The sequence below is a fragment of the Pan troglodytes genome, chromosome 5 (genome assembly GCF_028858775.2).
Source record: "Pan troglodytes isolate AG18354 chromosome 5, NHGRI_mPanTro3-v2.0_pri, whole genome shotgun sequence".
NCBI lineage: Eukaryota > Metazoa > Chordata > Mammalia > Primates > Hominidae > Pan > Pan troglodytes.
This window is the reverse complement of record NC_072403.2, coordinates 182303823-182559926: the sequence shown is the minus strand read 5'-3', so window position 1 is coordinate 182559926 and position 256104 is coordinate 182303823. Positions and strand designations below refer to the sequence as shown.

General features: G+C 48.6%; 2 protein-coding genes across 9 annotated transcripts; one reads left to right on the top strand and one right to left on the bottom strand.

The window, feature by feature from the left end:
• Positions 1-61407: 61407 nt before the first annotated feature.
• Positions 61408-159192, bottom strand: FAM120B (family with sequence similarity 120 member B). 7 transcript variants are annotated; one of them, XM_009452450.5, is made up of 11 exons: positions 158690-159192; positions 146484-148166; positions 142351-142531; positions 135139-135240; positions 117439-117611; positions 107446-107538; positions 78212-78418; positions 75574-75682; positions 71341-71433; positions 61885-61936; positions 61408-61723 (listed from the first exon to the last, which is right to left on the bottom strand). In XM_009452450.5, the coding sequence occupies exons 2-10, from the start codon at positions 148143-148145 to the stop codon at positions 61896-61898; spliced, it is 2661 nt and encodes an 886-aa protein (XP_009450725.2). In that variant the 5' UTR covers positions 148146-148166; positions 158690-159192; the 3' UTR covers positions 61408-61723; positions 61885-61895. The 7 variants fall into 7 exon arrangements, with proteins under 7 accessions (XP_009450725.2, XP_063668765.1, XP_054542959.1 ...); XM_063812695.1 differs by lacking the exon at positions 78212-78418 and having other exon boundaries at positions 158690-159187; XM_054686984.2 differs by lacking the exon at positions 135139-135240 and having other exon boundaries at positions 158690-158856.
• Positions 159193-174578: 15386 nt separating this feature from the next.
• DLL1 (delta like canonical Notch ligand 1) lies at positions 174579-183299 on the top strand. 2 transcript variants are annotated; one of them, XM_520601.8, is made up of 11 exons: positions 174579-175418; positions 175696-175992; positions 176724-176784; positions 177017-177274; positions 179203-179263; positions 179802-179932; positions 180078-180247; positions 180366-180582; positions 181476-182274; positions 182400-182517; positions 182627-183299. In XM_520601.8, exons 1-11 carry the CDS (start codon positions 175365-175367, stop codon positions 182630-182632), a joined length of 2172 nt encoding a protein of 723 aa, XP_520601.2. In that variant the 5' UTR covers positions 174579-175364; the 3' UTR covers positions 182633-183299. The 2 variants fall into 2 exon arrangements, with proteins under 2 accessions (XP_520601.2, XP_009450724.1); XM_009452449.5 differs by lacking the exon at positions 175696-175992 and having other exon boundaries at positions 175335-175418.
• Positions 183300-256104: the final 72805 nt, after the last annotated feature.

The following is a 256104-nucleotide window of genomic DNA, read 5'->3' as shown; positions in this document are numbered from 1 at the left end:
CTCCCAGTAGCTCTGCAAATCCTTTGGACGCCATCTCTGCAAACACGTCCCATCTCCATGGTACTGGGCTGGCCCCAGTTTAGGTGGAGCTGTCAGCAGCTGCTGGGTGTGGAGGGCCTGGAGACCCGGTGGGCAGCTGCTGGAACCAAGCAGGCTCCTCTGCGGGAAGACTGGGCAACACCAGCCTCTGAGGGCTTGAGGTGCCCAAGGGTATCCAGGCAGGGCCCTGGAGCCAGGAGACACTGGTGGTAAAGAGGCTGAAAGGCATTTACTCAGGCAGGACACAGGGTCATGAAGCTGGTTTGTTCCAAAGTTCCTCTCGCACTACCCTGGGGCCTTGTACGTGCCCTGCAGCTAAGAGGGCCAGGCCTGCAGCTGAGGCGAGTGAGCCGTGCTGGAAAGGTGAGCTCCGTGTGAGCAGGTGTGCTGCTTTGGAGCCCCGGACGTCAGTGCCAGCTCCTGACTTGTAGGAAGGTCCCAGGGGCCCAGATCAGAGCAGCAGGCCCAGCAGGCAGGGAGAGGCAGGGAAGTTGTGTGTAGATCACAAAGAAGCCCAGAGAGCATGCTAGCCATCCCAACTGTCAGAGGTCGTCCTGTGGAGAAGGCAGCAGAAATCCAGGCTTCTGTGCAAAATTGTTAAAATTCTAAGTGTTGGCTTGAATTAGAACAAAACAAACCTCCTGGCCAACATGGTGAAACCCTGTCTCTATTAAAAATACAAAAATTAGCCAGGTGTGGTGGTCGGAGGTGGCGGGGGTGCCTGTAGTCCCAGCTACTTGGGAGGCTGAGGCAGGAGAATCACTTGAACCCGGGAGGCGGAGGTTGCAGTGAGCCGAGATTGCACCACTGCACTCCAGCCTGGGCGACAGAGCAAGACTCTGTAAAAAAAAAACCAAGCAAACAACAAACAACAACAACAACAACAAAACAAACAACCAAACCAAACCAAACAAACAAGCAAAAACAACAAAGCACAAGACAGCCCATCCAGAACATGCCTGCAGGTGGGCATGATGGGCGGGATGGCCTGGTAGGGCGGGTGGGGAGGTACCAAGGGTGCCGAGGAGGCTGTGGTTGGGACGTGACTCACAGGGACTCCAGGAGGAAATGTGCCCCCAACATGGAGCTGGAGAGGGCGCTCCCAGAGAGCAGACATGCGGTGCCCTAATGGGAGTCCATTCACTGAGTGGGTGGAGTCTGGAAAGCAGGGGCAGATATGGGCAGGGGACAGAGCGCAGGAAGGGCTCTGTGCTTTGGCTGGACTGAGGGGATGTGCCTGGCCATCCACAAGGAGCAATTCAGGCCATTCCCAGGAGGGTCTGTTGTGCACCCTGACTTGCTGGGTTTCTTTCCCCCGAAGACGGAGTCTTGCTCTGTCACCCAGGCTGCAGTGCAGCGGCGCAATCTCAGCTCATTGCAACATCCGTCTCCCAGGTTCAAATGATTATCTTTTCCCAGCCTCCTACGTAGCTGGGACTACGGGCAGCACCACCACACTCGGCAAATTTTTTGTATTTTTAGTAGCAATGAGGTTTCACCATGTTGGCCAGGCTGGTCTCGAACTTCTGGCCTCAGGTGATCCACCTGCCTCGGCCTCACAAAGTGTTGGGATGACAGGCGTGAGCCACTGCGCCTGGCCTGGCTTGCTGTTCTTATTTATGAAGCTCACAGTGGCACATCCATGTGACAGAAACCAAGTCATCTACACAGATTCTGTAGGGAACAGATTCTTCTGCGCACAGTAGCGGGCGGCCATTTCATCAGCAAACGCAGCCTCCCACAGAGCCGATCTAGTGTGGACTGCCGGTGGGTTTGGAATCTGGGATGTGGGATGTGGGCTCGGGGTGTGGACGTGGGGTCAGGTGGACCCTGCTTCCATCCAGACCCTGCCACCCACAAACTGCTCGGTGTTGGGCTTGGTGTTTCTCTTCTGTGAGTCTCCGCTTCCTCTTCTGTAAAGTGCCCACCTCTCGGCTGCGTGACTGACAGTTGCATCAATGGTGGGCGGAATGCACCGTGTGGCACTCAGCACCCACCGGGCACCGACAGGTGCAGTGTGGCAGGGGAGGCTGGAGCCGAGGCCGGCCCTGGGCTCTGTTTGGACTCGCCACTTCCTCTCGTGCCCGTTCACCCAGGCCCACTCTTGCCGGCACCTCCGTCCTGGGCCCAGGACCCTGCTTGGCCCCGGAATGCGGCCTGAGACTCCGAGGCACGGGGAGCACTCCACGGCCACAACGAGCAGGAAGCTCATTTTAAAAATGGTGCCACCTCCACCTTGTTTTTTTCATTTTTTCCACAGATCTAAGGTCACACATTGCCTCCTTGCATTAAGGAGAAAACGAGAATGCTCTAATGGCCTTCGAGTTAAGGAAAGTTGGCGGATGACAAATGTGATTCCTCTGCACTCTCTGACCCAGTCTGCTCCCCGGTGCCTCACAGGGGATGTGCCCCAGGGCCCGCGGGGCCTGCATCCAGCAGTGCCCATGGCACGAGCCCAGGCTGTCCGAGAGGCCTTGCTGGGTCCTGCGGCTGCGTTCAGGACCCAGGCTCCAGCACAGCTGACACTCTCCTCTCTGGCAAACCCGGGCCAGGCTGCCCCTTCTCCCCCCGCAGGGCCCTCCGTCCGCCTGCGTCACCTGCTCGTATCCATCCACCTCTCTCCTCTTCTCTTTACCTGGAGAGCCCTTGGGAGACTTTTCAGGTCCTTATTAAATGCAACCAGCCACAAAGCCAGCCCTGGGCCTTGGTCATTCACTGTCGTGGTGTAAAATGGAATTACATTACAAAGTGAGGGCTTTCCCACACCTAGCAGAGGGGGTGATGGAAACTAAACGAAGTGTTGGGGAAAATTAGAACTTTGATAGAAGAGAAAAGAGGCTGAGGTGGGAGCAGGTTACCACTTCCTGTCCCGGACAGATGGACGGAGGATGTGGGTGGCACGAGGGGGCCAAAGGGCCTGCCCTTCCCAGAAACTACCCACAGGTAGGAGGGCCTGTGGTAGGAGGATGGCTGGGTAAAGTACAGATGTCCAGTTGCATCTGAATTTCAGGTAGGATAAACACGTCCCAGATACGGCATGGCAATACGTATACTGAACATGAACTCTTCTTTATCTGAAATTCAAACTTTAACAACTGGCCATCCTGCTGAATGTTTTCTGTTCATGTTTGGCTGTTTTGCTAAATTTCTGGCAACCGTAGGTGAGGCTGCCTAGGGGGTGTGTGAGGTCACCTGACCTATGGGAATCAAGGAACCTCCCTCTGGGTGGCTCCGTGAGTGTTTCAGGGCAGCATGGCCAGGGGCAGGGTGGTTCACTCTTGCCTCTTTCTCCCTGCACTCCGAGTGCCCTCAGTGGGGACTGTTTTCGAGGTTTGTCTAAGAGAGAGGCTCAGGACTTCGAAGAGAGGTTTCCTCGGCTCAGAGTGCAGAGAGGGAGGGTTTGAAGTGTGATGTCTGTGGTGAGGGTGGCTAGGCAGACAGTGCATGAGGACCTGGTGTCCTCCTGGAAAGGACACGCCGGCCATCTCGGGGTCTTTCTGCTTCTGAGTATCTGGGAGGTGCGCTGGGAGGAAGGAGGTGACTTTCCTCAGTGCCTTGCTGGTGGGAACACAGCACCAACGCCTCCCGCCTACCGCGTAGCAGGCCCTTTCAGACACACAGTTCAGTTAGTTGGCTCGCTGTGCCCTTCCCCTCCCCAGCAGCCTTCTGGTGGCTACTGTTCAAATTCAGCAGCGACAGGGACATGGGGGCCCACGCAGCACTGGGGGCTGAGCCCAGGTGGGCCGGCCCTGAGATCCTCGACTGGGGCTGCCTGGGATAGACCACCTCCAGATACTTGGGGACACGAGATTGATTCCCATGTTGCAGGGGACATGGGAGGGGCCCGTGGAATGTGACCTTTCCCATGGGGCGGGACAGGCGGTGCCTTCACGGGGGGAAGGCCCGCGGATGAGGCAGCAGAAGCCTTTCAAGTGTCTTCTCGGCTGTCTGCATCTGCCGCTCACAGAGAAAAATGGCTGTCTTCCTGCTCTGGATTTGGCCGTGGTACCTGATCAAATATTTTGGTACCATTTTCAGGAAGATGAGATGCTACCGGGGGCACAAAGGAGTTAATATTCAAAGGGCTATTGTGAGGGTGTCCATGGACTAAAGAAGGAGCTGGAGAGGCTGCTTCCTCCACCACTCGGGCCCCTTGGAAGCTGCTCCCAGGTGCCAGGGACAGAGAGGCTGCTCCAATTGGCAGCTGGGGCCACCTTCTCCCCGTTCCCGAGGCCTTGGGTTTGGGAGCTGTCCCCACTCTGTCCTTAAAGATTGGGATGAGAAGGTGAGAAAGGGCACAGGCAGGAGCCCTTTCCCCTCGGGAGCCGTAGGAGGCCAGGGAGGCCCAAGCAGCCGGGATCCTGGGCTCCTCACTCACACATGTGTACACGCATGCACACTCACACCTCACACACACATACACTCACACCCTCACACACACATACACTCACACACACACCCTCACACACACATACACACACCCTCACACACCTCACACACACACCCTCACACACACACCCTCACACACATGCACTCACACCTCACACACGCATATGCACACACCCTCACACACTCACACACACTCACACCTCACACACTCACACCCTCACACACACACACCCTCACATACACTCACACCTCACACGCATACACTCACACACCTCACACACACTCACACACACACCCTCACATACACTCACACCTCACACACACACCCTCACACACACACACACTCACACCCTCACACACACACACACCCTCACACACCTCACACACATACACACACACCCTCACACACACACCCTCACACACATACACACACACCCTCACACACCTCACACACACACCCTCACACACACATACACTCACACACACCCTCACACACATACACACACCTCACACACGCATACACTCACAAACCTCACACACATACACACACTCACACCCTCACACACATACACACACACCCTCACATACACTCACACCTCACACACACACTCACACCCTCACAGACACACACCCTCACACACACATACACACACACCCTCACATACACTCACACCTCACACACACACTCACACCCTCACACACACATGCACTCACACCTCACACGCATATACACACACCCTCACACACACACACTCACACCTCACACACACCCTCACACACACACACTCACACCCTCACATACACTCACACCTCACACACACTCATAAACCCTCACTCTTCCACTCTCACTCACCCTCACTGTCTCTCACACTCCCCTACATACACGCACACTAACACACACACACCCTCACTGTTCCACTCACACTCTCACACTCACACACCCTCACTCCCACATACACTCACACTAACACACACCCTCACTCTTACTCTTCCACACTCTTCCGCACTCACACGCACTCACACCTTCACTCCCACATACACTCACACGAACATGCACACCCTCTCCTACTCACACACACTCACCCTCACACCCACATACACTCACACTAACACACACCCTCACTCTTACACACACTCTTCCACACTCTTACACACACACACTCACTCCCACATACACTCACACTAACACACACACCCTCACTGTTCCACTCACTCTCACACACACACCCTCACTCCACACTGACACTCTCACACACTCTCTGCCAGGCCCCGTCAAGGAAGAGCCTTCCCAGGTGTCAGACTTTGCCTAAATCTGCCGCCAACTCTGTCAGGCTGCGTCTGCTCTTGGCCCCGGGGGACTGGGCATTCTCAATGAGAGTGGGGGTGACACTGACTCGGGGCTGGGACCCCTTGCCCTGGTCCTGCTGGGTGCACCCGTGGATGTGGTTCCAGTAGCTTTTTAAACATTCACTGAAGACAGAAACAGGCACAGGATGCTGCCGTCCACCTGCTACCAGGGTGCAGGGCCCAGGTGCCTACTGAGGGGGTCCCAGGCATTGAGGTGGCAGGGGGGATGTGACCGGGCTCCTGCCCATCCCAGGCCCTGTCCTGCAGGGTTTCTGGGGAGGGTGGGTGCATGTGGAGGGTCCCAGCGCAGCCCACGCGCAGGCCCAGGCAGGGGACAGTGCCTCCAGGGGGGATGGCGAGGCTTCAGCGGCACCCTCCTGGTGGACTGAGCCCTGCAGTTTCTGGAGAGTGGACTCCACTGTTTTAATGCGGCTTGTTCTGGCAGCACCAAACTCAGCATCGCCATGTTCCATCAGTGCTGGTTGGTGACGGAACCCACAAGAGGCCGGCATCTCTGGCTCTGGCCTTTGAACCAGGGCACAGTGGCTGGTGCGGGAGGGGCCGGCAGCCTTCTTGGGGGGTTGGAGGCACCGTCGGCCAGAGGCACTGTGCATCCTGCAGACAGCTTCAGTTTGTTCTTGTAATTGAAGCTTTGAATGTCATCAGCAATCAAGTCCAAAGTTCTCAAAGTGTGGTCCCCACACCAGCGGCATCGCAGGGCTTGTGAGAAATGCCAGTCTCAAGCTTCACCTGGATCACGAATTCTGGAGTGGGGCCAAAGACGTGTGTTGAGCAAGGCCCTCCAGGTTCAGATGGACAGCAGAGCTTGAGAGCCGCCACCATGTCGTGAGTTGCTTTAGTTTAGTCCTATTACAACTGCTTAAGAAACAGGGCTCTGGGGCTGGGTCGGGGCTGAACAGAGCAAGAGAGGAAACCCCTTGACCCACGTTTGGGTGACAGGTGCTGCTCCTGCTCCAGGCAAGGGATGTCTGGCTCGGTCTTGCTAAAGCAAAGTGAGCAGCCGGTGCACAGCAGAGCCCATGGGAAAGGCCCCGTCTCAGCTTCGCCAGCTCAGGCCGGGAGGGCTCTCATGTCCCTCGGGGGACGAGCGATGATGTGGCCATACTCAGCCCTGGGCACGGCCTGCCTGGAGCTGTTGCTGGGTGGATGCCTGGGCTCTCCCTGAGGTTTAGGCAGATCTTGCTTTCCAGGGTCTTGTTTGGCTCATCATTTACAAACGAGGTGGAGGAGCTTCCACGGATCCTAAAAGGCTCCACGCAGGGTCACCCGGCCTTTGCCCTACCATCCTCTGCCAGGCACGAGCTGAGCCGGCCAGTGGCTGTGGGTGGTGATGGGCCTGAGTGATACCCGGCCCACGCCCCTCCCTGCCCTCAGCCTCCTCCCCAGACCACAGTCATCACAGTCCCTTGCAGCAGAGGATCAGGGATGGGACCTGACCCAGACAGTCCCCGGGAATCCCCAGTGGGAACGCTCACAGTGAGTTCCCTAGAGCTTAGCTCTGCCTGAGCAGAAAGGAGGCAAGAGTGAGGCGGCTGCTGGCTGTGCAGTGACCCCAGGGCCTGGCCTGGGAAAACTCCAAATGGACACTCACAAACTTCTGCCGCATCTTTGTGACAGCTAGTCCGTGTCTCCTGGGAGGAGAAGGAAGAAAAACACTGGCTCATCTTGCCTCAGCAGCTGCTGTTGAGTATGTAATTAACACACACACACACACACACACACACACACACACAATGAGACCCAAGCACCGCAGCATTGCAATTGCCCCTTCAACAGTTTCCCAAAATAGTGTTGAAATCTATTCAATTTACTAATTACACATTCTCACCATAAAGAAAGGGCTGCAATTCCTGAGCCTCAGCGGATCCCTTAGAATATTTAGAACACCACTGTAATGTCTATTGTCAAAGTGGGCGGGTGTCGAAAACAATCACCCGAGGTATTGAGTCAACATATTTTAAGATTCTTTTATGGAACGCGTGTTTTCTTGACACAAATTCAGTAATTGCTAAATTGCCAAGTGGTGAGAACGTGATAGTGATCCTGGCTGTGATTGCAAAGCTGTCACAGGTGGTCTTCTGCAGAAGGACTGTGTCCTGTGCTCTGAACTCCACCTTTCGGGGGGGCTTCCAGAGCTCCCAGTGTGAAGTTGGGTGAGGCTTCTCTGCGAATGGAAGCCCCTGGAGGAGTGTGGGGAGGGGCACCCCTCAGGCCTCCTCTCCTCACACTCATCCTCTGAGGGGCTCCGCTCCTGTCTTCAGTGTCACGGGAGCCACTGGGAGTGAGGGAGCAGATTTGCTAAGAAAAGTGGTAATTATCAGCCACGTGGCGTCTAGCTTATGTCCCATATGCCTCAAGGGTTCACATGGTTCCTGCAGAAAGAGGGAGGAACAGGCACGGTTGAGTGCTTTCTGTGCCCTAGGGCCCGCGGCAACATTTTCATGAGCGTTAGCTCGATCCACCTGCCACCCCAATCCTATTGTAAGCTCTTCTTGCTGGCTGAAGAAACTGAGGCTCAGAGAAAGACTTGCTGAAGAGCACCTAGCTGGAATTAGAGCCCGAGCCGGTCCGCAGGTTGGCCCCGACCACGAGCGACCCCGAGCCGGTCTGCAGGCCGGCCCCGACCACGAGCGACCACGAGCCGGTCCGCAGGCTGACCGTGACCACGAGCGACCACGAGCCGGTCCGCAGGCCGGCCCTGACCACGAGCGACCCCAAGCCGGTCCGCAGGCCGGCCCTGACCACGAGCGACCACGAGCCGGTCCGCAGGCCGGCCCTGACCACGAGTGACCACGAGCCGGTCCACAGGCCGGCCCTGAGCACCAGCAACCCTGAGCGGAGGCCCTTCCCCACCATGGCCCTGCTTGGCTCCCAAGCCACCCATCATTTCCATGGTTTTGATGCTAATGCTTATCCTTTATTATTTTTTGTATTTGAAAAGTTATTTGTTTTTAGTTGTGCAAATTTATGGAGTACATGAGAAATGTTGTTACGTGTGTCTAATGTGTAGTGGTCAAGTCAGGGTATTTAGTGTGATCAAAAGCTCAGGTAACAAAAACAAAAACAGGCATAGGAGGCTACGTCAAACCAAGGGGCTTCTGCACAAGGGAGCAATAGGGTGAAGAGAGAGCTGGTTGAATGGGAGAAAATTATTTGCAAACTATTTATCTGACTGGGGACTAATGTCCTGAATGTACAAGGAAATCAAACAACAGGAAAAAAAATCCCACTAAAAAGTGGACAAAAAGCCTGAACAGACATTTCTCAAAAGAAGACAGACATGTGGCCAACAGGTCTATGAAAAAAATTCTCATCGTTACTAAGTATCAGAGAAATGCAAATCAGAACCACAATGAGATACCATCTTACCCCAGTCAGAATGGCCATTACTAAAAAGACAAAAAATAACAGATGTTAGCGAGGATTTGGAGAAAAGGGAACTCTTAGACGCTGCTGGTGGGAATGTAAGTACAACCTCGATGGAAAGCAGCGTGGAGAGCTCCCCAAACACTAAAGCCAGAGCTTCCATTAGATCCAGCAACCCCACTCTTGGGGATCCACCCAGAGGAAAAGGAATCAACATATCAAAGGGATTCCTGCACAGGCGTGTCCACTGCACAGGCGTGTCGTCCACTGCACAGGCGTGCCCACTGCACAGGCGTGTCCACTGCACAGGCGTGTCCTGCACAGGCGTGTCCACTGCACAGGCGTGTCGTCCACTGCACAGGCGTGTCCACTGCACAGGCGTGTCCACTGTAGCCCTGTTCACAATAGCAAAGACATAGAATCCACCGGCACTCATTCTCAGGGATGCTGTGCCTGCCTGCTGGCTTGCTGGGGCCCTGGCTCAGAGAGAGCCACGTGAGGAGCTCAGAGAAAGGAAATTATGGCCCCAGGGAGGTGGGGGGCTCAGTATGGCAGGCTGCAGAGACCTGTGGTTCAGTCCCAGCCTTTCCCGTCCTCTGCGCTGGGCAGCATCCATCCTTCCCCTGCCCTGGGAGGCGCCCCAGCCTGACTCTCCTCTTCCTGCTTTTACACCTCCTGTGTGCCGTTCGTCGGCTGACTCTCCTCGGAGAAGGGGTCTGAGACCACCCTGTCCCTGGCCCCCAGCACCTGGCACGGTTCCCAGTGCGTAAGAGCTGCCACGCTCATCTGCTGGGCGAGAGCAGAGGACGCAGCGATCAGAGAGCGAACAGGCAAATGGAACGGAAGCTTCAAGGGTACTCGCTGCGTGTGCCTTTGGAGGCTGCGATCTCAGTCTTTCTGTACTCATTGAGAGAACAGTTCAGGGAATTAGCGTTAAGGAATAACTGCATTTCAAAACTGCATCAACTTTTGAGATACCACAAGATTCTACCTCCATAGCCAGGCCCACGCCTGCCAGGGCCTGGGGCGCCGAGGAGATCCTGGCCCCTTTGCCTCCATCCACCACCAGGGAGGCAGTGCCTAGAGCTCCATCTCAGATGGAGGCGCTTCAGGCCTCCGCGACTGCTGATCTGCCCTGGGTGTGATTCCACCAGCCCACACGGCTCATCTCTGCCTTTGTATTCTGTCGACGGTCTGGCCCTCACCACCGGGCTTTCCACAGGGCAGGCCCTCACCACCACAGGCTTTCCACAGGGCAGGCCCTCACCACCACAGGCTTTCCACAGGGCAGGCTCTCACCACAGGCTTTCCATAGGGTACGCCCTCACCACCACAGGCTTTCCACAGGGCAGGCCCTCACCACAGGCTTTCCACAGGGCAGGCCCTCACCACAGGCTTTCCACAGGGTACGCCCTCACCACCACAGGCTTTCCACAGGGCAGGCCCTCACCACCAGGCTTTCCACGGGGCAGGCCCTCATCTCTGAAGTTTTTGCAGGAAGATCCCAGTTTTCAGAGTCAGAGGTCAAATCACAGGCAGGAGTTAGGCAGAAACAGGTCCTTTTTTTTCTTTTTGACAGAGTTTCGCTCTTGTTGCCTAGGCTGTAGGGCAGTGGTGCGATCTTGGCTCATCGCAACCTCCACCTCCCAGGTTCGAGTGATTCTCCTGCTTCAGCCTCCCGAGTAGCTGGGACTACAGGCATGCACCACCACGCCCGGCTAATTTTGTATTTTTAGTAGAGATGGGGTTTCTCCATGTTGGTCAGGATGGTTTCGAACTCCCGACCTCAGGTGATCCACCCGCCTCAGCCTCCCAAAGTGCTGGGATTACAGGTGTGAGCCACCATGCCCGGCCAAGTCTGTCTTTTAATTACGAGCACCACACAAGCTTGTAACACATTTAAACAATAAAAAGGTAAAGGACACGGAGAGTGGTGGTCCCTGTCCTGGTCCCTGCCACTCACACGTGCAAACGCCCTCCCGGGACAGTGCTGTCACCCTCTGACAATGCTCTCGGTTGGCTCCACTGCCCATTTTCTGAAAGCCCCTCCACTGCCGTCTCCCTCAGCATCCTTCGAGCTCATGCTCCTGGCTCACGGCTGCACGGGGTGACATGCGTGTCCCTCACCACTCTCTCATGCGTTAGGCACCATCTATCTACTCACAATTCTTCGCTGAGTCCTTGTGGAGTCAGTGTGGAGGTGCCTCAGCCTGCATGAGTGCAGAGCTGCCTGGAGGACGCAGGGTTGTGACTGAGAGCATCAGAATGGGCGGGAAGCAGATGGCGACCTTCGCCATACCATGAACATGGCCTTGCTGAGCTGGTGAGCTCTCTGCCCTGCGAGCCTCCATCTGGTGCAGGGATGTGGAGCTGAGAGGCTCTTGGTGATGCATCAGGAGCTGGTGCTGGGTCCATGAGTGCCCTCTCCACACCTGGGCCGGCAGGGCCCGCGCCAGCAGCTGGCGTCCATTCCGACGAGAGGGTTGCTAAGCATGCTGGATACCAGCCACACGGCCATAGAGGCTCTGCAGAGATGACACACAGCCGTGAAGGGCTCCAGAGAGCTTTTATGGAGCTGGCCTTGGGGAAGGAGCAGAGAGGAAGGGTGCGACCCGTGGGGTGCTGGCTCATGGCCCGCCAGGCTGGCGCTGCTTGCTGCAGTGGTGTCCTTCAAGGTCAAGCCCCCACCCCGTGGTAAGAGCTCCCGGGGGGAAAGGCCACAGGGACATGGATGTGGGGAAGCACATGTGGTGTCAGTGGTCAGAGGGCTCTGACCACAGGGTTCATGTTGGCAAGTTGTGACAGCCTGGGTCAGACACTGAGGGCTGATCATGAGAATCCGATCAGGAGAACTCGCGTGATCCGGGAGGACGTTCACTCGGTCAGGAGAATCCGATCAGGAGAACTCGCGTGATCCGGGAGGGGGACGTTCACTCGGTCAGGAGAATCCGATCAGGAGAACTCGCGTGATCCGGGGGGGGACGTTCACTCGGTCAGGAGAATCCGATCAGGAGAACTCGCTTGATCCGGGAGGGGGACGTTCACTCGGTCGGGAGAATCCGATCAGGAGAACTCGCGTGATTCGGGAGGGGGACGTTCACTCGGTCGGGAGAATCCGATCAGGAGAACTCGCGTGATCCGGGAGGGGGACGTTCACTCGGTCGGGAGAATCCGATCAGGAGAACTCGCGTGATCCGGGAGGGGGACGTTCACTCGGTCGGGAGAATCCGATCAGGAGAACTCGCGTGATCCGGGAGGGGGACGTTCACTCGGTCGGGAGAATCCGATCAGGAGAACTCGCGTGATCCGGGAGGGGGACGTTCACTCGGTCAGGAGAATCTGATCAGGAGAACTCGCGTGATCCGGGAGGGGGACGTTCACTCGGTCAGGAGAATCCGATCAGGAGAACTCGCGTGATCCGGGAGGGGGACGTTCACTCGGTCAGGAGAATCCGATCAGGAGAACTCGCGTGATCCGGGAGGGGGACGTTCACTTGGTCGGGAGAATCCGATCAGGAGAACTCGCGTGATCCGGGAGGGGGACGTTCACTCGGTCAGGAGAATCCGATCAGGAGAACTCGCGTGATTCGGGAGAGGATGTTCACTGCGTCAGGAGAATCCGATCAGGAGAACTCGCGTGATCCGGGAGGGGGATGTGCACTCGGTCGGGAGAATCCGATCAGGAGAACTCGCGTGATTCGGGAGAGGATGTTCACTGGGTCAGGAGAATCCGATCAGGAGAACTCGCGTGATCCGGGAGGGGGATGTTCACTCGGTCAGGAGAATCCGATCAGGAGAACTCACGTGATCCGGGGGGGGACGTTCACTCAGTCAGGAGAATCCGATCAGGAGAACTCACATGATTTGGGGGGAGGACGTTCCTTTCACCAGAGTTTGCATCAGGTGGGTTCTCAGAATCAGAGACCCCAACAGTAAACCCACATCCCTAGTTCCAGGGCCCTTAAACTCACTTCACGTTGAAGCCATTCTATAATAGATAACTCCCATAATGGATAACTTCTGTAATAGATAACTTTCATGTCTCTCCCCAGTGAATGTAGCCTACACGACCCACTGGTTCTATCCTACTGATGTGGATTGTGTTGTGGGAAGAATGTTGACTGGCAGCAGGTAACTCTAATAGGCGAGTCCTCTCCAGGCTGGAGCAGAGTGAGACACCCTTGGTCACACACCCAAATTTAAGTCATGCCGCGCACTCCGAGCTGGAGGAGACACAGCCCTCAGCTCCAGTCGGCAGGACTAAGCCATGCTCTGATGGCCTGAGGCATCCGTCACGTCATTAAGTAAGCTACCGGGAAATCCAGTAAGGGTGTTTCTCTGCCTTTTAAATTTTTAAATATGAACAAGGGACATAAAGCCTGTGTTTGTTTCTGAATTGTAGTGTGTTTTCTCCAGGAATTAATTCAAGGAGTAAAAATCTTCCACCTAGACATATGTCAAAATACCAGTAAGGAAGGAATGCTCATATTCTACTCCAGGAACTTTAAAAATGTGTCCCAAACGATAGCTTAACAGGCTTCAGAGTGCAGCGGCTCAGCCTGGACTCCGAAGATCACCCTTGGGTCTGGCTGAGGATGTGTTGGGTAGCTGACGCAACGCCGTTATTCCCGCAATTACAAATCCATCTGCTCCTGGGGCAGCTGTGTGTTGGCTTGGCTGAATTGTTTGCATGAAACCAAACAGAAAAAGTGTTACAGTTGAGTCCAACTTGCAGGCGTGACAGTGACTTCGCTAGCACCCTCCTGGAAGACATTTCCACACTTCTGTTCGGGGCCTGCTGTCAGAGAGGGCGCAGACTAGCGGGCAGGCCGTTTCCACCGGGAGCTTTGCCTTTGCAGCTTTGCCTTTGCCATCCACCGCGCCCGCGTAGGATGGAGGGTGGGACAGAGGCTGTCTTCACTCCAGGCTCTGACTTTCATTAAAAAAAAAACAAAAAACACTCACAGGTTTCCTTTCTTAGAAGCAAGGTCCTGATACAGAAGTGTCTATCCTGGTCTGCGTTCCTCAAGGCCTCAGCAGCTGGCCCCAGTTCTCCTTCTCAGAAGGGACTTCTGGGCCCAGCAGAGGCTTCACCTCAGCCCACAAAACCCACCCTTGTTTTCAGGAGCACCAAGGCTCCCGCAGAGCGCAGTGCAGCAGGTGGGCAGAGCGAGGGGCTCACCCTCCCACCGCCGGGCTGCAGTGGCTTCGCAGCAGAACGCCAAGCAGCAGGAACCTCTGGAGCTGAATGAACGGTACAGCACAGGTGCTGCCTGGGACCCTGAATGCAGTCCAGAGGGGCTGCTGTCTCAGGATCCCACAGCTGCAGGTCTGGGCCCGGCTTAAAGAGTTTTCCGTCAGGAACAGCCCAAGTGGGCTGCAGCCTCTCTGTGGCAGGGAGGGCGTGAGGCCGTCGGGGTCAAGGAGGATGCGGTGTGAGGTGTCTGACTCAGCCCTGAGCTGCCCCCAGGAAGGCACACGGCAGCCAGGCCTGAGGGGACAGAGTCGAGGGCGGACTGTGGACAAACCTGGCATGGATGGTAACAATGGTAGGCGTCGTGAGGCAGGACCATGCCGGGAGAAAAACCAGGGAGCCAGGGAGACCTCGTCTGAAGAAGTTGCCAGGGAAGGTAGACTTGAAACTTTGCATTTTCCCTTTGGCTTTGATGACAGGAAACAACTTTACCTGTTGAGCTGGTGCCTTTTCTGTAAGCAAGTTCTCAAAGCCCTTCCAAGTGTTTTCCGCCACCTGGACTGAGGCTTCTGCCCCAGCTTTGACAGCCAGGCATCATTAGCAGGGATATTAATGTTTTGTCAGGGCTGTTCTATGAGAGTCTGGGTGCTGGGTGTCCTGCAGACCAGACCCACCTGTGGGACTCAGCGCTCTAGCCCCTACTCCTAAGAAGCAAGTCTGAAGAGGGCCGTTCTGCCAGGTGCCTCTGCACCTGCCCAGTGGAGAGGCTGAGCTGTGTCAAGAGGGCGGCAGGGCTGCTCCTCCACTGTGCGTCCTCGCTGACCGAGGGTGTGTTTCACAGCGGTGATGGGTGCTGACTGAGGGTGTTTCGCAGCGGTGATGGGTGCCGACTGAAGGTGTGTTTCACAGCGGTGACGGGCAGCAACTGACTGAGGGTGTGTTTCACAGTGGTGATGGGCACCGACTGACTGAGGGTGTGTTTCACAGTGGTGACGGGCACCGACTGACTGAGGGTGTGTTTCACAGTGGTGACGGGCACCGACTGAGGGTGTGTTTCACAGTGGTGACGGGCACCGACTGACTGAGGGTGTGTTTCACAGTGGTGACGGGCACCAACTGACCGAGGGTGTTTCGCAGCGGTGATGGGTGCCGACTGAGGGTGTGTTTCACAGCGGTGATGGGTGCTGACTGAGGGTGTGTTTCACAGCGGTGACGGGCGCCGACTGACTGAGGGTGTGTTTCACAGCGGTGACGGGCAGCAACTGACTGAGGGTGTGTTTCACAGGGGTGATGGGTGCCGACTGACTGAGGGTGTGTTTCGCAGTGGTGACGGGTGCCGACTGACTGAGGGTGTGTTTCACAGTGGTGACAGGTGCCGACTGACTGAGAAGTCCTACAAGCCTTCTGCTCTGAGCCCAGGCCTAGCTGCTGGGTGTCAAATCAGCTCATACTCGGGGCGTTTCTGAGCTGCTCCTGGGCCAGGCAGAGCTGCGGGCCCGTCAGCATTCACAGGGCACCCCAGAGGCGCCAGGCACAGCCTTATGACCCAGCATTTTGTTCAACATGGCTCTCTTCTTGCTTCTCACTCTATCTGGCTCTGGAAGGGAATTCTACATGAAGAAGAAAGCATAGGTGGTTGTGCAAGTCAGGTGATGACTTCTGTTGTCCGTTCTCCATCCCAGCCCTGCAGCTCGTCAGCGTGCTCTTCTCTCTAGGCTGACAGCCTCTTGGATCCAAGGTACATACAAATGTAAGGCCCAATTCAGGACCAAAAAGCACTCTGATGGCTTGGAAGAGTGGCTCGTTTCTGATGTGGAGGCACAGAAGTCTGGAGGGACTGTGTGTGTGGAAACCCCTGTCAGGGCAGCTGCCCATGTTCCCCATGCACACGTTGTACACAGAGAAAGCCGTGTGGGCTCTGAGGCCCTCCAGACAACAGAACAGGTTGCCTGCCCAGTGTTGTCATTTGGTGGCTCCTGCCAGGCCACAGGGCCCAGGGGGAGCCCAAGAGCCCTCCTCCCACAGTGTAGGGCCTGGCAGCAACCCCTTCCCAGGGACTGCACTATCTTGGTGGTTTTCTCCTGGCCCCGCTGGACTGTGCTGAGGTGACAGTGAGGCGGGGAGGCACACCTGGGACGGGGGCCTTCTAGCAAAGAGACAACTGGTGTCCCATACTTCTAGCAGGTCCCCACCCTGGCAGAATGTCCTGAAGACAGAAATGGAAATTCCCTCAGAACATCTCCGTTGTCTGGGCTCTCCCATCTCCACGGTAACACTCCAGGGTGGTCTGTAATCAGGAGGGGGCTGGGTTGCCGTGATTCAGGTCTGAAGCCACTCCCAGAGTGGGAAAACCTCTGAGGATTCTGGAGGTCACACCTGCCCAAGCCCGTTCCTCCACTCTGACAATGGGGTCCCTGGGAGGTGGCCCTGGGAGCCAGAATCTTAAGGGAAGAGCCAGGGTGAGAAGCTCTGAACTCTTGAGGGAGAATCTGCGCCTGCTCTGCTCGGCAGGGCTGAGCACACCCTCAGGGCCTAATGAGAAACGCCCTTGACGGGTGAATGACGAAGGAGGAATCACAAACCAGCTAACGGCCGTGTGCTGTGTGAGCCTTTTCCAAATTCTAGCCCTGCTCTACCATTGACGGCCACTTCCAAGCTTACAGGGCCCTGCCTCTGCGAGTAACCACACATGTGTTGTTTCACGTCTGCAAGATTGTATCCATAGAATAAATTCATAGGAATAGAATTGTTAATAGAATTGCTCGACCAGGTGTCACATGCATTTGCCATCCGATGGATGTGGCCAGTTTTCTGTTCTTCGGAAGAGATGGGCTTTATGTAGCCTTCACAACACACAAGACACTGACTGCCCACACCCTGGCCCTGAGCAGGGCTTTGTGAGCAGGTTGAGCATTTTCTTCATGCGGTTAAGAGTGCCTTATATTTTTTTTTCTGTGAACTCAGTTGAAATCCTTTGCTTCTTTTTACTTATTGACTTACTGGTCTCTTTCTTATTGATTTAAATATTTGGAAATGACTGTTTCTGGTGTTAATTGCAAATTTCTTTTTCAGCTTGTTATTATCTTTCAATTGACTCGTGGTGGTGTTTCATTCTAGGCAGAAGGTTTTATTTTTGTGTCATCATATTTCTTAGCATTATTATGGCTTCTGGATTTTGTCTTGTGTTTGGATCTTCCCTACTCCAATGTCATAAAAAATTCTCCCATGGTCTCCTCTTTGCTTCTTTTCTTCCTTTTTTTTTTTTCCTTTCTGGGAGTTACACCTTTGCTCTATTTGGAATTAATTTTGGTGAAGTATAGAACCAACTTCATAGTTTTTCCAGGAGACTACCTAGTCAACATCATTATATGAATATCCTGTTTCCCCTCATGATTTAAATGTCTTTGTCTTATAATTTGCAGTATTTTGAGGTCTATTTCTATGCTTTCTAATTATTTATTTGCCAGTAACATATTTTTAAATGGACATAGCTTTAAATGGAATTTTATAATATGTTTTGAGATCTGATAGTAATAGTTTCTCTATTATTTGTTTTTTCTTTTAGGTTTGTCTTATGTATTCTTAAATATTTCCTTACACAAATTTAGATTTAGCCTGTCTGGTTTTTAAAAAGTTAGCTTTTTAACTGGGATTGTATCATATGTGCAGAGACTAACTTTGCAAAAATTGAAAGTCTGTATACCTGCTTGAATTCTGCCCCGTCTGTACACATCCCTCCGAGGCAGGGCCATTTTCACATTTCTTGCTAACCTTGTTGAATTATATTTTTGCATATTTGTTTGCAATTGCTCCTTCAGGGTTATCCAGATGCACAATAAAATAATCTATAAGTAATCATCACTTTCTCTGCTCCTTTCTCATTTTTGCACTCCCGGTTTCTGTGCCTTAATTGCATGAGGTGTGCCTGCAAAGCAGTGAGAGAATGCAGCCTGGAAACTCTGAGTGTCTTGGCCTCCTCATGGCTGTAGGGAATGGTCAGGATGAGGCAGAGGTCATTTATCCTGTAAAAGAACTATTCATCCCTTCCCATTTTATCAGGAACATTTCAGTCTCTACTTCAAAACACAGAGGAAGATGTTGACTTCCATCCACTGTTTGCCAGCATTTCTAGGGCTGGTCATACTGTTTTTCTCTTTTGCTCTATTAAATGGTGATTTATATTAATAGACCCAATACTGAGTCATTGCTACTTGCACTGGGCAGAACAACCCACCCTTAGTCGTGGTGTGTAATTCTCAACATGCTGCTGCGTTTCATTTGCTCATATTTTATTGGGCCTCTTTATATTGTTATTGACACATTAGGTTGGTTGGTAGTTGTTTTTGTTTTGTTTTGTTTTGTTTTTTTAAGCTGGTCTCTTTGGTGGCAATGTCATGCTGGCCTCACAAAAAAAAAGTGGAAGCGTTCCTTCTATTTTTGTTTGGAGAAGCTTAAATACTGTTGGAATAGATGGGAAATGGTACAGCTGAAAACTGACATTTTCCATTCTTTAGCCAAGTAACCTTGAAACAGGTCTTTTAATGTATCTCTGCCAGAAATTAAAATATATATCAGACGTTATGAAGAAATTTCAATTTTATTTCAGGTGAGATAATAAAGTGTAAGAGCTGGAGTTTGGTAAAAGCCCAGGGCAGACGTCCCTAAATCCGTTTTGTGCCCAACACACATTTGTCAGTTAATTCAAAAGCTGTCTGAAGGCCAGATCTTAATCATATTTAGGAAACACTCTTGATGCTTACAAGCTGCAATGACGAATGATACAGAAAACTACAATTCAGTGAGGGACAAAGTCCCTGTTTTTAAGGAGCGTAGCGTCCTATAGAACAAGGGGTCTCATGGGCCTGACCGTGCCCTGGACAGACCTGTGGTGACCCCGCAGTGCGCCTTGCAGGGGCCGGTGGGAGCTGGACTTTTGAAAGGGTAGAATCAAGGCCACGAGGGGTCGCCAGCCTGGGAGGACCCAGGACGGGGAAGGACAGTAGGGAGGGGGCCACCCGTGCGCACTGCGATGGAGGGATTCTGCTGAGCTCGGGAAGGCTGCACTCCTAAAATGGCCAGTGAGACCCAGGCTCCTGACGGAGGACGGGTCACTTTTACAAGGAAACTTTTAAAACAGATTTTGCAAAATTCTGGGGGCCATGAGCAGAGAGAGTGATGATACCTGGGCCCAGGCCTTCTCCATTCCAGGCAGAGCCGTGATGGGCTGACTCTAACCAAGTGATGGCTTCTGTTTGTCCCAGATGGAATCTTTCAGAGACACTGACTTCCCAGGGAGTTTGTGGGGTGTGGGCATTCTGTGTCACCCCACTTCTGCTCAGCATCCGGTGACAAGAAGACCCCAGAGAGCCTGGAGCAGAGCTTGGCCTCCGTGTCTGACCCCAGCTGTGCGGCAGGGCCAGTGACTCAATCATCTCAGCCAACAGCAGACAGCCCGGGGCCTCTCTTCCTGGGAGAGAGGACGCTGGCGTGCTGCGCCCCTTGTGATAAAGTGTCGTGGTCCCTGTGGACACAGAGCTCCCTCACCTGTGCTGTCTGAGACCCCACGTGGCCTCCACATGCCACGAATGTGCAATCCACATGCCCTGAGGCCCAGCATTCTGGCACTCACACCAGTCCTGTGCAGAGCAGGGCCACGCTGCTATTCTTAGTCCCAGGATTCCAAGCTCAGACAGGAGTGAGGAGGGCTCCCCACAGACACGTGCTACCAGACTGTGAGACGGTGGAATAAATAGAATCTAGACTTTGTGACGCTCAATCCCAGGTCTCGCTAAAGAAAAGAACGAAGGCTCAGTTTGGCACTAGTGTTGTGCCCCAGCCTCTCCATCTCACACTAGGGTTCATCTGCAGGCCTTTGGCCTCAGCACTTGGCCGATGTCCTTAGCGGAGAGGAGGTGGTTTGCCTCCTTTCGGGACTGCCATGAACTGGCTGCTGCAGCTTCCATTATCAGCTCCTCAACTCAAGCTAAAAACTCAGAAACTCCCTCTGGGGTCTGGGATCAGCAGCAACCACCCCTCCACAATTGCAGTGCACCCTAAGTCCCTTCCGGAGCAACTGAGCAGAACGTCTTCCTGGGACTGTGGTCCATGGACGGCCCTGCTAACAGCTAATTGCAGCCCATGTGTCCTCATCACACCAGGTCTCCAAAACGGGGGCACAGATGTCCACTGCCGTGAGGTGGCTTCTGGGCAGCTGCTGCCCTGGACTGGGAGGCTGAGAATCCTCAGCCCTTAGACTCCAGCCTGCAGTTTGGCAAAATGGTACTGGCACCAGGTGAACAAGAACAAGCCCCCACCCAGCTCTCAGACTGGTCAGCCATATTCCCAGCTCTACCTGCTCTGAACTTTGGGGAGAAGGGCTGGACTGGAGGTGGGTGAGTGCTGAGGGAAAGGAGGTGGGAGAGAGATGAGACAGGAAAATGGAGAAGGGGAGCCTGGCCTCCCAGCTGCAGAAGCCCCAGGCCCAGCCTGCTCCCCACAGCCTGCTCCCCCAGCCCCAGACCATCCCTCAGCCTTCTGTCCCCCCAGGTCCTTAGACCACCTCCCAGCCTGCTGACCCCCCAGCCCCCAGATCATTCCCAGCCTGCTCCCCCAGCCCCAGACCACCCCCTAGCCTGCTGACCCCCTAGGCCCTCAGACCACCCCCAGCCTGCTCCTCCAGCCCCAGACCACCCCCCAGCCTGCTGACCCCCAGTCCCCAGCCCATTCCCCAACCTGCTGACCCCCCCAGCTCCAAGCCTATTCCCCCAGCCTGCTGACCTCCCAGCCTCAGCCCACCACCCCAGACTGCTTCCCCAGCCTCCAGCCCACCCCCCAGCCTGCTGATCCCCAGCCCCCAGGCCTCAGCATCCCCCACCCAGCCCCATTCCAGAGCACAGATAAAAGTGAAACCTGAGCGGCAAATGTTTGTGGAGCCGCCGCCAATCAAGGGCTTCGTTGCCAGGGTAACCGGGACACTTCATCAGCTCTGTGAACAGATGGTCAGTGAGTAACAGGCAGCATATGTTCCCGTAAGCCCTGACACGGGCACAGATGGAGGGTGGGCGGGAGCTTCTCCTCCCTTCCCATGGGTGCGGCATTGCCGAGAGGCACAGAGGCCGGGGAGCCCGCGTGGTGCTGGTGAGTGCGGATTACTAACACGCCAGTGCCACTCCCAGCCTCGCTTAACCAGAGCGCTGCACAGTTAACAACAGCCAGGCACACAGAGCTGCGTGCTGAGGCTGAATCGCAGCCAGGAATCCTCATTAGCAGCCTGCCCACCTTCCAGTGTCACTATCTCAGGCCTCCGGTTTCTGTGGATGTTTACAGGAGAAATCAAACTGCCCTTTACGGGATCAAAGGAGAATTAGATGCCTTTCGGCCATGGAGGTGGGATCCCAGAGGGTTCGGCCTCAAAGCCGATCAAAGTCAATATACACACGTTCGCGTGCACTGGCCACTGGCTACCGTGACAAGTGATTCGTCTCTCAGACCTTGTATTCCCTGCATTTGGTTTGGCCCCTCAGAATGAGGTCCCCAATCTCTCCACCATCACCAGCATGAGGATAGCTCAGGGAGAAAGGATATTGGTGATTACATCGTTGATTGCCAGCATGATTACAGCAACTGCCTTTCAGTGAACATCTACTATGCCCAGACCCTGGATACACCTCTAGGATCCCATCTCTGCCAGCCAGCAAGGGTGGAGGAGGTGTCTAGCCTGGCTCTGAGTTCCAGGCCCAGCTGGGCTCCAGGAAGGCGGTCTTGTGGTCACAGGCCACAGGGCAGGCCTGGCTGTGTCTGCACTGGGGCTATGTTGTGGCCAGGAGAAGCCAGGCACCCTTTCTCTTGGGGACAGTCTTGTCAGCTTCAGAGAAGCCCTGGGCTCCTTTCTTCAGTGTCTGCTGGTCCTGGGTGCAGCTCTGTCCAGAGTGGGCACAGCTTCCCAGCTCCCATTATATCTCTGGTCTCTATTCTCAGGCTTGTCTGTGCTCTACACGAGTCTGCCTGGTTCACCAGGCCTCACAAATTCACTGCTCACTGGTACCCAATACCAGCACAGAGCTGACCCTCTGGGGTCCTGTAACAATCTTCAGTTGGATCCTATCCCATCCCAGGAATGTCCACAGCAGATTTCTGCTTGGGCTGGATGCATTCCAGTCCTGAGCAGGACTCTGCCCTGTGGAGAGGCCTTCAATATTCTGCCTCTAGGTCAAATGCAGTGGAAATCCACCTGCAAGCTCAGAAGTTACTGGGAAGAGGCCAGCAGGGGCAGCCGCTCGACAGTTCTCCTTTCCATAACAAATCAGGTTAAAATCTGAAGGAGCAGGCTTGACTGACCAGAGGGATAAATCCAGTTTGTATAGAAACAAACACCCTGGCGTGCTTTGCAGGGAGCCTGGGGGCAGAGACAACGTTTGCATGAATGGGACCTGCTAGGTCCACTGGTGCCAGTGAACAAACTACCATGAAGTGCCCAGACAGACAAGCTTCCAGGAAAGCCAGGAATTTCCTTCCACCTCCTTTCTGCTTGACTTGGTTTACCAATGCTGTACATCCAAGAGAAAAAAAAATTAATGTGCATTTTCTCTTCAGGGGCACTTGTGTGAAAAACATCCGTCTTCCTGTCATCTTCGCTGAGTGAGCCCACAGTCACCAATCCCTGGGTCACAGCTCCCCAAAACCAAGAGAAACAGCCAGTGGGACAAGGCCAGGGCAGCCCTAAACATGCCACATCACCCCAGTGCTATGCAAAGGAAGCTTCAGGGGCATCTTCAAGGAAATGTGTGAATCTGAGTAAATTTTACAGATTAAAACTTTTACAAAATGTATAAAATTTTAATTATTCCAATTAAGCATTTAGAACAATACTTGGTTAGTGGGAAATTTATAGCTCTAAATGCCTATCCTCAAAAGAAAATGCTTAAAATCAACGACCTGAAGTTCCACCTTAAAATGCTAGAAAAAGAAGAGCAAAAGTAACACAAAGTAAGTGTTAACAAAAAATAAAGAACAGAAATCAATGAAATAAAGAGCAGATGACAGAGAAATTTAGCAAAACCAAAAGTTGGTTCTTTGAAGAGACTGGCAAACTTGATAAACTCCAACCTAGACTGATCAAGAAGAGAGAGAGCACATGTTAGCAAGACTAGGAATGGAGGAGGGTCATCATAACAGACCCTACAGGCATCAAGAGAATCAGCAGCAGATGGTCGTTGTCTGGGCCCCGGCTCAGACTAAAGACAGCTTTTTGGACAGAAACCTGTGTATCAATTGTGATAGTTACATGAGTATTTCCATTTGTTAAAAATGCAAAATTTTGTTGGATGTACGTTATACTTCAATGAACTTGATATCAACAGTAAAAAGGTTTTCCTGCCTTCTTAAACAGAGACAATTTTTCATGTTCCTCTGCCATAAATTCAGACATTCATTACACTTCGTTCTAATTCCACACACTGTGGAGGCCCTTGGGAGGTGAGTGCTGGTTGCTTCTGTCACAGTGAATGTCCACAGCAGGAGGCAGCTGGGCCCATCCTCTCCCTGGGGTCAACCCACACTTTTCCTTGGTGCCAGCCCTCACCCTCCAAGCCTCTGGTATGTGGCTCCCACCAGCTCCAGCCTGGGAAGCCATGACATTGACAGGGTTGGCTCTGGGGCTGCACAGTCCTCTGAAGGAGATGGGTGTCCCTGTGCTGTCGGGATCGGGTGCTCTGAGTGGGCCTGAGTGTCACTTGCTCTTTCCTCAGGAAGCAGCCACACTTAGGAGGAAATGGAGGTTGTCAGATGAATGACTGAGGTGCCCTTTGGGGTCCACTAGGCTCTGGGATCTCTCATGACCAGACACATATTTTTGCCTTTGTTTAGGCAAATAGAGCCATACACACAATTATTTCAGTTGGGCCAAATCTGTAAAAGGAAAAAAGAAAGATTTAAAAACTCTGTCAGAATGATGCATTTTGGGAACTGGAATTTTACAAAACCCAATCAAATATTTGTTGGATACCCACTGTGTGGAAGTCACTGTCCCAAGCCTTGTGGGGGACACGAAAATGAGCAAAGCAATCCCCTGCCCTCAGGGTCTCACAACAGCCCCGCCAAGGCTATGAATCTCCCGTGCTGACAGCCGGGCCTGAGCCTCGCGTGGGGGAGACCTGGGGATGTTCCTTGGGAAAGGCGGCATCACCTGTCAATCTCCCGTGCTGACAGCCGGGCCTGAGCCTCGCGTGGGGGAGACCTGGGGATGTTCCTTGGGAAAGGCGGCATCACCTGTCAATCTCCCGTGCTGACAGCCGGGCCTGAGCCTCGCGTGGGGGAGACCTGGAGATGTTCCTTGGGAAAGGCGGCATCACCTGTCAATCTCCCGTGCTGATAGCTGGGCCTGAGCCTCCCGTGGGGGAGACCTGGGGATGTTCCTGGGGAAAGGCGGCTTTAGTGGACAGGGAAACAAATCTAAAGATATTTACCCAGCTTTCAACTCAACGTCCAAAAGTACTAAGGCTTGTTTCAAGTTAGTTTTTTCTTCCTAATCAGGCTTGTGTTGTTGGCAGTTTCTCCGCCCCTGGGAAGTTCACCTCAGTAGATGCTCAGCTGTGCTGATGCCGGGCAGCCCTCGGCCACCCAGAGGCGGCTGGGGGCGGTGACTTTTGCCCACCGTGAAACCTGCGCTCTGCGCACAGGGCTGGCTGTCCTGCGCGCCCGCTGCGGTGGGTTCCAAGCTGCAGGAATGACGACCGGAGTCTGGTTCTCGGGACCTGCCCCTGTCTTCACCGCACAGATCCGCCTCAGGTGGAGGGAATGGAGGGGCTGCTGTGAGCCCGTGGGTTTCTCCAGAGGACTCTGAAGTCCTCCTGGTTCCCCAGGGTAAGCACTTCTTTCAGACGCCCGCACAGCCAAATAGGGCGGTCAAGGTCATGGTGCTGCGAGTCACTGCAGCCTGCCCCACCCCCTGCAAAGTGCTGTCTGAAGCAAACCCCAGCCTTCCCTCATTGACGTGGCCCCAGGGACTGTCCCCCAAGCTGTGCTGCCTTCCTGGAGGCTCAACCTGGAGCTTCTAGAGGCTCTGGGAACCTGATGAGGTTGCTAGTGGGAATGCAGATGCTAAATTGAGCCCTTCCCATCTCAATCCCGAATTCCAAAGCAAAGATCGACAAGTATTGCCGGTAGATCATGACTCCAGAGCACGTGGTCCAGGCATCCGCGAATCCTCAGCCACAGGAGGGAGGGCAGCAGTGACTAACGGCTGCATGGACAAAGTCGGGACACGGAGGGTGTTGGGGGAGGGGAAGCTGCGGGAAGACCTGCTGCACCCACAGACCTCACGGACGGCTGGGGTGCCAGCTCTGCACGGCACCGATTGACACGGACTTCCAGTCCAGCCACCCTTGTCTGTGTTTCCCCAGACCTGAGCCTGCAAGGACAGAGCACACTCATCTCCTCCCCGCTGTAACCTGAGCTCCCCATCAGCTGAGGTCCCGGCCGGGACCAGCATGTCAGGCTAAGTGGCTAAGAAACGGGAGCCCAATTCCACACTCAGGGTCTGCAACCAGAACTAAGACAAGGGGAGTGTTTGTAGAGAGGTGCCTTATTTACCTGCAGAGGGGCCACTTGTCTGGTCTCTGTAGCCACCTGTGATTTCTGGACCCTATTGGACAGTATTTTTGCTATGGCTGCTGTAATACATTACTACATACCTCGTGGCTTAAAGCAACACAAGTTTATTACCATACAGTTCAGGAGGTCAGGAGTCCAAAATGGGTCTCACTGGGCTAAAATCAAGGTGTCGGCAGGGCTGGTTCCTTCTGGAGTGTCCAGAGGAGAACCGTTCCTGTCTTTTCCAGCTTCTAGAGGCAGCCGGCCTTCCTTGGCTCATGGCTGCATCACTCCAACCTCTGTTTCTGTCTGGCCCTCCTGCCTCCCTGTTATGAGAACCCTTGAGATGCATGCAGGGCCCACCTGGATAACTCGGGACCATCCGATCCTCAATTTAATCACACTTGCAGAGTCCCTTTGCAGACCCCAGTCTGGTGGGGACAGCACCAGGCCCCACCACTTGCCCCATGTGCCCCACCGGCTGCCCCATGAGCTTGCCATGCTCCATGCTCTGAGCTGTGTGTAGCATTGAGGCAGGCAGAGCTTGGCGACCAGTGGCAAAGACAATGGGGATGACACCATGGACAGCAAGTAGCAAGGTACTGGGACCACACCCCGGTGCCTCTTCTCTTCCCTTTGCCGGCTCCTTGTCAGAGCCTTCCTGCTGCTCAGTGAGTGGGACAGGGAGGGAAGAGGCTTTCACCTGTCAACAGCAATCAGCCTCACGGGGCCTTGGAGGGCTAATTCCTCTGCAGTTTGCGAGTGTCTGAGAAGACTGAGTGCTGAGTGAGTGGAGAGAAGGCCTGGATATCCCACACGGCCAGTGCCTCCGCGCACCTGGCCCAAGCCACCGTGAATTATTTTATCCTGCTGTTGTCCCCTCGGCACGGATAGTACCTTATTAACTGGCTCCCCATTGTTGCATATATATGCACATAGTTTACTATGGCACATGTGTTCCCATTGCAATGCCTACTCCCAAATAAATATCAGTTTCTGTTAGAGAGCCTGTCTCTGTTTGTGGTTTAGGTTTACATAAGTGGTGTCTAGAACAGAACTTGAAGAAAGATTGTGATTGGAAGGAACTGGTGATTCTTAGAGCTGGTGTGTAGTTCTCACTTGAGCCCTCTGAGCTCTCTGCGTCTGCCACTTGCTTTTCTACCCTGGTGAGTCTTCTCTCAGGCAGAGCCTCGCTGCTTTTTGGTAGAGGCTTTTTGATTTCATAGGAGTTTGTTTTGGTGATAAGGCCACCTTTACTAACGGACCTTACATCCCTGCGGGGGTGATAAAAGACCTTTTGTCTTTTCCAGCAAGTCCTTTCTGGTATAAAGTGCAGAATCTCCATTCCGTCTCTGAGGCATGTCTTTTCTAGTGAATTTGCTTTTGATTCTTTCTGTGCACCTAATTTAATATTTTGTCTGATGTGGCTCTTTTCTCTTGCTTATTTCTGGAAATCTTCTAAGAGCAAAAACAAGCGTTCTAAATGCTGGACACAGGATGGCTCATTAAAAGCCACTAGAGTGGTTGCCACTATCTAAAACGCCGGTCCAGACTCCCGACAGTCTCTCTAAAACGCCGGTCCAGACTCCCGACGGTCTCTCTAAAGCGCCGGTCCAGACTCCCGACGGCCTCTCTAAAACGCCGGTCCAGACTCCCGACGGTCTCTCTAAAACGCCGGTCCAGACTCCCGACGGTCTCTCTAAAACGCCGGTCCAGACTCCCGACGGTCTCTCGCTCTAAAACGCCGGTCCAGACTCCCGACGGTCTCTCTAAAACGCCGGTCCAGACTCCCGACGGTCTCTCGCTCTAAAACGCCGGTCCAGACTCCCGACGGTCTCTCTAAAACGCCGGTCCAGACTCCCGACGGTCTCTCGCTCTAAAACGCCGGTCTAGACTCCCGACGGTCTCTCTAAAACACTGGTCCAGACTCCCGACGATCTCTCTAAAACGCCGGTCCAGACTCCCGACGGTCTCTCTAAAACGCCGGTCCAGACTCCCGACGGTCTCTCGCTCTAAAACGCCGGTCCAGACTCCCGACGGTCTCTCTAAAACGCCGGTCCAGACTCCCGACGGTCTCTCGCTCTAAAACGCCGGTCCAGACTCCCGACATTCTCTCTAAAACGCCGGTCCAGACTCCCGACGATCTCTCTAAAACGCCGGTCCAGACTCCCGACGGTCTCTCTAAAGCGCCGGTCCAGACTCCCGACGGTCTCTCTAAAACGCCGGTCCAGACTCCCGACGGCCTCTCTAAAACGCCGGTCCAGACTCCCGACGGCCTCTCTAAAGCGCCGGTCCAGACTCCCGACGGTCTCTCTAAAACGCCGGTCCAGACTCCCGACGGTCTCTCTAAAGCGCCGGTCCAGACTCCCGACGGCCTCTCTAAAACGCCGGTCCAGACTCCCGACGGTCTCTCTAAAACGCCGGTCCAGACTCCCGACGGTCTCTCGCTCTAAAACGCCGGTCCAGACTCCCGACGGTCTCTCTAAAACGCCGGTCCAGACTCCCGACGGTCTCTCGCTCTAAAACGCCGGTCCAGACTCCCGACGGTCTCTCTAAAACGCCGGTCCAGACTCCCGACGGTCTCTCGCTCTAAAACGCCGGTCTAGACTCCCGACGGTCTCTCTAAAACGCCGGTCCAGACTCCCGACGGTCTCTCTAAAACGCCGGTCCAGACTCCAGACGAACTCTCTAAAACGCCGGTCCAGACTCCCGACGGTCTCTCTAAAGCGCCGGTCCAGACTCCCGACGGTCTCTCTAAAACGCCGGTCCAGACTCCCGACGGTCTCTCTAAAACGCCGGTCCAGACTCCCGACGGTCTCTCTAAAACGCCGGTCCAGACTCCCGACGGTCTCTCTAAAGCGCCGGTCCAGACTCCCGACGGTCTCTCTAAAGCGCCGGTCCAGACTCCCGACGGCCTCTCTAAAGCGCCGGTCCAGACTCCCGACGGTCTCTCTAAAGCGCCGGTCCAGACTCCCGACGGTCTCTCTAAAACGCCGGTCCAGACTCCCGACGGTCTCTCTAAAACGCCGGTCCAGACTCCCGACGGTCTCTCTAAAGCGCCGGTCCAGACTCCCGACGGCCTCTCTAAAACGCCGGTCCAGACTCCCGACGGTCTCTCTAAAGCGCCGGTCCAGACTCCCGACGGTCTCTCTAAAACGCCGGTCCAGACTCCCGACATTCTCTCTAAAGCGCCGGTCCAGACTCCCGACGGTCTCTCTAAAACGCCGGTCCAGACTCCCGACGGTCTCTCTAAAATGCCGGTCCAGACTCCCGACAGTCTCTCTCTCTAAAACGCCGGTCCAGACTCCCGACGGTCTCTCTAAAACGCCGGTCCAGACTCCCGACGGTCTCTCTAAAACGCCGGTCCAGACTCCCGACGGTCTCTCTAAAACGCCGGTCCAGACTCCCGACGGTCTCTCTAAAACGCCGGTCCAGACTCCCGACGGTCTCTCTAAAGCGCCGGTCCAGACTCCCGACGGTCTCTCTAAAGCGCCGGTCCAGACTCCCGACGGTCTCTCTCTCTAAAACGCCGGTCCAGACTCCCGACGGTCTCTCTAAAACGCCGGTCCAGACTCCCGACATTCTCTCTAAAGCGCCGGTCCAGACTCCCAACGGTCTCTCTAATACGCCGTTCCAGACTCCCGACGGTCTCTCGCTCTAAAACGCCGGTCCAGACTCCCGACGGTCTCTCTAAAGCGCCGGTCCAGACTCCCGACATTCTCTCTAAAGCGCCGGTCCAGACTCCCGACGGTCTCTCTAAAACGCCGGTCCAGACTCCCGACGGTCTCTCGCTCTAAAACGCCGGTCCAGACTCCCGACGGTCTCTCTAAAGCGCCGGTCCAGACTCCCGACGGTCTCTCTCTCTAAAACGCCGGTCCAGACTCCCGACGGTCTCTCTAAAGCGCCGGTCCAGACTCCCGACGGTCTCTCGCTCTAAAACGCCGGACCAGACTCCCGACGGTCTCTCTAAAGCGCCGGTCCAGACTCCCGACGGTCTCTCTAAAGCGCCGGTCCAGACTCCCGACGGTCTCTCTCTCTAAAACGCCGGTCCAGACTCCCGACATTCTCTCTCTCTAAAACGCCGGTCCAGACTCCCAACGGTCTCTCTAAAACGCCGGTCCAGACTCCCGACGGTCTCTCGCTCTAAAACGCCGGTCCAGACTCCCGACGGTCTCTCTAAAGCGCCGGTCCAGACTCCCGACATTCTCTCTAAAACGCCGGTCCAGACTCCCGACGGTCTCTCTAAAACGCCGGTCCAGACTCCCGACGGTCTCTCGCTCTAAAACGCCAGTCCAGATTCCCGACGGTCTCTCTAAAACGCCGGTCCAGACTCCCGACGGTCTCTCTAAAACGCCGGTCCAGACTCCCGACGGTCTCTCTAAAGCGCCGGTCCAGACTCCCGACATTCTCTCTAAAGCGCCGGTCCAGACTCCCGACGGCCTCTCTAAAGCGCCGGTCCAGACTCCCGACGGCCTCTCTAAAGCGCCGGTCCAGACTCCCGACGGCCTCTCTAAAGCGCCGGTCCAGACTCCCGACGGCCTCTCTAAAGCGCCGGTCCAGACTCCCGACGGCCTCTCTAAAGCGCCGGTCCAGACTCCCGACGGCCTCTCTAAAGCGCCGGTCCAGACTCCCGACGGTCTCTCTAAAGCGCCGGTCCAGACTCCCGACGGTCTCTCTAAAGCGCCGGTCCAGACTCCCGACGGTCTCTCTAAAGCGCCGGTCCAGACTCCCGACGGTCTCTCTAAAGCGCCGGTCCAGACTCCCGACGGTCTCTCTAAAACGCCGTTCCAGACTCCCGACGGTCTCTCGCTCTAAAACGCCGGTCCAGACTCCCGACGGTCTCTCTAAAGCGCCGGTCCAGACTCCCGACATTCTCTCTAAAGCGCCGGTCCAGACTCCCGACGGTCTCTCTAAAACGCCGGTCCAGACTCCCGACGGTCTCTCGCTCTAAAATGCCGGTCCAGACTCCCGACGGTCTCTCTAAAGCGCCGGTCCAGACTCCCGACGGTCTCTCTCTCTAAAACGCCGGTCCAGACTCCCGACGGTCTCTCTAAAGCGCCGGTCCAGACTCCCGACGGTCTCTCTCTCTAAAACGCCGGTCCAGACTCCCGACGGTCTCTCTAAAGCGCCGGTCCAGACTCCCGACATTCTCTCTAAAGCGCCGGTCCAGACTCCCAACGGTCTCTCTAAAACGCCGGTCCAGACTCCCGACGGTCTCTCTAAAACGCCGGTCCAGACTCCCAACGGTCTCTCTAAAACGCCGGTCCAGACTCCCGACGGTCTCTCTAAAGCGCCGGTCCAGACTCCCAACGGTCTCTCTAAAACGCCGGTCCAGACTCCCAACGGTCTCTCTAAAACGCCGGTCCAGACTCCCGACGGTCTCTCGCTCTAAAACGCCGGTCCAGACTCCCGACGGTCTCTCTAAAGCGCCGGTCCAGACTCCCGACGGTCTCTCTAAAGCGCCGGTCCAGACTCCCGACGGTCTCTCTCTCTAAAACGCCGGTCCAGACTCCCGACATTCTCTCTCTCTAAAACGCCGGTCCAGACTCCCAACGGTCTCTCTAAAACGCCGGTCCAGACTCCCGACGGTCTCTCGCTCTAAAACGCCGGTCCAGACTCCCGACGGTCTCTCTAAAGCGCCGGTCCAGACTCCCGACATTCTCTCTAAAACGCCGGTCCAGACTCCCGACGGTCTCTCTAAAACGCCGGTCCAGACTCCCGACGGTCTCTCGCTCTAAAACGCCGGTCCAGATTCCCGACGGTCTCTCTAAAACGCCGGTCCAGACTCCCGACGGTCTCTCTAAAACGCCGGTCCAGACTCCCGACGGTCTCTCTAAAACGCCGGTCCAGACTCCCGACGGTCTCTCTAAAGCGCCGGTCCAGACTCCCGACGGTCTCTCTCTCTAAAACGCCGGTCCAGACTCCCGACATTCTCTCTCTCTAAAACGCCGGTCCAGACTCCCAACGGTCTCTCTAAAACGCCGGTCCAGACTCCCGACGGTCTCTCGCTCTAAAACGCCGGTCCAGACTCCCGACGGTCTCTCTAAAGCGCCGGTCCAGACTCCCGACGGTCTCTCTAAAGCGCCGGTCCAGACTCCCGACGGTCTCTCTCTCTAAAGCGCCGGTCCAGACTCCCGACGGTCTCTCTAAAGCGCCGGTCCAGACTCCCGACGGTCTCTCTAAAGCGCCGGTCCAGACTCCCGACGGTCTCTCTAAAGCGCCGGTCCAGACTCCCGACGGTCTCTCGCTCTAAAACGCCGGTCCAGACTCCCGACGGTCTCTCTAAAGCGCCGGTCCAGACTCCCGACGGTCTCTCTAAAGCGCCGGTCCAGACTCCCGACGGTCTCTCTCTCTAAAACGCCGGTCCAGACTCCCGACATTCTCTCTCTCTAAAACGCCGGTCCAGACTCCCAACGGTCTCTCTAAAACGCCGGTCCAGACTCCCGACGGTCTCTCGCTCTAAAACGCCGGTCCAGACTCCCGACGGTCTCTCTAAAGCGCCGGTCCAGACTCCCGACATTCTCTCTAAAACGCCGGTCCAGACTCCCGACGGTCTCTCTAAAACGCCGGTCCAGACTCCCGACGGTCTCTCGCTCTAAAACGCCGGTCCAGATTCCCGACGGTCTCTCTAAAACGCCGGTCCAGACTCCCGACGGTCTCTCTAAAACGCCGGTCCAGACTCCCGACGGTCTCTCTAAAACGCCGGTCCAGACTCCCGACGGTCTCTCTAAAGCGCCGGTCCAGACTCCCGACGGTCTCTCTCTCTAAAACGCCGGTCCAGACTCCCGACATTCTCTCTCTCTAAAACGCCGGTCCAGACTCCCAACGGTCTCTCTAAAACGCCGGTCCAGACTCCCGACGGTCTCTCGCTCTAAAACGCCGGTCCAGACTCCCGACGGTCTCTCTAAAGCGCCGGTCCAGACTCCCGACGGTCTCTCTAAAGCGCCGGTCCAGACTCCCGACGGTCTCTCTAAAGCGCCGGTCCAGACTCCCGAGATTCTCTCTAAAGCGCCGGTCCAGACTCCCGACGGTCTCTCTAAAGCGCCGGTCCAGACTCCCGACGGTCTCTCTCTCTAAAGCGCCGGTCCAGACTCCCGACGGTCTCTCTAAAGCGCCGGTCCAGACTCCCGACGGTCTCTCTCTCTAAAGCGCCGGTCCAGACTCCCGACGGTCTCTCTCTCTAAAGCGCCGGTCCAGACTCCCAACATTCTCTTGAGAGGATTCATAGGATTTTCTTTGCTCTCAAGAGATTAGTAAGAAACGGAATGGGATTCTCAAACATGAGGACGTGCCAGGTATTCTGGGACTCCAGCTGGCTGTATTATGGCCCGTTCTCATTACATTTTTAAACTGATGGGCAAATTACACCAAGGAAAATTCAGAGCTGAGTGGTCATTATCTGAACTTTCTAAAACAAATCTACAACTATAGAGTTAGCATTCTAAGTCCTCTATTTTTTTTCTGCTTATGTCCAATCTGCTGACCCTTCTGCTGGTATTGAGATAAAACTCACTGCTTGTGATATTCCAGCCAAGGTTCTTTTAAAAAAGTCTTAAAGGGCTTTCAAATTACTGGCTTTACAAATTATAACAGCTCCATGGTAGCCAACAACATAGACACTTTTTGAAAATGTAAATTTAGATTTGCCTAACAGTTGCTTAGGGTGATGGAACAGTTAATTGAAGGACTGATAGTCTAAAAGGAAAGACCTAGATAAATGTTTATAAAAGTTAGGATCTGAGATCAAACAGGTCAAAATCTTGAGCTCAGAGCAGTAATATAATTTTTTATATCTCTGGCATAAACATTGCTTTTTCTGTCATGCAGGAGCCAAGGGAAAAAAGCCCCCCAAAACCTGCTAAAATGTTTCCCCACCTGCATTGACCAGTCAGGTGCAAGGGAACCAGACTGCAAACACAAGATAGATTTTTTACTAATGCAAGGCTACGTGGATTTTTTTTCTTGTATAATTCAGCCAGTTCAAGCTAAAACATAAACATTAAAAATTTAACATTAAACTCATTTGAAACAAACAAAAAAAAATGTCTTTTAAAACCAAACTGCTTAACCCAACATTTTGGTCCACAGCTTTCATTAGACTATCAGGGCAAATAGTTTTTGCCGTGTGAACAGTTCCCATTTTGTCAGAAATGTAATTTGGATCCAACTATATTTTATAAACTAGTGAGTTTGTATATTTTACTGTCTCATGACTAAAATTCTAAAATGAAAGCTGTAAGAGCTTTGTGTATGTATATACCTTTAGGTGTGTCTATGCACATGTACATGTATTATGTTGTATGTTGTATCTACGTGGTAGTCTGGCATAGTGGGCCAGAAATCCCTAAGAAATTCTATTCAGATTTGCTTAAACAAGTGCTCATATAAAGTACACAGCTATTAACCTAAATGTCTTCTGTTTCATGTGACCTAAGTGGATCTTTGATAAATAAGCTGGTTTAAAAATCATTGGTAAAATAAAACTAGTAATAGCTTCAAAATTGTCAGTACACACTTTTGCCTGGGTTGACTGGTGTAATAGTTTTATATTTGTCTCTGCTAGATGTTTTAAGGTGTCAGGGTTTGACACAAAAGTTATAAAACTATAAACCCAGCCTGAAACAGAGTGATCTTTGTGCAATTCTTTGATAAATAAGACTAATTTAATATTGTGGTTTAATAAGACAGCTGTATCTTCAGGGTTATTGACAAAATACCCATATATTTAACTTTAAGGTTCTTACTTAGATGAATGCCTGATATTCACAGGCTATAAAAATGGTTAACAGGAAATAACTTGAAATGATGACAAGCTTTGTCTAGTATCTCAGTTTTCATAACTAATCTAGGTAAATTGTTAAAAACAAACTAGGTAAATGTAAATGGAATAAATGCTTATAAATAAGCTTTTCATGTAATATGAAATCTTAATATTATGTTAAGTTAAACAACAGATATTCATTAAATGTCTAGGTCATTTCCAAATAAGATTTAAAAACCTGAAACATCAATTGCTAAACATAAATATACATTTGTTCTTGTCTTCTTACATTTAATGAAAGACTAAATATATTTGGGTCTATTAATATACATAAAATATTATGTTGTATGGAGAAACACATTTTTAAGAATTATAAAATGGTTCTCATCTATAAAATACTATATATAAAATATATAAAATATATATAAAATACTAATATGTGACAAATAGTTCAAAATTGCTTGCCAGAAATTAAGGTTACTAAGAGTTAAAATTCTAATTAATATATATATAATTCTGCATATAAAATATACAAAAAAGGAAAATGTTTTTGATTAGGAAAATGATAAAGGCATAAAATGGGTTCTTTATTGAGAGAAAGAATAATTCTGTCTAATTGCCAGGTTATTTAAAGGTTGTTTCCAAATATGGATTTAGGAAGGAAACAGAGGCAAGACAGAAAGTAGGAAACAGAGGCAAGACAGTAAGTAGGAGAGAGAGATACAAGGAATGTTATGGGTTTGAAGATGCATTCTTGGTGAGGAAGGCTATTAAAAAGAAAAGAGAATAATTTTATGTAAGAAAAAATCTTGAGTAGAAATTTTTGTCTTAAAACAGCTGGTTATTTAAGAAACAGTAAATAGGGGACAAAGCAGAAATTCTAAGTATGTTGTCAAATGTTGGAATAAGTTGTGATGAGGTTTGTGAAGGATGAATTTATAAAAGGAATTAAGTTGGCTATAATTAGAAGGAAATTATAAGTCCTCCTGAAGATTGAGCTTCAATATTAAAAATACACTAATACAAAACTAAAAACTTGGTACTCTATGTTAGAACAAGGTTTTTTTGAAATTTTGATCTGGTCTTAACAGCAGCTTCTCTCTTTTCTGTTTTACAGTCTCCACTGAGTTTCCCTAGTTTCAGATTAGACCTGCTTTTTTCATTCAGAACAGTAGTTTCATTTCTCAAGGCAGCGTTTTCCTCTTGAAGCCTCTCAGGTTCGTATCTCACAGGCTCTTTTGCTGGATCTCGCTGCACGTGACTTGCCGGCCAGGCATCATCAACCTCTGCTCTTCCTTTCCTCCCCGCGAGGAGGCCTGGGATGACAACTCTCTCCAACTTCATCAGCTCCTGTAAAGTTTTTCTCCAGCTCTAATTCTGTTGTGAGGGCCTGAAGCGGAAATGTTTACCTTGGAGGCCTGGAAAAGCAATGCTTTCCCCCGTATAACTTGATTCTGTACTCTTGGCTTTCCTTGATGAGTCTGAATTGTTCCATGTAACCAGGAAATCTCATATACTGACACTAAGAGCCGTGCACTCTGACTCGCTGAAGGTACTGGTTTTCTTATTTACACTCCTTTACAATATGGGACACATTCATAAGTTTGGACACACATCTTTTTTCTGTGTTTAATTAAATTCAAGTACCTTTCATCAGATTCAATTTCCAAGATACCTAAATGGGCTTCCCAGAAGGAAGAGCAATCGCAGTGCAGGAGGGTTTCTCCACCTTCTTGGTAACTGGCCCTTTAAAAAGCCCAGTGGATTTACCTTTTACCAAGACAATTTCCTGTGTTGTCTTTATTACGTTTTTGGTTACTTAGGAAAACAGCTTGAAAAGGGTTAAGGTTTTAACATCCATGTACTTTTCTGTATTGCTTTGAAGTCTTTTGATTATTACTCTGGTTAAATGACTTTATTCTGGTTAAATGAAGTTATTTCACTGTGACCTGTGGTTCTGTTTTGGTCGAGTGTTTTGAACCTTTTGTATCCTTGGCAGGCTTCCCCAGGACTGAAATTCTAAATTAAGTCTTTTTGGTCTAGAATTAACTTTGAAATTTTCTAGTTGGGCCCCTGGAGAGCCTCACACAATGTTACCTCTCATCTTGTAGAGATATTAAATAATTAGGCTTATTCGATAAAGTATATGGAAAGCATCGTGAAATGATAAGTGACACTAGATCATTCAGTTACATTTATGGGAATGTTATGGATGTGAATGTTTCAAAAATTATATAAATTCATAGAACTCTAATATGTCATCAGTCCTAATTCTGGATATTATGTCATGTGCTATAAAAATAACTCTATTTCCTTGTTACTTGCTGATTATAATAAACTTCCATCAGAGTTTTAACCATGGCTATTCTAAGTGTCATCTACAGTTATTGTTTTACATTCTCCCCTAAAAGCATCTGCAATCAGACTCATGGAAAAGATTTCAACAAGTGCTCTTACATATAGATTCTTATAACTTTAACATCAATGGAATAAATACACTATTTAAAAAACTCTAATGAAGAAACTGGTGGGCTCATGAAACTGCTCAAGGTCAAGCAGAACAAAGATTAATCATATGAGATTAAATAATTGATCATGTTTTTATTATTTTTATTTAAAACATTATTAGTCCTTTACTTAAATGTCTTGCTTTCCAGCTGTAAGGACATTTTCTCTCTTAAACTATCTGTAATTTACAGCAATTTGGTAAAGCATACTTTTGTAATGGAAGCATTTTTTTTTTCTCCCTTCCTGATTTCTCCAAAATTTGAAAATCATTCATGAGTATTTTTATGGCAATAAAGTGATTTGCTAAGTTCAGTAAAAATCAGCTCTCTCTTTACAACAGAACATAATTTAAAACACTGCTTATGTCATACTCGTGAATGTGCACAGAATGCCTGGTTTCAAGGGTTCCTGGATTTATAGTGAGTAGGTAAAAATGGTCACTTCCCGGCAGGCCCAGGAACTTTAAGACTGTAAGTAAAATCTAAAGTCTGCTTTGGTTTGGCTTCCTAGCCCCCAGAAGTTTTTAAATCTGAGAATCCTGTGCGACAAATGTAGGGAGAAAATGTTTCTGAAGAAAAGCTGTAATACACCTCTTATTAGATTGTAGCTCTATGCATTGTTTTCCAGCTCTTGTTATCTACCTATAGACTAGACTTGAATTATCCTAATTCCTCCAATCCAACTTTCTTCCAGAGTTACTAAAATTGAATACTGCTCTCTTCCTGAAGCCCTGTAAGCTGAAATTATATAAATTTTAAGGAACAAGTCATATGTCTGATGTTTGAGGAACACCCAGTACCACAACCAGAGACATTCAAACTGCAAACCAGGCTGAGAAGTGGATGGTTCCATGCTGTAGACAGATTTTTCCGACATTAGAACAGAACTCTGTATCATAATAAGACTTTTAACCCTCTTAAAGCTCACCTATTTCACTTGACGGGATCATGGTCAATTGATTTATCCAGTTGGCTGCCTTTAAGGTTCATGGCTCAAAACCATTATGCAGACTAGGATAGTCACATTACTAATAATTTTACTTTGAATTTCCCCTTCTAAAACTTTGTATTTGTTACTTGTTAAATTTTTGTAGAAGTACAACTCCTAACAGAATAATGCTGGCCCAGCACTTTGAGATGATAACAGAAGACTATGGAAAAAGACAAAGTTGAACGTAATACTAGACTCCAGGTAGACTTAGCCTGACAGCCACTCCCTTCAAACCTCCCTTGTTGCTCAAATGTGGCTAAAGGGTTTTGACAATGACTCCTACTCACCAATCACTACCCCTAGTGTGGAGCCAGACCAGCAGCCCAGGACAGGCCCATCTCGGCATCAGGGGACATCAGACCTCACTACGGCAGGATTGATTGCTGATACTTTTGGAGAAAGACCTTGCTCAAAAGTGGAAAATGTAGAAGTTGTCAGAATCAAAATCAAAATGGAGTCGCTTGTGTTAAGAAATGCTCTGACAAATAGAGCTGGGAAAGACCATAAAGGGAGGGTGGTCATGCGCCATTGCACAAGAACAATCACAAAAGACTGAAAAAAATCATGACCCTGCACAAACGCCATTGCAACCTTACACAAAAAATTCTCTACATCTGTCCAGCAAGTGCCTGTCCAGCACTGAACTGGAATCTCCCTTGTTATTCATCTTTGTAGCCAAGGATACTTATCTCAAAACAATCCTGGGTGCCTCCTCACTCTTCCCTTAAAAACCTTTGTCTTCTTTGCTTCCCTGAATGTGCACATAATCTACAATGGCACGTGTATTCTCATTGCAATGTCCTATTTCCCAAATCAGTGTCATTTTCTCTTAGAGCCTCCCTCTGTTTATTTCTGTTGACAGCCTATCACCCCAACCCCAGTTGCACTCACTCTGGACATTTGGACAACAATGTGGATGGACATCATGGCTCCCTCCCCACTCCTGAAATTGATGCTGTAGGCAGGGGGCTAGTGTGACAGGAGGCCCTGAGGGCCTGTTCAAGTTGCAGCTTCTCTTCCATGGAGGGCATAGGAAACATGTTTTGAGGCATTTACTATGGCTTGTTTTAGATTAACTTGGAAAAGGGAGAAAACACCAAATATTTTCCATCAATGTTCTAAATGTTAATTATTTAATAGTCTCTTTGCTGCTCAAAACTGAGAACACTTTTATCTGATAGTTTTTCATTTCTTTCCAGTATTTTCAGTAACAATGAAGTCAACACTGTTATGAATTTAGATGTGGAGTGAATGAAGTGTCCGGCCTTCGTTAGATACTCAAGAAATACTGACGGAGCAGATGTCCTTGCACATAATTCACACCTTAAGACCAAATATAATGCAATGAGTTTTTCTTTTGTTTCAAAGCATCAATGTGTGCTCTTTTTCTGTGTGTTCCTTAACAAATGTTACAGCTCTAGATTTCTAGGTGACTGTTTGCTAATGAATTTTTTCTATACCACATCATCCTGAGGCCAAAAGGCGAGTTCAGGAAGATCTCTGTTCGTAGCTCTTGGGTAGCAGAGCCAGCCTGGGAGCAACTTGAAGATGAGAACTGTCTCTTGCCTTTGTTGCCCCAGCACTGGGCACAGTAATTGCTCCAAAACCCATGAATGAGTGACTAGACACCTGAACAAGCTCCTGGCCATCCAGGAGTGTAACTGCTTAGCATGTGCGATCGGTTCGTGGATTTTGTTTTTAAAAGCAAGCTTCAGGTTAAGAGAACGGAATAAAACTTGTGTAGACAAATTAATGAAGGATGACGTTGAAATGAAAATGGCGATCATCAGGTGATATGTTTTGTGACTTTATTCACTTATGGAAAGTAGACATTCTTTATGGGGGGTTTCTGTTTGTTGTGGCCCTCCTCATTTGATGGGATCACGTCTGATATGCAGGTAGATGAGTTGGTGCATTTATTTTCTTTCCTGTAAAAAGTTCTTTGACTTTTGCTGATAGTTTTCATCAAGGTATTTTCCATGAAACCACATGAAAAGAAAAACACGTCTCCCTGAGGAGCTGACACACCCCTTGTGGATTCCTTGCCCCAGCTTCCCCCATGACCCCAGCTCTCATGGGCCTCTGTCCTTCCTGCTGAAACACAGACCCAGCTCTCATGAGCCTCTGTCCTTCCTGCTGAGACACAGACCCGGCTCTCATGAGCCTCTATCCTTCCTGTTGCAAAACAGAGCAGCTGGGATCACCGTGTTTCCAGATGTTTGGGAGCATCTGGGCTGGGGGCGGGGGGTCCCTGCGTGCCTGGGGACACTGCCCACTGAGCTGTTCTGTGCTTCCAGGCAAGGGCAGTCTTAGAATGGCCATCTGTGGTGACCCACAGCTCCTGCTCCTTCCAAAGTGAATCCACATACCTCATGGGCTCCTTCATTCAATAGCTTTTCAAATGACTAAGAATGTGCCAGAAGCTCCACAAGGCAGTGGAGACTGAGCCGTGCACAGGACAGAACCCTGCCCTTGGGGAATCTGTGCCAAGCAGGGCAGTACAGACCTGAGCCGGTAGGTCTAAGTGCTCAGGGGCCAGGTGCATTGTCACTGCCTGCCCTCTAGCCTGAGCTGGTGTCTGAAGAGGGCAACCTGCGGGTGGAGGTGGGGTCTGTGCTGGACACCTCCATGGTTCAGAATGTGTGATTTCTGGGAGGCAGCCACACTGGAGGGGACAGCCTTCTAATCCATCACCCTTTATTTGACTTTGGAATGTATACCCTTACTCAGTGGAAGATTTACTTCCTCAACTGTGTTTTTCTAGGCTAACTCTAAGCCAGCTGGGCACAAGAGGATGCTGAACTGGAGCAGTCAGGAACCACGGGGGGCGAAACTCATCCAGGAATATGCAGGAGCTGGAGCACTTTCCTGGGCTCCCCCTGCCCAGGCCTGTGTGCATTTCAACGCATATTTCCTCAGGCCTTAAGAATGCCACCACGGCAGCCATGCAACCACACAACCGGCGGCTTGGGACGGAGGCCTTTGGGAGAAGCCACAGCTGCTGGGCGGTTTCTCAGGACACAGGTCCTGCTCTGGGTGGGGCAGAGCTCTCTGGTACACGGGAGTGGTGAGTGGCTGCGTGAAAGGTTGCTCAGGGGACGTGGATTACGGCCTCCACTGTCCTGTGTCCTCACACCGCCACTGCACCCATCCAGCCCACTGACGACCAGCCAGAGATTGTGAGGCAGCCTGGCTGCCCTCCTCACATGCCTAGGCAGCTGGCACAGCTGCGGACATTCAGCCAGGGCAACTCCACCCAGACCATTCCCTCACATCCACCTGTGTCCTGTGCAGGGATTTAAATTCTGGATTTAAATTCTTGGATTTAAATTCCTGTTCCAGCTAGTAGGCAAAAGAGGAAGAGAAGAGCAGCCATTGGGGGCCTGAGTGCAGTAGGAAAAAAAACAGAGAGACTTTAGGTCAAGGCCAGGCCTGTTTGTGCTCCCAGGCTGGGGAGGGGTGTGGAGAAAAAACTCACTGAAAACAGGACAAGGGACTCGTGGCTCTCGAGCTCCCATCAGACATGTTTTTGTAACACACCTCAAAGGGATGAGGATAACATTAAACTACGTTATGCTTAGTAAATTCTTGATTTTATTTATTTGTTATTTTTTAGAGACAGAGTCTCACTTTGTCACCCAGGCTGGTGTACAGTGGATTCATTTCGGCTCACTGCAGCCTCCGTCCTCCTCCTGAGTTCAAGCGACTCTCCTGCCTCAGCCTCCGGAGTAGCTGGGATTACAGGCGCCCGCCACCATGCTCGGCTAATTTTTGTATTTTTAGTAGAGACTGGGTTTTGCCATGTTGGCCAGGCTGGTCTCGAACTCCTGGCCTCAAGTGATCCCCCCACCTCAGTGTCCCAAAGTGCTGGGATTATAGGTGTGAGATACTGAGCCAGGTCAAATTCTTGATTTTAAAAACATCTCATTCTTCTTTATTGGCTTGTTTTAAGCGGTTATTAAACTTTGTATTAAAAAAAACCTGTCAGTTCACCAGTATTAATTCCTAAAAATGATTTAAATAAGAGCTGCGTTCAGCTGCACACAGGGCCAGACGCAGCAGCGAGGGAGGGCCAGGGTTTCGCCGGGGGCGGGGCTTATCTTCCTTTCCCTGTTATGAAAAACAATCTAACCTTCCGAAAGGGGATCTGAAAACCAGAGCGTCCCCGGCGCTCCCTTCTGTGCCGCCCGCTTAGGCAGGTTTCCTTGGTAGCTGCGGCCTGAGCTTGCATTTGGCCTCAGGTCCCGGGCTGATTTTTACCGACAGCAGCGCAGTGGCTGACCAGCTATTCCCAGGCTGCAGCCGCCTCCGAAACCTCCACTTCTGACACCGGCAGCGCCCTCCAGGCTGGGGAAGGGTCTGCGCCCGCGCCAGAAACCCAGGAAGGGAAGGCGTCTCCACGCATCAGGGGCTGACTGTCTGGTTTGTGGATTTTCCAGGCTCTTCATAATTTCTTTTTCTAACCATCTTTCAGCCGGGTGATTGCGTGTGAGTGTTCCAAAAAAAAAAGGAGGGGATAGACCAACGGTGCAGAAAACAGCAATGGGATTAAAGGGTCAGATCGTGAATGCACCGACCCTCTTTTTTTTTTTTTTGAGACGGAGTCTCGCTCTGTCGCCCAGGCTGGAGTGCTGTGGCGCGATCTCCGCTCACTGCAAGCTCCGCCTCCCGGGTTCATGCCATTCTCCTGCCTCAGCCTCCCGAGTAGCTGGGACTACAGGCTCCCGCCACCACGCCCGGCTAATTTTTTTTTTTTTTTTTTTGTATTTTTTAGTAGAGACGGGGTTTCACCGTGTTAGCCAGTATGGTTTCGATCTCCCGACCTCGTGATGTGCCCGCCTCGGCCTCCCAAAGTGCTGGGATTACAGGCGTGAGCCACCGCGCCCGGCCCTGACCCTCTTTTGTAACAACGAATTTCTCTGCATAAATGTTTTAAAGTAGGTTGTAGTTTTGAATTAATTACTTCTGAATCCTTTATATTCTCTGTATTTCATTTGGCCATTTTAAAAGTCTATCAAAGGCCTACTATGATTTGTAGCCAGGGCATGTTCCAACCCAGCATAACCATGAAAGCAAAGAAAACGAAGAAAAGGAAATGTTGCAGGAGGGTTACCTTGTGAGAAAAAGGTTAAAATTCATTTGTTTCTGTGACTTTTAAAACGAGATTCCTGCCCTCTTTGTCTCATTACAGTTTACGTGGAGCTGCCTTCTCCCCTGCTCCTGCCTACCTGATGTGCTTTTCTCTCCCTTCCTGTCACCCCCAGGGAACCGAGGGCCACGGCTGGTTGGGCCTGGCACGCACTCTGAGTGGCAGACGCACGTCTGGACTGAGGAAGGTGACCGGGAAGGGCCACACCCTTTGAGCACCCTGCAGTCTCACACCCAGAGTGTGGCCAATGCCACGGCTCTAAGAACATGTTTTTAACAAAATTTGACTTATCAGGACAACCCCACAGCCCTCCTAAATCAGATCAGACCTGGCGGTGAAACACTCGTGGGCCAGGTTCTGTTTGGTGGGTGGGGAAGGCTTGCTGCTGCCCAGGGCAGGCACCCTCCTGTGTGGGTTCATCTCTGTCTCCCGCACACTGGACGCAGGTCTTCAGGGCGGGCGCCCTCCTGTGTGGGTTCACCTCCGCTTCCCGCACACTGGACGCAGGTCCTCAAGGGCAGGCGCCCTGCTCCGTGGGTTCATCTCCGCTTCCCGCACACTGGACGCAGGTCCTCAAGGGCAGGCGCCCTGCTCTGTGGGTTCACCTCCGCTTCCCGCACACTGGACGCAGGTCCTCAAGAGCAGGCGCCCTGCTCTGTGGGTTCACCTCCGCTTCCCGCACACTGGACGCAGGTCCTCAAGAGCAGGCGCCCTGCTCTGTGGGTTCATCTCCGCTTCCCGCACACTGGACGCAGGTCCTCAAGAGCAGGCGCCCTGCTCTGTGGGTTCATCTCCGCCTCCCGCACACTGGACACAGGTCCTCAAGGGCAGGCGCCCTGCTCCGTGGGTTCATCTCCGCCTCCCGCACACTGGACGCAGGTCCTCAAGGGCAGGCGCCCTGCTCCGTGGGTTCATGTCCTCCTCCCGCACACTGGACGCAGGTCCTCAAGGGCAGGCGCCCTGCTCCGTGGGTTCATCTCCGCCTCCCGCACACTGGACGCAGGTCCTCAAGGGCAGGCGCCCTCCCGTGTGGGTTCACCTCCACCTCCCATGCACTGGACGCAGGTCCTCAACGGCACACGCACGTGCGGATCCTGCCCACCCGGTTCACAGCGCACGCGCGGATCCTGCCCACCCGGCTCACAGCGCACGCGCGGATCCTGCCCACCCGGCTCACAGCGCACGCGCGGATCCTGCCCACCCGGCTCACAGCGCACGCGCGGATCCTGCCCACCCGGCTCGCAGCGCACGCGCGGATCCTGCCCACCCGGCTCGCAGCGCACGCGCGGATCCTGCCCACCCGGCTCGCAGCGCACGCGCGGATCCTGCCCACCCGGCTCGCAGCGCACGCGCGGATCCTGCCCACCCGGTTCGCAGCGCACGCGCGGATCCTGCCCACCCGGCTCAAAGCGCACGCGCGGATCCTGCCCACCCGGCTCAAAGCGCACGCGCGGATCCTGCCCACCCGGCTCGCAGCGCACGCGCGGATCCTGCCCACCCGGTTCGCAGCGCACGCGCGGATCCTGCCCACCCGGCTCAAAGCGCACGCGCGGATCCTGCCCACCCGGCTCGCAGCGCACGCGCGGATCCTGCCCACCCGGCTCACAGCGCACGCGCGGATCCTGCCCACCCGGCTCAAAGCGCACGCGCGGATCCTGCCCACCCGGCTCGCAGCGCACGCGCGGATCCTGCCCACCCGGCTCGCAGCGCACGCGCGGATCCTGCCCACCCGGCTCGCAGCGCACGCCACCGTCTTCTTTTTTCCGGTTACCTGAGTCCGTGCTGTCACCTCACCCACATGGGTCGCCCGTCTTACTGTCTGCCCCGCTCAAGAATGAGCTTCTGGTGGGCAGGCCCAGGTAGACTCATCTTTGGGCCCTGGCATCCAGCACAGGCAGCACGCTTGTGGACACAACCGGTCTGCAACGTACGAGGCCCTGTACGTTGTACACGTGATTTTAAAAATACCATCTGTTGAACTGTGTCAGCATTTGGAAAATCTCCGTAACTCAGTGAACCAGTATTTTCCACATGACCCAAACATGATGTTCACAGGAAAAAGATTCATTCAAAGTGCAGGACAGACCAACGTGTTGTGATACAGCAGCAGGCACGCGGTCACCGACCGGCTTCAGATTCTACACTGTGGTCTTTAGAGGATGACGGCTTGTTGAGTTTTGATGTGGTATCAAGGAAGAGTCCGCAGTTGCCTGAAAAGGCGACTAACAAGGACCTCCCTGACTTTTCTTTTTGACTTCAACAGCAGAACAACACATTGCCGTGGCCTGACTGCAGGAGTTTGCATGTGGCCCGGCTCTCTTTCATGGGATTCAGATATTATGCAGATTTGCAAAAGCGTGAAAGAATGCTGCTCTTCTAATTTTTTTTTTTTGGAAAACATAGAGGCTTTTTGCAAAAACAACATTAACATGTAGTTGCTGTACTGATATTTTGAAATGAATAAATACATATTTTAAAATTTTTTCTGGTAAACCTGTAATCTGCAATAACTTTTAAGTGTAAAGGGGTCTGAGACCAAGGAGAATGAGACCTGCTGCTGGAGGGTAACTGGATTGGACAGAAGCTGTGTTGTCTGTGACCGTCTGATTTCTGTCTTTGGTCACTTACCCACAGCACCCTGGCAACCCTCATGGCTCAGTGAGTGCCTGCTGCTTTTTCGTAAGAGAAAAAAGTCTTCCAGTATCCAAACATAACAGGAAAGCAATATATAAACGCAGAAATATTTAGTTTAGGAGTCAGCTGATTCTGTGCTGGGAGAACTTTTATGAAAAGCTGACAGCTTGGTCTCACTTCATGCATGCCAACCGATGGTGAACCCTCCTTTAAACCAGCTTTGAGATGGAAGGGTCAAATTGTTGCCAGGAAATGTACAAAACCCCAGAATATTGTAAAGTAGCAAAGGTAGAGGAGGATTTCTGAGGAAAAAAAGAGCATCTGACTGTTAAACCCTTTCAGATAGAAATACAATTCTAGAACTGTAAATTTGTGCTGCCACCTTAGAACCCAGACAGCCTCCCGAGGGGTGGCACCTCCAGCACCGACACCACCATCTCAGAACCAGCTTCCCGACAGCCAACTCCAACCCCAAGTTAGAAAACGTACTCCCTTTCACATGGAATTCACGTTTCTCCTTCACAAACACACGCTGCTTCCTGCCCATCTCTCACCCCCAGAGGAGCTTCTGGAAGAGACAGGTTCAGCTGCCTCCTCACACTCCACAGACTTCTTTTTGTCTTGATTTGAATAACAAGGGCTGTGGCTGGAAGCAATTGATTTAATAGACGAATTGGTATCTTAATTTAACAGAATTATCTGCATTGTCCATATTTTTATAGCTACAGGGACTGCATCAAGGGAGAGCCTGTCTCCCACCATTTCATAAAAACGTATAAACCCGATGCTCACAAAGGGGCAGAGGGCTGAGTGGACACCGAGAAACACACCCAGGGCCCCTTTCACTCTTGGTATTAAATGTGTGTCATATAAGATGGGATCAGAAGACAGTGAAATCGTAGAGAGAGCCAGTGGGGAAACATATGACCCGCATGACCTTCCTGGACTACTTTATCTGGTTTTATTGAAAACGTGATTAAAGTTCAGTGGCCCCCGTGGGGAAACGCAAAGCTGTAATCAGTGAAGAGCTGGTGCTCTCCTGACGTCCACGGCCACACGTGGACGCAGTGCCCTGGGTTCTCAGGTTGTCTCCTGGTTAGGGTGAGGCCTGAGGGACCCCAGCCCAGGGTGTGGGTGCTGCCAACAGAAATCACCTCAGTCTCTCATAATGTGTCTTATGGGGTTTATTCTTACTCCAGCTTCCACAGATAAAAGAGACTTTCTGGGAAGCCATAAAGAAATAAAGATAAATCTATTTTTGAAGGGCTGCTTCTTCTCTTTCTTTTTAGTTCAGATAACGTGCCAGGTAGAAAAGGTTGAAATTAACTGTTTTTTATCTAACATCTAATAATGCTGGCAATAATGAGATGAATCAGATTCTTAGGAAGGCTGATTTCACCCTTCAATTTCCTCCTTCAGAAAAATGAACAGCTTGCAAGCCAAGGGCTGTTTCTTTTCTTTTCTTTTTTTTTTTTTTTTTTTTTTTTTTTTTCAGACGGAGTCTCGCTCCGTCGCCCAGGCTGGAGTGCAGTGGTGCATCTTGGCTCACTGCAAGCTCCACCTCCTGGGTTCACTCCATTCTCCCGCCTCAGCCTCCCGAGTAGCTGGGACTACAGGTGCCCGCCACCACGCCCATGTAATTTTTTTTATTTTTAGTAGAGACGGGGTTTCACTGTGTTAGCCAGGATGGTCTCCATCTCCTGACCTCGTGATCCGCCAGCCTCAGCCTCCCAAAGTGCTGGGATTACAGGCGTGAGCCACCGCGCCCGGCCGCCGAGGGCTGTTTCTACAGGCTGAGGGGCTTTCCCACTGGGCTTCGGTACTGCAGCAATGGCAGGAGCAAAATCAGCCATGCAGGCAGCAAGGGCCGTCAGGGAAATGGGGGCTGGAGCAGGAGCACAGGCCACGGGGCCCGAGGACGGCACGGGAGGCTGCAGAGGCACATGGCCAGCAGCCTTCCAGGCAGCCAGGACCAGCTCGTGCACTTGGCTCAACGTGAGGGAAAAGGAAGAAATCAGGGCATTTCCAATGACTGGCTGGTTTCAAGACAGTTTGACTAAATTTCATCACCGTTTGACTAAATCTCATCACTGACTAAATCTCATCAACATTTGACTAAATTTCATCACCGTTTGACTAAATTTCATGGTCAATTTTGTGTTTGCTTCCAGTCTCTGGGCTCTTCTAATGCTTTACTAAGTCCCTCTGGGACCATTTGGAAAATGGGAACCAAGATGGAAAAGGCACCCAGCAGCTCTTGCTTGTGTGACAGGAAGCAGATGGTGAGAACGAGGCTGTACCCTGGGGGTTCAATGTAGCATCAAACAGGAGGAAGTTCAATGCTCCAGAACCCCAAGAGCCGCCGACTTCTGGGAAGATGACCCGCATGTGCTGCTGCCTCTCCCTATAGCAGGGGCATCCGGAGGACACAGAAGTGGCCGGTGCCTCCTCTGCTGAGTGAGCACGTGACCCAGCCATGCGCCTTCTCCTCCTGAAGCCAAAAATGAGGATGCGTGTAAGGAGCCTTGGCACGGTGGAAAGCTGGGGCCACAGTGCAGTTCTTTCTGAGAAGATGGAAGTAAGTGAAAGCTACACCACATGCCACATGTGTGTGCAGCCAGCTCACGGTCACAGGTCTTACTTCCATACCATGGGAGCAGAGATGGACCCACCACACACAGAAGGTAGGCATTTGTGTGGCAGTCAGGAAATGCCAGGGCCTACTTAGTTTTCTTCCTGAGAGCTTGAGAGTTTAAACAAAAAGTTCAATGGATGAAAAAAGTTAACATACACGTCCCTAGGGTGCTGAAACTTAAAGAAAAAAAAGTCCGATTTATTAAATCCAAGCAATGAGTACTTTAAAAATTGACACTTTATCTGAGGCTTACAAACGGTTGCTGGCCATCCTCTTTTTCTGTATCTTCAATCACATGATGCATGAAGTCATTCTTGCTGCAGACATTTAAACAATGCAGATGAAGCAGGGTCCCCCTCGCAATCCTGTCCCCGGTACCACCGACCTTAGTCAACACTTGGCGTTCAGCTGGGTGGCACGTCGGGGGGTGCTCTGGCTCAGGTGAGGCTCACATCGCAGGTACGTGGGGAAGGAGGGGTAGGAAGGAACAGGGCCCAGACGGTGGTGTGGTGGGTGCCCTGGGCACGGTCTTAAGCTTCTGCAGCTCCTGACACCTGGCCCCTCCCTGGGCCTCTCTGCTCTGCTGTCCCCTGCCCTGCAGCCCCCAGAAGGAGGTTCCAATCAACCATCATGGGGTGTGAAGCCCTCTTCCTGGGTGAAGCTCATGGGTTGGCCTCAGAAGCCACTGGCTGGCCCGGAGAGCTACTGGGGGTTGTGGCAACAACAGTGTGTGTTTATAATTTTGTTTTCATTTCACTTCTGTGATGCCTTAGATTGAAAGTTGTATTCAGAAAGAACCCTAAGCATAAGGAATCTAATTTATGTTTGCACATATTTAAATAACATTGGGTTAGCAATCACAAATCAACACAGGACTCCACACTTTTTCTTCTTTCCAAGGGAATGTACACATGAGTTGAATTGGAGAAATCCTGAACTGCAGCAAACCCATTTCCCTGAGGATGATGACACTGTCTTAGGGAGTCAAAAACCAAGGGTGGCCGAGTGCAGAGCTGAGCCAGGTGATGACGCTGTCACAATACCCCATGCAAACCTCACTGGACTCCTTTTGTCACCTGGGAGGGCTGTCTTAGAAGCCCTACAGCCTTACCAACTCTCGAACTTTAGTAACAGGTCTTGATGAAAACCAAAAGCAAACAGTTATGTTTTCTTGCGAGTAATAGCAGACCATTGGTAGAAGAAGAAGTCACAAGGCTGCATTATTGGACATTGTCACCACACGCAGGAGAGCCGCTAAGCCCTCAGTCTGTGAGGCTGTAGTGCTTCCTCTGTGTGGTGGCCTCGTCCGAGGCGCTGGCAGATGAAATGCTGGAATGGAGGAGGGGCCTCGGGCACACTCCTGCCCACCCCTGTGTGTGCCACCAGGTCATCTTCTATGAGCCCTGAGTCAGGCTAGTCACTTCCTCTCTCCAATAGAGAGCTCATGAGCTGATGACAAGGGCATTTCTAAGAAGACAAACTTAAAAAGAAGTCACAGCATATGCACTGATGTGCACATCTCCATAAACTTGCACCAGACACGTATGTATCAAGCCAGCCAGTGTGACAGTGACTTGCATGAAATTGCATCCTAACCCAAGGGTGACGGGTTTGAGGGCAGCTGTCAGAGGACACCGCATGCTGAGCTGGTGCTGCAGATGTGGCCAGGGCACGTGTGGAATGGAGGAGAGGTGTTCCTGCTGTTTTCCACCTTTCCAAAGGAGAGAGCTCACAGAGGCTGCTCTCAGCTACTTAGTAGAGCACAAGCCTCTGCTGACCACAGGAAGATGGTTCTTCCTTTCTTTATTCTTTTCTGAAAACACATTCACCATGTTTATGTAAAAATTTACAAATATTTAAGTTAAACACAATCATTGTATTTAAGGGTGAAGATCAGTGAGACTGTTATGTGGCCAGCAGGTTGTTTTTGATGAAGTGTCTGCCAGAAGGTCCTTTGAAGCCCCCTGAGCTGTGTCTCCACTCTGCTTCAACTCCTTGTTGTTCTAAGAGTCAGCCCCACTCTAACTGCTGCATGTAGGATGCACAGCACAGCAGAGCGGCTTAAGCCACGTCCACGTGACGCCACGCAACACATCTGTACTTGGCATCTGTGTAAAATGCACGGTGAATTTCATCATATGCCTTGATTGTAGAATAAGCAAGATGTATTGACTTTATGTTCAATGTCCAAGTTTTTAAACAATGCTTTCTTCAACCCTGAAAGGGTTCTGTCCTATTCCGGCAAGTAGGTATCAGCTGGGCCACCTAAAACACCAGCAATCATGTGATAGTCCAAGCTGACTCCTGGGATGGGTGACAGAATCAACCTCTCCCTCATCCTGTAGAGAGTGAGGCTGCAACAGGAGGGTCTGGGGCGTGGGACGCAGCCCCAGGAAAGGCAAGTGGCTGAGGCTGAGGAGCATCTGTCGACTGTGGACTTGTGGATCTGTCACTTGTAGTTCCCTTTCTGAGTGCACTGGCTGAACTCCAGGTGTGTGTAAATGTGGCAAAGTGACCAATCTGTGGATTTGTAAGAAATGTTAAGATTGGTTGGGAAAACTGTTCTATTTTTTATGTACATATCTGACCTAATTCTAGAATGCCCTTCAGACCTGCTCCCTCCCTTCCTGAAAGGAAGATCTAAGCCATCACTATGGATCTCCTAATTGCTGAAACCAAAGATCACATTTTCAGCCATTTTAACCTATGACTAATTATGGATCACTGGCATCTCAGGGACACCGCATGTCTTTCCTTGGGATGTGCCCTTTCTAATGGCCTGTGGCGCTGTGTGATCAGTTTTCTCCCTGCCCCTCTTTGTAGACTCACCCTTTCCAATAGACCCATGAGTGCTGGTGTTCCCAGGTTCTATTCTTGGGTCTCTACAAGATTCCTGAGTGGTGCCAGTCCCTGCCATGCCTGTGTCCAGCCTGACGGGCCTGCATGCCTCTAGTGTTGGAAAGAAGCTGTGCCACTGTGAATATGGTGGTGTTTGCTCACCGTGCTGTGTAAGGCTAGATGCTTTATGGATACACATTCTCTTGTTTAATCCTGGGGGAGGTGTTATCCTCTCAGACACACGTGCAGATTCAAGGTGGCTGTCCTGCCCACGCCCTGTGCTAACAGGCGGCAGACACTGAGCCAAGACCTCTGGCCCTACACCAGCTGCCCAGCCACAGGGGTCCTCAAAGCTGTGTCTTTCTCCTCTGCTTGTGTCCTCCCCTGCATTTCCTAAGGTCATGCGGTGGTGAGGGGGAGCGGAATCTGAGCCCAACTCAAGTCAGAAGCCTAGAGGTTGTCCCAAGGCCCTCCTCTGTCACCTCCTATCCTCCCCTAGTTTCAAAGGCTCAGAGCTTCTCTAGAATTTCTAAACTGTATCATTCTCTTTGTGTCTCCAAGAAGAAACCAGAGGACTCTTATCTAAGGAAACTGACAGCCCACCATGAAAGAGCTAAGAATTCTAGGATCAGGACTTCCCCAAGGACCCCATGACTGACAAGACAGCTGAAGGCCCAACCAGGCAGGCAGGCTTTCGGCCACCTTTTTAAAGCCCAGCTCCTACACAAGACAAGGCATTCAAGAATCACCAGGCATTGGAGAAAAAAACTGAAAATGAAAACAGACCGAAACAACCAAATAAACAGAAAAAGAAACTTGGAAAAAATAGTGTCTACAAAGGACACTATGAAATAACAAAATAAAACTACTGACACAATTTCCTCAGAGATAGAAGACAAAGTGCTGCGGCCATGAAACAAAGACTTTCCAACAAAAAAGGAAGAGTCTGGGCTTTCACAATTTAAAAACAGCAAAATTAAAGAATTAATACAAGGGATGAACGATAAAGTTGAGAAACCTTCCCAGAAAGTAGGGCAAAATGACAGATATTAGGAGAGAAAATATAAGATCATTACAGGACTATGATATAGTGTCTGACCTCTGAGAAGGGGAACAGAACAGATAAAATGGAGGGCAGAAAATCATCAAAGAAATCATTCAAGGAAACTTTTCCAGATCTGAAAGAAATGAATTAGCTTTATGTCACTGCTACCTTTGCAGACAGGAGCACTGGCAATGGGAGGTGGGGCTTGAGGGCTCTAGGGGCTGGGCCTCCCCCATGGGATCCTCTACTGGAAGCACCAAGAGGCTGGACTGCCAGGTGCCCCAGACCACAGGGCAGCCACACTTGGGTCCTTTCAAAAGGAAGCTCGCCCACCCCAACCTCCTTAAGAGTGGGGGAGAACACTTTCCTCACCACAGGTCAGAGTCACATACTCAAGCCTGTAGAGGGGAAATGACAGAGATGAGTTGGCAAATAAAAGACATGGAAAGTTGAAGTAAGTGCAGTGAAATCTCAGTAATGCAAAATCTTGAACATTGGTTCTGAAGCTGAAGCTTCCAATATTGGGAAAAGATGGAAAGAGCTGTGTCTTTTAAGTGGAGAATTGGATGACAGGGGTAGGAAGCTCACTGACATAGAGGCAGCACACCAAAACCAGCTTCTACTGTGAAGGGAGGCTTAGCAGAAAGAGGCAAGACAGAAGGATTCTGGAAGAAGTTTCCAGAAAATTATAACAAGGCCACCTGGGAAGAAGTCAGACACCCTCCCACCCATTTTCCTCCTCCCAAGGATGCTAAGGATGGGACAGAAACTGTGGCGAAGACACCACTTGCACTTTCTGCTCAGGTAGGACAGTTTGATTGGACACTCTCTACAATAATGAGGCTAACAGTCAAAGATGAACTGAGGCAATCACACCGCCATCTGGTCAGGCCAATTTAAGTTGCTAGGATATGTGTTCTGTGATGGAAGGACTGAGGGGCCAAACTGAAAATTCTACAGAGTGCCCAGCATGGTAGGTAAAAACAAACCCACACTAAGGCCTCTCATCACAAAATTTCACACAAATAGGGACAAACAGAGGACCTTATAAACATCCAGGGAGAAAATATGGGTACAGAAAAGCATCGACAACCTGAAAAGCATCAGATGCCTGCCTGTAACAGTGGAAGCAGGGAGACAATGAGGGAATGTCTTCAAAATTCTAAGAAATTATTTCCAACCTAGAATTCTACAACCAGGTAAACTTTCAATTAAATATGAAAGTCTAATAAAGATATTTTCAGACCTGCAAGGCCTCAAAAACATATTCCCTATTCTCCTCTTTTCTCAGGAGAAGGAAATAAATCAAGAAAGAGGATTGTATGGGACTCAGGGCCCCAACTCCAGACAGAGGGATAACAGCCACAGCTCACAAGGCAGGGCTGGGCCAGTGAGCAGAAGATATGTCGAGAAGATGAAATTGACAGGATACCTAATGTATAGGTATACTGAAATGAGATTTCTATAACTGAGAACTGAAATTATGATAAATGTATAGAAAACTAAATAAACCCACAGGAAAAAAAAAAACAAGAATCTCGGGAAAAACAAATGATAAGTGAAAAAGTAAAAGTAATTATAATTATTTAGTTTAGCTGTGAACAGTGATTTCATGGAAATAGTAATATAAACTAAGTAAAATTAAAACCATTCAGGAGAACTGGGAAACGCAGTGAGATGAGAGGCAAGAGAGGAAATCCTTTGATGTCTATAGTGAGCACTAGAGGTAATTCCTAAAACAGAAAATAAAGACATAGCAATAGGAATATTATTTAGAAATACACAGATTATTAGGAAACAATCATCTGAAAAGCTGAAAGTATAAGTAGGTGTTTCTGGGAAACACAGAAAGGGACTGATGTGTTTTAAAAAACAGCCTATAGAACTATTTGACTCTCTAAACTATGTGAATGTTTTACTTTGAAAAAATTAAACCTCAAATTAAAAAAGAGTAAGTAGGCTGGGAAATCAAGCTAATGAATTCTTGTAGGAGACAATGTTGAAACAGATGACATCTTTATACACTGTGAACCCAATAATGTAGATTAGTCAGTTGTTTCTTATGCATTTGTCTTTCAAATCATGTAGAAAATAAAAAGTGCAGTTACAAACCAAAATTATAATAATGCTAGCTTTTATAATTGCCATATATTTATCTCTACTGGAGATTTTTTACTGCTTCATGTGGCTTCAAGTGACTGTCTAGGGCCCTTTCATTTCAACCTGAGCGATTTCCCTTTGGCATTTCTTGCACAGCAAGTCTAGTGGTAATGAACTCCCTCAGCTTATGTTTATTTGGGTGGGAGTGTCTCCTTCATTTTTGAAGGATAGTCTTGTCAGATAGATGATTCTCAGTTGACAGTGTTTTTTTTCTTTTGGCATTTTAAATGTATCTACCGATTGCTCTCTGTCCTCCAAGGTTGCTGATAAACTGGCAATAATTCTATTGAAGGTCCCTTTTAATCTCTCTGAGGAGTAACTTCTCACTCTCAGGATTGCCTTTGGTCCTCAATGGTTTGGCTATAATGTGTCTTGGTATGAGTCTCTTTCTACGTTTATCCTAGTTGGAGTTTGTTGAGTTTCTTGGATTTGCAGATTTATGTCTTTTATCAAATATGAGAAGTTTTCAGAATTATTTATTCTATTTCTCTCTCTCTTTCCCTTCTGAGACCCCTGAAATGTGTGTTGGTCCACTTGCTGTTCCCCAGGTTCCTTAAGCTCTGTTCATGTTTCTTCATTCTTCATTCCATTTCTCAGGCTCAATAATTTTCCTATTTTCAAGTTTGTTCATTCTTTATTGCCTGCTCAATACTTTATTGTTCTGCTTTTGAACTCCTCTGGTGAATTTTCATTTCAGTTACTGTTCTTTCCAGATCCAGAATTTCTTTTTGGATCCTATTTGTAATTTCTATCTCTTTATTGAGTTATTCTCATTTTGTTCATACATTTTCAATGGACTTTGTCCATGTTTTCTTTGAGCATCTTTAAGACAGCTGTTTTAAAGTCTTGTCCAGTAAGCCTGATGTCTAGGCTTCTTCAGAAATACTTTCTGCCATTTATTTTTCTTTGTTTGAATGGGCCATACTTTCCTGTTTCTTGTAGCCATGTGATTTTCTTTATTGTTGAAAAACAGACATTTGAATCTTATAACGTTGTACCTCTGGAAATCAGATAATCCTTCTCCCCTTGGGTTTGCTTTTTGATTGTTAAAGGGTGCCTCTGTGGTGAAGACCAGCCTGAGGGAAAAACTTCTCAGTTCTCTTAGGTCTTTTCTGAGCCTGTCACTCCTCTGGCCATGTGCTGTGGCTTTCTAAATTTTCCCTTATATATGGTTGCTCTTGAATGTCCTAATCCTTAAATGCCTGACTCCCAAAAAAGCGAAAACAAATCCATAGAAACCCACAGGTGTTACTCCTTTAGATCCCACGGAAGGTGCTTTAGCCAGTGTGGGCAGAACCAATGGTGCCCAGTCTCTGTCTGAACTCAGTGATCCAAAGCAGCAATCACAACACGGAGCCCTGGTATTTGGAGAACAAGGTCCTTACTGCTCATCCTGGCTCCAGCAAACTGCACCAGGAATGCGTGCATGGCTGTCTACCATGCACTTGGGAACCAGGCATCCAAAACTGATGGAAACTAACCATAACTTACCAGGCAAGCTTCCCCTTAGAAGCTGCAAGTTGTCAAGTAGACTCACGAGTTCCAAAATAGTTACTTTGGATAGTTTCTGCCAGTGCCATTTTTGTCTAGGTGGGGATATGGATCTCTGGTGCTTCCTGCTCTGCCATCTTCTCTGATATCATTCCCCTCCCATGAATTTCTTAAGGTAACACTTCTATTTCTAAAAGTAATTTTGGTTTAGATTTCCTTAGTAAATATTTTTAAATGGTGAGTCAATTTCTAAGTGGAAAAATGTTTGCTTTTTATCCTTTTGTTGTTGATTTATCATTGTATTATTATTTTTTTTTTTTGAAACAGAGTCTTGCTCTGTCACCCAGGCTGGAGTGCAGTAGTGCAATCTTGGCTGACTACAACCTCTGCCTCCCGTGTTCAAGCAATTCTCCTGCCTCAGCCTTCCGAGTAGCTGGGACAACAGGCGCCTGCCACCACGTCCAGCTAATTTTTGTATTTTTAGTAGAGACAGGCTTTCTCCATGTTGGCCAGGCTGGTCTCAAACTCCTGACCTCAGGTGATCCACCCACCTCGGCCTCCCAAAGTGCTGGGATTACAGACGTGAGCCACCGCTCCTGGCCTCTGTTTTCTTAAGGGCAGAAAATAGGATTGTGTGATTTCAGTAAATTGGCTTTTCAGTATTTTGATTGAGGTTTACTTTGGGGTCTACCACATGGTTAAATTTTGTGAACTGTCCATTTGTGTTTGAGAATATTAATAAAAAGGCATCTATTTGTTCTGTATATTTCTATTAGAATAAGCTTGTTTACTGACTTACTCAAATGTATGTCATTTCTTTTGGTTTACAAAATCTTTTGATTTCTGAGAGTGAAATGCATGTTAAGTGTCCTATTATTGGGTCTATTTCTCCTTGTATTTTGCTTGTAATTTTCATTTATTATGCCAGATGCATGAACGTTATCATAAAGACCTTCCTTTTATTATTTACTTTTCTTCTTTTAATGTGCATGCTTAACATTTTAGCATACATACATAAACTTACATTTTTCCAAAAACATCCAGATTTAATAAAAATTTGTATCCTTTCTAAGCAAGGTAAGAAATTTAGTATGCTTTTTTCTTTTTATCTCATTGCCCTCATTCATCTCTTTCCTTGAAATAATATGGAAATTTAGTCTCCAATTGTTTGGCTTCTTCACTTTGGGTTAATAGTTGTTTAGCAATGACTGAAATTTTACTAATTTCTTTACTCAACATTGTTTCTCATTGTCCATGTATTCCCGTTAGATGTGCTCATTTTGCTATCCACTTTCTCTTGGAAAGGCTCTATGGGTCAAAGAATTTCTGATTCCTGAAAATGTGTTAATTTTTCCTTAGTGTAGAATGCTAATTTGGCTGACCTTAGGATTCTGGGCTCAGCATTATTTTTCTATAAAGGTAAAGAAACATGATGTGGCTGCTGGAGTGAGAAGCAGGTTGCAGAGGTTTTCTGTAAGATGGGGGTGACAGCATGGAGAGGACACCGCTGATGACTCAGGGGCAAGGGGCTGTCTGGGGCTGTCTGAGAAGCTGAGGGACCCTGGGTTCACAGCTGGAGAGACGGCCTTAGGTAGGGGCAGAGTCAGCTCATCCATGTGGTAGGTTAAAAAGTAGATACTCCCTCTGTTGTGGATTTGTCTATTTCTACTGGTATTCTGTTTATGAATTCTGACTTGATGATGCAGATGCTTGAAGGCTAGCAAACAGGGCTGTGAGAACTTACAGAAAGCAAAGTTGTCACCTGTGACTGAGGACAGTAGTAGTGCTGGAAGGCTGAGCAGAGGACACGAACCAAGCATCTGAAGAGCGCAGGGGGAAGTGGGGAATGGCCACCGGGCAGTACCCAGGGCTCACTGGATTTAAGGTGGGACCAGTAAGGATGACTGTGGGATTTTCTCAAGCCACATTCTAAAAGCAGAGTTGGATTTAACCTAGGTGTGTGGTTTTACCACATAGACACAATAAAATGAGAGAGGCAAAGTAGTGTATATAAGAAAGTCACTTCCATTGACCATGGAAGTCAGCAGATAGGGTAGAACAGGTGAGGAAGGGACCAGGGCTGATGACAGGCACTTGGCTGCAGTGTGCTGGGTCAGTGCACCAGCTCCTGTGTGACTGAGGAGTCACCATGTGCCAGAGGTAATGACCTGTGTGGCTGGAGAGTGAGTACTGGGGACTGAGATTGTGAAGGAGTTGAGTAACTGGTAATTACAAGGCCAAAGGTGGAGAACAAGATCACTGGGAGGGGACATCAAGGAACTGAGATCAGGGCACCAGAAGGATTAGCTCCAGGATACTAAGGCTGCCAGAAATTATTACAAGAGTCATACTGGGAAGAGTGACAGCCAGGAACCCAAAGGCCAACAGGGAGGACTGGTGGGTGGCAAGGTTGGATGATGAGATTCCAAGTTTGTGGCTTTTGTGGAGAAGGGGAAATGGTGTGTGCAGCAGACCGTATTTTCCAAAAATGGCCATAGTAATACTTGGTCTCACATGATTTCCTGGGACTCTGTCCTGCTTGGCCAAGAGGAAGCAGCTACTTCATCTCTGAATTTGGACTGGTTTTTTTTTTTTTTTTTTGTCTGCCTTGATGAACAGGATATGGCAGAAGAGATGCTGGATGCTGTGACTTCGGAGGCTGGGCTATAAAGAGTAACATGGCTTCTACCTGGCTCTTTAGCCTTTGGAATGCTTGTGTTCAGAATCCAGTTACCATCCAGTTATCAGTTAACTAGTCTTCAGGACCAATGAGAGGCTCACATGGAGAGACACAAGCCCCATCTAAGAGCCAGCATCAGCCATATACAGGCGAGAACAAAGACTCGTCTGACTCCAGGTCTTCCAGCCAAGCCCAGACGTGGGAGCCGGGACAGGTGGTGCCTGCCATGCCTTGCCTGGACTCAACGCCCAGAATCTATGAGCACGATCGAATGGGTGTTGTGCACCACCACGTGCTGAAGCAACTACAACAGCCTGGAAACAGGCCAAGAATGTGAGGGGTGTCGGCTCTGTGCACCGAGGAATGGGGGAAACACCAGCTTTCTGTGAGCAAGAAGGTGCAGGGAACGGTCAAAGAAGGGGTGGGTGATGGTAGATTTACATGGAGTTTCAGGAGTCAGTGAAGGGAGACTGCCGAGCCGTGGCCATGGTGGCAGCAGGGAGATGTTTCTGGGGCAGGCTCACCCTTCCCCACATCCACATGCTGAAATGTCTTACAAATAATCAGAGAAATGTGAAAGTATATTAGTTATGAGTAATAAATATATTTTGCTTTATTTTCAATTTGATATATGGAAATTTCATCAGAAGACTTGACTGCAGTGTTACTTACATCTTAGAATGACAAAAAATTCAGTTCTCTGGTTTTTCAAATGTAATAAAGATTATACTAACTCAATGGCTTAAATAAGGGCTTGTTAACCAAACACAAATATTTTATTGACAAACTAGAATTTAGGTATTATGAAGGAGAAAACAATTTTCACAGACACCCACTCTCTTAGTCTAAGGGATGAGGAATTTATTTCAAAGTTATACAAGTGCAAAGAAATAGATCTAGAAGCAGCAGGGGTTTCAAATGAGCAAAAATGGAAGAAATAGAAAGTTAATGTTTACTGACATAGGGAAATCCTCATAAGAGGAATGAAAAAAATCGATTTCCAAAGCTAGGAAAACATGTGGGTCCTACAAGACTTGCATGAAAAATAATTCGATGTAAATGTTCTTAAGAAGAAACTGAAGGGAGCGGTTAGGGTATTTCAAATGTAAGAAACACAAATGTAATAAAATACCTAGAGACCATGTCCCTTTTTAATAAACACTCAGGATTTTAAGGAAAGATGATGCCTTGGAGCTCTGTGCCTTTGGCCTGTTGGTCAAGGTAATTCGTCAAGTGCAGGCACACAAACTGGCCTGCAAGCACGTTCAGGGGCTTATTTTGTTTTTAAAGAGCAACAACCAGAAGGAAATGTCTTTAGGTGCCAGGGGTGAGCACCTCCTAAGAACACTGGGCATCTTCAGAGCCATGGCATGGCCCAGCAGGACCAGGGGTCACCACCAGCTTTTCTTCTCCTTTCTCAGGTGGAGACAGACATAAGTTCGAGGTTTCTGGAAGACGGCTGCCCACAGAGGGCTTGCCTTCTAACTCCTCATTTGAATCTTTTCCATCATCAATACCCTGGCCATTCCTTTTCCCACAGGTACAGCTTAGTACAATCTGGGGCTTAAAATTTCAATTCTTTGATGACCTGAAGATTCTTTCATGAAAAGGATTACTCTGAACTTAATTTTTTTTTTAACCAAAAGTCCTTCAATGCTCAGAGATAAAGAGGAGCAAACGTGCCATTCACTTGCGGCATCATAAACCAGGCCTGCTGGCAGCCCAGCCGCTGGCTGCTCTCAGCATGTTCTCTGTGGATTTCCTGTGTGACTGGATGGAGGGCCAGGCTTGTCTTCACAGGCACTGCCATAAAAAATCCTGAGCCAGGCCCTGGCAAAATGAAACGAAAGGGATGACCCCATAGAAACAGACACAGGAGTCACACACGTGCTGTCATGTCTCCCAGGCAGAACCCTCCAGGCAGAATTAACTCTTCCACCAGAAAGATGGGAAGTTAGTTGTTACTTTTCTATTCAAACACTTCTGAGGACCAAGAGAACACATAGTTGGAAACTTACGTTTGATTAGAATTTCTGATTAGAAAAGAATTTCTGAAATATCCCCAGCTTCACTTTCTGTGGTTTCGGTTACTCATGGTCAACTGAAGTCTGAAAATTAAATTAAATGGGAAATCCGTTTTAACTTGCTCGCCATTGTGAATAGTGTGATGAAACCTTGTGCCTCCCGCTCTGTCATGCCCAGGACATGAATCAGCCCCTCATCCAGCTTCTCTGACCATTAGTCACTTAGTGGTCTTCTTGGTTTTCAGATAGCAAGAAGGGTGATTACAGCACGATATTTTGACAGAGACCACATTCACATAGCTTTTATTGGTTATTGGTTGCTGTTAATCTCTTACTGTTCTTTGTTAAGCTTTACCATGGTGTGTACGTAGAGGAAAAAGCCACGGTATATATATGTAGGATTCCATACTATCCAGTCTCAGGCATCCACTGAGGGTCTTGGGATGTCTCCCCCGCAGATAAGGGAGGACTACTGTATAGTGTTTTCTGACTTTTTAATAACAGGAGATAACCCCTCATAATCTAGTGTTGCTAATAAAAAATCAGAATACAACAGATTCCCATTTATTTTAAAATGAAATTAGCTAGGCATCATATATATGAATGAAAGATCAGAATGAAACACACGAAGATGTTAACAATGATTGTTTTGGGCCACAGAATCAGGCACAAGCTCGGGAGAGAAGCCAACAAAAGCTCTTCTGCACGATGGGAGGGAGGCACCATTGAAAAAGGCATCGTTCCTTCTTCATGCAAGCGAGGCCTGGCTCCCACAGGCATGGTCTCCTTGCAGCTGCGACAGCAGAGGAGGGCGCTGGCAGGGCTCTGCGTCCAGGTGTGCCTCTTTTTCTCTCCATACTCTTTCTGGAGGAAGCAAGTGTGTTTTGAAACCAAGTTAACTCGGCACCAGGTCAGCAGGATTCAGTATCTGAGTTCTGTTTACTTTGGTACTTGATATGGAAGATTTATGTTATTAAGACAGACATGTGACTGATTTCTTCTGGAGATGCAGGTGATGAACTTACCTGGAGGATGACTAGTACCTTCTCCACTGGTCATGCTCATACTGTCTGCTTCCTGCAGTAAACAGACATGAAAACCAAAGTAAGAATTAAATCTCTCTCAATATACAAACAAGAATGCTGCACATTTCTAAGTACGAACAAAGATGCTGAGCTGTATTTGGAGGACACAGCTTTATCCTCTTTACAGTTGTGGCCACATGCCATTAAAACTGTGTTCCATAATCATTCCATTAAAGTGGAAGCAATTAATTAAGAGGTTCGTGGAAGGAAACAATGTCAAAGTTGTTCCTCTTCACACCAGCTCCATCCATCTGCGTGATTTCTAGGCATTTACTATTGCTGATGACTTTTGGAAATGGAAATTCACATGCAGATGGCTCACCATGGACATTCTGCCAACACAGAAAAGCCCACGTGCAGCTCTTTCTGCGGCTGGCCCAGCCTGGGTGGCTACTGTCTGCCTTTCTGATAGACAGGGAACGTTGGGAAGAGACTCGGGGCAGAACCTCCCTACTAGTAGCAAAAACGGTGACAGTTTTTCACATTTTAAAAATAACACTTTTCTTCCAGAGTTCCCTGCTCTGAGTTATCTTCTGGTGTATGACGGCAAGAGCCTTCACTTGCCGTGACTGGGGATGGTCTCCATGCCTCTCCTCTGACCCACTCCTGCCGTGGGCAGCCTGGGTCTCTCCCCTCCCCCAAAACTGTGGACTCCAGCAGAAGGTGTGAAAGGAGAGGGTTACAGCCAAAGTGAGGTTTCCAGACCCTTGTTACCTCTGCCCCCACCCTTGTTACCACAGATGATCACAGCAGTTTTATGGCAGGCCTCCTACAGAATCACCACAGAGAAGTGACAATCTGGAAAATCACAGGCAAATTGTAGCTATGGACTGTGGAATTTAACACGTCATCTCTTTCCAGCAGGGCTGAGCAACAGCAAGGAAGAGGTTAAAGCCTTCTCACTTGAGCAGCCTTTGTTCTCGGGGCAGCTGCTTGCACTGAGCTCTGAGGCCTTTGAAGTGGACCAGAGAGTTCAGGCCAGGCTCCCCAGGACCCCCTACCTGTCCACACACTCAGGCTCCAGAAACTTGACAACTTTTGGCAGTGACTGAATACTTTCATGAAGAGGCATTTTTAGTTTTTTTACTAACACAAGAAATTTTACCTATCAATTGCCCTGGAAATAGTGACAACTTTCTACTTGAACTACTTTAATATCTTCAAGAAATACCAAAAGAGGAGTTGAAGGTAGGCAAAACCCAGGAGAAATGTGCTGCCCCAAAGTCCCTCACAGTAATCACAACTGAAAAGGTGGATTACTCGGTCTGAAAAGCAGATTCCAGTCCTGATGAGAGCAGTGTGTGTGCATGTGTGTATAACATACACTTTATACTGGAATCTCTGAAATTAGAATACACACAGGCACCACTAATATCACTTTTGTAACTACTTCCGCATGGAAGGCAGAATGCAAATGAAATATAGCATCCTTGCTTCTGTCTTGCAAGAACGGCTTAATTTCTCCCACTCTCATTCCTAAACTCTTAAATCTGACACAAACTCAGCATTTAACATCTCAATTTTGCCTTTAACCTAAGAGTCTCCCAGAGCTACTTCCTGGCCCCAAACCCACACGCATCACCACTCTTTGATTTCTGTGTTACTGTTATGATCTACTCCAATAAAGCAGGGATCTTCTTCAAAGACCTATTTATGAAACTAGGGCACAGCCTTGAAGTGGTGTTAGGCTCCAGCTGCTGAGGTCATTACGGTTTTATTGTTTCTAAGTGACCAGAAGTGGTAAAACATGCTCCCTTAGGCCTTGCACCCAGACTGACAAACGTTCCTTCGAGTTCCAAATCATTCCTGAAATTCAAAGTGGTCCTGTAGGTGGTGAGAAGGGAACCCTACACCTGGAGTTCACGCCATGTAGCCCAACTGTCTCCTCCTTTTTCTGGAGGGCTGTGGGCTCTGCAGAGCCCAGGAGAGCCCACTTCACTTAACAGTGACTTGGGAACGAGGCGACAGAGACAGGTGTGGAGCTGCTCTCCTGGTCACGCGTGCTTCACTGAGCAGGGCCAGTGTGCCCGCACTTCTCCTGTGCCCACTGCTCACATCTCCTCCGTGCTCCTTTCTGGGTCAGGAAGAGCTACTAATTCACTTTGGTTACTTGGCTTTTTATTTATATTTGTCAATGACATCCTAAAGAAATGTATGTCAGAAATGAAACTTGTGCTAAAGTGGTACTTACAGATGTGCGTACTAGATTTAAAAGCAAATTACTGGGCATGCTATGAAAAGCTTGGCAAAATGCAGAGTCTAGGCAGAACCTCTGCCACCCCCACAGCCTTGCGGACCAGCTCAGGGATTCAGGAATCTACAGGAAGCAAATATTAAAGCAAGACTAAATTTAATATTTAATATTTAAGAGGGCGCACACACCAGGGGCCTTCGTCTGCTGAGCCTGCCTCCTTAGGTCCATCCTGGGACATGCACAGCACCCTCAGCAGTGGGAACACAGCAAAGATGATGAGGGACTGAAGCGTGGGACACGCAGGGTGCGGGGCCCACAGAGCCCAGGGCGCAGGGAGTCCTGAGGGAGGATGGCACGTTCGGGGAAGAGAGAGGAGTGCCTCTTGGGGAGGCCTGTGGCCACTCATGCGTCCAAAGCCACACAGATGCAGGCTGCGGAGGCAGCCCTGGGTTGTTTACTACAGGCTGAGTAACCCCTTTCTGAAATGCTTGGAACCAGAAGTAGTTCAGGTTTCAGATTTTTTTCAGATTTTGGAATATCTGCATTATACTTACCGGGGTTCAGCAACCCTAATCTGAATATCCGAAATTCCAAAATGCTTCAAGGAGCATTTCCTTTGAGCGTCCTGTTGGTGGGCAAAAATTCTGGACTGTGGAGCATTCTGGATCTCAGACTTGGGATACTCAGCCTGTATATATTTTCTGCTTCCTATCAGTAGCTTATACTATTACAGGCAGAAAGGAGTAAGAAATAAGCACTGCTGGAGATACTGGCGGTGCCTGTCCTGGCTCCTGCAGGGGACAGCGGCCTTTGCTCCCTCCCTCCCTGCTCCCTGGCCCTTTCTGTCAGCTTCTATCCTCAGAGCCTCTCTTCTCTGCCAGCTTCTGGACGGCCTCCCTCTCCAGCTCAGTCCTGATGGGACACTGCCTCTGTCTGTCTCTTGCCAGCCCCCCATGTCCTGTCACCCCCAAACCTGTGTCCATCTGAGGGCTCTCCTCACCCACACACCAGCTGCTGAATGCCACTTGGAGACCCCTCAGGCTTAGCTCAGCCTGCCCCAAGGAGCTGCCATCAGGCAGGACAAGGAAACCATGGTGGCCTCTGGACTTCCGGCAAGACTGGGGCGACTGGGGGGTTCCTGTTACTGGACGGCCGAGGGATCTGCTGCAGAGGCATGCAGGGTTCCAAGAGTGAGACTTTCCCCTGGCAGGGACCCAGGGCTGAGGATGACTAGCTACGGTTCCGCCTATGGAAAGTCATTCTGCTGTTTTAATTTGCATGAGGATGAGAAATTTCTGGACACTGTTCTCTGCTAACAGAATCGGAAGAAAGCTGTTTTCTGTCAATCCAAGGAAGGGGGTTCTTCTGGTCTAGTTTAAAGATGCTCCTGTAGTCTCTGTCGTCACACGAAAGAAAGAAGCCAATGTGCATGGCATCCTTCCTGGCACTTGACCTGGGGGCCATGCTCTGGGGGAGTCCTGGGAGAAGCAGATGGCTCTGCTCCCGCCAGGCCACACCTGCAGGCTTTGGTGATGTTCCTGCTTCACTTCATTCTGCAAGAACAGCGATACTGAGGTAGGACGGACATTGCTTTATTTTTAACAGAAAAAACTCTTTAACAAAATAGTTTGACATAAATATTAAGAGAAATGTTAGAATTAATGCCAGGAAAGGAAAAACTTGGTTTTGGAAGAAGTGGCCACGATCCCCTCTGCCTGGATGCTGGTGCTGTGGAGGTGCCGTCCCTGCAGCTGGTCAGGCCACACTGATCAGAAGCCAGGGAGCAGCCCAGTGGTCCAGGGATCCCCTAAGGGCAGGCCACTGGGAAGGGGCAGAACCAGGGCTTGAGACAAAGTCAGCCTGTCTGAAGCTACCACAGCAGGCCGCCTCTGGAAGAAAATGAAAGAAAGAAAGAAAAGCCTGTGACTCTTACCATTCCCAGAGGAGTCAGTACCAAACAGGTCCCACTCCACCTGCCTTCTGAGATCAGGGCAGGACGGGGAATGTTCTGATGATACATCTGTAAATGACATAGTTCTACCTTCCCCACTCACTCCTAAGGCTTATGACATAGTTCTACCTTCCCCACTCACTCCTAAGAGTTATGACATAGTTCTACCTTCCCCACTCACTCCTAAGGCTTATGACATAGTTCTACCTTCCCCACTCACTCCTAAGAGTTATGACATAGTTCTACCTTTCTCACTCACTCCTAAGGCTTATGACATAGTTCTACCTTCCCCACTCACTCCTAAGGCTTATGACATAGTTCTACCTTCCCCACTCACTCCTAAGAGTTATGACATAGTTCTACCTTCCTCACTCACTCCTAAGAGTTATGACATAGTTCTACCTTCCCCACTCACTCCTAAGGCTTATGACATAGTTCTACCTTCCCCACTCACTCCTAAGAGTTATGACATAGTTCTACCTTCCTCACTCACTCCTAAGAGTTATGACATAGTTCTACCTTCCTCACTCACTCCTAAGAGTTATGACATAGTTCTACCTTCCTCACTCACTCCTAAGAGTTATGACATAGTTCTACCTTTCCCACTCACTTCTAAGAGTTATGACATAGTTCTACCTTTCTCACTCACTCCTAAGAGTTATGACATAGTTCTACCTTCCCCACTCACTCCTAAGAGTTATGACATAGTTCTACCTTTCCCACTCACTTCTAAGAGTTATGACATAGTTCTACCTTTCTCACTCACTCCTAAGAGTTATGACATAGTTCTACCTTCCCCACTCACTCCTAAGAGTTATGACATAGTTCTACCTTTCCCACTCACTTCTAAGAGTTATGACATAGTTCTACCTTTCTCACTCACTCCTAAGAGTTATGACATAGTTCTACCTTCCCCACTCACTCCTAAGAGTTATGACATAGTTCTACCTTCCTCACTCACTCCTAAGAGTTACGACATAGTTCTACCTTCCCCACTCACTCCTAAGGCTTATGACATAGTTCTACCTTTCTCACTCACTCCTAAGAGTTATGACATAGTTCTACCTTCCTCACTCACTCCTAAGGCTTATGACATAGTTCTACCTTTCCCACTCACTCCTAAGAGTTATGACATAGTTCTACCTTCCTCACTCACTCCTAAGAGTTATGACATAGTTCTACCTTTCCCACTCACTTCTAAGAGTTATGACATAGTTCTACCTTTCCCACTCACTTCTAAGAGTTATGACATAGTTCTACCTTTCTCACTCACTCCTAAGGCTTATGACATAGTTCTACCTTTCCCACTCACTTCTAAGAGTTATGACATAGTTCTACCTTTCCCACTCACTTCTAAGAGTTATGACATAGTTCTACCTTTCTCACTCACTCCTAAGAGTTATGACATAGTTCTACCTTTCTCACTCACTCCTAAGGCTTATGACATAGTTCTACCTTTCCCACTCACTTCTAAGAGTTATGACATAGTTCTACCTTTCTCACTCACTCCTAAGAGTTATGACACAGTTCTACCTTCCCCACTCACTCCTAAGAGTTATGACACAGTTCTACCTTTCCCACTCACTTCTAAGAGTTATGACATAGTTCTACCTTTCTCACTCACTCCTAAGAGTTATGACATAGTTCTACCTTCCTCACTCACTCCTAAGAGTTATGACATAGTTCTACCTTCCTCACTCACTCCTAAGAGTTATGACATAGTTCTACCTTTCTCACTCACTCCTAAGGCTTATGACATAGTTCTACCTTTCTCACTCACTCCTAAGAGTTATGACATAGTTCTACCTTCCCCACTCACTCCTAAGAGTTATGACATAGTTCTACCTTTCTCACTCACTCCTAAGGCTTATGACATAGTTCTACCTTTCTCACTCACTCCTAAGAGTTATGACATAGTTCTACCTTCCTCACTCACTCCTAAGAGTTATGACATAGTTCTACCTTCCCCACTCACTCCTAAGAGTTATGACATAGTTCTACCTTCCCCACTCACTCCTAAGAGTTATGACATAGTTCTACCTTCCTCACTCACTCCTAAGAGTTATGACATAGTTCTACCTTTCCCACTCACTTCTAAGAGTTATGACATAGTTCTACCTTTCTCACTCACTCCTAAGAGTTATGACATAGTTCTACCTTCCCCACTCACTCCTAAGGCTTATGACATAGTTCTACCTTTCCCACTCACTCCTAAGAGTTATGACATAGTTCTACCTTTCTCACTCACTCCTAAGAGTTATGACACAGTTCTACCTTCCCCACTCACTCCTAAGAGTTATGACACAGTTCTACCTTTCCCACTCACTTCTAAGAGTTATGACATAGTTCTACCTTCCCCACTCACTCCTAAGAGTTATGACACAGTTCTACCTTCCCCACTCACTCCTAAGAGTTATGACACAGTTCTACCTTTCCCACTCACTTCTAAGAGTTATGACATAGTTCTACCTTTCCCACTCACTCCTAAGAGTTATGACATAGTTCTACCTTCCTTATTGACTCCTAAGAGTTACACTTTACTAATGTCTCACCCACCATTCAATAAATAGAATAGAAAGTCACAGAATTCCAGAGCTAGAAAGGACACTCAAGGTTATCCAGGCCAGATGCCCGATGGAAAGGGTTCAGTGTGTTGCCTGTGGCGATGCGTCCCATCAGTGGGAGGCCTGATGGCACACTCTTTACAGTTTCCTCTGTGACAGGCAGGCACACCTGTCTGCAGAACCCGTAGCCTCTTTCCCATCCTCCCATCTGGACTGTGGACTCTCCTGACTATCCCCTCTCCACCTTCCTGAGGCCCAGGGGGACGAAAGGGGGCAACCCCAAGCCAAAGAGGGTAAGCAGAAGGTCTCCTTTCTTACCACAAGGCTAGGAGTAGGGGACACGACAGCACACCCTGCTCAGTCAGTCTGCCTGAAAGAGAGGCTGTGGCTCTTCCCTCCCCTGCCAGCCTGCCTTACTGGGTCAGGTGGGTTCTGCTGAATCCTCACCTAGAGGGGCCAACAGCTTTCATGTCATCAAGGTTGGCCTGGCATTTACGGCCAGGCTGGTCACGGATCTCCAGGGTGGGAAGGTGTGGATGGATGAGGCTGGGATGCCCGCTTCACCCAGTAGCTTTACTCCACACCAGTCAACACCAATATTTCTGACATTACTAAACCCTAGATTTAGACTAAGCTGTGTGCCATCATCAGCTGGATGTGGTCGGTCTGCAGACCTTGAGCATTTCTGCGGGATGTGGTCAATGAGGTCTCACCACCTGCTGCAATCACCTGGGTCAAGCTTCTCGGTCAGGGTGGACTCCAGATTCACACAGAGCTGCAGGGCCCTCCAAGTCTAGCCCACTTGACCTCGTGACAGCTCTGACTGGCCCCTCTGCCCCCAAATCTGGCCCACAGGCATCTGGCATCAGCTCCCACCCTCTCATCAGGCCTTTGCTTAAATATCACCTTGTCAAGGAGATCTCAGATTTGCTATTTCAAGCAGCAGAGAGAGTGAGGGAGGGATGGAGGGGGAGCATAAGCTCTACCCACCCATTTGGACCTAAGTGCTCTGCACACGCTCACCTTCCTCTTGGGAGCACCCTCACCATGGCTCATGTGAGGAAGGCCTCTCATCCCAAAGACTCAGAAGCCCAGACCCTGCACTCTTCCCAAGCAGCCCTAATGTGCACGGCCAGCTGCAGACAGATCCGCCAGGTCAGGGCTGTAGGCCCCCAGCCCACGGGGAGCCCCCAGGACAGGCATTGAGCTCTCTACACACACACGACCTCAGGGCTGCAGTCTCTGACCTGAAAGCAGACTCTTAACCAGGGTGGAGAAGCTAACTGGAAAGCCACAGCACGTGCATCACACAGGACTGCACCCCAAGGCCAGAGTCGCCTAGGGCAGCGGCAATGGCCCAAAGCACCAGGCTTCAGTCTGAGTCTACGTAAGTTTACAAAACCCCTCCCATTGTTTTTGGGTTCCCTGTTTGTGGTTTACTCCAATCAACTGCAGCACCTTCTAAGTTAAAAGCAATCTCAAATATCCTTGCACAAATGGAAGGTCTTTTGCCCAGATCTCAGTTGCACTGCACTGGTATAAATACTTGGATGATTTAGTTAGTGACGAAGTGGAAGTGACCCTTATGTTTACACTGTAGTAGAGACCATGAAAAGATGGACGGCACGTGTTCAGTGGGGCCATCTGGAAGCTCCACATGACAGTGACTGCACGACTCGGTGGGGTCGAGTTTCTGCAGGTTAAGCTCATTCAAGGAAACATCTCAAGCAAATGTAAATCTAAATTCCTGGAGCTCTCTCAAGGACGGGCATTAAATGCATGGAGCTCTCTCTCAAGGATGGGCATTTCAAAAACATTCACCATCAATTCTCATCTACACTCAGCAATACAGTGGACTCGCAATGTTTGCTGACTGTACAGACCCAAGAGGAAAGGACACGGTACTCAACAGACGTGCGGCCCCGCAGCCTCCATGCAGACTCCACCCGAGACAGACCCCAAAGGTCAACTGGATTCACATTGAAGACTTGCTGTGTTTTAGGGAATAATTTGAGCAGCTTGCAAAGTCTCTACACATTTTAGATGTTGCGAAAGTCACAGATATCATAAATCAAAGGCTGATTTGGATTTTAAGGGATTAAATGATAAATATTAGGTAATTTCAAAGTTTATAAAGTTTGGCTCTCAAAACTATACGGAATTTGAGCTCAAATACTGATGTGAAGTTCTCGATGTATTTAAATTCAGCACGATACATGCATTAAAACAGTATCTGTACAACATATGTAAAAAACAAAGGGTTGGGGCTATTTCCTACCTCACACTGTAATCCAAGTCACGGAAAATATCAGAATCCTATTACCTGAATGCAGCTATTGGTGAAACACTAAAACCTGTCCTTTTTTCATGAGAACAATGGATCTTCCACATGTAAACTTTACAAGTACCTTCTAGCAAGTGAATTACAAAAACTAGATCTTGAGCAGAATGAACTGATAGAAAATGAATAAAGTGGCCACATGCAGACAGGGCTAGCATCAAGCATGGAAATTATTTGTCTTTATTTCACTAAATGATAAAAATTAGATGCATTGGTATATTTATCTGTTTATTTACTGGAACTATACAACCTTTCTGAAACAGAGGAAGGCAGTTACCAGCAAAAGCACAAGGTGAGAGGCAGTGCCATGCAGGTGGCCCAGCAGAGTGACCACTGGCCTTCTTACCTGGTCCCTGGTCTCTCCACGGCTGTCCCTGACTGGAACGGCTATACCCAGAGCCCGTCCTGTGGTAGCTGGAGCCCTGTCTTCCCCACCTCCCTGTGGGAACACATGGTCAGAAGATTAGTAAGTTGTCAAATGTCTTAACCCAAATGACACAGCATGTAAGGATGGCAAGGCAGCACCAGGTCAGCAGTATCCCCGTACTTAAATCAGAGGGAGGGTCACGAAAAAACGCAAATTTAAGGGTTGCATCCCCAGAGAACCCGGCTCAGGAGTGGAGTCACAAATCTGCGTGTTAAACCCTACCCCAGGAGAATCTGGTATTGGTGGTGAGAGGTCGGACTCTGCAAACAAAGACTTGAGCAGCCCAACCACTCCTCTTCCCTGGGGCCCCCTGGACCCACGCAGGCCCCCTGGACCCATGGTGCCCATGACCAAGCCCATCCCTCTAGGGCCCTGGGTGAGGCATGGAGCAGCATTTCTGGGACTTGTGAGCTTCTCCCCATTCTCCACAAACTTCACTCACACACACTTTTCGTACTTTAAAATTTCCGTAACTTCCCAGTCCATGACACCTTGTCCTGTTTGTCTCTACTAGAAGGCCTGATTACCTACAAACTCATGTGATTTTTTAAAGGTATCGTGATAGTCCATGGTGCTCCACAAAGAAGGCCCAGGCCGTCCAGCCCTGCCATGGGTACTGTCCCTGCTCCACAGGTGCACTGGAAGCATCCGCGAGGTGGGCCACACTGTGACCAGGACTCCCAGTGCGTGACCACACATGCAGTGTGCAGGCCACCTGGGGCTTTAGCTATGAGTGAAGAGTGGCCTTGCAGGGTGTGCCTCCGCCAGGCTGGTCCTCCCTGGACATGCTGCGGTGCCCACGGAGGTGTGGCCTTGTGCTGGCACATGCTCCTGGGCTGCCCTCAGGACCAACCCCCTTGTCTGGGGCCCAGATACAGGTCCTGAACTAACAGATTTCTCATCACATCACCTCAGAAAACTTCAAAACCTCCCCAGTATGAGGTGGGTAGAAAAGCCACGACTTGCCTGGCATTCAACAGCCTCTGTGGTCTCTAAGGCTGACTCACCTTCCCCAGTGTCCTCCCATTGTGGTGTTTTACCCCAGTCTAGCTACTGAAAGTCCCCCAAGACCCACCTTCCTGCCGTGATGTCATCCCTTTGTGACTGCTGCCCTTGTCTCTGAGCTACTGCTCTGCAGGACTGGTGACATCCTCCTCACATCTGGCCAGGGTCAGCCCGTGTGTGCTCATCTTACACACGTGGTCTCCAGCTCACCTCCAGCATGAGCACTTGTGACCACACACTGAGAATAACAGGTGACTCCAAGCTTGGAGCAGTTGTGAGCTCACAGCTGTCAGCTTGGGTCCAGAGGCCAACACACCGAGAGTAGCTTGGTGTTGCAGTGGCCTGGCTGTGCGGCCCGTGGAAGCAGACAACGGCAGTCAGGACTGCAGGGCCCTACTACGTCCCTACAGCCCTTCCCCCACCACGTCCCTACAGCCCTTCCCCAACACAGGAGGTGCAAGCTCAGCATTACCCAAGAACATGGGGCTGGGGCCAAGCGGTGGAGGCTTCAGTCTAAGTTCTGCAACGAAGAATCAGCTTGGTTTTGGGTGAGCCATGTGGGGCATAAGGTTCTTCAGCAAAATGAGGGACTGAACCATAGAACCTTAAGTTGGATTTGTGAAGAAAATTACTTTGAGAACAAAAAAGGGAACAGTTTCCAAATCACGAAATGATCTTACTAATCTATCATAGCTCTTAAAATGTAGTTCGCCTCATTAATGGAATAATACAAAAGGAAAATGTAGTTTGCCTCATTAACTTGGAATAATATGACAGGACACTGATTTCTGCCCATTTGTATGCAGACTTCATTAGAAAATAGTCAAAATTTAGTTTCTATAAAAATTACAAGCACCACTGTACCACACTGCATTAGACTAACAGGTCATCTTTAGTGCTCAAAATAAACTTGTCCTGCAGGACCTCATGGCCTCTGAAATGAAAGAGGAGTTTGGCCTGACAACCGCCACGCCTACTGCCACCTAAGCAGCAGCATCCAGCATCTGCAGGTCTCTCAGCCGCTTGTCATGGCTTCGCTGACAACCTCAGTCTGGAGAGGAGAGGGAACCCTGCAGGACTGTGTATGCAGTGCAGACTTTTTTTTTTTTTTTTTTTTTTTTCGTAAAGACAGGGTCTCGCTATGTTTCTCAGGCCAGTGTCAAACTCCTGGCCTTAAGTGATTCTCCCACCTCAGCCTCCCAAAGTGCTCAGATTACAGGTGTGTGCCCAGCCACGGCGCAGACTTCTGAGGACCTACTGCCAACCAGGTAAGGAAACAGGCAATGTGAGAGAGTATCACACATTTATTTTGCAATAAATCAACTTTGTTTTGGGGGTCTCAATCTCTGTCTATCTATAGTTGGTGGCAGAAAGTCAAAAGATGGAGAAAAGGATTGGGAACAGTAGAAAAAGCAGCCTTCCCTCTCATGGTTGGACATGGCTCCACACACCCTGGCTGCTCTCCCTTCATGGGGTGCTACGCACGACACCTGGTGGGATCTGGGTGCATCTGAGGCGGCTACTCCCCTCATGACACGAAACCTCTGAGAATGGTATTTGCAAGGCTGACACCAAGTAGTTCTCCTAGAGATAGTCTGGGTGATAAGAATCTGGGCTGAGTTCTCCTATTCCATCAAGAAAAATAATGGGACTGCAGTAGTTACAGGTGTAAACATGAACTGAAGGAGGGCATGAAAGAATAATTAAAAAGTCTCATTAACAAAATAAACTAATAAGATGTCTAACTTCACTGACAGACAAAGCAGCATTCAATCAATGAGACAGATTTTTCATCTACCAAATTGGTTTTTGAAAACCAGCGGATCACGAGGTCAAGAGATTGAGACAATCCTGGCCAACATGGTGAAACCCCTTCTCTACTAAAAATACAAAAATTAGCCGGGCGTGGTGGCACAAGCCTGTAGTCCCAGCTGCTCGGGAGGCTGAGGCAAGAGAATCGCTTGAACCCGGGAGGCGGAGGTTGCAGTGAGCCGAGATCGAGCCACTGCACTCCAGCCTGGGCAACAAGAGTGAAACTCCATCTCAAAAAAACAAAAAGCAAAAAACCCCCAGACTTTTAGAAGTGTCAAGGGTACCCTGAAACGGAAACTCTTGCTCATTGCTGGAGAAGGTATTCAGTGATCATTTACCTAAAATTGATTACATTTCAATCTATGATTCCACAGACAATGATATTCTGTTTTAAGAAAATAATAATAATACACATACAAGCATTAGGAGTAATGAGAAAAAAACGGAAATACCCTCAGAGCTCCAAACAGGGGAACAAGCTATGTAGTAGTGGAAGATTCTGTGGCCGTTGTTTAAGAAGAACGGTGTTAACGCCCTAAGTTAAGTGCTAAGTGGGAAAGCAGGATGCAAACTGCATGGAGTGTACTCACAATGAGATGCAAACACAGAAAACCTCGGCAGAAGCTTGTTGTCTTTATGTGATAGAATTAAAGGCCATGTATATTTCCTTTTTAATTACTTTCTTTATACTCATTTTTAATAATATACTTTTATCATAAGAAAAAATAAACCTAAACTCTTGTCAAATAAACAAACATTACCTAAGCAGCCGTTCCACTTTGGGGAACCCTAGAAAGGAGGTTACACATGCAGAGAAAGAGTTCTTCATTATTTAATTAATGAGCGAATCCTTTCTGAGAAATTTTCCTGCTGGGACCAGAATTTAAACCACTGGGTAGAGATTTTAATACTTTTTTTTTTTGAGATGGAGTCTCGATCTGTCACCCAGACTGGAGTGCAGTAGCGTGATCTGGGCTCACTGCAACCTCCACCTCCCAGGTTCAAGTGATCCTCCTTCCTCAGCCTCCCGAGTAGCTGGGATTACAGGCGCCCACCAACACGCCTGGTTCATTTTTGTATTTTTAGTAGAGACGGGGTTTCACCATGTGGGCCAGGCTGGTCTTGAATTCCTGACCTCAAGTGATCTGCCTGCCTCGGCCTCCCAAAGCGCTGAGATTACAGGCGTGAGCCACCGCACCCGGCCCTATCATTTAAATTCTATTCTGTTCATCCAATTGTATCAGCCTCTTCTTAGAATTCATTTGTCAACAAAACTCAGGAAGCAGTTAGGGTCTACGATTGTGGGGCTTCTCGAGGCACCTGGCCCTTTCCCACCTGCGTGGTGTGAGCCCCAGTGGGCTCGGCCAGTGATGCGTCTGTTCTCCTTCATGCAGGCCTTGCAGACGACTGCCTTCAGGTTGTGGAATTTGGTGAGCCGAGATCTCTGCAAACAGACCAGATGCAAATGAGATGTGAGGGGCCAGATGTGGCAAAGTAGGGCCAGATGTGGCTGGAAGGAAGCTTAGGGGACACCCTCCCACACTGTTCCCAAAGGCGAGGCAGCAATGGTGGCTGCACCCTCCTCCCAGGCACGAACCGCAGCACAGTTCTCCTTCAGCATGACCACATCCCAAGAGGTTCTTCGAGAACACATTCTCCTAAATCCCCCAGAAAAAGAACACCGAGCAGCTTCTGTAGCTTAAACAATCATTTCTAAAACAGAATCTCCAAGTCCTATTGCGACAATTTAGGTGATTACCACACAATCTTACCTTAAAAAGTGTTTGGATTTAATATATCTTAATCTTTCGATTCTTAATTATAAGAACATTCAGCAGAAATGCCAACGTCAGAAAAAAAACACAAAACAAAAAACAAAACAACATCAGCAGATCAAGAAATGGAACATGGAACATTCAACCTTTCCTTCAAGCTTCCTGTTTTATTGTTGAATATTCTATCCTATACTTTTTTTTTTTTTTCCCCAAACTAGAACGTATAATCACTTGGAACTTGGTCAAGAGATTGGATAAAGAAAGGAAAAGATCCTTGATGGATGACTTACAGGCTATGGTCCACTAAGGCTACTTTACCTTTCATTTCTACAGTCTACTTTCCAATACTTATTGGCTTATTAGAAGCACATTTCTCCTCTTGTTCTGCTTTTGCTCTCTATAAAATTCAGGCTGCTTCTAAGTTCTAAATACTTGCAGTCCTATGCCACTCTGGAATCTGTGTGTGTGTATGTGAGGAACAGTGATGGCAACACATTACCAAATGTGTTCTCTCTGCTATGAAAGCTTGGAGTGCTTTATCGTGACAGACCGGTATGCTCTCTCACGGATCACACCGCTTTTCTCATCCCTGCGGGTATTAAAACACATTCCAAATGAGCTTGGCTTGAGGCCTTACTTGGAAATCTTCCAGGAGTCATGTAGCAATTGTATTTATTAAGCTGGACAGCAGCCAGCGTCCCCAACTAAATTGGCAGCCTTTGGGGAGTATTTTCAAGTAATAAATCATAACTACACCTATCAGATTAGTCTGATATCTGTGGGGGCACTTTTGCAGGGAGTATTAGTTCCTCATTAAAAAATAGGGAGACGGGCTGGTTGCGGTGGCTCACACCTGTAATCCCAGCACTTTGGGAGGCTGAGGCAGACGGATCACTTTGAGCCCAGGAGTTCAAGACCAGCCTGGGCAACGTGGAAAAACCTCACCTCTACAGAAAATACAAAAATTAGCTGGGCATGGTGATGCGCGCCTGCAGTCCTGGCTACTCAGAAGGCTGAGGAGGGAGGATCACTTGAGCCCAGGAGGTGGAAGTTTGCAGTTAGTGGAGATTGCACCACTGCATTCCAGGCTGGGCAACAGAGCAAGACCCTGTCTCAAAAAAAAAAAGTATGTGTATTACATATATGTGTGCGTGTGTGTGTGTGAGAAATGGGGAGAGGAGTGAAAAGCACTTCAAAAATTAAAAATGTGTCAGACTGGGTGTGATGCTGCTCGCCCTACCTAACCATAAGTTTGGGAGTCCTGAACCCTATTTAAGAATTCTGGAAGAAGCTACAGGTTGAGCACTCCTAATCTGAAAATCCAAAATCTAAAACTGCTGTAAGTGGAAAATTCCACACCTGGTCTCATGTGATGGATGCAGTGAAAACACTGTTCCATGCACGTCATTAATAATACTGTATAAAATTACCTTCAGGCTACTGTATAAGGAGTATATGAGACATACATGAATTTTGTGTTTAGATTTGGGTCTCAGACCCAAGATATCTCATTATGTATGTACAGCTGACCCTTGAACAACATGGGTTTGAACTGCATAGATCACTTACACTCGAACTTTCTTCTGCCTCTGCCACGCCTGAGGCAGCAAGACCCACCCCTCTTCCTCCTCCTCAGCCCACTCAATGTGAGGATGATCACCTCCATTTAATGGACAGTAAATACAGTTCTCTCTTATGATTTTCTTAATCACATTTTCTTTTCTCTAGCTCACTTACTTTATTGTAAGAATACAGTATATAATACATATATAATACAAATGATGTGTTAATTGACGGCTTATGTTATTGGTTAAGGCTTCTGGTCAACAGTAGGCTCTTTGTAGTAACATTTTGGGGGAATCAAAAATTATATACAGGTTTTCCACTGCAGAAGGATTTGGAGCCCTTAACCCTTGCATTGTTCAAGGATCAACTGTATATGCAAACATTCCAAAATTCCAAAAACATTCAAAATCCAAAACACTTCTGGTCCTAAGTATTTCAGATAAGGGATATTCAGCCTGTATTAGTTATGTTGATGCAGAAGCCTAATGCTTCAAATCATGTGTTCCTGGTTTAACGGAATCCTTTATTTGGAAAGCATTAATTTGAAAAATGCAACAGCCGACTTCATGTTTTTTGTGCAGCCTGGAGCTACAGGGATGTTTCTGGTGAAAGGTAGGTGTCTGTGAACTCACATTTTGTTCTAAAAGAACCTCCACAGCATAACCCTTTTCAGATTGCAAGTACTTCTGATGAAAAAGCTTCCCGTCAAATACATTCCAGGGCATGAAATCACTCGTCTTCCAGGGGAAGCCACACGCGCTGTTGACTAAAACCAGAGTGGTGAGGCCGCGGACGAGAAGGGAGCCCAGCTGCACGGCTCTGGGGTTGATGTAATCAGGCTGTGGAGACCAGAACACACACCAAAAATGTAAGACAGGAGTCACACATGCAGGAAACAGATCTCAGCTCTGCAAAGTTACTCTGCTCAGAACGGATGCTCACTCAGTAACTGGACAGCATCACCATAGCTGCATCCTCAAAGCTGAGCTTCACCAGCTCTACTGATTACAGAGGCCTTGGAAACAACCTCAGCTGACAGAAATGAGGGTGCCTCTTCAGTCAGAGCGTGTCTTCATCCATCCACCCATCCATTCAAACCTCAGACACTTACTCAGCCCTGCTCCACATACAGAGGCAGTGAGCACAGTGTCTCTTGCCTCCCAGGAACCTCTAGGCCGAGAACAGAAATGGTGAAAACTGTGGTCCACTAGGAAAAAGCTCACATGATCATTCACTTCTGGGTGCATTCTTTCCTGAACAACTTTCTTCAAAGGCAAAGGGACAGACAGGGAAGCCAAAAGAGTATCATTTTAGACACTATTAAGTTTATTGTATTTAAAAATCATAATTGTTGTAATTATGAGTATTTGTTATGAAAGATCTAACTTTAAATGAACACTTATCATTTAAGAATAAAATGGCTTATGTATCTCACTAGGTTGATAGGCTGATAATCTTTGCAAATTAAGACCATACCAATATGAAATATTTCTTTTCACTGTCAAATTTACCTTGATGTCCAACATTCTGTTCTCAAACGGGGAAGCTATCCTAAGATGCTGCAGAGGGTTCCTGCATTTAGCGAGGATGCTGCATGAGATACTCTCTACCTCCTGGCTGACACTGGCCCCATGGAAAGTGATACCGATATCTAGCGAGTGTCCACATGAGTCCATAAATGAGGTAAGTGAAACTGAATCCGTCATTGTCTGGCTTATCTATGTAGCTCAAATTAACCAAGAGTTATTTTAAATAAAACTAAAATAAATTAGGAAAAAAGTAACAGATATTTTAGCTCCTTTAGAAGCTAAGGCTTCACTTACTAAAATAGAAGAACCTTGCTCACCACTGTAAGAAACGTATCATGAACTGAGATTATCCGAGAGTTAATCTAGGTTTAATCAAAATGATTTTTGTTGCACAGCACTACTGTACCCTAAAATAGTGCTGTGCGACACTTTTTATTCTACAAAATTATCCAAAACAACACTCGTTTTTAAAAAGAGCAACCATTACACACGTACACAGGGCTGAGCAGATGCTAACAGGACGTGTTAGTGAGAAGCGTATTTCCTACAGAAGCCTGAAGGTGACTGCCATGAACAGGTACTGAATTTAATCAAGTATTTTTTTAGCATCCATTATATCCTTTTTCTTATTCATTGTTATTTACAATGGTTTTCAAATGTTAAATCAATATTGCATTCCAAAAATAAACCCAACTTGGTAATCATGTATTATTGGTTTTACATATTGCTGGATTTGATTTGTTAATATTTTGTTTGGAAGCTTTATTTGCATGAAACAGAATGGCCTAAATTTCTATTTCTTGTGATGTCTTTGTTAGATTTTTGCATCAGGATTTTGCTGGACTTATAGAAACAGTTGGAAAGCCTTCCTTCTTCTTCTGCTCTCTGGAAGAATGGGCGTAGCACAGCTGCTGGTTCCTCCTTCGGTGTCTGGAAAAACTCACAGGGAAGCCCTCTGATCCTGAGGTTTCCTTGTAGGCAGAGTTTTCATTTCAGATTCAATGTCTTCAGTAAACATGGAACCATTCAAGGTTTCTAGTTTTCTATTTCTTCATACTTCAGTCTTATTTGGTTGTATTTTTCAAAGAACGTGTTCATTTTACCTGAAATTTTTTAACACAATTACTCTTCATGGCACACATTTTACTTGAAGTTTCAAATGTATTGGTATAAATATTCCCTCATCTCTTTAGTCTGCATTATCTATGTATACAGATGTCCCTTTTTCATGCCGTATACTGGCAATTTGTGCTTTCTGCTTTTCTTGATCAATTTAGTAACAGGTTTATCAGTTTTATTCATCTTTTCAAATTAACTTAAAAAAAGGACTTTATGTTTTTAGAACAGTTTTAGGTTCACAGCAAAATTGAGAGGAAGGTACAGAGATTTCCCACATACCCTCTGCTTCTCTACAGATCAGTGCCTCCACCCGCCAATCTGGAGGACACATTTGTTACAATCGGCGAACCCACACTGACATGTCCCTCAAGTCCACAGTTGACACGAGGGTTCACTCTTGGTGGTGGACATTCTGCGAGTTTGGACAAATGTGTAATGACCTGGAGCCCCCATGAGAGCATCATCTGGAGCAGGCACACTGCCCTAAAGCCCTCCCGCCTGCCTGCTCAGCCTCCCTCCCCCGAGCCCCTGGCAAGCACTCGTCTTTCTACTGCTTCCATAGTTCTCCCTTTGCCAGTCTTCCTATAGCTGGAATCAGACAGTAGGCAGCTTTTTCAGATTGGCTTCTGTCACTTAGTAACATGCATTTAAGTTTCCTCCATGTCTTTTCATAGCTTGATAGACGTATTTTTAGTACTGAATAACATTCCACTGTCTGGATGGACCACAGTTCGTTCATCTAATCACCCACTGAAGGACATCTTGGCTGCTTCCAAGTTTTGGTAGTTATGAATAGGGTTGCCGAAACTTCTATGTACAGGTTGTGGTGTGGCCGCAGCAAGGGGCGCAGCTACTGGACTGCGTGTTAAGACCTGTTTAGCTTTGTAAGAAACCACCTCACGGCCATCCAGAGTGGCTGCACCACTTTGAATTCCCACCAGCAAGGAGGGAGAACTCCTGCGAATGACATGAAAAAAACCTTTCTCTATTCTCCATTTGTTTCCTATTTCACTAGTTCCTGCTTTTACTATTTCCTTCCTACCTACCACACTCCCTGAGTTTGATTTTTTATTAATTTATAGAGATGTATACTTAGATCACTGATTTTCAGCCTTTTTTTGAAAGTATATTCATTTAAAATTCTACAAATTTCCTTCTCAGAACAGCTTTCAGCTTCATCCCACACATTTTTTATGGACAATATTTTCACTGTCATTCAAAATATTTTATAATGCGCACTGTGGTTTCTGCTTTTTCCCTGTGAATTATTTAGAAGTGTACTATTTTAATTTCAAATAACAGAATTTTTACTTATTGTTATTACTGATTTCTAGCTTACTGTGGACAGAAAAAAGATGGATGCTTTCAATTGTTTGAAATTTGCTGAAGCTTGCTTTATGAGCTGTCATCGAGTCAATTCTGGTAGATTTTCCATATGCACTGGAGAAGTGTTTACTCTATAGCTTTTGGGTGCAGGATTCTATATGTCCGTTAGGATGAGTGTGTTCACTGTGTTCAAAATGTGTTCAACAATTCGAATCCATACTAACCTTCTGTCTGTTTGTCCTATCAGCTCTTGAGAGAGGCTTTGTTAAAGCTCCATAGACTTCCTCTGCAGGGGCCAGACAGTGAAGAGTTTAGGCTTCACTGGCCCCCTACAGTTTCTGTTAGATATTCTTTTTTAAACCAACCCTTTAAAAACTCCAAAAAGCATTCTTAGCTCACAGACCCACACAAAAGCAGGCCAAAGGCCAGACTTGGCCTATTGGCTACAGTTTGTGGACCCCTGTGCTCACACGTCCCACTGTGATTACAGATATGTCTGCTTCGTTTTTCAGTTGTGTCAGTTTTCATCTGATGCATCTGGAAACTGTGCATACTAACTTACAGATCTAGAGAATCTGGAAATAATCCTGGGGCGCTGACCTTTCTTCTCAAGTGTCCCTTCTTCCTCTCATGGCCATTTCTACCTGAAGTCCACTTCTGATGCAGGCACACTGGTTTCTTTGGGTTAGCAGCTGCATGGAACAGCTTTTTCTGTCCGAAAACTTTTAATTTCCCAGTGTCCCTGAGACCTTAGGTATCTGTTTGGCTGGTGATTTATTTTTTAATTTTTATTTTGAAACGACTATAGATTCACAGGAATTGACAAAGATAGGATAGAGGGCCCCATGTATCCTTCACCAAGGCTAACATCTGACATACTACAGGGCAATATCCAAACCAGGAAGCTGGCATCAGTGCCATCCACAATCCTTATTCAGGTTCTAGGCAATTTCAAAACCTGGTGGGTTTGTGTAGCCCCTGCCACTACCATCAAGAAACAAAACTGTCTCTCCACATAAGACCTCCCTTGTGCTGTCCCAAATCCCTGGCAACTGGTAATCTGTTATCCATCTCTTTATCCTGTCATTTTCAGAATGTAACATAAATAGAATCATGTAATATGTGACCTTTTGGGATTGGCTTTTTTACTCAGTATAATTCCCTTGAGATCCATTCAGGTGGTTCCAAGCGTCAGCCACTCACCAAGCGCCAGCCACTCATTCCTCTTTATTGCCGAGTTGTGCTTCATGGCATGGATGCACCAGCCTGTTAAAACATTCGTCCATTTAAATACATCTGGGTTGCTTCCAACCTGTGCTACTACAAATACAGCTGCTATGAATATTCATGCACAGGTTTTTGAATGAACCTAAGTTTTCATTTCTCTGGGATAAATGCCCAGGCATGTGATTGCTAGTTCAGATGGTAAGTGCATTATTAGTTTTTTAAGAAACTGCCAAACTGTTTTCCAGAGTGACCGACACCAGCCATGTAAGAGGCTAGTGTATAAGGACTGCATCCTCGCCAGAATTTGGTGGTGTCGCTATTTTATTTTTAATTTTAGCTTCTCTAATCCGTGTGTAGTGCTATCTCACTGTGGTTTTAATTTGCATTTCCCTAATGGTTAATTATGTTGAACAACTTTTCATGTACTTATTTACCATCTGAACGTCTTTGGTAAAATGTCTATCTTTTGCCTACTTTCTAATTGGATTGTTTTTAATGTTGAGTTCTCAGATTCTTTATATTTTCTAGGTATAAGATCTCTGTCAGACAGGAGGTTTGCAAATATTTTCTCCCTGGCAGTAGCTTGTTTTTTCCTTATCCTAATAGAGTGACATTTTTAATTTTGAATTTAAAATGTTGAATTAAAAATGTTTCCAATTTATCAACTTTTCCTTTTATAGATTATGCTTTTGGTATGAAGTCTAAGAACTCTTTGCCTGACCCTAGATACCAAAGATCTTCTATTTTTTTCCCAAAAGTGTAATAGTTTTATGTTTTACAGTTAATTTCATTTTCCATTTGAGTTAATTTTACAAAAGTGTGAGGCCAAAGACAAGGTCCTTTTTTTTTTTTTTTCTTTTTTTGGCTTATGGATATCCAATGCGCCAGTCACATTGGCTAAATAGGCTGCCTTCCTCCAATGAGTTGCTTTTGCACCTTGTCCAAATCCACTGGTGGTACTTGTGTGGGTCTATGTCTGGGTTCTCTATTCTGTTTCATTGACCTTGTGTCTGTCCCTTCACCAACACTACACTGTCTTGATTACTGCAGTTATATAGCAAGGTATGTTATCAAGTACAGTGATTCTGCCCATTTTATTATTCTTTTTCAAGATTATTTTCGTGACTTTTAGTTTCACTGCCTTTCCATACAAATTTTAGAATAAACTTGCGTATCTACAAAAAAATACCTTGCTGGGATTTTTGCTAGCAAGTACATCAAACCTGTACATCAGTCTGGAGGGAACCCATGTCTCTGCTGAGCCTTCCAGTACATGAACGCGGTATGTGTCTCCACTTATTTGGGTTTGTTTTGATTTCTTTTATCAGTATTTTGCAATTTTTAGCATATATATCCTGTATATGTTTATTTGATTTATGCCCAGGTAATTCATTTTTGTGAAACAATTGTTAAGTGGTACTATCTTTTAAATTTAGGTTTCCATATGTTCATTAATAGTATATAGAAATGCAAGTGATTTTTGGTATATAGGTCTTGTAGCTTGAGGCCTTGCTGAACTCTCACTAGATCTAGTTTGTTTTTGTTTGTTTTTTAAAGACAGGGTCTCACTCGGTTGGAGTATGGTGATGTGATCATGGATCACCAGAGCCCTGACCTCTCTGGCTCAAACAATCCCTCCCAGCTCAGCTCCCTGAGTAGCTAACACATCCAGCTAATTTTTCAATTTTTTGTAGAGATGGGGGTCTTACTATGTTGCCCAGGCTGGTCTTGAACTTCTTGGTTTAGGTAATCCTCTTAACTCAGCCTCCCAAAGTGCTGGGATTACAGGCATGAGCCACCACACCCGACCTAGCTCTAGTTTTTTTTTGTAGATTCCTTGGGACTTTTTATTTAGAGAACCATGTCATTTGCAAATAGAGACAGTTTTGTTTCCTTCTTTTTGTCTGCATGCTTTTTATTTCCTTTTCTTTCCTCACTGCACTAGACAGAACTTCCAGCACTATGTTGAATAAGAGTGGTGAGGGCAGACATCTCTGTCCCTAACATCCCTGATATTGGAGAAAAGCAATTAGTCTTTTACTATTATGTGTTACATTGGCTGTAGGGGCTTTTGTAGATGTTCCTTATCACGTTGAGAAAGACCTCCTCCATTATCATTTTTCTGAAAGTTTTTTTTTTTTTTAACCATGAATGGGCACTGAATTTTGTCAAATCCTTTTTCTGAATGATTCATATGATCATGTGACTTTTCTTCCTTAATCTATTAATATGGAGGGTTTCACTGACTGATTTTTAAGTACTAAACCAGCCACTTGGTCATAGTGTATAATTAATTGCTGGATTTGAGTCACTCATATTTTGTTCAAGATTTTTGTACCGACATTCAAAAGGGATAATGGCCTGTAGTTTTCTGTTTTGCAATATATTTTTTTTTTTTGTCTGGTTTGGGTGTCAGGGTAATACTGGCCTCACTGGGGAATGGTCTATCTTCTTGTATTTTCTGGAAGAGACTGTAGAACTAGCATTAATTCTTCTTTAAACATATGGTAAATTACCGAGTGACACCTCTGGGCTAGAGACGTCTTTTGAGGGGAATTTGCAAACTACGGATTCAATTTCTTTAACAGTTATGAAGTTCTTTAAAGAACCTGTTTGGTATTGGGGGGTTGTGGTCACCTGTGCTTTTCTGAGATTTGGCCCCTACATCTAAGTTGTTGAATGCATGTGTGTAGAGTTGTTTGTGGTGCTTCCCTTTCTTCTTAGAAGGGTCTATAGTAATATCCCCTGCCTTATCCCTAGTAGTACTAATTTGTGTTTTCTTACTTCTTGACAGGCAAACACATCAGAGCATAAGTGGTTCCTAATGCCAAGCTGACCTCCCTTGATCTCTGTCTTCTACAGGATCTTGACATGGGACTTCTTTATTACCTTTTCAGTTCACTGATACCTTCAAATAACTTTATTTAAAAAATGTTTTGCTAGCTTTTCTATTTGTCTTCAACCAGAAAGTGAGTCCAAATTATCTCAGTCTTCTATTCCTGGAGGCAGCTCCAAAATTGTTTCTCTCTATAGCTCATTTTTGGAGTATGACCCCCCAAGGCTCAGGCAAGAAAAGCAAAAATAAACAAGTGGGACTACCTCACATAGCAAAGCTTAGCTGAACAGCAAAGTGACCAATGAAGTAAATGAAAAGGCAGTCTATGGACTGGGAGAAAATATTTGCAAACCATGCATCTAATAAGGGGCTAACATCCAAAATATGTAAGGAACTCACACAACTCGACAGCAAAAAACAAATAACCCAATTAAAACATGGGCAAAGGACACGAATAGACATTTCTCTAAAGACAGTACACAAATGGTCAGCAGGCATACGCAAGGTGTCCGACACTAATCACCAGGGAGAAGCAAATCAAACCCATGGTGTGAAATCACCTCACCACGTCCTAGGATGGCTATCGTCTAAAAAGACAAGAGATAAGTGCTGGTGAGGATGTGGAGAAAGGGGAACCCTTGTACACTGTTGGTGGGCATGTAAATTGGCACAGCCATTATAGAAAACAGTATGGAGGTTCCTCAAAAGCCTAAAAATAGAGCTATCATATGACCTAGCAATCTCACTTGTAGGTATAGACCCAAAGCAACTGAAATCAGTATGTTGATGAGATACCTGCACCCATGTTTCCTGCAGCACTCTATACAACAGCCAAAGCACAGAACCAACCTAAGCATCTATCAACTGATGAATGGATAAAGAAAACAGTACATATTCGGAATGGAATACTGTTCAGCTACTAAAAAAAAAGAAAAAAAAATCCTGTCATGTTGTAACAACACAGATGGAAGTGCAGAACATTAAGTGAAATAAGTCAGGCAAAGTCAGACAAATACTGCACAATCTCACCTGCATGTGGAATCTTGAAAACGCCAAATACATATAAACAGAGGGCAAAACGGGAGTTACTGGGTGAGGGAGGAAATGGGAAGAAGTGAGTCCAAGGACAGAGTTGCAGTTATGTGGGATGAATGGGTCTGGAGAGATCTAATGCATGGCACGAGGACTAGAGTTAATAACACTCTACTGTATACCGAAAATCTGCCTAGAGGGTAGACTTTAGGTGCTTTTACCACACACACATACACAAAAGGTAACTATGGAAGGTGATGGATAGGTTAATTTGGAAAAACAAACAAACAAAATCTCTTTTGTATTATCAATCTTTATGGCAGCCTGAGGAAGCCTACGAACACTTTCTTAGAACAACAGTTAATGTGTATAATAAAATACACGGATTTATAAAGAAATTAATTATGAGACAGTTTTCAAAATAATATAAAAATCAAATGTAAGATACAGTAATTTAACCCCCTTTTTATATAGGTTGAACACCCCATTCTAAAAATACAGAATCTGAAATACTCCCAAATCCAAAACTTCTTGAACACTGACATGACGCTGAAACAAAATACTCACTGGAGCTTTTCAGATTTCAGGTTTTTGGATTAGAGATGCTCAACTGGTAAGTATAATGAAATATTCAGAAATCTGAAACACTTCTGGTCCCAAGCACTTTGGCTAAGACATACTCAACCTGTAAAAACTGTACCTAAGACCTAGCAATGGGTCTAATAATCACAGTTTTGAGAAAATGATAAGAGTAAACAATATATGAGGACTTCTCCAACTGTAATGAAAATATCTGATTTCTATTGGTAACAAAATCACAGGTGCTGTATTATTACTGTTTTATTGACTATATCATAAAGGAAATGATAAACTTCAGTTAGAAGTTAGTGAAAACACAGGTATATTTTTTCCTGTCTCAGACCACAGATCCCCACTAAAGGACCCCTGCACTATAGCCTAGTTTTAACAGAGCCAGCAGGCTGATCCTTCCAAAAGGTGAGTTGGGTCATGTCATTCCTTCGTTCCAAGTCTTGAGCAAGGTTCCCATTTCCCTCAGCATAAACGCCAGAGAAACCCCTCACCAGGCTGCCTGGGCCCATGGCTCCGGCCCCGTCCCTTGCTCCTTCTGATTTGCCTGACACAGGCACACCCCCACCCCTGGCACTGGCCATCTACTTAGCACGCTCTTCTCACAGAAAGCTGAATAGTTAATTCTATTTTTTCAAGTCTTAGCTCAAATAGCCCCTTTTTAATGTGGCCAAATAAAGGTGCAGCCCACCCTGCCCACAACCGGAAGCTCAGGGCTCAGGTGCAGGCCACCCCGCCCACAACCAGGAGCTCAGGGCTCAGCCCTGCTTCTCTGCTTTCTAGGGCACTGGCTGCCCCTTTGCAGGCCCGTCTACGCCACCGCTTCCTGGTTCTGCTTCCTGCTTCCTGTCCATTTCCCCTGCTAGGATGTGGTTCTGCTTCCTGCTTCCTGTCTCTTTCCCCGCCTAGGCTGCAGATCCGACAAGGGCTGGCGTCTCTGACACCCATTCTCTTCACAGAGTCTGGCATAGAATAGGCGCTCAACGTATTTTTTTACTGTTTTCAACAAACGGAATGAACTGACAAGAAACTTTACTGTGGGACATGAACGGAAACAAGTCCTCAGGGAGGGGTGACGGTGAAGAGGACTCTGAGTTACACATCCTTCTAGCAGGTGGCAGGGTGTGTGCCAGGTGTCCACAGGTCAAGCCCAAACCAAAAGCCTTGGGCTCTCAAGTCTCAAGCTCCTCTTAGAAACTGCTCGGGGTTAAAGAATCCTTATAGAAAGAAAACTTAGATCAGATGTGCTACAGCTATTCTGGGTATGGTAAAGATTAATAAATAAATAAATAGCAAGAGCGTTCTTTCAGCACCTGGGCTGTGATCTCTGATGGAAGTCTGCAGAGTGTGTGAACCAAGGAAAATTCCACAGACAGAAATGAGCATTTTATGGCAACTCTATCAGGTATTAAATATAAACTCTAAACCAAGAAACAAACATTAAGCTGGTAAAAAGGTCATAGCTTGAAAGGGCTGACTGATTCAAAACATAAACATTTCCCTTTTGGTTTCAACTTCTTCAGTTAACTGCTCTGTTCTAAGGGTTTCTCTGCCATCTGGAATGAATGGTGCTCTCCCAGGCATCTGGGATTAGGGACGCGTGCGCACAGCACAGAGCAGCCCTGAGCTCGTGCTCTCCCAGGCGTCTGGGTTTAGGGACGTGTGCAAAGCACAAAGTGGCATTCTCCACTTGCTCTACACGGAAACATGCACTTCCTCCTCTTCTCTAGGGGGTTACCGAAACCCCTGTGCCAAGCACTCAGACTTCTATTTCTTACCAAGCAGGCGCTCCTCCTTCCTCTCCATGTTCCCATCTGGCTAGTCCAGATTTTCGGTTCACATTCGAACGCCTCAAAAGATGATCTCACTGTCTCTCCTGCCTCACCACTCATTCGTAACCAAACCACTCCAATCAGCCTCCGCTCCTCCAATCTCCTGGAATTGTTCTCAACAAGGTGAGCAGTGACCAAGGTTCAGGCCCAATGGGTACTTACCGGTCTTTTCTTGCATACCGCTCTGCTGCACGTGGTCGTCCCCGCATGCCAGCGCTCTCTGCTCTACCATTCCTCTAAGGCCCCGCTGCCCTCCTCCCCCCCGGCCCCCGTGTTCCTCGACACTGTGATCTCTGTGTTCACTGTCTTTCTGCTGCTCCTTCAATGAAGGTGTTATTCCCCTTGGCTTACTGTCCTTACCACACTATACGTATATCTCTCAACTGAACCTCATTCTTATCTGTTTACAAAGACATATGTCTTATGCTTCCCAAATCTTCAATGCCAAACTCTCTTACAAGCTTCACACTTGCATATTCAGCTGTCTGGAAACAGATCTCATACACAGTCCTCACAAAGCTGACTTCATCACCTCCTCCCCTTGTCTGTTAACCTACCTTAACTAGAGACCCGAACTAGAGAAATAGTAACCACACTAGGGCCTCCTCCTTGTATCTCATGCTGTAATAATGATGAGGGCCTAGCAATTTCACTTCCTGAACATGACCTGCCATCTCTCTCTTCATCTCCACCTCCAGTTCTGCTGTCCCAGGTAATTCATTACAGCTCCCCGTGTATCTGGGCAAGGCTCCTCACTGAATTCTCTGGCCTTTTTAGGGCCACCCATCTGTGGCTCCCAAACACCCCAGGGAATTTCTATGCTCTCTCTTCACAAACAGTCCCGCTCCTTCCCTTGTTCTTACCTCTGACTCATTAAATCCTACCCACCCTTTATCGATCTAGTCCAGAAGTCACTTCCTCCTTGGAGTCTCTGAGACATCTTCTATGCCCAGACGGGGACCATCCCTCGTCCCTGCATCCCGCCGTGCCCTGTCGTCTCCTATGCAGTTCTCGCCCGCTGTACTTACTTTCTTAGGACTCTGAGCTCTCTGAAGGGCCTCCTTGCCATATCTTCTCTGTACCCCTCCTCACAAGTCTGGCACATCACAGGAATTTAAATTTCTACTGAATAAATGAGTTTGCTGATTAAATATCAGAACATGATATACTGATTCTTTATCAACTGGGGCTGCTCAATTAATGAATGAGTGGAAGTGTCTTTATAGGGAAATATGCTGATTCCATTTTAGAACACAATGCTTATTTGCAAGGACACAATTATTAACTTACTGTGTAATAGGCCAAGATTCTTACTCAACATACGTCCTTTGTAGGCAAAAGCAAACCACAATAAGCCTACCCTGACCTAAGACACTTGTTGTTAAGAACAACAGATAACCTGAGAACTATGTTTTGCCAACAGTCAGTTTCCACCCTGAAGGAATGGACTTCACAAGGCCTTTGCTTTGTGAGGCCCTGTTGCCTATGTGCTGTGTGATTACAAACATTCCACAGTCGGTTATTTAGAAAGATACTGAAATTGCGGAACTCTGTGCTGACACACTGATTACAGCAACAACCACAGATTGGACCTACTTCATATGAACACTTTAACCACCAGCTTAGGGACCATCCCTGAGTTACAGCAGAGGGAGCCCTGAACTGGAAGCCCCAGCTCTCTCACCACCTGGCCAAGGGACTGAAAGCAGGTGATGCCACTTCTGTGGGTTGTGGTGATCTCATCTGTGCAATGAAGAACTGGATTTGGTTCAGCTCAGTCACCAACAGCTGACAACTACTGAACCAAGTGCAAATGTGGAAGTCCTATCCTCAAGAAATTAAAGTATAATGGAAATAAAGACAGATGGCACCAAACTATCATCTACTGATGTGCTCTGACGGCCCTTCACGGGTAAAGCTGCTATGACATGCTGCAACAAGGACAGGTGAATACTCCTTAGGAATGTAAAGTGCCATCACCCGTTCATCTAACAGATGCCATCCTGGGTCAGACACCCGACCAACAATGCCCTATTCATGGCGCTAACACTGAGTGAAGGGAAGAAGAAAGGCGATTATTTCCCATACTGAAAACTGAAAAGTTTGCTCTTGAAAATAACCTGGCCTAAATGACAAGACGTGTTCATTCTTAGAAGTCAGGGTGTGCTCTGAACGAGTGTTACGTGTGGGTAAGTTTTTCAGTGAAAGAAAGCCTCAACGAGTCAACAATAAACATTAAACAATTCTGTTCCAAGCAGGAACTTGCAAACTCCTGGTGCAAGAGCATCAAGAAGCAATGAGATCTCGTCTCGGGCAGAGTAAATGGCTGAAACGGAACTTGCTGGGCCCACACCAGTTCACCTTGTTCTTCCTAAATACACCGACTTCTGTCAGGTTCATTCAAGCCAGAAGTCAACCAAACTTGCCATGCTCCCATTTCACAATTTACGTATAATTTACCTCTTTTATTTCTCTACCTCAAAGAATTACACATATGATCAAATCCAAAATGGGCAAAACAACCAATGGAGGATTTGAGGGGCGAGGAGCCAGTAGGACACAACCTGAGACGTGCTCTTGCCAAGTCAGAGAACTTACTGCGGGGAGTGGTGTCAGGACCAGAGGGGAAGTTTAACCCAAGACGCTTTTTATAGACATTCAGTTTCCTCAACAAGGCTTTCTTTTGCTGCTACTGTAAGCAGAAGTGAGGGTAAAAAATCCAGGTAGAACTGAGGAATGATCTGGCATGCCAGCAGCACCGTGTAAACAATCCAGGTAGAACTGAGGAATGATCTGGCATGCCAGCAGCACCGTGTTGGTGCTGGGGGCTCTGGGATGCTGGGTTTGCATATTCCGTGATTTGGTACCTGGGCATTTATATCCGGCATCAACAAGAACACCTATGCTCTTTTCCTGTGCTACTGGAGGTCTGGGAGACAGAAGATACTATTTTAAAAGTGTGTTCACTGCAAAATTCTTATTTCCCAGAAAATATACTGTAAAAGTGCTTCTCAGGCCTGTTTGCCTTGTGCTTTTACTTTTCTAATTATAACATAAGCTTTATAAAGTAAATTACACCTCTTCTTGGCAAATTTCTGTTAGGAGGTCCATACCAAAAACACTGTGTGGTAACCTTGGGACTTGTGAAAAGCTTGGTAACAAAGACCAATTTTCAAATTACTAATCAAACAGAAAAAACAACTAATTTAAGCTAACTGGGGTTACATGGGGAGACAGAACATTTTCACAGCCTGCAGGAGTAAAATCTGAGGATCTGAGGTTATCTTTTCAGCAACAGAGAAAGTCACCTGGTGACTCTCCTTCCCTAAGGAACTCTGGAATTTAGGGAACATTCTGGGGGCCCAAGTCAGCGTGACAGAGGGTTGGCCCCAGGTCTAAGGCTCACATCACCACTTCAATATGATTGAAAGGTATGGCCTTTGGCTTGTCCAACCCAATGAATAAAATTCGTAAATAAAAGTAGCCTGTATTTTGGAAATAGGGTTTAAGGTGCTCTGGAATAAAAGACAAGGAAAGCTGAGCTCTTCCTGCTGAGGCCATAGAGTCCAGGGTCCCAGGGCATCTGATGGGAACCAGGAAACTGGAAAAACCAGTTCTTAAAGTTCCTAAAACCTGACAGTAAATATTGAACAGTAAACAGCTCAACTGTTTTTGTGTTTATATGCTAAGGAAGGTTCATTTACTAGGGTTTATTGGCAGTTATGTAAAATGATACTTGTATGAACAAAACTGCTATTTTAAGTTTCAGATATTGCTTCATCAGGGTGCTTGTCCTACAAGTTGGTGGAAATCTAAACAGAGGGAAAATATTATGAATACATTGTTATTTGTTAGTAAACAAAACAGCAAAAATAAACTGATTTTCTTTGGTCCAAAAGGCCTAGTTTGATTTTATAACTAAAATTCTTTCTCTTCACTAGAAGTCTTCCGATTGTAGTTGGGCACAGTCTTACAGAATGTAAGCGAGCGCCGGTGCAGCTTCTACTCATGTCCAGCTACTCCTCAGCCTCCTTGAGCAGGGGCAGGAGGAGCCAAAACCTCCCATGTTGGTAAAGATGCTCCATGAGGGCAGAACCCGCCAACCCAGCAGCACTGCAGTTAACACCTGCATTCATCTGAGATTCCCATGTTGTACCTGACAGCTGTCTAAAGCCCACACAGTATTTACCTAAGGAAACAGCATGGCTCTGAGTTACAACTGTCAGTTCATAAAATTAGACTATCTTCTAAGAACGCGCTCACATTCAAAGAATCACAGAGCCGGATGAGACAGGAGCACAGCCAGGCAAGGCTGAATTTAAATCCCACCCCCCGCCCCTGTAGATACTACCATCATCTTGGAATAATTTACGTTAGTCAGACCGCTTTCATCAGATGTCTCTGAAATACTAATCTCAGTGACTCCTAATAGATTTAATCACTCTTTTAACATTAATATAAGTAAAATAGTGTATGTAAGCAGTACCTGAATTGAAGCTTTCTTAGCTTTTAAGACTAAATCAAGTATAAAAAATCATTCTTAAAAAAAAGTTTAATTAAAACTGAGAGTAAACAAATTACTCAGACCGCATGAACCATGCTCTTATCAAATGGCGAAACAAGACACTGTATGTCTAGATAGAAAATATGCTCTTATTATTCCTAACGAAAATTTTATTTTACTCATATCAGTAGGATAAACTCTTTAAAAATAACTGAATAGATTTGAGAGTCAACTACCTACTTTCACGCTTATTTTTTCTGTTTTTCAATTTCCTGACTCACTTAACAGGGAAAATGGCAAGAAAAGATGAATTTCTTGAAAACTGCATGAAGGTCCTGAGCCAGGCCCTCGGTTATTTGGTTTCCATCTCTTCTCTGCTCCAAGCCTGAGGGTGGCAGCTGGCGCCAGGCGCTGCTCTTGGGACCTGCAGCTGCAGCCTCCTGGCCAATCATCTCTTACTTCCTGTCTCGGAACGAATGGCAGACACTCTTCAAGGCCTGACTCCTGAAGACTCACGTGCTAGGAGCACAGAGGGGGCTCTGACCACCAGGCCTCATTTGACAAGTGCTGACTATGAGATGCTTTTTGCTTTTTTCTTCAATTAATCTTTCTGGAGAATTTCCTTTTTTCCCTTTTGCATCTTAAGGTGGAGGTTTTTATTCCAAATGGTTTTTACACACAATTCTTGAAACTCCTGAATTCAATGACAGCTTCTTATCATGGCAAAAGGTACATATCAAAAAAACAGAAAAGCTTTCGTTACTAACATCCGAGGGGGATGTCATTCCACATATTTAAGGAAATTGCTAAGCAGGTCCACACAAACACTTGTAAAGAAAGGTTCATAGCAGCGTTATTCACAGGGCCAAAAAGTGAAACTACCAAGTGTCTCTCAGCTGATGACGGACAAACAAAACATCATCCATCCACACAACCCTCAGCCACTGAGAACCCTCAGCCACTGAGAACCTGGGAAACACAGTGCTCAGTGAATGACGCCAGACACGAAAGGCCACAAACTGTGCGATGTCATGTTTATGAAATGTTCAGAACAAAGAAATCTACAGAGGCAGAAAATGGATGAGTGGTAGACAGGGGCTGAGGAGTGTGGGGCTGGGGCTCGGGGGAGGGAGACTGCATAAGAGGTAGAGGTTTCTTTTTGAGGTGACAAAAAGGTTCTAAAATTGATTGTGGCTGAACAACAACTCTGTGTTCAGAGCCATTAAATTGTACACCTTAAATGGGTGAACTGTATAGTTCATGTGACTTTGTCTAAATAATGTCTGTCTATCCATCCATCCGTATTGAGATATATATACACCATTTCTTGCTTGGTGGGGTGGTGGCTCAGTGTTGACTCCCGCCTGCACACAGGGCTAAGTGCTGCAAATTCTACTGCAGTATCTCCTGTCTGTTAGAGACGCACAACCATCCTGAGACCTCAGCATAATGAAGAATAGGAATAATTGTATTTATACATGTAAAGCTACAGGAAGAAACCAAGTTTAAAAGAATGTTAAGGAAAACAAGTCCTTAAAGGTGTTAGAAGGCGAATCTTTCTAAGAAATGCAGTGAGGTAATATCTGAACTGCTGACTGCAGTTCTGCTGTTCTTCTCCTTTACTGCCTTGCCCCACCCTCTTTAGTCATTTAGGACATCCCACAATGACAGGTACAGGATCAGAGGGTAATATTACCGAGTTCTGGCTTCTGAGTTTAGGTTTAACCCCCAGAAGAACTTCAAAGAACTCAGATCTGCCAGAGCACGACTGGACAGCAGCTCCTGGAACCAGGAAAGAGGGAGAGGAAGCCAGGGGCACAGAGAAACTGGGAGCCCTACAGAAACGGGGTCCTCTGCCTCACCCCCCAGAGGGAGGGTGATGGACCCTCAGGTGGCTGGGGCATCTTAGAGCAGACCATCACTTTCCCTGTCTTCCACAAAGAGCTCGGGGATATAGCTGCGTCTCAGAAAAGAAAGGTCTGCATGGACTGTCTGGGCAGCAAGGGCCCCCTAAGGTGCCACTTAGCACATGTGGGAGCAGGAGGACACAAGGCCTGGGGGCCGCCCCGCTGGGGAAGTCTGTGAGGTGCAGAGAGCAGGGCCAGGAAAGCTCAAGGGCAACTGAGAGTCTCCGTCTCACCTCTGCAATGCCTCTGCGATAAATTTCTGCCGACTCACAGAATGGGTTTAAAAGAGAAATTAGATTGCTATATTCAAAAAAGGTACATTTTTTGTAAAATTGAAATTACATCCTGAAATTTGCTTCTGCTGTAGAAAAATAAGTTACATGTGAAAGATTCTTATTCACGAAGATAAAACACATCTACCAGCATTATAGCATAAACTCTTAAGTATAAGATTTATGGATATATCCAGCAAACTGACAATTAATTATTGAGTACCTACAAGGTGCAAAGGTTCCATGGAAATTATAAAAGACTCAGTTTCCACCCCCAAGTAACTGAGCTCTCCTGATTCCAAGAACATAGACATACTTCTCTTAAGATTCTCCAGGACAAGAGAAACCTCCTATCTAGGAGTCAGGTATGGGAGCAGGAAAAAAAAAAAAAAAAAACTACCCTAAGTTTGCTGAGGCAAAGGTCACCCGAGGAGTGCCACAGGCTACATCCAGTGGCGGGGTCAGCCCCGGGGCCTGCCCCAGCACTGCTGGCAACACCTGGATCCTTTATCAAGAGAGACCTTTCCAGCTGACTTCCTCACTCTCTCCAAACTGGACTCGGAATTCTCTGCTTTCTGCTACGGTCCTTCTTACCTTTTCTTGCTTCCTCATAGAGATCACATTTTCTCAAACACATATCAAGATCTGCAGCAGGAGACACCTACTACAATTATGAGGACTATGGGCAAAGTCAGTGAAAGTGGGGCCCTGCTGCCAAGTCCAGGAGGCAGACGCACTGCACAGCTGGTTCCAGGCATCCTGAGTTCTCAAAGTCCTTTCCTAGGTTCAGACGCAGCCACAAACCTCTCTTGGCCTGTGAAAATTCTGGATAAATACTGGAAAGTCTATGTGCACAAGAGAGAATAAAAGTGAGAAAAAAATATGAATACTAATTTCTTTTGCTTTGTTCATTTCTATCTTATCTCATTTAAGCTGTTGAGGGACTCATCAGTCATCTTCTGTGTTTACAGAAGTCCAGTAAAACATTCAAGATTCCTATTTCTACTGCTACGGGCAAATATGTCCTTCCAAAATTTCTTACGCTGAAGGCTAAATCCCCAATGGGATGGTAATTGGAGGTGGGGGCCTATGAGAGCTGATTGGCTCATGGTGGGGGGGTGGGGGGGGCACCCTACCAAAGCAGGTGAGTGCCCTCAGGAGACTGCTCTCTGCTCTCCACCCTATGAGGACATAGTGAGAAACTGGCTGCCTGCAAGCCAGGAGGGAGCTCCCCCCGCCGCCCGCCCCGGCAGACAGCAGAGCTGCTGGCACATGGATCTTGGACATCAAGTTTCCAAAACACTGAGAAGGGAATGTCTGTGGTTTTAGGCCACCCAGTCTGTGGTGTTTTGTTATGGCAGCCCAAACTGACTAGTACATCTACTATTCATTCATTCACCAAATTTTTATTGAGTGCCCAATAATGAAAGCATTTTTCCTTCTTTAAAAATTGTATTTCTTCTGTGAACTTGTGTAGGGAAGTAAAAACATTTTTGTAAATATCTCCTTGAAAACATACTACACAATCCTGTATTTTCATGGTTGTCTTAGGGATTTAATCGGTAAAGCGCCATCTTAACGGCTTGATCTCATTATGTCTTCAAAGCATTTTGATTCTGCCTACAGAAAAATATTCAATTTGTAAAGTGAGAATTCACCAAGAGCAGCACTGAGTAAAGATCTTTTATGAGAAGGTTTCTAAATCTGCTTTTGACACATGGCATACCTGCTTATCACTTTAGAGGTGTCTCACTGTCTGGTGAGAAGACAGGAAGTAAAGGGAGTGCATGGTGGAACTCGGAACCTTGGCCTTTTGATCAGCTCAGACATGCACTATACCTTGACCTGGTGCAAACCGTTCCACTAATCTGAGCCTAAAACCCTGGTCCATAAGACAAAAGTGCTTGACTGAATTGTCTCTAAGGTACCACTGTGCTCTGAACCAACAAGCAACATTACACTTCAATATTAAATCACACAACATACATGCATATTGAAACATTTCACTGTACCCCATAAATATGCACAATTATTATGTCAACTGGAAACATGACTTCATCTTAAAAAGGCACTTGATGCTTGTAAGGCCCCCTAACAGGTGTGAGGAGATCCATGTGAGTCAGCCACACCCCGACCCCTACAGACTCCCAAATCCAGGTTTTATCATGGCGAGGGTCTCTGTGTAGGAGAATTAGGTGGAAGTGGAACCAAGAGTCGGGGAATTTATATCCTCACTACAGCTCCTTTATAAGGACCAATGCCAAGACACGTAATTATATCTTCATTTTTCTAAGAATAAGACAGGACTTAATTACCTCAAAGGAATGACATGAAAACTAACTACCAAAGCCCTCTAATGTCTTTAAAACTTGCTACATTCACGCATGGGGTTATTACTGTCACCGTGTGTGCGTGCAGACCGGGCTGCAGGAGGGGCACAGAGACAAAAGCATGGGGCTCCCCATCCTGCCGTCTCCCCGCGGACTGACCTGCTGGCTCCAGCCAAGGGTCAGCACGCTCTTCTGGAAAGAGCCGGATGGAAACACTTTTGGCTTTGTGGGCCATATGATGTCTCTCGCAGCCGTTCAACTCTGCTGTTGCAGGGCAAAGGCAGCTGCAAATGACTGAGCATGGCTATGTGCCAAGAAAACCATTTCGGACATAGAAATTTGCGTTTCATGTAATTTTCACATCATGGAATATTATTCTTTTGACTTTTTCCCTAACCATTTAGAAACAAACACCATTCTTAGCTCACAGGCCCCACTACATGCTGGTGGCGGAATGTGGCCTATGGGCGATAGTCTGGCAACCCCTGGTTGAAGCTTTTGACAAAGTGAGAGTATCATTATCATTTAAAGTTTCATTAATTTGTAGCAAAATAAAAATATCATTTGGAGATTCAATGGCATAGAATTATTTTTATTTTCAACTTCTACTGGTGAGTTTTATAGCTAACCTAAAAAGAAAAATTTGTTTAAATCAGAATTGTCACAATTTAAAACAAGCTTAAAAGTGACTTATTCTAGGTTAATGAACTGTTTCTGGTGAGAAGAAAAGGATCAAAGCAGTGTGGGCTCAGATGCAATGAGCAAGTTCTACCTCATTCTTCTCTCATCAAAGTCCTGAATATGAATATGGCAACAAGAAGGAGAAAAAAAAATCTAAAAAATAACACGAGCTTATCCGAGGCTGGGCAGGGCGGTGAGTGTGTGTGTCCTGACCTGAGGCCATAATCAACAGGACTAGGGGAAGATCAAGACCCAGAACACTGTTCACTTTGTGTACTCATGACGACAAAGTACTCATTTGTTGGAAAATGTCACAATGTTCTTCTCAACAGCCTGCAGTCCCTGGCTACGCCTCACCTAGTCTTTCACCCTCTAAGCCTTCGCTGGCTCCTCTCAACCCCCATTCACCCCACACCAGAGACCATGCTGGCCCTGAGCTCTCTCCACTCCACCCCTCACCTCCCAAGTGAAGCTTCCCCTCCTGTGGGTGACATGGGCCCCTGACGGGTGTAGGCCACCAGGGGAACCCCACTCAGGTGCGCTCACACGCCACTCTCCCTCATGCCCTGGCACCTGCCCCTCAGAGCACAGGTCCAGCCAAATAGACTCAGCTGCCTGCCCCTCCCCACTTGCCATTCCCCTTCCCGGCCACCCCCACTTCCCAGATGCAATGGAGAGACTCCTACTCTTTCCTAGGAGCCAGCAAAGCTCTGCCAAGGCAACCGGCCAGAACCTAACCGCTTCCCCCACCCATGAGTCCCAGCTCTCAGCTCCCCACACACTAAGCTCTCGTCTCACCAGGATAACTGGGGAGGCCTTTGCTTCCCTTTCAGCTTTCAGGCAGCAGAATCTAACTCCCAAGAACAACGATTTAGTGCCACCTCCCAACAGCTGCAGAGAAACGTGTATTATATCTTGAGAGTCTGGATGTGCAACATGCCACTGAATGACAGAATGCCACTGAGTCTACATTTTGCTTATTTATCTATTTTTTCCTACAAGACTTAGGCTCCAAGCATTTTCCCACAGAGAACAAGAAACAGCTCACTGCTGTTATGATTGTGAGGAGTTCCTGCTCTGTCCCCTTTGCATTTCTGGTCAAGGGTCCTTTTACCAACACCTGCTGAGCCTGTCACAGACCACCCCACCCGATGGTGATGGCAGGCGGATAAACACTTGCACCAACTGGCCAGGCTTTGCAATTCTGATAGTCTCAAAAAGGGTGTGTGTTCCTTCCGTGATTCCAACAGAGCCCTGCTCCAGGCAGCCTGTGGGGGAGGCGGGGTGTCAGGGGCCCAGCCCTGCTCCAGGCAGCCTGGCAGGGGGGAGGGGGGGAGTGAGGGGTGTGTGTGTGTGTCAGGGGGCCCGTGCTCATGCCTCTCTACCACTGCCACCGCCCAGTTTTGCCAACTCTTTGATTTGAATTCCCTCAGGAGGACACATCTAGTTCACAAACAGAAAACATCTGGGCCTTTTTCCTGGGCAATTCTTTCCTCCATGGGTTCATGCTTCAGCATCTGCTATCATCAAAAGCACTGCCTGCAATCTCTTTCTTCAGGTGGACATTATTTGAGAACAAGGGGCAAAACCAAAGGGTGAAGTCCAAGACACAACTTTAGTTTCAAACAGCCAAGAATGCATGACATAGACCACAGCTGTCATCCCTAGTAAGGCGAGAAGGAACCCTGCAGACCAAGCAGCAGATGAACCTAGACTCTTTTCTGCCACCGTCTTGAGAAATCCCCACAGCCAGCATGAATCCTCGTCCTCCGTGTTCAGACATAAGCCTCTCATTAGCCTTGGTTTATGACATTTTGGTCCCAGAAAATCCAAGTGGGCTCAAAGTCTGACCAGCTTCACACACACACAAATACGTATTCAATTCCATGTGGGTAAAGTGCCAGGAGGGAGCTGTAGGAGACAGGAGATGGCCTAGGGCTCAGCCTGACTGGGGGTTTCGGCAGGAGTACGTGCCCCAGGCACACCACGCCCTTTTCTGCACTCTGCCCCATCCTCTCCTCCTCTCATTCTGATGTTGTAAACTCCAGAGCCCTAGCTTTGCTTTTCAACCCAGAAGTCAATCCAGTGAATCAGAAAATCATCCCATGGTCATCTATATGAACATGTACGAAAGGGCTTTTAGCTTCACCAACTGTAGGTCTCACTCGCCACTGCAATCTACAAGCTCATAGCATTTCCAGGTAACAGAGGGGTGAGAAATGAAAACGCCAACACAGTTATCTGAAGAGGATGATCTTGGGGAGGAAGGAAAGGCATGCCAGCATCTGTGTTTCAGCAGCACCAGCCTCTGAAGGGCCCTCAGGCATCCCTGTCCCAAGTGCCCCCATCAGCTCTTGAGACTAGAATTGTAGAGAACCCCAGAGAGAGGTGTCAGAGGGAGCTCTGCAAAGATGGGGCTTTGTCTAGACACCTGCTTTGTATTTGCACAAACACTTTGCTGAACCAGACAGACTCTGACTGTCTCAGCAAATGCTCATGTATACTTTTAAATTGCAGGTATCCATTTAATGAAGTTAATCAATGTTGGCAGGATGCTAGGTGCTGGAAAATAAAGAGGAGCAAGAATACTGTCCCTTTCCTCAAAGGGGCATTAGTCTAGGAGAGGAGGGAAACTGAAAACCCTAAGTGGGACACTCTGGCTTCTCACCCATGAGTCCCCCTCAGAACACACACCAGACCAACCTAGCCAGGACTCTGGGATAGTGACTTGGCATGTGGATTCAGAACAAGACTCACAGTGTGAAAGGTGCTGCTGAACAAAGATAAATAAAAGGGACATCGCAGGCTCAAAGGAGGAGAGGTCAGAGAAGGTGGAGGAGACCCAGGGCCCCTGGATATGGAAGTTGGGCATTTTTCAGCCTTTGCTTCAGTGACTTCATGCAATGGAAGGGGCAGGCATCTCTCTCAGTGACTGAACAAGAGGAAATGCAGCACAAATCACCAGCACATAGCCACATCCCGAAAAAAACAAAACACATTTTTAAAAAATTATGTTTTGGCTGGGCGTGGCTGCTCATGACTGTAATGCCAGCACTGCGGGAGGCTGATGCAGGCCCATCACTGAAGGTCAGGAGTTCCAGACCAGTCTGGCCAACATGGTAAAACCCCATCTCTATTGAAAATACAAAAATTAGCTGGGTGTGGTGGTGCATGCCTGTAATCCCAGCTACTCGGGAGGCTGAGGTTGCAGTGAGCTGAGTTCGCGCCACTGCACTCTAGCCTGGGTGACAGGGTGAGACTCTGTCTAAAAAAAACAAAACAAAACATGATGTTTAGTAAGTGCTTTCTTGATATAATCTCACTGTAGGAATGCCACGTTTCGCTGGTGCACACACTATCACAGCACAGTGATTACCAAGGAAATGGAGACCCAGAATTACTTTATTGTTATGATCCTGTAATCAAAATAAAGTAAAAACTGGGGCTTCAGGCCTTGCCTGGGACCTGTATTTTCACTAAAAGCTGCTACTGGCATAGACAATGATCAGTCATCACACTCTATGTTAACAAACACAGCACACACAGCTTGCTGTTTTCTGAGCGCCCCAGCAGGCCCCAGGCCAAGCTGTGCTGTACAAGGCAGGGGACGATGCTGCTGACACAGGTGTGACTTGCTGCCCTCGCCATGCACACCAGGGACAGCGGTGGGTACGAGGCAGCCACATGCAGGGGAATCTTAAGAAGATGGCTTGAATTTTACAGTAAGATTTTATCTTTCATCAACTCACATCTTTTCCTTTTAATTTTCCAACCAAAATATGACCAAGAACTTCCCAATGATTAGCTATGAGGCACTAGAAAAAGTGGCTGAGGTACTAGCTCATGGAGTTCTCAGTGTGTAAGAGACGGAGCCAGAATTCCCTAACAGTCAGAGCCTCCACCTGGAGAGCGGGCTGGAGACAAAGCCAGCAGGAGGAGGGGTGATGGTTTTGTGGCTTTCAGAGCCCTGACAAGGCAAAGATAAACTGATGGGGCAAAGAAAGGCAGAGGAATTTCTCGGCTTTTTCTCCAAAAAGAGAGCAAGAGCTCATTTATAAAATCATCATTGCCAGGGTGGTGGCTCCTGCCTGTAATCCCAGCACTTTGGGAGGCTGAGGCAGGAGGATTGCTTGAGCTCAGGAGTTCGAGACCATCCTGGGCAACATAGCAACACCCCATCTCTCAAAAAAAAAAATACAAAAATTAGCTAGGCATGGTGGTGTGCGCCTGTGGTCCCAACTACTAGGAAGGCTGAGGTGGGAGGATGGCTTGAGCCTGGGAGGCAGAGGTTGCAGTGAGACAAGATTGTACCACTGTACTCCAGTCTGGGCAACAGAGCCAGACCTTGTCTCAAAAAAAAAAAAAAAAGAAAAAAGAAAGAAAACAAATTATTATTATTATTGCACCCTGGGATGAGAGCAAAATGACTTCTGAGCACACACCATGTGAGTGCACACACTGGGCCTGGCCCCACGGCAGTATACGTAGTACACACTCCACTCTGCTCAATGAGAGAATAACGGCAACCATGGCATCGTGTTCTACAGAGGACTTTACAAAATGATCTGGGCCTGTATCAGATTCTTACAGAACACTGGGAGAGTGGCAGGTAGATAATTATACCTCTTTCCACATTCCTAGACAGTACATGGTATACCCACTGACTGCAGAGAGGAGCCTGAACCAGGATGCTGGACTCCAGGCCCACAAGGGCACCAGCTGTGGAGAGCTGGATGGCAACAAGAGAGTGATCCATAACCTTGAATGTCCACAGAAACATTCCTCCTGTCACATCAATAAACAGGGTACTGAGGGTGCCAGAGTTCATGTCCTCTTCTGCCGTGTCTCTACCTCCCCCCTTCAAGTTGTTTGAAGAGGGAGACCTCACAATTTACTTGTCCATAATATAATTCAGCCTATTGCTTAATTTACTTTACTTCTGTACTATAAAGAGATTCTGGTCAGATGTGGTGGCTCACACCTATAATCCTAGCACTTTCGGAGGCTGAGGTGAGTAGATCACTCGAGGTCAGGAGTTCAAGACCAGCCTGGCCAACATGGTGAAACCCTGTCTCTACTAAAAATACAAAAATTAGCCGGGTGTGGTGGTGTGTGCCTGGAATCCCAACTACTCAGGAGGCTGAGGCATGAGAATCAGTTGAACCCAGGAGGTGGAGGTTGCAGTGAGCTGAGATCGCGCCACTGCACTCCAGCCTAGGCAACAGAGCGAGGCTCTGTCTCAAAAAATTAAAAAAGAAAGATTCTAACTTAAATCCCACATACATCTATATGTATGTGTATGTATGATCACAAGGGTTGTACAAACTATGTATGAAGGATCACATGTCCTATTCAAAGTTCAATCGAGCAGGTATGTTCTCTAGAACCATACACTAGAAGCTCACACTGAAAGTTACAGACATGAATAGGAAAACTGGCAAACACATAACTGGCACTCAGAGACCTAACTACAAAGGGAAAACAACTGCCATCATTTCTGCTCACAGGCCTGTCCTTGGTATCCAGAAAACAGCAGCCTCCTGTCACGTGCACAACTATCCTTTGTCCTTTACTTTTAAAAGTCATGTTTTGGTTTTCTTAAACTGTAAGTAATACTGCTTTCCTTCTTTCTTCTTTCCTTTACTTATAACATTATTGCAGGTTAAGGGTTCTTGTATTCTTATGTATTTCTATGTATGTAAATGAATGTGTATATACATAAATATGTACTATGCACCTTTACACATATAATCCAGTCACCTAAATTTTTAATATGTATGTAACTATATATATATATATATATATATATATAGTTTTAAGGCTATATTTGAGTAGGAAAGTAATGTTGGGCAAAGAACTAATAGGGTGTTTTAAAATTCACTATGAGCAACAGTGACTTACCCACTGCCAGAAGAGCCACCTACCCAACAGTGGCTGGTGACACCAGGGCACACACCTCTGTGGCTCAATTAGCTCATTATTGAGAAAGCCACCGCGAACTCCCAACGCAATACGACTGCAACGTGAAGCAGTCAGAACAGAGTCAGGCTGTGGGGAGGCTGCACCTGGACCCAACTCCTTCCCCAAACCACATCTCCACCTTTCACAAGAGGGAGCCAGCAGGGCTGCTGAGTGGTGACTCTGCCCTACCTAGGATATCAAGCCAGTCCTTGGCTGGTGGGGAGATGAGCGAAACTCACATTCTGTTCTTAGTGCCATGGTTTGTTAGAAAAAACGCCCTCCTTGTGGAAGCATTTTCCTAAGTGACCTCAGGGATCACAAGCTGCCCAGTCACAATTCTCAGAAGGAACCAATGATTAATAATTGGCACAGGTCCCACTTTTAACAGAACAGAACTAGAAGCATGGGACAAGTCTCTGCTACGTTTGTATACACCAGTGCTGCTGAGTGGATGGCTAAGGGGAAGTGGCCTCTGTGTGATGGCTGCGTACTTATGGGAGTGCTTTTAAAACCAACCTTTTTCTACAGCATCTTTATTTAATCATGTCTTTCTCATGGAAAATGGCAGCATGGCCAGAACCCCGGACAGGGTGTCAAAAGCCTGGCTCTACTTTAGCCTTGCCAATTACAACATGGCAAGGGTGTGCAAATCCACGGGGTGTGGAAACGAAGATCGAATGCGCTAAATGCCTACAAAGAACAGTACACCTTCTGCTGCATTTAAATCTTGGTTTCTTCATTTTACAAATGAGAGGACACTGAGGCACACAGAAGTTTGGTTACTTGCCGTATGTCCTTAAGAACCTGCTCAAGACCCCATAGTTGGTGAAGGGCAGATCCAGCTCCCTCATCTGTGTGACTCTCAGACTCCAGTGCTATGTTGCCCACATGGCCTAGGACCAGAGAACAGGACCCAGGGTTCCTTTCTGTAATACTTCTGTCTTGTTGTTTAATTCTTCTGACAGGGAAGAGGGGAGCAGGTGAGGCCCCCAGACTATAATGGAAATGGCTCAGCAGCTGCTACAAACACCCACAGCCAATGGCAGCCACAACCAGGGCCCAGGAGGGAGGCCAGGGCTGCCGCTCAGCGTGAAGAATGCACATTAACCTACTGATAACTTAAAATTAACATTTTAAAATTCTGTTTTTGCTTAATGGAGGAAAAAAAGGCCACTTTTTGGATACTGATGCTATGAAATTTCTAATACAAAAAAAAATCTGGCATTGTTCATTAGTTGGACTGCTATGCTATGAGAATTAGTTTATGAATGAAACCTAGTATTGAAAGTTGTGGCCGGGTGTGGTGGCTCACACCTATAATCCCAGCACTTTGGGAGGCCCAGGCGGGAGGATGGCTTGAGCCCAGGAGTCTGAGACCAGCCTGGGCAACATAATGAGATGTCGTCTCCACACACACACGTACATGCACATGTACACACACACATATAAATTAGCCAGGGTGGTGCATGCCTGTGGTCCCAGCTACCCAGGAGGCTGAGGTGGGAGGCTCACTTGAGCCTATGGGGCAGAGGTTGCAGTGAGCAGGGACTGAGCCATTGCATTCCAGCCTGGGCAACAGAGTGAGTCTTAACACCAAAAAAAAAAAATAAGTTGTGAGGTGATTTTTTTTTTTTTTTTTTTTTTTTTGAGACAGAGTTTCGCTCTTGTTGCCCAGGTTGGAGTGCAATGGCATGATCTCAGCTCACATCAACCTCTGCCTCCCGGTTTCAAGCGATTCTATTGCCTCAGCCTTGCAGGTAGCTAGGATTACAGGCACACACCTGGCTAATTTTTGTATTTTTAGTAGAGATGAGGGTTCACCATGTTGGCCAGGCTGGTCTGGAACTCCTGACCTCAGGTGATCCACCTGCCTCGGCCTCCCAAAGTGGTGGGATGACAGGCGTGAGCCACTGCACCTGGCCTAAGTTGTGAGGTTTGAGTAAAAGCCATTTATAAATGAAACTTAGTTTTTTCCATTAGAAAAACAAGTAAAACGAATGCAACTGAACTATAGCTATGGATAAACCAATAACCACGATCAGATGGCATTGATAAAGCAGAATTTTAAGATTCCATCCATAGGTGACTTGACCTTGGGATATTCTAACAGGAAACAACACCCAGTACCCAGGTCCACAAGGGTGCAGCCACAGAGGAGAGCTGTAGAACTTAGCTGTGATCGGGCCATTTTGTGAAATTAAAGAAATAAGCACTCCCGGAGGGCATGTCTGAATACAAACAATAGAGGCTGCGGATCTCCTAGCTGAGGTGTACCCTCTCCCTCATATGAAGTTCTTTACTGAACGCTTGCCACAGGCAAGGCGCCAGGAGGGATCCAGGAAGGTGCCAGGCGGCCCCGCCCTTGAGCCAGCAGCCATCTGGGAGGCAGGCCAAGGGAGGGCCAAAACTGCTAACACCAGAAATTAATAAGGTTTATAGAGAACCACATAACATATTCTCTTCAAATCACTAGCCTATAAAGGCAGTATTGAGAACTACAAGTTTCACAAAACTGGAACTGAGGCAGCACCTATTAGTACCTCATCTGGCTGCTCATCCCAGAGCCATTAAACAGACGAAGAGAAACTACTGCATCACGAAAAGATCCTGAGTAAAATACCTTCCTGACCTTTTCTGTGACACTTCAACTATAATGGGAAAGAGAAGGCTGCACTGCACAGCTGTCTTCCAGGCAGTGACAACTAACTGGTCACGTCTGTACCTGTAGATTTGCGAGCTGCGAGGTGGATTTTCCTTGGAGGCACAAGGCCTGCGCAATAAACGCATGCAAATCCTCCAGGCAAAGCGTGTCCACCTGAAAAGGACAGAGAAAGGCCAGTGTTAGGCTACAGGAAAAATTAAACATTTCTTACAAATTGATCTCAGTTATTAACTATGAGTGTGTGTATAGGTGCAAACACGCACACACAGGCATGTACAGGCACACGCACAGGCACCCACACGTGCACACAAGCACACAGAGGTGCACACACATAGGTACACACACAGGCATGCACACACACATGGACACACATGTACACACACAGGTGTACACACAGGCACACGCACAGGTGCACAAACAGGCACATGCACAGGCACACACATGGTGCATCAGACCTCAGGCAGCAGACAGTATGCAGGTGGAAAGAGCACAGCCTCTTCACACCATCCTTGGCTCCTGGCTGTGAAGCTCTCTCTATGGTGTCCCCAGTTGTGCACACAACTCACAGCCCAGCTGGAAGGGGAGCCTGAATTTCTAGTTGGGTTAGACTCTAACAAGGCAAAACTCCGCAGAACATCTGGGAATAATCATGAGGTGCCAACCAAGACCAGGTCTTAGAGCCAGACAGTTGATCACGTTTGGGACAAATTGCACAGAGCAAACAGTTCAGGGGTTTTCAGAGAGCGAATATCCACAGCTGGGCTGAGCTGGGGTCATCATCCACTTTTGGCAACCTAGAGGAAACCTGTGTCCTCGAATCCTAGTTGAGAGTAAATCAGAACCCACAATATGAGACCCTACTAATCCTCTGTGGAATCAAGATGCAACAAAAGTGAGAAAAGGAAGGAGGGACAGAGGAACAAGAGACAGCAAAGGACAGACTGAGCACTGCTTGGTGTGGAGTAGATGATGGAGATAAGGAGAGGGCATGAAGAGCGGGGAAGACACGGACGGTCCAGACCCCATCAAGAGCAGACGGTGCCACCCCTTCCCCTGCCCCACACGGTGAGGAGGTCGAGACATTCCTCTCCCAGCCACCGCGTTCAGCTACCCAGATAAAGGCAGGACGTGCCCGCTGACTGAACGACTCCACGGCATCCTAAGACCGCAAGAGCTGCTTCTCTCAGAAGAGCACCTTCTGCGGCAAGTAAAGGCTCGCGGAAAAAGAAATAGAAAGCCAACAGCAGACCCATGAATAACAACTTCACTGATTCTTCTTGGATATTAAAAATGGCTAACATGCCTATTTGCAATAAAAACAACCCCACCATAAATCAGAAAGACTCCTGTGCTCCCCTGGAGGATGGTGGCATTTGCTTCCACCAGGGTGGGGGTGCTGACTGCTGCTTGGACCTGCCAATGCTCTTACTCACCATGTCACTATCCTAGTCCACTTTTATTCCAAGTAGGTATTACCTTGGAATAAAAGGAATATAAAATATATGCATTTCTATGATGTAAACTTACCTTTCCAGAGGATATTCTCAGATGAGTCTTTAATAAAATCATTTGTGGCTGTTATTAACTGGGAGGTCAGACCAAATGAGAGTACAGTTGACCCCTGACAATACAGGTTTGAATTGCATGGGTTCACTTATATGTGGATTTTTTTTCAACCAAATGCAGATGGAAAAATACAATGTTCATGGGATGTAAAACCCGAATATAAATGGCCAGCTTTTCAAATCTGTGGGCTCCACAGGCTGACCGCAGGACTTGAGGATGCATGGATTTTGGCATCCTTGGGGGTCCTGGGACCAATCCCTCACATATACCAAGACACAACTGTATTTAGTTTCTCTGTCATTTTCATGCACTGAACAGTATGCTATTTTATCCCATATTACACATCAAAACATCAAATTTAGGCTTAATATATAAAACTGTAATATTTTTATAAATGTATCTTTTTAGCCTTATTAATTCTGAGAGTTATTATCCCTGGGAATAATACAGCACCTTCTTCATCTAGCGAATACCAAATTGATTTGTCAATCTGTTGTCTTCTAGTTTTTAAAAGTTCCAATTTAAACCTCTCCTTTAAAGACAAGTTACCAAGTCTGCTCATGCCAACTTGCACTACAGAGATTTTACTTAAAAGGTCTTTATTAATAGAAAAAAGGTAAAGTGGAAATTTTCTTCCTGATGCTTGTCTTGCTTCAGGCTTATATAAACAGGGATGTGATGTTACTGTTCTGGGGTCCTGGGCTTTTTCTGCTTGAAGTGAATTTAAAGAACTGACAGTCACCTGCACAGTGATGGGAAGGTAGAACTGCGCTGCGTGACCACACACAGGATCAGCAAGCATCGTTCATATGGAACAGCAGGCGGTGTGTCCCTCCTGGGGGGCTGACAATGGCCTTCCCATTGTTGTGCACACACATAGTATCAAGAACAAAACACATGTATTTTTATGGGTGGGAAAAGTCAGCTTACTGGCTATGCACCACTTCTCAAGTCCCACTATGACTCAACGTTAACTACAGACACCTGTAGATTATTAGAAAATAGAAAATATTAACCAATAGTGCATACATGCATATTTAACATATAATATCAAAAGAAATATCTTTTTACATTTTTTTCCTCCAAAGTTTAAGTTTGGGGGTACATATGCAGGATGTGCAGGCTTGTTACATAGGTAAACATGTGCCATGATGGGTTACTGCACAGATCATCTCATCACCTAGGTATCAAGCCCAGCACCCATTAGCGATTCTTCCTGATGCTCTCCTTCCCCCTCCCCGACCCCCTCACAGTCCCCAGTGTGTGTTGTTCCCTGCTATGTGACCCTGTGTTCTCATCATTCAGCTCCCCCTTATAAGTGAGAACATGCAGTATTTGGTTTTCTGTTCCTGTGTTTGTTTGCTGAGGATAATGGCCTCCAACTCCATCCATGTCCCTGCAAAGGACATGATCTAGTTCCTTTTTATGGCTGCATAGTATTCCATGGTGTATATGTACCACATTTTCTTTACTCAGTCTATCACTGATATGCATTTAGGTTGATTCAATGTCTTTGCTATTGTGAATAGTGCTGCAGTGAACATACTCATGCATGTATCTTTACAATAGAATGATTTCTCTTCCTTTGGGTAGATTCAATAATGGAATTGCTGGGTCAAATAGTATTTCTCCTCTAGGTCTCTGAGGAATCACAACACTGTCTTCCACAATTGTTGAACTAATTTACACTCCCACCAACAGTGTAAAAGTGTTCCTGTTTCTCTGCAACCTCGCCAGCATTTGTTGACTTTTTAATAATAGCCATTCTGATTGGCATGAGATAGTATCTCATGGTGGTTTTGATTTGCATTTCTCTAGTGATCAATGATGTTGAACTTTTCTTCATATGTTTGTTGGCTGCATATATGTCCTTTTTGTTTTTTTGAGATAGAGTCTCACTCTATTGCCCAGGCTGGAGTGCAGTGGCATGATCTCGGCTCACTGCAAGCTCCACCTCCCGGGTTCACACCACTCTCCTGCCTCAGCCTCCCAAGTAGCTGGGATTACAGGTGCCTGCCATCACTCCTGGCTAATTTTTTTTTTTTTTTTGTAGAGACGGAGTTTCACCGTGTTAGCCAGGATGGTCTCGATCTCCTGACATCGTGATCCACCTGCCTCAGCCTCCCAAAGTGCTGGGATTACAGGCATCAGCCACCGTGCCCGGCTATATGTCCTCTTTTGAGAAGTGTCTGTTCATATCTTTTGCCCACTTTTTAATGGGATTGTTTTTTTGCTTTTTTCCTTGTAAATCTGTTTAAGTTCTTTGTAGACTCTGGATATTAGACCTCTGTCAGATGAATACATAGTAAAAATTTTCTCCCATTCTGTAGGTTGTTTACTCTGATGATAGTTTATTTTGTTGTGCAGAAGCTCTTTAATTAGATCCCATTTGTCAATTTTTGCTTTTGTTGCAATTGCTTTTGGTGTTTTCATCATGAAGTCTTTACGCATGCCTATGTTCTGAATGGTATTGCCTAGATTTTCTTCTAGGGTTTTTATACTTTTGGGTTTACATTTAAGTCTTTAATCCATCTTGAGTTAATTTTTGTATATAGTGTAATGAAGGGATCCAGTTTCAATTTTCTGTATATGGCTCAGCCAGTTATCCCAGCACCATTAATTAAAGAGGGAGTCTTTCCCTATTGCTTATTTTTGTCAAGTTTGTCAAAGATCAGATGGTTGTAGATGTGTGGTCTTATTTCTGAGTTCTCTATTCTGTTCCATTGTTCTATGTTTCTGTTCTTGTATGGGTACCATGCTGTTTTGGGTATGGTAGCCTTGTAGAATAGTTTGAAGTTGGGTAGCATGATGCCTCCAGCTTTGCCCTTTTTGCTTAGGATTGTCTTGGCTATTCAGGCTCTTTTTTGGTTCTGTATGCATTTTAAAATAGTTTTTTCTAATTCTGTGAGGAATGTCAATGGTAGTTTAATGGGAATAGCATTGAATCTATAAATTACTTTGGGCCATATGGCCATTTTCACAATGTTGATTCTTCCTATCCATGAGCATGGAATGGTTCTCCATTTGTTTGTGTCCTCTCTGATTTCTTTGAGCAGTAGTTTTTAGTTCTCCTTGAAGAGGTCCTTCACTTCCCTTGTTAGCTGTATTACTAGGTATTTTATTCTTTTTGTAGCAATTGTGAATGGGAGTTTATTTGTGATTTGCTTTCCTGTTGTTGGTGTATAGGAATACTGGAGATTTTATATCCCGAGACTTTGCTGAAGTTAGTTCCCAGGGATAAAGTCAACTAGATCATGGTGGATAAGCTTTTTGATCTGCTGCTGGATTTGGTTTGCCAGTATTTTAGTGAGGATTTTTGCATCAATGTTCATCAAGGATATTGGCCTGAAGTTTTCTTTCTTCGTTCTATGTCTACCAGGTTTTGGTATCAGGATGATGCTGGACTCATAGAACAAGTTAGAAAGGAGTCCTTCCTTTTCAATATTTTGGAACAGTTTCAGTAGAAATGGTGCCAGCTCTTCTTTGTACCTCTGGTAGAATTCAGCTGTGAATCCATCTGGTTCTGGATTTTTTTGTTTGTTTGTTTGGTAAGCTATTTATTATTGCCTTAATTTCAGAACTCATTATTGGTCTACTTAGGGATTCAATTGGTCTATTCAGGGATTCAATTTCTTCCTGGTTCAGTCTCAGGAAGGCATATGTGTACAGGAATTTATCAATGTCATCTAGATTTTCTAGTTTATGTGCACAGAGGTGTTTACAGTATTCTCTGATGGTTGCTTATATTTCTGTGAGGTGAGTGGTGATAACCCCCTTATCATTTCTGATTGTATTTATTTGATTCTTCTCTCTTCTTTATTAGTGTAGCTAGTGGTCTATTAATTTAAAAAAAAACAGCTCCTGGATTCATTGATTTTTTTTAAAAAGGTTTTTTGTGTCTCTATCTCCTTCAGTTCAGCTCTGATCTTGGTTATTTCTTGTGTTCTGCTAGCTTTGGGGTTTTCTTTTGCTCTTGGTTCTCTAGTTCTTTTAGTAGAGATGTCAGGTTGTTAACTTGAGATCTTTCCAGCATTTAGTGCTATAAATTTCCCTCTTAACATTGCTTTAGCTGCAGCCCAGAGATTCTGGTAAGTAGTCTCTTTGTTCTCATTAATTTCATTATTTAACCAAGAGTCATTCAGGGGCAGGTTGTTCAATTTCCATGTAGTTGTGTGGTTTTGAGTGAATTTCTTAATCTTGAGTTCAAATATGACTGCTCTGTGGTCTAAGAGACTGTTTGTTATGATTTCAGCTCTTCTGCATTTGCTGAGATGTGTTTTACTTCTGATTATGTGATCCATTTTAGAGTAAGTGCCGAGCAGCAATGAGAAGAATGTATATTATGTTGAATTTGGGTGGAGAATTCTGTGGCTATCTATCAGGTCCAAGTGATCCAGAGCTGAGTTCAGGTCATGAATGTCTTTATTAATTTTCTGTCTTGATGATCTAATATTTGTCAGTGGGGTGTTAAAGTCTCCCACTATTATTGTGTGGGAGTCTCTTTGTGGGTCTCTAAGAACTTGCTTTGCGAGTCTGGGTGCTCCTGTACTGGGTGCATATATACATAGGATAGTTAGCTCTTCTTGTTAAATTGAATCCTCTACCATTATGTAATACTCTTGTCTTTTTTAAATCTTTGTTGGTTTAAAGTCTGTTTTGTCAGAAACTGGGATTGCAACCTCTGCCTTTTTCTGTTTTCCATTTGCTTGGTAAATTTTCTTCCAACCCTTTATTTTGAGCCCATGTGTGTCTCTGCACATGAGATGGGTCTCTTGAAGACAGCATATGGATGGGTCATGGCTCTTTATCCAGCTTGCCATTTTGTGCCTTTTAACTGGGGCATTTAGCCCATTTACGTTTAGGGTTACTATTGTTCTGTGTGAATTTGATCCTGTCATCACGATGCTAGTTGGTTATTTTGCAGACTTGTTTATGTGGTTGCTTCACAGTATCACTGGTCTGTGTACTTCAGTGTGTTTTTGTAGTGGCTGGTAATAGTTTTGGCTTTCCATATTTAACGCTTCCTTCAAGAGCTCTTGCAAGGCAAGCCTGTTGGTGACAAATTCCCTAAGCATTTGCTTGTCTGAAAAGGATCTTATTTCTCCTTTGCTTATGAAGTTAGTTTGGTTGGATATAAAATTCTGGGTTGGAAATTCTTAAGAATGTTGAGTATTGGCGCTCAATCTCTTCTGGCTTGTAGGGTTTCTGCTGAGAGGTCTGCTGTTAGTCTGATGGGTTTCCCTTTGTAGGTGACCTGGCCTTTCTCTCTGGCTGCCCTTAACATTTTTTTCTTTCATTTCAACCTGGAGAATCTGATGATTATGTGTCTTGGGGTTGATCTTCTCATTCAGTATCTTACTGGGGTTCTTTGTATTTCCTGAATTGGAATGTTGGCCTATCTTGCTAGGTTGAGGAAGTTCTCCTGAATGATATCCTAAAGTATGTTTTCCAACTTCGTTCTGTTCTCCCCTTCTCTTTCAGGTACCCCAATCAGTCATAAGTTTGGTCTCTTCACATAATCTCATACTTCTTGGAGGTTTTGTTCATTCCTTTTAATTATTTTGTCTCTATTCTTGTCTGCCTATCTTAATTCAGAAAGATAGTCTTCGAGCTCTGAGATTCCTCCGTTTGGTCTATTCTGCTATTGATACTTGTAATTGCACTGTGAAGTTCTGTGAATTTCTTATGCTGTGTTTTTCAGCTCCATCAAGTTGGTTATGTTCCTCTTTAAACTGGCTATTATGGCTATCAGCTCCTGTAGTTTTAACATATTTCTTAGCTTCTTTGCATTGGATTACAACATGCTCCTTTAGCTCTGCGAAGTTCATTATTACCCACCTTCTGAAGCCTACTTCTGTCAATTTAGGCATTTTAGCCTCAGCCCAGTTCTGTGTCCTTGCTGGAGAGGTGTTGCAGTCATGGAGGAGAAAAGGCGCTCTGGCTTTTTCAGTTTTCAGCATGTTTGCACTGATTCTTTCTCATCTTTGTAGGCTTATCTATCTTTGATCTTTGAGATCTCTAACCCTATCCATAACCTTTGAATGAGGTTTTGGTGGGGTCTTTTTTGTTGATGTTGTTGTTTTCTGTTTTTCTTTTAACAGGCCATTCTACTGTAGGGCTGTTGCCGTTTGCTGGCGGTCTACTCCAGATGCCAGTTGCCTCAGTTTCTCCCATACCTGGAGGTACTACCAGTGAATACTGTGAAACAGCAAAGATGGCAGCCAGCTCCTTCCTCTGGAAGCTCTGTCCTAGTGGTTACTGACCTGTTGCTGGCCCACACCCACCTGTAGGAGGTGGCTGGAGACCTCTACTGGGAGGACTCACCCAGTCAGGAGGAACAGGATCAGGGATCTGGCTGCTTTTTGGTAGAGCCAATGTGCTGCACTGGAGGTGGGGGACCCTCCCTCATCCGGACTGCCTGTGTTCTCCAAAGCTGGCAGGCTGAAGCAGGTAAGTTGACTGAACTGTGGCCGTCCCTCTTCCTGGGAACTTGGACCCTTCTAAGGAGGACTCTAATTCACTGCCATTGGCCGGCTGGGATTCCAAGCCAGAGGGTCTTAAATTGTGAGGTGCCATGGAAGTGCAGCATGCAGAATGATGCCGTTTGGCTCCTTGGATTCAGCCCCTTTCCTAGGGATATGTACAGACAGATTTCTTGTCTTGCCAGGGATCCCAGAGCTGGAGTATGTAAAACTCTTGGGTCTCTGTGTATGCCTGAGCAGCTGCTCTGCTGAGACTCCAAACAGCTCTGTGTATCAGACTCAAGGCTGTGGTGGTATGGGCTCATGAAGGGATCTGATACATGGGTTGCAAAGATCCATGGGAGAAGCATGGTTTCCCAGGCAGGGTCACACAATCACTCACGGCTTCCCCTGGCTGGGGGTGGGGGTTCCTTTGGCTCCATACTGTTCCCAGGTGGGGCACTGCCCTCCACCCCTAGTTTACTTTGTCCTCTGTGGGTTGTGTTGTTTGCCTACTCAGTCCCAATGTGGAAATCTGAGTATTTCAGTTGAAGGTGCTGAATTCACTTGCCCCTTTTCATTCTTCTCTGTGAGTGCCACAGACCACAGCTGCTTCTAATCAGCCATCTTGGATTCATCTCCTCTCTTTTTACATCTACATTTTAAATAGTTCCTGCCATCCTACATTAATTTATAATCTGCTACGTCTTGAGCAAATAAAGAAGTAATCTACTCAAAATGGTAATGCAAAAACCAAGGTTTACATTGGTGCATGTGAAACCAATAATGAAGCAATAAAACCTCTAAGCACGACTTAACCATATCACATCTTACAAAATGCAAAATGTAGAGCAAGCTATAGAATGGGCAGAGCCAAGAGGACATTTAGAAAGAAAAAATCAGTCCAAGATTCCCTTGAGATGTATTTCTACAATAAGAGTACATTTCTTAAAGACAATCAATAATTTGTAAAGTAAATTCAGGTTTGAAAAATAATTATATAATTGTCTATTCCAGGTAAGTGAACACTGAAAGGCTATGCCAATGGAGACCCACCATATAGGGAGGTCAGAGAAGCTGAGACGATGGCTTGAAGGAGTGAAGAAAGCTTATGAGACATCTCAACAGCCTGAAGAAGTAGACACTTTGTCAACATTGGGACAAAAATCATCTTAAATCACAGAGCCAGGGAGGGAGGTGGGGAGGAGCAAAGCAGAGAAAGAGGGGCTGGGAGATGGGAGCATTCTCAGCCTTTCTTTTACTAAAGGTGTCCAAGCACTATTGTGCATGTAGAAAACTATTAAAAAGGTGAATCTTTTAACTGATTTTTATGATTTTCACATATAAACTACATATAAAGCTAATGCAAAAGAAACAGTCCACCTTGTCGAGTGAGCCTAAATGAAGGATCTACCACTACAATCTCTAGCTCAGCAGGATGGGAGGACCTAAATAATGAAGGTTATGACACCTGAAATCGCCCCAACAGCCCTAGGAGGCAGCTACTAAGATTATCTCATTTTCAGATTAGAAAATGAAGGCATATAATCAATAAACATTTGCTGTATGATGGAATGAAACTGACATAGGAAAAAGCTGAAGTAGTCTGTCCAGAGGCAAAGAGCTACGAGAAGCTAGGTCTCTAGCCAGGTCCTTTCTCACCTTTACACTAAAACCCAGAAACAAGAACCACCCCCTAAACAATGCCACGAGGACAGAGGAGGTACACTATGGTCCACAAAGTTTGAGAAAGTTTAGTCAAGGCCAGAGCAGCTTCCACCACCTGCAAGATTTCCTAAGTCTCTAATACAATCTCTAAAGCTGAGGTAGTGACAGAGTTTCTCGTACGTATTTTGCCATACAATCTTCTTTTTATTTTTAGAGCACTTCAAAGGACTAATAATGTTCCATGGAACAGACATTGGAAAAAGACAATCCGGGACACCAGCCATGGCAATATCCCACATGCTCCCTCTCATAAAGTAAGCGCAGGCTGCAGTGACTAGAACGGGCAGCTGGACATTACCTGGACAAAGAGGTAGATCAAGAGGCAGCACAAAGCTTGAAACGGGCTTTCGACAGCCTGCAGCTCTTCTCTTGAGGAGGAAAGATTGAAACAGGCTAGGAGTGTGTCCAAGCGCCGAACCTGTATTTCTGGCTCTTGGTTCAGCCATAATATTTTCAAACTAGGCGTTCCCCCTAGTTAAGAAAAAAAGTCCATTAACTATTGTTCTTTGCAGCACAGAGTTATAATATGCTCCTTGTAGAAATACAGTAAAAGGAAACAAATCTCTTCCCTTCCTGATGTAAAAGGAACTAGAAAGTAAACATGATCAGATTAGTGTTTTTCTTTAAAAAGCCCAAACCTAAAGGGCTGGCATACGTACGTTTCAATGAAAACATTTCTTCTTTTTTTAATGGCTAAACTTTGAGGGATACTGCACTTTCGACCATTAAGAATGCTTTCAGAACATCTTTCAAATGCGCTGTCTCAAGGATATAACAAGGCACTGCCACCCTGCAGTATCACAGCTGATGGAGCACTTGGATAAAACACCATCCATCTACCCCTTAGTTTGCTCTCTTACTCTCTTAAATTAATGGTTTTCAACCTTTCATGTGCAAAAGAATCAACTGCAGAGATTGTAAAAAAAAAAAATGCATTTTCCTGGGATCTATATGCAGAAACTCTGATTTGATTAGACAGGTATGGATGCCTGGAAGTCTGCATTTTAACAACTCAGAAGACTTGGATGCAGGCAATCTGTGGACCCCAGGCTTTGGAAAGCACTTTCCTAAAACTATTAAATACACAGAAATTCCTACAATGTAATTTTTAGTGTTTCACTTCTATATTTTATATAGATGTTTAAACTATTAAAATCAAAAGAAAAACACCCTTACTCATTGACTGAAACCACGACAAATGATGATGACTCACACTGAGTTGCAGATGCAGGTGCAGCTCTGCTTCCACACTCTGACAAACAGAAAGGTGCTGTTTCTAAGGTCAGACTTGTTAATCTGTGACTGCCGAGATGTCCTCCCTTGCTATCCACAGCTGTGATTTTCTGTGAGGACCACTTGGCTATAAAATACATGCCAAAAGCTCAAGGCTGGCTGGGATCTAAATGTCCCTTTTGTTTACTAAGGAAACAGAACCTACTAACCAAACGGCCTCAGAGTCAAATGATCCAAAAAAGGAAATTCTTCTCTTTCTTTTCTTATGTTTCCCACAATAGCAGTGACTACTCTCAGTGGTATATTTCCCGCCATCAGAAGTGAAACAACTCAACAAAACTCACTTACATTTCCAAAATGGCTGAAGTATTCCCTCCACCTGAAAAGCTTTTTCATTATTTATTTTGGAGAGAGAAAAAACATATTTTTCTCTTTTTTTTTTCATTCTTTTTTTTTTATTTTTATTTTTATTATACTTTAAGTTTTAGGGTACATGTGCACATTGTGCAGGTTAGTTACATATGTATACATGTGCCATGCTGGTGCGCTGCACCCACTAACTCGTCATCTAGTATTAGGTATATCTCCCAATGCCATCCCTCCCCCCTCCCCCCCACAGTCCCCAGAGTGTGATATTCCCCCTCCTGTGTCCATGTGATCTCATTGTTCAATTCCCACCTATGAGTGAGAATATGCGGTGTTTGGTTTTTTGTTCTTGCGATAGTTTACTGAGAATGATGGTTTCCAGTTTCATCCATGTCCCTACAAAGGACATGAACTCATCATTTTTTATGGCTGCATAGTATTCCATGGTGTATATGTGCCACATTTTCTTAATCCAGTCTATCATTGTTGGACATTTGGGTTGGTTCCAAGTCTTTGCTCATATTTTTCTCTTAAGAAAATGCTAAGGATAATTAGCAAAAACAAAACAACCCTATGGCAGTAGTACTTAAGATAGAGATGAGTCCAAGACAACCACAAGTGTCAGTAATTACTTCTTAGAAACACACTTTCAGGAAAATAATCAACTCAGGCAACGTGTGCAGTCTCGGGACAAACCCAGCTCCTGCCTGTTTTTATGCAGCCCATGAACTAAGAAGGGCTTTCATATTTTTAAGTGGTTGAAAAAAAAAACCAAAGTAAAAATGATATTTCATGATGCAGGAAAACCACACAAAATTCCAATTACAGCATCTGAGGCTGAGGCTTTACTGGACCATGTATACACACGTGGGTATCGTCCACGGTTCCTTCCAGGCTTTAATGACCAACCTAAGTAACAGAGACCATGTGGCCTGCAAAGCCTGAAATATTTTCTACATTACCCTTCACAGAATAAGTTTACTAGTCTCGGATCTAAGGTAAGTAATGAATCTTCCATTATCACAGTTATTTCAAATATACTAACGGTTTTGAAAATCATTTTTTGACTACAATTCAGACAGGAAAGTATAAAGAAGAAAATAAAAACAATGTACAATTCTACCACCCAGATATAACCATATTCTGAAATACAAGTTTCCAGTCCTTTTTTAATGTGAATAAGACATTTATGAACGTGGCTGAAAGGTCATGTCCCCATCAGCATGCAGGGAGATGGACAGTGGAAAGATTTTACCTGTGTTTCATTGCTTACACATGAAAATTTAATACAAAAAAAAAAAAAGATTCATTACATATATTTAGTAGAACCCAGCACAGCCATGCGCCACATAACAACATTTTGGTCATTGATAGATCTCACATATAATGGTGGTCCCGTAAGATCACAATACTATATTTTTACTCTACCTTTTCTATGTTTAGGAATGTTTACATACACAAATGCTTGCCACTGTTACAGCTGCCTACAGTATTCGGCAGCCACACGCTTCACAGGTTTGCAGCCTGGGAGACACAGGCCACACAATTTAGGTTTGTGCAAGTACATTCTATGATGTTCTCACGAGAGAATCACCTAGCTGCGCATTTCTCAGAACTGATCACTGTGGTTAAGCAATGCAGGGCTGTCTAGTGGAAATGATCAATGAGAGACTTCCTGAATACACAACTAGGAACTTGTGATCTCTTACTCACTCCCTACAGGTTCAGACTCCATGAGATGGGCTTAGACATCCAAGGAAGAGATTTCCAGGTATCTGTCTAATAAACAAGACAGGAAGGAAGAAACACAAAATCCATCAATTGTTTACCAACATTTTTCCTACCATATTGTCACAAAAGTTTCTATGAAGGCTGAGAACTGAAGCTCCATTCATATGCACTGATACATACAATTCTAGGTGCTCTGCACCTGAGTGGCCCCACATGAAAGATGAACAGCTGCTAGCTACCTTGGAAGAGCTTGCAGGAGAAGGCTGTGCAAATATTACAAGAGTGCGAAGGTTTTATGACAGGAGTTCTTTCCCTTTTTTTGGAGACAGTGTCTTGCTATGTTGCCCAGGCTGGTCTTGAACACCTGGCCTCAAGTGGTCCTCCCACCTAGGCCTCCCAAAGAGCTGGGATTATAGGCATGAGTCACCGTGCCCAGCCTGTTAGAGTTCTGAAGGTCAAAGAGAGTAACAAACAAATTGGGGTAGGGCATTAATAAATTTTCATGGAAGAGACTGGTGGGAACATTGGGCTGGACTTTGCTGGATAAAGGACACTTATAAACAAAACTTATTCTGGGATTGAAAGGAGGCAACAATGGACAGTGATAAAAGCCTTCCAGCCTTCCTGCCCTCTACCCAAGCATCCAACCAATCACATGCCAGGCACCACAGGAGGTGCTGACACAGGGAAATGACTCACTGTCTGCCCCTGGGGAACATTTACAATCAGTGGAGCACACTGAAACTAACCAAATACACTCATGTCCAACTACAAAGCGTAGGGCAGAGGACTCCTGCTGCAGGGCAGAGACACTGTGAGGAAGAGACTTGAGCTGAGATTTGAAGAGGGGGTAGAAATGAACAAAGACGAGAGAAGAAAAGGGGAAGTTCAGGGAAGGGAAATGTCCCAAGTGCAATAGGAACACACTGGAGGGAAGCCCTAAGGAAGACCACCATCAAGTCTGCTATGCAGGAGGACTCTGGCAGCAGTGGGAAGCTGACTGGGGGAATATAAAGGGAAAAACAAGAGGCAGGCAAAGAGGTGAGGGACTGGATCCACGAAATGATTAGGGGAAGTATGCTGAGGTGACTGGGACTCCAGATCTATGGACTTGCCCAGGTGGTCGTGGGGACATCCACTGCAATAGAGGACAGTGGGATTTCAAGGTGGGGCTGCTTAGGAACCAGAGAGAGGCTAGCACCGCAGGCAACGGTGCAGGTGAATGGACTGAACGATTTCATCCGTTCTTCCAAGGTGGGTCTACTCAGGAACCAGTGAGAGGCTAGCACCGCAGGCAACAGTGCCAGCAAATGGACTGAACGATTTCATCGGTTCTCAGTCTTCAGAGGCCGTGACACATAAGTGACATACTAGTGAACAAAGCTGGTAAACAACTTATGGAATCAACAGGTTTTATTTTTCTCTCTCCCACATCTTTTATTAGACCAACAGCCTTAGTATCATCTGGGAACTCAGAAATGCAAATTCTTCAGTCCCACCCTAGACTTACTCAATTAGAAATTCTAGGGGTAGGGCCCAGCAATTTGTGTTTTAACACACCAGCCAGGTGATTCAGCTGCTGAGTTTCAACAAAAAGGATACAAAATCATTTACACACAGAAAACAAGTAACTTACCAACAATAAAGGAATTGGCTCTTGAGGAGTTCTAATGATATAATAGATTATAGAAAATCACCAGAGTAGGAAAAATGTCCTGATAAATCTTTTTAATATAAAAAATTTTCATCCTAAATCCAATCAATATTTTGCCAAGAAATATTTATTGAATGCCTATGTGAATACTAATTTAGGAGATAAGATACCTCCATAGCTCTCTCCAGAACTTGCAGGTATTTAATGGAAGATAATATACTCCAAGGTTTTTGTCTTTTAATGCTACTACCAGAACGGAACATCCTCAGAATATGTGGAAGTCCTCTGACCACTCTACAAAAAGGCTTTAATTACAAAGTTACTTCTTTTCATAAATGCGGTAAAATGTTAGCTCCTCCTAGCCATACACAGGTTTATTTCTTAGCTGACAGGTTTCCAGGAATCATCTTATCCAGGGGAGGGTGTGGATGTTTTTGGAGGATCATTTAGATCACTTCTCTTCTAGTGGTACACTCTCTAAAAAGAATGGCTAACTCAGGTGTGATAACTCAGGAGGGTTGCGATGCAAGAGAATTGTTAATAAGTAATTTCAGTTTAAAGGAAATGTACTTGCATCAGAATTGGAAGGCAGACCAACTCAGGGGAGGGCAACTCAAACTTTATCTGGTGTGTAAGAGGACTCCATCCACACCCATCCAGTCATCTAGGTCTTGAATAAAGATAAGACTTTGCCAATAAAGATCGAAGGTGGCCCTCATGTTTCACCCAGAGCCTCATGGGCAGCTGAGATGTTTCCAACAAGAACTTAGAGACCAAAACAAGCAGTCTGGTCCCCAGGTCACCCAACAGCATCACTTCTAAAACGCATCAGCTTCAAAAACCCCAGTACACAATTTGGTAAAAGGTTTTGTGTGAACAGATGGACAGGACAGCCTCAGGGTCTTTTCAGGAGGGACTGAGCCCCAGGGGGCCATGCAGAAGCGCAGGCAAAGGAGGCAGTTCTATGGTGGGAAGCTCTGAAGGCTGTCCTGAGAGGTGTCTGGAGGACTTGGCCCCTGGGGGAGAGCTGTGAACGCACCTCCTGAGTGCCCCATTGCTGTTTCCACAGCTACAAACACAGAAGAGTGAAAGGCATGCTGGACGCTAAGCCATGGCACTTACATGTGCTTTTTACATGGAAATAAGTTTTTTAATAGGTAGGTTTTTGAGTTATTTTAAGGTTATTTTCCTTACATATTCCTAGGGTTAATAAAAACATAAAACTGCCTGGCTTGTGTCTATTCTCAGGATGTAAGAAGTGAAACTCCCAGAATTAACTTGCATATATCTTTTAGCTCAGATCATTTGTGAAAGCTTAAATTCACAAGTTCAATTTAAGTGAGTATTTATTTAGCATTATCTGTTGGTAGATCATTCCTGGCCAAAAGGAAAAAAAAACAAAAAACAAAAAACAACCAAACCAAAAAAACTCAGAAAACTGGAGACACGGGCCTGGCCTCCCAGCCTACATCCTTCTCCCATGCTGGATGCTTCCTGCCCTCGAACACTGGACTCCAAGGTCTTCAGTTTTGGGACATGGACTGGCTCTCCTTGCTCCTCAGCCTGCAGACGGCCTATTGTGGGACCTTGTGATCATGTCATGGCTATGATCGTAATCAATCCATGAACTGAAAATACTGGAGATCTGGCAAGATGGCCAAATAAGAACAGCTCTGGTCTGCAGCTCCCAGTGATTTCAACGCAGAAGGCTGGTGATTTCTGCATTTCCAACTGAGGTACCTGGTTCATCTCAATGGGACTGGTTAGGCAGTGGGTACAGCCCATGGAGGGTGAGCAGAAGCAGGGTGGGGTGTCGCCTCACCCAGGAAGTGCAAGGAGCTGGGGACTGCTCTTCCCCAGCCAAGGGAAGCCATGAGGGATGGTGCTATCCAGCCCAGATACTATGCTTTTCCCACAGTTTTTGCAATCTGCAGATCAGGAGATTCCCTCGTGTGTCTACACCACCAGAGCCCTGGGTTTCAAGCACAAAACTGGGCAGCTGTTTGGGCAGACACCGAGCTAGCTGCAGGAGTTTTTTTTCGTACCCCAGTGGTGCCTGGAATTCCTGCGAGACAGAACTGTCACTCCCCTGGAAAGGGGGCTGAAGCCAGGGAGCCAAGTGGTCTCACTCAGCGGGTCCCATTCCCATGGAGCCCAGCAAGCTAAGGACCACTGGCTTGAAATTCTCACTGCCAGCACAACAGTCTGAAGTCGACCTGGGACGATCGAGCTTGGTGGGGGGAGGGGCGTCTGCCATTACTGAGGCTTGGTAGGCAGTTTTCCCAACAGTGCTGGGAGGCCAGGAAGTTTGGACTGGGCGGAACTCACCACAGTGCGGCAAAGTGGTTGTGGCCAGACTACCTCTCTAGATTCCTCCTCACTGGGTAGGGCATCTCTGAAAGAAAGGCAGCAGCCCCAGTCAGGGGCTTATAGATAAAACTCCCATCTCCCTGGGACAGAGCACCTGGGGGAAGGGGGCTGCTGTGGGTGCAGCTTCAGTGGACTTAAACGTTCCTGCCTGACGGCTCTGCAGAGAGCAGCAGCGGATCCTGGCAAGGAGGTTTCTCCCAGCACAGCACTCGAGCTGTGCTGAGGGACAGACTGCTTCCTCAATGGGTCCCTCATCCCCGTGCCTCCTGACTGGGAGAGACCTCCCAGCAGGGGTCGACAGACACCTCATACAGGAGAGCTCTGGCTGGCATCTGGTCAGTGCCCCTTTAGGAGGAAGCTTCCACAGGAAGGAGCAGGCAGCAATATTTGCTGTTCTGCAGCCTCCGCTGGTGATACCAGGCAAACAGGGTATAGAGTGGACCTCCAGCAAACTGCAGCAGACCTGCAGAAGAGAGGCACCTGCAGAAGAGAGGCCAGTTGGAAGAAAAACTAACAAACAAAGTAACAGCATCAACAAAAAGGACACGTACACAAAAACCCCATCCAAAGGTCATCAGCCTTATAGATCAAAGATAGATGAATCCACAAAGATGAGGAAAAACCAGCGCAAAAATGCTGAAAATTACAAAAACCAGAATGCCTCTTCTCTAAATGATCGCAACTCCTCTCCAGCAAGGGCACAAAACTGGACAGAGAGAATGAGTTTCATGAACTGACAGAACTAGGCTTCAGAAGATGGGTAATAACAAACTCCTCTGAGCTAAAGGAGCATGTTCTAACCCAATGCAAGGAAGCTAAGAACCTTGATAAACACTTACAGGAACTGCTAACTGGAATAACCAGTTCAGAGAAGAACATAAATAACCTGATGGAGCTGAAAAACACAGCACGAGAACTTCGTGAAGCACACACAAGTATCAATAGCCAAATCAATCAAGTGGAAGAAAGGATATCATAGATTGAAGATCAACATATTTAAATAAGGCATGAAGACAAGATTAGAGAAAAAAGAATGAAAAGGAACGAACAAAGCCTCCAAGAAATATGGGACTATGTGAAAAGACCAAACCTACAATTGACTGGTGTACCGGAAAGAGATGGGGAGAACGGAACCAAGTTGGAAAACACACTTTAGGATATTATCCAGGAAAACTTCCCCAACCTAACAAGATAGACCAACATTCAAATTCAGTAAATACAGAGAACACCAATAAGATACTCCTTGAGAAGAGCAACCCTAAGACACCTAATTGTCAGATTCTCCAAGGTTGAAATGAAGGAAAAAATGTTAAGGGCAGCCAGAGAGAGAGGTCAGGTTACCTACAAAGGGAAGCCCATCAGACTAACAGCAGATCTCTCTGCAGAAACCCTACCAGCCACAAAGGAGTGGGGGACCAATGTCCAACATTCTTTTTTTTTGAGATGGAGTCTCGCTCTGTCATCCAGGCTGGAGTGCAGTGGCACGATCTCAGCTCACTGCAACCTCTGCCTCCCAGGCTCAAGTGATTCTCCTGCCTCAGCCTCCCAAGTAGCTGGGACTACAGGTGCGTGCCACAATGCCTGGCTACTTTTTTGTATTTTTAGTAGAGACAAGGTTTCACCATATTAGCCAGGATGGTCTCAATCTCCCGACCTCGTGATCTGGCCTCCCAAAGTGCTGGGATTACAGGCATGCGCCACCGCGCCTGGCCCCGACATTCTTAAAGAAAAGAATTTTCAACTCAGAATTTCTTTCCCTCTTTTTTTTTTAAATTGAATCCAAATTTTATTAAGGATTTCAAGTTACATACTTCAGATTTCTAGAATGGAATGGAATCATTTTGGAACTGGAAAAATGGCAAAAACACTGACATCCCTTAAAACTTCAATTTTATAAAGAAAATTCTTCTGCAAATCAACTCAGAATTTCATATCCAGCCAACTAAGTTTCACAAGTAAAGGAGAAATAAAATCCTTTATAGACAAGCAAATGCTGAGGGATTTTGTTACCACCAGGCCTGCCTTACAAGAGCTCCTGAAGGAAGCACTAAATAAGGAAAGAAAAAACTGGTACCAGCCACTGCAAAAACACACCAAAAAATAAAGACCATTGACACTAGGAAGAAACTGCATCAACTAATGTGCAAAATAACCAGCTAGCATCATGATGACACATAACAATATTAACCTTAAATGTAAACGGGCAAAATGCCCCAATTAAAAGACACAGACTGGCAATTTGGATAATGAGTCAAGACCTATTGGTGTGCTGTATTCAGGAGACCCATTTCATGTGCAAAGACACACATAGGCTTAAAATAAAGGGATGGCGGAATATTTACCAAATGGAAAGCAAAAAAAAAGCAGGTTGCAATGCTAGTCTCTAATACAACACACTTTAATCCAACAAAGATCAAAAAAGACAAAGGGGTATTACATAATGGTAAAGGGATCAATGCAACAAGAAGAGGTAGCTATCCTAAATATATATGCACCCAATACAGGATCACCCAGATTCATAAAACAAGCTCTTACAGACCTACAAAGAGACTTAGACTCCCACACAGTAATAGTGGGAGACTTTAACACCCCATTGTCAATATTAGATCAACGAGACAAAAATTAACAAGGATATTCAGGACTTGAACTCAACTCTGGACCAAGTAGACCTAAGAGACATCTACAGAACTCTCCAACCCAAATCAACAGAATATACATTCTTCTCAGCACCAGACAGCACTTATTCTAAAATCAACCACATAAATGGAAGTAAAATGCACCTCAGCAAATACAAAAGAACAGAAATCATAACAAACAGTCTCTCAGACCATAGTGCAATCAAATTAGAGCTCAGGATTAAGAAACTCACTCAAAACTGCACAACTACATGGAAGCCGAGCAGCCTGCTCCTGAATGACTACTGGGTAAATAACAAAATTAAGGCAGAAATGAAGAAGTTATTTGAAACCAATGAGAACAAAGAGACAACGTACCAGAATCTCTAGGACACAGCTAAAGCAGTGTTAAGACGGAAATTTCTAGCACTAAATGCCCACATCAGAAAGCAGGAAAGATATGAAATCGACACCTTAACATCACAATTAAAAGAACTAGAGAAGCAAGAGCAAACAAATTCAAAAGCTAGCAGAAGACAAGAAATAACTAAGATCAGAGCAGAACTGAAGGAGATAGAGACATGAAAAACCCTTCAAAAAAATCAATGAATCCAGGAGCTGGGTTTTTTTTGAAAAGATTAACAAAATAGATAGACTGCTAGCCAGACTAACAAGAAAACAGAGAATAATCAAACAGACACAATAAAAATGATAAAGGGGATATCACCACTGATCGCACAGCAATACAAACTACCATCAGAGAATACTATAAACACCTCTACACAAATAAACTAGAAAATCTAGAAGAAATGGATAAATTCCTGGACACATACACCTTCCAAGACTAAACCAGGAAGAAGTTGAATCCCTGAATGGACCAATAATAGGTTCTGAAATTGACACAGTAATTAATAGCCTAGCAACCAAAAAAAAGCCCAGGACCAGACGGATTCACAGTCGAATTCTACCAGAGGTACAAAGAGGAGCTGGTACCATTCCTTCTGAAACTATTCCAAACAATAGAAAACGAGGGACTTTTCCCTAACTCATTTTATGAGGTCAGCATCATCCTGATACCAAAACCTGGCAGAGACACAACAAAAAAAGAAAATTTCAGGCCAATATCTCTGATGAACATCAATGTGAAAATCCTCAATAAAATAATGGCAAACCAAATCCAGCAGCACATCAAAAAGTTTATCTACCACGATCAGGTCGGCTTCATCCCTGGGATGCAAGCCTGGTTCAATATATGCAAATTAATAAACGTAATTAATCACATAAATGAACCAATGACAAAAATCACGTTTATCTCAATAGATGCAGAAAAGGCCTTCGATAAAATTCAACAGCGCTTCATGCTAAAAAGTCCCAGTAACTAGGTATTGACAGAACATATCTCAAAATAACAAGAGCTATTTATGACAAACCCAAAGCCAATATCATACAGAATGGGCAAAAGCTGGAAACATTCCCTTTGAAAACCAGCACAAGACAAGGATGCCCTCTCTCACCACTCCTATTCAACACAGTATTGGAAGTTCTGTCCAGGACAATCAGGCAAGAAAAAGAAATAAAAGGTATTCAAATAGGAAGAGAGAAAATCAAATTGTCTCTGTTTGCAGATGACGTGATTGTATATTTAGAAAACCCCATTGTCTCAGCCCAAAAATTCCTTAAGGTGATAAGCAACTTCAGCAAAGTCTCAGCATACAAAAATCAATGTGCAAAAATCACAAGCATTCCTATACACCAATAATAGACAAGCAGACAGCCAAATCATGAGTGAACTCCCATTCACAATTGCTACACAGAGAATAAAATACCTAGGAATACAACTTACAAATGACGTGAAGGACCTCTTCAAGGAGAACTACAAACCACTGCTCAAGGAAATAAGAGGACAAAACAAATGGAAAAACATTCCATGCTCATGGATAGGAAGAATTAATATCATGAAAATGGCCATACTGCCCAAAGTAATTTACAGATTCAATGCCATTCCCATCAAGCTAACATTGACTTTCTTCACAGAATTAGAAAAAACTACTTTAAATTTCATATGGAACCAAAAAGCCCGTATAGCCAAGACAATCGTAAGCAAAAAGAACAAAGCTGGAGCCATCATGCTACCTGACTTCAAACTATATTACAAGGCTACAGTAACCAAAACAGCGTGGTACTGGTACCAAAACAGATATATAGACCAAAGGCCTCAGAAATAACACCACACATCTACAACCATCTGATCTTTGACAAACCTGACAAAAACAAGCAACAGGGAAAAGATTCCCTGTTTAATAAATGGTGCTGTGAAAACTGGCTAGCCATAAGCAGAAAACAGAAGCTGGACCCCTTCCTTATACCTTATACAAAAATTAACTCAAGATGGATTAAAGACTTAAATGTAAAACCTAAAACCATAAAAACCCTAGAAGAAAACCTAGACAATACCATTCAGGACATAGGCATGGGCAAAGACTTCATGACCAAAACACCAAAAGCAATTGTGACAAAAGCCAAAATTGACAAATGGGATCTAATTAAACTAAAGAGCTTCTGCACTGCAAAAGAAACTATCATCAGAGTGAACAGGCAACCTATACAGAATGGGGGAAAATTTTTGCAATCTATCCATCTGACAAAGGGCTAATATCCAGAATCTACAAGGAACTTAAATTTACATGAAAAAAACAACCCCATCAAAAAGTGGATGAAGGATATGAACAGACACTTCTCAAAAGAAGACATTTATGTGGCCAACAAACATATGAAGAAAAAAGCTCATCATCACTGGTCATTAGAAAAATGCAAATTAAAACCACAATGAGATACCATTTCATGCCAGTCAGAATGGTGATCATTAAAAAGTCAGGAAACAACTATGCTGGCGAGGGTGTGGTGAAATAGGAATGCTTTTACACTGTTGATGGGAATGTAAATTAGTTCAACCATTGTGGAAGACAGTGTAGCAGTTCCTCAAGGGTCTAGAACCAGAAATACCATCTGACCCAGCAATCCCATTACTAGGTATATACCCAAAGGTATAAATCTTTCTACTATAAAGACACATGCACACGTATGTTTACTGCAGTACTATTTACAATAGCAAGGCTTGGAACCAATCCAAATGCCCATCAATGATAGACTGCATAAAGAAAATGTGGCATACACACACCATGGAATACTATGCAGCCATAAAAAAGAATGAGTTCATGTCCTTTGCAGGGACATGGATGAAGCTGGAAACCATAATTCTCAGCAAACTAACACAAGAATAGAAAACCAAACACCGCATGTTCTCACTCATAAGTGGGAGTTGAACAATGAGAGCGCACGGACACAGGGAGGGGAACATCACACACTGGGTCCTGTTGGGGGGTTGGGGGCAAGGGGAGGGGCAGCATTAGGACAAATACCTAATGCATGTGGGGCTTAAAACCTAGATGACGGGCTGATAGGTGCAGCAAACCACAATGGCACATGTATACCTCTGTAACAATCCTGCAAGTTCTGCACATGTATCCCAGAACTTACATTAAAAAAAAACAAAAAAAAACCTCAAAAAACCCTGACTACGCACATGCAAAGTGAATCTTTAGATGAACAAAATTCAAAAGCCTATTTATAATAAGCAAAAAAATTCATTCATATATAAACAAAACAGAATACATTTACATCTCAATACATCAAACTCTATACTTACATGGATAAGTTTTCTAATTTCATGCTTGCAAAAATGACATCATTACACCACTCCCATCTAATGCATTCAACAGTGAAAGTGGCTATAAAAAGTAGTAATGCAAAATTTAACCCTTGTGACTCTAATGTGAATTTGTTAACACATTTGACAAAGCTTCACACTATTTTTTACAAGTTGGTGAAAAACTGCTTTTGAGATTTTAACCAATTTATGTTGATCTGCAATGGTCGGGGCAGTTTCAGACACTGGCAGCCACATGAGCAGAGCTTCACCAAGGGCAGGCACACACACACCCACACACAGCTTCCTTAAGGGCATGTGCGCGCGCACACACACACACACACACACCAGCTTCCTTTTACCACTCACAGAAACCTCCAAGACTTGTTGAGCACTTTCTTGACTGACCTTGCAACAAGGATCAGATGAAAACCTTCAACAGTGTATGTAAGAGGAGGTGAACAAGAAAGCCACTACAACTGTTTGATAGCAAATGACAGATTGAATCAAATACATGGTCCTTTTTTCATGAAATGTATGACTTACCCTCATTTCGTTTTGTAAAATAGTCTTCTAAGATATTCTGCAATTTTGGTAAATCAAATGTGTATAGCCAAGAAATACTAAGCTTTCTGATTGTTGAACACCACTTTAAAAAGGTTCTTCAAGATAGACAAATTACCAATGAGATGTGTGCATTAGTTTTCCTAGGTTTCTAAAATAAGGATATGCTTAAAGTAACTTAAAAAAAACAACACTTAGAAGAGAAATTGACAAATCTCCAATTCTGGAGACTGAAAAGGCAATTTCAAATGCTTGCCTTTGGTGTGGGCCAAGACTCCCAAGCCACAGAATGGAGAACATCAGGAAAGTGAGTAAGAGGAGTGAGAGCAGGCAGTGTGCTGGGAAAGGGTAGACACACATGCACACATCAAGGACCTTTACGAGCTGGGTTTGGGAAATAGAAGCTAAACTGTGTTATCAGAAACATCATCTTCCATGATATATTGTAAAAGAAATGAAATGTAGTATATATATCCTATATACATGCTCCCACATGCACACACATAAAGATGGGGCCCATACGCTGGGCAGTGGCTGATGCCTGTAATCCCAGCACTTTGGGAGGCAGAAGCGGAAGGATCATTTGCGGCCAGGAGTTTGAGACCAGCCTGGCCAACAAGGTGAAACCCAGACTCTACTAAAAATACAAAAATTAGTTGGGTGTGGTGGCATGTGCCTGTAGTCCCAGCTACTCAGGAGGCGGAGGTTGCAGTGAGCTAAGATTGTGCCACTGCATTCCAGCCTGGGTGACAGAGTGAGACTCTGTCTCAAAAAAAAAAAAAAAAAAAAAAAAAAGATGAGGCCCACAGAAATATATGCATGTAAATAAGCTCCCTGAATAAAACAAACCAGTGTCTTGGTCCATCTGAGATGCGATGGCAAAACACCATAAATTAGGTAGCTTTTAACAGCAGAAAATTTCTGGAGGCTGGAAGCCCAAGATCAAGGTGCCAGCATGGTTGGCTTCTGGTGAGGCCCCACTTCCTGGTTCACAGATGGCACACTGGCACCTTCACACGGAAGAAGGGGCCTCTTTTATAAGGGCAGGAATCCCATCTAATCACCTCTTTCCCTCCCAAAGGCCCCACCTCCCAATACCATCACATTAGTGATTAGGTTTTCAATACAGGAATTGCGGGGGTGGGGTGGTGAGGTGGGGGTACAAACATTCAAACCATAGCACCCAGGAATGAGATTTCTTTTTCTGCTCCCTGGCTCGTTAATTTTGATTATTTCCCCTTCCTAATTTTTAACTAATTTCTATAGTTTTTTTCTGCACCCTTCGGCCTCAGTTCCACTTTGTTGAAAAATACTTGTGATTTCCTTTTATTTCTACAATTCAGGAAAGCAAGCATTAAATCACATGTGCTACCAGAGGAAAAAGACTTTAAAAAAAAAAAAAGAACATGGGCCACTATATTGAAAAATTCACTGAAAATGTAGCACTTATGAGATTACCCTAATTAAAACTGTCTTAGAAGAACAAGGAAAATCAGGTATGGGTGTCATTTGGGAAAAACTGGCTCTAATGGTGCAACAAGAACCTTTTGCAGGTTTTCCTGACAGGTGGACGGGAAGGGCCCATTGGCAGGATCTCACTTTTTTTTTTTGAGATGGAGTCTTGCTGTTGTCGCCCAGGCTGGAGTGCAATGGCGTGATCTCGGCTCACTGCAACCTCCGCCTCCAGGGTTCCAGCAATTCTCCTGCCTCAGCCTCCTGAGTAGCTGAGACTACAGGTGTCTGCCACCATACCCAGCTAATTTTTGTATTTTTAGTAGAGACAAGGTTTCACCATGTTGGCCAGGCGGGTGTCAAACTCCTGATCTCAGGTGACCCACCTGCCACGGCCTCCCAAAGTGCTGGGATTACAGGCGTGAGCCCCCCAACACCACCCAGCTGATCTGTTTTTAATCGTATGTTGTATTCATGTGAATACTTGACAGGAAATTGGATGTTCTGTTTTCCATTTTTGTCTAAAATCATTTGGCAATATTCCTCATAGATACGGCAAAGCACTTAAAATTTAAAATCTTGTCTTTTGAATTATCATCATTATTGATGATATTGCATTAGTGCAAGTGTAAATAAGGAGTCACCCATTGAAATAATCTGGAATAAAAAATTCAAATCCAATTTCTAGAGTAACAGCTGTGGAAATGAATGTGTCTGAGACGTGGCCCTCCATATAAAAGTTCAAATCCTATGTCTAGAATAATAGCTGTGAAAATGAGTGTGTTTGAGACGTGGCCCTCCATATAAAAATTCAAATCCAATTTCTAGAGCAATAGCTGTGGAAATGAATGTGTCTGAGACGTGGCCCTCCGTATAAAAGTTCAAATCCTATGTCTAGAATAATAGCTGTGAAAATGAGTGTGTTTGAGACGTGGCCCTCCATGTAGGGCACAGGCTTCCGGAGCTCCTTCCAGAAGAGAACCCAATGTGTGGTCCAAGGTGCTATACACACGCTTTCCCACTCTAGGAGTGCAACGGAGGATGTTTTCACAAGCTCTGAAGTAGTCTCTCTAATACTTATACAATTTCTGGAATTTATTAAAACATTATATAGAGTGGCCTTTAAAATTAACTCTTGACACAATGACGAACAGTCAAATGTTCTCTTTAATTCAAACAATGAAAAGAGATGTAATAGTCATTTTCCATATTATATTTGGAAAGATACTATAAGATGAAAATACATATATAATAAAACATTTTTGGAAAATTATTTTGGCTATCCTTTAAAAAAATGCTCCTTACTGTAAAAACAAATGTCAATGATTTTAATTATGTTTCTCTGATAAGTACTTTTAAGGTTTTAGTGTATGATTAACAGCATAAGGAAACACTCCCTACAATAGCTTTTCTCAACTTCTCTCTCAATACAATTCCATTTATTTAAAAACCAATTATAGTGCTCCGATCTGTACTTGGTAAATTACACGTTCATGTCATGGAAAATCGTAGCGAAACCAGAGAATTTAATGCATATGAAAATGGAATAGCAAAACTGTAGGAAAATATTTGTTCGGTGAAACAATGACATGAGCCACTAAAAATAAACTCTGAAGCTTAGCCTCCTCTTCCTTAACTGTTTGTGTGTAGAACCCTACCCTGACACTTGTACATTCCTGACCTGTTTCAGATACTACGAACTCACAGAAAGAAAGGCTGCTCTTTGGATATACTTCAGCTAATCTGCAGGTGAACTTTGTTTTTCCTTACCTCTCATTAAGCTTTAAGATATTGCTCATGAAAATATAACCTTTTTTCCAGTGAAAATAACCCTCCTTTATCTTCTCTTTCTGGTGCCAGAACTCATCAAAATATGCTTTCAGTGGTGGGGAGAAGGTAAGATTGTTGATTCAAGCAGAATATCAAGAATCTATCCTGTTAAACTCTGTGGACGTCTACCAAGCAACAACTAGACATCAGGCACTGGGGCTGCAGCAGCAACATGCGCTGACCACGGCCATCCTTCTGTCTCTTTTCTCTCTCCACTGCTGTGGACCTGGACCAGGGTGGATGGAGAAAGAGGCAGAGCACCGCCGCAGATGGTCCAGGGTAAACCTGCCACAGCATCATCCTTCCATTATTTTGGGACTTTGTTAGATGGATACATTAATCATGAGCCAAGGGTTTAAATAAAAACTAGTATTTGTGCAATTCTGGTAAAAGATGCTTTCCATAACTGATGCATTCTTAGACTTTTATCATAGAATGGAAAGATCTGTGGTTCATTTAAAGAAAGGCTGCCTGTACCTGGAATGGTCATCTGCAGCGGCCTGACGAGGTCCGGGTGCCTCAGTGGGTTCCCAGGATACACAAACCACTCCTTGACAGCTAGGCAGGTGCTGGTGACATCTGAAGAAAAAGAGTTGGGTCAGTAGATGCATGAGGGCATGCATCGCCAGGCTCACAGTGTCACAGACCCAGCTCTGCCCAGGTGGCCAATTCAAAGGTGAGCTCTCAAATCCAAGGTGACTGAGTAACCTTAGTTATCCAACAATTAATTTCTTATCCTCCAATCTGAGGGTAATCTGTTCATTCCATCAAGAACCATACCCTGTGGAACCGACAAAATCCTCAGGATAATCTGGGTAAGTAAACAATAATATGGGAGAGAGAGTTTACCATGTTAATGACTCCTACGATGTCTTTCCTCCCTACCTCCCTCACACTGTTCCAGAAAACACTTAAAGAAAACTGCTGGAATTGGACAGTCAACATGGATACAGTTTTTTAAAGCAAGACCAGGTAAAGAAGACAGTGGGTGTAACTGAGGAACTCTGAAGGGAGGAGGTCAGCAGAGAACAGGTGCTTAAGGGGGAAGGGAAGAAGAGGTGGTGTCCCTAGATGCCAGACATCCCAGCACAAAGGTGATCATCAGTCAGACAGCTGCTCAAGTTGGGCAGAGGGCTTCGATGCGGGGCAGAAAGAGGCAGTGGGCTTGGTCCAGGGCTGGGGGAAGCAGGCCTTGATGAAGAGAAGAAGAGTGGACACTTCTATAAAAGAGCTGAGAAATGAAGTGGAGAGATGTCCCCTTAAAGTAGCACAAAAACACAAAAACAGGAATCAAAAGATGAAGAAAGAGAGTATCAGTCCAGGAAGCCCCACCTGCATTTCACAGCACTTCCAGGAGAGAACTGAGACAACAGAGATTTGCTAAACACAGGATAAAGAGAACATCTCAAAACCTTCTAAGAAAAAAAAAAAAAGTCAGTAAAAAAGGAACATGAATCACTCCAGCACTCGACTTTGCAGTTGGCATTATCAGCACCTGTGATGCCACAGGACCGCGGGGGTGACTGTGATCGAGCAGAGCCACTGAGCAGGGGACAGTGGGGGTGGTCATTTGTGAATGGGCAGAGCCACTGACCAGCCTTCCTACCATCAACACTAGAACTGAAGAAATGGTTCTAGCAACTGCATTCATGTGACGGACAATGGGCAGTGCCAGATTGTTATCCCAGACAGAAGGGAAACAACTCTCTATCACGCCAATTTTGTGCCCATAGGCACTGTCCAGACTGTATCCTAGTGAGGGAGGTAGTTCCTCAGATGAGGAGACAGAGACTGGAGATCAAGACTATTGAGGCCACCATCTGCAGGACACAGCACCAGAAAGCAGGGCAGTGTGCAGATGGCAAGTGCCCTTTAGACTCTGGCTGAAGAGAGAGCTATCAGGATATAGGGTAAGACTCAGAGAAGCCAGGCAAGGTCCTGGGGCTGGCCAACCAATGGAGCTTGCACTGGGCTTGAAGACAGTGGAGTTTCCACCACCAGCAAACATGAAGAGACCTCGTCCTACACCTTGGGCACTCTGGTGATAGCCTGGAAGGCCCTGCCTTAGGAGTAGGGCTGTGCTAGCAGTAAAGTAAAAGCCACAATGGACACAGCCTAATGAAGTTTAAAGGCAAGTCTCGGAAGGAGCAGGTAGAGTAACTGACAGAACTAAACTCTACACTCTTTTTAGTATCCAAAATGCTCTGGCATACAATCAAAAAACGCTAGACATGAGAATAAGCAAAACTATGTGGACCCTGTAGGAGGAAGTCAACAAATGGCCCAGAGGAAGAGGCAAAAGAGATTGAGAAAGACAAAATCTTATTTAAAAAAATGCTCATTTCTTCCAAATTTGATAGGAAATATAAACCCATAGATTTAGGAAGCTCAAGAATCCCATGAAGGGGGCAGAGTGAACCTTACTCAAAATCCAGCAAACTGGAGAGGAATTGCAAAGACAGCTAGAGGAGAAAAGCCACATTACACATGGGGAACAACGATAAAGATGAGCCTTGCTGTCTCATCAGAAACTACACACGCCAGGAGAAAATACAGAACGACCTAAAATTCTATATGCAGCAAAACTATACCCCCCAAAGAAAGATGAAATACAGTCCTGTACTGCATAAACGATGATTTGGTTAGTGATGGACTGCATACACATTTCTGGTGAAGCCTTGATGATCCTGACCCCGTGGAGTCCTAGACTAATGTGCGTGCTCGTGTCTGAGCTTTTAACAAAGAAGTTTAAAAAAATTAAAAGTTTCTAAAGTATGAATTCAGGAAGTAGAGTTAAAAATTTTTCTAATAGAAAAAGGCTTATAGAATGATATAAAGAAAGAATGTTTTGTCCAGTTGTATAATGTGTTTGTATTTTAAGTTAGGTGTTAATTACAAGAGTCAAAAAGTTAAATAAATTTAAAAGTTTATAAAGTAAAAAAGTTACAGTAAGTTAAGGTTAATTTATTGTTGAGGAAAGAAATATTTTTTGAATGTATTATAGCCCTAAATGTGCAGTATGTATAAAACCTACAGCAGTGTATGGTCATGTCCTGGCCTTCCCATTCACTTCCCACTCGCTCACCGGAGTCACCGGAGCAGCCTGCGTGTGCAGTGTGTATAAAGCCCACAGCAACACGGTCATGTCCTGGCCTTCCCACTGACTCTTCACTCACTCATGGACTCACCGGAGCAGCCTGCGTGTGCAGTGTGTATAAAGCCTACAGCGGTGTATGGTCATGTCCTGGTCTTCCCACTCACTCTCCACTCACTCATGGACTCACCGGAGCAGCCTGCGTGTGCAGTGTGTATAAAGCCCACAGCAACACGGTCATGTCCTGGCCTTCCCACTGACTCTTCACTCACTCATGGACTCACCGGAGCAGCCTCCGTGTGCAGTGTGTATAAAGCCTATAATTTAAAGTGGAAATTGGCAAACTACCAGCTCATGGGTCAAATCTGCCTGCTTTTTTACAGTCTGAAAACTAATAATGTTTTCATATTTTTTTAATGGTTGGAAAAAAATGTTTTTAAGAATATTTTGTGACTCCTGAAAATTATACTCTATAAAATTCAAGTTGGCCAGGCGCGGTGGCTCACGCCTGTAATCCCAGCACTTTGGGAGGCCGAGGTGGGCAGATCACAAGGTCAGGAGATCGAGATCATCCTGGCTAACACAGTGAAACCCCGTCTCTACTAAAAATACAAAAAAAATTAGCCAGGCATGGTGGCGGGTGCCTGTAGTCCCAGGTACTCGGGAGGCTGAGGCAGGAGAATGGTGTGAACCCGGGAGGCGGAGCTTGCAGTGAGGCGAGATTGTGCTACTGCCCTCCAGCCTGGGCGACAGAGCAAGACTCCATCTCAAAAAAAAAATTCAAGTTTTGGCCTGGTGCGGTAACTCACATCTGTAATCCCAACACTTTGGGAGGCTGACGTGGGGGAAATCTTGAGGTCAGGAGTTTGAGACCAGCCTAGGTAACATAGCGAGATCCTATCTCTTCAAAAAAAGAATATTTAAAAATTAGCCGGGTGTGGTGGCGCATGCCTGTCATCTCAGTTACTCAAGAGGCTGAGGTAGGAGGATCCCTTCAGCCTTGGAGTTGAAGGCTGCAGTGAGCTGTGATGGTGCCACTGCACTCCAGCCTTGGCAACAGAGTGAGACTCTGTCTCTAAAAAATAAATAAATCAATAAAATAAAATTCAAGTTCTGTCACATGGGAAAATTGAATAAAGGCTTCCTGGCACACAGCCACATTCATTCATGTCCATGTTGTCTATGGCTGCTCTAGCACTACAACAGCAGGATTGGGTAGTTGTGACGGGGACTGTGGAAGGAGCCCTCAAAACCTACAATATTTATTATTATCTGACCCTTCACAGAAAAAGTGTGCCAACCCCTCATGTATTATAGGGTTTACAATATATGCATAATCTCCAAAGGTTACATATTGTATGCTGCCATTTATATAACATTCTGAAATGAACAAGAACATAGAGATGAAAAACAGATTCGCAGTTGCCAGAGGACAGGAATGGGGGGAAGAAAGATTGCCAGGACACAGGGGCACATGGAGGGAGTGCTAACAAACCAGCTCTGTATCTTGGCTGTGGTGGTAGCTGCAGGATCTTTGCACAGACCTACACACCCACACACATAAATGCATGCATGTAAAAAATGGCACAACTGAATAAGGTCTGCAGTTTAGTTAGCATTGTACCTGATGTTAACTTTCTGGCTTTGATATTACACCACAGTTATATAAGATGTCATCTTTGAAGGAATCTGAGTGAAGGGTACATGGGAAACTATGTACTATTCTTGCAACTTCCTGTGAATCCGTAATTATTTCAAATTTAAAAAATATATATATGTACAAGACATAAAACGACAATAGCAAAAATGTTGGGGAGAATGAACAGTTACAAGGTTTTTACATTGCTAGTAACATAGTATATTATTTGATAGTAAATGGTGATGTTAAAGATATTAAAAGTAATTGCAAAAACCGCAATTATTTTTGCACCAATCTAACAGACCCCCCAGATCAACCACTTTTTTTTTTTTTTTTTTTTTTTTGAGATGAAGTCTCGCTCTTGTCCCCATCTTCCCCAGGCTGGAGTGCAATGGTGTGACCTTGGCTCACTGCAACCTCTGTCTCCTGGGCTCAAGCAATTCTCCTGCCTCAGCCTCTCAAGTAGCTGGGATTACAGGCACCTGCCATCATGCCCAGCTAATATCTGTATTTTTAGTAGAGACAGGGTTTCACCATGTTGGCCAGGCTGGTCTCAAACTCCTGACCTCAGGTGATCCGCCTGCCTCGGCCTCCCAAGGTGCTGGGATTACAGGCGTGAGCTACCGTGCCCGGCCAACTACTTTTTTTTTTTTTTTAAAGGTAAATCTAATAATCCAAATGAGTGCATAAAACACAATACTAAAAATTATTAAACTAATCCAAAAGAAGTATGAAAATGAGAAAATAAGGTGGGGAAAAAAGAACAAAAAGCAAAACGGAAGAGTGAGCCCTAATTATGCCAAGAGTTACGTTCAGTCTGAACATTCCGATTAAAAGAGAGACTGTGACACTGGACATGCTGTTTTTAAAAGAGATGCACTTTAGATGTTAAGAAATAGTTTAAAAGGATAGAAAAAATACCATACCATGCAAACATTAACAGTAAGAATACTGGAGTGACTATATTACAATAAAACAAAGACAACTTTAGGACAAGGAGTATTACCATGTTTTTAAAAGTGAACTCTCCTGTTAAAAGGGTCGATTCATTAAGAATCACAACAGTCCTCAACGTATATGCACCTAACAACAGAGTTTCAAAATACCTAAAGCAAAAACTGACAGAACTGAAGGAATAAATAGACAAATCCACAGTAAGAGCTGGAGTTTTTAACCGTTTTCTCCTGGGAACTAAGAACAAGTAGACAGAAAATCAGTAAAAGACTTGGAATAACCTTATTAACACTGCTGACATTTACAGAACACTCTACTCAACAACTGTAAAATACACAACATTTTCAACTACAAATGGGATCATAAACTAAGTCAAACAAATAACATAGGATACACTTCATTATTATCATCATATATAAATCAGCAAAAACAGCATTTTATTTTCATATCTTAATAATGTAAACTTCATGTAGAAAGCCAAAAAGTTGAGGGAGAAAGAAAGAAACTAAAGATCAACCATGAAGACAAATTCAATGTGAACGGTTTTTTTATGTGGTTATCTAATAAAGTTATCCACTTGGTCATAAATATATTACATTAACAAAGTATGAAATTTAGGTTAGTGAAGTTTATATAGTTTAATGAAATAGTCTGAAAATAATTCCAATATTATTATTTAACGTAAAAATGTTTTCATGAGGAAGATCTCTTTTTTCCATCATTAGAGTCAATGTGCAAACATCCATGTTAAGAAAGAATGCGGGTAGAGAGCACATAAGAATTTTAAAAATTTTAAAATTTGGTTTTTGAAATTTTAAAAAACGATTTAAATAACATTTGGCTCCAGAGTTTATTACACAGGTTCTTTATTTCTGTTTTTAAATCAGCTTAAACATCTTTCTCATGTCTGCTTCCTTAGGTCACAGAGGTGAACTCTTGCAGTATGTATGGGAGAAAGCAGTGCATGCTGGGTGGCGCTACAGGAATCTAACAAAAACTGGATTTAAATAACCCCACTACCCCTGAGCCCCATCATCCAAAAATAATAATGATGACTTTTCCATCTGGTGATTCTATCACCACTTTTAGATTATGTAAATGTTCACTTTCTGGAACAACAGAGTACGGTTAATATTGACACGTCTGGAAATAATGATGTTTAGGCAAATGGACCACCTTCACCAGTATCCTACTCCTTCTCTCTCTTATCCTGGTAATAGTGTGTAGACCATGTTTCTTATCAACACACTCTCAAATCAGACCATAAAGAACCTAAGGTCTCTGTCTAAAATGAACAAGGCCTTACTGAAATAGAAGGGCACTAAATGCATTCAACATCTCTGGTTTCTGATATGAAGTGTTCTTCCACACTCCTCATTCCCCCGAAAACTATTCCAAACGGTGAGTTATGGAACCTTCACTAACTTTCTCCTTGGGGTTAAAATTCCTCATTTTCACTATTTGGGTCCTTGATGGTCCACTCTCTACTCTTGTTGCTAAGCACATAATGGAAATATAGATGAGAAAAAACACAAATTACAAAAACACCAAAGGAAAATTGTTTGTATTTAAAAACATGATCACTAGATTTTGTAAAATTATTTTATAAAAATCACATTTTGAGGGAAGACTAAGTAGACATTGTTTTCTTCTAATAATAGGCATACTCTACTCTCCCCTACAGGAGGAAATAATTTTCACATTTTTTAAAAAAGCAAAAATCCTTTTAAGGCATAAAAGTATGACATTTTATAGAAATCATGCATTCTTCTTTTAATGCACACTCATCAACTTACTGCTCATTAGATATAGATGTCCAATGGCACTCACGCTTAATTTTTCACAGATGTCAGTGCTATTCTCAATTATAGATTTGACAGGGATATAAAACCCATTTAATTGTCTCCATGTCTTGAAAGAATGCACTCTATTTCATCTGGCCAGTTTCTCAGAACTCAACTCCAAATAGAACCTTTACTAAGAGGGACCAACCAATTCTCACCTTGACAGTCCTCCAGTAAGAGTGAGTAGACCCGCTGTCGAATGGGACGGTAAATGAAGGCCTGGCTGGGTAAGGCCTGGTCAAGCTCATCTTCTAGGGTGTTGCTGCATTCAATCTCTCCACTGCTCATGATGTTGTACACCAGGTAGCTTTCTGCTTGGACGTGATGTGTTCTAGCAACCTGTTTGAAATTTAAATACAACTGAATTTCTCCTTAAAAACAAGATAGTAACCTTCAAATAGAAAAAGTCAATGCCTTTCATCATATGCCAGTTTTTTAAGGCCCTCAGAAATGTAACTGACCCTGAAATTCATGACATCAAGTTGCCATGTTCTCTTTCCTTTGGACTACCAATTTCAAACTTTCTATTCCCCCTCCTCCTCCTCTCTCCAAACGTCTACCAGTCTCATCTTCTGCAGTATCTCACTGTTCTGTCTCCTTGATAACCTCCCAGTAACCGGGTGCTCACTACGTCTCACCAGTATTGCTATGAAAGGGTCTTAATCCCCTAGCCCAGTTTCTCCCCTTTCCAACCCATCCTTCACACCATTGCCATACTGTCTTTGAAAACTTTGCTACCCTATTCAAAACATTTGAATGGCTACCACAAATCCTTCACCATAACATTTGAGGCCCCTCTATAAAGCCTCAATCTCCTTTTTCTAGTCTTGCACACCATTTCACCCTCATAGAAATAGCCATAATTCAGTCTCAAGAGAACATCTTCATTGCTCCTCAAGAGTACTCAATCCTCTTCTACCTTTACTTGTGCCCCATAAGAACTTACCCTACCCAGAATCTTTCTCTTCCAGTCTTTCCCAGCCTCCCACTTTACAATCCTCTTTTCCCTTTAAGGTTCGCTGATGTCACCCTCTCCTCCTCCCTTAGACAGGACCAACATCCAGCTTGCCTTATGGAGCTCATATCCTATTTTCCCTGTAACACAGCTGTCTGGTCTGCCTCCCTTATTAAACTGTAAGCTGCTTAGCGTTAGAAGCCGTACTATATTCATTCACTCATTTGTTGAGAAATTGTTTACTAAGTGAAAAAACCATGTGCCAAGCACAGGTGCTTCTCCTCTGTAATGTCAAGACAGTGCTGGCTCATGGTAGGTGATGAGATACATGATTTAAATTAATTCCACTTTCTCATTAAATAAGTAGTTAAAATCAGAAGGGCTATCATAGCCTAAATATATAGGTTTTACCTTCCAGTGAAGAACATTCTTATTACTGTGAGAATAAGTTCATCTAGATTACTATTCAAAATTTAAATCCAGTCTACTACTAAAGGCATTAAAATGTGATGCTAGAATAACCTGGATACCAGAAACTCTGAATCCTAAGAGTGTCTCATTTATATGTATTTAAATAGTCCTAGTTATGTTGATTCATTATTCATAGGCTTCAGTCTTAATCTCTCTGTTCCTTACCTTCTTCCTACAGAAAATGGGTTTAATAAAAACGTGCCCGGCTCCCAGGACTACTGTGAGGATTAAATGAGTCAATATAAGAAAAGCACTTGTCCTGAGGTGTGGCTTGCAGCTCACTGCCAATACATGTTCTATAAGATTATAAGACTATCTGGCCAGGAACGGTGGCTCATGCCTGTAATCCCAGCACTTTGGGAGGTCAAGGTGGATCACTTGAGGTCAGGAGTTCAAGGCCAGCCTGGGCAACATGGCGAAACCCCATCTTTACTAAAAAATACAAAAATTAGCTGGGCGTGGTGGAGTGCACCTGTAGTCCCAGCTACTCAGGAGGCTGAGGCGGGAGAATTGCTTGAACCTGGGAGGCAGAGGATATAGTGCCACTGCACTGCAACCTGGGTGACAGTGAGACCCTGACTCAAAGAAACAAACAATAACTCAACTGATCTTCCAAAATGCTGACATAGAGAAGACACAGATATAAGGCTGTGGTTATGCGTGTATCCAATGTAACTGTTGTGCCCACAGCCTTTCTACCTGAGCATTTTTCCAGAGTGACTATGTATGGTTAAAATACATGTTTGAATTTTAGTTGCCTGTTAGGGTTTGAAGATGACATTGCAAAAAAATTTTATAGAGAAAATGTAAGGGCAATGTAAGAAACTTCAAAATTGTTCTCAAAGATACAATTAAGTTCAATCCATGTGAACAACTCTCGACCCACCACTTTGCCCAGGCACTCCCTTCCTGTGAGGACTCTCCTTGACCCTGCCTTCCCCAACAAAGTCTCTTCCACGCCAAACTCCCTGTCGGCTTTGCCTCCACTCCCAACCCTGTGCTGCAGTAACTCTCTGATGCCATCAGGACCTCCTAATTACTGACCCAAGTCCCTATGTCTAGTCCTATTCTACCTCTTTACCTCTGTAGCATGTGATACTCCTGACCGTTTCTTTTCTCATTCTTGAAACTTGCCCCCTTGGACTTTTGTGGGGATTATCCCCTCCTTATTCTCCTTCCTCCTCTGCTCACTCCTGATATCTCAGTGGACTGTTCCTTAAGTCTCCATCCCACATCATCTTTTACTTTACACATAAAATAGGATAACTCCCAGATGTCTGTCTCTTGCCAGTAATAGAACTTTAGGTCCATATTTCACTACGAGAACATGTGTTAGAGGTGCCATCTACTCAATTAAAATATAACCCACTTAATCTTCTTCTCCCTGTAAAACCTTTCCTCCTTCTTCTTTAGATTAACAGCATCTACCATCCCCGGTACTCAAGGAGGAACTTCACCTCCACAGCAAGACTTATTTATTAGTTTCACTTCTGAAACATTTCTTGAATTTGTTTCTTCCTATTTCCACTGCCATTTTCCTAATTCTAGCTCTTTTGTATTTTACCTGAGTTACTACAATGGCCACTTTAAATCCACTCACTGCACTGTAATGTTTCAAAAACCAAAAATCTGATCATATCGATATACCTGCTTAAAAAAAATCGAATGCTGGTTGGCTGGCAGGTTCACATGGCTGCCCTCCAGGTCTCACCACACAGCTGCTCAGCTGCTGTCCGGGCCTGAGTTTTGCATCAGACTAGGAGCAGGAGCTTCCTTACAGATCTATGTAGTTGTAACTAGATGAAAGATGGTGGCGTTCACAGTGCTGGGAACGAGGAAAGGTGTGTGGTTAAGATAGTTAAGTTTGGTTTAGAACTTGCTGAGGTAGCTTTGAGACATTCATGTGGACACAGACCTCTGCTGTAAAACAAGGATAAGTCTATCTCACAGGGCTGTTGAGAAGATCTAATGAGAAAAGTTACCTAATGCACCTAGTACAGAACCTCACACGTAGTGGCCTCCCATCAAAAATCTTCAAAGGCGCTATAATACTTTCAGAATTAAGTCCAAATTCCTCATGTGGCATTTAATAACCTTCCCAATTTGGCTATGATTGTCCACCTTTTCCCATTTTTTTCTCCAAACCCCACGCTCTAGCCTGGACTTTCTCCCTGCGCCCCCGCGTGATGCAGATTCAAAACGCTACACCTTTAGTACTTCCACAACTCCCAAGTCTTTGCTTATTCAATGCATATTTTGGCTGCCCCATTAAGGTCTGGCTCCAGTTCTACCTCTTTGGGGAACTTCTCCCTGTACTTTATTTATTTTTATTTTTTGAGACAGTTTTGCTCTTGTTGCCCAGGCTGGAGAATCTCAGCTCACTGCAACCTCCGCCTCCCAGGTTCAAGTAAGTCTCCTGTCTCAGCCTCCCGAGTAGCTGGGATCACATGTGTGCGCCACCATGCCCAGCTGATTTCTGCATTTTTAGTAGAGACAGGGTTTCACCATGTGGGTCAGGCTGGTCTTGAACTCCTGACCTCAGGTGACCCACCTGCTTTGGGCCTCCCAAAGTGCTGGGATTACAGGCATGAGCCACCGCGCCCGGCCTTCTCCCTGTACTTTAACCCACAATGTTCTTTCTCTCTTGTATTCTTATAGCACTTTTCTATAATATTCATGTGACAGTATCCAACATTGGATGTGAGTTTCCACACATATAACGTCACACTTCCTAACGAGACTTAGAGACTCCTGTTGTGCATCCTCTCAGTGGCCAAACACTGAGGCAGTAATGGAGCTTCACTAACAAATCCATCAGCGGATATATTTTCAATCATGGCATATTGGCTGGGCAGATACACATACCTTTAAGATTTCAGTGTCTGAAACCATGGTTACTTGTTGCTTTACTTCAGGCCCCACATTTGTGGGGTCTTCTTGTTTAATTTCAGGGTTTGTACACATGAGAGCTTCTAGCTTAAATTCAAAATCTGTTGCTACAGGTAATTTTTGATTGATTTCAGGGTGTGTACACATGGAGTCTTCTTGCTTGGATATAGGATCTGTACATATGGGAACTTCCTGTTTGGATTCATGGCCTGTACACATAATTTCTTGCCTAGATTCAGGGTCTGTCCATATTAAAACTTCTTGCCTGGATTCAGGGCCTGTATACATGGGAACTTCTTGCCTGGGTTCAGAGTCTGTATACATGGGAACTTCTTGCCTGGCTTCAGGGCCTGTACACATGGGAACTTCTTGCCTGGGTTCAGGGTCTGAACACATGGGAACTTCTTGCCTGGATTCAGGGCCTGTACACATGGGAACTTCTTGCCTGGATTCAGGGTCTGAACACATGGGAACTTCTTGCCTGGGTTCAGAATCTGTATACATGGGAACTTCTCGCCTTGATTCAGGGCCTGTACACATGGGAACTTCTTGCCTGGATTCAGGGCCTGTACACATGGGAACTTCTTGCCTGGATTCAGCATCTGAACACATGGGAACTTCTTCCCTGGATTCAGCGTCTGAACTCATGGATATTACTTGCTTGTCCAAAGTTATTACGCCTTTGGGTTTTTGGAAAAACCATGGAGATTTTTGTCCTGGTAAAAGATATGATGCCATTCCTTTATAAAAAAGAGCTTTGTTTGGTCCCAGAGGTAATATCTCTTCTAATTTTTTCTCACCTTGATACAAGTGAAGAACTTTCGATATGTGGTCTGACACAGCTAATATGATGTTACCTTTTTTGTCAAAGTTCTCTTTTACAGAGGTGTAGGATGATAAGCATTTGTACCTAAAGCTTTCAAACATGCCCTCTGGGATTATGTCGTTGCCAAGGAGGCAGGCCAGAAGAGGAAGGTCGGCCACACAGAGGCCCAGACTCTCACAGAGCTTCTCTCTGCAGAGCATGACGGTGTCCAGGCTCTCTAGGCAGAGCTCGCTAATTGAAAAGTAGGGACAAGTGTCATAGATTAGGTAATCAGTGTCTTCCCCCAGAATCCCAAGACAGTTATGCTGGAGGCCATAGGAAGCTACCTCATAATCTGCTTCCTGCAAGGAACACAAAGTTTCCTGGCCCAGTGTCTTTAGAGCAAATCGTGTAAACACAGCTAGCCCTGAGGGGATGAAGAACATATTTCTGCCTGGCTGCTCCTTGTGTGACTTGATGTAATGAAAAATCCTGGATATCTCCCTGTTGTTCTTGAGCCTTCGTTTCACCCATTCATCTCTCTTATCCTGCTCCACCATGCCATCAAAGAAGAATATCAACTTGATTCCAGCTGCTGTAAAAGTTTTAACAAAATCTCGCAAAGCAGAAAAGTATTCTCGCCACTGGCCACCGCAGATCCAAGATTCTGGAGTATACCAATATCTGAGACAACACATGGCATCAACCACAATGGTAGGGGTACATCCAGGATACTTGCTTCGGTGGTGCTCTGCCAGTTCTTTGAAATTTACTACTGTACATATATGTGGGCAGGTACTTCCCACAAATCCTTGCAAACCTCTCACACCCATAACTGAACTCCGGGAAAGGATCTGGAAAGAAAGATAAATTAATCAGTAATTATGGCATTATCATTAGATATATGGCACCTTTCAAAGCAAACACAGTAGTTAATATTCACACTCTGTTTCCAAAAACACTCTTGTCTCCAAGGTAACATGATATGCTGGTTAGGAGCCTTAAGAGTTCTCAATTCAAACATATGAGGAACTTTACCTAAGTATAAGTTAATTACTTGAGCTGGACTTTCACAAGGACAAGAGAGTGTAGCAGTCTTTTAATGTTTTCACTAAGATTATCATTCAAGGTATTTCTTGATAAAATTCAAAAAGAGGTTAAGTTTTCAAAGTAGTAGTATTTCTCATCTAGGAACTCAAACAGAAGTTATTGTTAAAAATCTAAAACATAAATTGAAACACCACATGGATGATTCTCAATATAATTTTTCTGAGTAAAAGAAGTCAGACAAAAAAAGTACACACTATGATTCAACTTATATAAAATTCTAGTACATGAAGAGTTATGCTAATCCGTAGTGACAGAAAACAGATCAGTGGTTGTCTGGGATGGGGACAGACAGTGGTGGGAAGGATTACCAAGGAGAAACTTTTGGGGGTGACAGATACATTAACCACTTAGTGGTCATGGTTTTACAAGTGTATGCGTATGTTAAAACTTACCAAACTGTATACCGTAAACATGTGTCACATACACCTGAATGAAGGTGTTAAGAAGGCCACATAAAATTCACTATGCCGAATGTTGTAGTGTCTGAGATAGTGATTGACTGACTTTGCAGAGAAACTGCCCATTTGAAAATTTAAAGACAGATACAAAGTAGTTTACAGTTAGAATTTGGAATCTGGAAAAGGTATGAGCACAATATTGTATATGACGTTATAAAAGGCGTTCTTCAAGTAGGCAATGATGTGCGTGAATGGTCAGAAAAACTCCGTGCTGACATTCTTTATGATCTATGCTTTTTCCACCATAGTTCTCTTTAAGAGTCATGCAGGCTTTATGTCCTTTGATAAAACACAACAAAAAATTCTTAATATGCAAACAGCAGCACAAAACAAATGACGCCTCTTCTAGACAGGCTGAAGGCAGCAGTCATGAGGTGACTAAGCACATGGGTATCTCTCATGTTTAGGGTATTTCCCAGCTGCCAGACAGTGGTAGGCATTTAACATCTACATTCTAATCTTTAGGACGACCCTGACACGTAAGTATTATCAGCTTTATTTTACAAATGAAGAAACTATAAATTGTTAGGTTGAGAAAAGGCATCCTCACAGGACTATCTTTTAAGAATATACTGATTTTTTTTTTTTTTTTTTTTTTTTGAGACCGGGTCTCACTCTGTTGCCTCGTCTGGAGTGCAGAGGGGTGATCACAGTTCACTGCAGCCTCAACCTACCAGGTTCAAGCGATCCTCTTGTCTTAGCTGCCACCACACCTGGCCTTTTTTTTTTTTTTCAGTGGAGACAAGATCTCACTATGTTTGTGTTGTCCAGGCTGGTCTCAAACTCTCGAACTCAAGCAATCCTCTCGCCTCAGCCTCCCAAAGTGCTGGGATTAGACATGAGCCACTGTGCCCAAACAGAATTTACTGATTTTTAATGGGCTGTAGCCCCTAACAGTAGAATTTGAGGGTATGCTTTTAATAGCCACATTAATGGGACTTTCATTAATTGCATAATGAAAATATGCAAAAATTGGGTGAACATAAATAGCACACATTTTATGATGACATTTAGAGAAGGCTTGCTCATAAAGTTATTAAATATAATGGGATACATTCACACATCTACACCAAATCACGACACTATTGTGACTTGTAAAGAGTTTATCTTGGAAACACAGCCAAGGTATTTGAGTTTTTGAAGTGGAAACTGGGCTTCATAGTGTGATTACGTCAACCGTAAGGTGGTTCTATGGCATGGAACCTATGTCCAGGAAGGTTACACTCTTATTTCTGAAAAAGGGTATTCTTTTTCATTTGTTATTCCAACAGAGTAGGCAGGGGACAGGTGTTGGAAAGAAAATACAAGAATACAAGAAAGGTTGGTCAAAATGGCTTTTAAAAGAAGGCTTAGATTTCACCAGCTCTAGATGACTGCTCTATGCCTGGCTTTAATTTAAACAGGCCTTGCATGGTTTGCTGATGATGAGCTGGCCAAAGATAAGCCTCACAAATCTGGAGTGTGACTTGATTTCTACGCTGTGAGGGAAGGCCCCACTTCTCTCACCAAGCTCTGTGCTGGCTGCTGCGGGCCCAGGAGAGCCCCTGGACAGCAGAAAGGAAAAAACAAGGAACAGCATTTGAATACAGTCGAAGCAGAGGACTGCAAGCCAAGCCCTAGGGTTCACCGCACGCCCACTGTGGTCAGCAGCCAGTGGGGCTCTCAGGCCAGGCAGTTCCCAGAGTTGCTGGTTGGACTGCTCAAGACACACAGGACCAATTTCTCACAGTTTGAATCATGAGTTAGAGTGTGACATTACAATGTGCTCTTCTATACGACTTACCAAGAAAAATTGGGATAGCAAAGGTTTTGGGAACTTGTGATATTAGAGCATGCCTTCCAGTATTTCAGTATCTTCAAAGTGCTAAATACTCACATCTATTCATCAATGCAATTAGTGAGGTAGGGAATAAAATGTATAAAAAGATATAGAAAATTCCATGGATATCGCTTTAAATTTTTTCTTTTTTAAGCCTTTCATTGCTAAGAGCATATATGCAGGCTTTTCATTCTCTAAAGGTGGTTATTATGGGATGACTGGGGAAAATAATATGTGTATATAAAAGTCATTCTACCTGCAAATTATATAAGAAATGTTCATTATCTAGGTAATAGTTGTTTAGAAAGAAAACAGAAGTTATTTCTCATTAGGGAGGAGTCTAATTGCCCCAAATATGGCCTGGGACCCTTTGGGGATCACTCCCTTTGAGGTGGGGCTCACCATCCTGTCTTATTCCAGCACCTAGCACAACATCTGCATGGGACAGGCCCAGTATTTGAATAAATAAATGAATTAATCCAAGGACAGTATATAAAGAGAAATCAGGAATCAGTAAGTTACAGACTTCAATTATGACCAAAGAAGCAGTGCAAAGTAGAATCACTGCCCTCAAGCAGCTTACAAAGGGTTTGGGAAACAAAGCACCAGCAGGAAATCCCAGTAAGGAGCTGCAGCAGGCATAAGGTACAGCTGGAGGCTGCCTTGTTCCTATGGCTGGCTCATTCTCCTGACAGTCAGACCAGTCCCAGGGTATTGAGTTACCAGTAAATAGGGAAATGGAAAGAGCAAAGAGAAGTTCAGAAGCTCCTTTACTATAATCTTTCAACTTACAAACCTTGAGGTTAAGAGCAATGCGCTCAGCATAAACAAAGCTGCCTGATGTTGATGGACACACACACAGTGAGGAAGACTCGTCTGGCGTCACTCTGGACACAGGGATGAGGGACTTACGGACAGCCCAAGGGCAACTCCCCACACGGACAGCAGCCGCTGCGGGACAACCAATACTTGGCTGCCGTAACCACCTTAACACACCCCCAGCATCTAAGCCATGTCAAAGCATAACTGTCTAAAGCTAAAAGACATAACTCAGGCAAGTAGTAATAAGCAATGGCACGTAAGAGACAGGGAAGCTGGATCAGAGCACTAGAGGAGCTCAAGCTCACACAGTCCATTAGCAAAGGCACATTGGAATAAGCAAGGTAAGCTGGAGACAATAAAACCATAATCTTTGCACAGAAATAATTTGCATCTCGAATCTACAAACTAGCATATAACATCACAATGTTTGTACTCTAATGGAGAGTAAGCAGCAAAGTCAAACAGAGGTAAGTCTGTTAGAAAATTAAATAATCTTGGGTGAGTCTGAAACAACAGCCCAGTATGACAATACAAAACACAAAGTCTTCCTTTTTCTTGTTTTATTTCCAAGTACAAAGTAATTTTTCTTTCAATGGTAACTTCTGGCTGGGCCTGGGCCCAGGCTCTCCCAGTGATGTTCCCCCATGGCTTGTTGTGGAGTATCTGAGGTCTATTGTTTCTTCTGTCCTCTCCTCCCCCGCCTAAAAAGTGAAACTCATAGGGACCTCTTAAACACCAGTTGGGTGAGAACAGGGACCGAAAATCCCAAGAGATTAATATTTATCCCTTGCCAGCACACAGGATAGTATCTGCTGAAGGTTTATTATTTATGAATGCACAAACAACCAGGTGAATAAATAAGGGTGGGTGCCAGTTAAGTTGGTCTTGATGCTTCAGATGATCTCCATACAGGGGTCATTAAACTGCTGAGCTTTGCAAGAATTCCCAATCACCGATAAAGACTCTCATCTTGACCACACTTTTGCTAGGGCCTTGAGCCCTCCTCTCTACCAGGCCTCAATCTGGGGCTTGTAGCAAGAATCCTGCTAAGTCAGTTTAAAGAGAACCCATCTTTGATATCTGGCTACCTTGGCCTGCTTTCAGCAAGAATTTCCCTATCCCTGATGTCTTCCCTTAGAAATTTCCCATCCCCTCACCCCTTCACTCTGCTCCTTGGTTGTAAATCCCCAGCTGTCTTCACTGTATTCAGAGCTGAGCCAGATCTCTCTCCTTCACTGCAATAGTCTTGAGTAAAATCTTCCTACTGTTTGAACAAATGTTAGAATTTTAACATCGGCACCTCAAAGAAAGCCTATAGCTATTATGCACTTTAGAATTTCTAGGAATAGATGTCTAGACTCAGGGTGCCCTGGAGGATACCTCAGAACAGTCGGGCCACAACCACTGGTGCCAGCTGATGTCACAGGGGAAGTGGGAGAATAATGGGTAGAGTTTTGTTGATAAAACGAAAAGTTCCAGAATAAAATGCAACAGTCCAGATTCTAACTGCCACTTAGTAACAGTGAAATTGTGGTACAATTTTATTTATAATTATATTATAAATTTGTTCATCAAACATGTTTATCAATTGCCTAAAGTTTAGTAAAATCAGCCCAATATGTCAAAATTCTTAAATTATCACAAATTTTAAAACAAAGACATAAATTTTAGGGAGGTTTTATTGTATTTATAATTTTTATAAGCTAGATTACTTTTTAATATTGGGAAATATATTAATTTGTAAAAAATCTGATCAAAAAACGAACCATTTGCAGAAAATTCAGAGAAAACACAAGAAAAAATTTTTAAACATTTTACATATTTCAGCCTTTTTCTACTATTCACTGCTTCTAAAAATTGAGATTATACTTTTATAATCTGTTTGTGTCTAATTTGTTATAAATATATTCCCAACTCATGAAGTCACTGTTCTCCCACAGTGTCATGTATAACAGATGTACAACGTGGACGTAAGTTCTTTAACTCTGCTGGAGAACACCTGGATTATTTCTGATATTGCACGCCATAACTAAGAATATGAAACGCATCCTTGTATATAAGTCTTAGACCTCTGATCATTTCCTTAGTATGTTAGGAAGCTGCTGAGTCACGGCATAGGCACACATTGGTAGTTTTTCTCCAAAAGCATTGCATCAAGAATAGACCCACTTGTAACTCATGAATATTCAGCTCTCTTCAACAATACCAGGTAATTTTATTTGAAAATAAATTTGGCTTACTCATTCAGCAAGCACCTTTATGTTAGACATTGGAGTAGTCACTAAGCTATGAACAAGACAGATGAGATCCCTGCCCTCCAGCAGACAACAGTCTCTTGGACACGAGTGTAGGACAGAGAAGGTAAGAGTGCTGGGGAATTTTCAGCAGGGAAAGCCAACCTAGTTTAGGGCTCTAAGACAAACCCTGAGGAGAGGGTACTCAAGGCAAGGCCTGAAGACAGGCAGGTGTGGCCAGAGGAAGGCATGAGCAACACGGAGGAAATCTTTTAAAGGTCTGCAAGGTATCTTTTTTCAAATTATTAGGTGCTCAAAACTTCTGCTCTATTAAGTAGTTTAATCTAACTTGCAATTGTATTTATAAATTTGTTCATCAAGTGTAGAAATGGGGAAAAAAAACTCACCTTCAGTATGTCTAGAACCTATTTTAAGGGAAGATGAAGAGATGAGATACTGCTGGAGGAGTTGGGGCCAGATGAATGAAAGGCCTGGCAAACCATGCTAAAATGTCTACGCTTCACCCAAAGGGAAACGAGATGTCACTAAGGACTCAAGCAAGTGCATTTCAGAAACACTGCTCTGCCTATGTTCTGGGGATGGGTGGAGGCAGACAAGACTGGAGTCAGATGGTCCATCGTGAACCAGGTGCTATGGCTGTTCAGCATCCACTCTCCCTCCCTATTCTGGGAGAATCCCAAGGCTAGAGGGATGCAGGGCCACTTCCTATCACAGAAGAAAAAGAAGGGCAGAGAGACCCTCTTCTATCCCCCCCGAAATACACTAAGAACATGAGATCTAAACTCAACCAAATTCCCACATTCACTCATAAATACTCATTCAGGATTTACTGTGCTCCAAGGCCTATGTTAGGAGCTGTGGATACAGCAATGAATAAGACAAGATCCCCAGCTAAGACCATGAACCCTGAGGAAGGAGGCAAACAAAGACTCGGAGTCCTCTGAGAAGCAAAGAGCTTTGGTTGGGGGCTGTAACACATATATCAAAATGTACTCAACTGTCTAAGTGTGTGCAGTCTACTCCAAAAGTCCCATGGCAGCCCCTCTAGTCCCACTGGCCCAGATTAGAGCACATTATCAGTTTTGTGCAGCCTCTTAAGTCAAAGACACATTCTAGCAGCAAAGAAGAAGGCAGGAGTCACTTTGGGGAGGCAGCAAACTTTGTGTCAGGTGAAATCACCTGCCTGAAGCCACAAGCAGTAATTAACAAGGAGGCCAGGATTTGAATCCATCTGACTCCAGATCCCAGCTGCCTTTCACTAGGCCACAACCCTCACTTAGCACTGCTGTAGATTAGTGATCTGGTCATTGCTGTGTGCTGCCAGTGGGGCAAGGGCCTCACCACAGAGCCACCCTGTGGGATGTTTCCTTACCCAAGATCTCTCCTTCCTACATTATTCCCAGTCACCAGCCTATTGGTGGGCTCTGAGAGGAGGATCGGGAATAAAAGAGACTCTCTGGCTTTTCCCAGCAACCCAGAACTCTGGTGCCCTTGGCCTTTCCTACCCACACTGTGCTCTACAAAACCCCTTAGAGGCTGATGCAGCATAAACAACTTACTCACAAGACACTTATTTAGGCTCTTATTATCATCTACGGACTACCTTTCTAATCAGTTGTAACAATTAGCTCCTAAACCCATAGTAGAGAAAAATATAGAAACTTTGGGCAGGAAAACTGACAGCAGTTAGAAGTGCTAACAGCTGACCCAAGGAAACAATAGGACAGAAAACTTTAAAAACTGGAAAGATGCAAAAACCCCCAAAGGAAATAGCTGTATATGCCTCAATAAGCCTAACATTACTATTCACATCACAACATAACATTATATTTAAATGGTCACTTGAGAGCATTGAGGAAAGTTTACATCACATTCAGCACATTCTATTTAAGAACACAAGAAATAATATACTTTAGGAAGATTCCCAACCTAAATGGGATATTTTGGTGCTTAATGGGCAAAAACCTAATCTAGCCAGAAAACTCCTCTGCTATTCAGAAAGTTAATATGCTCTTATCATAGTTAGCCATGGTTTTACTGTAAATGACTTTATAATAATTTGCACAAATCCCAATTAAATTAATTCTTTGGACTAAAGTCCTAATAGGAACAGTATTAACACTGCCCACTTTTATAGAACCTAGTGTGTAGATATATACGGATGTGCACAGATAGGTATTAATATATGGAAACACCAAAAGATATAATTTGGTCCATCTTATATTAAATGTTCTATAATAAGAACTGATAAAATAGATTCCTCTTTATTAATATTTGTTTATAAGCAAAACAGTACTCAGGAGCTGGCTTTTTTGGCTAAGGGAGGCCCTGATTTACTGTACAGCTGAAGACAAATCTTTTAACCTCTTTGTACATCACTGATGTCCTTATTTGCAAAAATAAGATAATTATTTACTTCTCATATTAGGGAAATTTAAAACTACTACTAAAAAATTCCTTAGAAATACCTATCTTTGCATAAATAATTTAAACTTTAAACATGTTTTAAATCTGAAGATTTTCCAACAGAACACAAATTACAATTATTTATACTCATTATAAAGTTCTATAAAAATAACTGGTGGCATTTTCAAAGTAATAAATCAAAAGTCACAATAAATTCCTGTGTGAATTTACACAGTGTATAACCCTAGTTTCCATGGAGTTAAGAGTTGCTTTTATGATTTCCATTAAGCGGACTATCCTTCTTAACATCAACCTTTTCTTAAAGGGAGTGGCAACTCAGCAGTGAAATAAATCTAACAATACAGGCATTTAAGCTTGCAACAAAGAAGTTACAAAGATCCTGTCCAACATGCTGAGTTAGTAAGCTCTGACATCTCCCTCCTGACACTAGAGCTAAATAAAGTCAGGTTATGGCAGGAACTTGATCAGTTCCATTCATTCACATTTTGTTTCTCCATGCCTAAATAAAAAGCACACACCAGAAGAGGAAGAAGTAGGAGGTAGGGAAGGGAAGGTGTCTGAAGGACAAAAATGCAAATCTCAAGGCTGGATATGACAAATAGCCAGTTTTGCAGGGATCTAAGCTGTGAAAGACTTGAAACATACCATTTGGGAACCCTCTTTTCAAAAAAGAATACAAATTATAAACACAAGATCTCTGAGGTCCCAGTGCCTAGGTAAGGGCCCATGCAAGTGACAGACCCAGAAACCTGAACTTCATTAGCTTTACAGTAAATCTGCCCCATAAATGGTATCCAGATTCAGGTACCCCATCCAGGATGGGGTAAAATCTCAGAATGCTAAAAACTACGTTACCCCAGATGTCACCTACTGTAGTCTTCTCAGTGGGCCACAGTTGATCAGAGATTTCAGTATGTCTGGAAGATTAGGTGGTTAGAAACCAAACAAAAAAACTGGAAGGTCAAGGTAGTCACAAAATGGGGTGTGTGTGGGGGTGTGCGTGTGTATGAAGATGAGCAGTGAAGACCCCGACCCAGCTATGGTGTTGGTGCTTTTCAAGAATACAACTGGTAAGAAGGCTCAATTAGAGTTCCAAAACAAAAGGAATGGCAAAGTCAGGGGAAACACTCACTAATGATGGAGCTGGGAGATGGCAGAAATGGGATGAAGAAGGTATCAGAACACAGAGTGTGAAGGCTGTAGCGGTGGCAGAGGGTGGCTCCTAACAGCAAAGTCCAAAGATGGGCAGGTCAAAGAGCCTATGTGAAGGGGAGGCCAGAGAAAGGTCAAAAACAAAAGCATGACACTAGACACGGAGGAACTTGGGAGTACAGCTGCGGATAAGATGCTCTCACATACTCAGGAAATGGTGGTTAGGACCCTGCTGCTCCAGATATGGTCCCCATTCTGGGCTTTTCCCTCTCGGCACTTCTCTATTCAAGGGCTCAAGCCATCAGAAAGACTACCCTCTCACTTCTTTACCTCCAGGTTCTCTCCACTACCATTTCGGGGTTTCCAGTCCCTGGACGACGACAAAAGCCTTTTTGTCTGTCTGCCGTCGCCCTCATCCCCACCCCTATATCTGCCAGACTGAATCTCTTTAACGCTAAGATCTGATCACATCACTTCCTTGCCCCACATTCTCTTTAGCTTCCTTCCTGCCATTCCCCATCCCTAACCAACATTTCTTGTCTCACAAATGCTCAACTCCTAGTTCCCCAAATATGTCAAGACTCTGAAACCTTCATGTCTTAAACATTTATGTTCTTACTGCCAGGAATAGGCTCTCAACCCTCGTTCATCTCCCAACTCCTACTTAAAACTCTGCTCAAATCCAACCTTTATGGAAATTTCCTGGACCCTCCTGGGCAAATCACCCTCGAGGGACCCTTTTCTTTCTACATTGTGGGATCTGCTTGACGCTCAGTGTTATCCCACGGGTCTGCAAACTCCTTGCTGGCAGGGAACGCTGTCTTTCTGTCTGTCTTTCCCCCAAGAGCTGGGGCCCTGATTCAGGGATAGCCCACAGATGATGGGAGAAAAGTGAAGAGATCAGAGGATGCCTCTCTCTTCTAGAGACGACCAGAAAAGTCGTGCAGCTACGAAGGATAACAGCTCTGACCCAAAAATGACATATAGGAGCCAAACACACATCTTAAGGGAGGGAGTAGGGGTCAGAGGTGACCTCAAGATGGGGCAGGCAAGGCGACGGTCGCGAGGTCGGGGAGCACGCAATGACGCGGACCAGGGCTCGGCAGGAGGGTTCTGCGCAGGGACAGGGATGACGACGGGCTCGGCAGCGGGGACGCGAGGATCCCATGATGTTGCAGCCGCGGTGACAAGGACAGAGGCACGGCCAGGAAGGCATCGGGACCGGGCAGAAGCCGAGGGGCTGACGCGCGCGAGGGTCGGACGCGGGTAACGGACGGTCACGCAGGCCAGGAGCGGCCCGGACAGCCCGCGGGTGCCCTCGGGCCCGGCCCTACCTAGATATGCGCCAACACCAGCCGCAGATGCGCCCGCTGCACCCTAGGCCCAGCCGCCTCAGCCACCGCCACAGCCGCCTCGTTCACTTCCGCTTCCGCTCAAGGCGCTTCCGCTCGGGACTTGGCCGGGTTCGCGGAGGCGGGGTCTGCGTGACCGTTGCGAGAGTGAGGAGCGCCCGCGTCGTGGGTGGGGCGGGGAGAGAGGCGCGCAGGCGCCGGCGGAGTGGGACGCCGCGGCCTGTTGCCACAGCAACTGCTCTGGTGCTGGCGGACCTCGGGTCGCGCAGTGAGGTAGCTGCCCGCTGGCATTGGGCGGGTGCTGCCCTTGAACCTCTTTGTTCATACACTGTCCTGCGGCCCGGACGGTGTCTTGACGCTGCATGCCGGTCTTTGTCCTGCGGGAGGCACTGAGGACTGGCGGCTCCCGGGGCCTCAGGCCGAAGTTGTGCGAGCGCGGCCCAGGCGGGCGGCCCTGAGGCCGGGAGCCTCGCCTGGGCCGGAAACGGGGACAGCGGGGGGCTCCTGCCCAGGGGACCCGCCGCGCGCTTCCCCGCCACGTTTGGGGAGGGAGCGGGGATGTCCTGGCGTTCGACCCTCGCCTCCGTATCGGGACGGCGCGGCCCCAGTCAGCGCTGAGCACTTCTCGGCCGGGTGTTCTGACCGTCACCATTGTTGCTCTGGACTACTCTTCAGCTGAAAGTTGTTTCAGGCAGGTTTGCTAGTCCGGAATTGGGTGGGAGAGAATTCCAGGGAGAGAGAGGAAAGGCAGAGGCAATCAATGGCAGTGAGGGAGCAGGATGCTTCAGAGGAATTCCAGTGGCTGCTGTGGATACATGGTGGCGGGGACAGGGGAACAGGTGCCACCTGATCGTGCAGGTCCCAGTCGTCATATTGAGGAGTTTGGACTCTGCAGTCCACAATCTCAGTCTTGTTTCTGCAGCTGCTCTAAGATGGCGAAACTCACCTTCAGGACATGCTCCCTTGGGCTAGGAGATCAGGTGGGCTCCGGGTGATGCGCAAGTCCACCCCTCTAGCTGCAGTTCCACCTTTTTCTCTACAACCAAGCAAACATCTTGGCAGGCACGTGTGAGTGACGACCTTGAAACCAATCTGATTTATTTTTCTGAAAAGTAAGTTATTGACAAATGTCAATTTTAAATATCAACTTATTTAGGATGTATCTCCAAACCTATCCTTACACACAGTATGTCTCAGCAAGGCAGCTATAAGCCCTGGTGAGCTAATGAGTCTTCCATCAGGAAAGTAAAATGGTCAAATATTGTTCTAGGAAAAACATTCTATTGATTTTCTTCAGAATCTCTAGCAAAGCACTTGATCAGGTACTCAGAAAACATTACCAAATTGAAGTGGCACCACGTATGCATTAAAGGATTTGGGAAGGAATCTCGATTCAGCATACAAGGCTTACGTTTCCTGATGGGCTTTTCTTTGAGTAAAATCAACAAATGGTGTTCAGCACCTATTGCTGATTAGTGCTGTGGGGTGACACCAAGAAGTATGTGAAATGACCTCTAGTCTTAAGGAGTGCTCATCGTGGTTGGGGACATAAACTAACATACTTTGAATACCAGGCAACAAGTAAAACATATTGTAAGGAGTAAGGGTTGTAATGTTTCTGTCCCCCGCACCCCCCAAATTCATAGGTTGAAATTAATCCCAGCGTGATGGTCTTTGGAGGTGGGGCCTTTGGGAAGTGAATAAATCATGAGGGTGGAGCCTCATGAATGGGAATAGTGCCATAACGAGGCCAGAGAGCTCTCTTGCCCACTTTCCACCGTGTGAGGATACAGTGAGAAGATGGCCTGCAACCCAGAAGAGAGGCCTCACCAGAACCTAACTATGCTGGTGCCTGATCTGAGACCTCAGCGCCTCCAGAGCTATGAGAAATGAATTTCTAAACCCAGTCTATGGTACTTTGCTGTAGCAGTCTGAACAGTCTAAGACAGGGATGAAAAAGCTTCAAGGAGCAAGTTTGTGAACTGAGCCTGGAAGGAGGAGTAGGATCTGACAAAGGGTTAGAAGAGGAAGGACTCCAAGCAGAAGGAGCAAACCTAGGAAAGAGACTGAGGGAAAAATTCAGGAGACCAAACTCTCATGCGCAGGAGGTTCATGCTGAGGGGAGCAGGAAGCAGAGCTGGACTGGGGAGGCCTTGAAGGCAGGCAGAGCAAGGAGCCCCACCAGGTGACTGCTCATTGGCCTCCCAGATGGATTCGATGGTATCGCTCAGATGATGGAACAAAAAAGAAAAACAAAGAGAAAACACAAATGTGACATTTGAAAAATAGGAATGAAAGAGAAAGATAGAAGGAAAATCTTCCCAGGTCTAGAAGATACATTCTCGTATCGAAAGGGCCCAGCAGGTGCCCAGCACAACAGACCTAGGAAGACCAACACCAAGGCACATCGCCACAGCATTCAGAACACCAGGGATAAAGAAAAGATCTTCAGAGTTTCCTGAAGGAAAAATGAAAAGGTCACATTTAAAGGACTGGAAATCAGAATGGCATGGAAATTCTCCACAGAATCCCAGGAAGCTGGAATACAATGGGGCATTAACTTCAAAATTCTGAAGAAAATAATTCTAACATAGAATTCAACTCTCACTATATTAGCTGTTTGTGGGTAGGATGTAGATATTTTCAGATATCCTTATCTCAGAAAGCTACTGGAGGATATTCTTCTCCAAAATTAAGAAATTAGCCAAGAAAGAGGATATATTTGGGACCTAAAAAACAGGAAGTCCCAGCTTAGGAGAGAGGAGAAGGGAAGTACTAGGACAGAAGCTAGGACTTATACAGTAGGGGATAGAGGCCTCTAGGAGAGATGTTTCCAGAAGGAAGTGAATCACATGGAATGCCTGTTATGGATGAATATCTTAAAAGGGATCTTCAGAATTTGATGATGATAAGTAATAGCTAGATAGGAAAGTGAATAAGGAAGTAAATGAGGCCATTATTGAATCTAGTGAAAACAATATGCAAAAAAGGATATAGCATATGTCTTGGCTGTGAATAAATATGTAATTATAACAAGATAATTGCTGAATGGGAGTTTAACCCAAAGGGGTGTTATAATTATTTTTGAAAAAAGGGAGGTGACCTTACGTGTGTTTACATAAATGTGCATGTGTCTAGGAAGTGAGGGTGGGAGAGTTAAATCCTTGTCTTCTAGAGTTAGGAAGTCCATAGACTATACGCACAATTGAAAAGTAAGGACAGAACATTAAATACGTGTTCTTAGAAAATATGAGCATAAGGCCGGGCACATTGGCTCATGCCTGTAATGCCAGCACTTTGGGGGGCCAAGGTAAGAGGACTCTGTGAGCCCAGGAGTTGGAGACCAGCCTGGGCAACATAGTGAGACCTCATCTCTACAGAACATTTTTAAAAATTGGCCATGCATGGTGGCATGCACCTGTAGTCCCAGCTACTTAGGAGGCTAAGGTGGGAGGATCATATGAGCCCCAGAGTTTCAGGCTGCAGTGAGCTGGGATTGTGCCACCACACTCCAGCCTGGGTGACAGAGTAGGACGCTGTCTCACACACAAAAAAAGGAAAAGAAAATAGAGTAAATTCTCTCATATACAAAAGAAATATATAAGAGATAAATGTAAGAGAAGGAATTGGGAGTGGGAGTGTGTGGTGTGGGCAACTACTATTTTTGTTAACAAATCTAGAAATACCATTTGAATTTTAAGATTATAAATATTTGATATAAGGAAAAATTTTTAAGTTTTAAAAAGTTATTCACTAATACAAGTGGTAGTAAGTGGCACAACTGTCACTCAAATTCCAATCTGTCTAAATCCTGAAGCTTTAAAAAATTGTTATGACTACAGTACACTACAGCAAAGGGAAGGAAAAGTCAAAGATTACTTCAAGTTCTCTTTCCTGGGAGACTAGAAGAAAAGTTGCATGCAGAAATCAGTGTAACAAGAGCAAGAAGAGTTACATAGGATTATCCACATCCTGCTTCACCTCCTGCTTCATAGCTCAGGCAAGCACTTCCCTGTGCTCTGCTGTGCACAGCCAGTTTATCAGTGTGGGAAAAAATCTATAAATGGCATGGAGGTTTACATAAAAGAGAAACATAGGAAAAGAAAGGGGAATAAAAAAGAAACTGTAGAGCGAATTTGGGGATTGATGCAGAGGAAAAAGCTAAAGTGAGAGACATCACATCAGCTGTGAGAGAGAAACCCAGAAAATGAATGGCAGGGGCATCTGGGACAGGTTTCTCTTGGTAACAAGTTGACCCTTTAAATAGACTGCAAGATGTATTTGCAGTTTTTATTTGGATGCTGAATGAAATTTCTTTGAGTATAACCACCACATGAGCTCAAGATTTTATTTGGGTAATGATATGGTTTGGCTGTGTCCCCACCCAAATCTCATCTTGAACTGTAGTTCCTATAATCTCCACATGTCATGGGAAGGACCTGGTGGGAGGTAATTGAATCATGGGGGCGGTTACCTCCATGCTGTTCTCTTGATAGTGATTGAGTTCTCATGAGACCTGATGGTTTTATAAGGGGCTTTTCCCCTGCGTCACTCCACATTTTTCCTTGCTGCTGCCATGTGAAGAAGGACTTGTTTGCTTCCCCTTCCAACATGATTGTAAGTTTCCTGAGGCCTCCCTAACCATGCTGAACTGTGAGTCAATTAAACCTCTTTCCTTTATAAATCACCCAGTCTCAGGTATGTCTTTATTAGCAGTGTGAGAATGGACTAATACAGCAAATTGGTACCAGGTAGTGAGGTGCTGTTGTAAAGATACCAGAAAATGTGGAAGTGACTTTGGAATGGGGTAACAGGCAGAGGTTGGAACAGTTGGGAGGGCTCAGTAGAAGATAGGAAAATGTGGGAAAGTTTGAAACCTCCTAGAGACTTGGAGGGCTCAGAAGATAGGAAGAGGTGGGAAAGTTTAGAGCTTCTTAGAGACTTGTTGAATGGCTTTGACCAAAATGCTGTTAGTAATATGGACAATGAAGTCCAGGCTGAGATGGTCTTAGATGGAGATGAGGAAGTTGTTGGGAACTGGAGTAAAGGTCACTCTTGCTATGCTTTAGCAAAGAGAATGGCAACATTTTGCCCTTGCCTTAGAGATCTGTGGAACTTTGCACTTGTGAGAGATGATTTAGGGTATCTGGTGGAAGAAATTTCTAGACAGCAAGGCATTCAAGAGGAAGCAGAGCATAAAAGTTTGAAAAATTTGCAGGCTGGCAATGCAATAGATTAAAAAAACCCATTTTCTGGGGGAGAAATTCAAGTTGACAACAGAAATTTGCATAAGCAATGAGGAGAAGAATGTTAATCACTAAGACAGTGGGGAAAATGTCTCCAGGGTATGTCAGAGACCTTCATGGCAGCCCCTCCCATTACAGGCCTAGAGGCCTAGGAGGGAAAAACGGTTTCTTGGGCAAGGCCCAGGGCCCCCCTTTCTGTGTGCAGCCTAGGGACTTGGTGCCCTGCGTCCCAGCTGCTCTAGACATGGCTAAAATGGGCCAATGTACAGATCAGGCTGTGGCTTCAGAGGGTGCAAGTGCCAAGCCTTGGCAGATTCCATGTGGTATTGGTCCTGCTGGTGCGCCAAAGACAAGAACAGAGGTTTGGGAACCTCCACCTAGATTTCAGAGGATGTATGGAAATGCCTGGATGTCCAGGCAGAGGTCTGCTGCAGGGGCAAAGCCCTCATGGAGAAGCTCTGCTAGGGCAGTGCAGAAAGGAAATGTGGGGTCATATCCCCCACACAGAATCCCCACTGGCACACCACCTAATGGAGCTGTGAGAAAAGGGCCACCATTGTCCAGACCCTAGAATGGAAGATCCACCAACAGCTTGCAAAGTGCACCTGGAAAAGCCGCAGACACTCTATGCCAGCCCATGAAGGCAGTCAGGAGGGGGGGGTTTACCCTGCAATGCCACAGAGGTAGAGCTGCCCAAGGCTGTGGGAGCCCACCTCTCGCATCAGTGTGACATGGATGTGAAACATGGAGTCAAAGGAGATCATTTTAGAACTTTAAGGTTTAATAACTGCCCTATTGGATTTTGGACTTGCATGGGGCCTGTGGTCCCTTTGTTTTGGCCAGTGTCTCCTATTTGGAACGGGTGTATTTGCCCAATGCCTGTGCCCCAGTTGTATCTAGGAAGTAACTAACTTGCTTGTGATTTTGCAGGCTTATAGGTGGAAGAGACTTGTCTTGTTTCAGACACTTTGGACTTGGACTTTTGAGCTAATGCTGGAATGAGTTAAGACTTTGGGGGACCGTTGGGCAGGTATGATTGTGTTTTGAAATGTGAGGACATGAGATTTGGGAGGGACCAGGAGTGGAATTATATGGTTTTGCTGTATCCCCATCCAAATCTCATCTTGAACTGTAGTTCCCATAATCCCCACATGTCGTGGGAGGAAGTTTCTGTGGGGTTAATTGAATCATGGGAGCAGATACCCTCATGCTGTTTTGGTGATAGTGAGTGAGTTCTCCTGAGACCTGACGGTTTTATAAGGGGCTTTTCCCCTCCTTGGCTCTGCACTTCTCTTTGCTGCTGCCATGTGAAGAAGGATGTGTTTGCTTCCCCTTCTGCCATGATTGTAAGGTTTCCTGAGGCCTCCCCAGCCATGCTGACCTGTGAGTCAATTAAACCTCTTCCCTTTATAAATTACCCAGTCTCAAGTATGTCTTTATTAGCAGCATGAGAACAGACTAATACAGGTAACAATTGACCGTCCAAAAATTAGGAAAGACAAAAAGCCAAAACCATGAAAACATACTGATTTCTACATAGAGAATGCACATTAAATGCTGCTGAAGTGTTTTATTGCTGATAAAAGGTATCATGTAGAAAGACAATGTTCCTCTTCTTATGATCATTGTAATGGTGAAGATGTCTGGTACTGCTGCAGACATCACACAGTCGGGAAATGGAGTGACTGACAGGCCATGGATGTCAGAGCAGAAGGAAGGAGAGCACTTGGGCCTTGACGTGGCAGAGCCACTACATCAACCAGCACTCAAACCACCTTCTTTCCTGATTATAAGAGAGAGAATCTTCTTTATACATAGTCAGATAGTGAATCAGGATGTTCTGTTACAACCAAAAGTGTCCTGTTCTAGCTTCCATCCAAGAAGGAATAATTCCTACAGAACTGGTCCTCCCACTTTAAATAACTAAAAAACTGGACAAAAATACAAAATTACTATTTTCAGACAACAGACAACAGGAAGTAAAGGATGGAGAATCTTGAAAGGAGGAAAACAAATGAGGTGAGCCTAGTGGCTGCCCCATCTCTGCCTAGAGCAGGGAAAAATCAATGACACAAAAGACTGGTTCTTTGATAAGACTGATACAACTGATAAGCCTATAATACTCTGATCATAATCTCTCAAGAAGAGAGAAGACACACATTGCGCATCCCAGCAATGGAAGACAGTATCACTACGGAAACCACCTGCAGTTAAGGAATAAAAGAACATTTGAACAACTTTAGATAAGAAATTCCTTGAACCACGCAAATCACCAAACCTGAACAAAGAAGAAGTAGAAATGATGAGTCAGCCTATATTAATTAAAGAAGTTGAATTAAGTAAACAAAACAAAACAACAACAATAAAAAAACCTTCCCACAAAGAAAAGGCCAGGTGCTAATAGCCTCACTAGTGAATTCTATCAAACTTTTAAGGAAGAAATAGCAATCCTACACAAACTTTCAGAAAATGGAAAAGCAAGAAAGTCTTCCCCAACTCATTTTATAATTCACCTGGTGGCAGAGACAGGTCCAGTTCCACTTTGGGTCCTCAGCCCCTGTGATGAGTCAGGAGTGAACAAGCCAGTGAGGAAATGAAGTGGCCTTCTACTTCCTGCATGTCTTGCCCTAGCCCACCAGCTCTAAGTCAGTGTGGGTTCCCCTCTGCCTGGAGAGTGGTTGGCTCCTTGGTGCCCAGATGCCTGAGCTCTAGCCACTGAGAAATGAGTGACAGCTGGCAGGTGGTGGTACTTTCTAACACAATCAGTGCCTGGGACCTTCGCAACCTGCAAGCAGCCTCACATCTTGCCTCAATCAGCTTATTAACAGGAATAAGAACAGTCTCAATAGTAGAAAAGCAAATCATAGTTTGTGATGGTTCCTTCAGACTCACCAACTAGGCTACTACTGATCCCCCAATGAATAAATTTTGAAGGCATTGTATGATCATGAGTTATTAGTGATGATGACCGACAAATATGCCACTCCAGTTCCCATTTTACTAAAAGGAACAAAAAAAAAAAAAAGAAAATATTGCATCTTGAAAACAAATCTTGATGGTGATCCAGAACGATCCCTGTTCTGTTTCCTCATTGGAAGTGGTGGAGAGAGGGAATAGGAATTACAATGACAAGAATGAAGGAAACTGTTGAAAGCAAGGAATGCAACGATAGAAACTAACATTCTGAGATTAGGAAATATGTTGATTTGAAAGTGAGAAAATACTTGCCTAAATTTTGTTCCTTCTTTTTTTTCCCCTCTGATACTTGGATACTTGGGCTGTTTATTGGGGTCCCTTTCTCTCCAGCCCATTTATTGGAGCAGGGCTTTGCAAAGCCGGTCTCCTAGCAGCCAAATGCAGAAGGCCCATTCATATTACAATGGAAGGAAAGGAAAGAAAGAGCTTGGTTTGTTTAAACTGCCTCTGTCTTCATTCACAGCCTGATGTCCATGTGCATTGTGAGTCCACAATGGCACTAAAGGACTCATTGTGGCCGAAAACAAATCAAAATAAAATAAGGGATGCTAAGATAAAAGAGTCATGCAACAAAATTGCTTTAAAAATCTGAGTCTTACATCTGAGATTTATGTTACCTTTTGGCTGTGTGGCCTATTGACCGGTATTTATAACAACCGCTAGAGTTTAATAAACAAAAAGATAAATGGGAACTTTATGTACATTTTTAAAGGCCTTACACAGAAGGGGTGGGTGTGCTGGGTTGCTTGGGAAGCTGTTTAATAATTATTGTTCTTTGTTTGCACAACATTTGGGGAGCCACACTCCGCACTTTGTGTTTATTTTCCGTCTGATAAACATACCCTCCCTATGCCCATGTGGGCCAACAGCTCCCCAGCACGGGCCCCCAACCTCCACCCAGCCTGAACCAACATTAGAGGTTGCAATAACCCACGCCCAGTGCAGCAGGCAACAGGTGGAAAGTTGAATAACTTCACACGTTTTTCGGGGGGAGGGGCGGGGTGGGCGGGAGGGAAGGCTTTGGGAGCCGATTTAAGGATTAGATCAGATGTTATTGCTAGTGAAAAATTAAACAGCCCGGTGCTCTGGGGAGTACAGATTAATATATTTAGTGACTCTGTGCACACAAAGGCCGCTCATTGTGGCCACGTCTGAATGCCTGTGAATGGGATGGAACGCACGCAGCCGGTCACCGCAGGTGCCCACATCTGTTCTCCCCGGCAGATGCTCACAGAAAGGGAGGCGGGGGCGGCGGGGAAGCACGGCGCGTTCGAAAGCTTCCACGGCCGCGCTCTCCGGGACTCCTCTGGAGCAGCCTGGGGGGACGCGGGGTCCCGTGGGGACATTCGTGAAAGGGCGTGGAGGAAACCCTGAGCCGCACACGCCCACGGCCAACCAACCCTGCAGCCAGACAGGCCCAGGGGCCACTCCAGAGGCTGTGTCAGGCCCTGCGGGTGCGCGCCACGTTTCTGAGTTTATTGTTTGCGAGCCTCTGAGCTCTGGGCCTTGAAGCCCCCCGCGTGCCCCCGCTCCCGGCAAGCTGAGCCCAGCGTGGGTGATTGACAGGCCGCCCTGGGAACCAGGAGCGACAGGTGCCGCGACCTCCCGGTGGTGGGCACGGCCCGTCCGCCCATCGCCCCTCTCAGCGCCTTTTCTTCCCCATTCACTTTTTTACAAAGTCACAGGCTGCGATTTCCAGGTGCGACGCCTCGACCCCCCGGATGCAGCCGGAAAGGAGCCGCCGCGCGGAGGCGGAGGGTGGCGGCCGCAGGGGGCCCGTACCGAGGGGCCTGGGCCGGAGACCCCCCTCCCGCGCGCGGGCTCCTGCAGCACCTCCTGGCGTCGGGATCCGGGGTCTCGGCGGGCCGCGCTCCTCCGGGAACGCGCGGTTTCCGCTAAGAGGGCACAAAGGGCGCGCCCCGGCCCCGCCCGCCGACCCCGGCCCCCAGGGCTCCGAGGTGTGCGCCGTCGCCTCGCACAGCCCGGGGCCGGGCCGGCTGCACCTGGTGAGGTGGGAATGCGGGCACGAGTCCCGCACGAGGCGGCGGCCGGGCGCGAGGCTGCGTGGGGCCGTCACGACGGCGACTGGGGTCCACCGGGAGGGCCCTGGCGCCGCCCTCCGCCCTCGCAGTGGCCCAGGGATGACCCGCCTCACGGCCGCGCCGCCTGTGCCCTCGCGCTTTGGGCCTTGCACGGGTGCCCCTCGTAATGCTGCCTGGCGCCGCCACCACCTCCAGGAAGCCCTCAGGTGCGCTCACTCCCCGTCGCGGATCTCAGCGTCCGGCAATCATCGCACTGAAAACAGCCCCTCCCTGGGCCACGCGGCCTCCTTCTAACCCCCCAACACCCGGCCCCCCAGCCCCGGGTCCCGGCGCGTTCAGTCGGCACAAAGTTCGGAGGGGCAGCTCCGGGGTTCGCACGGGGCGGGCCCGCAGCAGCTGCTGCGGTAATCTGATCCCGGGACAAAGGCGTGCCCGCCGGTGCTCCGGCCGCAGGTAAACACGCGCTTTGTCATGGAGATGGGGCGCGGGACAGCCCCAGCAGATGATCCGCGGGTTCCAGGGGAAGGAGCCGCGGCGCAGAGGAGGGGGCGGGGGCCCGCTGCCGAGCCGTCATCTGCGCCGGGGCCGCCAGCTGAGCCACGCGACCCGCCCGTTCTCATGCAAATCAGCACATGCCTCCGCTGCTCGCAGCGGGCCTGGCCTCGGCCCCGGGCTCCACGCACGCGAGAGGTGGGCGTCTCGCGGGCCCGTGGCGCGGTTCGGACTCCCCCCACCGCAAAACGACCCCCCGACACGAACCAGGTGGGGTTGGAGCCCGTCTTCCTGTTCTCTGCACGGCCGCGGATCCTGAGAAAGGAAAAAGGGCGTGTGGCGCCGGGACCCGGCCGCACCGGGGAAGTCACTCGCCGGGTCTCCAGCGGCGCAGCCGCGGCCAGCGGGGAGGCTTAGGAGCCGCTGCGGGGCTGATTCCTTCGCCCCCGGCTGCTGTTCTTGTGCCCCCACCGTCGCCCACCTTCGCGCAGAGCTGCCCGCGCCGGGGGTCGCGCTCCTGCCCGCTGTGGAAGCGCGGCTGCCTGGGGGCCGCGCGCCTTGTGTGCACGCGGGCGGCGCTCACCTCCTTCCTGCCTGCGCCGGCGCTGGTGGAGCCTCGAGGTCCAAACATAAACCAGATCGATGCCCCCTCCCTTTTCCAGGCTGTGATGAACGATGGCTTCGTGGGCTTGTAAGTCCACGCGCGGCAACCGAGTGTGAACACATCTGTGCACCCACTTGGGTGGGCGTGGCTGGGCAGGGGACATGGCCCAGTGAGTGTGTGTGTTGGGGGGTAAGGTCTATGTTCACGTGTCCAAAGACAGCTTTAAGAAGTAAGCAGCAAGGAAGTAACCATGATAGCTCCAGGACACAGAGGCTTCGTCACGGACGCCTCTGAGAACTTCCCGTGTGGCAGCCAGCAGGCCCATTCCTCTGCTACGTTAACTGCTTTCAGATTCCAAAACTGACGGAAGGAGAATGGGCAGAGGGTGGTTGGTGCAGATGTGATACCAATACTAATTAATAAGCATGGTCTACGTCCCCTTCTTCTTCTTCTTTATTTCAAGTAAGCTGGCATGTTTGATCAACACCAGATTTGCTGCCTGGAAGTTTTTTATCTTGTTATTCTGAACAAGGACCCTAATTCTTCTTACGAATAAGAGAACCTCTCTGTTGGGTATACAGTGTTCAGTTGGTCTGAGAAAACACAAACCCCACTCAAGTCTCCAGACTTGTTTACACAGAAAACTGAACCTGTGGCTGGCCTAGAGTCTGAGCCTATTCTGGGCATTGTTTATTGCAATCTGCCCAGGCCCTCCTGCCCCCACCACAGTCACCACCACACACGAACCTGGAGAATAGAACCTTTCTTTGGAAAGGGGGGTTGGAATAGGATTGAGTGACCATGGTATTAGGTCATGCACACACTGCTGAGGATGGCCACACTGGAATTTGATAAGATGATGGCCATAAGCTTTTATTCCCAGGTGGCCTCATAAAATGGTGGGGAGATACTCAGTGTCTCCAGCAAACAGAGAACTCCACATGTGGTTGCTGTGGCTGCAGCTCTGATCATTATACAGCCTGAGCTTACCCTAGACACTGGGGTTACTCAGCCTGTGGGGTTGTGGTGCCCGGAAAAAAAACAAAACAAAACAAAAAACACCACCACCAGGCAGCAAATTCCTCCTTCCACTTCTGTGTCTGATGTATTGGGTGCCTTCTAAGCCCTAATGAGCCTCACTTTGTACAGTAAATTTCCTGAGACATAAAAAAGTATTTAAAAGAAAGTTTCCTGTTTTTTCCTAATGAGCAAGGTGAGGATTTATAGTGTGGGGAGGAGGGACTCGGCAGCCGGGGCCAACACTGAGGCAAGCCTATTTAACATACCCTGGCTTAAGCTCCCTCCTGCATTTGTGGGGTTCAGAGTGCTTAGTTGTGGGAGTATAGAGACATGCAGTTAGGGAGTGAAAAAACGCCATTTGGTTCGGAGCAGATGGCTGGCTAGGGGGCTGATGGCGTCTAAAGGCGTGTCGTCCCCTCCAGCTCGAATCCCTAAGGGCTCCCCTTGTCTTCCCAATCAATGAAAATTAAAGTGCAAAGAAAGGATGAATAGTTGGACCTCGAGTCTCTCCTTTGTTCATCCCAGCTACTGGTGCGCAGGAGTTAAACTACAACAGGCTCCTATAGAAACGCTGAAGTTAAACAGTCTCCCCGTTAGCACAGCTTTTGAAAGAGAGAGGGAGAGAGGAACCAACTTGGGGGTGGGGGGAGAGAAATGGGGGAGAGGAAGAAGGAGAAGAAGGAGGAGAAGGAAGAAGAGGAAGGAGGTGGAGAAGGAGGAAGAGGAGGAGGAGGAGGAAAAGAGAAAGGAGAACAGGAGGAGGAGGAAGGAGAGGGAGCAGAAGAAAAGGGCTTTCTGCTTGATTTCCCCAATACAGAATCGCGTGGCATAAATTAAGTTGGAAAAGAATGAACGCTTTGGGCAGGATTCTGATGGATTTTACGATGCCTTTCAGTTCCGCTTTGCCGCCGTAATCGAGAAATCTGTGCCATGTCAATTTAACAAATACTTGATACTGAGGGGGGTTTGTTAAAGATTTGGGGCAAGTCTTTTTTCCCCCAAGGTTTAAGCCCTTGCGCGTGGAACTTTTTATTTCCAGTTTTCTAAACAGGCATTCAAATGAGCCTGTTTTCCACTTCCATTTTCTAATTAAAAGGTTCCTGATATTTCATTTCTTACTGAAATCTACACTCAGTGTTACAGGCAGAGGATTCTGGATTCTGACCTCGCATTCTTTTCTTTTTTTACCTTTCTTCTGCTCCTGAAACCCTTTCACCTACCCCCACCCCCACCCCCAGCCCCCAGCACAGGGAACAGCTCCTGTGCCTTAGGGAAGCAGAATGCTCTGAAGTCAGCTTTTGGAGGAAACATCAACCTAGAGAAAAAAGGATCCTGACACTAGGTGGCAAGATTAAATTAGGATTTGAGCTGGCCCCTCCCTGTGGCGACAGCAAGTCCCTATAGAGTCCAAAAAGGACACCATCATGGGGGTGGCAGCATCTTCTGAAGCCTCCATTTGCTCTGAACCAAACAGTAGGGGGTTCACGGTGATCCCAGCCTGCCTTTCTCACCTGGCACTAAACATCATATGCTTGTTTCTTGTGGTTAACTCTTCGCTATTCCATGAGGCAACAGTGGAAAACCTAAAGTGGACATCTCTGTTGATCCTAAAACTTTACAGGTATTTGGGAAACAAGGTAGCAGGAGACAGGCTGGGTCACTTGAAGAGGAGCCACAGAGTAGCAATTCCAGCTGCGTAGCAGCCGGAGGGCCTGCCCTGGACGACTTCACCACGTGACCTTCAGATTTCTGGCTGCAGTGGTTGTCCTTGGTGTTTGAAGACTTTCCCTCTGCTTAGACACTTTGTGATCAAGACATTTGCCGAGATGAAAGTCTCGCTCTACTTTGACGGTGCCCTGTTCTCACCAATAAGGCAGCTCTAACACACCTACAGTGAGGACACTGTGGCCAGGCTGCTTCCTTGGGGCTGAGCTACAATCAAAGGGGGCACTCCAACACTCACCTGGAACTCTAATGAAGCTACGGAGGTGTTGGGGGTGGGCAGGGATCCACTGGCGGGGATGGTAAAGAGAGGGAGAAGTGCAAAGCTAGGTGCCAGAGTAGGAGTCTCTGCCCCAACTTACTTCTCCATCGTGCCTAGGAGGGCAATTTAGATAATTCATTGTGTGATACGTGTGTTCTCGGCCCTCCCAATAAACTCATTTCCCTTTAAAAAATGAAAACAAAAGTTCTAGTGTCTGATGGACGTGTAAAAACCTAATAAGGTGACGGTTGTGTAAAGGTTGTGGGTTGGGGGCCGGGGCTGGAGGGGGCTTTAGAACATGTGCCGGACATTGTTGCAGAGGCCGCGGCGCGCGCGGAGGGGAGCTCTTTCTCTCCGCATTGTGCGGGGAGCAGGTGCTGTCTGCATTACCATACAGCTGAGCGCACAAAGAGCCACTGATTCAGCCTCGCACAATAACAGGCTGCCTTAATGACAGCCACGCGAACGACACACACCAAACTCACTTCTTACCAGGCGGAGGGAGGCCGAGGGGGATACCCGGGAGAGAGGGGCCCAGACCCGGGGAAGGTGGCGGCGGCCGAGGATCCTGTGGGGGAGGGCGCGTGTCTATGGGGGGAGTTGAAGGCCAGGTTCTCCTGGCTCCGGGGATATGCTGTCCGGCCCCCCGGCCCCCACTCCCAGTGGTCGCGGACCACGAGAGGACACCGAAGGCGCGGGGATGCGGGTGTCCCAGGGGGCGTCCTGGCCCCGCCCGCGCGTCGGCTCTGCACTCCCCGAGGCTCAGTCGCCATCCTGGGCCAGGAGGTGTCCCCGCCTCGGACCTCCCCAAAGTTCCCGAAACTGCCGCTTCGCTCTGGCAGCCCTCGGCCCACCGCTCCGCCCGCCCCTTTCCTACGATGCTCCCCGAATCGCCACCCCCGCCTCCGCCCCCAAGAGACTCCTCCTTAGGAAGCGCCTGCCCCAAAGAAGGGGCGGCCCCGCCAAGAGCTCGGGCCTCGAACTTCATCCTCCTGCTCGCAGCCGCCCTCCCCAAGCCCCCGGGACGCTGTCGGCGCAAGGAGACCCCTCGGCTGGCGCCGCGGCCCGGAGTTTCGGAGGCCGCGTCCCGCCGCTCAAGTGGGGCCCGCAGCGCCGCCCCCCGCGTGTGGCCGAGGGTCTCTGGGCGTCTGTGGCCCGGGAGGGCGTGCGGAGGGGACGGGGCGGCGGCACCAGCTCCAGAAGCAGGGGGATTCTTGCGGTGAACATTTTGCAGGAATGTAAATGAGTGCGTTTTGTGTGGTGAGGGAGGAAGGGGGGGCTGGGGGCGGGGGCAGGGGAGGACTGGGGGGGCGGGGAAGGGTGGGGGCGGGGAGGAGGGTTGCACATTTTACAGCTCACTGACCATTTGGCGATCCATTGAGAGGAGGGTTTGGAAAAGTGGCTCCTTTGTGACAGCTCTCGCCAGATTGGGGGGCTGCTGATTTGCATCTCATTAGCCATGCGGGCGGCCGGCTGAATATAAGGGCGGCAGGCGCCGGCGAGAGCCAGATCCTCTGCGCGCACCCGCGGAGACCCGACCCGGCCGAGGGCAGAGCGCAGGGGAACCCGGGCAGCCGCGGCGCAGAGCCTCCTCCCACGGCCCGGCCCCTCCGGTCCTGCGCGTGTGTACTGGATGGCATTGGCTGGATTCATCGGAAAGACGCGGATCTTTGCTGTGACACCGGAGATCAGAGCCCGGAGTGCTCCCGGAACGACCGCCGCCGCCGAGTGACACCGGGCCGCGATCCGCAGGGGCCGCCGCGCACACCCGCCGCCGACCGTCCCCTCAGCGCGCGCCGCTGGCCCCGGATTATCGCCTTGCCCGTGGGATTTCCAGACCGCGGCTTTCTAATCGGCTCGGGAGGAAGCTCTGCAGCTCTCTTGGGAATTAAGCTCAATATCTGGACTCTCTCTCTTTCTCTTTCTCCCCCTCCCTCTCCTGCGAAGAAGCTCAAGACAAAACCAGGAAGCCGGCGACCCTCACCTCCTCGGGGGCTGGGAGGAAGGAGGAAAACGAAAGTCGCCGCCGCCGCGCTGTCCCCCGAGAGCTGCCTTTCCTCGGGCATCCCTGGGGCTGCCGCGGGACCTCGCAGGGCGGATATAAAGAACCGCGGCCTTGGGAAGAGGCGGAGACCGGCTTTTAAAGAAAGAAGTCCTGGGTCCTCCGGTCTGGGGCGAGGCAAGGGCGCTTTTCTGCCCACGCTCCCCGTGGCCCATCGATCCCCCGCGCGTCCGCCGCTGTTCTAAGGAGAGAAGTGGGGGCCCCCCAGGCTCGCGCGTGGAGCGAAGCAGCATGGGCAGTCGGTGCGCGCTGGCCCTGGCGGTGCTCTCGGCCTTGCTGTGTCAGGTAGGCGGGCAGGTGGGGGCGCCGCAGCCCTGCGGGGTCTCACGGGTAGCCGGGGCGCGGGGCAGGAGCGCGCGGGGAGGGGCGGACAGCGGCACGGGCCACGCCAGCCACGGCCCGGAAGATGAATCCCGGGGGCGACGACCCCAGCGCCGGCCGTGCAGCGAGCGCGCTCGGCCCCTGAGCCCTTCCAGGCTCTCCGCACAACCCCCACCCAGGCCCCACGCCCCCTAGCTCGGGCGGGACCCGCGTCCTCACGCCCCCGCCCTCCCCCGTGCAGGTCTGGAGCTCTGGGGTGTTCGAACTGAAGCTGCAGGAGTTCGTCAACAAGAAGGGGCTGCTGGGGAACCGCAACTGCTGCCGCGGGGGCGCGGGGCCGCCGCCGTGCGCCTGCCGGACCTTCTTCCGCGTGTGCCTCAAGCACTACCAGGCCAGCGTGTCCCCCGAGCCGCCCTGCACCTACGGCAGCGCCGTCACCCCCGTGCTGGGCGTCGACTCCTTCAGTCTGCCCGACGGCGGGGGCGCCGACTCCGCGTTCAGCAACCCCATCCGCTTCCCCTTCGGCTTCACCTGGCCGGTGAGTGCCGCACCTGCGCGCGCCGGGCCGGCCCTGAAGCTGGGCGGGCTGCAGGACGCGCTGGGATCCCGCCTTGGGCGCTCGGTGGCGGGACCTCAGGGACCCCGCGAGGCGCAGGTGGGCGCTGCGATCTGCCTAGCGGCGGCCCCAGGACTCCAGCCCAGCAGCGCGGACACCTCGCCCCGGGGCCCCGGGGCCCCGCGGCCTGCAGGAGGGGACCGCGCTGGGGCGAGGAGGAGAGGCCGAGCGCGCCCGGGAGATTTCCGTATCCGGCCTCTGTGCCAGGTCTCCAGTCAGAGGCGCCCCTTCACGTGGGAAGGTTCTGGTTTCCCGACTCCTAGACGCGTTGGTGGCGCAATTACCCGCGCAGCGCGACCGCTCCCACCCGGAGCGTGCCCATCCCCCAAGAAAAATGACAAGGGCCCTCGGGCCTCTTCCACCCCATCCTGCCTGCATTCTCTCTCTCTCTCTAATTAAAAAAAACAACGTAATATCCTGTAGTACAGGCTGAAAAAACACGTCAGGAAACCACTCTTTAAAAAGTTCTTCCATTTCCTTAGGGAAGGTGAGAGCAGGCAGGAGGTGCGTGGAGACCCTCTCCAGACACGCTGCCCCAGACCTGTAGCCTTCAGGCCTCTGTTGCTGACCTGGTTGTTAGGAATGACTGCTTTTTGCCGTTTTCTTTTCGTTACCTTTCTGGGTTGTCTTACGTCTTCTCCCCTCTCTCCCAGGGCACCTTCTCTCTGATTATTGAAGCTCTCCACACAGATTCTCCTGATGACCTCGCAACAGGTAAAAACAAAACCCAAACCCCAAAACTGCTTTCCCCAGTTAATAGCATTGGACTTTGCCCACCCATCCCCCAGCCAAACCTGGACAGCTTTCATTCTGCACGTGCCCCAGAAAGTTCAGGGTGGAGCAGCTTGGGCCTCCTTCCCGTGCTGAATGTCTCGGCCCACCCGCCCTCTGTCCCGAGTCACAGGGTTCTCGTTCAGAACCAACCAGGAGCATCTTCTCCCCATAGAAAACCCAGAAAGACTCATCAGCCGCCTGGCCACCCAGAGGCACCTGACGGTGGGCGAGGAGTGGTCCCAGGACCTGCACAGCAGCGGCCGCACGGACCTCAAGTACTCCTACCGCTTCGTGTGTGACGAACACTACTACGGAGAGGGCTGCTCCGTTTTCTGCCGTCCCCGGGACGATGCCTTCGGCCACTTCACCTGTGGGGAGCGTGGGGAGAAAGTGTGCAACCCTGGCTGGAAAGGGCCCTACTGCACAGAGCGTGAGTCTCTGGGAAGGCACCGCTGGCTCACTCGTCCACGAACACGGACCGCGCGCAGGGACGGGGCTTCCTGAGCCACGGGGGGCTTGGGACTGTAGAGATGTTCTGGTGGGGAAACTGAGGCCCAGAGGACAGAAGTGGATTGCTATAAGTCACAGCTCGTCAGTGGGGGGGTTGGGGTCAACGCAGACATTTTAACATCCCAGGCTGTGTTTATCCACTATCGGAACTGCCTTTCTTAATCAGGGAGGATTTTAGAGACAGGGCCAGGGGTCAGGAAGTAAAGCCAGTGCTACCCCCAGGGTGTGTGTATTAGAGAGGGAGAGGAGGAAGGAAGGGAGGAACACAGAGAGAGCTTGTGTGTCAGGGGCACCCTTTCAACCCGAGTTCCCAGAGCTGGAACAGCATCACACTGGGAAACGTTCCATTTTCTCTCTGGAGCTGGTGTGCTTGACCTCTCTGGAGCAAACGCCTTTCCGGATACTCCCTGTGACACGCACTGTCTATGCTGGCCAGAGAGCAGGCTTTCACTCCTGTGGGCTGCTGAGGCCAGGTCTCCAAGGCCTGTGTGGGCGAGGGGTGCACAGCCCCGTCTGGCTTGAATGCTCACGCAGCACCTTGTCTGGAAAAGCAATGTCTTCCCAATAGTGACAGAGGCTCTACCTGCCTCTTATTAGGTATTGATGTGTCAATGTCATGGCAGGCAGGTGACTAGGGCAGGGTTGGGGCCGTGCTGGCTCCTGGTTCTGGCTCATGGGGACCTCAGGAGCCCTCTCTCCAGCTGACTGAGGCCTCGCCTGAACGCCTGGCCGTCCCAGCCCATTGGTACCGGATTTCTCTACAGCTGGGGATTGGGCAGGTCCTGGAGCTGCCCAGAAACTCCAGGGAACTGTCATTCTCCTTCCTTGGAACTGGACAACCTTGGAGAGGGGCTCTGGGAGGCCCAGAACCTCTGGCAGGAGCTGGGTAGTGCCTGGGGTTGAGGGTGGGTCTTCCCATTCACTGAGTGCCTTGATGTCCTTGCTCCTTAGCTTCCCAAATTCCCTCCGGAACTTACTGAGCTCCTTGTAAGCTTTGCCTTGGCCTGAACTGGTTCTGGGGGAAAAAAAAAAAAACAACTTGTGGAGCTGCTTGTTAATGAGTTTCATAACCAGGCAGCAAGAGCCAGCTCCAAGCCTCAAGCCCACTGTCTACTCCCTGCCCTGCGGGAGCCTCTGGCCAGTCTGCTGCCTCCCACCCTGCCTCCCTGCCTCTTCTTCACCACAGGGTAGCCAGAAACTTAAACTTTTTTCTTCAAACACTGAAGTCTCTCCCCGCCCCCAGCTCGCGCGTGCCATAGATTAGATCTCTCCGGGGATAGGTGCAGGGACACCCGCCGGCTCCCATTGGCGGAAGGGGTGTGTGTGCGTGTGTGTGTGTGTGTGTACACGCGAGGGGTGTGTGTGAGGAGGTGGGGCCGGGGCGCGGGGGAGGCCGGCATTGTTGCGCTGGGGCAGCTGCCGTGGAGGACAGACAATGGAGCAGCTGTCCTGCCCTGGCACCCTGCATACCAGCTGTCCACTCTTATCTGCACACACACTTTCTGGGATATTAAGAGGTGGAGCTTTGTGCACAGAATTGGGAAGTGGGGGAGGAGGAGGGGGAAGACTTCTGACCCTCTCTCAGAAGAAAAGGGGATAGGGTGGGGGTGGGGGCTTCCGAGAGCCCTTTTGTCCTTGAGCCCCTGTGTTAAGAAGAATGCTCATCCCCAGGGCTGAGTCAAGTCCCAGGCTACTAGGCAGGGGGGTCAGTCCTCCACAACCTGGGAAGATTAACTCAGCTGGGATTTGCTGACTGAAGCCGGCGAGTTGTGTCCTGGCCCCAAGGGCGGCAGCCCTGTTGGGAGGTACTTGGCGTGGGGCTTGACCCTGTTTTTCCTTTGCTTGTAGCGATCTGCCTGCCTGGATGTGATGAGCAGCATGGATTTTGTGACAAACCAGGGGAATGCAAGTAAGTCTGCACAAGGTGGTGTTTTGTTTTGTTGCCTTTTCTTGTTATCTTTTCACAGCTGGTGTATTTGTAAAAACAGCCCTAGGTGATCATTCGAAAAACTCCAGTAAGACTGATTGAACAGGGGGCCGTTTTCTCATGTTTCTACTTAATCAATGTTTGGCAGCATGTAAGGTCATGGAGTTGTCATTCATCTAAGCCCCTTAACGGCTATGAGAATTTACAGATAGTAGTTTAAAAAGAGTTGGCACAGGAAATGATAGTATAGTTCAATGGTTCTCAAATGTTGCCTCATCCTAGAATCACTCAGGGAGTGATTTTTGAGATGCTGACACTGGTGCTGCCCTAACACCCAAGAAGCCAGAACCTCTGGTGGGGCCCAGGCCCAGGCTGCAGCTCCCAAGGTGACCCAGTGTTCTGCTAATCTGGAGAACCAGAGGCTCACTGGTGCTGCGGGAAGATGGTTTCTAGGGTGAGAATGTCCACTGCAAAGCCAGCAACAGTCAGCGTCCATCTGAGTCTTCTGCTTTTCTCCAAGGTGCAGAGTGGGCTGGCAGGGCCGCTACTGTGACGAGTGTATCCGCTATCCAGGCTGTCTCCATGGCACCTGCCAGCAGCCCTGGCAGTGCAACTGCCAGGAAGGCTGGGGGGGCCTTTTCTGCAACCAGGGTAAGCCTTCTCTCCCTGAGGCAGCCTGCTCCCTCCAGAGCAGCCCTGGACTTCCCTGGCTGTTTGATCACTGGAAAAATAAAGTCTTCCTGCATTTGATGTCGAGCTTCCTATCTCCTACTTTTCCTGTCCCCACCCCTCACAGACCTGAACTACTGCACACACCATAAGCCCTGCAAGAATGGGGCCACCTGCACCAACACGGGCCAGGGGAGCTACACTTGCTCTTGCCGGCCTGGGTACACAGGGGCCACCTGCGAGCTGGGGATCGACGAGTGTGACCCCAGCCCTTGTAAGAACGGAGGGAGCTGCACGGTGAGTCGGAGGCTCCATGGCATCTTACCCGGAAGCTGGGGTGCCCTGGTGTTGAATGGAGTGTGTGGGCTCCTTGGAGCAACTTTGGAAAGCCTTTTCTGACCTCTCCATCGTGTAGGATCTCGAGAACAGCTACTCCTGTACCTGCCCACCCGGCTTCTACGGCAAAATCTGTGAATTGAGTGCCATGACCTGTGCGGACGGCCCTTGCTTTAACGGGGGCCGGTGCTCAGACAGCCCCGATGGAGGGTACAGCTGCCGCTGCCCCGTGGGCTACTCCGGCTTCAACTGTGAGAAGAAAATTGACTACTGCAGCTCTTCACCCTGTTCTAATGGTAAGGGGGCAGCTGGCGATTGCTCAGAGACTCGGGCGAGTGGTCAATACTGAGGTGGCATTAAAAACAAGCATTTGTGAGTGACCTCGAGTTTATGAATCACTTTTATCCAGACCGCCAGGAATTCTCGATGGAAACTCTATCTTTGAGTCTGGAAAGGCCTGGGGAGTGAGAGAGGCCAGGGCATTTGTTATGAAGTTCTCTGTGGAAACCTAGACCAAGCAGTGAATGACTTGCTCAGGGCCACAAGGTGCTTGGGGCACCTGAGGCCGCCTGGGGTTCAGTAAGTGATGCCCACAGGCGCCAGCCACTCCAGCTTGGGAGGATGGCCCAGCTGTGTGGCCACCCAGCACAGTAGTTGGGGGTGTCCCTGAGTGAGGACAGAGAGCCTCCTGCTAGCAGCGAGGGGCTGGCTGCCCAAAGGAGACACACAGCAAGGAGAGCTGGGCCCCAGATGTGCCGGAGCATTCCAGAATGGTCATCCTTCCCCTCCCTCCCTCCCCTGTTGTCAGTGCCTGCTCCTCTCACTTGCTGTGTAACTGTGGGCAAGGACACCCTCGTTAAGCCTCAGTTTCCCCATCTGAAACCTGGGTCGAGTGGCACATGCTCTTGTCCGGCTGTTGTGGCGACTAATGCAGTCACCAGACAGAGTGTTCTGCACAGCGCCTGTCCAGATGCTGGCCGTGTGGTTTCTGACTTGTAGAGCTAGACCTGGACGCCTCTCGTATTTGAGGTCCTAAACCATGTCGCCTTGCGCTGTGGACTCATTCAGGCCACAGACTGTCTTTGGTTTGTCTGGTTTCTACAGTGTCAGACAGATAGATGCTTCAGAGTGACTTTTTGGTGAACAAACCTATGAGGAGACACGTGATGTTCATGTCCCTGTGTTCCAGGTGCCAAGTGTGTGGACCTCGGTGATGCCTACCTGTGCCGCTGCCAGGCCGGCTTCTCGGGGAGGCACTGTGACGACAACGTGGATGACTGCGCCTCCTCCCCGTGCGCCAACGGGGGCACCTGCCGGGATGGCGTGAACGACTTCTCCTGCACCTGCCCGCCCGGCTACACGGGCAGGAACTGCAGTGCCCCCGTCAGCAGGTGCGAGCACGCACCCTGCCACAATGGGGCCACCTGCCACGAGAGGGGCCACCGCTATGTGTGCGAGTGTGCCCGAGGCTACGGGGGTCCCAACTGCCAGTTCCTGCTCCCCGAGCTGCCCCCGGGCCCAGCGGTGGTGGACCTCACTGAGAAGCTAGAGGGCCAGGGCGGGCCATTCCCCTGGGTGGCCGTGTGCGCCGGGGTCATCCTTGTCCTCATGCTGCTGCTGGGCTGTGCCGCTGTGGTGGTCTGCGTCCGGCTGAGGCTGCAGAAGCACCGGCCCCCAGCCGACCCCTGCCGGGGGGAGACGGAGACCATGAACAACCTGGCCAACTGCCAGCGTGAGAAGGACATCTCAGTCAGCATCATCGGGGCCACGCAGATCAAGAACACCAACAAGAAGGCGGACTTCCACGGGGACCACAGCGCCGACAAGAATGGCTTCAAGGCCCGCTACCCGGCGGTGGACTATAACCTCGTGCAGGACCTCAAGGGTGACGACACCGCCGTCAGGGACGCGCACAGCAAGCGTGACACCAAGTGCCAGCCCCAGGGCTCCTCAGGGGAGGAGAAGGGGACCCCAACCACACTCAGGGGGTACGTGCTGCGGGCCGAGCATCAGGAGGGGGTACCTGGGGGGTGTCTTCCTGGAACCACTGCTCCGTTTCTCTTCCCAAATGTTCTCATGCATTCATTGTGGATTTTCTCTATTTTCCTTTTAGTGGAGAAGCATCTGAAAGAAAAAGGCCGGACTCGGGCTGTTCGACTTCAAAAGACACCAAGTACCAGTCGGTGTACGTCATATCCGAGGAGAAGGATGAGTGCGTCATAGCAACTGAGGTCAGTGCAGGCAGCAGCCGCTCCCTCCTCCTCGGCATGGGAGCACCTGAAGCTGGAGCACGGGAATCTGTCTCAGGCTAACTTCCCATTTGTCTTGTGGCCCCTCCAGGTGTAAAATGGAAGTGAGATGGCAAGACTCCCGTTTCTCTTAAAATAAGTAAAATTCCAAGGATATATGCCCCAACGAATGCTGCTGAAGAGGAGGGAGGCCTCGTGGACTGCTGCTGAGAAACCGAGTTCAGACCGAGCAGGTTCTCCTCCTGAGGTCCTCGACGCCTGCCGACAGCCTGCCGCGGCCCGGCCGCCTGCGGCACTGCCTTCCGTGTCGTCGCCGTTGCACTATGGACAGTTGCTCTTAAGAGAATATATATTTAAATGGGTGAACTGAATTACGCATAAGAAGCATGCACTGCCTGAGTGTATATTTTGGATTCTTATGAGCCAGTCTTTTCTTGAATTAGAAACACAAACACTGCCTTTATTGTCCTTTTTGATACGAAGATGTGCTTTTTCTAGATGGAAAAGATGTGTGTTATTTTTTGGATTTGTAAAAATATTTTTCATGATATCTGTAAAGCTTGAGTATTTTGTGATGTTCGTTTTTTATAATTTAAATTTTGGTAAATATGTACAAAGGCACTTCGGGTCTATGTGACTATATTTTTTGTATATAAATGTATTTATGGAATATTGTGCAAATGTTATTTGAGTTTTTTACTGTTTTGTTAATGAAGAAATTCCTTTTTAAAATATTTTTCCAAAATAAATTTTATGAATGACAACCAGAAGGCGTATTTACTTGGCTTTGCCTTAGAGCGGAGGTGTGCTCACTCACCGGCGGCCCGCGAGGCTGAGGGCAGAGGTGGCCTTGGTGTTTCTCTTTTCAAGGCTTTGGTTTCCCTGGATCCATGAGAAGCAGCCCGTTCCTCTGCTCCGTCAGGAAGCTGCTTGCTGGCCATCATGAGGTGACTTGGTAAGAGCAGGCACGCGCATGAAGCAGCCGCGATTTTCTAATTCCATCCCCCCATGCATTTATTAGTTCTTTCCACAGAATGAGCGTTCCTCATTCATTCATTCATTTATTCATTCATTCATGTCAGTGTAGACTTGTGAGTTATTTTGTACCCAGTGGGTCACAGCTGTCATGATTTTGTCGCCGTTTGACGCCAACATGGCCCCAGAATGGGCGTGGGAGTCACGGAAGCTGCTCCTCCGCTTCCCGTCGGTGGGCAGCCCGGTCTCTAAGCGCGTCCCGCCTGCTGGCTCAGCAGGACCGCACGGGCTCCCTGTGGGCTGACCCCTCATTTGCCGCTTTGCCCCCCGCTAAGCCCTGGTTCCTTCTAGTGACTGCATTTTTAACTTGCGCGCACCTCAAAGCACTGAGCGGTTCCCAGGATGGACAGAGGGCGACCGATGCAGCAGGAGCTGCGCGGAGGCACTGGCGCTCACTCCCCTCAGACCCGACTCCGCTTGCATTTCCTCCTTGCATTAAGGGCACGTTAAATACCAGGCCAGCAATACCAGCAAAGAGGAGAAGTGTTTTGCTAAGAACATTGAGCTTGAATCTGATGACAGCTCTCAGTCTCATTACCAGTTATGGAAACACGGGACTGAAAACTCCTTCCTCAACGCCCCACGGATCTGCGCAGCCGAATCCAGGGAACTCTGTAGCCAAATAAATTGCAAGGAAAAAACAAGAAAATGGTGAAGGGGAACCCATAGATACAAAGAGACACGGACATATCAATCCATCGCAGCGTCTGGATCTGGTTCCTGTTTCAAACAGTTTTAAAAATTTATGAACCCACTGGAGACATGTAAGCGCTGACTGGGATAGCCAAATGATTTTAAAGTGTACTTGCTAAATAGTTTAGATGTGATGTGTTATTACTGTTCAGTTTAAAAAGAGACCTTATCTTTTAGAGAAAATTCTGAAATATTTATGGATGAAACAGTACGAGGTCTGGGACTGATTCGGAGCCCCCTGCCGTGGGCACACGGTGGCACGGGGAGTCCCACGAGCACTGCTGGGGGTCGCTGCAGCTGGGAGTGGCCCATGGGGACGCTCACTTCACTGTTCTTTCCTCTTTCGTATACGTTTGAAACTTCCCATAAGCAAAAGCATTAAGCCGGATTATACAGTGAATACACGCACACGCAAACACGACAGTTTCCTGGTGTCTATGGACCGCTGTGTCTATTACGTGACCTACAGCAGAATGCATCTTAGGGAGGCTTGCTGTGGTTGCATACGCACATTGCAGATGAGAAATCTTACAAGGCCAAAACCAAGCCTATTAAACTGGGTGGAGAGTGGGAGTCTGGTCAAGGACGTTGGTAGCAGAGTCTCAGGGATTCTGATTCAGAGCCGGCCGCTCGCTGGTGGCGCCCTAGGTGATTGCCCACTCTGCTAAGTCCTTGAAAGGGAAACGGCAGTGTCTGCAGCAGTGCTGGGAGCAGCTCCTCCCCGTCTGTAGGGGAGGGTGCTTTTCAGGGCACAGTTCTGCGCATGTGCTCAGCTGGCGCCAGCGAACGGCTTCCGGCTGCTTTTAGCGTGGAGTTCAAAATCCTTGACTTGGCCTCTCAGGTCATGCACCATCCGGCTCCCGCCTGTCTTGGAGCCTCATTTTGTTATTCTCCCACGGGTCTGTTACCGCTCGGCTCCAGCCAGCGCCCTGGCAGCCTGGTTCTCCATCCGCCCCCACTCTGCGACTTTGAGTGTGATCTTCCATCTGTCTGGTGACTTCCAGTGTGACCTTCTTCCGCCACGAAAATGACCCGCCTGGGTTACCTGCCGCACGTGATGGTGCTCTTGCAGTTTGCCCTGTGGCATGATTAATTCGTGTAGTTGTTTGTTTAGTGGGCGCGTGTCCCAGGAGACTGCAACCTCAAAGAGGGCGGGCTGTGTTGGCCCTGGTTCACCACTGCAACCCAATCCCCACTTGAGGCTGAAGCAAGAAAACGTTCTCTATCCATGTGAGCTATAATTTGAGAACACACAGACACACACTCAGGACATTTCATCATGAAAGAAGCTTCATTCTCGTGTTCACTCTTACCAATGTCACTAGGAGTTTCGAACCATAACATGAAGCCAAACACAGGGATTATCTGAGCGGATGAACATAGTATTTTGTTTTTATTCTAATAACTGGCCGCCTAGATACAGCCCTGTATATGGTAAGAGTGCGTCTACTTGGTATCCAGCAAACGAAGTGTTATGCGTTAGTAATTCCTCAGTCCATGCATTTTACAGAAAAGGCAGAGGGAAGGTAAATGGTTCCCTGAGGAACAGCTGAATGTCTGGAAACGTCAAGATGAAGAGTAGAATTTTGCATGCAAGGACACGCGCCATGAGCACCAGGCCTCACACGCAGGAGGCACACAGTACGTCTGTGTTGAATGTAGTATCTTCTACTACAAGGATAAGAAAACAAAAAGTACTTAGAAACTTTACACATTTGTCATTTGGAAACAATTCAGAGATAAGTTTTTAAGATGATATGTATTAGTGCAGAGTACTAGCATTTTTCCGGAACAACTTTAATTACATTTATTTGCTCAAACAAGTGACTATTTCCATTTTGGAGAAGCCCAACTGAGCTAAATCACTTTGCCACTGAGGAGGGCTGGGGAGGTGGCAGGGGTGCCATCAAGGTGTCGTCTGGCTAACACACATTCTTTCTATTTTTCTCGTTTCTTATGGAAACATTCATGGCTCCACGCCTGGCATTTGCTGAATCCATCTTCTAGAGATTACGATTTTAAGAGAATCCGGAGTGAGGTACCTGAGGAAGGCAGAATGAAGCAGCATTTTAAAATGTATTGCAACATGAGCATCAGAACCTTTTGGTTTTTTTAAAGCACAGAAAAGAAAAATGACAAGACTCATGTCATTAATTACGTTCTCAAAGAAAATAAGGTCAGTGTAAGAGGAAATCATCTAAAATTGCAGGACGGGGCATTCTCGTTGGATCGAGGCATGAAGAAAACCTCAAGGCTGTCAGTGGTTTATCGAGGAAGTGGTAGAATCTTCCTCGGATACGATTTTTAGAAGACAAGCCAGCCTTCCATGGCAAGAGGTGCAGACGTGTGCCTCAGCGGCCAAGGGCCTCCCAGGCTGTTTCCTGTGCACCAACTTCCTCTGCTTCCTCGGTGTCTAAACCCATGGTCAAAGCACCATTCACGAAAAGCATGTTACTGTTTTAAGTTAATTTGAACTTTAAAATTATTGAACCATAAGGAAAAATATATCTGCTTTGTGGTCCTGGATATTTTACAAGAACCTTGATTGCTTTAGTGAATCTTAATTCACAGCTCAGTGCTGGGATATTCAACAGATAAAATCACTTTTCAGAGACAGGATCAGAATCTGCCACTTCCTGCCCCTCAGCCTGCCTTGCCAAACCCCCAAGTGGCACCCTGGTGTAGACATCATGGACCTCAACAGCAGTACTTTAGCCTGATGCCTAGAACCTCTTACACTTTTATGGAAGTGGCCTAAGAGTGTTTGTGACGGGATTCGTGGTGTCTCCAACTTTCTCTCTTGCACTGTCCCACCCTGACCTGTGGGGGGAGAGAGGAAGGAAGAAGGGGGGAAGGGCGTCTGGTGTCAGACGCTTACAATAGGAATTGCTCACCTGCAGAAGGGCAAGTATTGTTTCTTCTAGAATTAGTATGAATTTGATTTTGTGAATTTCAGCTCTTTCTTAGAAGCTTAGAAAAAAATTTGGTATAAACATTTGAAATAAAAAAATGCAATAAGCAACAGAGTGAGATCTTGTCTCTACAAAAAAATTTTAAAAGAATTAGCTGAGTGTGCTGGTGGCACCTGTGGTCCCAACTACTCAGGAGGCTGAGGCAGGAGGACGGCTTGAGCCCGGGAGGCCGAGGCTTCAGTGAGCTGTGATTGCGCCACTGCACTCCAGCCTGGGGGACAGAGCAAGACTTCATCTTAAAAAAAAAAAAAAAGCAATATTAAAAAGGTATATTGAAAAGGGAAAAACACTCTAAATTTGAGAGTTTTAGTTAAAATGAAAAAGCAACAGTTAGGACCATTTCTGATCCTCAAAGTCAATACTTTTGAAACAGGAGAGGGAAGGGAGGTGGGGGAGCCCTGGAGCTGCTCCCAGCGAGTGGGGCAGGGACGCAGGCTCTAGAGCCCAGGCTGGACCTGGCAGAGGACAGTTCAGTGTCTCTGTAGTCAAACAGGTGTCAGAAATATCATGAAACCCCCAGTTTATTCATCATGATTACACTCTAACCCTGACCTAGCGAGGTCACTGGGCAGTGACTGGTGGCAGGAAGGTGAGGAAGAGAAAAAAATAAAAATACTTGAGATGAGGCCCGAAATGGAAAATGGAATTAATCATCCCATTGCTCTAAATGCTCTAAGTGCGCTAAAAGCATTTCTTTTTTTCTTTTTCTTTTTTTTTTTTTGAGACGGAGTCTCGCTCTGTCGCCCAGGCTGGAGTGCAGTGGCGCGATCTCGGCTCACTGCAAGCTCCGCCTCCCGGGTTCGCGCCAGTCTCCTGCCTCAGCCTCCCGAGCAGCTGGGACTACACGCGCCCGCCACCACGCCCGGCTGATTTCTTGTATTTTTAGTAGAGACGGGGTTTCACCGTGTTAGCCAGGATGGTCTCGGCCTCCCAAAGTGCTGGGATTGCAGGCGTGAAACACCGCGGCCGGCCAAGCCCTTCTCATCTTAACGTCCTCTTTCAGCAGAAGGAACTTATCCTGGTCCTAACTGTTGAGGTCACTGCTGACTCTGCCCCCGGCTCCAACGGTACAAAGTCACCTCCAATTTAAAGATGCTACAGAGGACCCTGTCCGCACGTGGGCTCCCCGGAGTGATGGAGGGGGAAGGGCTGCCTTCCCATTGCCGTGCGTGGAGAGCAGCAGAGACTGTGTTTGGACTCCTGCCACAGAAAAGGCTGCGTTGGCCGCGTCTCCCGGGAGGACAAACTAATTTTAACAAACTGACCCAAACAGAACTCGGAAGGTCAGTATGTTGCAATCTCCGGTCCTCCTGCCTGCTTCGTGGTTCGTTCCAAAAGCTAAGTATGCTGTTTCAATTTGATCTGCTATTTCGGGTGATCTAGTCCCTGTTAGTTCTTGACAGTCCAGGAGGCGCCTGGTGGGTGGAGAATCTTCCCCTTTCTCCTCCACAAACCTGACCCTTGTGGAGAAGGCAGCCTGGAATCCCCTGGGTTCTGAATGTCTCCGCCTTTTCTCCAGCGCAAGCGCTGGGCCTGAGCACAGTCTCTGCACAGAGGCCTGGGGTGTCGCGGGGGTGGTGAGCCCTGGCTCGTCCCTGAGGCTGAAATCTGGCTTTTGGGCTGGGGGTTCTGCCTCTCACTGCCTTTGGCCACAGCTCTCTCCTCCACCCTGAAAGGCCCTCGGAGTGGAGTTGGGAATACGGTGGTGACGACGCGGGCTCCAGGGAAAACGTGCTTGTGATGTGGTGCCCACGAGCTTGTTTTCCAGACTTGGCTCTACTGAGCAGCCCTGGAAGTTGAATCTTCACGTTGTCCAATGAGACATAAAGACTGAAAGAGTCTTTCCATCTCTGACATGCCCAGCACCGAGCTTCCCTCTTTTTTTTCGAGACAGGGTCTTACTCCTTTTGCTCAGGCTGGGGTGCAGTGGCACAATCTCAGCTCACTGCAGCCTTGAACTCCTAGATTCAAGGGATCCTCCCACCTCAACCTCCCGAGTAGCTGAAACCACAGGAATGTGCCACCACCATGCCCAGCTAATTTTTGTATTTTTTGGAGAGATGGGGTTTTGCCATGTTGCCCAGGCTAGTCTCAAACTCCTGGGCTCAAGTGAGCCTCCCATCTTGACAACCCAAAGTGCTGAGCTTATAGTTGAGAGCCACTGTGCTGGCCCAAGCTTCCCTCATTTATAAGGTGGGGCCAGGTGTCTTATGGCAGACTGGATAAATATCCATGTCATTTACTCTGTGTGTGTCTGTGTGTGTGTATGGTGGGGGTAGTAAGTTTGAAGGTAGGGGCTGTACTGTTTCTCCCTTTTCATCTTTTTTTCCTTTCTACTCCCTCTTGAAGAACATGAGAATTTGGGTAACAAAATGCCTCTTCATTACAGGGATACTTTGATGTTAAAACCCTAGGGTGAAATGAAATGGACTTAACAAATGCCTGCCTGCCTATCTTTTTTGTGGGGTCTAACTTGTACCTGCTTATTCTTTGTAAAACCTCTGTTTCTTTTAGGTGCATCCCACGGACTCATTTAAATGTTCCCTGAGTGCTTCGTCTGTGCCGCACGTTGCTCTGCGTGGTGGAGATAAATGAGGAGTAGAAGCTGCGCCTGGCCTGAAGGCACCCTGGGTCACTCTTGGGGAAACACAGTGCCCACCGCTGATGCTCACCAAGGTTCCGGTCCTGCGGGCAAGCCCCTGCCATGCAGCTGATCGTGGATCTGGCCTCTGTGACCGGCTCTGGAAGTTCCCATGAATGGACTCTTCCTCGGCATGCTTCCGGGTGGCATCCGTTCTTTCCCCGCGCATTGCTTAGGGGTTCTATGAGAATTTCTCCGAGGGAGCCCTGGGGTGGGGAGGCCGCAGGGACCCAGCTTTCAAGCGGCAAAGGCCAGCAGCTTCTCCGCACAGCCTGTCCCTGCGTCCTCAGGCTGACGCAGTTTCTGTAAAGGGTCACCCTGACGGATGCTAACACTTTTTATTGGCTTCCTCTCCTCCCTGCCTTCCCTTCCTGTGCCCACATCTGTCTCTGGGGCTGGCAGGACGTCAGGCTGCTCCTCCGTCTGGTTAAAGCTGGGCCCAATTGCTGGATGTGGGGCTCTGCTGGGAAGCTTGGAGACAGGGTGGGGACCGCGGGGAGGCAGCTCCCTTCTGGTTTGCCAGAGGCACCAGGAAGCAGCACCCACAACCCCTGCCTACCCCATGGCTTATTTGTCTGATTAACTCGTCCTCATCTGCTGAAACCTAGAACGGGGTCTTAGGGTGATTGATTGCTTAGGAACAGGCAGGGGAGGGGGCTCAGGGCACCAAGGGGCCGCAGGACTTGAGTCAGGGTCAGGGTGTGGGATGGGTAGAATAAACGGAATTATACAATCCTGGACCACTGGTAATACCAAGGACCTGTGTGTACCTGCTCCCCACCCCACACACCTTCCTTGGTGTTGTCGTAGAAATAGAAGCAGAACTACGAAGTTTCTTCCTTCAGTACAAGCCACAGCGGTTCTGGATACAATTTCTAACCCACCCCTCCTTGCACCGCACTGCCTTTCCTTCCTGCCTGATCCCTGGGCCCAAAACCCTCGTGACTTTTTTAAGTCGTATATACACCGGTTCAGAAAGGCATCTGGCTGAAAGAAGAGAGTTATGCCCTGATTCATTTTCACCTTAATTCAATTTAAATCAAAGCAATCATGAGCCGCTGTTCTCCATGGCGATGGCTCATCATAGCTGTGGAACTCCACACACCTCACCTGGGGCAGCTGGTGCTCAGAAGGCAGATGGGAGGTCAGGTGCCCCTCGAAAGCCACAGCTGGCCACCCCTCGTAATGCTTGCTCCTAATTCTGCTTATTTAAGAGGACAATGTTACAAACCCATGCTGAGACATCCACCTTTTCCCCCGTGGATCTTAGGGTGTGGGGCCACTCCGGGGCTTACTGCTGTGGTGGCAAACCCTGGAAGACAGTGGGATCTCACTGAGACAGACCCTCTGCGGCCCCCGCCTTGGCTCCAGAAGATGCCTTTGTACTTGTGCTTGCCTCCCACTTGCACGAGGTTCTGAGCCCTTCTCTCCATCAAACCAAAGTGGTAGCATGCAGCTGGGCTGTTGGCAGCAGTGCTCAGTGATGGGAGAGCTTAGGGAACATTCGCTGAAAGAGAGAGATGAATGAAGATTCTTGAACGTGGAAGGCTGTGATTTTGTCAGACAAGAACACCATGTGGGAAATTAGGGCCCAGAAGACTTGTTCCCAGTTGGACCAGGCTTATTCGACTGTCACCCAGGACCTGGTCGCCTCTTCTTGTGGGTTGAGAAGATCTTGCCTCTCAAAGGGAGGTAAAACTGAAGTGCCCTCCTCGCTGGAATACCAGGTGAGAAAGGCCAGTGAGACAGATGCCAGGGCCCTGGCAAGGCGGGTGCGAGGCCCCCCCAGTTCAGGAGGAGCCAAAGGAAGCGCGTTGGGCTGGGGCCTGGTGTCCGTCGCCCATCGAGGGCTTGCACAGCGCTGCGGCTCGGCGACGGGAACCTCGGTGCTGTTCACTCCTTGCGGTGGGGGAACGGAGCCCTCATTCCACAGGCCCTCGGCCTTCCCCACTGGTGAACTCGAGCTGAGCTGTGGGGGCAGAGGGGGCAGCAGCCCCTCCGTGGAAGCTCAGCATCCACAGGGACACCTGCAGCAAGGGAGGAAGAGCTGGGCAATATCCACGCAATGTGAAGATATTTAGCAATTAGTCAGAAACTAAACTCAGTACGATGACTCAGAAGACCGGTGATTCGCCCTGATTAGATGGACCAGTCCTTACAAATTGCCTTTTCATGTTGCGCTGTAAATAACCAACGTATATAATAACATTATCATACCCCAGATAGAAGATTCCAGAGGGAGAGACTCAAAGCTGCAGGTTGACAGTTGCCCAGAGCCCGAGGGGAGGTGACCAGTTTTGCTCCCAGCTGTCACTCGGCTGGTCCCTCCCTGCACACGGAAGACGAGAGGAGGCGAAGCTGCGGAAGCACCTCCTGAGAAGGCACCACATGGCTCCTGTGGCTTCTCCGGCCCCAGCTCACCTCTAACCCAACCCTGTGCGGCCAGGGCAGGGGCGTCCTCTCCCCCCGCAGCCCCGAGGGTCCCTGTCGCTGGCCGGGCACCAGAGAGGCTTTGTGATCGTCCCCAGCCAGCGTTCCCTCCCTGGGCCATGAACTCTCTGAAGAAAAGGGTGGTCTGCTTCCCTCTGTCCCTCTGAGGCGGGTCCTGAGGCAGTAGGTCCCAGTGATCATGGAAGGTGGAAGGAGAAGCGTGGGAAATGAGGATGTGGGGTTGGCAGGAAGCGACGGCGCCCATGCCACTGCCCGAGGGCCTCGCAGCTGCTCGTGAGGGGCAGCGCTGGTACTGTGTCCACCAGCAGCGAGGGTGTGCTGGGCCCAAGGTCACCAGCTCCAAACAGTTGCAGGTGCATCTCAGCCAGGTTCTTCCCTCCAGCATCAAGGCACCTGGGGTCCTGGCTCCTAGATCTTGTGGAATTTGCCTACAGCACGAACAGCCTTCTGCAGAGCTCCACACAAAGAACCCGACAGCCCCCCTGTCCTCCAGCTGGCTACGTTCTACGCATCAGGAAACCAAGGCACACAGACATCACCTTGGGCCACACGGCTGGTGCAGGGGGAGGTGGCCGTGAGACCACGCTCTTCAGATTCCACAGAGCCACCGCGGCCGATGGAGCTTCCTCGCGGTGACCCCCGGGCCCTACTTCCCCTGGGGCTGGAGCCCACACAGCCGTCTCCTCTCTACGCTGCGTAGGCAAACCTGTCTTCTCCACAGGAAACCCAGCTGCCTCTAGAAATTAACCACATTCTAGAAAGTGGGTTTGACTCCTGCGTACACTTTTACTTTCTCATTTGGGTCTCCAGAGGAAATGAAAATCCACGATTAGCACAGGAGACGCACGTGACCCGTGTGGCTTGCACCACTTGTCGTTTTCCCACACATCAGCGCCAACCGGGCATGCGTGGTCCTCACCCACGGGGACTTGCTCGCCCTGGGTTACTTCTGGACAAAAAAGTCTCTGCAGCTGCCCTTTCAGTGTCTGCACGCCTCATCCTCCCTCCTCCCCAGCCCGTAGCTCGGGCCCAGGGCCTGCGGCCGCTTCGTGCTCCCAAGCTGTGTCTCACGGGGGCACCCACCCTACCGTGCCAAGCAACCTGCTGATGGGCAGAGGGAAGGAGCCCCTTCTTGGCCTCCAGAGCCCAACAAGAACCAGCTCCTGGTGACAGTGGGGTGAAGCCAGTGACGTGGGTTGATAGGAGGCCATTCCATTTAGGAGATCATTTGAACATGATGTGGATCAATGGTGTGGAATACAGAAGAAAGGCCCCTGGGCACGGCCTCCCCCGCCTCCCGACCCCAGAGCCAACAGCACGTTGTGGATTAAGCCCCAGGCCCTGAGATGCGGATTAGCCTGGATTCCCCAGGGGAGCCCAGTGGAAGAACAGGGTCTGTACAGGGGACAGAGGGAGGAGTTCGGCAGCGGCAGGGGTGGGGGTCAGCGAGGCTGGAGATGCAGTGTGGCTCAGAGACAGGGAAGGGGCGAGGAGCCCAGGAATGCGGTGGCCTCTGGAAACGGGAAGAGACATGAAGAGGTTCTCTCGGAGTCTCCGGAAGGAGCCAGGCTGGCCAAGCCTTGGTTTTTTACCCCAGTGGGACCCTTTTCAGGCTCCTGACCTGCAGAACCGTGAGGGGATGAATGTGTGTCTTGTAAGCCTCTCAGCTTGTGATGGCAGCGAGAGCTCCCCAGGAGGGGCTGCGAGCCGATGAAGAGGGAGGGTGCATGGTGGCCTCCGCCTGCCCCCCTGGCCATCTGCAGTGGTGCCCCCGTGTGCTCGTTAGAGCTTGATGCCCTTGTGCCTTGAAGACTTAGTCCAGACATTCTATGAAAGTGAAGAAGGTGGCCGGGCGTGGTGGCTCACGCCTGTAATCCCAGCACTTTGGGAGGCCGAGGTGGGTAGATCACTTGAAGTCAGGAGTTTGAGACCAGCCTGGTCAACATAGTGAAACACTGTTTCTACTAAAAATACAAAAATTAGCTGGGTGTGGTGGTGTGTGCCTGTAGTCCCAGCTACTCGGGAGACTGAGGCAGGAGAATTGCTTGAACCCGGGAGGCAGAGGTTGCGGTGAGCTGAGATCATGCCACTGTACTCCAGCCTGGGTGACAGAGTGAGACTCCATTTCAAAAATAATAATAATAATAAAATAAAATAAAAATAGCCAGCCATGGTGGTGTGCACCTGTAATCCCAGCTACTCGGGAGGCTGAGGCAGGAGAATTGCTTGAACCTGGGAGGCAGAGGTTGCAGTGAGCTGAGATTGTGCCACTGCATTCCAACCTGAGTGACAGGGTGAGACTGTCTCAAAAAAACAAAAACAAACAAAAACAAAGTGAAAATGGCATGGGCAAATGATGCCACGCGTCCCCTGGCCCCACACTGCCATCTGTGCGAAGAAGTGAGCAGGACGCTTCAGTGGGCACTGGGAGGGAGGCGGCACGTCACCGTGGTCCATGCCCTGAGCGGTTTCGGGGTGCGGAGCTCTGCGCACGGATACACCTCTCAGGCCCCTTTGTCTCAGCCAACAGTTGAGTGCAGTCAACTGTGTAATCGAGAACCCAGAGTATTTCTCTAGGAAAACTGCTCAGTTCTTTCCAAAATGCCACGAGAACTTCAATGATGGGAACGGGGAACAGGTGCTGGGAGCAGCTGCCACCGATTCACGGCTCTTCTTCTTTTAAATACATTTTCTGTGGGGAAACCAAGGGCTTTCACAAGCATTTTGCTCTGAAATATTCAAGGAATGTTTCTTGTTTTTTCTTATTACAGCAACAGTTTTAGTATTTATAAGCTGAGTCAAGAGGCCTGCCGCAGAACTAGGGAAGTAGCAAGTTAGAGGGATAAAAAAAATCTCAATTACTAACCCCTGCAGTTGCTTTGAAATAGCATTTGGTTGTCTACTGGCAGCTTTCGGAGATGAATTCTTGACTCCTTTACAAACCTAGGCTAAAACAGGCGCTCAGAGACTGTGTGTAAACTGTCAAATGTCACCCTCAGACGTTGGGGGTGGGCGAGCACCCGCCCTGGTGACCTGACTCCGAGGGTTTCATGGGCTTCTGCCCCATTTCCTGATCCGCTGTCACGCAGCATTCCCGGCATGGCTGGGGGAGGGCCCTGTCTTCTGAGGAGCCCCAGAGTCCCTGGGCTGGGGCTGGCCACGCTCCCTCCGCAGGTGTTTATGGTGTGTCTTTGTGCTGGGCCTGGGCTCGGTGAGCAGAGTCAACATGATTCTCGGGAGAGCGTTTATGGTCCGTGAGACAGATGTGAGGTGTGTGCATTCCCCACACAAGAGATAAAGTGAGGCCCTGGTGTTTGCCAAACTGGGATCTCTATTAGCAGCAGGCTCTGTGGCGCCCACAACAGCTCTTAGACTTGGAATGACCGGAACACTAAGGGCTTCGTACTTGATTCTCATTCGTGTTTTGTGCCTCCTGAAAAGCTGGGTCCAAGTCAAGTCAGCTAGTTCCTGAGGTGGAGGATTACAGATGTCCCCACTTTCTCCACACATATGAGCAGGTACAGGGTCCCCACCCCGCGTCACACATGCTTCTGTGGGGAAGGCTGTAGGCTTTTCTCCCTCACAGGCATTTGTAGTAACGGGTGCTATTTGCTCACAATGTGCTGAATCTGTGGGAATGAAAGCTGCTTAGGGCCATACCGTTAAATGGTGGCAACAGATATTTTTAGATTAAAAAAGAATATCACCTAAGAAACAAGAGCACACTTACCTCTGATGTCCCCAAGGCATTAGGTAGAATCCCGTTGTCCACACTGGCTGGGTTTTAGGGAGGGATTTCGTGGCATTAGGTAGAATCCCGTTGTCCACACTGGCTGGGTTTTAGGGAGGGATTTCGTGGCATTAGGTAGAATCCCGTTGTCCACACTGACTGGGTTTTAGGGAGGGATTTCGTGGCCTGCCTTTTTCTTGGAAAGTGGCCCCAGCCAGTGTGACCTGGTCTCTGAGCCTTGTCGTCATAACCACCTGCTGAGTTCCCAGGCTTCCTGGTGGGCACTTTTCCTGCCATTTATCAGCTCAAAGTAAAGTGGGAATTGTCCAGTGACTGCCAGTAGCCAGCTCTCAGGCTGCTAGTAGACTCACGCTTTGGGGGCCGACTTCTCTGGATAGCTGCTCACATTTCCTGCCTCAGTCAGCCCACTCCGCCCAGCATCTGCCCCACAGGCCGAGGGCCCTGGCACCCCAGATGTCCCCCTTCCTCCCGGGAGGGCTGCAGGCAACGGGTGGGGTGCGGGCTCACACCTAGGAGACAGTGACCCATCCTCCCACGGGGCTTCCTTAGCGGGTGGTGAGGTTGTTGAGTTCTGAATCCATTCAGTGACAAGGACTGATGGTCACCGTGGGGCAGTGGGGGCTGTTCCGGGTATGGGGTGCCCCTTTACCTCGGGTGTGGCTGCTCTATCTCAGGAGTAGCGGGCACTTTCCTCCTCCTTGTACACCGAGTGAGTTCCCGGGGGCTGCCATGGCAAATTACCTCCTCTATGCAACCGAAATTCGTTTTCTCACAGTCCTAGAGATCAGAATTCCTGGATGCAGGTGTGGGCGGGGCTGGCTCCTCTGTGGCTGTCAGGGAGACTCCAGGCCTCTCCCAGCTTCGAGTGCTGTGAGATCCTGGTGCCCTTGTCTTGTGGGTGCATCACCTTGATCTCTGCCTCCCTCTTCCACAGCCTTCTTCCCCTGCCTCTGTGTCTCGTGTCCTTATAAGAACACCAGTCACTGGATTCCAGGCTGACCCTCATCCAGCTCAACCTCATCTCCACTCTCAACTATCTTCAGAGACCTGTTTCCACACAAGCTCACATCACGAGGCTCTGGGGGGACATGGATTTTGGAGGAACACCTCTCAGCCCACTACAGAGCCTTTTATTACCATCAATCAAATGAATTTTTCAAAGGCACGTCTGTTATACATTTTTTTTTCACTGAGCATTTTCTGAGAACTTTTTGGGTTCAAAGCACCCAGATGGTATAAATGACGTGGAAAATGGCCCTCCCAAAAAGATGCCATGAGGGAGCTGCACATGGGGCTGGGGGGAGTCGGAGACAGCACGTGTGAGCAGACGTGTGGCCGGCGCCCAAACCAGACGCCATGTGATTACAGATCCTGCAGGGAATTACAGGAGGCAACTCAACGTAGGAGATTGGTGTCATACTAACAGAAAACCAAGACTGAAGAGACAGGAATGACTGTCCGGGTTTCCCAGACAGGTGGACACACTGGGCCTGCTAAAAACTGGCCCATGGGTGTGCTGGACGCTGGGGACCGTCCCAGGAAGCAGACAACACAGGCCTGCGTGCGGCCCTGGCCATGAGTCTCCACCTTTCTGTCTCTCTGGGCTGTGGCTGGGCAGCAGGGAAGGGGGGAATCACCTACCTTTTGGTCCAGAAAAATCCATTCCACAGTTTCCACCTTCCCTCACTGACAAACGGGATTTTAAATCCCTTTATCTGGAGACAAACAGAAAGTGTGTGCTTGTGGTGAATAATTTGAGCTGATATTCTTACCAGCTGTTAAGAAACACATGCAAAAAAAAAAAAGACTGGTGACATCTGGCTGGCATTGATATTTTGTGACAGAGTATCTTTTTCCTGGGGGTGTTTTCCAAGAAACCAGTCTCTGGGTCCCCAATCCCCTCACTGCCTGACTGCTTCAGCCTCCAGCCCCCAACCTTTGACCTCTTTGAAAAACAAAAAAGAAAGTGATCATATTGACCAAAGCAACTGTAACCCAAATTGCGGCCACATAATTGGGCGTGGTGACATTGCGTTAGCTCAGATTAAACAATGGCTGAGCAGCTGCTTCCCCACGCCAGGCTTTCGACTTCAACTTCCCCTGAGCCACACAATGGGGCATTTTGCTGAGATGGGAAAGATCAGGAGAGGAGACCCTGTTCCCTGCCATGGCCAGCTGACCTCCTTCTCCCCTTCTAACTGCTTGTAATCGGAGGGATTGTAAATAATGTCAGATAAACGTACTAACACTGTGAATGTTTTCTCCGAAATGTCCAAGTCTATTTTGCCTCATTTTCCCAAGAACGCTGATGAAATGGGCCAGTTTCAGACGGAAGTTTAGACTGGTTAGACCCCTTCTGGATGAGCCGAGGTGCTCAGATACAGCCTGGCACCAAACAGGGACTTTGCCGTCAACGGCACACCCCACAGGTGGCGGTGGCGCCGTAAGATTGTCACGGAGCTGAAAGCGTCTGGTCCCTCGGCTGTCACCTGGCTGTCACGTCACAGCACAACGCATGGCTCCCGCCCCTGTGCGACGCCAGCGTGAACAAGCCCACAGTGCTGCCAGCCGGGCACAAGTCCAGCACACGTGATCGTCCACAGCACACACGACCAGATAATGTTAATAAACTTTGTTCCTGGGTGCGTATTTACTATACCAAACTTTTAGTCATTATTTTAGAGTGCGTTCCTTCTACTTATTAAAAAAAAAGTTAACTGTAGAGCAGCCTCAGGCAGGTCCTGCGGGAGGCATCCAGGAGAAACTGTGTTATCACAGGAGACGACAGCTCTGTGCATCACTGCCCCCAGAGACCTTCCAGTGAGACCAGATGTGGAGGGGAAGACAGTGATATTGATGATCTTGACTCCGTGCAGGCCTAGGATAATGTGTGTGTCTTAGTTTTTTAACAAAAAAGTTTAAAAAGTTAAAATGTTTTAAACAGAAAAAAGCTAATAGAATAAGGATATAAAGAAAGAAACTATTTTTGTGGAGCTGTACAACATGTTTGTATTTGAAGCTACATATTATAAGAGTCAAAGAGTTAAAAAATTAAAAAGTTTATAAAGCAAAAAGGTTACAGTAAACTAAGGTTGATTTATTATTAGAGAAGGAAATTTTTAACAATGGATTTAGTGTAGCCTAAGTGTGTGGTGTATGTAAAGCCTACAGCAGCACGGTCATGTCCTGGCTTCCCACTCACTCTCCACTCACTCATGGACTCACCAGAGCAGCCTGCGTGTGCAGTGTGTATAAAGCCTACAGCAGTATACGGTCATGTCCTGGCTTCCCACTGACTCTCCACTCACTCATGGACTCACCGGAGCAGCCTGCGTGTGCAGTGTGTATAAAGCCCACAGCAGCACGGTCATGTCCTGGCCTTCCCACTGACTCTCCACTCACTCATGGACTCACCGGAGCAGCGTGCGTGTGCAGTGTGTATAAAGCCTACAGCAGTATACGGTCATGTCCTGGCTTCCCACTCACTCTCCACTCACTCATGGACTCACCAGAGCAGCCTGCGTGTGCAGTGTGTATAAAGCCTACAGCAGTATACGGTCATGTCCTGGCTTCCCACTCACTCTCCACTCACTCATGGACTCACTAGAGCAGCCTGCGTGTGCAGTGTGTATAAAGCCCACAGCAGCACGGTCATGTCCTGGCCTTCCCACTCACTCTCCACTCACTCATGGACTCACCGGAGCAGCCTGCGTGTGCAGTGTGTATAAAGCCTACAGCAGTATACAGTCATGTCCTGGCTTCCCACTCACTTTCCACTCACTCATGGACTCACTAGAGCAGCCTGCGTGTGCAGTGTGTATAAAGCCCACAGCAGCACGGTCATGTCCTGGCCTTCCCACTCACTCTCCACTCACTCATGGACTCACCGGAGCAGCCTGCGTGTGCAGTGTGTATAAAGCCCACAGCAGCACGGTCATGTCCTGGTCTTCCCATTCACTCTCCACTCACTCATGGACTCACCGGAGCAGCCTGCGTGTGCAGTGTGTATAAAGCCTACAGCAGTATACGGTCATGTCCTGGCTTCCCACTCACTCTCCACTCACTCATGGACTCACTAGAGCAGCCTGCGTGTGCAGTGTGTATAAAGCCCACAGCAGCACGGTCATGTCCTGGCCTTCCCACTGACTCTCCACTCACTCATGGACTCACCGGAGCAGCCTGCGTGTGCAGTGTGTATAAAGCCTACAGCAGTGTACGGTCATGTCCTGGCTTCCCACTCACTCTCCACTCACTCATGGACTCACTAGAGCAGCCTGCGTGTGCAGTGTGTATAAAGCCCACAGCAGCACGGTCATGTCCTGGCCTTCCCACTGACTCTCCACTCACTCATGGACTCACCGGAGCAGCCTGCGTGTGCAGTGTGTATAAAGCCTACAGCAGTGTACGGTCATGTCCTGGCTTCCCACTCACTCTCCACTCACTCATGGACTCACCAGAGCAGCCTGCGTGTGCAGTGTGTATAAAGCCTACAGCAGTATACGGTCATGTCCTGGCTTCCCACTCACTCTCCACTCACTCATGGACTCACTAGAGCAGCCTGCGTGTGCAGTGTGTATAAAGCCCACAGCAGCACGGTCATGTCCTGGCCTTCCCACTGACTCTCCACTCACTCATGGACTCACCGGAGCAGCCTGCGTGTGCAGTGTGTATAAAGCCTACAGCAGTGTACGGTCATGTCCTGGCTTCCCACTCACTCTCCACTCACTCATGGACTCACCAGAGCAGCCTGCGTGTGCAGTGTGTATAAAGCCTACAGCAGTATACGGTCATGTCCTGGCTTCCCACTCACTCTCCACTCACTCATGGACTCACTAGAGCAGCCTGCGTGTGCAGTGTGTATAAAGCCCACAGCAGCACGGTCATGTCCTGGCCTTCCCACTGACTCTCCACTCACTCATGGACTCACCGGAGCAGCCTGCGTGTGCAGTGTGTATAAAGCCTACAGCAGTGTACGGTCATGTCCTGGCTTCCCACTCACTCTCCACTCACTCATGGACTCACCAGAGCAGCCTGCGTGTGCAGTGTGTATAAAGCCTACAGCAGTATACAGTCATGTCCTGGCTTCCCACTCACTTTCCACTCACTCATGGACTCACTAGAGCAGCCTGCGTGTGCAGTGTGTATAAAGCCCACAGCAGCACGGTCATGTCCTGGCCTTCCCACTCACTCTCCACTCACTCATGGACTCACCGGAGCAGCCTGCGTGTGCAGTGTGTATAAAGCCCACAGCAGCACGGTCATGTCCTGGTCTTCCCATTCACTCTCCACTCACTCATGGACTCACCGGAGCAGCCTGCGTGTGCAGTGTGTATAAAGCCTACAGCAGTATACGGTCATGTCCTGGCTTCCCACTCACTCTCCACTCACTCATGGACTCACTAGAGCAGCCTGCATGTGCAGTGTGTATAAAGCCCACGGCAGTATACGGTCATGTCCTGGCTTCCCACTCACTCTCCACTCACTCATGGACTCACCGGAGCAGCCTGCGTGTGCAGTGTGTATAAAGCCCACGGCAGCACGGTCATGTCCTGGCCTTCCCACTGACTCTCCACTCACTCATGGACTCACCAGAGCAGCCTGCGTGTGCAGTGTGTATAAAGCCTACAGCAGTATACGGTCATGTCCTGGCTTCCGACTCACTCTCCACTCACTCATGGACTCACCAGAGCAGCCTGCGTGTGCAGTGTGTATAAAGCCTACAGCAGTGTACGGTCATGTCCTGGCTTCCGACTCACTCTCCACTCACTCATGGACTCACCGGAGCAGCCTGTGTGTGCACTGTGTATAAAGCCTACAGCAGTGTACGGTCATGTCCTGGCTTCCGACTCACTCTCCACTCACTCATGGACTCACCGGAGCAGCCTGTGTGTGCAGTGTGTATAAAGCCTACAGCAGTGTACGGTCATGTCCTGGCTTCCCACTCACTCTCCACTCACTCATGGACTCACTAGAGCAGCCTGCGTGTGCAGTGTGTATAAAGCCCACAGCAGCACAGTCATGTCCTGGCTTCCCACTCACTCTCAACTCACTCATGGACTCACCGGAGCAGCCTGCGTGTGCAGTGTGTATAAAGCCCACAGCAGCACGGTCATGTCCTGGCCTTCCCACTCACTCTCCACTCACTCATGGACTCACCGGAGCAGCCTGCGTGTGCAGTGTGTATAAAGCCCACAGCAGCACGGTCATGTCCTGGTCTTCCCATTCACTCTCCACTCACTCATGGACTCACTGGAGCAGCCTGCGTGTGCAGTGTGTATAAAGCCTACAGCAGTGTACGGTCATGTCCTGGCTTCCCACTCACTCTCCACTCACTCATGGACTCACCGGAGCAGCCTGCATGTGCAGTGTGTATAAAGCCCACAGCAGTGTATGGTCATGTCCTGGTCATCCCACTCACTCCCCACTCACTCATGGACTCACCGGAGCAGCCTGCATGTGCAGTGTGTATAAAGTCTACAGCAGCACGGTCATGTCCTGGCCTTCCCACTCACTCCCTACTCACTCATGGACTCACTAGAGCAGCTTCCAGCCCAAGCTTCATTCATGGCAAGTGCCTTACATGGCTGTACCACTTTACATCTTTTATGTCTTGTTTTTACTGTACCTCTTTTCTATTTTTAGATATGTTTAGGTGCACAAATACTTACCATTGTGTGACAATTGGCTGCAGTATTCAGCACTGTGTGAGTTTGTAGCCTGGAGCTTCGGCCTCCAGCACGTGGCCTGGGTGTGCAGTGGGCTACACCTTCTAGGTGTGTATGTGTGTCCTCAGTGATGTTAACACAGTGACAAAATCACCTAACATGCATCTCTCAGAACACACGGCTGTATTCCTCCTCCTCCTGCCTTGCATGTGGAAGCTTTTTCTGATGGCGTCAGCTGACCATGGCTCCCACCCAGACCCCTCAGCACTCATGCAGAAGTGTCATGTTCTGTGTGGCAGGGACCGGTGAGTGCATGTTTAATCTGCTGTTAGAAGGGCCCCTGGGTGTTCCAAGAATGGCCCCAATGCACCAGGACTGGAGGCCCCCTGGGTGGAGAAATCACCTCTCCCAGCCTTTCAGTTCACAGATGGGGAAACTGATTCTAAATCCATTTCATCAGGCCCCGTGATCACAGTCGACGCCCTTGCCATCGGATGTGTAACAGCTACACACTCCCTGCACCTCCAGACTGCAGGGACCGTGCGGAGAACGTGGGACCCTCGTGCTCTCTGTGCCTTGTGACTACAGGGGCCCAGCGTGTTTGCTGAAGGGAACCCTCTGCCTCCTCCGGTTTGGGTTTCCAAGGAATTGCAGGCAGTGGATCCAGGAGATCACAGAAATCCCAGAATGGAAATGTGAATAAAAACACTTCCCTGGGGTCAGCAAAGGTCAGGAAAAACCTGGTAATTACTTCAGTAGAGTGCAGGGAAACACAATCTCTGCAAAACTAAGTTTCAAAGTCCTGATTTCAAGGGAGGTGGATATTGGAAAAAAGAAACAGCCAACACCCAACCTGAGTCTCTGCCTGTGGAGCCTGGGACCGCCTGGCTGCTGTGTATCTGCTGAGGTGACATTGCTCAGAACACAAGCGTGTGGTCTCACGCTGTCCTGCTGTGGGGTCCTGACCAGAAGGGAGGTGATGAGCAAAGCCCAGGTCGCCTCCCACCGCGAGCATTTCCTGCAGGGCCTGTGGGTGAAGGACCCTTCCCTTTCCCTCCAAATGTCACCCTGCCCCTGAATCCCTTGTCTCACGTCTTTGCTGGTGGATGTGAGTACCTTCTCCACTCCTTTAAAACTACATAGAACACCTTACAATGTCCCAATTATGCTCTGAAAGGTAAAAGCTGTTTCACAGGGCGTGTGTGTGCATGTGTGTAGACCAGTGCTGTACAATTTGGTTTAGATCCCTGAAAAAAATCTCAATTCTTTCTCATAATTTAGTGCAGAGAATAGAATAGAAGACAGCGTCAGGGTGGCAAGCTTCAAAAGGTGTGAGTAGAATCGTGCCGTGGCTCACGCCTGTAATCCCAACACTTTGGGAAGAGGCAGGAGAATTGCTTGAGCCCAGGAGTTCAAGCCCAGCCTGGGCAATGTGGCAAGACCCCATCTCTAAAAAAAAAAAAAAAAAAAAAAAGATACACAAATTAGCCAGGTGTGGTGGCGCATGCCTGTAGTCCGAGCTACTTGGGAAGCTGAGGTGGCAGGATGGCTGGAGCCCAGGAGTTCAAGGCTGCAGTGAGCTAAGATTGCACCACTATACTCCAGCCTAGGCAACAAGCAAGTCTCTGTCCCTAAAGAAAAAAAAAGCGTGAGTTGCTGAGGCCCAGAGAAGCCAAGGGACTGGCCTGAGGTCACACAGCAGGGGCACACTGTGTGGGGCGAAGCTCGGGCTTCCCCCACCGTGTGTGCTTTCCTTGTTATTAATTCACACGAGTGAATAGTTGCAAATGATGCATCTGGATAAACACTGGACTTCTGTTTCCCCACAGCTGCAGGAGAATCACAGTCTCAGCGGCTGCTGCTCCTGACGGGCACGCGTGATGCCCAGTCTGGAGGGTTCGCTGCAATCAGTGCTACGGCTTTAGAAACTGTGATTTACTGCTGATTTAAAACTCTTTAAAGAGCTGACTTCCTGCTGATGGGGCTGAGGGAAGAGCGGCAGGCGCAGTGCTGGCAGAGACTCCGGCAGGGCCTCGGTGCGGAGGCTGGGAGCAGCGCCTTCTTTTTAGGAAACGACGCTTCAGGCTCAGCCTCCCGTCCGTGTGAGTGCAGAGAAGCTCCTGGGTTCTGTCTGCTGCTCCACTCTGGGGGTGAGTGTGCCTCTGGAGTCTCCGAGGGGGCGCGGGAAGGACGTTCAGTTCAGAGCATTTAACCAAAGCTTTTACAGCAGCCGGCGGGGCAAGGGCTCCCGCAAACTCCGAGCTTGAGAGACAGCACCTCAAGTTTTCGAACCCTGGCCCTCGTGGAGCCACGCAACGCTGCTCCAAGGAGGGAAGCGGCGGCCCTGGCGCTCTGGGAAGGCCTGGAGGGCTGAGCCTCGGGCAGTCAGCACCACCCTTCCCTCCCCTTGGTTCCCAAGAATCCGAGAGCCATTGAGGAATTGAGGCTGCGACGTTTTAGGCACCCCCAGGATGAGAACAACGTGGGTTTAACACGAGGGAGGCTGCCGCGCTGTCCTGCTTGGTCACGTTAACTATCCACATTTTCCCAAGGAGCAAGGATGGGCGCGTTTCCTCAAGGTTCTTTGGTGGTGGTTTCAGTCTCTGGCTGAGAGAACTGACTGCGCAGGCTTAGTCCTCATTAGTCCAAGACCCAAAGCTTCCAGGATGCAGACGGGAGCTGCAGTGAGCACCCGTGCACCTGCTGATTCTCCCTGAGGTCCTGCATGGCCATGGTGGGCTCTTTCTACAGAAGCTCAGGACTTGACTTGTGTTAGGATGGAGAGTCATAGTGTTGTCTTGCTTTACTTTTTTATTTTTAAAAAATAGACACAGGGTGTTGCTCCGTTGCCCAGGCGGGAGTGCAGGGGTGCAATCACAGCTCATTGCGGCCTCAACCTCCTGGGCTGAAGCAATCCTCCCGCCTCAGCCTCTCAAGGAGCTAGGACCACAGGCACCACCATGCCCAGCTCATTAAAACAATTTTTTTTTCTTTGGTAGAGATGGGATCTCACTATGTTGCCAAGGCTGGTCTCAAACTCCTGGCCTCAAGTGATCCTCCTGCCTTGGCCTCCCAGTGTTGGAATTATAGGCATGAGCCACCATGCCCGACCTTGTTTTACTTTTTATAAATCATGTATATAAACATATTTTATTAATCCCAATACAACCAAGGCCTTCAAGTCCAAAAGACCTGCAGCAGAGGTGGCAGAGGAGAGAGATATGTAAGTGCGGGAAAAATATTCTTAAGGTCTGTTTTCAAGATTTAGTGAAATTTTGGGAAAAGGTACGGAAAATATTTTCATATTTTGTACTTACAATTGTCACTGTGAAAAGAGTTGCTTTTTATGGAGTGACAAATTTGAAAAAAAAGGTTGTGTTTAAGAAATTAGATACAGCTCTGAATTATACATGGAATGTTGTTCAACTCAGTAGAATGTGGTGTGTGGGCAATTACCCAGCACGGTAATTCCACATTACAAACCTTTAAATTTAAAACAGATCAAAATAAATCAATTTTGTAAGTGGCTTTACCTAGGTGCAGTGTTTGCATTATGCAACATTTATTTAATATTGTCACGCTGTCCTTGAAAAGCCCGTTTATTCTTCATATTTTGGTCCTCAACCAGGAGCAGTGTCTGGTATCTGCACAGCTGCCTCTGGGGGCAGCTCCCAGATCAGTGGCTGCAGAGGCACAGGTGGTGGCTCCACCTGGGCGTGGTGTGGGCTGCGGTGGCCTCCGAACACCTCCGGGAGTGAAAACCCAAACTCTCCTTTGCTGTAAAGCATAATTTTTGTTTTAAATCCTAGATTGAAAAAACCGTGTCACTGGAAGTTAGGAAGCAAACTTCAATCCTAGTATTGTTTTTTTTTGAGACAGAGTCTCGCTCTGTCACCCAGGCTGGAGTGCAGTGGCGCGATCTCGGCTCACTGCAAGCTCCGCCTCCCGGGTTCACCCCATTCTCCTGCCTCAGCCTCCCGAGTAGCTGGGACTACAGGTGCCCGCCACCACGCCCGGCTAATTTTTTGTATTTTTAGTAGAGACGGGATTTCACCGTGTTAGCCAGGATGGTCTCGATCTCCTGACCTTGTGATCCGCCCACCTCGGCCTCCCAAAGTGCTGGGATTACAGGCGTGAGCCACTGCGCCCGGCCCAATCCTAGTATTCTTAACCACAGTCATTCGCCATTTTTCTTGCACTTCTTTTTCCTATGTGCACTTTTTACAAAGTTGCAATCATAGTCCAGGAACGATTTTTACATTCTGCTTTTCTGTTTACTCGGTATGTTATCTGCAATTTCTAAGTTGCTACATAGTCTTCAAAACCATAATTGTAAAAGTCTGCTTAATACTTCATCAGGCATTTATTTTGAAAATTCTCTGTTCTATAAATGACACTATGACCAATATATGCCCCTCCCTCATGCCATGTTAATTACTGGGTCAAAGGACATAAACATAATTTTGTTTCTTGATACACATTGCCACATCTCTCCTCCCCGCATGTATCACTAATATATAAGGATACATTTCACCACAACTTATCATTACATTTTTGTAACATAATGAAATAAACGATTATTTAATTACATTATTTGACCATGAGCAAGTCTGGCTATTTTCTCATTAAGATTTACAATTTTTCTTTCATGTTTATCTAAATCATATTAATGGATTTCTTATCGATACATTTTTCTATCAATTTGTTTGATCTTTTTATGTAATAAATAATCCCTTATGCTGCTTTTTAAATCTCTAGGATTGTCAGAATATATCGGGAACATCAAAGGCCATTTTTAATTGTTTTTTCCATAGAACCTGCATTTATTTTTACTTTAATGTTTTACCATTTGGTTGATGGAAGTCACACTTAACTGCCAAAGAGAGCTGTTGAGTTGGTCAACCAGTGTGCAAATCTGATTTGATGTCATGCCAGCCCAAAGTAAAGACCCTGGTTTCTGCAGGGCATGGAATGGGTAATGAACTCTGACCCTTTCTGTAAGGAGGATGGATGACAGCGCGGGGATTCCCATCAGGACTTCCACTTCCAGGAAGGTCGATGGGCTCCAGCCATCTGCAGCCTGCGTCATCCTCTGCCTGAACTCACTGGGGTGCAGTGAGAAGGTGCCCAGACGCCCCAGGGTTTCCTGGGGCTGCTGAGGGCTTTGAGAAGGAGGCTTGCTGGGCCCCAGGGCAGGGAGGAGGTGCCAGGAATTAATTTCATTTTTGCAAATTCACATTAGGACTCAGAACTTTGGAAGACTCATGGAAATTCTCGAAAAATTATTCTGCCTCCAAAGCATTGTGAGAAAGCTGGATCGATAAACATCATTGCTGACTGTGTGCCAGGCACTGAGTTGGCGCTTGGTGTAAACGGTCTCTGCTCCTCACAATGATTCTAAAAGACTGGTGGGTTTTTTTACTCCAGATTGGAGAAACTGGAAACTCAGGGTAAAGTGTTCCTTGGTGACGTGGCGGGTGACCTGCAGTGCCGTGACCCGTCTGACTTGAATCTTACGCTCTTCTTACTGGCTGTGGGTCCTAACAGAGACACGGACGCCATTCTTGCCCAGTTATCCCTTCGGGATTTGTTAATCTTTTATCTGAAGCTTCAAAGTTGTCAATTGGTCTAAGGCTCTGGGCCAAGTATGGACTTTACATGGTTCAGACAAGTTGCCTAGGGATTAATTTTCTTCTTTGTGCCTTTTCTGTAATTAAAAGATTTTTTTTAAACAGTAACTGTGTATCAGAAAAATATAATAAATGCTGTAAACATTTTTATGAAGCAGACAATTTGCTTATAAAAGCAATCATGGCTGCAGGGCTTAGGGCAGAAGAAATGAACGTTTCCCTGAGATTTCCTCTTTTTGGCCGTGGCTAACCAAGCAGGCCACTAATGATGAGATTGGAGGGAATTATGTGTCATTTCCCTCGCGGGGTGGCCAGTTTTCGGCAGCAGGGCAGGGTTCCTGGGGACTGTGAAGCCTCTTTGGTTTTGTAATACTCATGTGAGGCTTGGCCCACATCACTTAGAGTGTTTTATTTCTCTTTAGGTCTTGGACCTGGACCTGAGAGAGCCCAGAACCCCAGTAGCAGCAGAAGGGCCGAAGCGTCACATAGCAACTGTGGGCTGCGGTGGCTCTGGAGCTGGTCGGCGTGACTCTGCCATTACCTCTGTCCCCTTGGTGAGGTGATTCAAATTCTCAGAACTCTTTCCCCGTTGGAAACATGGGGATAATAGCTGCTACTGGGGTTCTGGGCTCTCTCAGGTCCAGGTCCAAGTGTGTAGTGCTGCTGTGAGGGTTAAACGAGATAAATATGTGTAAAAGTGCTTAGTAGAGACACACTTCGTATTCTCAGTCACTGCCTGTGTTCCACCCAGAAAAAGTGCTTTCTGAGTCAAATTTTATCTGTTTTTCAAGGCTCAGCTGATCCCAGCTGTGAATAAGTTTATAGGCAGCTTACTGTTACCCCAGGCAGGAATCCCTCTACTCCAGCTGAGATTTTTTGGCAGTTAGGGCCTGTTCTACGGAGTAAGCCAACAGTAGTTACATTTAGTCTTATGTTGCTGTGTACATTTTAATGTTTGTGCCTGAGTAGATTATAAGCTCTTTGAGGGCAGGAACCATGTGTTCGATGTCTTGGAATATCTTACAGAATCTCGAATAGTGGCCAGTCCTCCAGCAGAATCTGCAAACTGACTCCTTAGTGTGAGCCGGAAACTGCAATGCTGTTTTCAAAGCGCTGGCCTTCAGGAGGTAGAGAGACCACACTGGCCAGTGCATGTGGTCCATGCCAGATGGCTCCATCCTACCTCCCTTTGCAGGGGCTGGACAAGGGCAGGCTGGGTGCTTGACTCAGCCAATTCTGAAGACAGGTTTGTGTGTGGCAGAGATCAGCCAGAAAAAGAAATTCTATTTTGATTTGGTCATTTATTGGCATGAGGTTTTACTTTTGCCCGTTGTGGTCAACCAGATGTACTGGTTGGTGCTGGCTGCAGCCCACGGAAGGCCCCACCTGTGCCATGGGCAAAGACAGATGGGAGCAGCTGGCTGCCTGGAGACAGGACCTTGGTTTCCGTTTGATGCAGTCACTCCAAATAAACATGCAGTCTATTGTCTGTAGCTGGCATCATTGAGTTTCACAGGTAACCTCCAAAACAAGACGGGGTCTCTCCACCGGCCTGGGTGGGGGTACAGCTACACCTTGCACACGGTTTCATATGAAGAGAAACATGAGATGAAATAAATAAAGGAAGAGGAAAGAGAGATACAAGAACTAAGACTGAGGAGTGTCTCACTTTTAATCTTTCTCTCCTTGTGTCTTTGGGGTGCCACAATTTTAGTGACTGGGACTAGCGATTCCAGCATATAATACATTTCACAATCATAACTTACATTTTGTCTGTTTTCCAACACGTTTAAAGTATACGAAATGTAACATCACATCAGTCTTCAGAATAGTGATAGAGTCAGGTATTACGCATGATCGTTCTACTAAGTCTATTTGAGGGAAGCAAACGTTGAGAATTCAGGGATGAGATTCCAGCGTCTGTCGACCTCGGCGCCACCTGGGTGCTGGTTTCTCCTGAATCCAAACCTGCATTTTAAGCAGACCCAGGAGGTTTCTTGCACATTTGCGTTGGAGAAGCATTGCTTTGGGGTCGGCACAGAACTCCTCTCCATGTTTCGTTGAGTTACAGCAGGCCCCCGGGTTAAAGTCCTCCCCCGACTTGCCAGATATAGCAGCCTTCCTTCTTTCAGAAGGCCTGGGAAAACTGCTCAGGCTGGGACTTGCGGGTGCTGAGACTCCGTGCCACAGGGGGCTTCTACAGGGGGCTTCTAGTTGAGATTCGTTCCCCATCCCCCGGGTCCCAGTGGCTTTGCTTGTGAGAAACTGTTCTGCTCTTTTAGGGGTAGTGGCAGCCACTTCAGCACAGGCTGAGGGTCTCTTATCTGAAGTGCTTGGGACCAGAAATGCTTTGAATTTTGGATTTTTTGGGGGATTTTGGAATATTTGCATATATATAATGAGATATCTTGAGATGGGACCCAAATCTAAACACGAAATTCATTTATGTTTCATACACATAGCCTGAAGGTCATTTTACGTAACATTTTAAATAATTCGTGCATGAAGCGAAGCGCTGACTGTGTTTCGACTGTGACCCATCACATGAGCACTGGTGGGGTTTTTCACTTGTGGTTTCATGTCGAGGCTCAAAACATTTCTGATTTTGGAGCATTCTGGATTTCAGATTTTCCTATCGGGGTGCTCACCTGTGTCACTGCTCTGCCAATCCACCACCAGGCTTGTGCCCCTCAGGTCAGACACGTGGTCCAGAGAGATCTTGGGTCTCAGACAGACAAAACTGACAAGGACAAAAATTCACCCTCAGCTGAGAAGAGAGGGCAACAGAATCACCCAGAAATGCACCCTCAGCTGAGAAGAGAGGGCAACAGAATCACCCAGAAATGCACCCTCAGCTGAGAAGAGGGCACCAGAAACGAATTCTGGTTAAAAACACCGTGGGGCAGTCAGGTGTCCGACCTACGTGGTCGCCAACGAGGGAGTGGGTCACGGCTGGCTGGTGTGGTGTGCAGGAGACGGGGTCTCGGTTCCATGGTCGCGGACGAGGGAGTGGGTCACGGCTGGCTGGTGTGGTGTGCAGGAGACGGGGGCTCGGTTCCATGGTCGCGGACGAGGGAGTGGGTCACGGCTGGCTGCTGTGGTGTGCAGGAGACGGGGGCTCGGTTCCATGGTCGCGGACGAGGGAGTGAGTCACGGCTGGCTCCATGGTTGTGGACGAAGGAGTGGGTCACGGCTGGCTGGTGTGGTGTGCAGGAGACGGGGGCTCGGTTCCATGGTCGCGGACGAGGGAGTGAGTCACGGCTGGCTCCATGGTTGTGGACGAAGGAGTGGGTCACGGCTGGCTGGTGTGGTGTGCAGGAGACGGGGTCTCGGTTCCATGGTCGCGGACGAGGGAGTGGGTCACGGCTGGCTGGTGTGGTGTGCAGGAGACGGGGGCTCGGTTCCATGGTCGCGGACGAGGGAGTGGGGTCACGGCTGGCTGGTGTGGTGTGCAGGAGACGGGGTCTCGGTTCCATGGTCGCGGACGAGGGAGTGGGTCACGGCTGGCTGGTGTGGTGTGCAGGAGACGGGGGCTCGGTTCCATGGTCGCGGACGAGGGAGTGGGTCACGGCTGGCTGCTGTGGTGTGCAGGAGACGGGGGCTCGGTTCCATGGTCGCGGACGAGGGAGTGAGTCACGGCTGGCTCCATGGTTGTGGACGAAGGAGTGGGTCACGGCTGGCTGGTGTGGTGTGCAGGAGACGGGGGCTCGGTTCCATGGTCGCGGACGAGGGAGTGGGTCACGGCTGGCTGCTGTGGTGTGCAGGAGACGGGGGCTCGGTTCCATGGTCGCGGACGAGGGAGTGAGTCACGGCTGGCTCCATGGTTGTGGACGAAGGAGTGGGTCACGGCTGGCTGCTGTGGTGTGCAGGAGATGGGGGCTCGGTTCCATGGTCATGGACGAGGGAGTGGGTCACGGCTGGCTCCATGGTCGCGGACGAGGGAGTGGGTCATGGCTGGCTGGTGTGGTGCCCAGGACATAGGGGCTCGGTTCCATGGTCTCTCCCTGTGAGCACTGCAGAGAAGGCATCCCAGTGGACGCCACTCACACAGGGGCAGGGAGGGTGGAGAGTGCGCCTAGGGGCTTTCCGATATACTAAATTGCCTAACACAGCAGTTCCTCGTGGACACTGGTAATGAAGGCAAGATGTGTTTTTGGTTTATTGTTACTTTTGGCAAGTCTCCAAAACTCATACAGCCCAGTTTTCTGATGGAAACTGAGAAACATTTATCAACGACAGTATCTACCCAATAGAATCTTGTTAACTTAAATGCAATAATGTGTCTGTAGAGCACTAGAGTCTTTGAAAGAGACCCGTATCATGAAGTAAGAGTATCGTGTTTTATTCTTGCTGAACTTCAGGAAGTACAAGTACTGCCCCTGGCTGGGAGTTTCCTTCTTCATTTTCGTGCCTGGAGTGCCTTCGATCACACCTGTCGTGTGCGTGAATCAGGTCTTCTCCATTTCTCAGAGGTACGTCATGCGTTCTAGAGAGTTCTGTCTCTCATATGAAGTGCTTCCTACAGAAAGAATGAATGTACAGCTCTTCATGTTGCCAAAGCACCAAGACACACTAAACCCACACAGGCACATTCCACAGGGTATTTTGAGTGGCTGGAGGCCATGGCACCAGAGTCCGGGGTGGCACCTGCACCCTCCCATGTGGGAAGTGGGCATGACCAGAGGCAGAGACCAGACTTGGCAGCACGTGGTGAGGCTGCACAGCCCTGAGGAAGCTGCTAGGCCCCGACACTGGGTGGCCTGGACAATCCAGCCTGACAAGGAGCTGCATTCCACCTGCGTTGGAGATGGATGCTGACAGACGGCCGCACAGAAGCTTCTGCAGCCTGGTGCCCACCAGGCCCACAGAGGAAAAGGGTTCTGGAGTGAAAAGTCTCATCTGGCCCTCAGGAGATATCTGCATGAGGGCAGGGCCCTGTTTGCCCCCGGGTGTCAGAAGATATGAAGGACCAGATCTGGGCTTGGCCACTCCTCAGACAACCTCAATGGATCCTGCATACAGCATTCCCAGGCCAGGCTGGAGGGACTTTGATGGATCCTGTACACAGCATCCCTGGGCTGGGCTGGAGAGACCTCCTGCCTGCTTGCACATACTGGAAGAGATATTGTTGTGTGAATTGTTTTCTGAACACACCATTTTCCTTACAGAAACTCCTATTCATCCTTCAATCCCAGCTCACAGTCACCTCCTCCGGGAAGCCCTCCACCCTCCATCGCCGGTCAGTGTTGGGTGGTGTGCCTGTCTCCTCTTTGGACTGCGAGCTCCCCGGGGTCCTTGTGATGTCTTTTCATTGCTTTCCTCCACTTCCCACCTGGTTCTTGGCACACGCTGGGTGCTTATTGAACACATGGTCAGTATATTTGAAGGATGAGACGTACTGAATTAACATTTGTATCAGGTGTTTTTTTTCTGTATCAGATTTACAAGATCCACGATGCCCACCATGTGCTAAGAGCAGTAACTACACCCCATTCTCTCCGCACACTTTCCTGCTGCCACAGGCTTACGTTTTTATCCTATTATGAACTTAACGCCTCTTGAATTCACTTCTTGAATTATTATCCTGGCTGCTCAGCTAAGAGATGGATCCCTGTGGCTCTCAGTGGCGTCCGTCCTGCCGTGGGCTGAGATCCGTGACTTCTCAAGGGTAATTACAGTGAAGACACTTGCTGGCCTGCTTGTGGCTGCAGACCCAGGGAGTCCGGAGGGGGATAAAACCCACAGCTGACACAGCTCTGCGGTCCTCAGGTTTCCTCTCACAGACAGAGAGGGGAGATGACACTCTGGTTCTCCTATAGTTTGGAAATTTCAACTAAGCATCTGGAAGTGTTTTACAGGGAACACGCTGGGTCAAAAATGGGAACCCTTGGTTTGGGCAGCAGTTAGAGACGGCAGAGCCACGCTGAGGTTGCAGAGGGGGCTGCAGTTTCTAACTGCACTGTCAAGGACCTGCACCTGAGGCGACCTGGCGTCAGCATTTCCGCAGCCTGTGACCTTCAGCGAGTGCAGATGTCAGGTCTGACCCTTGCTCCGTGGCTTCCTCCATCAACTTCGGGAAAACAGGTTCACATCCTGGTGGATTTTCGTTTTAGACCAATTTGTTTTTGCCCCTGTGTCCGGGCTCTGGGCTCCGGTGTGTGACAGCCGCTGGCTTTGATGCTGTGGTGATGTTTCCGTGGCGTTTCCTTGGTTAGGGCAACTCCTGGGCATGCCCATGTTGGTGGGATGCAGAGTGCGGGTTCCTGGTGGCCTGAGATGCATCTCCAGCCTGGCGAGAGGGCACCCCGCAGAACTCGGGGTGTTGAGTTCCTCTCCAGCCTGGCGAGAGGGCACCCCGCAGAGCTCGGGGTGTTGAGTTCCTATCCAGCCTGGCGAGAGGGCACCCCGCAGAGCTCGGGGTGTTGAGTTCCTCTCCAGCCTGGCGAGAGGGCACCCTGCAGTGTTTGGGGTGTTGAGTTCCAGCGACAGGTCCAGGCATCCGGGGATGCCAAACAAAGGCTGGATACGACTCGGCGCCAGTGGAGTTTGAAGGTGTGCCGTGTTTCAGCAGGGCTGATTTCTTCTAGATTTGCAGTAAGGCTTAATCCTGAGAATCCAGGCATTCACCCGACATTCCCGTTAATCACAGAATCTCAGGAAAATAAGCAGAGGGTGGAGGCCTGGGGTTGTCCCCCCAACCCACGGCTGCCAGGGAAGAGCTGGACTGACCTCAGACTCTTGCCCTTTAGTTGAACGGCAGTCTTTGGAGACAGCCTGAGGAAGGGACGGTCTGAACTTCCTAGGGAATCGTTGTGCCGATTTAACTCCCAGCGAAACCGCCAGCCTTCGCGTCTTCCTTCTGTTCATCTGAAACTTCTGTTGTTGTGCAGCTTGAACTCCTTAGCCATGCAGGTGGGCCGGGGCTGCGAATCCAGGCTGCAATGTGAGGCCAAGTAGTCATTTAAGTGAACACTCGATGCACGTGTTAGGCCTGGTAAGTACAGCTGATTGACATTGGTATTAGATGAAGACGCCAAAGCTGCCAAGGATGGAGCAAGGCCGGAGAAAGGCCACCTTTAAAACGTGTTTGTTGAGTTCACTTAGGTTACCTGTGGGCTGCGGCACAGCTGTGCAGAACGGCTCCGAGGCCTGGCTCTGTCTGTAATCGCTGTGTACAATCGGCCACACTTCCCTTCTCTGTGACGTGGGATTAAAATATCTCCCTAATAAGGTATTGGGAGGATTAAAGAAGATAATGGATGTGAGTGCTCGGCTGGGTGCCCAGCACATGCTTGGCGAGTGGGGGCGAGTGACGGGGCCGCCGTGCCCCAACCACCGACAGCAAAGCACATGCTTGGCGAGTGGGGGCGAGTGACGGGGCCGCCGTGCCTCAACCACCGACAGCAAAGCACATGCTTGGTGAGTGGGGGCGAGTGACGGGGCCGCCGTGCCCCAACCACCCACAGCAAAGCACATGCTTGGCGAGTGGGGGCGAGTGACGGGGCCGCCGTGCCCCAACCACCGACAGCAAAGCACATGCTTGGCGAGTGACGGGGCCGCCGTGCCTCAACCACCGACAGCAAAGGTGCTCTCAGGGTCAGTGGAGCTCACCTCTGGCGAGATGGCTTTTGCTTTCCTAGGACCCTGGGGTCGGGATGGTTGTGTAACTTGGGCTTTCAGAGGCAGGGGCCCTAGAGAACACTGTCCTGTTATGCAATCCATGCCATCAGCGCTCGTGCAGCAGGAGCTGAGCCCTGGGTCTGAGCCGTGTGACTGCACCTCCTATACCAGCAGCCGCCATGGCCCAGGTCTCCTGAGCGCAGCTCATCCACGCCGGAGCCTTTCTCACGTGGCGGATGCTGACCGCCATTTCACATGGGTCCAGCCCCAGAGACAGGTCCTGCATCCCGCCAGAAAGGACCTCACGTAGCCACTGAGGCTGCTAAGACCTGTCAAGGCCACTCAGCTTTGGGATGACTCGTGTCAGCCGTAAGGAGAAGTGAATGGTGGCTGGGACCCCATGTGCGGGTGGAGGGCTCTGCAGACACTGACACGCGTGAGCTCATGGAGGGCCGTGCACGCCGCCGATGGGCTTTGCAGACGCTGACACACGTGAGCTCATGGAGGGCCGTGCACGCCGCCGATGGCTTTGCAGACGCTGACACGCGTGAGCTCATGGAGGGCCGTGCACGCCGCCGATGGGCTCTGCAGACGCTGACACGCGTGAGCTCATGGAGGGCCGTGCACGCCGCCGATGGGCTCTGCAGACGCTGACACGCGTGAGCTCATGGAGGGCTGTGCATGCCGCCGATGGGTGCTCACACAGTGCCACAGGAACACCTTGGTGCCTGTCTGGAATTTCGTGGGCTTTCTGGGCCTGCAGCCTACCCTGGCTTCTGGAAGCTTCCCTCAGGAAAAGGCGGCCTGTGGGGGAGGATGACTGGCTGGAGTCTGTTGGCAGGACCACCGTTGTGGGGCTTCCTGGAATGTTCCTCGGCTCGAGCAGGTGCCTGCCCAGGGGCATTGCAGGGGCCACTGGGCCTGGAGCCCCGTGGACGTTGGGTGGGAAAAGCCGCTGGTCCCTTCTGACACAGGCGTCTTCTGCAGATGCTGAGCTCACGCCCCTGGAAAGGGCTACAGCTCAGATGGGCCACGTTCTCCACGTTCTATCCCAGGAACATCTAGATAATCTTAGCCTTTCATGTTACTACCCTGGTTTCCAGATGAGAGGCGTCCACCTTATGGTCATGGTGCAGCAAGCCAAGGGGAAAATCTCCAGAAATACTTGGGCTTTTGGATCACACAGCTCCTTCTGCAGGAACAATCCGTTCCAGGTCACAAGCTGAACACAGGGCATGTGGGTGTCAGCCTTACTTCCATTTTATTTGAAACAAAAGAACTATCACCGATGAGTCAGTTCAACAAACATCTTACCTCTTCCAAATCCCAGTCAGATTAGGTGAGGCCGCACATCTGAATTTCTGCCTGTGCAGGATTACTTGTGATCTCCTGTGAAGTTCCCGTTGGCCCGTGTTTGGATGGGGTGGCCACACGAGGGAAGCCACGAATCCCGTCAGTGAACGCCCCGTGTCCTTTTTTCTTTTCACTTTTGCCGTAGACTTTCCAGCCTATCAATCAATCAGCTGATGAAGTGTCAGGATGGCTCCTTGCTTTGTCCTGAATGGCTGTTGTCACAGGGAGAAGCTTTGAGGTTTTCTACTTTAAAAACAGCATGCACAGAAATGAACGCACAGGGTCTCATGGCGGCTGAGGTCTTCTCCAGTGGGCTCCGTGACTCTCCTCTGGGTTCCGGGGAGGCACTGTGCCTCGGTGTCTCCATTTCAACCTGGGTTTCATAAACCCTTTCCTTTTCCCCCTTGAAACGCCCGGCGGATAGATTAGGTCATTTATACAGGCAGCACAAAGCGTAGTAAAAGAGCTGACTCACAGGCCTGTGTCGCCCCCCGTGAGCCCTGCAGCTGCTCCCAGAGCCGTTGGATGCCCCAAATCGTGTGTGTGGGTATTTTTTTTTTTTTTTTTTTTTTTTTTGGTAAAATGTGCCTAGCAGGAACTGTTAACATGTTAAGTAAATAAAAATATTTTTAAAAGATACATTTTCACAGCTCTTAAGAAAGTTTAAAGTGCTCCATTCGCGGTGCTGCATTCAGGCCGGGGCATGACTGAATTTTCAGGTCTGATGTGGTCTTGACTTGAGAGAAAGTCGCGTCTGCGTCTGCGTCTGCGTCTGCTCCGCAGGTGCTGCTGCAGCTTCTGGGAGGTGCAAAGGGACTAGACATTTCTTCCTGAAGTCTTGAGGTGTCCAGGCCCAGAGGCAGGAGGGTGGACACGTGGGGGTTAGGGTTCCGTGCAGCACATGGGTGATGTTGCTTTTCTGGGTCCTCCCGGAGACACGCTGCTGCTACAGGGGTGGCTTCACAGCGAGGGGCTCTGGGAAAGGCAGGCTAACAAGGCCACCCCTCAGGAGAGCTGTTAGGGCCACTCCTCAAAATAACAGGCACCGAGCAAAGCAGACACCGTTTGGTGTCTGGTTCCAATGGGAAGGGCAGCGGCCGCGGCCAGTGTCTTTCCAGGCCGGCATCACAGCGAGCTCCTGCCCAGGCCGTGGGACACGCACACGTCCACACCCTCCAACCGCAGTCCTGCAACTTTCCAGGAACACACACAAAGCGTCCCCCACAGATGTGCGGACTTTCCCATGGGTTCTGTAAGATGTGATGTCATGGCCTCAGCCTCAGTTTCCTCACTAGTCCTCTGATCATATGCAGGATGAAATCACCCCCAATTTTAAGGTAAAATTCTGTCTTTCAGGTGAGAAACAAAGCTTGCGTTAAAGGTCGAGATTTGATTGTAGGTACTGGGTTTTTAATCTTGGGTTTGGTCTGTGTTTCCTGCAGCCCGAGCATGGGTCAGTGTGTGTCTCTGAGCTGGGGAGGGTAGACTTTGTTCCCTCCCAGGCCTTGCTCCTGGGTGTTGAATGCCCAGTGCGCAGTGAGAAGGGGGTTTGAGGCCCATGCACGGGGCAGGTGTGGATTTTGCTCCAACCTCACTTCAGCACGACAGAGGGAGCAGCAGAGGGGCTGTGAAATCCATCGTGTATCCATGTGGGGCCTGTGCCCAGCCCAGCCTGTGGCTCCCGCTCTGCCCACAGCCCTGGGTCGCACCCCACAGCTGGGGAGGGGATGCCTGTCCCGTTTCCACATCTCACTCACCTGCCATGGTCACGGGCACTGGCCCAACCTTGGGGCTGCTGGTGGCCAGGATGGGATGGATGGGATATGACAAAACCCTCAGTCATCACAGACCCCTCTCAGACCCTCACAGCACCGCTGCCCCACCCCCGGGGAGGTGAAGGAAAGGGAGAAGAACGTGTGTGTAATTAAAGATGAGGGGAGGTGCGGGGTGGGGGACAGCGTGGGAGCCGCATGTGCTGCTGTGAAGGACCGTGTCAGTAAGGCTGCCAGAGAGCCGGACCCCAGAGGGAGTGAGACCCCCCAGGGCTGCAGGCCAGACCCCTCTCCGGCAAGGACTGGGGGCCGGGGTGGGGCTGGGTCTCCACACCAAGGGGCAGCCGCTGGAGGGGAAGGCAGGCAGCCAGACCCCCCCCCACTCCGCGGGACTCTCCGTCCTGGGCTGAGCTTCGTCCTGGGCTGGCTTTCCTTTAGTGCGACTCTGAATGAAACCTCATTCCTCCATTTCCGCTGGGACAGCTGTGCTGCTGGTCCCTGAGCGTGCGCCAATATTCACAGGAAAAATCAACTTTTCCAACTCACTCTTTAATGTTGTTTTAGGCTAAAGTGCTCTAACAAGGGACCTGCAGCCGCCTTCTTCTACAACGTCTCGCTGCATCTCCATAGTCTCTGTATTCTCTGGGGACAGCCTCGCTGAAATGAGGTGGCTTCTCCAGATGTCCGTTCCCGCACGGTGTGGGTCGGGCTGCAGAGGAGGGTGGCCGGAGACCAGGCTGCAGCTGCCTCGGAGGCTGCCATCCGACCATGCGGGCACACCCTGCCCTCCCTGTCGCGTCGCTCCGAGAGCTGATGGTGGGGTGTGGCCGGGGAACCTTGCGGCCCGCTGGAGGGGGTTTAATTGCCGGCTTCCACATCATGCTCTTAGTTGTTACTGAGTGAGTGAGACGGCCCCAGTTTCTGCTCCCACAGGGCTCAGCATTAGGAGAGGTGACGCTCACTGGGAAACGTCTCCAAGTGCATTTCTGGGGTGTGAGATTCAGCCGCTCATACCGGCCAGCGCTCCCCGCTCTGCGTTGCGGTAACTTTGAGCCACAGACGCCGGTGAACAGCTTTTCCTCTGCGTGGGAATCCAGCCCTTCCCACACAGCCCCGTGTTGTAAAGACCCTGGCTGTCTGCAGCAGGCCAGTGCCAGGCACAGCTGTGAGCCTTCAGGGAGCCCTCCGGAAACCCTGGCTGGACCCCTGGCCCTGCGGGCCGCACACAGACTGTTGTTGGAAGGCCTCGACTTGACTTCATCTCGTTTTTCTTCTCGGTGTACACCGTCATCTCAGTTTTCTTCTCTGCATATACCGGCATCTTGGTTTTCACCGGCATTGGGGCCAGATGCCCCTTCATCTCCCTGTCTCATTATTCATTCACTTGTTCACTCTGTAAACGTGTGACGAAGGTGTGGACAGGAGTGGGCTTGGCTCTAGGGGTCCAGTGATGGGTCAGGAGGTCTGGCATCCTAGACCTTTGTCCTTGCCTTTGATATTTCTGCCCTAAGGCTGTACGATGATTTACAGTTTAGAAAAGACCACCCCATTATATTCTGTGGAAACTTCCCAGCCCCTGGGAGCTGAGCTGGGTGGATGGCGCCCATGTGAGGCAGCGCCTCGGGAAGAGCTCATGGTGCCTCCTGGGTCTGCTGCTGCCCTTGCCCTCCTGCCTCTGCTGCTGCCCTTGCCCTCCTGCCTCTGCAAGCTCGTCTCCTGCGTGGCGTCGTTCTCTCCTGTCCAGGAGCCTGGTACACGCGGCGGAGGGGCCCATGGACCGCAGCTGCCCAGTGCATGGGAAGGAGCAGCCGCCGGGCCCCTGGGTCCCCTTCGTGACCCCACCTCGGCGGACGCTGGTGGCAACTGAGGACAAGTGTTCTGAGTGTGTGAGGAGAGGTGCTGAGACTGATGTCATCAATCACACACGGAGAGCAGAGCCGTGTCGGAGCCGGGGTGAAGTCATTCCAGCTTTGTTATCCTGGGGTTCCGGCGAGCGCCGCATGGGCAGAGCCCGTGTTTATGCTCAGGGAGGCGGCATCGCCCTGAACAGTGTCTTTTCTGTGGCTCAGGTCTGCCCTGAAAGCTGTTCCTTTTACACTCCTTCCTGTTCGTCAGGTTTTACCTCAGTGTGGAAAGAGTGACAAACAGAAAGAACAGGGGCCATGAGCACAGTTGCTGGGGGTGGCGAGGGCTGGAGCTAGGGGTGGCTACAGAGGCCATGAGGGCCTGAGCTGGGGGTGGCTACAGGGTCCGTGAGGGCTGGAGCTGGGGGTGGCTGCAGGGCGGTGAGGGCCGGCGCTGGGGGTGGCTGCAGGGGCCGTGAGGGCTGGAGCTGGGGGTGGCTGCAGGGGCTGTGAGGGCCGGTGCTGGGGGTGGCTGCAGGGGCGGTGAGGGCCGGAGCTGGGGGTGGCTGCAGGGGCCTGGAGGGCCGGCGCTGGGGGTGGCTGCAGGGACTGGGGGGGCTGGTGCTGGGGGTGGCTGCAGGGGCGGTGAGGGCCGGTGCTGGGGGTGGCTGCAGGGGCGGTGAGGGCCGGTGCTGGGGGTGGCTGCAGGGGCGGTGAGGGCCGGTGCTGGGGGTGGCTGCAGGGGCTGTGAGCGTGGGTGCTGGGGGTGGCTGCAGGGACTGGGGGGGCCGGAGCTGGGGGTGGCTGCAGGGACTGGGGGGGCTGGTGCTGGGGGTGGCTGCAGGGGCGGTGAGGGCCGGTGCTGGGGGCGGCTGCAGGACGGAGACACAGCAGCCTGCAGAAGGGCGCCAGCACTCACCTTCGTGTTCCGCATGGCCAGGAAGTTCTGATTAAGACTGGATGCAGTGTAATGAATGACATGTTAATGGATGATCACAGAAGCTGGTTTGTGAGGCAAACAACCACACTTATAAAATTTGGTTCCCACAGTTCTCGCCCAGGGAGGGGAGCCCACGCCTGCCATGTAAACATCTCCCTTTCACTCCCGTGGGCACCCAGCGGCCGGGCGTCAGGGCTCCAGGCAGGCGCTGCTTGCATCTGCTTGGGTGTGAGGTCCCAGGGCTTCCCAGGGCTTTACAGCGGGTGCCGTTTGCAGGAACCACTCCTGGAGAACAGCCGTGTGATGTTCTGACCAGGAGGACTGCACAGCCAGGGCCATGGGATGCATGGGAAACAGGGGTTCACGTTTCAGCCATGTGGGAAAATCCCAGGCCCTCGGGTTGCATTTGCAGGCTTGGCGTGAGAGCCCTCGCGATGGCGGCTCACCCTCGCTCTCCCACCCCGTGGTGCAATCTGACCTTGGTGCTCTCCCCCGGCATCTCCTGGATTTATTCCTCATCCACGTTTTGTGTCAGCAAAGCCTTTGAGGAGAAGGCCTGGGGCAGACATGGGTTCCGTCCCGGCTCTCCCAGGAGCTGGTGCTGTCTAGGGTCAGGTGCGGGACGTCGCTAGCTGCATCTCTCATCCATAAAGTGAGGAGACCCGATCACCTGCGAGGGCCTGGCAGGAGGAGAAAACAAGCTCCTCGTGTGTCTCTGCCAGGTGCACAGTTGGCCTTCAGTCAACGTCCCCTGCTCAGCAAGTTGCTGATTATTTACAAATTTAGAATATCCAGAATTCCTGAATATTCAATACGGCATTACTCATCAGCACTGAAATTTCTAACTGAAGAGTCTTTTCCTGCTCCGAACTTACTTTAAAAGTCTGGTTGTACTCAAATATCATCTGCAAAGTGGTCGTGTGGCCTGGAGACCTTGCAGTTGACAGACAAAGCGGCCACAGACAGGGAGCTGAGGACATCTGGGGCGGCCACAAGCCTCTCTCGCGGGGCCCTGTGTCCTGCGGGGACAGCGAACCACAGTGCTCCCTCAGCTCAGCCACCTAGGACCAGCCACAGTGGGGGGCCCGTGAGGAGGATGGTGCAGCTGTGGGGCCATCCTGACACCTGGCCATTCGTAGGAAGGCCGTTTGCTCTCAGGAAGTGATTAGGGGAGATCCCCGGGGCCTCCCTGAGCTCTCGGGAGTGTTTTGGGGACACAGAGCCGAGTTGCCAAGGGCGGCCCTGCTGTTGACAGGCTGCTGTCCTTCCACGTCTGGGCCTCAGAGCATCTTCCAGGGGAACTGCAGTTCTGTGTGCAGGCGCTGCCTCGGAAAGTTTCCTGCCTCGGAAAGTTCCCCGCCTCAGAGAGGTCCCCGCAGCAGCTCTGGATGTTTGGGCGTTTGACCAAGGGTGAGGCCCAGGGACAGCTTGGGACACTGCGTGCATGCACAGCCAGGCTGCACCCCATTAGCAGAAGGTGTTTAACACTCGACACATAAATAATAGCGTTCACACACACATCTTATCACAATGCTTAATAGCCGTATCAAGAATCAGGAGAAAACAATGCATCCTTTTATAGCATTTTAAGTTAAAAAAACAAAAACAGTGAGAGAGGAGAAAGCTGCCCTGCCAAGAACCGTTCCTGTCTCCCTGGCCGTCAGCACTATTTATGACAGTACCCGCGGGTCGTCGCAGTTATTATTATTGTTGTAAATGCTCCTAGAAGTGGGCCGTCCCTCCCCAGCAGACAGACCTCCCTCTCAGCCGGCCTCTCCTGTTGAGCTTAATTGAATGTCCCGATGCATAGGAGGAGGGTTAATGGCATAACTCAGTCACACAATATCTTGGATTACAGACAGCCAGCAAGCAAAGGCCCGGCAGCATGGCAACGGGGCCGGCACCGTGGGAACAGGCGGGCGGACAATGATGGGATTGACAGTGTGCATGGAAAGGCCACCTTTGGGAGAAACCGTATCTCCCAGCATGCTGGGGAAAGTGAGAAATAGTGGCAGATGCTGCTGGACTGCAGCAACAGATGCTTCTGGCCGGGCCCCGCCAGCCAACCAGATCACACGTCGCTAAGTAGGGAGCACTGCTCCCCGCCCCCGCTCTTTGTCGGAGGGAGGCAGCAAATACAAATATTGCAGAGGAATTAGAAACAGCAGATGGTGGCAGCAGGGCTGGATGAGGTCAGGGTTAGGCACAGGCACATTTGGTGGTGGCATTAATCACCCCTTCCTCTGGGAGTGGAGAGCTCAGGCCTCCAGCACAGCCCGGAGCTGACCACCTCCCTGCACTTCACTCCGCCCCTCCCCGACGCCTGCCCCGCTGCCTGCCCCCCTCTCGAAGGAGGCTGACCCCACAGATCAGCTTTTAGATGTCTCGTCCAATTTAGCAGAGTTTAAAAGAACATATGTTGAATATTTTGTTAATTCAATTTGTGTTTAAATAATTGATGTTGGCCAGTTCCAAATGTGAGATTCTAAAGGGCTCATATGCTGGTTTGATGCATTATCTATCATCCTATTGTGCGAGGTCGGTTGTTTTCATTACAAGACAAATACTTACTCCCTCTTTATTATGAGCTCAGGCGGCACCCAGTTTAGAGTGTCTGTAATCAGGAGTGTCCAGAAGGAAGTTCTTGTAAATCGCAGACTCCTCAGTGGAAGGTCAGCGGGCAGAGGAGAGACCTGATTCCCCGTGACCTCTGGGGGTGGAAATTCCACTCTGGAGACTTTCTCGGGAGGACGTTCTGGTTTCACTGAAAGGAGTATGACTCTGTGAGGAGGGAGAATGTGATTTGGTGTGTGCTTGCATGTGGAGGGACTGGCGTCTGCCATCCATATATGTGAGTGTGTCTTTGTGTTCTTGTGTGCTGACTGGAGGTGCTGTGTGTGTGTGTGTGTGTGTGTGTAGGTGTAGACATCCCTTAATAGCTTACCTTATGAAAAATAAAACCTGTGGGGTCGGCTGCGGTGGCCCACGCCTGTAATCCCAGCACTTTAGGAGGCCGAGGGGGGCGGATCACTAGGTCAAGAGATCGAGACCATCCTGGCTAACACGGTGAAACCCTGTCTCTACTAAAAATACAAAAATTAGCCAGGCATGGTGGTGGGCGCCTGTATTCCCAGCTACTGGGCAGGCCAAGGCAGAAGAATGGCATGAACCCGGGAGGCGGAGGTTGCAGTGAGCCGAGATTGCGCCATTGCACTCCAGCCTGGGTGATAGAGCAAGACTCTGTCTCAAAAAAAAAAAAAAAAAAAAAAAAAAGAGAGAGAGAAAGAAAACCTGTGTTCTAAATGCTTTCAGAAATGAATCCAAAGATTCTTTAAGGGTTATCACATTTACGGCCAACACGATAGTAGGATTTCTTACAATGTTTATGTTTTAATACCTTAAGCCACACCTGCGTCTTTTCCAAGGCTCAGAGATGGCTTCCTGACCGCACAGAGGAGTGTCTCGGGGCAGACCTGTGGGCTGTGAGGGGCTTTGCCTGTCGGGCCCTCTGTAGGCCTGGATCCTGCCTCAGGCACCCTGTACTCAAAGCGTCTCTGTTGGGGCCGTTACGGTCTGCGATGGTATAGCAAGGGGCAAGTGTGAAGAATTCCAAGTCTTTGACCTTAAATAAAATGTTCCTCTCCTTGAGGTAGAAAGAAATCTAGATGTGATTTTTATGCTTATGAACACAATTTGTTCCAATTCAAAAGTAATTGCTGCTCATTCTAGAAAATCTAGAGAAGAAAGAAGTAGAAAAATAAAATCATTTGTGTCTCGCCAGCATAGGCAGCACTGGCCATGTGGTATTCCTTCCTTTCCCACGCGTAACGTCCACTGTCTGTGTTTAGAGTTAGGGTCACCGGTATTTCTTTTTTTCTTTTCTTTTCTTTTTTTTGAGACAGAGTTTCGCTCTTTTTGCCCGGGCTGGAGTGCAGTGGCGCGATCTTGGCTCACTGCAACCTCCGCCTCCCGGGTTCAAACGATTCTCCTGCCTTAGCCTCCCAAGTAGCTGGGATTACAGGCACCTGCCACCATGCCCGGCTAATTTTTTTTATTTATTTTTATTCTTATTTTTAGTAGAGACGGAGTTTCACCATGTTGGCCAGGATGGTCTTGACCTCCTGACCTCATGATCTGCCCACCTCAGCCTCCCAAAGTGCTGGGGTTACAGGCGTGAGCCACCGCGCCCGGCCTGTCACTGGTATTTCTTCCTCCCTTTCCCATGCGTAACGTCCACTGTCTGTGTTTAGAGTTAGGGTCACAGCTTCACTTGAAACCTTGATTCGTTTGCTTCACATTATTATGTGTGCATGTCTCTGCCTTTGTCTTGTCTATATAATAGTCCACAGACTTGATATATTCTCTTATTTAACATTTTCTTCTTTTTAATACTTATTTGAACATTTGAAATGGTAAAAGTCTTTGCTTTCACAGACAATTCTGGGATAAACTTGCTTTAAAGATATTTTCTTTTTCTAGAGCTAAAAAAACTTATTTGGGCTAACTTTTCAGGAGTAGAATAATGGGACACATGTAGAAACAGGAAACAAGGCCAGGCACGGTGGCTCATGCCTGTAATCCCAGCACTTTCGGAGGCTGAGGCATGTGGACTGCCTGAGCTCAGGAGTTCAAGACCAACCTTGGCAACACAGTGAAACCCCATCTCTACAAAAAACAAAAAAACTTACCTGGGCGTGACGGCACACACCTGTAATCCCAGCTACTTGGGAGGCTGAGGCAGGAGGATTGCTTGAAGGCAGAGGTTGCAGTGAGCCAAAATAGCATCACTGCACTCCAGCCTGGGCAACAGAGCCAGACTACGTCTAAAAAAAAAAAAAAAGAAATATGAAACGAAATAATTTCCCTTTCTTTCAGTTCATAAAGAGACATTGTAGCTAGCTGAAAGAAAGAAGAAAGAAAAAAACTAACAGAGTCACTGTTAATACGTAATGTGTATCCTTAAAGTTTTCCTCCCTTTGCTTATATTACATATATCTTTCTCAAAACTGGGGTCCTTCAGTTTTGTAAGCAGCTTTCCTTTAATTGTGAGAAAAACCCACATAGCATTAAACTCACTCTCCTCAAAATTTCCATGCGTGTGGTGTGATACTGCCAGCCGCACACTCATTGCCGTGCAATGGAACTAGTTCTTTAACTTACGATGTTGTGAGCATCTTCCTGTGTCATTAAATATTCTTTAAAACATGATTTTTATAATGTCTAGAAAGTGTTCAATTATACAGATATTCTAAAATTTCCTTAACCCCCTTTCATTGATCATGATTGTTGCATCTATTTATTACTCCTATTAAATAAAGCTGCGATGAATATGCTCGTATAAAAATGGTTCCATAAACTTCTAATTATTTCTTTAAGGTCAATTTTGGGAAACAGAATTACTGGTTAAAATGCACAAACCTTTGAAAGGTTCTCAATTATACGCTACATTGTCCTCCCAATATCTGAACGTGTGTGTGTAGTTTATGACAGTTTCTTGTGTCCTTGCTAACTCTAAATACAGATACTAAATATTATGGAATATTTATAAATGTATTTATTATAATGTTTATCACATTAATAGTATAGATACTAAAAAGTTTGCAAATTTGGTACCATGTACAATTTTAATTACTTGTGAATCTAACCTATAAAAATATGTTCATGGTTCACTTGCATTTCTTCTTGGTGAACTGGTTATTCTAGAACCCACTTCAGATGCTTCATACTTAGGGACGAGCTACTTCCTGAAAGCATGGCCCCATTTTACTCTTACATGGGATCTGCGGTGGATTTGGGGAAACCAGGTTGACTTTGCCTGCGTCCCTGTGTCCCTGAGTTCAGGGAGAATTGTGCTGTTTTAACTGGGTCTGGAATCCTTCAGTCTCTTGGAAACCATAGGGCCCTTTCCCCATGGACAACAGGTTGAGTGGTGTTTTCTGTCCTCTCTGTGTATTACAGGACATGGGGGTCTGCTGGAGAGTTCTTAGGAAGGAGCTACCACTCCCCAGGCCCCTCAGCCCTTCCTAATTCTTCTGGGGCTGGAGTATCCTACTGATCAGTAGTTCAGTCATCCCAAACTGAGGTCTGGTGGGGGACCTGAGTTCTGGGTTTGGGGGACTCCACTTATGTCAAGCTCAGCAAGCATGCAGGGAACAAGGATGCTGCTTTTTGAAGAGATGTGTGTCACCCACCCCACTGACACCCGTGTGGGCTCAAGCCTGGGCACTCTTGCCATGGTTTCTGGGACAAGGCAGCAGGCAGTGATGGCCACTGGAGGCGTGGATGCTGGAGGCGTGGCCCCTGGAGATGTGGTATTCCCAGTAGGAGGTCTCCGTGTGGGCTTTGTTGGTTTTGTGAGACTTTTAAAACTGGGCAAAATGGTGGGTGTTGGTGAGTTTTTCTAGGTAAACGGTCAGTTTCTTTCACTGGTTTGTCAAAGGAGTCCGTGGCTCTGAGACAGAGAAGTCAGAGACATTTGAGATGGAGGCTAGCCAGCAACCAACCTAATTGCAGATGATAGTTTGAAATTTCTTCTACGCATAATTGTTAGTGTCTACAGGATGTTCTATTGGTACAGATTCTAAGTTTATTTAACTAGCCCCCTTTTGTTGGGCATTTATGTTCTAGCTATATTTTGTTATAAATGTATATTTTTATGACTGAGTTCTTGTTCTGATGCCTAGCATTTTACAACCTTGGTTCCTTCTGATGTCTAACAGGAGTCTTTGCAGTTGAGCCCATTGTTTATACTTCAGAGGCCTGGGAGCAGTGGCCAGTGCACGCCCCCAACACTCACTCCCAGTTTAGTTTTCAAGGCCACTCTGGGCATCGAGGCTGATAAAACCACACAGCGATACTCACAGGCTCTCTAGAAAACACATTTCAAGCCTCCCAAACCATTGATATTTTAGCTTAGAAGAAAGCGATGCTCTGAACTGATCACGCCGTATTAGTGGCGCTGCACCTGCCTTTCTTCTTCCTGGGGGAATCTGGCCCCCGACATCCCTTGGAATGGTGTGCCACATAGAAGTTGACAAGGAGCTTCTCTCTTCCACTGTGGGCTGGTGCAGACATCACCGTGAAGCAGGCGGAAGAGTCATGAGGGGCTCTGCTGGAGTCCCCCAGACATCAGGCTTTTTGCTCCACTGCTGTTAGTGGAGAGAGTCCTGTGAGCCGGGCACTGTGTCAGCCCCGGGACTCAGATAGCACGGCCTCACCCCAGGGAGAGGCTGGGGCAGAGACATGCACAATCCGCCGCAAGGATTTGGCTTTTCCAAGTGCCAAGAGGGTCAGGCTCGTGGTCACTAGAAGCTGTACTTGGGCCCTGAACCCAGTCTGACAGGGGCTGTGGCCATAGAGCACTTCCCTTGAGAAAGGAGCATTTGAGCAGACACTCGGAGAACCCACTGTGGCTGACCAGGCGGGGCCGAGGAGCAAGACCTTCCTCGGGAGAGGGGCCAGCATGTACAGAGACCCCAAGGCACCTGGCAGCCGGGGCCTGGTGTGCTGTCCACTGGTCTCTCCTGTTTGCGATGGCCGAAAAGCCACAGTCCCCCAACCTGCCTCCGGGCAGCATAGTGCTCCCTTGAGGAGGGACCCCGGGCTGACTGCATCTCCATGGAGCACGGCAGTTGCAGTCCCTTTCTGCAGCTGCTCCTGACTGAGGACTTGAGACCCTGGGATGTGGGTGTCAGGACCCTTCTGGAGCCTGGGGGCTGTTTTGTTTTTAAGAACACACAAGCGAGTTCCTGACTCCTGCCCTGAGCTCCAGCCCTGTACGAGCCCCTCCATGTGCAAATCAGCTCTGGGGCTCCAGCCTGCCCTCCTGGGCCCTTTCCATCACCCTACACAGGCCCTTTCTGAGGAAGCTGCAGAGTTGCTGGGCTGCATTTCTCCCTGGACAGGCTCTGCCAGGAGTTACTTCTTCTGTGAGCCTCATTGGACCAGGTGCTCCTTTGCCCAGTCCAGCACCGGGCTCCTGCCCTTCTGGAAGCCTGGAGGCTGGGAGGATGGCACAGAGCACATGTGGGATCCAGTGAGAGGCACAGAGCACAGGTGGGATCCAGTGACACCGTCCTTTGCAGTGAGGGAGACGCAGTCGTTTAACACGTGGGATCCAGCGACACTGTCCTTTGCAGTGAGGGAGACGCAGTTGTTTAACACGTTGGATCCAGCGACACTGTCCTTTGCAGTGAGGGAGACACAGTCGTTTAAGAGCACACGTGGGATCCAGCAACACTGTCCTTTGCAGTGAGGGAGACGCAGTCGTTTAACACGTGGGATCCAGTGACACTGTCCTTTGCAGTGAGGGAGACGCAGTTGTTTAACACGTTGGATCCAGCGACACTGTCCTTTGCAGTGAGGGAGACACAGTCGTTTAAGAGCACACGTGGGATCCAGCGACACTGTCCTTTGCAGTGAGGGAGACGCAGTCGTTTAACACGTGGGATCCAGCGACACTGTCCTTTGCAGTGAGGGAGACACAGTCGTTTAACACGTGGGATCCAGCGACACTGTCCTTTGCAGTGAGGGAGACACAGTCGTTTAACACGTGGGATCCAGCGACACTGTCCTTTGCAGTGAGGGAAACGCAGTCGTTTAACACCTGGGATCCAGCGACACTGTCCTTTGCAGTGAGGGAGACGCAGTCGTTTAACACGTGGGATCCAGCGACACTGTCCTTTGCAGTGAGGGAGACGCAGTCGTTTAACACGTGGGATCCAGCGACACTGTCCTTTGCAGTGAGGGAGACACAGTCATTTAACACGTGGGATCCAGTGACACTGTCCTTTGCAGTGAGGGAGACGCAGTTGTTTAAGAGCACAGGTGGGATCCAGCAACACTTTCCTTTGCAGCGAGGGAGACGCAGTTGTTTAAGAGCACAGGTGGGATCCAGCAACACTTTCCTTTGCAGTGAGGGAGACGCAGTCGTTTAAGACGTGGGATCCAGTGACACTGTCCTTTGCAGTGAGGGAGACGCAGTCGTTTAACACGTGGGATCCAGCGACATTGTCCTTTGCAGTGAGGGAGACACAGTCGTTTAAGAGCACAGGTGGGATCCAGCGACACTGTCCTTTGCAGTGAGGGAGACGCAGTCGTTTAACACGTGGGATCCAGCGACACTGTCCTTTGCAGTGAGGGAGACGCAGTCGTTTAACACGTGGGATCCAGCGACACTGTCCTTTGCAGTGAGGGAGACGCAGTCGTTTAACACGTGGGATCCAGCAACATTGTCCTTTGCAGTGAGGGAGACTCAGTCGTTTAGACGGAAACTCCCCCATGTTCACCACATCTTGCTTCCGAAGCACAGGTTCTGTGTTGAGACAGTGTTTACTCTGCAGGGAGGGGTGAATTTCTAAGGCACACAAGCTAGTTTCAGATGCTGGCCAGCTCTGCTGTTCCTGCTCAGTTGATATCTGAAAGCCACTTTCCAAATCTTTGTTCCTCTTACTCTTGGATTTGTCGTGTGTTTTCCATGTACCGTGTTGAGTAGATGGGAAAGGAGTGTGTGCACATATTTGGATCAGCAGCTCTGCACCCAGGAAGAGTGTGGGGTGCAGGCTTTCCTGTGGCCTCGAGAATCTTTGGGACCCCGGGGTCTTTGGGGGATGTGGTATTTGAGCGATGGAGCTTCTCGACACCGTGCTGGGCCCGCCTGTGTCTCCCCAGCTGTCCTGGTGGCCAGTGCTCACGCCGGGCGCCCTGGGCGGCTGCTCCAACCTCTTCTGTCTTGGTTGATTTTCGGGTGAAGTAAAAAGGAACTGAAGGGTTTTCTTTCCGTCGACTCCGGCTAATGACACGTCACCTGCTCCCTTGGCTGTGGGGGAGTGGTGCAGAGGGGTTAGAGGAGGAAGGGGCTGATCTGCTGTGTCTGCCCAGGGTCCTGGATGCTGGAGGGTGGCGGCAGGAGACAGGGAGGGGGGCAGGCTTCAGAGGGGAATGTGGAATTCAGTTTCTGGAGGAGGAACCCCCCAGCGGCCCTCCCCTGGCTCTCCATTCACAGCCACAGCCCCCCAGCCTTCCTGAGCTGGCCCTGCAGGCCCCAGTTTCCTGGTGCGGCTCTGAGTTCAGTTTATCTGGAAAGTGAGTGGCTGACCTCCGACCTGGGCCTCCATCTGGGGAGCGTGGTCACGTGGAGATGCTCTGGGGGGAAGAGTCGCTTCCCAGATGTGATTTAAGGATCATCGTGAGAAACTAACGGTGGCAAAGTGACCATTTTTCTGCGGTTGTAAACTGACAAATGGAAAACAGTCATCCATTGATTATCTATGTAAATCGTCAGGTTTTATTTCTCTGCATGCAATAGGAAGTTTCTTTGTTTTACTTTTCCCCATCAAGGAGCCAATTAAATCAGACTTCCCTGTGCAGGCAGGTCCAGCTGTCAGGGACTTGTTCCGTCAGCCCCTGTCATCTATGAATGGGAAATTAATCAGCGCCATTCGGGAGAAAACTCCCACTCGACACCACGGCCTTTCTTTCCCCCGATTGTGATTTCATACCTTTTATGTAAAGCAGACTTCAGAGCCTCCACCTATTTAAGGAATTTTTCAATTAACATTTCTTTTGCTCGAGAGAGACCAGGGCCTTTGGTTCTCCACAAAGGCTGGCTTTACTTTTCCTATCGCAAATGTGCCCAGGTCAGTCCCCGCAGGCTGAGGGCCTATTATTTGGCATTGATGATTTTGTTTAACAACCCCCCCTCCCCCTAATCAATAGCTGATCAGTGCACAGCAGGGAAGTCTCTGCTTTAAATCCGCTGCTCTTCAGACTAAAATCGTCTCCTTTGAATAAAAACCTGCCTCGGTTGAATGTTAAATCCATCTAATTGGCGGCGTTTTTAAAGAAAGCACAGAAAAGAGATATAAGGAAAACCACCACAACAAAAATCTATAAAAAGCTTCTTTTACTGTTGGTGGAATCTTATGCTTATTTCCAAATATACATTTTTTATTGTCACAATTTTTTTGAATGTTTTATTAATTGATCCTTTAATGGAGTCATCATTTACTTCAAATAAAATCCTATTGTATTAAATCTTTTACAGATTTCAAAATCTTCTACTAGAGTCTAATTAAATCTTCTAGCAAAGATTTAATAAGAACAGTATCCAGTCTGACAAGCAAAATTTAGTGGCGAATTCAACTAATTTTGCTGAAAAATTCATGGCATTACTTTACAGGAATGTCTAACAACTCCATTCTGTGCTGAGGATCTTTGGTCAGTCATGTATGTTTAAAACCACAGTCGGAACCAGCAGAACAAAGAGCAACTCAACAGGGAGACAGATGATCCTGCCACAAAGCCAGGGAGTTAAGGCAGTGGGCAGGGCGGCCACAGCCTCCCAGGCAGCCCTGCGCGGTCCCGGCGGCCAGAGATGGCCGGCAAGGAGGCTGCTGGGAATGCACAGACGCTGCTGCGCTGATTTCAGAGACCCAGAGGATGGGAGAAAAGCAGCATCTGATGTTAAAGTGGAGGCATTCCTTCCATCCTTGACTCGGTCAACTTGATTACGGAACCCTAACACAGGGTCAGCCTTCTGCCCTGGGAAGCTTGGTAAGTCCTAGTGGTCCTTTGATACGCGATTATTCTCTGCACTTGAAGTAAGTGTGCTAGACTTTTTTTGTTCCCTGAAAGGGGCTTATTTCTAAAGTAATTTTGGAGTCCACTTAATATGCAGGGTAAACAAATCTGCAATTCTTTCTTATTTCACTTTCTGTTTCTATAGTGCACGTTACTGCAATATTTGCTTTCGTAAAACTGCGATTTCAGCATGATACATTAAAAAGGAGGGCAAAGGATGCTCTTTTTGACAAAAGGAAATCCACAGAAAATCAAGAGTCATTAATAAAATAAAGGCTTTGTGTCTTCCAGTCACAGTGTCTGCTGTGTGTTCTGTGTGGGGAGGGCTTGGGAGTCCTTCCCTGGTGTGGCATCAACCACAGGTAACATTGGCACCTTGCATTTGCCAGGCAGTGCACTGAACACCCTATGAGCTGAATCTCCACATCAGCCTGTGAGACAGGTCCTGCTGCAGAGGAGCTCGGGCTTAGAGAGAGAACACGCGAGGCCGAGTCCACAGCAGCACTTGGCAGGGTTTGGACTCAAGTCCAGACTGTCTCTCTCTGGCCTGGGCTGGTGACCCGCACTGTCTTCTCTCCAGGCTGAGCCTCACTCTGTGGACACCGCAGACACCTGCTCACCCTTCCAATTGGCTCTCTGTGAACATTGTAGATACTACCTATCCTTCTGATTGGCTCTCTGGATGCTGCGGACACCTGCCCACCCTTCCAATTGGCCTTCTGTGGATGTTGTGGACGCCTGCTCACCCTTCTGATTGGCTCTCTGTGGACACTGTGGACACCTGCCCACCCTTCCGATTGGCTTTCTGTGGACTTCGTGAACACCTGCTCACTCTTTCAGTTGGCTCTCTGTGGAGATTGCGGACACCTGTCCACTCTTCCGACTGGTTCTCTGTGGACAGTGCGGACACCTGCCCACCCTTCCGATTGGCTCTCGGAAGCTCTGACTATTCCCTCACATGAAATGATGTCATCATGGAATTGGAAAACAGCCCTGAACCCACAGATGGTGTTTTGAAAGAAGCCAGGGATTGATTTTCGTGTTGTATCTAAAATGCAGGCCTGGTGCAGTGGCTCACGCTTGAAATCCCAGCACTTTGGGAGGCCGAGGCGGGCGGATCACTTGAGCTCAGGAGTTCAAGACCAGCCTGGACAACATGGTGAAGCCCTGTCTCTACTAAAAATGCAAAAAAATTAGCTGGACGTGGTGGGGGGTGCCTGTAATCCCAGCTACTCGGGAGGCTGAGGTAAGACAATCGCTTGAGCCTGGGAGGCGGAGGTTGCACTCCAGCCTGGGTGACAGAGCGAGACTCTGTCTTAAAAAAATAAAAACAAGATAAAAATAAATAAAATGCAAGCCTCTCCTGGCTGATGTGCAGCTGCAGAAGCTGCATGGCTGCTCCTGGTCGAGGTGCTCACCAGGTAAGAAGAGCCTTCCCAGCACAGGAAGCAGAGAGGAGAAGGCTCGGACCCCAGGATGGAAAGGGCCAGAGGTGACTCTAAGTCCTCATATTTCCATTGAAGAAACTCCAAAAGGTGGCTGGATGCAAGAGTTGACTCACAGATGTGAAATGTCAGATGTATAAGTTTGGGTCAAAACTCTGAAGATGTGAGTCGGCTGTTTGGATGGTAACACGGTTATTTTATAGGACAGATATTATGCCTAAACATTCGTGAAAACAGCAGGGCCTGCATGGGGCCTTCCAGCGTGGGGAGCCGCTGGTCCCACCAGCCCCTGCCCTCATCCCCCCCACCCAGGGTGGGGGTCTCTCGGGACACCGTGGGAGCTGAGACCTTGTCCTCGGGCCCTCGGGCCACAGTGCAGCTCTCTGGGTGGAGGAGGCGGCAACTGACCAGGCCTTCGTTTCTCAGATTTTTTTCTGTGACAGGGACTTAATAACACCTCTTGGCGTGGCTTTCACATAAGGGTCGCAGAACTCTCCCATTAATTAATTAGCTTGTTACCCCTTCTGAATTATTTCTGGCAGGCGGGCAGCACACAGCCCCTCACGTGCCCTGACACCGACCCCAGACTTGCTCTGGCCGTGGCGCTGTCAGTGGCGCAGGCTCTCCCCGGGCTTGGCTCACCCTTCTGTTCAGATGGGAAAACCAGGCAGTCCTCCATGGGGCTGCTGTGGACTTGGTCAAGTGGGAACGTAGTTTCAGCGTTAGGAACAGCCTAAAAAGTGACCAGGTCCAACTCCCTAAGTCCGTAGACAAGGATGCTGTTTTCCAGGAACTCCCTAAGTCCATAGACAGGGATGCTGTTTTCCAGGGCAGTCCAGCAAATTGCTAAGCTTTGTCTGGCCATTTGGTCAGGGCTGAGCTAACGCCAGTGGTGTCAGCAGCCTACCCTGGGCCAAATCTCAGCACTCCCGACCCCACGGCATGTTCAGGCATGTCAGCGTTTGGAGCTTAAGAGCCAGAGGAATGTGATTCAAAGGAGAGAGAAATCACCAGAAAGTGACTCTTGCTGTCACTGTTCAGGAGCAAACCCTTTCTTCAGACGCACAGAACTGCATCTCACAGAGTCAAATCCTGCAAGTTACAGAGCTGGCCTGGGAGGCCACACGAAGGAGGAACAGCTGTGGCTCTTCTGGTCCATCACCCTTACCTGGAAAGGCGACCTGGGGCCCCGCACTATCTGGGGTGGGGAGGAAAAAGGGGCACGTGGAGAGAGGAGCGACGGCAAAGCCCGGCTTCGTGTAGGGCTCTGGGAGCACTGACTTTGCAGGGCTCACACATCGTACCCAGGAGGAGAGAAGCCCAGGAGAAGCAGCCACCACAGGGGAGCGAGTGGTGCTGATTGTTGTTATTTTTTTAATTCCCAAGGGCCTGTTACTCACCAGAGGTGCCAACCAGCAGCCTGTTGGCCAAGTGGGAATGGACTTCTGTGCTTGTGTCCTGAACACAGTGTAGGAGACACAAAACAGCAGTTTAGCGGCTGGACGTTAGGCCTCAGTAACAGAGGAGAGAACTAAGATGCAATGAATAAAGATGAGTGGTGAGAGGCCCCCAGCGGCCCAGCCTCCCATCACCTGTGTCCTCTGCATCGAGCTGTGGGAGGGACTTGGCAGCAGCATTTGTGTCCTTCTGCTCTCTCTGTGGCTTCCCCTTAGAAGCAAGCTCTGTCTTCAAACATGCAGGGGGCATTTCACATTGGATCCTGGGAGCCACGGCCAGGCCAGGCCTCGCCTCCCCCGTGCCCGCTTCTGTGGGTGGTGTCTCTGGGTGAGTGAGTGGGATGAAGGTCTGCAGGCTCATTCTGGGTTCCAATGGGACTAAATGATCCCAGGGAAATAGAACCTGGCATGGCTGGAGGAACTGCCACTCTGATAAAGAAGAGACACGTCTATAATCTCATGGGACCCACATGCAACACCAGCTGCTCCCCCAGAGTCCTGCAAACACTCCAGTATTCCAGACTCCACCCTCCTTCCCTAGCCGGGCCGTGTGCTTGGACAACTGGGCAACCGTGTGTCTCCCTCAAAATACTTGTCGTGTAACTCAGAGTTCATGGCCTTCATCACGAAAATGCAATGCACTTCACTCCAACCTGAATACAGTTTATTCTAGACACACAAAATGACGTGATTTCTCAGCCAGATTTGCAGGCTGACAGGGCTGCAAGGCCCCCACACAGGTCCTGGGCTCCTCGTAGGCTGGCACACACTCCCACTGAGGGTGCCAAGTATGCCGTCTACAAATAGCTCTGAAGAAGCCGGGATTTAGTCAGTTGCCTTTTCACCCATGTGTTTCGTCTGGGTGCAAAGCCACCCGCCTGGGTCCCTCCAGCCCCTCGAGACCCACTCAACCCACTTGGCAGGTGCAGGGCCCTGTCTGGCGTCAAGATATGAATCTCGGCATCGGAGCTGCCTCGCTTTCCAGGATCAGGCCAAAGCACACTCGGTGCCCACACTCGCACGCTGGCTGGCACAAAGCTGGGGGGCGCAGCGGAGCCTCGAGGGGTTGTTCTTGCGGCCATCGGGGACCACCAGCTGTAGAGCTTGAGCTACCACCTCCAGTGCCCTGGAATGCTGGCTTCCAATCAGGTGTCACTTGCCCTGCTGTCATTTGATTCCCTGCGGCTGCAAGACTTACTCGTTGTGGTGTGACTGACTTTCCACAGCCATCTGATTGAGTCCCCGAGGCCGTGTGACTGACTCCCTGTGGCTGTGTGACTGACTCTCCACGGCCGTGTGGCTCTCCGTGGCGGTGTGAATCCCTGCAGCTGTGTGACTGACTCTCCATGGCTGTGTGACTCTCCCCGGCCTTGTAACTCACTCCCTGTGGCACTGTGAGTGGCGTGGCTCCTTTTGCTCCTGGGTCTCCCTGAGTCCCTGGGCTGATGGGGCAAACTGCCCTGCTGGGCGGGACACCTCTCTTTCCACTATGTGGCCCCAGGGAGGGTTTTACACATCCTCCTCCTGGCTGCAGTGACCCACACCAGGGCAGGTGGAGCACAGCCAGGTTCCTGAGACCAGAGCTGCCGGCCCTCAGGGTCTGGAAGCTTCCAGAACAAACACAGCAGCAGCATCTAGGCCCATATTTTTAAGGTCTCTGTCCTATCAGGGCATTTGGCTCCTGAACAGAATTTGCTGGGAAGTGAGCAAGATAACCAGAACCCTCTTCCGTGTCCCTAGAGAAAACTTCACATTCTCTCAGCGTGTTTATTTCTCCGAAGCGGCGTTGCAATTCAGGCTGAGAAGCATCGAGTGCGGCGAGTGTGGGGTGGCGGTGACAATACGCCGAGCCCTGGTGCCCCGATGTCTCAGTGACAGATCCCACACTCAGGAGGCCACGGGACACGGCTGCTGGCTTCACTGCCTTTCCTGGTTCCCACTCGGCTAGAAGCAGAAATCTCCAAGAGCTATAAGGTTCCATTCTTGTGGTATTTTCAGCCTCTTCCCTGGCTATGGTAAAATTTCCAGGTTTGGGCCAAGGTCTGGGAGCCCAAAGCCATGAGTGCTGGGGAGGGCTGGACAGCTGCGTGGGATTCCACATCCTGCCTGTCACTTCTCTGTTATCCAGCAGGGCAGGGGAGGCCTGGTTCAGAGGGAGTTAGAATAAATGTTAGGTAAGATGAGCGATTTCCAAAGGATTGCGACTCACCTGACAATCCACTCATTTGCCTCCTTTCTGGGTGAGTGATCAGATACCGGCACTGCCGCGTGGCCTCCTCCATGGCTTCCCTGCCGGCCGTCTGCAGCCCGGGTGTGCCAAGGGCAAGGATAGCCGAGGGAGCAGAACATTCACCCTCGGATGGCCCTGAGCACTTCCAGGCACTTTGTGCGAGGTCTGCAGACCATGCTGGCTGGAGCAGACTCCTCGCTGTGTAGAGAAACCGCCTCACCTCCCTGAGCCCCTGGACCAGAGAGTGTTACCAACCCCTATTCCTTCCCTGAAAAAGTGTGGCGGTGAATGTTTGTCATGGACTCTGCAACGCTCCTGGGTGCATGCATTTTCTGAATGCTTTGTTACATGTTTTTCAGGACAGTTGAGGGCTGAGGGCACATTAGCACTGACTTGCTGTGCATGGGGGTGGATGACCGGGCCTCCTGCTCTGGGGGCTTATTGGAGGGAGCTGAGGGTCTGGGGGACACCTTCAGCGTCCGCATCAGTGGCTTCCTCTGTGAGTGGCTGAGAGTGAGGTGGGAGGCTGAGCTGCAGGAGGTGTGTTATCCACCGGCACCTGATCAGCTTGAGCTCTTGGGGTTTACCCACTTACGAGAAGCAAATTTTCCCTCAACAGCTTCATTCTTACTAGCTCTGAAGTGTGTGGCAGCTTTTATCGTGGAAGTCAGCGTGCTAGAAATGAACAAGAAAACATGCCAAGAAGTGTGGTTGGTGACGAGGGGGTGAGAGCCTGGCGCGCGGGTGAGGAGAGGGTGAGAGCCTGGTGCACAGCCAGTGCGGGAGCCCCCTGCATCCGTCCCCTTGCTCCAGTGACAGCTCCCGTGGGGAACAAAGCTCGAAGCCTCTCTCCTCGGCAACACAGGGCAGAACTTGTGCCTTGTTTGGTTTTGGTGGCCGCTGCCCTGGGCCTCCCCACCCTCTGCTTCGCACGAGGTCCTGGTCTTCCGCCCTTAGCTGGCCTCTGCTCCTCCTCCTGCAACTCCCGCTCCCTGGGACTCTGAGGTCCATGTCGCCCTTGGCTCCTCACTCTCCTGCTGTCCTTGACACCTGGTGTCTTCGTCTTCACACACACGCAAGAACACACATGCACAGGTGTACATCTTCCCACAGTGCAATTCGTTCTCTCTGTCCAAGATGGAGAAGACATGAGAATGAACTTTAGCCAGGCTCTCCCCAGGATCTCTGTCGCGGGCTCCAAAGCCCCTGGAATGAGACGGAGAAAGAGCCGCTGGCGCTGGCAGCAGCTCGGCCCTAATGACCAGATGGCCACACTCACCGCCACGCACGCCAGGCATTGCTGTGTCCTGCCCTGGAAACTGCCTGGGCTGGCGTCTCCTTGCCCCTCCAAGACAGCGTACCAGCCAGCACCCCCTGGGGAACAAAGCAAAGGGGAAACCCAGGGCCCTGGGCCGGGCACAGGCAGGCTGCCTCCTGCATGCTCAGGGCCGAGTCACCGGCACTAGCCCAGCCTGGGGGCCACTGACCACTGCTCTCTGCAAGTTTTGATGTGATGTTCAACTCAATCCCAGTAAATGCTGAGAACCAGGCAGCTGTTGGTGCCTCAGTCTCACAGGGGGCGTGGACCAAAGCCCCTGCAGCTCCTGAGGGAGAAGAGCTGAGGCCACGCAGCAAGGATCAGGGCGAAGCCGCCAGGCAGGATGCACCCCAGCTTGGTAATGTGTGGCCGTTCTGATGCCTTCGCTGCTGGTTACAGGAACTCGAGATGGAAAACCTGCTGGAGTGTCCCAGCAGTCCCCCGGCAAATGCAGACTACGTCACATGTAAATAAAAGCCATGCATTCTGAGGACGAGGGAGGGGCCCCAGAGCTCCTTAGAATCCCATTCTGGTTCCGGCTCCTTTGATGGCTCTTCTCAGGCCTTCGTCAGGATTGAGATCACATCCCTCAGCTCTTCCCACCATTTTTCTTTAGCCTTCACTAAAAATTGCACTTTAATTTTTTTTTTTTTTTGAGGTGGAGTCTTGCTCTGTCGCCCAGGCTGGAGTACAGTGGCTCGATCTCAGCTCACTTGGTCTCCCGGGTACAGGCGATTCTCCTGCCTCAGCCTCCCAGGTAGCTGGGACTACAGGTGCGCACCACCACACCTGGCTAATTTTGTATTTTTAGTACAGACGGGGTTTTGCCATGTTGGCCAGGCTGATCTCAAACTCCCGACCTCAGGTGATCTGCCCACCTTGGCCTCTCAAAGTGCTGGGAATACAGGCATGAGCCACCGTGCCCAACCTTAAATTTCTAAAGAAAGCTTTGTGTTGTCAAAATCTGTTTGCTATAAGACAAATGGAAGGGGGCGTGATTTTAGGAGGTCAGCACATGACCCCACCAACCACCCTGGTCTGCCTGGCACAGAGGCCTCTCTCCAGGACACAGGACTTCCAGGGCTACACCAAGGGGAAGTCCTGGGCATATCCAGAGCAGGGGGCCCCAGGTCAGGCCCACACACAGGCAGGAGAGAGCAGTGGGCACAGGCCCTGCAGATTCAGCAGTCGAGGACACCAGTCCCTGCACTGCTGACCACGTGGGGAAAGTACTCCTTATAAGGCGAAAGAAAAAAAGCCTTGGGTGTTGTTGAAAAACACAAACCACCGTTCACAGTGTGAGGTGGAAACCAGCGGAACATGGAGCACCTGTCTTCCTGGTGGGCGTCTTGGGGGATAAAGTGTCTTGGTGCCCCTCGTGGGACTCAGTGAACCTTCTCTTAGGAATTACCAAACACGGCTGAAATCTACTTGTATTTTTATCCAAACTGACTAACAGCGGCCAAATATGTTTAATGTAGTGACGAGAGCAGTGAGAACTGCAGGTGGCATCTTGGAAGGGCTCCTCTTCCAGCCTCCTTTGCTTGGCATGTCAACAAAGAACACGCGGTCGCCTGCATCTGCAAACAGCACATTCTTGCCAGGTCATGATAATATTGCAAAAGTTGTTGGGGTGCCAAGACGGGGAGGGCATGACGGTTAGATTCCATCAGGCAAGTGTGAGCTCGCTGGAGATTTAGAAAGAAGGCTTATGAAAGATATTCAAATCTGATTGTTCAGATCACGATTCCTCCTGCAGTACCGGGCATTCACTGACATGAGCGGGCCTCTCACTTGACAATACTCGGAAGGCAGGGGTGAAGGCTACAAGCGGACGAGGCCAGCATCTAGCATCCAGCGTCCAGTGAACTTACTGGGGCAGGGCTGTGGGGATGGTGAGACTGGAGGTGGAGCTGCACAGACAGCAGGGCTGACCTCAGAGCACGTGATGCGTCGTGCTTTTCCCGTGTGAGGTGACAGCGCTGGCCCTGAGGACGGTCGCTTTCAGCTCTAAGCATTAAGAATCCGGCATTTCTAATGGTAACAGCACTAACCCGTTCACACGGATATTATGCGGCGCTGTGGAGGTGGTGGCCATGAGCTTGGTTTTCCGGCAAACAATGGCTGGTTGGGAGAAACATGATCTAGGTGTCCCTAAGGGAGCCGTTCTCTATCTGGAAGAACGTGATAAAAGGCTAAATTTAAAAAGTAAACTATGTTTACGAAGTCCATTCAGTTCAGGAATCCAAAAAACTGCATGTAAGACCTGTTTGACCTCAGCAATGTCCTTAGCGGGTTGGGTGAAGGCAGAGGAAGCCCGCTAGGCTGTGGTCGTGCAACACAGTGGCACATGTGTGTCAGCCCTGCCCGTCCCACAGCACAGTGGAGCCGGGCACCTCTTCTCCTTCTCCAGGCTCTGGTACCCTGGCAAGAGTGCTGGGCTGGGCTGGGCAGCTCCAAACCAGGTAAATGCTGGTGTGTGCCTGGAAGTGGGAGTGACTCGTGCTTCCCGGAATGGCTCGAGGTAAAGTCTTCTTTTCGGCTGCTGGTTTCTTGTGAACGTGTTGATCTTGGAGGCTGTCCCTTTGCGTGGCTGATTCCGAACGTGTTGATTTTGGAGGCTGTCCCTTTGTGTGGCTGATGGCTTCCTGTCTTCTTGTGCCCTTCCCAGCAGGTAGCATTCCTGTGGGGTGCAGTGCTCCCCAAGCCCACTTGGCAGTGCAGAGTCAGCTCTGGTGCACCTGGAGAGGAGAGTGCCAGGCACAGGGAGAACCAACCCCAGGGATGGCCGTGTCCTGCCTGAGCACCTGGGAGCTGGCCCGCCTAGTATGCGATGCATTCATTTTCCCTTATTTGATGTTCAGAATAGGGTGTCACCTGGCCTCCTGGGTTTACAATTAATAGTCTGTAGCCCAGGGACTTCCCTCTCCTGAGTCACAGCCTGCCATGTGTCTGCCCGGTGAGCAGATGGGACTTGTGCTGAGCCCTGCGGGCTCATGGGCTCAGGCTGTGACAGGCAGGTGAGAAAGTGAATTCCAGAGTTATGCACATCCTGCCTCGCACACTGCAGGAATTCGGGGCTGCAGGCAGGGACCAGGAATGCAGGGCAGAGGGAAGCGGGGACAGTGTGGAAGGAGAGGCAGGCATGGACTTGTGTCGGCCCTGTCCCCAGCGGGGCCCAGGAGGCAGGGGTGGTCAGTGGGGCCACAGAGTCTCCAGGGACCTGAGCTGACAGGTAGCGACCTGCCTGCCTGTGTGCGGCAGCAGTGGGGCTGTCTTCTTTAGAGTATGGGCCAGGGGCCAGCCCAGACATTACTGTCAGCACAGACGCTCTTTTAAGGGGAAGGGGCAACTCTAGAGGAGAGGCCCAGACCACAGGCTGGGGCTGATAAGGAAGGCTGCTGGCCTCCCTGCTGGCTGCCTGGTGCTGTCGTTGCCGGCCCAGGAAGTGTCCTGGAAGCGACACACAGGCCTGGCCCCTAGAGCTGCTGCTGCAGGGCCTGCCCTCCATAAGAAAGATTAAAAATGACATTTTACAACCGCATCGGAAAAACATGAATACATTTGTATACAATCAAACATTTTCTTCTACCTCCCAGTTTGTTTTCTTCCTTCTTATTTTAAAAGGGATGAAAACATTTCTGTGGGACCCTGACAGTCCTGTGGACTCAGGCCCTGCCCTGGGCACCTGGTGGAGAGGCCGTTTCATCCCATCCCATCCTGGGCATGTTGGGAGCAGTGACAGAGCTCTGCACCCGCTCTGCACCTTGTCTGTGATCCTGCAGAGACTGTTGGCTTCCTGCGTGGCTCAGGGACTCTGTCTGTGGAAGGGGGCTCACCCTGAGCTCCCTCTGGGCCTTGCCTTGTGGGGCTGACATTGGAATGACTCACGCTCACGGCTGCGGAGTCCTGTGCCGCGTGGAGGGCTGAGAGCAGCTGAGCCCTCACCTGGGCAGCCGGGTGTGCAGGGTCTCGTGGTGGGAACAGTGTGCGGATCTGGGGGCCCCCGGCTGGAGGTGCTCCTCAGAGTCACTGTCAGGTGAGATGCTGGGAAGGAGGCAGATGAGGCCAAGAACTCGAGACGGATGGAGGTCAGGGCTCTGGGGCATCCTCCTGCCTCCCTCGGCTGGTCCACTTCCTGCTGTCCTGGGCCACCTTTCTACCTTAGTTCTCGCCTTCTCTTTGAGGTTCCTCTCCCCTCTCCTCTTTCTCCTTCCATTTGTCTTTAAAACAAATTATTTCTTCTTTGTTATAATAATCGCACCATCTTACCAGGCCTGAAATGAGAGTTGAGGCAATTCTCGGAGCAAGTACCCTCAAGGTGGGTCTCATCTCTGTTTCGGGAAAATAATCACAAGTTTTTTACTTTTAACCCTAGGTGGCTTTCTGGCTGTTGGCCCTACCCACAGGAAACCCCACCCAATTGCTGGGTGAACTTGAGGTTTCCAAAGCTGGACCCAGACTGGATCAGAAGGGTCGGCCAGCAGAGGCCTGGCAGGACCCTGGCCCAAGGGAGAGCAGGCCAGAGGGAGGTGGATGCTGCTCCTGCAGCTCCATGGGCATGGGGACCAGGGGTCGTGGTGGCGATGGTGGGAGGAACCCTGCTTGGCACTGCCTGCGGGTGGAAGGAAGGCTGGGGACAGGTGGCCTTGCTTCTTCCGCACCAAGGACTGGTAAATATTTGTAGGCAAACAGCCCTGGCACTACGCGCAAGCCTGAGCGAGGCTTCATTAAACACAGTTTCTGCTTCAGATCGTTAATTTGTTTTAATTAGGTGTCCACCGGTCCAAAGGGATTGCACAACAGGCTTTAAGTGGATGGAATGCAGGATGTGGCTGCAGCCGCAGATGGGCTCGGCGGGGAAGGGGCGCGGCAGACAGAGGGGAGGTGCGGGCGCAGAGGGCAGGCTTCTCAGGGAGGAGACCCTGCCCAGGTCTGCGTCCTCTGCTGCTGACAATGGCACCGACCGCCTTGTGGGGGATGCTTGGCAGGGTTCTCACCAACTGGGCTTCCTGGCCGTCAGCTGTGCGTTTTCGGCCCCCAGCCTGTCATTAATCGTGAACAATATTCTCAGTCACGATCTTTATTGCTTAATGAGCCTCGGTATGCCGTGGGCCCCATCAATTCTGAGTTCCATTATATGACTTTTGTTATTGTTCACTGTGGAAAAGGAGGGTGGGGTCAGGAAAAGAGATTAAACTCGTTTTCCTTCCCCACAAAATGGCAACAGGAAGGTGGGCTCAGCATAGCATGGTTCTAATCTGCAGAGACGTGACCCAGGGAGGCCGAAGAGGGCTCAGAAGCACATTGGTTCAGAGGCGGCCCAGGGAGTTTGTGTCATTTTGGACTTTAAATTACTTATGTGCATACAAATTCCAGGTAGTACTGTTTTTAATATCCTACATTTTCCTCTGTTTTTTCTTGTGGTAAAATACACATAACATACAATTTACCATCTTAACCATTTTTTAACTGAACTTTCATAAACCACATACTCTTTTAGATCTCCATGTCGCTTCTCTTCCAAAAGGCTCAAAAACACAAAACCTGTCTCTTTACATGAGATAATGGGAGCTGTGCATTCGAACTGCGAGGTCTGCTTCCACCACAGAGCCACCCTGCTGATGGCCCCATCCCTGGATGCACAGTAAACGCCTCTGGGGAGCTTTTAAAACTCGCTGACAGCCAGGACAAAATGCACAGGGTCCTTGGGAACAGGATCCCAGTGTGGGATTTCAACAGCGTCCCCAGGTGGTTCTGACTGAGTGAGAACTGTCAAACTCAAGCAGCAGCTCTTAGATTTCAGGTGCATCAGAGTCAGGGTGGAGACCCCAGGAGAGCACGGGTTTCCAGAGCCAGCCTCAGCGTTTCCGACTTGTGGGTAGGGGCTGAGTCTGAGAATCTGGAACGCTGGGAGCTGCAGATGCTGCTGAGGCCGTGGTTCTGGAGACTCGGTTTGAGAGCCACGGGGTTGGATGGCGTCTCGGGCCTTCCACACAAACATGTGCACGTCACACGCTCAGGTGCTGCACTTCTGGGGAAGAGCATTTTCCAGTTCGTTTTGCGGAGATCGACGCCTGGTGTGCCAGACAGCCACTCGCCTGCCGCGGGTTCCCGAGCGTGCTAACACAGTCCACTGGACTTTCTTTTTGTTCCCAGGCTAAAAGTCCAAATGCAACAACTTTCTCACAAAATTATACTTCTCTGAAAACCTAAGGAAAATGTGGATGAATGGGCAGCGAGGTTATTGTGCACGGATTAGGCAGCTGTGGCTCACGCTACTGGTTTCTGGGGCACACCACCGTGGCTTCTTAACCATCCCCGTCTGAGAACGCACTTCCCAGTGCTCACTGGGGTGGAACTTCCCCTTCATGTTTGAATAAAACGGTCTAACTGAAATTTCTCTTTCCTCTGGGATCCTCTCCGTCTACGGTCCCATTTCTATCCTCACTTTCTTAGTTGGAGTTCTGGAAAGGTGACCAGACGGTAGCAGCCCCTTGCTGGAAAGGCGCTTTCCTGCGCGGCTCCAGCCCCTCCGACACCCCCACCCCCCACCGCCACTTCTGGCCATCAAGCCCTTGGGCTTCTGCATCTAAGATTGGCAATTACTTTTCTAAAGCCAAATCTATAGTTGGATCTTTAAAACCACTTCACTCGGCCGGGCATGGTGGCTCACGCCTGTAATCCCAGCACTTTGAGAAGCCGAGGCAGGCGGATCACGAGATTAGGAGTTTGAGACCAGCCTGGCCAACATGGCGAAACCCCGTCTCTACTAAAGATACAAAAAATTAGCTGGACGTGGTGGCACGCGCCTGTAATCCCACCTACTCGGAAGGCTGAGGCAGTAGAATCGCTTGAACCCAGGAGGCGGAGGTTGCAGTGAGCCGAGATCGCACCATTGCACTCCAGCCTGGGCAACAGGGCGAGACTCCATCTCAAAACAAAACAAAAAACACTGTCTGCTGATGACTCCATTTATAAAACAAAAACAGGTGAATATGGAGTCTTCGGTGCGCCCCGCCTTGTGGGTCTCTCAGGGAGTCTTCAGTGCTCCCCGCCTTCCGGATCTCTCAGTACTGACTTCCCGTATGGAGTCTTCAGTGCACCCCACCTTGGGGGCCTCTCAGTACTGACTCCCCGTCTGGAGTCTTCAGTGCTCCCCGCCTTCCGGGTCTCTCAGTACTGACTCCCCGTGTGGAGTCTTCAGTGCTCCCCACCTTGGGGGCCTCTCAGTACTGACTTCCCGTATGGAGTCTTCAGTGCACCCCACCTTGGGGGCCTCTCAGTACTGACTCCCCGTCTGGAGTCTTCAGTGCTCCCCGCCTTCGGAGCCTCTCAGTACTGACTCCCCGGGCCTCCCTGTCTTCTGCCTCCCTGGGTCCGGTCACTCGGCCTCGCTGGGCTGGCTCTGCTGCGTTCCCCAGGCTCGGTCCCGGGGTCTGCTCTTCCCCTGTGGGAGTCTCGTGTTGTGAGTCTCACCTCCCTCAGAAACTCATGCTCAGGCTCTGTGTGAAGGCCCAGATGGACGACCTGCTTGTGCACAGACAGAGCCTTCCCTTGCAGTGTTCCTTCAGCTTTCATGTGGGCTGAGAGTCAGGTCAGTGCTGGGGAAAGTGAATTGAATCACTTTTGGCAGGAAAACTCGAGGTGTCTTTCCATAGCTGGGCTCCTGCCCTCTCAGTGCATCCCCCGAGACCTCGCGTTTGCCCATTCCCGGGACCACCCTGCCCTGATCCGCCTGACCCCTGAGAGGTGGCCTCATGGAAGCCATGGCATCAAACCAGTGATCCCAACCCTCAGCCTGGCATGCAGGACCCTCTATCCATGACTCCAGCCTGCCCCGGGGGCCCTTCCTGCTGCGTGTCTTTCTTGGCGTGCCAGGCACAAGTCATGTGACTTCACAGTCTGGATCCCCAACCTGGTCTCTGGCTTCCAAGAAGGACTTTCATGCAGCCTCCCCAGCACAGCTTCTCCCGAGGGTTAACCTGCTCCTCCCGTGAGCTTGTACACAAGCCAGGGACTGAATACCGCTTGCCTTTTGTACACCTCGTTTGTTTCATTCTGGACTCTCTGAACAAGTTGCAAGATGTTTGAAGGCAGAAGCCAGGTCCTACATACACTCTCTGGTTCTCTCCTTGTGCTGGACACATCGGAGGAACGTTGCTAATGCTTGCTGTTGTATTGTGGGTAGGAAAATAAAAGTGCTGGATGGTGAGAGGTTGTGTCTAGAATGACATCTCCAGAGAAGGGCAGACACGGCTGGCCATGGTCAGGCCCTTCACGGTGCCAGCCACCACCAGGGGAAGCAGCATCCAGAGCCCTAAGATCTGCACCAGGGCCAGGTAGGGCCTTGGAGGTGGAAAGGCTGCCTCTTTCGGTCTCGGAGTCAGGCTTGGGCTGAAATAAGTACAGCTGTGTAGCTATAGTGTAGACATTAGCATTAGGGAAAAGCACTGTAATTTGTCATTAGTATTCATTGCAAGTTTCAGCCAAGAAGGGTAATTTTGTTCAGGTTGAGGACATTTATAAGGTTAAGGTGATAGTGTTGATGCTTTAATAGAAAACTTGGACTTGTTTGCAACAGTGTGCCCCATCTTCACCTTCACCAGCCTGGCAGAGGGTTTCCGTCCCGAATGTCTCTTCCTTTGCTGGTGCAGCCCGCAGGCGTCTGCTTGGTATTGTTGGAATCTGTTTTGAGCTGTCCTCATGGTAACCTCTCTCCTGCCCAAACGATTCTACTCTCGGAGCCACTGACCCCCTAAAGCACATCCACACCCAAGATCCCCTATTTAGAAACTTCTCATGGCCCTCAACACTGGTAGAGTTCAAACCTGTGGAGGGGCGCTCATGTCTTCCTGCAGCTGAACCCTTCACTCTCCTTTCCCACCATCTCCTGCTCTCTGAGTAATGCCATCATCAGCCTCACCGTCTCCCCTCTGCTGGCAATACCCTTACCCCCATTAACAGGCGGCCTAATTTAAGCCAAATCAGACTTCCTTGATTGGAATTAACCTCTTTCTTTCCACAGTTTCTGCTGTGTCTTATTAAATCTCGCCAGGTCATGCATTGAAGATGTACACTTTGCTTTGATTGAATGAAAGAAAAAAGATGTGGTTACGGATGGCTTCATGATGAGCCTTTACCTTAGGCCGACCACCGCAGGTGCCGACAGACCTGCCATCGTACGTGTGCGACAGACCTGCCGTCGTACGTGTGCGACAGACCTGCCGTTGTACGTGTGCACTACGTTCGACAACACACTTGGCCCACTTCAATGGGACTGTGTCAACTTCTGTGTTTCCAGCGCTGACAGTGGTGACGGAAACCACCACGGGGAATCCCGGGGGCTGGGGAATGCACCTGTGTGTTTCCTCCCAGAGCCCTTGTCCTTTCAAGGGAAGAAGAGACCCCCCAGGGCACCTGGACCGAGCCTCCTCCTGCCTCTGGCTGGGCTGGCTGTTTCCTCCGCAGGAAGGTCAGTTTCCATTGGCTGCAGGAAACCCCCAGGCAGCCAGTCGAGGCAATGCCAGGACCCCTGGCCTGTTGGTGGCTTCACTTCCAGGAACCTTCCTGTTCATGTGATTACAAACTGATATATTGATGACTGGCTCCCTTCGAAAGGGAGGGGAACAGCCTGGACTGTGCCTGGTTACAGTGGGCCAAGGGAAAGGTGAGGCTTGCAGCCAGGGCCACCGGCCATCCTGGGCGATCGCAAGCTGCACGCCTGTGTCCTGGCTCTCTCGTTCCGGAGCTCTGGAGCTCTGCAGGCCTGAGCCGAAGGCCTGGGGCACGGCGTGCTACTGCTCACCAAGCACCACTCCAGATGTCTGCTTGGGCTGGTTGTGGCTTTAGGGCTTTGGACACTCAGCCTCCCTCTGCTGCAGGGCTCTGCCAAGAAAGCCGGAGGGACCCACAACACGGGCTGCCCCTCAGAACGGGTCAGCCAGGGATGCCAGGTGCCTAAAATTGCCCCACAGCGTGTGATCGGGACCCCCACGGCCCAGCTGTCCTCCTGTAGCCTGTTTCACAGGGGTGGAGATGCCTCTCACGCCGTCACGCTGTTGTGGGTAGAAGCATTCCCCTCTAGCTGCCAATTGTATGCAGGTGCCTGTGCAGTGCTCATGAGGCTCCCTCTGTCCTGCCTGCCCATCAGGTTCCTGTGTGCGCTTGCCGGGCTCCAGACGCTGCCCAAGGGCTCTGCAAATGCTGACTGACGCTGGAATCTCCACCATGCTGTGAGGGGGGCACCCTTAACAGCTCCATTTCACAGGGAGTAAAGCAGGGCAGGAGGAGGCTCAGAACTTGTCTCTGGCCAACAGCTTGTGTGTGGCAGAGCTGGGATTCGAGCCCAGTGGTCTGGTTCCAGAGTCCGTGTCCCGAATGTCCTGAATCACCCCACTCCGTGTCCCTCATCCGAGAATTCAGCTTCTGAGGTGTGATGAGGGCAAGAACATTCCAACCGAACCACTTTTTTCAGCCCTGAGCCTCTGGGTAGAATGGGGATCACTATGAGCTGTAGCCAGGCATTGGCAGGGGCAGCCCCTGGGCCTGGTGGGTGCTGGGGATGGCACAGGCCATGCTCCTGGTCTGCAAAGCACTCGCCTGTGCTCTCCTGACAGCCGCTGAGAGTGGAGAGTCACGAATGTGTGTGAGTGCATGCAAGTGAGGGCGGAAGGGCCTCAAGGGCAATCTTGCTCTCCCTCCTGCAACCCTGATGCAGCATCGGTCAGATGCTCAGGTTCGGGACCTGAGGGGGCAGTGGTCAGATGCTCAGGTTTGGGTCCCCGGGGGCAGTGGTCAGATACTCAGGTTCGGGTCCTGAGGGGGGCGGGGGTCAGATACTCAGGTTCGGGTCCTGACATGGCAGAGGTCAGATGCTCAGGTTTGGGGCCTGGCTGGTTTTCTTATTTTCTCACAAGCAGCTGTGACCCCCTTTTCAGCAGGGCTGATGGTCAGTGTGCGTGAATCAGCTCTTAAATGCCAGCACAGGAACGGCTGCAAATCCTTCTGATGAGGAAACGACTCCTGTGATTGCTGGACCCTCGGTCGGTTCCCATGGCGTCCAGGCATGGCACTCGCAGAGGCATCTTGACATGGCCCCGCCACAGCATCCAGGTGCCCTCTTCTTTGTGGACAGTCCTATACTGCTCCTGCAGGACCATTAAGGGCCCTTTCTCCCATCTATGGTCCAAACGACCTGGCGCCAAAGGAGTGAGCCCCTGCCTGGTGCTGGCACAACCGTTTGGGGCCCAGGCGCAGAAGGGATGGAGCTCCAGGAGCTGGCCGTCCTCACGCTGGAACCCGGGGGCCGAGTGGTCCAGACGCTGGGGCTGCCCCAGTCTCACAGGAGGGATGGAGCTCCAGGAGCTGGCTGTCCTCATGCTGGAACCCGGGGGCCACGCGGTCCGGACGCTGGGGCTGCCCCAGTCTCAGTCTTGACTTTCCCCCAAATGTTAACAAAATCCCATGTCTCCAGGGGAGATACTGGATTTCAGTGTTTCCACATTCTTGCCACAAACAAAGCTGAAGGAAATCCAAATGGAGGATGATATGCCACATGGGGGTGGTTGTTGGATGATGAGTTTATTTTGCTTTGTTTTCAGTGCGGCCTAGGATTCTTCTGGAAGAAGTGGTCTGTTTGATTCCAACAGCAGTGACAGCCCAGCTCCTGTTACAGAAGTGGAAAACCAAATCTGCCACCAGGGACTGGCGTGTGAATTAAACATCCACTTGGAAACCGTATGCCCCACAGAAAGCCAAACCTGATCCCCACTCCTCTTGGGACATGAGAAAGGGAGGCCGCCGGGTGAAACTGGAGAAGGGGTGGTCTGTGGAGGTCTCCCTTTGTGGAGCAGAGACCTTTGTTGCCACCTGAGGTATGCAGATCAGGAATGCTGGTCTCAGGGCCCTCAGAGGGGACTCGGGAGAGGGGCTCGAGGAAAGCCATATGGTGGGGGTTACCTCGAACCCATCTCCCATTCCCACACTCTCCTAGAATAGCTGCCTGCCCTAGGAAGTGGGCTTTTCTGCCTACTTTTCTTATTAGCAGAGAACGGGCCCACACAAATGCAAAATAAATAAGCGGCGACTCATTTTTGGTTGAAATCTCATTGATCACAGAGCAGCCTGCATCCAGGAGCTGCTAGGCCAGGGTTTCTGACTTTTCTGCTGGGGCGTCGTCTTCACCAGGCTCTGCTTTCCTGATGAGAGTGTCAGGTGCCAGCCATCCTGGTTAGCGGGGCTGCACTGGGGGATGCACACTTCTCAGGCACGAAATACACCCAGTGAAAATGTGCCACCCGCCTGCGCCTCCTGTGGCCTTTGTCCCTGTGCCACTCCTGCAGGGACCCACAGCCTCTGCGCTCTGCAGGGACCCACAGCCTCTGCGCTCTGCAGGGACCCACAGCCTCTGTGCTCCCTGCAGGCAGCGGGTGCAGTCGAACATCAGCACAGCACAGTCCAGGCCTCGGAGGCTGTGGCCTTTGTCCCTGTGCCACTCCTGCAGGGACCCACAGCCTCTGCGCTCTGCAGGGACCCACAGCCTCTGCGCTACCTGCAGGCAGCAGGTGCAGTCGAACATCAGCACAGCACAGTCCAGGCCTCGGAGGCAGCTTCTCCCCAACCCCAGGGAGGCTGGGCAGGAAGCCTGCAGCCACACTGGCTCCAGGCTGACCAGCTCATCCCCACAGTGAGAGAAGCTGCCGTTCGCCAGCTGTGCAGGGCCACGTGGCGGCACCAATGCAGCTTCCTCCTGGCTCTGGTTGGGCTGCATGGCTATTAGCAGGGATGATGCCTGAGGGACAGATGCGAAGCCCCAGGCCAGGGGGACGGAAGGAGGGAGCAGTGTGTGTGTGTGCGCGTGTGTGTGTGTGTGTGTAGACCCACACCCTGAACACCTGAAATTTCCAGTTAAAGTGTACATGCACTTGCTTATACACGTGCACACACACGTGTTCAGACGTGCTCAAAATGCTCACACATTCATAAACACATGCTTACACACTCACACATGCTCACTGTGCACACACAACCACATATGTATACCCTTGCTCACACACATGCACTCAACCATACTCACAGACATGCACACACATTCTCACACCCAAACACAGGCACTCACCCATGCTCACACACATCCACCCATGGTCAAAGGTGTGCACACACGTGCTCACGCCCACACACACATGCTTGCTAACACACTCACACTTGCACACTTGCTCTCACACACGTACTTACCCATGCTAACACACATGCACACACATGCTCATGCCCACTCACACACATGCTTGCTCATGCACACACTTATACACATGCACTCACCCATGCTCACACACATGCACACATGTACTACCTATGTTCACACACACCCATGCTGTCACACATGCACACACATGCACTTATGCTCACACACATGCACACAGAACTGCTTGCTCCCATGCATGCACTCACCCACACTCACACCCATGCACACACGTGCTCACACCCACTCACACACATGCTTGCTCACACACTTACACACTCTCACACAAGCACACATGTGCTCACGCCCCTCCACATGCTCATGCACTCGCACACACAGAGGCCATAGCTGAGTTTTAGGGCCAGCTCTGCTACATCATCACTTCATGATTTGTGAGGCACTGGACAACTTCCAGGGATTGGGTTTTAATGGGTTGTGAAATGTTACCACTGTGCCAGCTGTAAATCTTTAAAAAGAGAGCAAAGTAAAACAGTTACTTTGCTCACTGCCTGATCGATGCTAAGGGAGATTTTTGTCCATAAAAAGGGGGTGACTGTTAAAAATCTCTGATGGTGATTCTTAAGTGTAGAAGCTCATGCACAAGAACATGGCATGTTCCATGGGTGCCCGTCATTCTGAGATCTGTCTCTGAAGTAAAGACACCGCTATTGGGGTTACCCATTGCCCACCAGCTGACAGGCCTGTGCTGGACAATTCCAGGAAGTCAGGAACCTCATTGATGCTCTCAAACTTCCCAAATAGGGGCCTTCACTCCACTTCTCGTCACCCAGGTACTAAGCTGACTACCTGGTAGTTATTTTTGCTGCTCCTCTCCCTCCTCCCACCCTCCACCCTCAAGGAGGTCTCAGTGTCTGTTGTTCCCTTCTTTATGTCCATGTGTTCTCATAATTGTAGTACCCACATTAGCACCCTAATAGGGCCCTCCAATCAGTGCCTTCAAGATGACCTTCCTCCTCCAAAGCCAACATGAGAACCACCCCCACCCAAGGCAAGGTGGGCAGTGGGGAAAGCTTGCCCGAGTGCCTCAGGCTGAGAACAACTGCTAGACTCATCACACACTCCCATTTAGTGAGTGGTGCTACCCTGCACAAAGGCCTTCCCAGCTGTGACGGGTGTTTAGGTTGCACGAGAGATGTGTGTGCAGGTGTAGGTGTGTAAGAGTGCATGTGCATACATAGGTGTGTGCACATGCGTGTGCATAGGTTATACATGCATAGGGGTGTCCCTGTGTGCAAGGGCTTAAATGAGGCAGAGTCTCCCTAATTGCACCTTTCCTCTGTGAGGTGTAAGGCAGGCTTACCCTGAAGTACCAGCCCTGTGCAATAGAACTTTCTGTGCTACTCAATACAGAAGCAGTCAGCCACGTGTGATATGAACACTTGAAATGTGGCTTCTGCTGGTGAGGAGCTGAAATTTTAATCCAATTTAATTTTAACAGTTTCAAATGTGAATACAGATGCACTTCCCAATAAACCATCGTAAGTTGAAAATAATCTAAGTTGAGATGCATTTACACCAAAACTACCAACCATCATAGGCTGGCCCAGCCTGCCTTAAATGTGGGCCCGGCCCGCCTTAAATGGGGGCCCGGCCCGCCTTAAATGGGGGCCCGGCCTGCCTTAAATTGCTCCGGCCACTTACATCATCTGACAGAAAGTTTATTTTATAATACATTGCCGACTATCTCATGTTACTTACTGAATACATATTAAAGTGAAACACAGGTCGATTCCGTGTCTGTGCTATTGTGAATAGAGCTGCAATGAACATTTGCAGGCATGTGTCTTTGTGACAGAATAGAATACTATTCAGTCATAAAAAAAAAGAATGAGATTGTCTCCTTTGCAGGGACATAGATGGAGCTGGAGGCCTTAGCAACTAACGCAGGAACAGAAAACCAAACATTGCAGGTTCTCACTTATAAGTGGGAGCTAAATTATGAGAACACATGGACACAAAGAGAGGAACAACAGACACTGGGACCTACTTGAGGGTGGAGGGTGGGAGGAGGGAGAGGAGCAGCAAAAATAACGATTGGGTGCTCGGCTTAGTACCTGGGTGATGAAATAATATGTACAACAACCCCTGTATTAGTCCATTCTCATGCTGCTATGAAGAAATACCCAAGACTGGGTAATTTATAAGAAAAGAGGTTTAATTGACTCAGTTCTGCAGGGCTGGGGAGGCCTCAGGAAACTTACAATCATGGTGGAAATGGAGCATGTCCTTCTTCACATGGTGTCAGGAAGGAGAAGTGCAGAGTGAAGGAGGGGAAAAGGCCCTTATAAAACCATCACATCTTGTGAAAACTCACTCACTATCACAAGAAGAGCAGCATGGGGTGACTGTCCCCATGATTCAATTACCTCCCATTTTAAGGCATTCAATCTTTGTATCCTTAAATATATATATATAATATGATATCATATTATATATATTTGTCTAATTACGTGTTTTCAAATCATCTTCAATAATATTTTATACATTTTATATATATGTAAAATATGATATCATATTTTATATGATATCATATATTTGTCTAATTAGGTGTTTTCAAATCATCTTCAATAATATTTTATACATTTCCCCCCTGGAGGTCATTCCTACTTTTGGTTAGATTGCCAGGTTAACTTTCTTTCATTTTAAAGATTTTGTTGCTTCTGTGAATATCTTTTTTTACTATTATGTATTTGCACTCACTGTCTTCATTCTTCCTAGTCTCATTGCTAAATCCAGTGGTCCATTTCCTGGCCTTGTCTGACCCGATTTCCCTGAGCGTTTGGTGGAGTGAGTGCCTGCACATCCCTGAGACACTTCCTGCTTTGTGTTCTTCACTGGGCTTCTGGTCTACCATACCCGTTGGCTTGCTCCTGGTTTTCTGGCTGTGACTTCTCATCCTCCAGTGACTTTC

Excerpts from the sequence above, each read along its gene's own strand:
- FAM120B (XM_009452450.5), bottom strand. The coding sequence starts at position 148,145 with ATGGGTGTGAGAGGTTTGCAAGGATTTGTGGGAAGTACCTGCCCACAT. Across the intron at positions 107,539-117,438 it reads TGATCTACCTCTTTGTCCAG|GTGGACACGCTTTGCCTGGA; the intron begins GTAATGTCCAGC and ends TGTCCTTTTCAG. Across the intron at positions 78,419-107,445 it reads CGCAGCTCGCAAATCTACAG|CCTGATTACATCAACCCCAG; the intron begins GTACAGACGTGA and ends TGGTCTCCACAG.
- DLL1 (XM_520601.8), top strand. The coding sequence starts at position 175,365 with ATGGGCAGTCGGTGCGCGCTGGCCCTGGCGGTGCTCTCGGCCTTGCTG. Across the intron at positions 175,993-176,723 it reads CCTTCGGCTTCACCTGGCCG|GGCACCTTCTCTCTGATTAT; the intron begins GTGAGTGCCGCA and ends CCTCTCTCCCAG. Across the intron at positions 182,275-182,399 it reads ACCCCAACCACACTCAGGGG|TGGAGAAGCATCTGAAAGAA; the intron begins GTACGTGCTGCG and ends TTTTCCTTTTAG.